This window comes from Eupeodes corollae, chromosome 1, assembly GCF_945859685.1.
Source record: "Eupeodes corollae chromosome 1, idEupCoro1.1, whole genome shotgun sequence".
NCBI classification, from domain to species: Eukaryota; Metazoa; Arthropoda; class Insecta; order Diptera; family Syrphidae; genus Eupeodes; species Eupeodes corollae.
In genome coordinates, this window is record NC_079147.1 from 309,541,334 (window position 1) to 309,829,691 (window position 288,358).

A 288,358-nucleotide genomic window follows, 5' to 3' on the forward strand; every position below is an offset into this window, starting at 1 on the left:
CATGCGACTTCTTTAACATCGTTCTGGAAAGAATTGTGCAAAACTCAACCGTCAACATTAGAGGCACAATCTTCCAAAGTTCCATCCAATTACTCGGATACACAGATGATATTGACATAATTGGAAGATCAAAGCGTGATGTCAATGGAGTGTTTTTGAGCATTGCGACGGAAGCGAAGAAGATGGGTTAAGTGGTCAATGAGGGCAAGACCAAGTATATGCTGTCATCAAAAAAGGACACTGAACAACGACGTCTTGGACAAAATGCCACCATGTACAGCTATAACTTTTAGGTAGTTAAGGACTTTATCTACCTAGGAACCGCTATTAACACTGAAAATGACACCAGCGCTGAAATCAAACGAAGAATAACTTTTGCAAATCGCTGCTTCTTTGGACTTAGAAGGCAATTGAGAAGTAAAGTCCTCTCTCGAGCATCTAAAAAAATTTAAAAGATGTTTTTTGACTTCTTTTGCATATATATTTGACATTTAATTATTATCTGTAAAAAATTGGCTAAGAAGATTCAACCCAGACATTTCGCCTTTTAGGTGCCCCTTCCAATAATCTGTCAAAATGTAGCTTTTAATAAATACACCGAGCAATTTATCAGGCGTTAAATTTGCAAGCTTAATAATGTGAACTATGAAATAAATTTAAACTAGAGTTGCGTACTACTATAAGATTGTCTTGGCTAAAATGATTTGCAAAAATTGGTTTGACTAAGTTTTGGAGGGAATTTTGTATGGAAGCGAAATTTAAGCCCGAATTGCGCATAATGGCTTAAGAGTAGTTAACAAATTTTTCAAAAGTAATTCTTTGCAAACTTTTGCTAAATTGTAGGTGCTCAAATCTCCTTGCACACAAGATGACAAGGATGATTGATAGTTGCAAGTCATTGGGCCTTAGCCACCAATTTTTTTTTGTTTTTTTTATTTTTTTTTGTTGAAATGTAAAAGTTTGGCTGTCAATTTTTTCACAGTCGTTTGCAATTTTGTTCGATCTACATCTCTATACCCATGATAAAAATAGATATCGTCAAAACTGAACGAACTATAGTTTTGAGTGCGCTGCTTTCAGTTGAATACAAAAATATGATCAACTGACATTTTAAAAATATAGACTTTTCCTTTAGAGATATTTATGTCTTAGAAAGTACTGGTTAAGAAAATGTCTTATTATCTCATTTTTTAATTCAAAGTTATGTTGCTGCTTTCAATATCGTTTTGGATCGGATTTTCTGATTTGTGATACCTTATTAAACGAGTTGAGTATCAAAAATAAGTCAGCTTTCAAAAATAAAAATAGTTATTAGATGCTCGCAAAAAATCACATCTTAATTTTAACTTCAAAAATTATTTTTCAATAAGATTTTAAATTGTAGATTCACTTCTTCAAATCTAGTTTCTAATATGAAAATTTAAATTCAATTTCCTGGTCCTTCAAATTCAGCCACACACTGTTACCACAAATTCCTTTGGATTTCTTTTATTAAAGCCCAACGCTATTATAATTCATCCCTCTTAGAATTTGTTATGGAGAAAAAAAAACAATTTCACTTACACAGCTGTCAAAAATTTCACAAAAAATCAACCTTCCTTTGATGCAACTTGCCATGTAGACTTTAGCAGAAGATTTTTTATAAAAACAGGAAAATATGAACGAAACCCTACATCTACATATTAAGATCGAACGCTACAAGCGAATTGATCTTGTTCGTTTTGAGTAGCTCAAAATCCGTTCCTTAAAAGCAAACTAACCCAAGTTTTCCAAAAACGCAGCTTTTCTTTCTAAAAACAGCAAATAAATACATAAAAGGAGTATTTTTTCGTTTTTCAACAACTTTATTTTTCGTTTATAAAAATGGTAACACAATTCATCAAATGTATTTTATGTGGAAAACAAAAATATCTCTACCAATGTCTCTAAACGGGAATAGAGTAAAGGAGAGTGCCATCTTGCAAGAGAATTGGTTGTGCTATTAAATTCTGCCTCTGTACTTGAAGCCTAGCTGGCTGCCTTAATTTAGCTGACTTCGAGAATGCGGCTGGTCGTCTGAGTTGTGCTGCTGCTGCTGCTTGTGGTCTGCTTCTTTGACCTTTTAGTTGTACTAAACGAGATGATTGACGTTGGCCTGGGCGTCTTGAAACGAAAACTAGCCTCTCAGCTTCGGGTTCATCATCATCAGCTGCCTCTTCATCGTAATCTTCTTGTTGTGGAAATGCTTCTTCGGGTTGTGGGGGACCATAGGTTTGGTCAGGTGGTCCATAAGTCTGATCGGGAGTAGCGTATGTTGGTTCAGGGAATGGAGCTGCCTCTTGATTGGGAAGATCGAATGGAATGTCGGGTTTTTCTTCCGCTGCCGAAGGATATGGTGTTACTCCTACACTTCGATCGTCACTGGGTGCAACTTCCTGCCGGGCGAAGAAACGATTGCGATTTTGAAAGCGTTGGTTGAACCGACGAGGTGGCTCTGCTGCACCTGCCGCAATTAGACCAACTACCAGGACGATTTGAAAGAATTTTGCCATTGTAATAAATTACTTATGAAGTTATGATAGACAACTGATAGTCTTAGGATCGCTGTCTAAGTCTTTTATAGTATCCAAGTAACCTTCTCCTAAGCATATTCAATTTTTGTTAAATGAGTAATTGAAATTTGGCCCACCAAAAATTAACGTGTCTAAGTTTATGTGGAAAATCCAAAAGCCCAAAATATCTACAACCTCAACCCCATCCGAATTCACTGTTATAGTCTTCAAATAAAATTTTAAATTACCTATGACTATTGACTTTGTCCAATTAATTACTGAATGAATGGCTAAGAAAACCTTCACACACCCAGCACCGCAACATAAGCACGTCCGACTTCGCATATGGGGTCTTCCGACCGTTTTTGGAGTCCGTCAAAGACAAGTGAATTCATATAAAATGTGTTGTCCAACAAGTTGTTATTATCAGTTGATTAACATCTGTCTCCAAAACAACAAACAACGGCGTCAACCAGAATGGCTAGTCTTTTCCAAATCGTATTGGTGGTCTTAGCTGCCACATCTGCTATGGCAGAACCAGTGAGATTCAGGCAAAATTCTCGTGGTAGTAGATTCTTTGCTCGTCAAGAAGTGGCACCTAGTTCTCCTGCTCCAGCACCTGCTCCAGAAGATGCTCCTTACCCGGCAGCTGGCATTACACCTTCAATTCCATTCGAACTTCCCAATGAACCAACAACTGTTCAACCGGATAACACCTACCTTCCTCCGGCACCAGCTCCTACACCCGATAACACTTATGGCCCACCAGCAGAAACTTATGGACCACCTGCCCCACCTCAGCCAGACAATCAATATGGACCACCAGAAGCACCATCGGCACCAGCTGCCGAGGAACAATCCTTGGACATTGATCCCCGCAGTCAAAGAATCATTGTACGCCAACGAAACCAGAAAGCCTCGCTTATCCAGCAAAGACCACAAAGAATTAGATCCCAGCCATTGAGAGCAGCCAGAATTCAGTTAGAACCTGTAGAGATTATAAGATCCCGACCAGTCATTCATTACTCTGTGCAATATAAGAGTTTTTAGAGATCGACATTAGTGTTGGAGTGACCATCTTACTTGTTTTATAATTTTAAATTGTTGTTTATGGAAATCTATATAAATATACGAGTTTGTAAAAGCAAATATTTTTTGTTTTTTTGTCTTGTTCTTAATGATTCTGAAATTAAATTATATAAATATTAATCTCAATATAAATGGAATTTAATGCAAAGAGTTAAAGCTTTTAAGCTCCCCGAGTGTAAACAGAAATTCGGGTTTAAAACGTTTGGTGACAGTAACAAATTTTCATTTTTAAAAATATAAGTTTAAATTATTAAATTAAATCAGCCATTCGTTGATCGTTGGGCGTTCTTCTTTTGAAAAAGAAAAATGTTGGCAGATTAGTTGTGTGACAGATTAAACTTCAGATCTCTGTGATATTTTAAAATGGATAAGCGTAAGTCGCGTTTTAAAGTGAATTATAAAAAAAGTGTTTTATTTTATTTACCATATTTCTGGAAATTTCTTATTCTTAAAGTCACAATGACGTTTATTTAAATAAGCGTATAAAAATATGTTTGACAATTTCACGCAACAAACTATTTTAATATTTTTTTCAGCGTAACCCATCAAACAATTTGACAGTTCATGTAAATACTAAAATGTAAACAATACAAAATTTGAACACCATCAGTTCTGTAGAAATTAAATTTCATCATTAAAATGTTTAAGTTGTATGTATGTATGTAGGTGTTTTAAATGAATTTGGCTTCAAATGTATTGTTTGTTATTGAAAGAAAAATTGACATTAGAAATCACCATTTATATGTATGTATGTATCTTTTGCTTAAAATTGAGCAGTAACATGTTTAAAAATTAAAAACAAAAATTTTACTAATAGCTATAAACGGCCGCGGCCCGTTTCAACTTTTTTGGTTGCAAAAATTAAATTTCTCCTAAACGAATAAAGATATTGCTTACATTTTTTTTTTATTTTGAAGGAAATTTCCAAGGCTATAAAAATTGTGAAGACTTTCGAAAAAAACTGTTTACAATATTCAAGAGTACATATTGTATTTTGGTGATGTATCAAAAGTCAAATAGTGAAAAAGAAATAAAGACAAAACAAATGAATACATAAACACTAAATTTCTTGAAAATTATCATCTTTCCGATCTTTTTGGCTTGTCACATGCCTTAAGGAAGAAATAAGTGGATCCAAAGAGGGTGCAAGCATGTTAAATAGGTCCTCATTCTGCCGAATCCTTGAAACTTTACACGTATTCTGATATCGATATTTCTTTAAGTCTTTATTTTTGCATTCCTGGGCTTCTTCTGAAAGTTCTCCAAGTGGTAGTGATTGTTATTCAATGATATTTTAACTATGAACCAATACTTTGTGTAGAGTAGGTGTGAGTAGTTTTTCAGGATACTTTTGCCGTTTTCTTAGTGTACTGCCCAAATTTAACTGCATTCACTACTTCTCTGCAATTCAAAACGTTCAATATTACTTTGCGCTTCATTATAACTTCTCCATTGACTCCAGTTATTCGAGCGGTGGAATCTGACTGTTCAAAAATTCTTCTTGAAGTGTTTCCGTCATTATTGGTTCCAAACCCTTGGTTTGGTTTATCTACATCAAGGCAAATATCATCGCGAAAAGGCCTTTGGATCTCTTGTTTTCTTCTTTTTTCCGCCTCCTTGGTCCCAATTTGTTGACTTTGTTTCCGTTAATTCGTTGATTTACAGTTATAGTGGTTTCTTCATTAAGTTTATATATTGTTGGTTGAATATCTGCTATTTGACTTTTAATATTATTGAATATGGTATTTATGATGCCACTAGTCTATTTAACATATTGGAATATAATGGGCCAAAAGAAATTAACTGATGATAAGCGAGGGTTCCTCCAAAGTTCACCAATTGCACTATTGAGTCGAAGTAGGAGAACTGATGCATGTATGCGTCTGTTTCAGCATCGGTTGTATTTAGTTTTTGCTGGTAGGAACTTTGTCCAGATGATCCATCGCAGCCCCATTTACTCTGTAATGTTAGACTTCTTGGAAGTGCAATTATTTGATCCTCCGTATTGCTTTTTATTAGCCACATTGCTGTAGGATCTATCATGTTTTGAAGTTTCACTCTAGCTAATATTTCCGGGACTTCGCAGTTTTCGGGAACTGCTTCTTTTTTCGTAACTGTAATCATACTGTAGGATGGCAAGACATCTATGTAGTGATGTCTTAACAAAGTTCTTAGGATTTAATATTTTTCTTTTGAGACTCCCAAACAAAGCTAATGCGTTCTCATGTGTGTGTTTTATGGGATTGTGTTGGGGAGTGTGAATGCTTTCCTTGACTCTTTTGGCACGAAGTGGACTTGCAGAAGATATTCCCTGAATTATATCACTCTTCCCCTTTTCATAGTCCTTATTGTATCTTATACTCAAAGCTTCAGAGAGATGTTCTGAATATATCTCCTTTGTAGGTTTGATTAGTTTTTGTTTTTAGTAAATGTTGCGCACTCATTGACTGGCTTCCTTGGTCTTCCTCTTGATGTACATATTTGGGATATCACACGCTTCTTCTGTTTGTCAGGTATTGATATGCAGAGATAAGGAAAGCCATTCTACATTTTGTTTGAAGTTATTTCTCGATCTTTTGGCTGCTATCCATTTTCTATCAAGGTTGTAATAAAATTGTTTTAATATCTGTTTGATTGCATTTGCATCTGGTAGTTCGTATTTACTTTCCACGGAAGATATAAACTCATTACAAGTGCTAGCATTGACAAAAATTCAAACAAATCCTCATTTGGAATATACATTTTAAATTGTTTTGAAAAATAAAAGCAACTACTCGAACGATCGTTTAAATTCTAAATGATTATTGTAGTCTAATATTCCATCTTTTTATACCTAAGAGTAAATATCTGCACTGAAGACTCTTTAATCCTTATATTAGTTATGCTTAAAGACACCCTAATAAAAGTACTTGACTGTCTTCCTTTATACTAACATATTCCAAAATTGTTTTATCCTTAAATCTTATCAATACATTTTTAATCCTTATCAATAAAAGTATCTGAGCATAATTCATTAAGCCATCTTGGCCCTTTTGTGTTCATCCTGTCTATTAACGATGTATCGTCATGTCTACGCTCAAGTGGACTTCTCATTTTTGCTGACGATATGAAGATTTTTAAAATAATAAAGTCCAACCATGATCGTATTCTTTTACAAGCCGACATTGATAGTTTCACATTTTGGTGTGGGAAAAATAGCCTTTTACTCAACCCTTTAAAATTCCAGACTATAACTTTCACTAAAAAACTAATCAGTAACATATTTGACTACTGTATATCACAGCAAAAACTCTGTCGTGTCTCCACATTTAAAGATTTAGGTGTACATTTCTGTTCAAACTTAGAGTTTATACATCACATTTATTTTATTGTTAATAAGGCAAGTTCTATGCTTGTTTTTATAAAACGCTGGGCAAAGGAGTTCAATGATCCCTATGTTACCCTTTCTTTGTAATTGCCATGTTCGTCCTCATCTTGAATATGCTTCGCTGGTATGGACTCCCTATTACGAAATTCATAGAAAACGTATTGAATCAATTCAACATAATTTCATTCGCTTTGCCCTTAAAGGTCTTCCTTGGGAAGATCCCTATGATCTGCCTCCCTATGAACATCGTATTCTACTTCTTCAAATACAATCTCTCCATCAAAGGCGTGTTAATAATGACTTAGTATTTTTTCATCAACTCATTAATGGTGAAATTGATGCACCTCATTTGCTTTCTTGTGTACATCTGAATTACCGGGGCGGAACTCATCACCTGCGCATATTTGATTTTATACATATTGACTTCCATAGAACTAACTATGGCAAGAATGAAGCTTAAAGTCGAATGAGCATTTTATATAACTTAAACTGTTCATCGATAGATTTCAATTTAAATAAGGTGGGATTAAAATCATTGTTTAGAACCAGTGCTCCACTATCGTAAACGTTCTCATTTTATTTTTTGTTCTCTAATAGTTAAATGTTAATTTTGTTTTGTATTTTGTGCGTGTGTTAGCCTATAATTGTATTATTTTTTACTAACAACTAACACATGCACTTATGATGAGCCTCTGATCGTAATTTGACGCTTGCTATAAGCTTACTACTTTCTGAAATTCTGAAGTGTAAAAATTTAAAACTTTTAAAAAAATTAGCTCTAAAACTCTTGAAAATCTTAGGAAATAACCATAAAATAAAATCATCTTTTTTAAATCCACCACACACAAAACAGAGAAATCGTATTTCCAAAGAATTTTCCATGAAAAAAGAGGAGAAAAAGCAAAGCATTTTATGAAAACAAAAACTTAAAGCGTTTCAAACCCTTTTTCTTCTTTTAACATTCAAAGTTAAGAAAAAAAAAATTTAAAAAATTTGGAATGCTCTATAATACACACCAATAACCCAAATTGAATAATTTTTTCGATTACTCGAGCATCAAATATTTGTGAATCCAGTGAACTTAAAAGTTTTGCATTATAGACACACTCGAAACTAAATATTGCAAGCAGTTTTGCATAAACGGACCACTGTGGCCCTTAAAAAATAGTTGCAAAGCTCCTGGTTATTTAATCTAATTTAATGGCGTAAGTTAAATGGTTGTTTATAATTCATTTTCAATGATTTTAAAAAATGACCTGTCAAAATAATTCCAATGATTGGGCTTTAATCATGGAAACCAACTTACTTTCATCCTTTTGAGCTTTCTTGAAGTAAAATATGATATTTTCAATTCTAAGCAGTTTTTCGGGTGCTTACCTGAAAATCAGAATAATCCTTTATTTTGGTAATTGATGCTTAGACTTCTTTTTTGATATGAATGCAATAAATCACAAGAAGTTGTAAATTTTTCAGAAATTTAGATAAACTATGATTTGAAATGGTATGTAAATGCATGAACTTTGCCAAATGCAGCGAAAAAGTAGAAAATCTGTGTTTGACGAATACAAATCAAAATTAAATTGATTTATTTGACAAATGAAAACTCCCTTCGTTAAGAATTTTTCATCGCCATTTGGTTTACTGTTGGAGTAGGATCATTCCACTTTATGCTTTCGCTTATCAATTACAATAACATATACTTTTTAAGAAAACATTGGGCATTCCTTATGTTTCATGTAGCCACCAAATAATAATATTAACCAATTAATAAAAAAAATAAACATGAAATTTCGTATAAATAAAGATCTTTATTTTGTCATTTCATTCGTCATTTCTTATCACCTTTAAAAATTATAGTCATTAACCAAAAATAGAGTAAACAATTCGTCCATCGGCCAGAAGAATAGGCTGAGCAAGAAGCTGTTGCTGGAGTTGTAGTGGCTGAACTTGTTGGAGTGGTTGCAATAAAGCTGCAGATTTCAATGGTGCTATTCGCTTCACAGAGCTCAGTTTTTCGCTTCGTCTTTGCTGCACCAGTCTACTACTGCCCTTTAAAGCTGTCAAACGTGTGAGGGCAGGGTCAACACCACCAGAATTGTCCTGAGGCTGGACGGATTCCGACTGAAACTCCGTCAAACCTTCATCTTCGCTGTCATCAAAGGATGGGTCAAATTCAACATCTGGCTTGTCTCCTGCTGCTGGGTAGGGAGTCGCGGACGGAATATCTTCGGCAACTTCTTGCCTTGCCAAAAACCTGCTCCTATTCCTCAAGAAACGACCCGATGATGACCCAGGAACATTTGCTGAATTTACAAGAACACAACAAACAAGCAACACCCCGATGCTAAGGAACTTCGACATCTTCTTTTTATTGAATTTGGAGTAAAATATTAAATTACTACGATGTGGCGGCGGCGATTGTTGTTTTCTTATTCGTTTTCGGTGAAAACACAAATGTCGGACAACTGATAGCAATTTAACAGCACCCGAGGTATATAAACGATTTGTTTGGGTTTATTTAGTAAGAAATTTTTGAACACGCACTCAGGAAGGTAACGTAAGCCATGTTAGGGAGGATATAAATACAACATGTTTACACTGTTGTACGTGACCTGTAAGCTCAGTGATTTAATTATGAATGGATTCATATACCAACGAGTCATTCAGCCACCTCTCTTATTTTATAGAATTTTCAAGTACTTTGTATGCAGAAGAAAAACCATTTATTTATTTTGTGTAAGTTAAGCACTTAAAAGCTGTGTTTTCAAGGCAAGTTGTCTGGTTTGAGAGTGCATTTAAAATAACACACACAAAAAAGTGTGAAGGACTTGTATGAATGAAAATTTAAGGTTCTTCGCAGCAAAGCAGAATAAAAGAAATATAATTATTGATCCGGAAGAAAACCGAAAATTGATTATTAGTATGACTTTTCTCAAGCTGTTTCACTAATTTTATAAGGTTTTTCGTTTTAGGAAACAAAATGAGGTCAAATTTAAAGGTACAGGAGGTGAAGTTAGGTTAAGTGTGTCAAAAAACTCAAGTTCATGTCTGAATGTTATTAGTTTCCATATTAAAACAGTGGAAAAATCAAACCCAGAGCTTTCGAAATTTTAAATGTACATTCAAAAGCTTGACATTAAATGTACGGAACTTTGAAATAATCGGTAGATCACGATTGATCCAATTTTCAGCATACAATTTAGCAACAAAATTTTCTTATTTACTTTGTCTCATTTAAAATGCTTCTACACCTTTTCCGGGTTTTACCGAAGCCATTTAGTTTGGCATTCAAGGTTCCGGGCGTCCAGGACGTTGTAAGTTTCGTTAAGAGTTTGAATGGATCTCTGTTCAAGTTTAAAGTTAGGACCTAAACAAACATAAACCCTAAAGCAAGTTGTATTTTTTAGTTCCAAAATATATACCTTAGAACCAATAAGGTTTTATGAGTCAAAGGCTTAAATTGACTATTTTTTTTTATTTTCAAGTCATTTCCTTAATCATAAGAAATACATTTTTTCAAATTGACACCAACTACAATGTTTTTCAAAAGGCTTTTGGTCTCGCTCAACATCATATACTGATAAAGAAACTTGAAAAAAAAACAGAAATTAATATATCAAAATTGGTGACAAATTATCAAAACAAATAGTAAACTTCTCAGATATACCTCAAAGTAGTCACCTTGGACCGCTTCTGTTCATTTTTATTAACGACTTCATCTTAAGGTTTTTAACTGTATACATTTTGTATATGATACAAACAAAATGTTTTAACTGGTCTAAATAAAATCCTTCAATGGTGGAACCTGAATTCATTTTTTTAACTTCCCATAGAAGTTATAGTAAAGGGTCCGATTTGTCAAATTAAAAATTTTGAAATTTCTCGACGTTTCAAGGTCCCTAGAGTCGAAATAAAATTTGTTTAGAAAAATGTCTATGCGTGCGTGTGTACGTACGTTAGTACGTCCATACGTTCGCGACGTTTTTTTCGTCGTCCATAGCTCAAGAACCAGAAGAGATATCGACTTCAAATAAATTTTGTTGTACAGATAATAATGTAAAAAGATGCAGAAAGAGCTCTCAAAAAATTGCGTTGCTGGTTTTTTGTTTACTATATCAGTTTAAGAAAAGTGAACATTTTGGTTAACCCTAATATATCTCACCAACCACTAACGCTAGAGACTTGAATTACATTTTATATTTTCATATTTTATATTATAACGTGATACCAAAAAATATATTTTGGAAAAATTCCAATTAACGTTTTTTTTTATAAATCAAAGAAATTGAAACAAAAAAATTTTGTCATCTCGAAAATTTTACTAATAAAAAACGATTTTATCTTCAAAACAATTTTGTGCAACGAGAAATAACTTTTTCAATGTCTTCTAAAATGTTGAGTAATATTGAATTGACAGTTTCTTTTCATAAAAAATAAAACCTACAAAAAATAATACGCAAAATTTGTAAAAATTGATGTTCGGTCGATATCTCGTGAATTATAGAAAACAATGATTTCAAATTAATTTCATTCGTCCAATTAGTGTTTGTTTATATAAGAAATAAAAACTTTTAAGAAATGCTACTAAAACTAGTAAACATTGGTAAACGACTAAAAATCTCGTTAGCAACAATAGATTTTGAAATAAAACTAAAAAAATAAAACTAAAAAAAATTAACAAAACGTTGTTGGTCATTTTTAAACTTTTTAGAATAATTCAACTGATGACTTTTTTTAAGCAAGACAAATCGACAGACGGGATGGGTAGTTATCAGTGTGGGTCGTATTCCAGCCTCCTTTTTAACATGATACCCACTCTTTACAAAAGAGTATCAGAAGGATGTCGTAGTGATTTCCGACAAAGGGAAAACTTGACGTTCGGTTTTATGTTATGAGAAAAACTCTATCAGAGTAAGACAATTGCTGGGTGTACTTTTAGTTTATGATGTCCTCAATTATTTTATTATGTTATGTTTATTATGTACATATGCTTGCAGTTTGTGACCAAGAAAAGGTGATTTTTTATATGTTCCATATCATATTTCAATTTATGCTAATCACAGCCCAATCACAAGCACGCGCATTGATTTAATTGAATTTAATTGAGCAACTGATTTAAATATCAAGAGAAATTAAATTAAATCATAACGTAAACCTGTTGCAAAGCTTGTGTCATATAAAATATTTAACGTAATTAATAAACCCTTTTTAAAATTATATATAAATATTACATTTTTTAGTTTTAATAAATTCTTGTATCTTGAGAGACTTGAAAGGTAATAAGTAACTAAAGCTCTAAGAGCAACGTGAATTGTCTGTTCGGTTGTTATTTGGGAGGGCAAAATAAATTATCTTCAATTGCTTAATAATTACGTATACGCCTCAGTGATCCTGCTTTTTTTTTTTTAATTTTCGAGTAAAAGTGAAAAAAATTTTCAAAAGTAATTTTTTGTCATAATGTTTTGTCCGACATTGTGACTTTTTCAGAAAGATTGTAGAAACTTAATTGTGTGTATGAGGTTTAAAATCTTTAACTGTTGGAAATACTTATTCATATTGCAAGTGTAACATTTATTTACAGGGCCGGATTCGATTCTTGTCACTACTAAGGCATAACACCTGTAGTGGCGTGTATCGAATACCATTCTGTGGTTCAACTAAGTAATATTTTTCTTATAGTCTTCGTCTGTTTTGGTTTTTGTGTTTCTTTTATTTGCAATGGCTGAAAATTTCAGGGTAGATTATTGTAATATTCGTGGGCTTAGATCGAATTTTATTTCTGTGTACTCCCATACTGCTTTAAACAGGCCAGCTGTATTGGTACTAAGTGAAACAAAAGTGGGTGAGGATTCCGATCCCACTGAATTCTTTATTTAAGGGTATAACTTGGTGCCATTATTCTTTTCCCACCATGGTCTCGCTATATACATTAGGAATGATGTTGCTTATCAGTTTTTGCCACAATATGGTTTCTGCACCAATTCTTTTTTCAATTTTATGTGGTTTAAAATTTCCGTGAACAAGCAAATCATTCACTATTGCTTTCTTTATCGAAGCCCAAATCTAGACAGAGTATGAACTTCTCGTGAATTTGATGCTTTGTCTGATTCCATCCAAAGAATTGTTTCGTCCTATCCTCGCACTGAAATCGTTGTTACGGGCGATTTCAATGTACACAATTCTTCATGGCTTCAACATTCGGGCCAGTCAACACCAGAAGGAGTATGTGCTGAGATCTTCGCTGAGTTAAACCACCTAACTCAGCTGGTCAACGAGCCCACTCAAATATCCTAAGAGAACCGTTTGGCAATACGAGAAAGCCAACTGGGACGGTCTCAATAATTACTTCAGGATCTTTAACTGGTCACTATGCTTCCTCGATAGTGACGTTAACGCGAGCGCTGATATGATCACAAGTTTGATTCTCCTGGGAATGGGAACTTTTATCCCTAATAGGGTTAAAAGCATCAGACCTAAGGAAAACGCATGGTTCGATGCGAGCTGTTAAGAAGGTAAGTTTCCGTTGTTTTAAAGCCAATCCAACTGAGGAAAACCAGAATAAGTTCAAGCAAGCCAGAAAGGCCTGCAACGCCCATATTCGACGGACCAAATTTTTACATGACCAAAAATTACGGCAAAAAATACTGCAATGTCCCAAAGGCAGTAAAAATTTTTGGTCATTTGTAAAAAATATGAGGAATTCTTCCTCTTCTTCGGTTCCTACGCTCGTTGTGAATGACACTCCATTTGTTAGCTCTTTAGAGAAAGCAAATGTCTTTGCTAGGCAGTTTGCCGCCAACTCAACTCTGCCAGTGAGTGTTATGACTCCGCCTGTACTTCAACAAATTAATCATTCTATGGGGCAAATCTTTTTTCGCACTCGTACTGTAGCGAGAGTCCTAAAAGATCTTAACATACACAAATCTGCTGGTCCGGATGGTATCTCCGCTATTGTTCTGAAGAGGTGTTCTTCATCGCTGGCAAAACCACTGCCTAAGCTTTTTCATCTGTCCTACTCCTCAGGTCTCGTTCCGAGCGGATAGAAAACCGCATTTGTCCAGCCTATTCCCAAAAAAGGCGAATCTTCCTCACCGAATAATGACCGACAGTATGGCTTTCGTAGCAATAGGTCCGAACAGTGGAACAAATCTTTACATAGTTTTGGAGAAAATAAGATTATTGCACTAGATATTTCAAAAGCATTTGATAGGGCTTGGCATCAGGCTCTCTTATCGAAAATGCGTGCTTTCGGTTTGCATGAATCCCTAATTCATTGGATTAGTAATTACCTTTCGAATCGTTCAATACAAGTTGTATTGGATGGATTCAAGTCTGAAAACCATAAAATAAATGCTGGTGTGCCCCAGGGATCTATTCTATCTCCAACACTCTTTCTTATTTTTATTAATGATCTCCTGTCTGCAACATTTAATCCAATACATTGTTTCGCTGGCGAAAGTACTCTTAGCTTTTCATATTTGTTTTCAGATTCACATCTGTTGGCAACGCCATAATTATTACATATTATCGATATTTTGACATTTATATTAGTTTTCATTCATTCTTACTTCTTATTCTTTCTTTTTAATCTGAACCTTTGTACCAGCTAGACGCAATAAAACACGTGAATTAAATATATTGTATTTCTTAATAATTTATTTTCTCTTTTGAACAGAATAATTTGTGTGATCACAAGAGATCACAACAGTGGCGACGAGGATATTAGGCATTTATCAAATTTAAAAAATTCATTTGTCTCATCATGGAAGAAATTTTCCAAACGTTGCTCAAGCAGATGCAGGAGCAGCAGCACAAAGACAATCTGGCCATGCAAACGTTGGTCTCGCAGCTACTATCACAGCAGTCAGTAGCAACACCTAACCTAGACAATGTTAAAGTGGAGAGCAAAAGCCCAGAGTTTATAATGGAAGCACTCGCATCCAACATTACAGAGTTTTGCTTTGACATCGAAAACAACCTCACTTTCGACACATGGTATGCTCGTTATGAAGATCTTTTCGAAATCGATGCTTCAAAATTGGACGATGCAGCCAAAGTCAGGCTTTTATTGAGAAAACTCAATTCCATCGTTCACAGCAAGTATATCAACTACATTCTGCCAAAGCACCCTCGTGATCATACGTTCAAGGAAACTGTGCAGAAGCTCACTCAACTATTTGGCTTCAAAACATCACAATTCAATCTTAGATATAACTGTCTACAGCTCACAAAAGAATCACATTGTGATTTCATCACATACGCAGGTATAGTGAACAAGCATTGCGAACAGTTCAAGCTAAGAGATCCAACCCTAGATCAATTCAAATGCTTGATATATGTAATGGGAATGAAATCAGCATCTGACTTCGAGGTCCGCACCAAAATGCTAACAAAGTTGGACAGTGAAGGTTCTACCATTACGTTAGACATTTTATCAAGAGAGTGTCAACGTTTAATCAATTTAAAAACAGACACAGCACTTATCGAGAATGTCAAAACCGATGCTGTAGTGAACCGACTACACACAACAAACAGCAGTAGCAACAAGTCAAAAGCTATCCCAAAATCTCCATGCTGGTTCTGTGGAAACATGCATTTCGCCCGCGATTGCTCATATACAAAACACAAATGTTTACAATGTAACAACATATGCCATAAAGAAGGGTACTGCAATGCGGGGAAAAAGAAGAAATATCAAACTCACAAAAACAACAGACCTAAAGCAAAGACGAATTTAAACAACAACAAAACATTCAGGCCAGAATTAAAAAGCATTTTCATCTCCAACAAAATCGAACCATCACAGAGAAAGTACGTGAGCCTCAACATAAATGGTACAAACATCCACTTGCAGTTGGACACAGCATCCGAAATTACAATAATATCAGAGAAAATCTTCAAAAATATTAATGTTCCACGTGTTGACAAAGTTTCACACACAGCCCGAAGTGCAACCGGCAAATTACCATTGTCAGCCCAATTTGATTGCAATGTCAAATTCAGAACTAGACAGGCATATTCTACATGTTATGTCACTCCAATCAAAAATTTAAACGTAATGGGGCTCGACTGGATTAAGGCATTAAATCTTGAAGAAATGTCAATAAGTACAATCTGCAATCAAGTCACAAGAGAAGCTGAAAACAAAAAAAGTAAAAATGAATCTATTCAAAAAATATTTCACTTTTAAAACTTTCTTTTCCAGAAGTTTTCAACGATTCTTTAGGCCTGTGTAACAAAACAAAAGCACACCTGGTGACAATGCCAAACATCCAACCAGTTTTACGACCAAAGCGTCCAGTCGCTTATGCTGTCAAAGATCTCGTTGAAGCGGAGCTGCAGCGTCTACAAGACACCAATGTGATTTCGCCAGTTAACTACTCGGAGTGGGCCGCTCCTATAGTTGTCATAAGGAAATCGAATGGAAGCATACGCATTTGTGCAGATTTTTCCAGAAAGTCATCAGTACCGTCTGCCATTGCCAGAGGATATTTTCGCAAGGCTGGCCAATGCTAGATTTTTTAGTCACATCCTCTTCCTCGGATGTGGAACTGCAACGACAAAATATGATAAGCTCATTTAATTCCGACCTAAACAGCATTGTACAATGGGGAATAAGAAACAGCGTGGAATTTAATGCTTCGAAAACGCAATGCTGTCTTGTATCGTTAAAGCGAAATATACCCCCAATGCCATTATCCATAAATGGCACTTGCATCGAGGAAACTGAACATCTCGATATTCTTGGTATGTGTATCACCAACTACCTTTTGTGGAACGATCACATAAGCGATGTCGCCAAAAATGCCGCAAGATGTTTGGGTTTTCTAAGGCGATGCAAGAAGTTTTTCTCCTCCTCTGATCTGGCTGTTATTTACAAGACTTATATACGTCCAAAGCTTGAGTATAACTCCCATATCTGGGCTGGTGCTATTGCAACTTACTTAAGCCTATTGGATAGTATTGAACGTAGAGCATTTAGATCGATTGGTGATATTACCATCATAAGATCATTTACGTCACTTGAACATCGTCGAAATGTTTCTTGTCTCACGCTTTTTTACCGTTATTTTAATGGTTCATGCTCTAGTGAAATAGCCAGCTGCATTCCTCCTCTTAAACAGTTCAACCGTAATACTCGCGCTTCTAGGAATGCTCATCAATATACCCTCGAGCCCATCTTCGGTCGTACTGTCAAGTACAGAGATTCGTTCTTTAGCCGTACTATGCGAATGTGGAAGCCTTGCCACACTCTGTCTTTCCCAGCTATTGCAATATTCAGGAATTCAAAACCAATGTGCACCGACATCTCCTTTCAACCCCTCTCTCCTAGTGCTCACACTGTGTCTACATAATAAGGGTAATATATCCCCTTAAGTGTGCGCTTATTATAAAAAAAAATATTTTTAAAATGTTAACTTCCTCTGAATCACTTCTTTGTTTGGTTTGTTCTTGTTGTAAAAATACCAATATACACAACCAAGTCATGTTGGCCCTTCACTGGCTATAAACGAAAAGCAAATTTAAATGTTGACCTCTGAAGGCCTACAATCCTCACTCTTTTAAATTATAGTCGTCAAAAAGTAATTAACAAATTAATTTATTTCTGTCTACTACAAAGTACGATCAAGTTTAATAAGTAGTATGTTTAGGTACTGGCGTCACGTTCAGTCAACTCGAATGTCATTCTAAAGTTATGGATTGGATTGCCTTAAATTTGGACAGAAAATTCAAAGAGTCTCTGAATGTATTTGCCATGCTATAAAAGCGATTGCCCAATCTTACATCGATATCAGTCAATTAAATCCAACAGTCTAATCACAATACTAGTACCTAAACAGTAATAATGGAAGGATATATCAAAATTATTTTCTTAGCAGCGATGATTGCAGCCGGCACAGCTGAACCTCAACAACGATTCAGGAATTCGAGAATTTATAGATTTTCAGCAAGACAAGAGGAAGCTCCCAAAGACAACACTGCTCCTTCGAAAGCACCATACCCTGCAGCTGGTTTTAAACCCAGTGTACGATTTGACTTGCCAACAGAGACAACAACTGCTTCCATTCCAACCGAGACGAGTACCGTGCAGCTGGATAGCACTTACAGTCCCCCAACTACATACGCTCCAACAACCTATGAACCACCCACAACTCAGACAATCGAAATCGATACTGAAGAGCCTGAAGTAATTCTAGAAGACGATGACGAGGATGATGATACAGAATCAGTCATTTCCGTCGCCGTTTCATACGATAACCAAGATGCTCCAGAGGAACCACAACGTCTCGTGTTTGGTCAGAGGATTCGGCCATTAGATAATTCAAGAGGTGCATCACAGAAATTGAGGGCAGCTTTGGCAGAACCAATTTATCTCGAAGACGGATCATTTGTTTATTCTGCACCTTTGTAGAATTCACAGATTATGATCTAAGTGAAAGCAAAGAAGTTGTATCGTGATGTTACATAATTTTACTCCATTTTTGTTTTTTCAATTTATTTGAGTTTATAAATTAATTGTTAAGATATTATTTTGTTTAAAGTGATTTTTTTATTTTTAATACAATGTCAAAATATGTACACTTCAAAGCCATTTCGAATCTAGTTGTTCGGTCTCAACTAAATTTCGAATATTATGAATAAAATCTAGTGCATTTTTTACATAACCTTAAAATAAAAATGTTTTTATTTCTATCCTTTTTTCTTAGATAATTTAATCAATGCTTGGAAAACTTAGAGTATTATCTTTTGTAATTTTTTTTAATATTTTTGATTTTAAAAAATAAATTTAAGGAATGTTTAAGATGAACTTATTTTGTGGATATATTTATCTTTAAACAAAGGTACCTAATATTTCTAAAACAATATTTATTGCACCGTACGATGCAATCGTACATTTTGTATTATTTTTACTAAAACTAGTCTTGCTGTAAAAATAGTTGAAGAATCATTTCGGGTATTTTAGACATTTGATTAACAGTCAAATTATTTTTATTCAAAAACTATCAAATTTTTGAAAACCTTTGAATTCGAAATCCTCTTAAAGCTAGTTTCACCGTAAAACTTTTGTTAGATTTGTGGTTTAAAGAAGAAATAAAAAGCACACAATTTAATATTAAGCCCAATAATTTAGATGGGTTTAAATGTATTTTAGATAAGTGGCAATAGCGGCTGTCTCGAGTAAACTCCAGCCAAGATACCTACTTTTCGACCACTTTTTGCAGCATTTGCGGCCGTATGCCACCTAAAGCGAGCCGAATCTTATCTTTCAAGGTGTCAATCGTCTCGGGAATGTTGAAATCGCGCACGATCTCAGAGACAACGTCACAGCCCCACGATCGACGAGAGATAATGCAACCAACAAAAGTTTCCTTCAGTAAATAGATTATTTTGATGCGTTACGTTAACCGAACCATTATTAACATCCCAGAGGAAGTTATTGTCGTCCATAGCTTAAGAACTAGTTTTAAATAAGGTGAACATTTTGGTTTACCATAAATATCTCACGAACCAATGACGATAGAGACTTGAATTAAATTTTATATCATATATTGTAACGTGATACCAATTAAATATATTTTTGGAAAAAATTACAACTAAAAATTTTACAAATAAGAAATAATTTCATCTCCAAAACAATTTTGTGCAACCAAAAGTAACGTTTTTAACATTTGGTTAAATATTGAGAAAAATCGAACTGACAGTTTTTTTACAAAAGAAGAATTAAAATAACATTACTCAATGTTCGTAAAAATTGATTTTCGATTCAAAAATATTTTCAAAATTTTGAGAAATTGGCTTAAAGTTACTTTTATCTTTTAAAAAATATTGCTGTCAACATTCAGTAACATTTTGAGAAAAACCTTATTGACAGTTTTTTTTTTACAAAAAATAAAAAAATTAAAAAAACAATACTGAAACTTGGTAAAATTATACTTTCGACTCAAATAAATAGTTGTTTTCGATATTCAATAGTTTTTTTTTTTATAAAAATCCAATAGTCCGTTTTTTCATAAAATTAATAAAATGCACAAAAAATAGTGCGCAATTTTGTTAAAAATTGATATTTTGTTCTTGATATCTCTCAAATTAATTTCATTCATATTTAAGAAATGCTACTGAATTTTTTAAAAACTTGTTTTCGACTAAAATTCTATTTAACAAAACTAGATTTTTAAATAATAATATTTCACTATCTGAAAAATATTGTTGGTTATTTTGAACACGAAAACGTACAAACTTTCAAGCAAGAAAAATTGACAGACGGGATGGGAAGTTATCAGTGTGATTCGCATCCCAGCCTCTTTTTTTAATAATATATTTTAGTTATATTACATTTAGATTATTCACGAATACTGTCTCTTGCAAGGAATTGACAAATCCTTCAAGAGCAATTCTTGTCATGGAAAGTTATTTCTTAAATTAGCCGTTCGGACTCGGCTTTAAACTGCAGGTAACCTCCATCCCAGATAACATTACTCGCACACATCAGGAATGTTTTTTAGTTGTAAGTCATCGGACTATTGCGCCACCTAATTTATTTATTTGCGTGATTTGCTAACGTTTTTCAGCAGTACTATACAATATGAAATGATAAACAAAACGGAGCATAAATCAAGATGTCAAAAACCCACTTCCGAAGATTGAAAACCACACGTCTTAAAAAACAACTATTAGTTTCGAAGAAACTCAATAATACGGGCGTTAGTGTTTTTAAAATTATAAAAATACGGCTAAAGAACAAAGTTATAAAAATTATAGTATTTTTCATGGATTATATACACAGGCTTATCCATTTTAAGGTAATTTTTGACCATATTTTGACACAAACTGGGTGGTATCTAAGACATAACTGGACACATGTTGGTTTTTAAGTGCACAAGAGTTCAAGTTTTATCTGCATAAGCACGGTCTTTCGCATAGCCCCACAAATCCAGCGGTGCCAAATCGCATGATCTTGGTGTCCAGTTGATATCACCACATCGAGAAATTGTGTGGCCGGGTAATTAAGTAAAGTCCAATCAGACCTCCGAACCAAAGAGTGACTTTTTTTCAATTACTTGAGGATTCTCAGAACCTCAAATACGACGATTTTGTTTATTAAAATATCCACCGAGTGAGAAATGTGCTTCTTCACTGAAGAAAAAATCGCCGTCCACCGGAAATATCAGACTTTCAGCTGAAAAAAATTGGTTCAACAACTAAGGTTGACAGATGTCAAATTCCTTTACTAATTTAATGGATCCTGTGATTTTTTGCTCAAAATAAAGAAATTTTATCTATGTTCCTCAATTATTATCGTCTTATTTAAGGAACCTTTGCATCACGTCAAAAGTTTTTCAATTCTAAATTAAATTCGAATGTTTTTAACTTCTGAAAGCAACACCATGCGACATATTTATGAATTTCATTCTTTTGAGTAAGTTTTTTCATAATTATTTAAAGTAATTATAATAATAACGCTTTTAATTAATGTTTATATTAATTTTAAGTAATTACCATTTCATTTATTGGAAAAGAAAGCATCCCCATAAATCAAATTGATCATAAAACAGAATTCAATGTATATTAAAAAACTCATTAGCATAAAAGAATGAAAATGAAAATTTAAATATTTTTTTTATTTTTAAAACAAAATCATTAAATAAATAATTCCAGAGTGTCCTCTTCGCAGCTGATGCAACTAACTTTCAGCTGTATTCAAAATCATTAAATAAATAATTCCAGAGTGTCCTCTTCGCAGCTGATGCAACTAACTTTCAGCTGTATTCGAAGCAAGTCCTGTGACAAAAATAAACTGAGTCTTTTGTAGGATATTTTATGTTTTATATTCGTTATTAGAACATTTAAGTGACCTCAAAAATTTATTATTTATCTGTTTTTCTTTATATAGAACTGCTTTTACGATATTTGGAAATATATTGATTCTTATCCTTTAACTCTCACGAGCTATAGAAACATCCTTTCGGTGCAGTCTCTTAAAAACTTTAAAAATAACAAAACACATTTTTTTGTTCTAATTTTTTTTCATGGTCGCGAGTAATTTTGGGAAAATTCTTTTCCATCAAAATTTGTCAGCTAAAAAGCATTGTCTTTAAAATAAATAGATCATACCCGTTTTTCACGGTCACATTATGGGTGAGGGTGTATGACCCTCCTGTTTCACCCCATCACCTTTTCAAGCTAAATTGAAGAAAAAGATCTGAACTCATTTCATTTGGAAAACAAAAATCAACGCTTCACGTTTGAAAGCAAAAATAAGTAATTTTCAAAATCGTTCCCCTAAAATCACTCGCCACTCTCGACAATCCAATTCAAACCATCCATTAAGTTTTTTCCCTTGCTGATGAAGAGTGCGCAAGTATTTTTTGAAAAAATGTAAAAGAAACACTTAATCTCTCGCAAGATTGAAAACCTCTCATGAATTTAAAAATATTTTTTCAAAAAAACTTTTGTTTGTAAAACGCTGTTGATCATGTCTAACAGTTTCGAAGTGCGGGTAAACACGGCATATTGTCACTCAGAAACGTTGATACACGGGATTGGTTTTCTGTCAAGCAATTTTTCTCAACCGTTGGCTTACATCCCACGTTATACGAGTACGGTCCCGGGAACATAGCTTCCGCTTTTATTACAACGATCAAAACAATTGTTTTGGAATAAAGTTGACGCATTTTTTGATTTGACAAGACGGATTTCAACGTTATTTATGTTTGGTGCACGCAAGAAACGAATATAACGCAATATTTTGAATATTTTTTGTGTTTATATTTTTAAATTTTCCCAGTTCTGTAAATAAACTACTAAAAAATTGTATGTGAGTACACGGACGGACGCGGACTACTCTACTCGGTGGCGTGTTTTTCTAGCAATTTTTGTATGCGGTAAGCTAAGGCAAACAATTATGATAGAGTAATAAAAACTGCATAAGTGTAACTAAAAATAAATTAATTGGTTTTTGGATTTCGTTCGTAGTTTCTTGTTTTTAATATTTATTAAAGAGTTTCTCATTTTTGAAAATAATTTATAAAATCAACATAAAATTAAGTAACAACATAATTATTTTAAACTCTGACGTATTGTGGGGTGTAGGCGAAGAACCTTCCATCGGCAAAGTAGAGTTGTTGGCCAATTAAGCGCTGCGACCTGTAGGGAATTGGTTGAGCAACAACACGTTGTGATCTAATTGGAGCCAATGGGCGGCGAGCCTGTAGTCTTGCTGTTTTGGATCTTGGCGTTAGGGGAACGACCAGAAGAAGTTCTTCATCATCGACGGCGTCCGTTTCGACTTCGTTGTCTTCGGCCTCATCATCGATTGGGTTTTGATCATCAGGTTGTTCCAAATCCTCAGGTTGCTCTGTTGTGGCTTCTTCAGGTTCTTGCGTAGTTGCATCGTTGTCAGTGGCTGCTTTTGGCTCAGCAGCTTCTGGAGGACCGTAGGTTTTAGCTGGTATTCCAGTTAGAGTGCTATCTGGTGGCAGGTATGTATTGTCAGGCTCAACGGCTACATCCTCAGTTGGGAGGTCAAAGCGGATTTGAGGAACAATTCCAGCTGGAGGATATGGTGTTTGAGCCGGGACATCCTCAGCAACTTCCTGACGAGCTAATACTCTTGATTGGCGATTTCTCAAACGAGCTGGTTCTGCCCAACAGAGGGCAGCACCACAGGCAACCAAAAGAGCGATTTGAATGAATTTAGCCATTTTTGAGAGAAGTACCTAACTGTTGCTTGGTTGTTTTGCAGCGATTGACTGATACAATCTTCCGATAACCGCTGCTTATTTAAATAATTTGAAATATTCTAAAGCACCTCATAGTAATTATTAAGCTTCAAAGATCTTCCATACATAAATTAGAAACCTTCTACTAGTTGATGCGTTGACATTACTTAAAATTATAAAAAACAAAAACTTCCGGTGGATTTTATATGATTCGCTGCTAATTCACATTCATGGAAGACAGGCCTAGTTGTGATAGGTAAACAAATTCACTATGGCAATGTCACTATAGTCGGATTAGTTCATCGCAAACGCCTTTTGGATGGAATATTGATCAGCCTTATGCGTTGCACGTAGTTTTAATAATCGTGATAAAGTTGTGTGAATACTTAATTGAGGTGGTGGCAATGTTTTCAATGAGCGCGGCATGTCAAAGTTGTAAGTTATAGAGAAATTGGAAGGACCACCATACTCACTTGAGGCTATTAAATACTCATAATGACTTAATATATGAATGACATTGAAAATATTTGATAGGTTTTTAAATGTCAAATAATTCATCCGGAAAAATAATCAGCATTGGTGTAGTTATAGGTTTGAAGGTGGCGGGTTTAAAGAACTTTATGGGCGAGTTATAAGTATTTTTATTCGAAAAGGTCTTTTACATCTTTAAAGATTCTTTTGTTGGGGTCAACTTAAGTCATTCAATTATTCCAAAATAGATTTTAAATGAAACATACATGTGTATTTGTATTTTTCATTCAACGCAAACACCTATTATAGCAACAAACAATACAAAATTTACTAACAATTGAATTTTGTAGAAAATGTTCTTTTCCATTTGTTAGTGATACAAAGGGTTAGGTTGGGTGTTTTTCATTTACTTAATCTTTAAAGAATCTTTTCACATATTTTGCTGAACGCATTCATTCCAAAAAAAAACAATATGTTTTTATGTGTTTACACAAGCAACAATTTTTAACATTCAAGCGTCAATCTCATGAGAATGAAACACTTTAAAACTATGTTCACATTGGACGGATTTTGACGTCTAATCATTTTACTTTGGTTGGCGGGAAGAAGAAACAACTATAAGACGTCAAAATTAGTCGCCTCTATGGCTGCGTTCAATCTCATGTTAGATATGCTGTCCTGGGTAGGTTCATTTTTAGGTACCTTATTAAAAGAGTTGGATAGCTCAATTGAGATAGCTGTCAAAAAATAAAAACAACTTTCAACTGTTCACAAAAAGCAGACAAATATTTGAATTTTTGGGCCCAAAATTATTGTTAAGACATTTTTTAATGTAGAAATCTATTGAGATGGCATTAGATTTATTATTTTAATGGTTAAGCTGTTTTGGATCAGCTGTTCTCTTACACGTCAATAAAATCTGAGAATGAATACAGCCAATGATCGTGTTTGGCTGTTTGCTTCTTGTATAGCTAACTTTATCAGTGTTTCTTGTTTACATGTAAATGAGTTTTATTTTCAAAGTTTTTTATAACATCCTTTTTTCCATTTTCCATACGTTTTTACTTTTGTTTTGTCGTTCACAAACATATCGAATACTTAAATATCTCCGATTTCAGATAGCCTAGTGGATTGGGAACCGACCACAGCCAATGTCAACTTCGTCCTAGGATAATTTTAGTAAATACTGAAGTTTTGCCACCTTAAAATAAAGATTTAAGATGACATTTAATTTCTGACATATTTATAATAAGAACAGTAAGTTTTGATTGTTTTGCCTTTGGAATAACATACAAAACATGTGTCCTGATTCAAAAAATGTTTACGAAAAAAGGAAATAATAACTTGAGTACTTCAATCTACAAAGCAAAAAAATTGATAATACAAATAAATTGGGTGGCGAAACAGTCCGTTTAAGAACAAGGGCCTAGTGACAGACAACTCTCAACCATTCCTATGTGCGAGTACTGTTGTCAGGGATGCAAGGGATATACAGTTTTAAGCCGAATCCGAACGGCAAATTTGAGAAAGGACTTTTCATGACAAGAATTACTCTTGGAGAATTTGACAATTCCTCGCAAGAGGCAGTCCCCGTGGCATAGGCAGATATCGAACCCAAGACCTCTCGCATGACAGTCCAACGCACTAACCATCATGCCACGCTTACTACGTGTTTTTGGTAATATGTGTTTTTATTTTTAAAGTAAGAGCAGCGCACTGATCAAAGCTAGAACACGTAAAGTATACGCTCTGAGCAGAGTTCCTTTAGAACACTCCGATTTACTTATGAAGAACGCTGGAACTGGAAAACTAAACTGTCAACAATCTTAGAATTTTGTATCCGTCTCTTTCATACTACACGAAACAAACGTCAAGTCAGCCACGCTCAGCTATCAACTGCAACTGCATTAGCTCGACTTTTTATTCAGAGCACATTAGTAAATGTTAACCAAGTCTTAGTATTGCTATACTGCCTGATGGCTTTTTTAAGCAAAGAGTTAACATTTATAGATAGATAGAGAGATAGATAGATATAATTTTTTATTTCTTATAAATTCATAATAACAAAATAATAATATATACATATATATAAAATGTAATAAATCATATAAATAAGAAAAATGGTGACATTCTGTATCGAATATACAAGGTATATTAAATAGTGTTGAATGCCACATCAAAAAAAAGCAATACAAAAATTGAAAATGAATTAATGGGTGGGGTGACCCTCTGTAAAAAATTACAATGATTAAAAAATAGCTAGTAAATTAAGAAAAGAAAAAAATATGAAATTTAACCAAGTTACATACTTCAAAAATCAATCAATAAATTCATTATTATTAGACTAAATATTTTTAAAATGCAAAGAAATTAAAAAGAGGAATAAATATTATTCTGATACATAATGGAAAGAGTGCGTTCAGCAAAAAAAGTTTGCAGTAGTTTAAGTTGAAATGTATACAAATTTAGAAGTGTTTATTTCAACCGAGTAAATTTCGAGAGTTGAGGAGTTTCAAGTTAATCTATACTTAGTGTCACATGAAAAGATAGAAAACATTTAATTATGTTTAAAATACTAAATGTATAGCGCAAAATTTTAAACAACGTTTTGTTAATTGTTTAACAATTAACTAGTTAGCAATTTGTTAATATGTAACAATTTCCAAGTCCATAATTTTAAACTTTCTCTTACTTTAAGTTACTAGTAGCCTTTTATTAAAAAACAGGCATTCAAACATGTCTTAAAAATTAAAAGTGACAGTTCGTGAAAATAAACAAAGCAAACCTATAAATTGAATTTTCCAACTGTTGACTGGACCACTCCAACCACTGCTCTTATAAGAATAATATAATATATGGATTTAGCAGATAGTTAAAAGTTAAACTAGCCACTCCGTGATATTACCTTTAGAAATTGTTAAGATTATCGAAAATTAGGTAAATCATCTTTAAAGTTAAGTAAATAAAAACGGCTTTAAAATTTTACCAAGGCGTTTAAAATTTTGCGTCATGGTTTTTTCGTTTAGATCTGTTCATCTTTAAAAATTTGGAAAAAATATTCAGTGCACCACAGTGGCCCAACTTACCCTAAATTATATTTTCATAAGCACTTGGCTAAAGTTGGCAGTTGGCACACTCTCACAAAGAGAACTATACAACCTCGATACGACTGCAATACAAAAAATATATAAGGAAAATTGATTTTTGATTGCATCTACTCTGAGAGTATTTAGGAACTTTCCAACACTAATTTATGACTTAATCTTGTGTTTTATTTTACTATTAGTGGTCGAATATTTTATTAATATAATTTTCAAGTTGATATCATTCAAAAACTGGGAAACATGCCAAACTTATTTGTTTTGTTAAATTAAATACCTATATTTATTATATTTTCTTTTTTGATTCCAAAGCTCATGGTTGCCGGTTGGGGCGTTAATAGAATGATGTTTGTTGTTTTTGTATCTTAAAAAACAATAAAAATGATATTTTTGTTCTGTGATGTTTAATATATTTTATTTAATAAATAATAGAAACAAATAAATTAAACTAGTTTAAAATCCTATAAAGTTGACCGTTGTAGTTGAAGTAATAAATTGGTCGGGCAATTTGTTGAGGGGTTGCAATTTGCAATTTTGCTGACTTTTGTCTATTGCTTCTAGCTCGAACGAGACGAGCTGGAAGATTGCTTTTAATTTCCTCTTCTTCTTTAACAGCTTCAGCTTCAATTTCTTCTGCTTCTATTCCAGCTGGCTCAACAACGGAATTATCTTGAGTTTCTGGTTCTTCTTCGTCAGATTCTTCAGGCTGTTCGGATGATTCTTCCTCGACATCAGGTTTCTCTAGTTTAGGTTCCACAGATTTGGTCTCTTCTGGTTGAGGCTCATCGTTGGCGAATTGTTCAACATCATCCTTCACACTAGTTTCGGGAGGCCCATAGGTCTTAGCTGGTTCCCCAGCTGGGGGAAGGTATGTCTTTTCTGGTTCAGCATTTAGTTCTTCTTCAGTTGGAAGAGCAAATTTGACCTCTGGTTGAATACCGGCTGGAGGATATGGAGTTTGGGCGGCTGGGATATCTTCAGCAACTTCTTGTCTAGCCAAGAACTTTGATTTGTTCGATCTCAATCTGCCCAATCTTGCAGGTGAAGCGCTGCAAATTGCCAAGGAAACAATAAGTGCAATTGAAATCTTTTGAATAAATGATGCCATTTTAATTTTGTGAGGATTGATTGCTTCAATTGGTGAGGATAGAACAGTTGTGATGCTTTGTGCTCAGTTGAAGCTCCTATTTAAACAAATTTATTTTTTAACAAAATCTCAAGTTCATGTTTTCACAATTTAGTCGATGTGATGATGTATAGTGGCGGTCAAACCCGACGGCAAATCTGCATAATATCCAAATTTAAATGCAAAATAACATTGCGGACAGTGCGAAAAGTTATATCTACTTCCGAAAGTTGTTAAATTTATTTTTATATCCACTGAGCGCACGGAATATAAACTCTTTTAACTCGAGGGACACGTAAGTTTATTCGAAGTTCAAGTTGTAGGTTAATTTAAGTTGTGAGAAATGTGTAAAATAAAACAAAACGAAATATTTTAAACGGATTAGTTTTCACAATATTTTCAGAAAAAAGGTTAATGTGAAATAATGTATTCGAAGTCAAAATACTGAATTGGAAAATTCTGGTTCTAAGGATACAGTCTGAAAAGAAAGCTAAAGAATTAAAATATTCAAAAATACTTTTATTAAGAATACAATATTTTGGGATAAAAATGGTTTAAGACAGCTAATTTCTACGTTTCACTTTCATTTGAAATGAAATTGATATAAAATATAAATTGGAGTTCTGAAATTCACTTATTTTTTTTTACTACATTTCGATATTTGCGATTTTCAAGTGATTTAGATTCGACCAGAGTAAGTTTGTGTGAATTGAATTCCACAAGAGGAAATTGTTTAAAATCGGTAGTATTTTCACTTAAAGGAAATAAACCTTAACTTATTTATGTATGTAAAGGAGTTAGTTCCTGAAAAGTTACAGCTTTTACTTTGTAGTTGAAGAAACAGACAAAGCATTTAAAACTATTTTTCAGCATTCCAAATGCCTTTTCCATAACATTTCGGGTAAAACAGTGTTCTTTTAAAAACTGACACATTCAAAAACTTAGCTTTGAGTCTTTGACACCAGAGTTTTACGAAATTATAACATTGAAAAGAACTGCAAACCTATAGTTAGCTGGAACGTGCAAAAACAAAATGCAAATTAAAACTACTAATATTCTATATTTACTTTATTGAAAAGCACCGAACAAGTGAAAACATAAGAACTTGTACAAATTATGAGAAAACGGAATTATTTATTGTCTGCTGTGATATGTGTCAGCTGCTTTAATTTCACTTGAAGTGATTTCGAAAAATATTTGAAGTTCAGAAATCGATCGAATGGTAAAACCCTGAAAGCACTTTTACTCGATTTTCAATTTCGATTTCATTTCACTCGATTTTGAGAACCAACCTAATAATGTTTTGCTTATAAATCGTTTTTATATATGTACAATATTCCAAAGTTATAACTTCTCCTAATAAAACATTTAAGATAGGCATTTTGGATAAAAAGTTTAACAGCAGGTATGAACTATAGTGAGGCCAAAAAATGCATTGACACTCGAATTTATAATATTTAAATTGTTTTGAAACTATTTAAAAATATAGTTCTATAACATTTCTTGTACAATATGAAATTTGCTGTTTACAATTTGAAAATGTCACAGAAGAAATTCGGAATATAAAATTTATTAAAAACAAGAGTTTATATTTAGGCAAATTGTTTAAAAAGAGACGCCCATTGAAATCGGTATTTCAAAATCGGAATATCTGAAATTTTACTGAATTTCGAGTCATCATTTGGGTCTCAAAAATGCGAAATTTTGTTTGATGCTGTTCTTCATACACCACCATGTGTCTTCTGCTTTTTTGCTTAACTAAGCTCCGTGTTCACCGTTTTGAATCTATATATAGAAAACCAAAACGAAGAAGGCATATCCTTATTCTTAGAAACATCTTTTAAAACTCAGATTAAAACGTTGTTACGGTTAATCTATCTGGAGGACTTCTTTGCGGAGGAATATGACTGGGACTGATACAAAAATTGGAGATGATATTTACAAGTTAGGATATGAGTTTTTGAAAGTGTTGCAAGCCTTTACATTATTTTCAGAATTAGAATAAAAATTATTTAAATACATAATTATATAAAGAAAATCAAATTTAAGCTGTCTAGGCTACAACTAGAAATCCGTACCGTAAAATGGATATGTGATCATAACGTCGTAGATCATAAATATATCTGTCAATATTGTTATAGTTTACAAGAAATTTCATACCCACACAGCACAATTGGTAGTGTAAGGGCCTTAGCAAATAGCTCTTTAGTTTTGATCGGGATGAAATTTCGAGTGACTTGAAGATGGTGGAGACTTCCAGACTTTCCCAATGCCAATGGCACTATTAAAGTGGTCATCCCAAGTGAGAGTGCTATTGAATACTACTCCTATATTCAATCGTTTAGTCGTCAAACTTCAACAGGTTTAAGCCCTATAGATCAAAGTTTTTGCGATAGATGGGGAGGGATGTTGATTTGACAGGGTTAAGGCGGAGATCGTTCTTTGATCACTATGAAATGCGGACCAAATCCTCGTTTATTAAAACTACAGCATCATTTTCAGACCCAAAAGTTCGACTTATCAGGAGCTGCACATCATTAGCATAAAGATGAATTAAACAATGTTAAGCAACTTGTGGTAACTCATTTATTTAAAGTGAGAAGAGGATTGGCCCAAGGATAGATCCCTGTGGAACTTCAACCAAAACATTGAGAAATGTGGACGAGTATCAATTGGCTACCACGCATTGTTGACTTCCGATTAGATACGAAAGAACAAGCTTACAAGACTCTAAAGAAAATCCGAAGTTAATTCGCAGCTTTCTACAAAGAATTGAGTGGCGCTTAGGTCAAAAACCAGACTGACAGGTACTTAACAGGTTGTTGATTGTAAGATATTTTTGTACATACCCCAGAATAGTTTTTCCAAACACCTTCGAAAGAAACGGAAGAATGGCAAGCGGCCGAAATTTTGTAGTAGTACCTGTTTGCTTTTTGGGTATGGGAATAATCTTAGCCTTCTTCCATTCTAAAGGAAACTCGGAAGTAGTCAATATGCTGTTAAATATGTAGGTTATATAGCACAGTATATGTATATGGAAGCAGTAGTCTCAAGAACTTAGGGTCCACTTGGTCCAGGCCGGTAGCATTAGATAACCTTTTTTGTAAGCTTTTCTTTTATTACTAGGAAGTCGGTATCTCGTTTCATTCCCCAAATATGGAGGACGAATAAGGGTATTCCGAACCCACTGAAATCTCTTTAAAAACGAACTTAGTAAACCATATTAACTTAAATCTACAGATTTGAGAGGCAGTATTAAAAATAAAATTTAAAAGAGAATTCTTATGAGGTTTAATTTTTATAATAAAATAATTTATCCAAAAACTGAAACATTTCATTAAGATTGAGTGTTAACCCCAATTAGACCTTGAAAATGATTACAAATTCATCAAAAATAATATGAAATCAAGAAAACCATCAAACCAGGACTCTTGAGAAATAATTAAATTTATCAAACAGATCTTACGTTTCCAGACAAAACAACAATTTTCCCTATATTTCCTCAAGTTAGTCATATTTTGTAAACTTTTTAATTATGTAATATTGCGTATGTATGTATATTGTATACGTATGTGATACATTAGATATATATTTTATTCTTATACTTAACTTTTAAACATTAATGTTCTACTTTATCTTTATACTAAGTAAAACATACTTTTAAGAAGAAAACACAAAATAAAAAAGGAGTTCGCAAGACGACAACCCAAAGTTGAAGAGATTCCACAAAATGAACACAACATTTTATAAGGACCATTAAATGAAATTGCCAAACAAGTATTATGCCAATTACGAGTTCATTTTTGTTGCCACGAGTTCGCTTAATTGGTTCAAATTGTTGTGGAAGATTATTTTGTGGGTGGATAAATTCCATTCTTTTGGGTTTTTGTTTTTTAATGATGAAGTTAAAGACGTATTAAATACAAATAAATTGATTTTCTAATAGCAGGAATTAAGGCAATGAAAATTCAATAAAAATTTAATTTTCATTATTACATCTTTAAGGTTGAAAATATCACATATCTGTTGTGTGTTCATAGTATCAATCTATAAAGATTCCCTAGGTCTCTGATGACATTACTTCTGAAATAGAGTCACTTAAATTATTATGTTTTTCCCTCTTTATATATTTTGTAAGCTGTTTTGTACTTTGACACTTGATGTGCTTTTTTTCACCATTAGGGTGAAATTTACTCGTGTTAGAAGTCTTGAGAAATTACGTTGTCTTATGTCTTAAATAAATCATTCCCTTCATACTCTTAATGTACCCACACCTGTGTTACTGACAAATGTTACAATTTTCATTTACTTGCTTCGCGGTGCTGAGCCTTTAGACACTTTATCCATATGAATTTATAATATGTGTAAGTACACCTTCTAAATATGTACATTTTAAATACTGATGGAGCAGGGAACAATTAAGAACTTCAGAATTTGATATCCATATGCCTAAGTTGTGACTTGACTTATGAGGCACAAAAGGTAAAGTTTTTCCTGAAAGAAAGACAACTCAAGAATGAATTAATTATTTTGTGTCTAATTCTATGTTTCCCATTTAAAGTTATAGTAATGGGTCCGATTTATCAATTTGAAAATTTAAATCCGTGGTTTAAGCACTTGTGTACGACTTCAAATAATAACATATGCAGAATATATCGAGCCCTACCCGCAATTTTATCGTAATCAACATGTTCAATAAAAAAGAGAACTTAATTATTAAAATTTTATAGTAATATAATTAATTGAATAATTAATTGCCTTAACTTAAGAATAATTAATAATTTCCAATACTGACTATGGGTACAAGTTGTTTCCAGGACCAGTAGTAGGCTTTTGATTTGTCGGGAAGGGCTCGGTATGGATATAGAGAAGGGGCTTTCAAAAGAATTATTTTGGTTGGTGGTTTTGTCTTTAAAATAGCAATTAAAAAAAGGTGAACAATTCGGTTGATTCCTTAAATTGAATTTACACTTTGACGTCATACAAAATGGACATTCTTAGACAAAATTCAACTGAGTGTTTTCCCTTAACTCCAGAATAATTGTATCGAAAGAGGAAAAACTGTTTGACATCTAGTAAAGCTTGTTGAAAAATCGAATTATATTTTTACAAAAAAAAAAACTTAAAAACTACTACCAAACTTGGTAAAAATTGATTTCTGATATCTTGAGAAGAGAAAAGATATTAAACATGTTTTTTTGGAATCAATATTATATAGTGAGAAATTATCAACAAAATAAATTTTTAAAATTTAGCGAAATTTTGACTTGAACTAAATTGGAACTTAATAAAGCGGATACTTTTAAAAATTATATTTTTAGGAGATTGCAGAAATAGTTCATAATAAATTTGTGTTTATATTTTGCATTTTGCAAATTGAATCCAAATACAATAAGAATGAAATAAAGGGTCTCGTTTGAAAATTATGGACTTAGTAAAATGATGTTTAAAGTGCAACAGATGGCGCTATCGGTTATAAACTAACACTTTCTTTTTGGATAATAACAAACAATAATACAGCTTATTTTTTTTACCCCAAAATGCAAGACATTTGTCGAGTCAGCTTACAAAATAAAAGTCAACAATAATGAATGATAAAATCGAAAAAATGGAATGTTTGATAACTTAAAGATAGATTTTACGCTGAGCAACGTTGAAAACCAGAAGATTTGATTAGTTTTGTCTGTATATTTTATGGAAGACTTAACAAGATATTTTTTAAGGTTTATTTGGATAGATAGAGCTGAAAAATCGCTAAGGATTAAGATTAGGCAAAAGTCTGCTCATTCTAAAAATACACCGGTAATACAATTCAACAAAAAGCAATTGTAAAAAATGGAAAATAAGTTCCGTACAAATATCAGAATTCATTTTGAGTCTCGTCGTGGTGTTTTTTTTTTATGATGGACACTGCTCTATGATCACATGCATATAGTATCAAACATACCGACGCATGTTAAATGAAAATTGGTTTAGCTTTTTAAAGTTATAATAAATAATCAATTGACAGTTTTTTATAATTTTTTGTTCATATCTATGCTATATTATACAGGGGTGGAATCGGCTAAGGTGATAGTTGACTATGATTTTTTTGATTGTCAAATTGACTATAATTTTCATTCCGTCAGAATTCATTGTTGCCTTCGTAAAATTTTAAATTGATTCTTTTAAAATATCTGAATAAATGTATTAAATTGGCTGTGTTTTAAAAAATTCTTACTTTTCTTGTTTTTTTCGAATGTCATAAGCTTTATCGGTCACAGGAATGCGTTTTTTTTAACGAAACAAAGCGAACTAATGACTATCACATTTTTGTTGTGACAGCTTTTTAGGTATCAATTTGACTACCACCTTATAGATCAAATTCGATAATTTTGATTGTCATTTACCAACAATCACCTTAGCCGATTTCACACAAGTTTTAATTTTTTAACTTATTTATGAATGATTTTCGAACACTTATCAGATAAGTAAAGTTGAAATTTCAATAGAAAATCAATCTTTCAGGTCATTTGAAAATATATTCTGAAATTTTTTTGACTTGAAAACTGGCAGGAATTGCCATAAGTTTAAAATTTGCCGCAGATTTTCCTTTGATTGGGACTTTTGGTTTGCCCTAAACAAACAAAAGATATGTTCCAAGACCTTCTGTAGTAAATGAATTTCTTGATGACAAGAAACAGAATCGGCCAGTTCACTCACCTTTCTTTGGATTTTTTAAAAGAATATTGTTGGTGTTATGTTTCAAAACCAAACAAATAAGTTGATTTGTTATCGACTCAATATACATAAGTGTGAGAAAGCCTTTTCTGGTTCCCAAAATAAGCCTTTGATGATCAAGGATAACCAAAGGTGGATGGTTGTATTTAACAGCTTACTTACTCGTACTTAGCAGCAGTAGCGACTTTCATAGTTTTTCGACTTTCAACCCATCATATAATTTGGGTGGTGCAACAGTCCGTTGAGAACTAGGGCCAAGCGACTTACAACTCTCAACCATTCCTGTGTTCGAGTACTGTTGTCAGGGACAGCTATTTTAAGTAAGCACTTTTCATGACAAGAAGCACTTTTGGGGAATTTGTCAATTCTTTGCAAGAGTCAGTAATCGGGTAGAAAAAACTTTAGAAAGCATAGGCAGGGATCGAACCCAAGACCTCTGGTATGTCAGTTCAACGCACATATCATGCTAAAAAAGGCGGAGACATGATGAAGTGTAAAATGAATGACCGTTCAACGCCTGCAACGCAAAACAAAATAGATAACACTACTTTGGTTGCCCTTCGACGGGAAGAAGTCCGAAAGACTACAGTGCAAAAGGGGTAGATGTCACCTTTGTTTAAGAGCAAAAGACACACAAACCAGAGTCGCCAATGTGTCTGTACATCTGCACGGTCGGGACATGTTTTTGTCGGCCATATCTTAGGTATCATTTTAAGACCACTCTATATAACGAGCAATTATTTTTTTAGGCAAATCGAATTGACAGAGTCTAAAAGACCTAAAACAAAAAAAAAATACAAAAGTACTAAAAGACACTAAATTCAAATTTAATTCATCCCCTAAAGTATTAATGTTAGTATATTGTTAGATTTTTATTGCATTAATCAAAGTCTTACCAAAAACATGTCGACAGAAAACAGCTAAAAGTCAAATTTCTTTCAGTTTCTGTAAGTAACAAAATTGACTTGTTGCAGAAATATCATTTGAAAACTTAAAAAGTGAACCCATTAGAAGATATCAGAGTGGGTGGCACCTTACAATCTTCCTTTTTTTTTAATTGGCGTTAAATTTTTCTTAACGTTTAAAAACGTATTTCACCTCCATTAACCTTCTCATACCAACTGTCACGAACTTTAACGTCATGTTATGCTGCAGTTATTGACATTTCAAATATCAGTTCACTCACTAGATAAGCTTAAGCCATTAGCATAGGAATCACTTGCAAATTGTCTGGCAAATTGTTGGTTCTTTGTCCGTATCCTCAAAGCTGAAGCTAAAGCTATTAAATATTTTTTCAAATTCTTTTCACTTTGCAGTGCGCTATACCTAATTCCTTTACAACATCATTTACTTAACATAATTGAACCCTAAATGATAAAACTAAATCGCTTTAAAAATGTTCCACAACATTAATTATGCATAAGAGTATTTTTTTGTTGTTGTAGGGTGTTGTTTTTGTTTGACATCAACTGTCACTGCTCTGTCTCCAACTCATCTGTCAGGAGCAGCCGCAGGCCAAAGAAATGGAATTTTGTAGCGCGTGTTGGGAAAGAGTGTATAAGAAATTGTTATGATAATACATTATCATAATTCCCTAAAATTGTTTTATTTTGTTGTCATATTTTGATCAGTTTTTTTATTTTTTATCTTGCCCTTTTAATGGCGCCTTGCCTCCTTAGTTTGTCTAGCACACATAATTTTAGAACTCAAGTACATTATATTAGATTTACATTTAAAAAAGGATGGTAAAAGGACAATTTTCAGAGATTTGCCCTTTTTGTTTGAGTACACTGCGTGTCACTTGATTAAAATTTGTTTGAATTTATTTTTCATTTTTCAGTGACTTGTAAACATATTTTAATTGCAAGACGAAAAAAAACTATCGTTATAAAACTAAAATGGAGAGAATCAAATATTTGTTTTTAAAATATATAAAAAAATATCCAAGAGCCTTATCAAATGTCACCAAAATAAGCAACTTGCAAACGTTTTCACCCAAAGTTCACATTGTAAGTAGCAAACGTTGTTTTTTGAAATGTTGATTTCCTTCTTTCTGATGTTTGTTCACGTTTTCTTTATTTTGTCGTTTCATTTCAATAATTTGAAATACATTTTTGAAAGGTGAAAATGGAAAATTACATTGTCCCAACTTCTGTCCTAAATCAACCAACTGGGAGTGTGTTGATTCTGTTGTGAAGTGTCTCGCACATTAGCTAGCACAAAATGCGTTTTGGTTTCCACTGACTTTGATGTTTGGAAAATATTTATGACGAGTTGCTAACATTCTGAAAAAGGGAAGAACGAAGAACCACCAGAGCAGAGCGGTATGTACATAATTTGTTTTTAAAAGGACACACGACACAACCAAGTAAAAAGGAACGTGATTTTTGTTTAAACTTTAGGATGAGAGGGAGTGTTTTTATAATAATATTGAAATAATAACAATATCTATACTACAGAACAGCCTTAGTTTTTGAAGTCTTCTCAAAGTGCCAAACATTTGCATATAAAACGTTAATCAAGCTTTAATTCCAAGTATAAAATTAGGTGAATTATGGCAGGAGGTTTTATAAATAGGTGTATACGCAACATCCTATGTTGATGTGAAATTAAAACTTAAGTTTTCCACCATCAGAAAGGAACTTTGTCTTTTTGAATATGGTTTAGATTGGGTATAAATTTATGCATCAGATAAATGGCTAAGTTAATCTGATTGTTCTGTAGGTTGGTATTTTGTTTTGCATAATCACCTTGCTAATTATATGCTCAAAGGTGTTTATTTGGCAGAAAGTGGGGTTGTTAGGATATTTTTGGCGACAGGAAGGAACATCAACTTGTCTACAGGTGGTGGCATGGATATCATAAGAATAATGTAAGCCTACAACCTGACTAAGTCTCTTGGGGGCAGAAGGTGAAGGTTTAAAATTCAAATTAAATTAATTGCGTAGTAATTGTTCATTTATTTTCCGCCGGCCGGCCGGGACATAGCTGGAGAGATAATAATAATTTGAAGAAGAATAGGTTCTCATTTTTTATTACCTCCATAGTTAAATTTGTTGAATAGAGATTTCTTCTTGGAATTAAGTTTGTAAGGAAAGTTTTTTAAATTGTATGCATTTCAAAGTGCGGAAACTTAATTTTTTTTATCTTTTGAGCACTTGGAATTAAGTTTCGTATTACTTTGTTACAAAAAGCAACAAAACCCTTGAGGGTGGTTTTAAATAAATTAATGTGGTTTTGTTGAATTCCGTAGGAAATGTTATAAAATAAGAATTTCAATGTTTTATAGCATTTGCATCTCTTTGTAAGCTTCAAAAATTCAGATTCTTTTTGGAATGCATTACACTAGCCCAAAGTTCTAAGGAAAATCTCTGGCTGGCATGAAAGTTATGAAGGATGTGCACTTATGCAAATAGATTTATTTTTGAATTGTAGGGAAGAATTGAAATGGATAGCTATCGTTTTGTTCATACTTTTAGTTTAGTTAAGTTTAGTTTAGTTTATTTCATGAAACAAAGTTAACAAAAAGTTAATATAATAATAAATTTAAAAATAAGTATAAGTACAAAAATTAAAATAAATAATAATAGTAGCAATAGAAACATCTTAATTACAAAACAGATTGCGATAACAAAGCAGACATAACATTTTTTTTTTAAACATCTCTTGAAATATTAGAAAAAATATCTATAACTTCAGCAACAGAATTCATTTCTCCTATGCAACGTGCAAACAGTTTGTTTCTACTTTAATTTTTTCTATGAAAAGTGTCTGGCAAATGAAAATTAGAGCGGAGAGTCCTTGATGGAAAGTAGAAAAGTATTCGTTCTAACAAAAAAGAACAATAGATACGTAGTACCCGTGGCATGATGGTTAGTGCGTTGGACTGTCATGCAAGGGGTCTTGGGTTCAATCCCTGCCTGTGCCACCTTAATTTAAAAAAAATAATTTTCACGGGTACTGCCTCTTGCGAGGAATTGACAAATCCTTCAAGAGTAATTCTTGTCATGAAAAAGTGCTTTCTCAAACTAGCCGTTCGGATTCGGCCTAAAATTGTAGGTCCCTTCCATTCCTGACAACAGTACTCGCACACAGGAATGGTTGAGAGTTGTAAGTCACTAGGCCCTGGTTCACAACGGACTGTTGCGCCACCCCATTTGATTTTGATATACGATTTCTTATTAAATATTTTACAAACATTATTGAATAATATTTTCTCCTCACTTCAAGAGTTTGAATGTCAATAAGCGGGCATCAAGATGGATAAGATGGTACTTCCACATTCCAATTTAATTTATAGAAAGCATACCTAGTAAAACTATGCTGTAATATTCCAGAACTGATCTAACAAGTGCAATGTATGTATAATGATTTGAGGGTGTAGGGGTCGTAAAAATCCCTAGCGTTTTTTCTGATAAACCCTAGCATCCCATTAGCTTTGCTGACTGTGTAATCTTCCCAAATCCTTTTTTTCCGTAACCCTGTCTAACTCGTATTGTTGATAGTATAATCAAATATGATAAGTGTTGTTTTTTTGCTATGGTATGTAAGGCTCTGACATTTGGCAACATTCAGGAACAACTTGTTAGATTCACACCATTCGGCCAGCTTTTGGATATCCTCTTGTAGATACAGACAGTCTGTAGAAGATTTTATGAGCCGGAAAATCTTGACATTATCGGCATACATAAGATACTTCAAATATTTAAAATTTACCGGAATGTCATTTATAAAAAGAATAAATAACAAAGGGCCAATATGACTTCCTCGCGGAACACCTGAAGTTACATCAATACTTTTGGATTTAAACTTTCCCAATTTTACAAATTGAACCCGAGTTTTTTAGTGCAACAGTGGTTATGTTATCTGGCTCAGAACTTTTATTTACATCAAGACTAGCTATAGAGCTCCAAAAACATCAGAAAGAGTTAAGTCTATACTTCCAACATTAATAGCATAAAATGGTTTAGAGGGTTCACAAGAAGCATAAGGCAAATATAAAAAGATTTTAAATTATCGTCAAATAAATCCCCAAAGACTTTCTTTTAATATTTATAAATTTCCAGAAGAGTTTCGAATCTTTTATAATTTTTGACTCAGCAGAAAGAATAAAATTATTAAAAAAACTATCAACTGATGAACATCGAAATCTATGGATTGTTATCGAAAATTAGTTCAACTTGACTACAAACAAAATTATTTCTTTCTGCAATAATAACACCTCCTCCTCTGTCAAAACCAGTTCTAAATGAACATCAAAGTATACATACAGTTGACTCAATTTAGTTCGAATTCCTCTAACATTTTGGTAGTAAAAACATAGATTATTAAAATTTGAAACATTAGCAGGTCTTACAGCCGGAAAAGAAGAAACTGTAATATCAGATACAGCATTAACTAAAATTTCGTCGGTAGTAAAGTGCGAAACGCCAGTAGCAGGAACGATATCGAAAGCAGCAATTTCATCAAAAGCACGAACAGCACCAGAAATTAGAGGTGTTTGGCAGAAGTCAGCGGTGGCAGTAGCAACAACAGCAACAATATCTATATCATCTTCAACAACAATTCTTAATTTTTGTAGTATTTTTTATCGCTCTCTTTTCCACTAGTCGACTTACGACATGATTTTATTAAATATTTTTTTGAAATTATTAAGTTTTGAAATTCTTAATAGTTTTTCGAACGAATCCCTTTATACCCATAAATCATAACTCCTAATTTTAATCTTTCATTTGGTTTTTAAATTTTAAATATTTAAACTATAACACCCTAAATTTTCAATTTTGTGAGCACTTAAGTTACATATAAATTCTAATATCGTGGCTTTGGTATACAGTCATAAAATATTTGCTCGATTTGTGTCATAAAGTATAACTCATGACAAAAACCACACTATACCACAACAATCTCGTTTTGTTATCCTTTAGTATAGAAGGTTTGTCATATTTAATTTAATTTTAAACCATAAAACATTTCTCTAGACACCACTATCTCTCATGAATAGCATCCACAAAAATGTTGTAACGTTTCGGTTGGTAACTTTTCTACGAGTTAAATAAAAATAACTTGTATGTACAGTGAAAGCTCCAATAAATGGATACTCATTCATGCCAATAAATAAATAAATAAATAAAATGGCGCAACAGTCCGTTGAGAACTAGGGCCTAGTGGCTTTCAACTTTTAACCATTCCTGTGTGCGAATAATGTTGTCAGGGATGGAAGGGACCTACAGTTTAAAGCCGAATCCGCTTTTTTTATGAGAAAGCACTTTTTATGACAAGAATACTCTTGGAAGAGGCAGTACCCATGAAAAAAACTTTAGATGGATCAGGCAGGGATCGAACTCAAGACCTCTGGCATGACAGTCCAATGTCCAATAAAATGAAATGCAGAAAAAAGGAGTTCATTACAACAAAGTCTCAAAATTTAACGAAATAGATAGATGGATAGATAAGTTATTTGTTTAGTAAGAGGTACAACAATTTTTTGATTTAGGAGACTTAACTGCGGGATGGAAATCACATGAAACAGTCTATTTTGAGGATTGTCTTCAAACGATATTGGCAAATTTTGATTTGGGATGAAATGGGCAAACAGATTTATTATTCGGCACTAGCAAGATATTTTTTGGAGCGGAAATTTCTTCAATTTTGTACGATTCAGAGAATTTTTCCTGTTCATTAGAATACCTTGGAGCAAAACTCTTCCAAGTCGTGAGAAGAAACTATCATTTATTTATTTAATCATCAAGCAGAGATCTGACTCTTATAGACTAGGATACATAATTACTTTAATTTATTAATAATAAATATACAATTAATATGAATATAAAATAAACTCAATTCTATTACAATTGTTTCTATAAAAAAGGATTCCAAACCACACCAGAAAACTCCAACACAGATCTTACCAGAGAATTGAAAAGTGACTTAAGAGAATATGGATCTTTGGGTTTCTCTTTAAGAACCCGAGCATTTGATTATCCTTGTTAACCGTTTAGTCAATGTGTGGCAGGAATAAAAGTTTAATGTCTAAAACGACCCCCAGGTCCTTCTTACATTCAACGTGTTCTAAAGTTACATCATTAAGTTCATAATTGAATACAATAGGGGTAGCATGTCTAAAACACGACATAACTTGGCATTTAGAAATATTAATATGGAGGAAATTAGATTGACACCATTCTAAGTACATCTTCAAGAAGTAAATGACAATCAGATAAATATTTTATTCCACGATACAACTTAAGGTCATCGGCAAATAAGAAACAAGGAGAAGATACAAAAATTGACGGAATATCATTTATGAATAATAAAAATAACAATGGGCCTAAATGACTTCCCTGAGGAACACAAGTGTTTTCATAATAATAGTCTTCAATTTTAACAATTTGAATCCTGTTGGAAAGGTAAGATTTTAACCAGCTCAGAAGTTTAGAGTGAAAATCGACAGAATACAATTTATGCAGAAGCACCCTGTGGTTAAGACGATGGAATGCTTCAGCGAAATCAGTAAATATTATATCTGCTTGTATATGATCTTCAAATTTATTTATGATGTAATTAGAGACAGATTTGTTGTTGTTGATGTACCAGAAATAAAACCGTGTTGATATTCGGATATATAAATTATTTTTATACTTCTTTATTTAAATAAAAAAAATCTTTATTTCTTAAAATACTACAATAATTAATATTAATACAAAGGATAAGGATAGCACTGCACTGCTACGCTGATGATCACCAACTGCCCACTTGGCTGTCGTACTGTTTCTTCGGAGCATAATAATGCTGATCATCACTTTTGGGTGGCAATATGATTTGGAGATTAAGAACAATGAAATTGCTGATGCTGCGTTGTGTATTGATTTCATTCTGTCTTAACTCCCCTCTTAGTTCAAGTTTGAACGTCCTCGTTCAATTTCTTCTGCAATAGCGTGATTTATGCGTAGGCATGCCTGTTCCATCAAATCATCTTGAGATTCTTGGTTTTGGTTTGTATTGTATGCTCTTTTTAATATCATTATTGTGATAACAATTAAGAGTGCAAACATGGTTGTATATGTTGGATTATCGTACACTTCTTGCTGTAGAAAATTTAAAAAGTTAATGTTTTGTATTTTTAAATCTTCGTTTAGTGATTCAATATATTGTCCAATTTCATAGTTTGAACTTGAATATCCCTTTAGGAATTGTTTTATTTCGTAAGATGGGTTTTTGTATATAACTTCATCGATACAAGTTTGGTTTTCGAAGGTAACTAAATTAGTTCCGTAATAAGTGATGTTATCAACAATGTGTTCTCCAGTAATTAATATGGATCCTTCCAATATGACTTCTATCCGTGGATTGTGTTCTTTGATTTTGCTGCAAGTGGTTTTTTGGTTGTTTAATAGGTTTGATAGGCAGTTGGCGTTATGGTCTAATTTACAGTAGTAGTTGTTTAACTCTATTTTACATTCTTTAATATTTGTATAGTTATTTTTGCAGAGGGCAATTTGATTTGGTATGATTATTTTTCCATCAATATGACTTATTGCTCTAACTTCAAAAAGTTTACAGTTTAATGTTATAATAGGATATTTAATTAGAATTACAATGATATCCTGTTTTTGCATAATTTTAAATTTGGATACATCTAATAAATCTGAAATAGATAGTGATACATTTTCATGTTTGATTATATTTTTAATTTCTCTTAAACTTAATATATTAGGATTTAAATTTCCAAGCTTAGATAGTGATATAGTGTTCACTAAGTTTTGTAGTTCTAGGATGATAATTTTACATTGTTTGGTTACAATATCATCTATGTGGTTTTTTGATATACTTTCCATTAATTTGAATAATTTTGAATTAATCATAAATTGTTTATTGTTATTCTCGACTAAGTCGTTTATCTTATTTTCGATTATTATTTTATCATTATGATCAGGAGATCCTGCAATATATTTCCAAATAGTACCGATTGTTTCGATAGCTCTTTTATTACGATTAGTTAAAGTTAATTGGTCTAATAGGGTTTCGATAATAGAGAAATCTATTTCGTGTTTTTCAGTGTATGGAGTACCAGGGTATTCCGTTTGATCGTGATGCTTTATTAAAGCTTGTTTGGATTCGCGTATTATTTTTCTTATATTAGTTAGATTTGTAACATGAAAAAGATTTGCATCATCTTCGTATATTAAAACATTGTTATTATTAATTAACAAGTAATCTTCTCTTGTATAATCGATTACTTAAGCTGCACAAGCTGAGATTGATAGCAATAAGAGGAACATTTTCTGAAATTATTAGATTATTTTCAAATTATCTTTGTGAATTTCTCTTCCATTTTTTAATTTAATAGTATGACCTAAATCTTGTTTTACAATTATTTTTTTGAATTTGGGTTTTATTTTTCCCCATCTTTCATTAGTTGTTTTTTCGTATGCAATACAATTTTCTTCTAGTGGAATTTGTTTTCTTTTTTTATTAAATGTTCTTAAAGTTTTTTCTTGTGCTGTTTTTAATTTATTGAAAGTATCTGAATGGTCTTTTTCGTTAAATAATATATTCATAGGTTTTTCATTAATTACAGAATGTATAGTTTTATTGTATTCTAAAGCTGATTTGATTAGTACTTCTTCTAAGTCTACTATTTTAAATTCTTCTCTAATGCATCTAGCTAATTCTTGGATTGTGCTGTGCACTCTTTCTACCTGTCCATTCGATAGTGAATGTTTGGCTGGAACATAATACATATCAATTTTTTGACGTTCCATTAACGTTTTGAATGGTTGGCTTGTAAATGTCGGGTCATTGTCGCAAGTTATATTAGTACAATTAGGAAATGTTTGTAAAATTTCTAAAACTTTGATACCCATGTTAAGTTTGTTTTCTATGATTTTAATTACTAAAAATTTAGAATATGCATCTATGCAAGTTATGACTTTCAATTTTTCGAACATCATTACATCTAAGTGTAAGGATTCCCCTTTGTTCTTAGGAATTGGTGCCTCACCAATTGGTTCAATATGGGGCTTCCTATTGTATTTATTCCTATTGCAAATTTCACATGATCTTACATATTCTTCTACCTCTTCTCTAATTGAGGGCCAATAATACATTTCTTCTATTTGCTTTATGTTTTCTTTTGAGCCTCTGTGTGCCCTTGTATGAATTTGTTCTATTATTATTTGTTGGTCGTCTTTATTTGTTATATCATTGACGAAATGTTTGCAACGAATGAATTTATTTGTAAATGTTTTAAAAACATCTTTTAATTCATAAATTACCTCTGCATGAGTAAATAATGCTACTGTTCCTGGTTTAAGGAATTCTTTGAACAATTGTTTTAATTGTGAAGGGTCTGAATATTCTATAAGGTGCCTTTTTTTGTTAGGAAATGGATTCAGTTGTTCATGGATGAATTCTGAAGCTTTATTAACAACAATTTGTTGGTTAAATTGATTTATAGGTTTGTTTAATATTTCAATGTTATCATGTTCACTGCTTTCGGCTGAGTGTGTTGTAGCTTGGTTTGATGATGAGTCAGATATTTGATTAATGTTTTGTCTAGATAATGCATCTGCTACTATGTTTGTGGTTCCAGGTTTATAAATGAATTTTGGTGCATATTCCTCGATGATACTATGCCACCTTTTCATTTTCGAATTCGGGTTTCTTTTAGAAACAGCGTAAGTTAAGGGTTGGTGATCCGTGTGGATCTCGAGGTTTGTGATACCGTAAAGGTAATTTCTTAGATTCTTGAGTGCATAAACGATAGCGTAGAGCTCTTTCTCGTTTGTGGCATAACATTGTTCGGTTTTGTTTAGGGTTTTTGATATGAAGGTGATAGGTTTCCCATCTTGGGATAAAACTGCACCAATTGCATCATTAGAAGCATCGGTTGTTAAAGTAAATTTTTTTTTCAAAATTTGGCTGTGTAAGCTCCACTTCGTGCATTAAATATTCTTTTAATGTATTAAATGCTTTGACCGCATTTTCATCTAATATTATTTCAGTTTTTTTTGCTACATGTGTAGAAATTTGTCCATTTTCACTTTTTAAGTAACTTGTAAGGGGTTTTGCTATATTGGCAAAGTTTTTTATAAATTTTCTATAGTAGCCTATCATTCCGAGGAAACTACGAAGTTGTCTTAGTGTATTTGGTTGTGGATATTCTTTAATAGTTCGAACTTTTTCTGGGTTGGTTCGAATTACGTTTTGTGCTACGATATAACCCAAAAACTCTACTTGATCTTTGTATAACTCTGATTTTTCTATAGAAATTTTCATATTTGCCTTTTTTAGTATATTAATTATTTCGTTTAAGTGATTCGTGTGATTTTCGAGAGTATCTGAATATACAATGATATCGTCAATGTATACATGGCAAATTTTGCCTATGTATGGACGCAGTATGTCGTCCATTGCTCGTTGAAAAATAGAGGGGGCATTTTTTAAGCCAAACGGAAGTCGTATATATTCATATTTTCCGTTATTTATAGAAAAACTAGTTTTTTCTATGTCTTCTGGTTTCATCATTATCTGATGGAATCCAGATTCAAGGTCGAGGGTTGAAAAATATTTTGCTTTCCCTAGGTTAGAGAGTATAACACTTGTATCGGGTATTGGGTATTTATCCGATACAGTGTGTTCATTCAATTTTTTGAAATCAATTACAAGGCGGTTCTTTGGCGTTCCGTCTTCATTTGTTCCTTTTTTAGGAACGACCCAAACGGGGCTGTTATAAGGGCTTTTGGAAGGCCTTATTATATTTTTATTTAATAAATCGTGAATCTCGTGGTTCACAAATTTATTAACGCTTAAGGGGTAGGGGTATTGTTTCGTCCATATAGGCTTTTCTGTATCTGTACGGATTTCGGCGATAACATCGGTCCTAAATGGCAAAGTCATATCAATGCTTGAGTGGATATCCGTAATCCTTTTAGTCATTGATTCAACCAATCTTTCTATGTCAATATCTTTTATATTATTTACCTTTTTATTTACTTCTTTTTCGGTGAAAAATATTTTTTCACATTTTGTATTATATTTTATAATTCTATTCTCTAAATCAATTTTTGCATTTATATCACTAAGTAGGTTGATGCCTATAAGCGCGTCGAATTCTAAATTGTTTATCACATAAAATCTCGTGATTGTATTAAATATTAATACTTCGTGATATGTTTTTATTATTATTTCTCCATTTGGAGTGAGGGCTCGTTTAAATATAGGGAGGCTAATTTCTTCTTGAAAAATGTTTGGTTTACAATAATTACTATTAGCTCCGGTATCTAACAGAATACGAATGTTTTTATCTCCTAGTCTTCTTTGAATGTGGGGCAATCCCGTCTCATGTCTAAAAAATGATCTGAATCTTCGTTTAAATTGTTAATCCTTTCATTTTTGTTTGGTGGTGGCCTATTCGAATGTCCACTATAGTTATCTTTTTCTCTCTTGAATAGAGGTCTTTGGGGATTATTGTATAAGTTTTGATCAGGTTTTTTCCATTGCCAGTTTGGATTTTTATTGTATTGTTCAGGATTGTGTCTATAGTTACTTGGACCTGGTGGTACATTGTATGGATTCTGTGCTGTATTAGCGTGTATTTGTTTATAGTGATTTACGTCACTTTTATTCATAGGTCGATTAACTGAAGACCCAAGAACCATTGGTTCAAATCGTTGGGACAACTGTCTGTAATCATTATTTGGATATCGAGGGAAATCATTGTGTGTTGTTTGCATGTTCCGTGGAGGAAATCTTAAATTGTTGTTAGGTAGTTTCTTAATATCATTTGGTGAACTATACCTTTGTGCAAAGGTAGCACGTGATTTATTCGATTCAAGTTCTTGAGCTTTTGCTAGAGCACTTGGTAGATCTGGGGGGCAGATTGAGAATAAAATATCTGAGAGATTTCCAGACAAGCCTGATATGAATGTTCTCAAGGCGTTTTGCCTATGAATCCTACATAGTTCATGTGAAATGGGTGACTCATTTCCGTGGGTCATCATGGTCTTATTAATTATTAACGTAAGTTTTTCATTTACTTTATTATAGTAGTCTAATATCTCCATAGACCCTTGTCTTAATACACTTAGCTCCTGCTCTAACATATGCAGTGGCCTTTTATCGGCGTAAGCAAAATCTAATCTTGCCATAATTGCTTCGAAGTTTAGTGTTGTACCATGATAGGTCAAAATGTCATTTGCACTATGCAGAATTTTATTTCTGAAAATGGTTAGTGCTGCAAAAAATCTCCTACTGCCTTTTGTATATAGGCTAATTGAGTTGTAAGCAGCTTCTCTCCAGCTTACATAGGAACTTGCGTTGCCAGAAAATTCAGGTAACGACTTTATAACATCTAACCCTTCGTTATCTTGTATTGTTACATCTATAGTTTGCTTTTCATAATTCTTAACTACATTAGAAGCTCCTAAATCTTTTAGTTTTTTATTTAAGTGTTCAATTTCTTTAGAAAATTCGATTTGTAGCAAGTTTGTGTTATTTAATAATGCTTTCGCGATTAAAGCTTCTATTTCCTGTACGTTTGACATTCTGTTATTAATTACTTCACTTTTGTTTAAATCTAAATTTTTGTTTGCAGTTTGTATTTTAACTTTTTTTTGCTTCTTGTAATCACTCATAAATTTTTTAAATGTATCGGACATTTATTCATCTTAAAATATAATTTCTTACTTATAATATAAATTCTGCACTTTCTTCAATCCTGGTTGAATATATGGCTGTTTTTTGTTTATGGCGAAGACACTGATTTTAAATTTTACTTTATTTTTTCAAATTCACATTAAAATTGGCCTATCTCGCCGGGGCCTCCAATTATTTTTATACTTCTTTATTTAAATAAAAAAAATCTTTATTTCTTAAAATACTACAATAATTAATATTAATACAAAGGATAAGGATAGCACTGCACTGCTACGCTGATGATCACCAACTGCCCACTTGGCTGTCGTACTGTTTCTTCGGAGCATAATAATGCTGATCATCACTTTTGGGTGGCAATATGATTTGGAGATTAAGAACAATGAAATTGCTGATGCTGCGTTGTGTATTGATTTCATTCTGTCTTAACTTATAGTTACGTTATTTAAAAGATAATCTATTGTATACAATTCAAATTGTTTTGGAATTGCAGAAATCTTGCTGATAGGCCGGTAATTGATAATATATAAGAAATTATAGTTTCCAACTATCAAGAAATTTACCCTCGAATAGAAATGCATTGAAAATGTCCGTAAGTGGTTTAGCCATTGAATGAGCACATTTATGAAAAATAATAGGAGCAATCCCATCCTGACCATCCTTTTTACTTGCATCAAGCTCAAGCAACGCTTCTTCTACTTCGGAGACATCCAAAATCATAGAACCTATATCAAAAATCTTAGAAACACTTGGAAGTTCTTGGTTTGAAAATGATTCCGAGGAGTAAGCCGATTAAAAATATCTAGCAAAAAGGTTGCAAATTATTTGAACATCACTAGTTGTAGAATCATTGAATTTTATTCAGCTTGGATAACCAGTAGTCTTACGTTAAGAATTAATAAAGTTCCAGAAACATTTACTGTTAATCCTCATATTACATTCAGTCGTAAACATGTATTAAATATAAAAAAATGTATTTAATATGTCAAATTCGCTTTGAATAGCATTATATTTAGACGTAGGTTCAAGATTATTATAATTTTTATGTAATTTGAAAGCTTTATTCTTTCTATTTTTACGATTAATTAATATCTTATTAAACCATATAGGGTTTGAGCTTAATTTCAAGTTTTTACTTGGAAAAAATCGAGATTTCTATTGGCGATTTCTAATTGAATTTTATTATCAAATACAAAAAAATCCCAATGAAAGTTAAGAAAATATCCATTCATTGCATCAAAGTTTGCTTTGCTGAGATTTGGAATATATGTACATATGTATGTATGTATTAAAAACATTATTTTTTTAATATAATCATAAAAATAAAAGGTTCCTTCTGAGGCAACATGATGTATAGAATTTTGTATAAGCGGCAAATCGGACTTTTCAATAACAATACAAAAACATATGGACTTTAATTTCTAAAATTTTGGATTTTGGATTTATTTAGAATTGAAAGATTTGTGATGAATTACCAATTTTTACTCTCAAATCAGCAAATTCCTAAACACTAAAGTAGCCATTTTGTTATTTTGCTTTAGTTAAATTTAAAGAGATAGTAAGATACAAAAATTCTTTAAAACTGGCCCGATCATATTTTTGACTAAGGAACTCATCGTAATAATTTCGGTTCTTAAGAATAGAAAATAAAGGAGGGGTGAGTGAATATATTAGTTTCTTGCAAATTACTGAAAACTATAGATTTTTGTGAGCAGTTTAGGAAAACATTGTGGTTTATATATTTCTTCACAAAAATATCGAAGATCTTATAGATTTATTAAAAAATGTAATAAAATTTATTTTTGGATGGAAAGTTTTTTTTATTGTTAATTTCTGTTCTGCTCTCAGCAATCTGTTAAATGAGCCTTTTATTAGAATAACGGACAACGTATCGCCAGGTGTTCAAATCAAAAATCTTTCTTCTCTGCCGTACTTTCTCGGGATACAGCTTTTTTTTCAAATTAATTTATAATACATTAATTAATTTAATCAAAACTTTGTCCCATTTTCATGATAAAAGGCTTATTATATATTATAACTTTAGAACTGATCCACGTGCACGCTAAATTCATGTTTGTCGGATTTTCTTCTAAGTTAATGTTAAGTTTTCGTGGGATATTTTCTTAGTAATTGAATCTCCATCTTAAACGTTGTATGAGAAAATCATCGGAGCTGTCTGAATTTAGAGCTTTCACTGTACACACATGCAAATGGTTTAATGGTTTTCTTTCCACAATACCTTAAATAAAATCCTCCATAACTATAGAACATATATTATATATACTTTATATCTTTTTGGTTACTAGATATTATATGTTGGGTCTTGAGATGAGCAAGAATCATTGGTTTTCTGGTTCAGTTGGTTTTATGAGAAGAAAAATCCTGTTCTCCTCAATTGGGGAATTATTTCACAAAATCAATTTTTGTTTTCTATTGCACTTTATTTCTTTTACTATTGAATGGGAATTTATTCAAGTAAAATTGTGTATCTTTAAATGCAGATACTTACATTTAAAATATTGATTCAAAAAAGTCCAAAATAATTCTCCTTTATTCAGTGTTCAGTTTTTTCTAACTAAACTTCAATGTGTGTTTACCAATTTGTCATTACGAAGATGAAGGTGTTCCGTTTCATCACCAGTGAATAGTCCTTCCCTAAGGCCCTAAGGGTAAGGACGTGATCTCGGAATATATATGAAACACAGGTCCAGGAAAACCACATTTATTTGTCTTATATGTAAAATACACAATATAAATAATGGACATGCAAATCTGGGCCCCAACTGAATTTCTTTTGCTTTGTTTTTTGTATCCTTGTATCCTTTTTGTGGTCGGTTTCCTTCTTTGGTTGTACTTTTTATACATGTCTCGTGAATGCTTGGAACTTTATGTAGATTAAAATGATTTTCCCTAAAGATTGCATACATATGGTTAAGGAGTTAAAAAGAAAACAATATAATTTCATTTGACTGAGATGGGTTTTTGTTTTGATCGATGGACTCTGTTGCTTATCTAGAACGATATGGACTTACCTTAGATTCATGTATAGAGTCATAATTTTATTTGACAATTTAATTTACAACATTTTGATTTGGCTGCAAAATACATGTGAAATATTCTGTTAAGGGAGTTTGCGATTTAATTTAAGAACACATTTAAGTTGTTTACGAAAAGGACTCAAAATCGCAAAAATCTAAGGACTTTGATTGAATTTGGAAATATATAAAAACAAAACATCTTTTTTTGGTGTTAATGAATATTTTAAATAAGTTTTATTAATACCATTTACCAACAACAAATTATAAAAAACAATTAACAAGAAAAAATAATTTAAACTCTCAACATTCTGTAAGCGATCAAAGCTCCATTGGTTGCGTAAATCGGTTGAGCAAATAATCTCTGAGACCTTGGACGGACTGCTTGTGGAAGTGCTTGCAGTTTAGCAGCCCTCAATTTTGCTGGCCTGGCATTTTGTCTACGGAAACCTTTGGCAGAAGAAAAACGTCCAAACTGAGGGTTGACAATTTCTTCGGCTTCTGGATCTTCGGCCAAGTCTTCTTCTGCAGCAGGTTCATCAGCTTGTTCTTCTTCGACGGGCAATTGAGAGGCATCGTCATCAACCAAAGTTGCATCATTTCCACTGCCTTCTGCATCGGTTTCAACTTCTGGTGGGCCATAAGTCTGAGCAGGTGATCCATAGGTTTGTGCTGGGGGCAAAAGGTTGTCTGGGGGCAAGTAGGTCTTCTCTGGATCCTCTGGTAGTTCAGGTTCATTGGGCAAATTGAAACGCACCTCAGGAACTATTCCAGCTGGAGGATATGGAGTAACTGCTGGAACATCTTGTTCAGGATCAACTTCCTGACGAGCCGAAAATCTCGATTGTCTGAAGTTTCTCAAACGAGCTGCTTCTGTTGCACAAACTGCAACCACCACAACAACCAAAGCAATAGAAATAAGTTTTGCCATAATTTGATTGATTTGAATTAGGTTCAATTGTTAGACTCCAATGAAGCAACTGATACCTTCTATGGCTCCGACTTGTCTATTTAAACAAATTTTCGAACACCAAAACTAACCTTCAGCCAACAATACGAATAATAAAAAATCTTTCTTTTATTAGAAACCTTCTATTTTAAAATAAAATCATATTATGAATGACTCGAATAAACTGTATTCCGATGAGGCTATAGACTCATTTTTATGCATCGAATGTCCATAAATGGATTACATGTTGACTACGTCGATGACCATCGATGAAGTTCATCGGACTATATCACCGCGCCACCAACGTCCGCCCGTCCGTCGTCGTTTAAAGTAGTCATCATCTTCATTGATAAAGTCTTTTGAAGCAGTTTAAAAATTTTTACAAAACTTATGCATGGCTGGCACGTAGCAGCCTAAATGCGTGAGGTTTATTTTTAAACTTGTTGTGGTTTTTGAACAACAAAAAAAGGAAAACAACTTCAATTTTTTGATGATCGGAAAGGTCAGGTTTTCAAATTAATTCATATTTGTATGTATTTTGTATTTGTTATCCTCAATTTTATTTAATAGAAAACTTGAGTTTATTTTTAAACACCCATCGTCATCACATTGAGGCTCCTTCAATTTTGCTGCTACACCCATGTGCATAATGGGTACTGCATTTACCATCAACACTGAGAGCAGGAGCGTGCTGCAGAATTCGTAATGAACATTGACACAGCACGCCACCATCTAGTCTCTATTTCTCGTTATTTGTTGTTATAACCACTTAACTCCTGCTCCTGATGATGTTGTTGGTTGCAGCTGGCTGCTGTTGTTTTGTGGTTGCATGGTTTTCGAAACTTCAGGTCATTAAAAGCACCCCCGACCACACACAGGTGGTAGCATAATTTAATCGTAATCCAATACTTCATCAGAAAAAAGGATGAGCTTTTTTTAAAGATTAAACAATACGCATCCTTTTATAAAGATGTTTATATATAGGGTGTTTTTTTTTACCTGCGTAAAAAGTGTTGATGGTTATTTTTGAAGTTTGACAGTTGGGAATGTCAAAATAACGTGTTGACATTTGAGTTCATTTAGATTTGGCAATGTATCATGAATGTTTTAAAGCCAGAACAACGATTGTAAATTTTTGAAATTAAAACAATGAAAATATATTTTCGAAGTTTATTTTAGCTCAAAATTTAGTGATGAGATTTCATATTAAATAGCTTTGTCAATAAGCAAAATCCGTATTTGGAACGACAATCCTTAAGATATAAACGAACCATCCGTAATGTGGACTTTTTGTTGCGGTTTACACACTGGCGTTATCATCGGTCTTTCGAAATGAGAAAGAAAATTAAGACTTCGTTCCATTACTTCTGTTTTATTTATTATTACTCCTTTAATATTTTAAAAGTTTAAACACACACTTTTTTGGAAAAATGAAAATAGATTAAAGAGCATTCACATTCTTCTTGTGCGGTTAATAAACGGACCTCTTTACTTGACAATACGTTCAAAATTAAGATTGATAAGCATTTCTGGTGCTTGTATTAAGGCTGAATTATTGAAGGTAGAAAGGGAATTTCAAATGTCTAACTAGAGGGTTGCTTAAACAAATATCGGTAAAAGTCATGACAAATTTCAGGGTGCTTGAGAGGTGTAAAATATATTTTCCTTCAAAGTCTCATCGAATATATTTTTAAAGCAAGTTCTTTGCAGTGTTCCTTTCTTCCTTGTTTTAAGGGCACTTGGTAGTACCCGTGGCGTGATAGTTAGTGGTATGACACAATGGCGATCTGAGAACCACGGTTTCATGACGATGCTTTGGCAAATGCCACAATCGCCAAGCAAACGGGATCAAGTCCCTTGTTTGTGAAGAAGGTTGAGCATCATCTTCAACTCAATAAAAATAAAAAAATTAGCAGGTGTCGATAGTATATCCAACGTTGTACTAAGACATTAACCGATGGAGGCAATCGACATTTATACCACACTCTTCAATAATGCACTAGATAATGCATATTATCCAGTGGTTGATCCTCTCCCGAAAAAGGGAAAGGACAACTCCAACCCGTCAAATCTTCAGTTGATAAGTCTTCTTCCGAGCAGTTTTCAAACAGATCATCAATAGGGCTCTGACTAAGTGGGCTGCGGACAACAAAATAATTCCGGATAAACATTTCGGGTTCAAGGTGGGTCATACACAATCCATGCGGCGGCGCGTGTGGGGTCTAAACTAGTTTCTGATATTTAATAGAATAAATCAAAACAACAATGCCAGGTGCTGTTCTGGTTGATTTGGAAAAGGCCTTTGACACCGTATGGTTAGAGGGTCTTTACCTAAAACTGAGCAGGCTTGGCATAAGCAAACCATTGTTTTATATACTTTATGATATGCTTAAAGGTAGAAAGTTAGATGTCAAAAGTGGCAATGTAACTTTTACCACAACATTTTTAATTAAAAATCGTCTTCAACAGGGTGAATTCGCCGATTCTCCATAGCATTTACACCAGCGATCTGATAGGTAGTGTTACAAAGACAATCGCGTACGCCGACGATCTAATTGCGTACAGAACGGCCCGAAAGGTTGAGGTTATAAGAATTATCTTGCAGAGTGATTTCGACAACATTCAGCGATATTGCGACGACTGGAACCTGAAAATAAATGTCCAGAAGTATGAGACAATTCTGTTCCGGACTCCGTTAGCTAGGGCCACGAGTGTCACGTGCCAAGAATTGGCACAAAATAGTCATCGCTAATATTCACGGTCAGCGATTAGCGATCAAAAGTGTAGTGAAGTACCTCTGTATCTGGTTAGATTAGTATTTATATTTCTTCCAGCATATAAATGCTGCTCTTAACAGGGTTAGAGGAGCCTTCGAGGTGAAGGCTGACAGTCGGCTTGACCCCAGAATGAAGGGTATTTGCTGCATGATCGTTTATGGTTGTACTGTGTGGGTCAACGTTGCCCCTTCCCAGAATTGAAGTTAAATAGATCTTAGGGCCGAAGGCATTAGAATTAAGTATTATTGTTGAACTTAGAGTGTCCGTATGGGACCAGTAAGTTAATTGTAAGTTATGGATAATCAGGCTAGTTATATGAATTTTTGTCTAGCTTTAAGATAGTTTTAAGAAATAATGAAGAAATCTGAATTTAAAAAAATGCTAGAGATATTGAGTTCAATCCGTTGCGTTTTTTCACAGGTAATGCCTCTTGCGAGTTATTGACAAATCCTCCAAGAGTAATTCTGTGGAAAAAGCAATGTAATGAACTTATCAAAGAATGGGGATTATTAAGTTATTGGCTTATGCTGACAAACCACTCAAACATTCAAGCCATCATTGATGTCACACTTCCAGTTTTATTGAAAAAAGTAGTACAAAATTGCACTGATTTGATGGACTTTATAACATCACATTAAAGAAATCATATTTTAAAAAATAAAGTCCTTGACGTTAATCTTAAAGATTAAAAAACTCATTCCCTACTGTATTTAATTTTTAAATTCTCAAGGTCTTAAAAAACCCCCCATTTAAATGTATTTACAAGAAACCATTTCTGTTAAAATGGAAAAAAAATAAAGAAGACAAAAGAAAAGAAGAACATTTCTGTGTTCTGATATGTATTTAATTTATGTACACATATCTTGAGGCTCTGTTAATATTTTTCGTTGTTTAAAAATGTATTCATCTCAACTTTTAAACAAAAAAAATCAACATTTTTTATCCCTTTTTCCAGGCAAAACTGAAATCTTATTCAATATCATGACTTTTTTGCATCATTATACGACTGAAAACTCTCAAAATATTCTGATATCTGTTTTGAATCTTATTCGTATACCTTCTTATAAATGTTACCTTTAAGATATTCCTTGAATTTTTCTGTCCTTTAACCTAAATCCATATTTCTTTTGGACTATTATTATCAGTTGCCAAAGTTTCATATAGATGGAAGATATTCTCGAAACAGGTTAATTAACCTTAAAGCTTATGTACTATATATTGCTAAGTATACAGTTATAGCTGGATGAAACGATGATAATACACCCTTCTACAATTACATCATCATCATTTTCATTTTCATCTTCATCTTCATAGTTGCACGATATCACATAATTAATTTTCCATCGCAATGAGAACGATACCACTACCACTACCAGGACCAAAGGACCACGACCAGAAACCAGACCACAAGAAGAAGGCTTTACTCATGTTAGTACAGCATAAACATTACAACAATAATAATAATTTGTATCCTTCCATGCGAATTGCGGTGACTGCCTTGAATTTGATATCAATGGCGACAAAGAAACCGACTTTAATATCCAATGTCTCTCCTAAAAGAAAACGCACATACTAAACAGAAACTCACATATCTCATCATCATATATCTATGGGAGTTAGGATCCTTTACATCCGCTTCGATGATTACTACTCGTACACATATAACTGTACTGTCAGGAGGAGGCGGAGTGAATGGAATTTAATATACTTTTAATGGCGGTTAAATACTATTGTCGTCGTACTTTCCGCTGCCGCAAACCAAACAGGAACTCATCTCCTATGCGATATAAGATCCAGGATGATGTATGATAGATATTTTTCAAAAACAACAACAACACAAAACTCATAAAGGATATGTTTTTCCTAATTCTATACCACACGCAAAAGTTCTTTATTCTTTAATAGAAAACTCCCCGAAGTGCCATCGATCTCGTGTTGGGGGTGTAGTGAATCTTCGAGTCCTCGAGTCCTCAGGAAGGAATAATAAAAAATTAAAGACGACAGTTTCTCTCTTGAAATGTTTTCCAGCAGCATCTCACATAGAGAATCCAGCACGTCCCGGAAACTTTTTATGCCTCCATTTGTTTATTTTATTTTTTAAATTACCGTATCCCCAGGTGGTGGCGCGGCGCGCTTGTTGACAGCCAAAGAGAGATTTTTCTTTTTGGGCTTCGAAGAATTTCATCCTATAAACTGTCGTCCTTAATTAGCCGGCTAACGAGTGTGATTGACAAATTTGAAAGGATCTTACTATTCACTATAGCGTTGCCCTTATGCTGCTGATAGATATACGAGAGAGACGTTCGAGACATTTTATATTCATCGGATGAAGGAGAAAGTAATCTGTGAAATGCGACTGAAATGTGAATTAACTTAATTCAAATGAACGGTCTCCGCATCCTATCGTATCCTTTGCTATCGTATAGCTACGGTAAGACTGGAAGCTGTGCGATGACGACGGTGACGACGACTCGATAATGCTGGTGCTGTTAGTGTTTTGTTCTGTAGAGAAAAATGAAAGACAGTTTAGTTTCATTAGGAATATCGGATTTAAGGATCTTTGTGTATACACTTTCTGTCGTTTGGACTAATAGAGCGTGTATAACAAGTTTTTCAAAAAAAATAAAAGGATATCGAAGAGGAAGAACTTATCAAAAACTTATACTCTTAGTCTTTAGTCTTTTAGTGTATATAAAAGCGAGAGATTCTTTCTGATTAATTAATACTTTTTCAATTAGTTGAAGAAGTATTTCTGTTCAAGTCAGAAAATAAGTTTGGTCTGTAAATAAAGTTCAGGATTTGAATTATTGACAGAGATTAATCTTAAAAACAAAACAAACGAAAGAAAAACCAAATTTGATGGCAGTTAAAGTAAAAGATTTTGTTAGTTTTGCCGCCATTGAAGGAAGTCTTGAAGATTTATATTGCTTGTCTCTTTTTATTGACATTTAAGGACTACAATTAATAGTGATTATAGATATCTGATTTGTAGAGCTTAATTGTTTTGAATCTTTTGTTTTTCGACAAATTAGCCTGTTTTCAAGTGTTTTTGTTTTTAAAGTATTTGAAATGTATCGGTGTTGAGAGTAGACATTGTCGATTAAGGGCTTTAAGGACTCTAAATCTAATTTTAAGCCTTTTGGATATAAAATACGTTTTGTGTGTATTTGCTTTAATAATGGACTGGGTCTAAATACTGTATTTAAAAATAGTATCAAATATTTGGTGGTGGAGTTACTGTTAATAAAAATTCGTAGTTTCAAAGTTCTAGTTGGCCAAAATTCCATCTTTAAGAGCAGATCAATTTACCAACCGATTTAAGGTGAAAGAATGTATCAATTGAATTAACTGTTTTATTGTTTCAACCTGCAATCGGTTGAAAAATTGATCTTTTTTCTAAAAGTAAAGTGAATATTTCTAATTTTGTTTATATTGTGAATGTGCTTTTCACAGATGCTTGATTTGTTTACCTCAATAAGAGGAACATTCTACTTACGAACGTAAGGTGGCGCTACAGTCCGTTGTGGACCTGGGCCTCAACCAACATGCATCTCCAGCCATCTCGGTCCCTAGCTAGCTGTATTTGGTTTTGCAGGTCAAGTTTATTGAAGTCCTCTCCCACCTGCGTGTGCCACTTGAGTCGTGGTCTTCCTCTACTGCGGACTTTAATTCTGCTAACTAGGTCAGTGTCGCTGTACAGCCCGTACAGTTCATCGTTATATCTTCTCCTCCATTCTCAATATATGCAGACGGTTTGATGACCCTAACAATTTTTCTCTCGAAGCATCCTAAGAAGCTCCCCTTATTCTCTGACAGGGTCCAGCCCTCAGGGCCATAAATGAGAACCGGAATGATGAGTGTCTTATAGATGGTGAATTTAGATGCTCGATAGAGGACTTTACTACCCATTGCCTTCTAAGTCAAAAGAAGCAGCAATTCGCAAGAGTTATTCTTCATTTGAAATCAGCTTTGTTGTCGTTGTCTGAGTTTATACCGGTGCCTAGGTAGACAAATTTCTCAACTATCTCAAAATTATAGCTGTCCATGGTGATGTTTTATCGAAGACGTCGTTGTTCAATGTCCTTTTTTGATGACAGCATATACTTGGTCTTAACTGACATCACGCTTTGATCTTCCAATTATGTCAATATCATCTGCGTATCTCAAGTAATTGGATGGACCTTTACAAGATTGTGCCTCTAGTGTTGACGGTTGAGTTTTGCACAATTCTTTCCAGAACGATGTTGAAGAAGTGGCATGACAGTGCATTTGCCTTGTCTAAAACCTTTTCCGAACTTGATCATTCTCCATCTTCATTCTGCACAAACGGATAAGTTTGACAGGGGTGCCAAGACTAGATATTGCTCGGTAGAGCTCTTCACTATAGATGCGGTCATACGCGGCTTTAAAATCGATAAAGAGATGGTGGGTATCGATAGCCGTAGTGTGAATACAAGGAATAATCAGGTTGTTGACGAATGGCTTTAGACGTTCACATAATAGGCCAGAAAGCAACTTATATGCGATGTTCAGGAGACTGATGCCTCTGTGGTTGGCGCAATTTAGAGGGTCTTCAAAGAAAATTATTTATAAAATCAATTAAGTCAAAAAGAAAAGTTAAAGTCCAACTGATATTTTTGTTTGACGAAGATATGGAGTTAAATGGTTCTGTTTCCTTTCTATGGGAATAGCTAGATTGTTGAAATCGCTGAAATGACGAAGCTTGTTGGAGCCACAACCTGTGAATGATATTTCTTCTTCCTTATTTCTTATTTTAGATTCATCGATAATCTCTGTCACTTTTTTGAAGTTCGTATTGGACAATCTTAGCTACTAAGCTCTACAGAAATGTTTTCCCACTTTGTATTAGCTAAAGTTTTGAAAAAATTCTTTTTCGACTTCAACATCAACGTTCTCTTTGCTTCACAGGTTCAATCTGGACAACTGTTTTCTATTGTTTACTTCTTTGCGATTCCTTTAAAAACAAAATAATTACAAATGAGAAATGCTTATGTCAATACCGATTTTTACATTCAAATCAGATTAAAGCATTAAGAAAGATTCCTGACAACATTACTCGCACACAGGAATGGCTGAGAGTTGTAAGTTACTAGTTCTTAACGGACTGTTGCACCACCTAATTTATTTATTTGATGGCAGTTGATTTAAATTATTTTTTTTTTATTGAAATCCTAAAAATGCTAACAACAATGTAATGAAAAAGAAAAAAATGACAAAGACCACTTAAATCAGTAGTTTGGTTATTATTTATTTATCATTACAATTTTGAAAATGTCTATCATTGAAAATAAAATTAATATACAAAAAAAAAAATCAGGTAAACAATGTTCTTCCGAATCATAAAATCAAAAAGATGGTAATAACTTCCTACATCCTATAACAGTCGTTTAAAGAACTTCAAAAGTTGAAATTTATAAGCTGTTTTTGTTATGATATTCGAAACGTTTTACCAATTTATCGTTACATTTTTGGAAAGAAACTGTCAATTTAATTTTTTTTGTAAATTACGCCAGGTGTCAATTTTTTCCTTAGCTTGCCAATTGTTACCAGTGTTTTTATCATCATTGACAAAATAAAGGTAATGGGTTTCAATAAACTATTTTTTTAGAAGAAAAATGTAGCTCATAAGCTTGAGTTTGAAACCAAAAATATAACCTTTTTATCGAGTTGTATTTTTTGATACATTACTACTTAGTATTTTACAAGCCGGTTTCTATCGGGTCTATCAACAGTTGACCATATGTTTGCTCTCACTAAAGTTTTTATAGAAGAAAAAAAACTGTGCTTTTTTGTCGATTGAAAAGCATCCTTTGATACGGTTAACAGGAATTCTTTAATTTATAAAATTTCAACCCTGAGCTTATCAACAAAATTTCTCAACTTATATAAGCTTCTTATAACCGATACCTCTGCTGCTGTATGGAATGGAAGTGCTGGTGTTCCACAAGGTTGTGGATTAAGGCCATTAATGTTCGCGCTATATATTGATGACGTATCCAAAGATTTCCCTGGTGGTTTAAAGGTTGGTGAAACATTAATAAAAATGCTCCTATATACGAATGACATTATTTTTTTTTTCTGATAATCCCATAGCTTTGCAGTTACAAATAAACAAGCCCAAGGGTTTTTGTGATTTATGGGATTTAAGTATAACTTGTAACCTTGATTTTCGCACAAATGTAAAAGAAAAGTGCACTGCAGTCAAAACGGCAATAAATCTTAGGTGGGGTAATTTCTTCTGCTCTGCGAAATACAGAGCGTTTGATGCAACCATTAAAACATGCCTGTGCTATGCAAATGAATTGTTTGGCTACCAAAACTTAGAAGAGTTTGAAGTAATTCAACACTTATTTTACAAACGCATCTTAAAACTGGATAATTCAACACCTACATATCCATACTGAATCCGGTATGCCAGAAGTATTCTTAAAGAATCTAAAATCAAATGCTGATTATATAACAAAAGTTATGAAAATACCAGACTCAAACCTTCAAACCTCAAACGATATTAAAATATGCACTAAGACGTCACATATCGTCTTTTAAAGAATGGAATGATCTAGCTGTTAGACACAGCGTAGACTTCAACCTCAATAATACAGCCCATACCAATTGGCAGGATTTATTCTACAGCTGTAGAGCTAAAATAGATGATTTCCTGTATGTCTGAATAGAGCACAAACATCAACAACTAGGCTTATATGTAAAGAATTAAACCACACACTTTTTTTTCGAAATTATTTTAACGAAAAACTCACTCTTAATCAAATGAGTATTATCTTTAAAGCAAGGACTGAAATGCTTTGTTTAAATTATAAAACTCATAGAACTTACATCCGCCCAATATGTAGTTTGTGCAACCGCAATGAAACCAAAACCTGTATCATTTTCTAGCTATATGCCCAATCATACAAGAAATCCGCAGGCTTTACTTTTTAAAGAGTTTCCTTACACTTGAAGATACAAAGGATCTCTTAAATGGTTGCCCAGTTTGGAACATTCTTTGTCTCTATGTGAATCATGCCTTATGTTACCGTAACAGTTTCATCGATAGAATTTTAAACTTTTTCTGTTTAAACAAATTCTCCATTTTTTTATTTGTTTTATTTATTTAAAATTTTTTAAATCTGAAATGTAAATGTTATATTATATTTTTATATGTATTTATAACTTTAACCTTTTCTTTCTTTTTCCTTAAAACTCGAAATTAAACAATTAGGCAGACTGCACATTTTTTGTTAAGTTTTACAATTCTTATATCAACAAAATGTAAACAATTGTCGAGAAATAAAGAATTTATTATTAATAATAATAATATTTGATAGGTGTATATTTGAAAACTTAGTCTCATATTTTAGTTCACTTTGCTGTAATAATTCAAAAATAAAAGACAGTTTGGCCACCTCCGTTAAGCTTTGCGAGATAATAAATACCTAATTTTCCTACCCTTGTCATTTAAGTCATATCTATTTCTTGTGGTTACAAAAAAAACAAGTAGAACAATGTATGAATGAAAAGTAAAAGCTTAAGTATTTAAATATATTTTGATATAAAAGGTCGTCACCCTCGTTTCAATTTATAGAAGTAAATAATGTAATTCGTGAAAACAACAAAAGTTACCTATATGCACGATTAATTTCAATTATTCTTGTAAATGATTAAACAAAAACTCTTTCAACAATCTACACTAAACAATACAAATTCCTACATATGCATGCCTCTTTCCCAAAAATAATTTATTAAACAATAGTTTTTTTTGTTATATTGCTAATACTCAAACCACTCAATCCATTAAAGTGAATAGAACTTATTAAAGAAGTGATTATGATGAAAGATAAACACGAACATGTGGCTTTTTCCTTGACTCAAGATCTTTCGTTTTGAAAATAAAAACACACGAACATACATTATTTATACAAACTTTCGATTCTTATTGAAGAGATTCCACGTCTGAAAAGTTTTTCGTCACGTTCGATTTATTTTTGTGTGAAAGTTTCCATCAAAATCTTCATTAATCTGAAATGAATTCCATAAAATTATTATTGCTATGGGGTATTTTTAAAATAAAAAGCTATAAAGGTTCAAAGTTGCATAAATATCTATTTTAAGTATTTTTCTCGAGGACGAACTTAATTAATACCTTAAACAAATATATGTGCATAAAATTCATGTTGTATTTAAGGTTTTATGAAAATTTAATGTAAAACTTATGCAAATTAAATGTTTAGATGCCTAACCAAGTTTTTCCCCATCCTTCCATTATAATCAATAACCTTATGAATCATTAAGCACTGTCACTTATCACAACCCTAAAGGCAAGACAAACCCTTTCGATGAGTGACCACAATGAAGTATGTGGCTTTGGCTTATGCAAGAAAATTCTCCTTAAAGAAGTTTCAAAACTTTTAAAAAAGTTATGAGGAATATTAATAAGCTGACAAAGTTTTCCGGATTCCAAACTAATGAAACAAAAAATAAAACTTTTCCTCGATCAATATGGAAAGAACGACACGACTACTGTAGGATATGAAGGAATTAGAATTTTCTTATTATTGTTTCAGTACCATCTAAGAAAATTTGAAATTCCATAAATTCTTTATGATCTCAATAATTCTCAGTAAATCTTGTATAAGTTCAATCATGTATGGATACATTCCACAGATTTCAAAGGGGGAAGGGAAAATACCTACTTGAGTTTTATGTACTCGTACGTCGTCGTGGTAGCTTCTTAAAAGTATAAAACAAACAAACCAACTGTTGACATATTTAAGCTTGAGAAAACAAGCCCTAAAATAAAATCCATTGATCATAAATTCATTGAATGTCTGGACATAAAATCAAAAACAATAAACATTCAGGTAATGTGCAATAAATTCACTTCAAGGCTTAACAATGAAAAAAAAAACATACAGCAATGCTTAAAGTTTTAAAGAGGTAGATTGTAGTGTTCCCTATATTTGTTTTTGAACACAGAATTTGATGGATGTCAGAATAGATCCCATGTAGAATATTGGTGTTTTTGCACATTTGGATCCATCAAAACCAAGTTTGACCGACACATTCATGGTATTCAAAGCGTCTATATAAAAGTTAATTATTTAAAAGGCAGTTGCTTTAATGTGTTTAATTTGTATTCAGTTAAAGTTTTTTTTTTATAAAATGTCCCAAGACTATACGACTATGCAAAGGTTACATTCTGGCGTATACGCACTTTATTAATTAGTTGAATTGTACTTTTAATGTTGGCACCTAAACGGAAGCAGAACTATTGTTGGGAAGGAAGATCAATTCTAATTCGAATTGAATACAAACTTCAGTTGTCAAAAAATGTGTATTTTTCTAATTATTAAAATAAGAAAATTAAAAATTAAATTTAATTTATTAAAACATTCCTAGAAATCATTCAACTTGCATAAAGTTGAATTGCAAATGTTTTCTATATTTATCAAAACTTTTGTATTGATTTAATATTTACGTAGCTCCTTAAAAATGGTGCTGTATTTCACATACAACATGACCAATATTTTTTAGTAAAATGTATTTCATGGATAAATAATGGTTCAAAATTCAATCAATTAGACCAAAATAAAATCATTATCTTTCGTAAATCCAATAATGTCTTTAATTTAGTATTCGTTTTTGATTCTATTTTGCACAATACCCTATGCCTATAGGTACTTGCTTATATAGCCAATGTCATATTAAGGATGTAACAAAGAAAACATTAATTCGATTTGGCAAAAGGATCTTGAGCTATGTGAAACGTAAATCGCAAATATACTTATTCCTATATCGATACTTATGCTACATACATGCAAACATAAAAATATAAGAAGTTGTGGAACATTGATGTGAATACGGCCATAAATTGTTAAGAAATCCCGTACTTCTTCAGATGTACATATATATTCTTATACGTTTCCTTGGAGTGTTTCCGTTGGCGGCTTAAGGATTTCCAATAAACCTCAACCCACAGACCCTAGTGTACAAGTAAACATATATGTGTGTACCTTATACTGGTTCTGCACTGGTTGTCGGGTAATTTATTACAAAATAAACGAAATACCATCAGAGGATATTACAGAAATGATATGGCATTGTTATGAGGTAACATATTTTCTTCTTCTTTTAAGTTAAAATGCCTTTACGTGCGCTGCTGCTCACATCATGTGGATGGGGATTGGGGATGTGGATGAGATTAAATGTTATATGACAATAGAATACGGTAACTATAGTTCAAGGATGTTGTATGCTAACAAGTATCACGGAAGATATTCTATTTAAGGATTATGCATATACTTATATCCTAAGTCGGGAAGCTCTCGAATTTAATTCATTCACTACATTTGTTTGAATCTATGTATTTCTGCACTGATTTAGAAAATATGATTTTAAATTAATACCTAATTTAACTGCGAAAGTTAATCAGGATCACCAAGGACTAACGAACTATAAGATGACAATTATATAGATAGATAGATCTTTATTGTAACAGAAATTCTTATAATTTAAACCTAGATTGCACAATTTACAGAGATATGCTGTCTTACATTCTACCTTTATACTGAAAATATTATAACAAGCATTCAATTTAGGATATGAAAAATATTGTTTTAGACGAGCGAGCCTATTAGTAGTATAGTGCCAGTTTTGTTTAAACGAATTAAATGGTTAGCATCCATACGTCTATAACAGGAATTGTAGTAAGGACAGATTTCTTCTCACTACTTTAAAAGACGTTAACACCGTGGTAGACTTTGGCGTATACACAACAAATTGTTTTCTGTTAGCTTACTGCAATAAACACACATTTATTTAAGTTAGCCTTAAGTGTTTTAACGCTGCTTCAATTTTATGATAGAACAACGTCAGCTGGTTTCTTTTGAACTTAAATTCGGCGGAAAGTGTAAAAGTGGCATTTTTTTTTCAAATCCTTTTAGTTCTGAAAAACATATCTCTTATTTTCTTCTTGCAAATACGCTCAGATATATGTAGTATTTTGATTTGATAGTGGTTTGATATTTAGTACTTATTTCAAAGTCAGATATTTTTTCAAAATATTTGTATGCAAAAGAAATTTCCAAATTTTTTTTTCTTAAAACGTGTTCTATTTCAATCTCTTTTAACGATTAAAAACGGTGTCTCTTCAGGTTAACAAATAACCAAAAGTCACATAGTACTATGAGTCTGGCGAATATGGTTTTTGGTGAACGATACGGGATAGTTTTTTTTTATAAAACGACCACGAAATACGAATGCAGAAATTCATCGCTTTTGGAAGAAAACATAATGATATAACAGAAATGACTAAAAATCATCGATTTTGGAGGACCTATTTTCAATTTTATTGGTGTCGTGGCCATCAGAAAAATGTGTTGATTACGAAATAAAAGATTCGAAACAATACGAGGAGGGACCCAAAAGAAACGGGAATCGAACTGTGGTAGGGACAGAGATTGGGGGTAGTCATTGTTCGACCAGGTATGATTTAGGGAGGGGTTTCATGAGTAAGTGTGCGAAGTTCTGTTGCTGTAAGTATATTGTTTCACCCGTAAGAAACGCTTTTTTTCATTTCGATGAGAGCAACGCGCGGTTGTGAAATTTTGCTTCCTGTTTGGAAAATCTGCTACGGAAACAGTTGTAATACTCAAGCCTGCTTATGGGGATGCTGCCCTAAGTAAAACCAGAGTCTACGAATGGTTTTCCCGTTTTAAATTTGGAGAAATGTCAATTAAAGACCAACCCCGATCAGGACGCCCCGTTACGTCAAGAAATGACGAAAACGTTGAAAAAAATCAATCATTGATCAACTCAGTGAAATGAGTGGAATATCATGGAGTTTAATTCAGAGGATTTTATCTGAAGATTTGCACATGCAACGAGTTGCAGCCAAACTTGTCACACGTCTTCTCACGGGCAATCAAGAGGAGAGTCGAGTTAATGCATATTTGGAACTTATAAACGGAATGACACCAATTGTTAACCCCCCTACTCACCGGATCTGGTACATTGTGATTTATTTTTGTTCCCCAGACTTAAAAAGGACATGAAAGGAAAGCGTTTTATTACCGTAGAGGAGGTGAAACAAACATCGCTTGAAGGTCTGAAGAGCATTTCAATAAATGAATTTGAAAAATGTTTGAAACAATAGAAGCATCGTTTGCAGAAGTGCATTGCGGTCAAAAGAGAATACTTGGAGGGTGATACAAATTTGGTGCAACAATATTAAAAAATAAAAAGTTATGACGAAATTCCCGTTTTTTGGGTACCCCTCGTATATGTTTTCTGAAAGCCAATAACCCATTTTTGCAGTTACTTTATAAAACTAGGTTTTGCCCAAAGTTTAAAAAATACAATCTTAAAGTAAGATACACTTTTGTTTTTTTATTTCAGAAAGTATTGGGTATAAGAAGACGGAATGGGGCTCGAAATAAAAATAAGATCGTAGAGTTTATTTATGGTGAAGAAACTTATTGATCAGGGTTAAAATCAGAAAATCTTGAAAAAAGCTTACGATTTTCATTACATTACACACTACGCAGCACATAAATGTACAGGGTAGAGAACTTAGCACCTTGAGCGACTAGACTTTGTAAGGTGATAACAACACAAGACAATAATTTAAGACAGAAGGACAGAAGAGGAAGAAGAACAGACAGAAAGAACACATGACAACAGCAAGCGGTAGGTTTCGAAGCGGTCTGTCTACTTACCACGCTCACTGATTCTTAATTTCGGTGATCGATGGGAACCGAAGCTTTATCCGTGACTAGGCCGTTGCCTAGGAGTTTCATGTTTTTATTTAGTGTTGCGTTTGGACCTCCAGATCGAAAACAGGGATTATTTATAAGACCAAATCATGCGGTTTGACTGTTACCCTAAAATACTAAACAATCTACAAATTAAAATTTTATGTTTTTTTTTGTCACAGTATGTTTGCAAGTTTTGGATGTTTTGCTTGAAATTTCGATGATTGAATAAGAATTATTAGAATTAATTGATTGAGACAAAAATTAACATTATTAACAAAAGCTTTGGAATATATGATCCAACTTATTAAAAGATTTAACAACAATTGAAAAATACATTAATATTTGATATTTTAAATGTACAATAATTATGAAAATGAAGGATATTTTAACAAAGTGCTTAAACAGTAGAAGAGATATGACAAAAGTCGTTATGATGTTGGCTAAGTTTGTGCAATAGATAGCAACAATCAATTATGTTTGATTTATTTCATTGGCCTAACTAGAAGTGCAAGGCAAAAGTAGACTAAGTGCTTGATAGAGCATTCCTGCACTGAAGGTTTTAATATCTTTGTATTTGGACTAAGGGAAAATAGGTTTATAAATATGGAATGTAGCCAAACATTAGAAAACATCTATTACAGAAATGATTCAATTTTCGTTCCTACTTGAATTACAGCCAGGACTGTATTGGAATAATTTCCTCTTCATATCAAAAGAAAAGCCTTTACGAGAAGGTAAGTTGAACAAAATAATGAGATAAAGCTAGGAGCATATTATTAAATATTTTGCCTAGGAAACTGCAGCAAGCACACTTAAAGAAGCATTTAACAGGAACACTTCACATAGTACCAATGCATTCATCTGTCTAGACAAATAAATTCCTTCTATAAAGTAGTGCTTGTCCTATTGTCCATATACATATAACACAAAAACCAAAATAATTACAAAAACCTCTTTCAATTAATTTTTCTGAATAGACCACATTCCCATTTGCTTTATACCTCTATACTGAGTGCTGAACCACACGTAAGACTAAAAGTGTGTCTTTTTTGTTTGTCACCTTCGAGTAAAATATCATGAACAATACCAATTGTTTTCGACTGAGAGGTTAAGATTCAAGCAAACTCAAAAACAACAAAGTCTAAACAAATTCTATATCAAGTTTCATTTTCTATTTGGAGAAAACAATTTGCGTCATAAAGTGCACTGTTGTGTTTCCACCCGAACAAAACTTCTTTCCCAACCTTCTTTCACCCAGTATGTACTTTAATGGTCATCATTCTAGGATTTGGCAAGTGCATGGTAACAAAGAAATTCTTATGAGATATCATGTCGGAAATTTCAAAGCTTTCAAATATGATGAATGGAATATCTGGTGTGGGCGGGTATAGCTGTACAGAATTTTAAATAAAGGACTTTGCATCGTAAATCAAATGGTTATCCTCAATTTGCCCTTAGAAGTCTATAAAATTCCCATAAGTTTACATAAATAAAGAATGGAGACTATGATAGTATATACGGTATATGAATCATCTATATAGGAGTTGGCGACACCAAATAATAGTCGGGTGACAGACAGACTGGGTCTCTTGACCAGCAAATGGCATGGCAATGGATTGGTCAATGTGATGCTTCCATGTCGATTGTTTTTGAATAAAAGCCCTCAATTCTGCCTTTCTTCCTTTATTCTCATTCTTCTGTTTTTCTATTTCTATATTTGTCTCTTAAAATACTCGTACACCATCCCAGGAATAAGTTAAATGGTGTGGACTTAATGTGAATTTAGTTTGATTTTGATTATGAATTCCTTCCTTGAATGAGAAGTTATTTCTGCAGCTACGTTCGTAATGTTTTCTGGGAAGATACCTTTTTGATTATAATTTAATGTTTGCTTTTCGAATATGATTCTCAATCCGATGCATTTGAACATTTTCTTCGAATTTTACGAAAATCAACACGAAACAAATATCCATGTCTAACATTTGTTTGTATTTTGATAGCAAATTTACTCGCTCAACCCGACACAGGAGATGCATTAGGAAAGTCAATATTTTCTCGAAATGTATCGCCTGCACAGAGGGTTGGCTCCAGTAGTGCTGGAAGGCTCCATACATGTGTCTAAATAAAGAGAAATGTATTTCAATCCGTGGATTTTAGTTTTGGGTTAAATAAATACACCACATGTGTTTTTTTCAGGGACTCTCCCTGACACATTATGGACCAATATAATGAACAAAAGCAAAAGAGAAGAAGATGATAAGTGTAAGAAATACACCTCCTTGAATATAAATTTTAACACCTTTCGGATTGCAACTTTAAAAGCCACTCAACCATTTCGAAGGGATATGACCTGTGTTGCAAACTGCACAGTGCCTTAAAATTCACACGTTTTAGAACTTCAATCTTGTTTTCATTAGAAGTTGATGTTCGTATCACAATAAACAAACATAAACATCGCAAGACGAACACTTGAACCCAATCAACCCCCAATTCCATTCCTAAGAAGCTTTCACTCAAATTTCCACTCCTGCGCAATGAGTTCGACTCGGCCAGAGCTTTTCGTGCCATGCGATGTTTCAAAACCTTCTGTTATCAGTTGATGCCATTGCTATCGCTTCTGCCACGACCTGTTGTTTGAAAAACGTGTATCTTTAACAAATCAGTTATCTGAAGATCATCAAAGGACACGGTACACCTTTCCGGATGAATTTCTTAACTTGGTGATTCCGTTCCGAAAACAGGGCGGGAATTGTTTTGAGTATTTTTTTTAAACTCAACATCCGGATGGATTTCGATTAAAAAATAAAAAAGAAAACAAAAAACTGCAATGGGATTTGAATTGAAATGTGACCGTTTGTCATTCGTGGTTGGCCGCCATCTTAATTTCATTTTTTACCGTTAAGTGTTTTGCACGAAGCAATTATAAAACTCATTCAGTTTTGCCTGTCAATCAAGTTAAATGCACTTTGTCCTTCACCAGGCTTTCAGACGGTTGTTTTGAATCCTGTTTATTTTTAAGTCTCGCTCTTTTTGTGTGTTTTTGTTCTCCTGCCCTCAGTACCTCCTCAGTGTAAAGGATAGTGTTTCGCGTTTCGCGAAGAACAAAGCAACACGGAGTAAGAAATTACGTGTCAAGTGAATTGAAAGGAGCTGTCATTCTGAGAGTGATAATCTGTCAAAGTGAAAATGCATTTTTCTATACCTGCGATGCTGTAGAAATAATTTAAAATTTAATGAATACCTTTCTGTTTCAAAGAACCAAGAGTTCTGGCTTAAAGTGATTGTGAGTGTTTTTGAAAATACAAAAAGAAAGAAGAAAACAGAAATCACAAAGTTTTAAATAAACTTCAAGAATAAGTGTGAATGGAGGTGGAAAAGAGTACCATCAGGATCGTCTTTAGCTTCATTAATCTTTTTCAGGAATCCTTTGGGGTGTCCTGAAACATCAAAACAACTAACAACGATATCCAGCACAGGTAGGTGTTGAGATTGGGCATTTCTTATACAAGTTGCTATTCTCAATATACGGAAATACTATATAACAGTATATATTATATATTTGCATACTTTGTGGGGTGAAATTGGATGATATTTGTTATTTTGAGCTTTCAAATGTCTATCTATCTGTCAATAGTTGAAAAAGATCAATGTTGTTTTTTCCAATGGAACAGAAGATTGGGGAACGAATTTACAGAAATCGATTTGTATGCAAATTTGTTTGTTGTGTACAGTTTCGAGTAAAGCACCAATTTCAGTTTTTTGATTGCTCATCTATGTTAACATTTAAGGTGGTTGTTGACTTGAAGGTGAATTAATTTGGAAGTCTTGACATCATATACACTTAATGGCTGTGTAATTAATTAAGTCACCTTTTTCTATAGTAAGACACTTTTCATATATTCGATATGGGACATGTTTCTCTAGGGAATAAGGACGACTTGAGGTTACCTTTCGAAGCCGCGTACCTGTACTCCTATATTAACTGCTGGATATACCTCTTTTATCATTAAAGTTTGACCCTTTTCGAACTGTTTAACAGAGATAAACACATAAATCTAGGACATTCCTCCTTACAACTTTTGAATTTAAATTAAGACACAGACGTCAAACTTTACTTACCTACTCGTACCTTGTATTTAGTGTACTTTTGTATATATTTGATGAATGTTTTCCAAGGTAGGTATAGTATGTATTTAAAACAACAACAGCAACAACAAAAATTGTGTTGAAAATAATGTATGTGAAGTTTTAAGGCTGAATATATTTTGAGGTTCGCCTTTAAGGAGAGCCATAGTCATTCATTCTACTCGTCTCCTCGCACAGGACCCTTTTTAAATATATTTTACTGGAACAAATGGCTCTTTAAATATTCTGTGGTTAGCAATATATCCATCTCAGAATGAATATAAATAAGCACCAGTGTAGTTAGAACGTGTGGTTAATGAAAAATAAAACACTATTCAGGTGCTTTTCACAAATTCAAGGAAATTATTATTTTAAGCTTTCTGCACGCATGCAATACATGATATATGAGGGAAGCCAGAGTTTTGTTGCTTTGGCTGAAAATTGCTTTTTTATACCACGTATATGAACTTCTGCTATGAATATAAATCTAATCTTTGCAAAATATGTGCATTATTGTAAAAATTTAATTTGTGTATACAGTACCCGTGACGTGATATTTAGTGAGTAGGACTCTCATCCCAAAGGTCTTAGCTTCAAACCCTGCATATGAGTTCTAAAGTTTTTTTTTCACGAGTAGGTACTCTTAAGAATCCTCTAAGAGTAATTCTTGTCAAATGCTTCCTCTAATTAGCCGTTTGGACTCGGCTTATAAACTTTAAACTCCCCGACAGCTTTACTCGCACACAGGAATAGTTTAGAGTTGCAAGTCACTAGGCCCTAGTTCTTAACGGACTGCTGAGCCACCTAATTTTTTTTTGATGTTCTTACTAAGATAGTTATATTTAAGAAAATGACTAACCTGTTTTCATTATATTGAGTATTGAGTTTTGAAAAAAAAAATATTATGCTATGTATTTTGACGTCTTACAATAATTGTATCTCCTTCACACTTTTGGCTTGAAAAGATTCAGATAAAAATATATAAAGTTTCTGATGAAGAACTGTTTGTTTCAATTCAATAAAGCATTCAACTTCAACTGCGTCTAAGCTTTTCAATATTCCATTTGTGGCTTTGTAAATAAATGGTGTCATTTTTTTTTAAATAGAATTCAAATTGATTTTTCAAGTAACATCTGTATTCAATATTTTATTTTAATATTGTCGACATCTTATTTACTTTTCGACAAACTATTAGTCTTCACCTGTCCTACATAAACCTTTTAAAATGTTGAAGCATTTATAGCAAATTGTTTTTTTTTTTGAAAAACGCGAACAATAACAAATTCGCCGTCTAAGAAAGTTTTAGAAAGATATTGTGAAAAATATAAAAATAATGTTGAAAAAAGGTATGTTTGTATTTGAACATATAAATACCTAAAATCCGAGTTTGTATGCGGAATCCCAACCACAACTTTATAACATAATAAAGACTTATAAGTCGTTTTAATGAAAATTTTCATAACTAAAATGATATTCTTTATGATTTAAACTGTACCTAGAAGATCAAGATTATCATTAAAATAATTGTGATATATTTTGTTAGCAGTTTTGAAGAAGCATATTTTAAAAACTTGGCTTGTTTGGTTTTTGTGACTGAAAAAAATCTTAACAGAGCACAATATTTTTGTAGTTTAAAGTTTCTTGATATTACAATGACAGTAACCTTTAAAGCTAAGGTCCTGAGCCTCAAGAAAATCGTATCTTTAGCGGTTCCAGATATGGACAAATTCAATTTTTAGGAATATCAATTGAAAGCTTTAAATTTTTCATTTTAATGAAGGTTTTTCATAATTAATAATTTTGGAAAAAAGGATATTGTATAATCATCAATAGAATTTTCCTTTATTTTTTAGTGCCATTTTCTTTGCACACTGTAAAATTTATTAAATTTAACTATCGTTTAACCTTACGCTTTTGAATTGGAATTCAGTCGAACTTAAAGTCTAAAAAAAGAAACAAATCCACTTTTCTATTAAAGCATCCAAACTGCTATTGAAAAAAAGCTTAATTATTATATAGAATTTTTTTCCTTGTTCAATAATTTGTCTGGTAATTTGAAAGTTGTGTACCTCTTGGGTCGTTCAAATATCATGAATGTGCACTAAAATAAATGTATATTTTGTTTTCAAAACTTGTGATGTCCATTGTTTTGAAAGACGACATCGGCGCAGATCATCTTCTTTCAAAGACCAATTATTATTCTTATCAATTCTCAGATATTCTATCAGGTGGGTAATTTTTAAATAAATAATTATATTGATTATCAAAAAGTTTATTAAAAATTTTAGGAAATGTCTATGACGGACAAGTGTCGTACGTCAATGTAGCGATAATATGGAACTTTCAAATTCAATTTAGTTATACCACAGTTATTGTTGATGATAAGATAAAAACAAATCTCGAATAAAGGAGACTCAAAAAAATGGTCATTAAGTTTGAAAAGGCCTCGGCTCAACTATCAGTTAATAGTAACACTCGCAAAAAGTGTGAGATATTTGTGGGACCGACTTTTCCTCCTTCTTTATCTTAGTATCGAATTCGATTTATTTAACTTGCCTTTATCACAAAACAAGATTTAAAGGAGTTTTGAGTTTTAAGATTTTTAAAAATTTGATTCAGATCCCAATCAAAAAAAGAGGCTGGGATACGACCCACACTGATAACGTCCCATCCCGTCTGTCGATTTGTCTTGCTTAAAAGTTTCTCTATATGTACTCGTATAAATGTTTACCAAATTTGAGTACTATTTTATGTAGATTTAATTTTTTATGAAAAAACAGACAGTTGGATTGTTATATAAAAGTTACTGAATATCGAAAACAATATTTTCTGTGAAATAAAATAAGTTTGAAGCCAATATTTCAAATTTTGGAAAAGATATTTGAGTCGAAAATCAATTTTTACCAACTTTTATAGAATTTTTTTTTTAGGTTTTTATTTTTTGTAAAAAAACTGTCAATTCGATTTTTCTCAAAATTTGTCCCTATGTTGAAAACAATATTTCTTATAAGTAAAAATTAGTCAGAAGCTATTATATAAAATGTTTGAAAAGATATTTGAGTCAAAAATCATTTTTTACCAACTATTGTTAATTTTTTCGGTTTTCAATTTTTTGTAAAAAAATGTAAATTCGATTTTTTTCAAAATGTTACTGAATGTTGAAACCAATATTTTTTGAAAGATAAAAGTAAATTAAAGCCAATATCTTAAAGTTTTAAAAAGATATTTGAATCGAAAATCAATTTTAACCAACTTTTATTAAATTTTTTTAGGTTTTTATTTTTTGTAAAAAAACTGTCAATTCGATTTTTCTCAAGATTTTTCAAAATGTTAAAAACAATATTTCTTATAAGTTAAAACAAGTTTGAAGCCTAAATTTCAAGTTTTTGAAAAGATATTTGAATCAATATTCAATTTTTACTAACTTTGAGTAACGTTTTTTTTAGATTTTTATTTTTTATAAAAAAAACTGTCAATTCGATTTTTCTTAAAATTTTATAAGATGGAGATGAAATGATATTTTAGTCGTAAAATATTGGAGGTGACAAATTTTTTTTTCAGTTTTTTTGATTTATAAAAAAACCGTTAAATGGATTTTTTTTCAAAAAATATACCTTTTTGATATCACGTTACAATATATTATATAAAATTTAATTCAAGTCTCTAGCGTTTTTGGTTCGTAAGATATTTAGGGTAAAATGTTCACCTTTTTTTAAATTGCTATGGTAAAAAAAACCACCCACGCAATTTTCTTGAGAGCCCTTTCTGCATCTTTCTGTCTTATTATCTGTATAACAAAATTTATTTGAAGTCGATATCTCTTTTGGTTCTTGAGCTATGGAGGACGAAAAAAACGTCGCGAACGTACGGACGTAAGGACGTACAAACGTACGTACACACGCACGCACAGACATCTTTCTAAAAATCTTTTATTTCGACTTTAGGGACCTTGAAACGACGAGAAAAGTCAAAATTTTCAATTTGACAAATCGGACCCATTACAATAACTTCCTATGGGAAGTTAATAATATATATAAATATATTTAAATTAAATTTTTGAGAAATTTAAAACTCGAAACTCCTGTTAATCAGTTTTGCCATAAAACTAGTTTAAAAGAAACTTATTAAAATAGATGTAAGACTGCTATTGCATTTAAATGTGTTTTGAAGAAAATCAATAGACGATTTTATTATAGTCTTGTGAAAGACTAATTAAAGCAAAACCATCAAAAAAACCTTTATTCAATTGATAGTCTTTATTTTAGTTTATTAAAAAACTACACATGTGTTGGTCATAGAATTCTTGTTTTATATTTTTTATCTTCTACCACATTTCATGTCATCATTTAAAAGCTTTTTATGTAGGCAGAAGTTTAGCTTTTTCCAGGCACCATCAGTTTTTTTTTTATGTCGGAAATACTTAATGAAAACTCTTTGGCAAAAAAACGTCACGCTGTACTGTTTTTTTTTTTACTGCTACACATTTGTATTCTATTAAGGTTTCATTTTTGAATAAAGGAATTTAATTCCAGCCAGAGTTTCGATCACCTTGATTAAAATATTCGTCCAGCTTTAGGATTTAGATAAAATCCAATATTTGTCAAACAAATTTTCACGGCGCTCTTGCTCTATCGCAAACATAACCCTTTCGCACAATTTTAAAGATATACACATAATGAAGCCCAAGTCTGTAGAATTGGACAATACAATTCCAGATTTAAATGAAAAAAAAAGACTTAGGTACGACCCACACTGATAACTTCCCTTCCTGTCTGTCGATTTTTCTTGCTTTAGTAGTCTTTAATTATTGAGATATTTAGGGTTAATCAAAATGTTCATTTTTTTTTTAATTGCTATGGCAAAAAAAACACGCACTGAATTTTCTTGAGAGCCCTTTCTGCGTCTTTTTGCCATTATTATCTGTATAAAATAAATGTATTTAAAGCCGATATCTCCACCACTGGTTCTTGAGATACTGACGAAGAAAAAGCTTCCCGAATGTACGTACACAAGCACTTTGGCACACTGGTAATTTCTTATCCGTGTCCATCTGTAGATTTTCAAAAAGTTTACAAAACATTAAAAACAATATTTTTTTGTGTGGTAAACAAATTTGAAGTAAATATCTTTTTTTTTGTTTTCAAAACACTTGTATCGAAAATCATTTCTTATCAATTTTATGTTGTTTTTGTAGGTTTTTAGTAAAATAAATTGTCAATTGAATTTTGTTAACAAAATTAACGCAAGGTAAGCAAATTTATTTTGAATTTGAGAAACAAGTTTGGTTTCAATTTTGTTTTTTTAACTTTTTAGTCGAAAACCAATTTTTACCAATTTGGCAATTTTTATTTAAATACTCTTATTCCTTTTGTTCGATTACATTAAATTAATGTATTTTTCAAAGATAAAGGTATACTCAAATATCTTCAGTCTTAATTAATTATACTTAAACCAAAATGCGCATTTAATTTTGTCCAGTGTCCTAGAGTAAAAAAATGTTTTAAAAGTCATTAACCTTCATTAAAATCAATTCTCAAAGGACCTGATTTGACTTCTTCAACTATGTTCATTTCATAAGGTGAAAAAACTTGAACAATAGGTGTGGTTAAAAATTCTGCATTGATATTCAATCAAATACAAATCATTAACTCGTACCCTTTCATTTCACAAATACCTTTGGTTTAAATGTTTCTAAACTATTTTTTGTGGGATAAAGTTAAGGGACTTTAGTTAAACGATTTTATTAGTTTTTGGTTTGGTTTTCGGAAATTAAGGTTACGTTATTTTTATACAAATATTTCAATGAAAATTAATGTTTTTCTTTTTTAAATTAAAATCCACAACATTTTTTGTGCAAATTAGCAACATCAATGTTTTTGTTCATTGGTTCTTTTGGTGTAGCTAAAATAATTGAAACAATTCAAACGAGTTGAACTATTTCAATATTTTTTGTTTCAAATTTCAAACGGAATTCCACAAGAATAGACACAAAATATTTAGGGTAGAAAAACGGAGCAAGTTATATTTTTCAGGATTTGGGTTAGATTGAAAGGAAATTTTTCCTTTGCGGATGCTAAAAAAAAACATTTCACATACATCCGTTTTTTTAAGGATTAAAAGAAAATATCATTGCGCCCACATGTGCTGCAAGTATCAAACAAAATTTAAAAAACTCACTCAGTCCAAGTCCAGATGCTAATTTATTTATTAAATACTTGCTCGACGTCGTTGGTAACCGGGTCAACTCGAAGCGAAGCGAAGCAACAAAAAATATAAACAGCTGCCTTAAATTAATGCGCATATTGATAGATCCCCCTGTTGCTGATAAAACACAACCTGCTTCTATCCTATAAGTGAATCACTTTAGTATGTAAATACCAGGCAAAAGTTTTATTTTTATTTTATTATTTTGTAGCTAACTACTTTAGGGGCCATTTATTTTACGAGGTATTTCAAAGTAGATCTCTCTGTGTGATGTATACCTACCGGCTTTCGCACATTCGACGCAATCAATTTTGATCCAGGGACTTTTACAAAGCTTAACCCAACAAAGCATCCAATTTAATTTGTTGATGATGTTCACACATGCAAAAGAACACAAAACACCAACAATCACTCAAAACAGTAGCTCCATATATAGATTCCAGGTGAATCCTTTTATTTATGAAGCTGAACCTCCAACACGCACCATAAATGCCATCAGACAAACTTTAACCCAAAAACCATGGACAAGAACACTACCATAAACCTATCAACGAACGCTTTCCACAAAGAGCTACATATACATACAGATACATTCACATGTATAGTTTGTAATAATAATGAAAGTTTTCATCGAAGAACCCTTTTGTGATCAAAAACCATCAACACACGTAGGATTTGTGGAGGGAGACTTATCGGAACGGTTAAGCTGCATTAAATGTGAGAAATTCATTTTCTTAATTGACTTTCAAATTTTCAACCTTCCTCCTCGAATTCATTGGTTTCAAACCTGAAGAGGTTAAATTGAAGAAAAATACAGTTTATTTCTTTATTATTTGAAGCCTTAAGAAGAGTATAGGAGCTTAAGATATGATTACAAAAAAGAATTGTCTGAAGAAGAATTTAAGTCTCCTCGAAAATAATCCGGGATCAATGTATTTCTATAGAAATGGTCAAAATTAATTATGAGAAATAAATATATGTATTTACCTTTTTGGAGAAGATGTCGATACTCAGGAGTTAGTACTAATTAGGTCTTTGGATTTTATGTATAAGTCCTTCAACGTGCCTAAGACTCTGAGATGTTTTCTTCAATTAGATTAGTGGTACAGACTCTTTTTAATTATTATGTTGCTTCTAATTGAATATTAATTTCGGATTAGACAACAAAAAGTAAAATAAATATTTAAGAACAGAATTTCAAATGGGGATTGGAATGAGAGTTGCTCTAACAATGATAAAACAATAATTTATTTTAAATTGTTTTCCATGAGTTTCCACCAATTTGAGAAATATTTTAAAAATAATTTTGGTTTCTCCTAGCACAGAAAATAGTTCTTTATGACTTTAATTTTTTTAATTTAGGAATTTCAAATATTTGTCGATGTCAAATGAAGACTTTGGAATAGATGACTTATCAATTTGATACTACTTAAGTCTTCCAAAAATTATTGGTTTTTCATATTTTACCAAAGATTAGATAGAGATCTAAGTTCAATCCTTTTCTGTGCCAAGTGTACTGCTTCTTGCGAGGAATTGACAACTCCCTTAAGAGCAATTCTGGCCACAAAAAGGTATTCTCAGAATTAGCCCTTTAACATCGGCATGAAAACTGTAGGTTCCATCTATTCCTGACATTTCTCATGATTTAGAGTTGTAATCCACTAAGCCCTGGTTTTCACAAGATGAGCACCCCAAATATATCAAGTTTTTCCTAATTGGTAATTTTGTTTTCATTTGCATACGTTTCAAAATAAAAAGGACAAGAAAACATTTTCATTTGTCAAAAATCATGTAATGAACAATTTAAAAATATTAAATAATTCGAATAGAAGGGGGAAATTACCCCCTTGGGTGTAACTTTATATACCAATATTGATCAGAAAAAGCATGTTTCTATGGACCGATTGCACTTTAACAGTAGACACATAACTTGAACCATATGGCTTCATCTGTGCACTTGATTTTTTTCAAAACTGTATTCTTTTCTCAAACGACTACCGCAACAAAAAGTTTAAGATATTTCTTAAAAGCCAAAACTTTTTTCGATTTAAGTAAAATTTATTATTTCAGGAATAGGCTAATTTGACAAATTTCTGATGTGAAAAAAGTGAAGGTCTTCAAAAATCAAAAAACAATAAAATTGGAGCGAGCGAACTTAAGGTGCTGAAATACTAAAACTTGAGAATTGTTATTTTTAAAAATGAAAAACTTACAAGTCAATTTTAAAATACACTTAAAATATTTTATAATAGTAAGGCCGAAAATATAAATTGAGGTCTGTTCCTAATCTAATGAGGGCGTCAGAATCGTGTTTCGTGGGTGCATATTAAAAAACCCAAACAATATCGTCAAGGAATGGTAGAAGTAGAGTGAAGCCCAAAAAAAAACATCGACTATCCTTAAGAAAATACGTCACTCGAATTGATTTAGATGTTGGATTGCTAAAATTGGTACGAATGAAAATTCCCAACATACAATTTTTGTATACTATAATGTTTTACAAAAGATTAATTCTGGTTTTGATAAATAGTCAAGCTAAAAAAATTGAAATAGCCAATTTCGAAATTTTCAAATTTTCACTAAGTTAAAAAATCAAATGAAATAAGGCAAATTGTATTTTTCACATCAATTAAAATATGGTCAGTTGCGTAAGAGATAATCTAGGAATAATGAAACCCGATCACCCTGTACACATTTCTAATTTTTAGTACACAATTTATATTATTTATGTACACAACGTTCTCATAGAAATGCATTATATAATTATTACTGCTACTGTAAAATCGAATGCTTTATTTTGTATATAATATGTACGTATCAATATGTTATGTACTCTCTTGGACAGAACTGTTAATTTTTGAATAAGAAAAGATCACTTGTAATAAAGCTTTCTTCAAGACAAGACGTGTCTTTTAATTTTTTCATGAGAATTTATTTTTAATTGTGCATGGTTTTGTGTGTTTGCATTATAATTTTGAGTACACCTTTATTAATCGGTTATAGTTGTTATTATTTTTTTCTCAAAAAGTTCTCAAACTCTAAATATACAGTAAAGGAAACTAACATAAAATCACATGGTTTTGAGGCATTTTTTGTTTGCTGTATGCAACATAGCCATAGATTTTTATGGAATAACCAAATGTACTCAAAGTTGTTAAGAATAATATAAATGTATTCATTTTTCGTTTAAAATTAAATTAAAATTCTTGAAAAATAAAGTAAAAAGATTTACGTTTTTACTAAAAACAACGGTGAGTTGGTGGTCAGAAAATTTAAATTAATTAAATCAATATTTTGTAGACCCACCACTTACAACCGATACTATTCGTCTTGACATGCATTGCACAATCTTTTTCAGTTCCGCGGTTGTAATTGCCGCCAATTGTTCAATTATTGCGTCTCAAAGCTCTTAAATGTTGTTAAATATGCTCCAGTTGGCAAAAAAAAAAAACGCCTGGATAGTATTCCCAAGAGATTCCTTATAGGATTTAAATCGTTAATTGAAGACTGCCAATCGAGAAATGTTATTTGTTTCTCCTCAAACCAGTCTTTTACCCTTCCAGAGAAGTGGATAGGAGTGTTATCCTACAGGAATATGAAGTCACTTCTGCATAACTATTCAGCTCTCTCAACTATAGCTTCTTCTAACAACTCAGCATGCATTTCTGAGGTCAAGCTTCCAGGCACAAATGCAGTTTCAGTCTCTCCATTTGCAAAAAAAAGCTGCCCAAACCATTAAGCTATCACCAACGATAGTTGCGACTTATCCTCACTTCTGTTTGATGTTTGATTGAAATCCATCTGGACCATTGAAATAACATTTTTTTTCATTACTAAACGGAACTTTTCTCCACTCTTGAGTCCAGCTTTTTTTGACATTCAGCTCATTGCAGCCGTGCTGACTTATGGGCTGCATCTAACGGTGGTTCCTTGAATTTTTTTTTTGCGAAACAAGGTTGGAGTTGGATTTTAAAATTAGTCTAACACCGTTTGAATATCTGTTTTGGATCTACTTAGAATTTCTCTTTCGATTTTACGATCAGAAAGGCCACGATATATTTATGAAGTCATTTTTGAACTTTTTGCTGCACTTAAAATTCTTTCACGTGGCATGATAAGATTCTGTAAAGAAAATATCCAAAATCAATTTTAAAGGCACAAAAAGTGATTTCTTACCACTTTCAATAATGAACTCAACCAAGTTTATAAAATAACCAATTCTATTTTTATGCGCCTTTAATCTTCAATTTTTTTAATTTTATTCCGCAATCAAACAGGAATAATCTTTTTAGTTTATAAACAAATGTTGAACAAATTACTTCTACCTCATTTTGGTTTGACAGATAATTTTGGATGCAAAAGTAAAAAGTGCTGGAGGTTTGCAGTCGGTGCAATTAGTTATGCAAGTAAAATTGTAGTGTTTTTATGGGAATTTCCTCTACTGTATCGTCGCACTGATTCTTGTGTCGTCATATGACAACATTATCATAGCATAAGAATCGTAAATGTAGCATTTACAAGATCATATAGTGCTGACCATTTCTAGAAAGCTTATTATTTAGTCATTAGAAATTCGCAAGCAAAGTTTCTTACAAATTTTTAGGGTACAAATAATTTAAACCTACCTTGTAAGTTATTCATCCGCGAATTTAAAATTTTAATCAACAATTCAAGGCCAATTTGTGTCCACACCCGCATTTAATTTAAAAGAAATACACACAAATTTATGTACACAGAAAAGAATTTAATAAAAACAAACTAGGATTGTCAAGTCGCAAGCCTGATTAAAGTGTCTATTTTTTTTTAAAAACATTTAAATGCTATCTCGGAACGTTTTTTTCTAACCATACCTAACGAACACAGACATTGAAAGCTTCCATAATCATTGAGCCTTTCAGATGAAAAAAACTATGAAATTTACAATCAAATGTTAAAAAAAATATTAAATTTACAACAGTTGTTGCATCATTTTAACCTTCCACAGTTGTTGAGTTAAAGCGAATCCCAAGGATTATTTTCCTTTTGTTAGGTGGGATCAAAATGTTGCTTTCACACGTCGATCTGTGCTATGGCCCCGGGACCAAAGGGATTTCTACTTTCAAACAAAAATATACAGACACATTCCTATCATCCTTTCATTTCCTTTGTTATTTTTCCATTTCGGCTTATTACGAAAAAAAGCAAGAAAAAAAAAGTTCTATCCTCACAATAAAAAATCCCCAATCCCTATGAAAACATGCTTCCTCCTAGAATTTTCAGAAAAGAGACAACACAAATTGTCATACCCAACGAACCATAAACTCGCAACTGTCTATACCTATTTATTTAAATTATTAGTACTTGGGCAATCCTTTTATTATTATATTTCGCTCTATGAAAAATCTCACTTGGAATAACAGCTTTATGGTGCTTGAAAGGATAACATTCTCCAGCGCCAGCAGCTCCAGCAACGCCAGCGTCCAGGGCGTTCAACAAAAAAAGTATTCAATTGTTTATTTATCTTTCGAAACCACAACAAACTTGATGGCGTGCTGTAAGGTTTATAAAACGCTTTTTTCTGACCTCCGACCACAATAAATCACGTGGGAACAATGACAACTTGATTAAATTTATCGATTTTATGAATTTTTGTTTTTCCTTACGTCGTCGCATCGTGGAAATCACGAGTATATGATGACTTTGCTAAAAATGTGGAAAATCTATCTCACTGTATAGTGTGATGAAATGTTTTTAAAAAATCAATTTGTTATATTAAAAAAGCAATTTAAGAACCTAATCGATTTGTATTAGAAATTTTAAATTGAAATAACAATAATTTTCCACCATCCATCGGCAATTTAAAGGAAGTTTGTATCTTGTCTGGTGCTTGAAAACTTTATAAGCTCATAAGTTGTTAGTTTGTTAAGCTAATCGGATTATGGTAATTAGGATTCGTAGTTATGGCAATTTGTAGAAGAATCATTTATGAAAGTTTTCGCGTTAAGATTCAATATTACTTAGACGGTTTAAGATTTCAATGATTTTAAGTTGATAACATTTGGAAGTTATTTTTCAATTTGACTGACAATAAGATACTAGTATTTGGGTTTGTTTTTCTGAATACAGATAAGAAGATTTTCATATCAAAAAGAACTAAGATTACATAATCATAACATCAGCTGCAGTTTCAGTATAAAAACAGTCCCAGTAATTGCTTATTTTAGAGGTTAAAAAAAAGCGTACAAGTAGCTTCGATGAACTTCTATTTATTTTCCATTTTAATTCCGATTTTTTAAATTCTTCTTTCACTCACATTTGTGCCAAATTGTTCGTCAATAACTCAACAGCTTAAAGTTTTTTGTCAACAATTTCGTTTCAAAAAATTGTGGGAAAAAAATTGGTGTTCTGAAATGTTGAAATTGTTGCAGGAGAAAAAATTGTTGTTGAATTGTTTCTATTGAAAACAAGAGTTTTTGAGTGAAGAAAATTGTTTAAAAAGAGTCAAAGTTTTGAAGACGAGACCCGTCCAGGGAATACCAATATAAATTTATTAGCTGCACTTTAACAAAAAAAGGCAATAGTTGATTGACAGTCCGAGTCCTTACTGACTTTTTAGGAATATTGTCATTATCAGTAAAATCATTTTAAGTAACCATTTGGGTCGATATCAGAAAAGCGAAATCTCGATTGATGCCGAAAAAACCCCTCAATTTCTATGTTTGCAATTGGGTTTCGTCCAGGGCTTGGTTACCTTTGGGCACACTTTAATGTAATTTTGACAACTTTTTAGCGTTCGCACACAAGGACACCTTGGACAGTTCTATAAATCTAGAAACTCTTTGAACACTTTTTTAAGCAAAAAAAAAATAATTTGTTAGAAAAATAATAAAAGAAAAGTATAGGTAAAGCTTTAGAGTTTTAAGTTGATGATGCTTGTTTTGGGAGTATTTTTTAAAATTAAAAATATATCACAATTTTCGTTCAAAATAGGAATTTTAAAAAACCACTTCCATGAATTTATGTATACGAATTTATGAGTAAAATATCGACTTTGCTGCATAGCAGTGCATGTGCTCAGAGAATATTTTCCAAGCTTAATAAATTAAAAATTGAAGCAGGCAATGATTTTGAGTTCAAGGTAGAAAATTGTCTCCTAGTAATGTTACTATACAGGAGTATAGATAACAAAAATCCAAGAAATAATGTAATGTCAAATACGAAGACTTTTTAAAACTGTTTTCTAAACAAATTATTTAGTTTTTATTTGCTTATGCAATGTTCTTAATAGTTATTATACAAATATAAATTTGAGCTGCGTTTTATGAGCCACACTTTTGGAGACTTTATGAACCTTTTCAAAGGTAACCATGGTCCAGGGGTCTTAGATTGAAGGGAAAATCTCCATGATTACTTAAATTTGTGTTGATATGTTGTATTAAGAAGCCAATTTTGACAAACAAAAATGTATAGACTTCTAGAAAAACCAATCATGTTTTTCTACTTAAAGTTTTGGATGCCATTTTTTAATAAGTATGTACCTATCATAATTTTTTTGACAGAAATTATTGTTTTCTTAGAGTTTTTGCTGATTGTTTTTTTAAAACACAATACTACATTCAAACAGAGCATGCATCTCAAATGTTTTTGATTAGACCAATGGTGGATATTTTGATGATTTAAAAAACTTTATTTGACCCCACGAAGATCTTAAAAAATTAAACACTTCTATTCTTCGTAATAAAAAAATGAATACTTAAGTTTAAAGATAATTTCAGACGATATTTTACAAAAAGCTTATTACGAAATCTTAACAAGATTGATTTTTCAAGCGACGGAGTACTTTTAAGATTTGTTATAAAATTAAAATAAAAAAGCACTATGATAAAAAAATGATAAAATTATAATTTTTTATTTTGGATATTTTTTTGGAAAAAAATTGGTTAGAAAGCAAAAGACAGTGCCTATTGATTAAATGCTAACTACAAAGATACTATTACTTAAAATGTTTAAAACTTTGTTAAGCTAATTTTAAATGTAAGACATTATGACAATACGTATTTCCATAAACATAAGAAAATTTATGGATTCTAATACGCTGCGAGCAAAAACATAGCAGTGCTTGAAAAATTAGTTTAAATAAAACATAAATATAAAAAGGGCTTTGGTGTTGGAAATGTTTCTAAGTAAAACTTCTTAAGATTCATTAAAATTAAATTTTTAGTAAAAATTTAATTTAATATAATGCTAATTACTTAAACAGTAATCCAAAAACAAAATAAACCTCAAAATAAAGCGAGCAAAATAAAAGCAGTGGTTTTCTTTTTCTATTAAATTAAAATAAAACAAGGGATCAAAAAGTTCTTTTCAACGGTATTTTATTTAACAAAAGCTATAGTATTTGGTACCATGACCATTATTTTTTACAACTGCTTCACAGCGACGTTTCATTGACTCCACAAGTCCCTGACATCTAAATGGTGTTATTGATTGCCAAGCCTGCTCAGCAACTCTCCATAACTCTCTGTTATTTTTTGGTTTTGTCTTTTTTAATATCTGCTCATGGATTCTCGATGAGATTGTGGTCAGGAGACTGTGCAGGTCACTCCATGACCTAAATCCTATTATCTTGGAACCATTGCCTGGCTGCTCTGCTGGTATGCTTTGGGTCGTTATCCTGCTGGAAGACTCATTTGAGCGGCATCTCGAATTCGCCATATAGCAGCATGATGTTTTGAAGAATATCCACGTAAGAGTTCTGATTCATAATGCTTTTGATCCAGTATATTGGGCCAACTTAATAATAGGAGAAGCATCTCCAAACCATTATACTGGATCCCCATGCTTAATTGTTTTGTGGTGTACCTAGAGTTATATTTCATGTTCGGGGGTCTTCTCACAAACTGCCGAGATCCTTTACCACCATAGAGAACCACCTTGCTCTCATCGGTCCAGAGAATGTTTCGCCATTTTTCAGAAGCCCATTCTAAATGCTCGCGAGCAAACTTTATCCTTTTATTATTATTATGGTTCATCTTTAAAAGTGGAACCTTTCTTGGACTGCGAGGATTTGGGTAATGCTCCCTTAGTATTCTCCGTACCGTATGCACACCGCACGGAACCTCAAGCTTGTCTGCAATCTCTGTAGCTGCTGCTGTAGGATTATTTCTTGAAAAGCGAACCACACGGTTTTTAAAATATTGTGTTAGAGATTGTTTCCGTCCTATGGTTTCTACTTTTTCTTCAAACGTTATGGCGTTCCTTATTATCTTCGCCGAACAGCCAACAAGTTCTTGAATCTTTTTATAGGTTTTGCCTCCCAAAATAAGCTTTTTTAAAAATTCCCGACTCTCCAGTGTGCAGTGCTTGCCTCGACCCACTTTAAATTCATAAATTCAATAATTTTATTACAATTTTAATGGAAATATAAAATTGAAATCAAAATTTAAACCAAAACACATTTATTTAAATTATTTTGCTCGCCTTAAATAATGGACCACACAACAAAAAGCGCCATTTAAACAAAGCAATGAGAATTTACCGTTAAATTATCACTTGCACCTGTAAACATAATAACTCCGAGTACCAAAATACAGTAGAGTTGTGAAAAAGTGGCTTACTCATAGTGGCGCGGATGCTAAAAAAGAGATCTTTTCTCAACACCCTATCTTAATTTCTGGATATTTACTTAACTTAGAAAACTCGGCACCATTTTGATTCAATTCAAGAGATGCAAAGAAGATACACAGATATTTACTGATAGAAATAAATATACATTTTTTGATCTTATTTTTGTCAGGTTTCTCTTTTTTGTGAAAATTTGGTATTTAACAATCTTCGAAAAATACCTTCTGTCATGAAAAAGTTCACGAACATTGAACAACAAATTAAAGCTGTTGCGTTTATTACTTCCAGAAAACGCTTAAGGGAATCTTTGTAAATAGCAAGTCGTTATATACCCTTGTTCCAAAGGCGACCCTCCGATACATCAAATGCGTTTTCATTTATAATTATTATGTTTTTTATTGATCTTTCTTATATCACATTCTCAAAAATAAAATAAAAATAAAATTCAAAACCAGTGATGGGGAGTTTTTTTTATAGGTAGCTTTAACAGCTGTATTTTGTGAATCTCCCTTATACAATCGACTGAGCAATGGCTGTCTGCAACATTGTTAAAAGAGTTTTATTGGTTTTAATAAAATATAAAAATTCAATTATTGTACCCACCAATAATAGAATTTACATCCTTGTAACCAAACCAACTACGTACACATACTCCAGATGTACCTGTTTCGAATATCGAATTATTTAAGTTGTGTTTTCTTCACAAGTTGTGTTAAAACAATTTGTTTGTTCTAGGTATGTTGAGTGTTGAAAAATACCCAACTATCGCATCTCCAGCAAGCCATGGCAATATTTATTCCATCCAATGAACCGAAAGAAACTCAATTTATCCTTCCTGAGTGCTTGAACATACAATAAACAACAGTAACATGTGGTAAAACACATCATTCCAATTACGTGCTCCTTTATCAGCAATGCACCCTCGATTGCAATAAACTAATTGAAATACAAACTCATGTGTTTATCGAAGGTCTATATAAAAAAATATTTTTGTTTTTGTTATATTTTTGCAACCAAAGATTAATCTGCTAAAAGCCAGACGTGCACTGCAACACACATATCCTTCTTCTCTGGCAGTGGCAAACCTCAAACCGTTTAAAAGGGAATCAATTTGTCTATGACAAAGAACCAGCATATTCTTTGGGCGGGCATGGATGGCTTCGATGAAGGCGTTCGAAGGAGGGTTTTAAACAGACATTAACATTCTTGCGCCACATTGCATTTAGTTTTTCAGTGACCCAGAAGGTCTTCCAGCACCAAGACCCGCTATGCCATACCTCGGACGAGCTGGAAAAGCCATAAAGAATGATGTCAATTGGTAGCAATCGATAAGCTGATAAATTACTCGAGATAAGACTCTGTAATATAGATTGCTGAAACATGTATAAATAAGTGTAAATAATAATCCCATTTGCTTAGGAAAAAATACGTGTTACATTTCATTATCATACTTTACTTTACTCCCTGGGTCTTCCCTGTTCCCTACTCTCTGTTTCCTGATGATTTAGGGGTGGGAATGAGGGTAAATCAAAAAATTTCATTTACTATCAGCATATTTAATGCAGAAAGGATTTCTTCCCCTTATGTCATGGACATGAGAGCCAATATAGTGATTTATTGCCCTTTTGTGTCGATATGCGTTGTATATACGAGTATACTTTTTGACGAAATAACTTAATGTTAAAAACGTGCAACAAGAGTTGTCTCTTGCTGCTATTTTTCTTCTTAAATTATATTCAATCCTTAAAGGCGAATGAGATCCTGACGAAAAAAAAGCTTCCCGAATTCTGACTTTTGACAGATGCTTCTAAGAAAAAGTAAAACGAATTGTCATTTATCTTCAATCACATTAAGTTTGCTAACAAGAGGAAGTTCCAGTCGGAATTCCTTTTTCTTTTGACTATTACGATTTCGAGCATGTGAGGTATAATTCGACCTTTTTCTTCAGAAATAAAATGGAAGAAGGTAGTTTAAAGAGGAAGTAACTTTTGGGGATGGTTATGTTATAAGCAATTGGAATCAATTTGTTTTTTATTGGGAAATTTTTATGGTAGACATTGAGATGATTCCTTTTGAGAAATTGGCAATTTCATTTTGGCCAGATAGGTTTGACCGTAGTAAAACTAAATTTCTATTTATGATGATTCACCTTAAATTATAGTTGAATATAACGAGTGAAATATCAGTCACAGAAATATCACGTAATGTGGTAAGGACTCATATAGACTTGTTGCAAGATAGGTCTGGATTCGATTTCTCTGTGTCTTGTGAAGGGTAATTCATCGTTTAGTTTGATTAATAATATAAAATAAAACAGATACATTTGAAACTAAGCTTAAAATTAGTATTATTGTTTTAAAGAACAGTTCATGGCATTTACTTTATGAAAATTATATCTAGTCTCTTCATAAGGTCCAATTTTGCGCGACTCGTTCGACCATAAGTTTGGCTTCTACGGTGCCAATTGTAGCTGACTTATTAAAACCAGAGTGCACCGAGACCATGAGCTCGTGATTCAGGAAGCACACATTTGGCAAGGTAAAATTTGACTACTTTTTGAAGAAAAATGGATTCAAAATTTCTCCAGCTCATTAGCCTAAAAATGGCAATTTATTTTACTAATATATCACTGAACTAAATATGACGATAAAACACCGGATTTTTCCAAAGTCCTTCCACTAGAAATATTGTGTCCGTACAGATCCAGGGTCTAGTGACTTACAACTCTCAACCATTCCTGTGTGCGAGTAATGTTTTCAGGAATGGAGGGGACCTATAGTTTATATGCTGAATACAAGCGGCTCATTTGAGAAAGCACTTTTTCATGACAAGAATTACTCTTGGAGAATTTGTAAATTCCTCGAAAGAGGTAGTACCCGTGAATTAAACCTTAGATGGCACAGGCAGAGATTGAACCCAGGACCTCTCGCATGACACTCCAACGCCCTTTTTTTTAAATTCATTTTTATTAATTCATTATTAAACATATCTCAAAGCTAGACAAAAATTCATAAAACTAAAATATTTATCCATAACTTACAACTAACTTAATGATCCCATACGGACACTCTAAGTTAAACTATAACACTTAATACTAATGCCTTTCGGCCCTAAGATATATTTTACTTCAATTTATATTTTATTTATTTTGTATAGTATTTATAAGAAAATTTGAAATAGTCCAACGCACTAACCATCATGCCGCGGGTAGTGTGCCTTTCCTAATTTCGTCAATAGTCGCTGGTTTATGAGCTTAGACCAGACAAAAGTTTCAAATCACAAGGTGGCCAATTCACAGGTCAATGTCTTGAGAATATTTGGATAAGGACATATTAAACGATAATGCTTTCGATATGAAAAGCGCACAAAACTCCAGAAACGAGCTTTAATGCTCACTTCGCAAAGTCAACTTTAAGTTTGACGAACAGAAAACGAAATTTGGAAATAATTTTACCACGATTTATAAATGATGTTCTTGTGTTGTCAAACACACTTCAGTAGTATGACACCTAGTTTAAAAGTTATATCTATCGGGAGTTCTAAAAAAACACCCAATAGATGAAGGGTTGTCTAGTTCACAATCTATTTCCACACACTATCGCAACAGTTGAAATGAAATGATTCTAATTTTAATGTTTGTAGTTATTGTATGTTTTTGTCCATTGCAATAAAATAGCCAAGAGAAAGAATTACGAGGACATTTTCAAGAAATTTCACCATTTCACCATTTCTTCCTACAATTTTCCAGAACTTTTTCTATTAAAAGGAAAGAAGATAAAGCTTACATCCGCTGTGTGTTTTGACAGTTGTTACACTATCTGCACAACGAAATTTACGTAGCAGAAATTCGCAAGTTTTTCAATTGCAACTTTTGTAGAGTTAGCAAACTTGAAATTAATGGATTTCTGTTATTAAATAAAATGACAAAAAAATACTTCAACATCTCAAGAATAACTATAAAACTTTCCGATTGAGTGTCAATAAAAATAGAAGGAAGGGAACTTCTGTTTCATGATAGATAACTTACCTTCTACCTTCGTTATTTTATCTACAAAAATAAAAGAAATAACAAAAATCTAATCCATCTTTTATTTTGTTTATCCACTTCTCAAGTCACTTGTCAAATCATCATTTTTTGGAGTACGAGTTGGCTTAGAATTCAAACCAACCGAATAATATAAGGAACTTTTTGTTGTCATAAAAAAGCTCTTCAAGTGATGCGTGTTTGACATTGACAAAACAAAACGAACAAGTCTATCTACATTATATAAAGACTAAGCAAATACTTTCATTATAATGGAAGAAATGTCTAATAATTTCCTGTCGTGTCCTCGAAGAACAACGACAACCAACCTCCCTTAAAGTTCTTTTCTTATAGCTATTTGTTTTGCAAGAACACTCCACAGATGACAGCAAAAATCTCTTTACTTAACGCCCATATGACCAGGCCATGTTGTTGTTAAAATGCCTTATATAGGATGCGGGAGCAGGGAACATTATTTATCCCATCCATTTCCTCGTCCGTCTTTCCTCACTAAAGCCATCCAAACAAAATATAACGACTCCGTTGAACTGCAGCACTTAATAATCTCACCGTCAGGTGTCTCTTGGCGACAAAATCAGCTTTAGTCGAATTTCTCTGGATACATTTATATTCCCTCATGCTAGGTACACACCAGAGACCAGTCCATCTCTTCAGAGCTCCAAACTGGTCCTTAATTTCGGCAAGGACACGTGGTGAGAGTCGTATATTCACTTCAAGTCTCACTCTGGACATTGACACACATCACACTACTGGCATCATGCAATAATAATGTTTGTTCGACAAGGAATGTACTTATAATATATAGAGGACTAAATAAAGGACACACTTTTTTATTTTCTGTTGAGTTGTTTATTTAGTTTTGTTATTTTTGATCAGAATGGTGCTGAGGGGACATAAGAGGTTCCTTGGGATTGGGAATAGAAACTATTTATCAAAGTAATTAGGTCCTTAGGCTGGCATAAGCTGCGAAAAGTTATACATAATATTCGAATTGATGGAGACTTATTATACCTTTGTGTATCGTGCTTTGGGAATAATCCCAAGTATCAAATGATGATGAGTCTGGAAAATTCTTGAGGAATAATTTTGAGAACAGAGGAATAAGCTGACACTTTGAATATTTCTATCGAAACACTTTGATTTTATTGTTCAAAGATCTTTCATTAAGTGAAAGTTTTACCCGTTGATGAATTTCTTGGTAAAGATACTAATTCACATATATATTAGCCTTTGATATAAAATACGGTGTAAATTTGAGAGGTTTCTATTTCCTTCAGGATACTTAAGCAATCGCGGGTAGGAATTTAGAGCATAAATTAATAGAAGATAACAAATGTTCATTATGTATTCATATATATGTAAATGGTTTCGAATTTGAGAATATTCAAATATCAAGTGAAAGGAGAAGGTTTTCGAATTTCAATTAGTTGTGAACCCGAACTTCTGCATTTGACAGTGAAAGTATGTTGGGGATTGGGCTGCAAGGCAATTTGAGTAGAAATATGACTGCTGTGTTGATTTTTGATGAAAATCTTCATAATAAAAATGCAATCTTTAATAGTTTCTTTAAAAAAAAAGTTGTTATTTTTTAAGAGCGTGGGAGTTTATAAAACAATTTACATGAAACTGCCGGAAGAATTCTACGAACATTTAAAATAAATGATTCAAAATTTGTATTGATTATTTTTAATACAAAGCAAAAGTGCATTTTAATAATGATGATAAAAAATTCGATTTACTGGAAATCAATAGAATTAAAAAAGAGCTCAGGACCACTATTCACCACTAAACAAAACTAATTTATGCATTTAAACTAAGTTCTTAAATAACTTAAATCCTTGTTAATGTAAGATCAAAACATCTGTTTGCACTAACCACGCCTGACATCATCAGCACAAACTTTATGTTTACCCTTGAAAGATGAAATTAATATAAATCAAGAAAAGAATTGGACCCTACACGGAACCCTGTGGAACCCTTACTTGATAGTTTTGGTATTACTACGCTAAGGATATCATCAAATTTAATATTTTGTGTCATGAACTGAACCAATCTATGATAAATTATCTTCATCTTAACATCACTTAAGAACATTGTCTCATGGTAGCGTTTTCAATGGCTTTACTTATTGTAGTCAATAGAGTAGTTCAATAATTTTTTTAAAAAGGGCAAAATATTGGCGATTTTTTTCAATCAAAGTAAAATAACTGGAAGAAATTTATTTCCAACTTGTAATTTTGATTTTATTCACTCAAATGCTGACGTTTTCAACTTAAATAAAATAAATTAGGAGGCGTTACAGTCCATAGAAAACCAATCATGTGTGCCAGTCATGTCAGGAATGGAGGGGACATACAGTTTTAAGCCGATTCCAAACGGATAGTTTGAGAAAGCACTAGAGGTACTGCACTACTACGTTTTCAACTTGTGATTTAAAATATTGATTTATTTCTGTTGATTTTGAGAAAGAACTTTACAAATATAACATAAATAACAGTACAACATTGTTTACAGATTTCCAAAGTAAAGTTTGAATTTTGCTATTAATCACTATTAAATGTGTACTGTTTCCAATTTCGACTGGGATAGAAACAAAAAACAATCTTAACTTAATTATTTGCAATGCGAAAAAGGACGAGAAATCTATTTTTCTAAACTAATGTAGATTGAGTTTCTTATTATGAATAGCGAATCAAACTTTGAACTAATTCGGAGGTTGTGTGACACTTCAAAAGCTGAAATTCTACGTTCAAACAAAGTAACTCATACCCTGCCAAGCCTTTTCCTTTTAATTTTATCAAGAATTATGTGCACGACGGAAAATTAGTGGTTCCAAAAATGTTAACTCTACTTCGACCTTTGCAACAAACAAACAAGTCTGAGCACTAACATAAACTCTCTTAATTTTTTTTTAAATATCTCTAAGAGCATTTTGGATGCACATTGTCAATAATCCTTAAAAAGGTTTCAAGTATAAAATTTAACCCCGCAGCTTTTCAAACACGAATTCCTCTATAGAATAACAACACCCTTTATTAACACCTATTTAAATTTGAAAATGAAAGCTCTTTTTTTATTTTCAAAAACATCAAATTAATATTTCTATATTATCCCAACTTTTAATTTTCAACTGGGAAGTTAGGAAAAAAATAATTAAATAAAAAGAAACTTCTGGTTCCGTTTTAACTCTAGATTTGTTAGTAATAACTCAAGGTGATAAACTTAAATTCATTTAGAGGATAGGGAAAAATAAGATTTATTAAAGATATAATTCTTGATGTACCGTTGAATCCATTACCCAAATGTCACAAATTTGTTAAAAGTATATTCTAACGTTCTTTGTGTTTGTGTACTTATATGTTCAGATGTTTTACAGCACCCTAAAATGTAATCAAATCAACTCATTTTCATAAATTAATAAAGCGAAATCTTTGAAACCTCTAAAACATTAACTCGTAAAACATTGTAGAGACAGAGATGTTTGCCCTTTTAATCCCAAACAGCTTATATCAAACTCAGAACTCACATGTTAGGGTACTTCAGAATTCAAATGTCATATGTTAGGAAGGATCATAGTGTTGATATCGATAATACTCAATTAGAATATTTAATTATGTCGATTGCGAATAATTATGCGTTTTCACCAGGTAATAAAAAGTAAAACCAAACCCAATGCTCGATTACGCACAATTCGTAAAGGCATCATCGAATTCAAATAATGTATGTACAGTTTTAATGTATAAACATATCAAAGTAGAGTAGGTGGAAGAAAAAACGTCGCCTACATTATATACAAAACGAACCAAAAACCAATAAACCACCTCAAAGACTGCGCGTCACCCGAAGCGTGGTATTTATTGCTGTAATAAAATTGCAATTATCGTTCTCTGTGTATGGAGATACATTATGTATATTTTTATTATTGAGTTAATTAAGTTTTACAATTTTACCTCTCTCGTGTCAGACCGCAGTGTGGAACCGCATCGCCCATAAACGGGATGAATCTGTTCATCAGATCAGACATTTTATTGGCAGTTTTTGTGTTGTTTTATTTTATATGCGATGCGGTAAAGTGGATGTGAATCCTCGTTTGTCCTTTTCTGTGGCCAACAACTCCTAATTAGTTTATTGTATTTTAATAAAAAGTAATTTAGTCTCTTCAAATAATGTAATTAATTGTTAAAGGTTTTTGATTCTATAATTCGAGTTATGTATTCTTTTCATGTACATTGAACACTATTCATATACCTATTACACATATGTGCGTATGTTTGGGAAAGAGCATTAAAGGATGGAGGTGAGGTTTTCCTGGAAAAACCATTGACTGCAGTAATTTTAAATTAACGAACTTCATAGGCATATTTTATGTAGAGTACATATAAGTACAATATATACTTATTGCAATTGAACCAAATTAATAAGATATTGTGAGTCGATTAAGAAGCATTTTTAATAAAATTAAATTCTCACGACTTCATTTCTTCTTTTAAGAACAAAACGACAGATATTTACATATATCTGTTTCCAACATCGAAAGTGACAGGATAAAATATCAGAAAAAGCTTTTATATAATTTAATGAAAGACTAAAAATCATTAAATCGTAAAGTATAGTCAGTGTACCACAACATATTTGTTTAAAAATAAATAAATAAATAAACATCCAAAGCAAACTATAGGAGAATATATAAATTAGTAAATAATAAATATGCACTTATTGAAATAATTTTGAATTTTAATAAATGGATCGTTTAATAATGAATAAAGAATTAATGGTATTCGAACGCAAATGCAAACAAATAAAAACTTTTTAATTGGTTTATATCAATCCATCGCTTCCTATAACAAATAATAATTAATTGAAATAATTATGTTATTTTTTGATTTAAATTTGTTTGTGTATACTAAAATATACATATTATTAATGTACATTGGTAATAAAGCAGTAGGAAAATCAAATAAGGAATCATTAATCAAATTAACGAATTAAAATGTTATGAAGGAAATGATTTTGAAGCATGCCTTAATAACATAAAATTGATGTATCCAATGTTTAACTACCTTTCCTTCCATTTTGATTTAAGGTTCTGTTTCGTTGTTAGAACACTTTAAGCCCAGTAAAATAAGGCGAACATAAAGTTTAACATTTTAAAGAGAGATTTTATAGGTATTGGTAGAAACTCGCTTACATTTGGCATTCTTAACATTGTATTTCTCATACAATCTTATGGAAATCAAAGGTCAAGAAAATCAGTTTTTCACAACTATACATATCACCGCTTTTATAGTTGCAATGATGTTATAACCCATTATCAAAATGTTCAAGTAATAATTTTTATTTTAAACATATTTTAATACGCTTAACTTTAATTCGGATTTAAAGACAAGCAAGTTCAAAATGCTCATCAATCTTTTGAAAGTATATTTTAAAAAGCCTGGAATGCAATGCACACTGATAAATTGACGTGCTTAAAATTGTTGTTGTTTAAAATCAAGTCAATCAAAAATTGAAGTTTAAGCTGTTTTTTCTTGATATAATGGAGACGTTCAAGAGATTTAATAGTACATAAAATTCACGGCTAGGGCGCTTTCTCTACTCCTTTATCAAATAGTTTGTTTAAAAAATAGTAGCTATATTTTGAAAAGTTAAAAATGTTCATAAAAGGTGTATTTTTAAAAATTTGAATGAGAAAAGAACATTTATTTATAATATTTTTTTCGAAAATCTTACGAGTGCATTGTGTTAACTTTTTTAAAATTTTGAAAAATATTTTCTGTATGCAATTATAAAGTGCTTAAAAAAGAATTGGGTTTCGCAACAGTCCGTTGAGAACTAGGGCCTAATGATTTACAACTCTCAGCCATTCTTGTGTGCGAGTACTTTTGTCAAGGATGGAGGGGACCTACATTTTTAAGCCGAATCCGAACGGCTAATTTGAGACAGCACTTTTTCATGACAAGAATTACTCTTTGAGAATTTGTCAATTCCTCGCAAGAGGCAGTACCTGTAAAAAAGCTTTAGATGGCATGGGCAGGGATCGAGACCTCTGGCATGACAGTCCGACGCACTAACCATCATGTCACGGGTATCACATTATATTATAGAGTGCTTATAAGTTACATAAGTTTAAGATATGATTTTCAGTTAAAAGTATTAATCGAATTTTGGTAAAAAATGATTTTTAAAATCCATACAAAATATAACCCTTTTCGGTCAACAAATATTGTTAGAGGAATAAATAGCCTTGTTCGGAAAAAAGGTATCCAAATAGGTTCATTAGTGTCTTGTTTAATTAACATCACGTGTTCGAAATATTTTGAGAATGCAATACTTCACATATTTTTAATGTATGTAGTATGTGAAAATTTTCCAAAAACTTTACCAAATGTTAATACAAATATTTCGTTAAAATTAGTATGATGATGATATCTTTAATTTTTGTTTAAATATTTGAGTTATAGAAGAATTTGTCCTAATTTTTAATAACTTTTTGTATAGGTTTTCATTTTTGTTTTGTAAAAACTTTATTAAAATTAATATATCAAAAGTCCAAACACTTTTAAATATAACGTGTTGGCAACCTCTGTTGGCAAAAAGTAACCACCATTTTTGAAGACGTCAAAATGCAATAAATTTAAAGTAGTTTCCGTTCCTATTTCGTTGTAATCATGTGTGCTAGAAAACGAGCGTCTATGTCATTACCTTTAATAAAACTAGTTGCAACTTTGATATAAAAGATAAGCCCTCATTTTTTACACTATTACTTTCAATGGGAAGTAAAAAAACGGGCTTTGTTTCTTTAAAGCGTGTAAGCTTTCAACAAGTTATCTTATTTTCCCCCGATTAAAGTAGTACTTCATCAACATATTCAACCATTTATATTGCCAAATACGAAAATGTTTAATAAAAGATTTTGAATTCAAGTCATGGGAATGGTTACTCTGAAATATTTATTTACAATGAACAAGCACAATGTAAAATAGCGTCAAGTATAATGTTTGCTCTGCTTCCAAAGTTTTTGTTTGACGCAACTAAAATACAAAAGTTAATCAACAACTATAGTAAACATTTTTTGTGTATCTTCATAAATTTTCGAGTTTATTAAATATTTTAAGTTAATGCCACCAACTTTTTTTGTCAACAAACATTTTGAAATTTATAGCACCTACTTACATTTTAATTCACAAAGTTAGCCGACACACCAAAATACTCGTACATCATCTTTTTTTTTAAGGGAGCAGTAAATAAAATTCAACTTCAGGAAATTTTTAATTCATCCCTAGTTGCTATCGTTTTATGGAATTTGAGTGTTGTTGACATCGCAAAGAAAAGAAAAATTGAATTTTTGGCTTTTAAATATATAAAGTTCTTACAAAATTTGACGCACGTTCGGAAAGACTAACCTTAACTGTTCCAAAGCAAAATTAAAATGGTTTCAATTTCTTACACTAAAGAAACTTATAAATACATAAAATTGAAATTTGTAGGTGTATAGTAGAATGTTTAGCCTTCTTTACTTTGACTTACTTTTATTGAATGAAACTTTAATGAAAGGAACTGTTTTCCATAAAGTCTTGAATGAATTTGATCTCAAATTTACCTTCGCTCCTATAGTTTACAAAAACAACCTCTTTAATGAAAATACCCTTTCCATAACATTCAAGGACATCAACGACCTTCCATTATATCCCATTTCAAGTCATTTTCAATACAAAAACATAAAGTTATAACAATATGCCGAATTCTTCTTCAAACATCCCTCTCCCTTGAACATGCTCGTTTTTCAGAAGCCTACAACATCATCAAGACTTACGTCCTAATTAACTCTGAAAAAAATAAGTGTGTGAGAACAAAACTGAAATTCCTATGTTCACTTCATTCAGATTCTTGAAATATAATTTTAACGAACATCAAAAAGATTATCTCTCGAGTGTCGAGTTAAGACAAGTGTACTATCTTAGCTTGTCATCTTTAATTCAACCATCCCCCTTTAAATGCCAAGACGCATAGTACATGGAGGAAGTCCTTGACACGTTATCCTCAAACCTATAATTATGTTGTTCATCTTCGAATAGAAAACATTATGAAAATAATGTCGACGTTTATCTCTTGGAAAGTTTAGCGTTTTAATCACACAGAATATAAAACAAGATACAGCTTCTTCAAACTATAACCATCCTTATAAAAGTAGGTACAACCATATCCACCATCAGCGTACAGCAGCGTCATCATCACTTTGCTGTAATAAATAATTCAAAGGACCAAAAGGACTCTGTGTAATTTGAGTTGTTTAACAATGCGTGGAAAATTCAGACAAAATACATACATACAGCTCATCTTGTCAGCGAAATTGTCTTCCGAAACAGGCACTTTCACCACAATCTTCGAAAGCCCTACCCTGATGTCTATAGGACTTGGGGTATAATGTAGAATAAGCGCAACGCAATTAATGATTGAGCGACTGAACCTCTGCTCCTTTAACCAAATTGTTTAGGTTCGGGAAATTAGTAAAATAGTTTTCCTGGCACATGGTGGCTCTGCAAATCGGATGATGGTGATGGCGATGGGAAACCTTTTAATGGATTACGAGTTTGAGTGCTGGTGCTGATGCGGAGGAGCGAAATCTAAATTAACGATTTGAATTATTTGCAATTGTTTGTTTTCGAATACTGTATTCCGAATAGTTGGTTTTAGCAGAAAAGCCACCGGAAATGGCAACATTCAGGAGGATGAGTTCCAAGTTGTAGACACATTAAACAATATCCTCACTTCCTCGTCCTCACTACAACACTATGGCAGAGGCGTGATTAATTTGGGCATTATTTGCTTTGGTGGCTTGCTGTTGTTGTTGCTGGTGTTGATGGTGGTGTTGGAGCTTGTGCGTTGACAGGAATTGTGGTAGCAATTCGCAGGGAATTGCCAAAGTTTTTGCATTTAATTTATTGGAGCTGAACGGCAATTTAAATAAACAGGGATGTAATATTTCATTTTATTCTTTACGAGGCACCTAACCTACGTATACAGGGCTTAAGAGCGTTGACAATGGCTTTGAATTGGATTACATTTTTATTATTAGAATGGGATATTTTGTGCGACGGCAAATTATATATAACGGGCAGTGAAACATGCTTTTTCCTAATTCCAACACAAAGTATATTGACATGGGTTGTTATAGTCTCGAGGGGATATTAATTTTCTCAAGGCAAACCGAAAATACGAACATAAAATGTGAAGTGGGGTTGTGATTTTAATTTAGAAAAAAATAAACTTATTAAGAAGGAAGCATTCAATTCAAATTGAATGAGGTTTTGGAAATTTGAAAATGGGCAGAGAAAATTAAATTATGTATCACAATTGGTATTATTGAATTTTTGTAGGTGCTTTAATCGAGTAAACATATTTCGGAAATAAGGAAGAACATTTGTTCATTTTTCTGGGATGAAGATTGAAATTTTATAAGGACTAAAAGGGAATGAATAACTTTTGAATTTGAGGTTTTGTAATAATTTGCCATGAGTGTTTTCCTCGTGGTAAATATATTATGTCTTCAACTTGAACTGATAAATCCCAAGATGAACTTATGTTAAAAATCTTTTACTACATTCAAAGACACATATTAAATTGTATTTTATAAGATTTTAAGGAATAATTCGGAGAAATTTAGATATAGTATGATTTGATAATGTTTAAAAGCTCACATATTTAAAAACTCTTTGAGATTATAATTCTTGATTATACTCCAAGAATGTGTAGAATTTTTAAAGCACCTTAGACCGATATCGTCGGACTTATAAGCCTAATTACTAAAGACATTGATTTGCATTAAATGTTGAGACTGCTCGCTTTATTTATATTTTCTTTATTAAAAAGTATGTTTTTTTTAGAAAACCTTAAAATATAATATATTACTTATTCACTAAGTTCTAACCAGAAAGCTACTTGCACTGAAAGTACAAAGTCATTTTTATTTTTTGAATCAGTCCAGCTACAATTTCCATTAATAAATGAAGTTTACGCAATTTGTTTTAGGTACAGGGTTTTTCAACAGGGACGGTACAAAAGAAGAGTTCCCGTACCATTGAAACAAAGAAGTGCCCGTAGTGTCGAGAATATTTTTGCCGCTGAGGCTTCAGTTTCAGAAAGCTCAAATGTGCCTCTCACACGTCGTTCTCGAGTGTTGGGCATCTCTGTGACGTCGTTGTGGCGAATTTTGCGAAAAGATCTAGGCCTACATCCTAACAAAAGATTAAACTGACGGAAGAACTGAAGCTGCTTGACCACCAGAAACATCGTAAATTGGGCTGAGCAACAACTTGAAAATGATTCGGATCTTCATCGAAAAATCATCTTTAGCGATGAAGCTCATTTCTAGTTGGAAAACGTGTTATCTCACGTTCCAGTCACTTGGCTGTTTCGCTCGTGTGATTTGACGACGTAAGACTATTTCCTTTGGGGCAACGTCAGGTCTATGGTCTATGCCAACAAGCCAGCTACGAATATCGAACGTGAAATTGAAGCAGTATCGGCCGATTTATGCTTGAGAACCGTCGAAAATCGGGTTCAGCAAGCGTGCCCGTGGTAGCCATGCAAAAGAAATCGAGTTAAATAGAAAATGGCATCAAACGTACTTTCAGAAGAATAAAGAATTGCATTGAAATCCAAAACCGTTTTTGTTTTATGAAAGAAAAAAAACTTTTGTAGCGCTCTTATTCAAAAACCCTATATTTTAAACGTTAAATCAACTTAATATTTTTTCTATTTTATTCTGTAAATAGCACTGCCAGTTACATGCCGAATGTAAAACAAATATTTTGTATAAAACTTCCATTGTTATCTATATATTTGAATTGAAAATCAATTTTGTACCAATTCAAAGAAGCTTGTTTGATTTTATTTGACATTGAAATACTCTGAACTACTGATTTGTATATGCACAATCATTGACATAGAAACCAGATGGTTTAAGACCAAGTGTCTGGACTTTAAGCTTTGTTTAATTTTTATTGAGTGAGACAAAGTTCTTCAAAAATAAAACTTAGGTGCTTATTTGGTAGTATTGTCCAGTTATGGCCAGCCTTAGAAGAGGCATTCAGTTATAAAAAGATATTTAAAAACATTTGAATGTATGCTGTTATACACTACTGTTTTATTTTATCGCAGAAAAAGCTTTAGTTTTGGACAACACTTTATGTACGTGCATTCTTCATAGTCAAAGTTATGTAACAAAATTTCTCTGACATCGTTGCAATTAGATCTTTCGACATTAGTAAACAATTTCAAACTTTGGAATAATATAGACTTAAGACCAATTTTGGTACAAAAGCGTCCTATTTACAATTATTTGGTTTTGAAATTTTGGATACTGATAGCAAAACTGAATACCCAAATAATGGATTTCCAAAATTCGTTTTTTTTAAGACTTTTTTTTGTTTAAAAGTAACTTTATTTGTGAACATTAATGATTACACGCCTAATTTTTTGATAAAATTTACGATCTACTAATTTTGTTGACCTCTTGAAATGATTTTGACAAAAAAAACTTTACTATTTTTTAAGATCAAAGGTTTAACATATATAAACACTGAAAAAATCAACACTTTAACGACATTATATCTTCCACAAAAATAAAACCCTTACAGCGAAGATCATATTTTGTGCGGAGAGTTTAAATCATTATTCTTTTTTCGAAATGTTTTATTACAGTTTACATTTTAATACATCCTTTCCATCACCATAATAATCCTTCTTCAAAACTGGTCTTTACACGTTTCAATCAAAAAATCTTTTAAAACTTTTTAATAAGCACCTTAATGTTATACACTCTAAGCAAAGCATGTCTAAATCATTTTCATCTCAGATCTCACTTCTACGCGAATAAAATACAAAATGTTAATCAAAAATACAACCGACACATTTTGTATAACCTAATTCAACTTGAGTAAGTTTTGGTGAAATAAGGAAGGTATAGGCATCTTCAGAGAAGGTGTAAGTTGTTCCTTAGGAAAGGTTAGATGTTCCTACAACTTCCAAGAATTTCATCATAATTTTGTGAGTCGAGTCAGTTTTCGAGGAGATTTAATAAATGCTCTTCAAGTAAATAAGTAAGTAAGAACAAAGTTTCTTTCCTGGTAAGGGTGTTGGCTCGGCTTTTATCCTGTGGCTAAGATAGAGAAAGAGGGGAGTTTCTTTTCATTATTTTCAACCAACAACATTTCGGTAATAAATTCATAATTCTAACAATTATGATTGTTTTCGTAGTTCTTATAGATTTCAGGAAGAAAACTTGCTTAATTATAATATAACTTTGACCTTCTCAATAAGGATAGTGTCAATCAAATGATAGAAGATGTTTTCCAAGAAACTTTTCATAACATTTTCATTAATATATCCGCATTTTGGGAATTTTCCGACTCAAAGTCACCTATAGTTTTATCTATATATTTAACCCAGAACCACCTTTCATACATTCCATTTCCATCAGTTTATAACTAGTTCAATATTAAAATAAGCGGAATTAGTTAGATAAACTTTGTTTGGTTTTATGATGCCAGTTGTAAGTGATAAGTGTTATGAGCTTGGGTGGTTTTGTTGGTTTAATTTCTCTGAAATACGACTTCAGGATAAAAACAATTTATACAAAACAAAAATATACATTTAAATATACTCAAATACACATGAATGTGTATAATTTGAGGTTTTGTTAAAAGCAAAAGTAATAAATTATAAACTAAGAGACAGCAAGGAACTTAAAAAAGTATCCCTCCTACTTTATACTCCGGAACAGACAAGGCTTTTAGACAATCAGCATGGTCACTAATTAATTACATGAGGACAAATTACATTTCATTTTCTTTACTATAAAGAGGAGGATTTTCCAATGGAAATGGTCAAATCTCAAAGAAAAAAGGGGTTTCTTTTTGAATTTTAACCCTTCATTGCTTAGGAGGAGTTCTTTATGTAGGGGAGCACAAAAAATATGGGATTCACTCCACAGTCTTTATTTCATCTTCTATATCATTTTTTCTTTGTCCATGGTAATGGCGAATGGGTGCATTGCCCCAAGTGTTGTATTTCTTATTATTTCTTGCTCTATCTTGTAGACAGTAGCGGATTTATAGAAGACTTACATAAATAAGTACCCCCAAAATAATGTCGTTCATAATAATAGAGTACAAAAAAGATAAACGTCAGTACTCATCTCATGAAGGTACTATAAGTTTCAAGCTGTACTGCCTAAATAAAATGTTGTAGTTGCATCAGTAGGTAGCATTATCCGTGTTTTTTTCGTATTCTATAAATAGTATAGTAGAAAATTCCCTAGAAAACTCATCGGCAGTAGCCAGAAAGAAGATCTGTCAGAATAATAATAAAAAACACACAAATAAAAAAAAAGTTTTGTGAAAATCAAAAGCTAAAATTAACTTAGCAAAAAAAACTATTTAAAACTAATAAAATGGACAATTTTCAAAAATAAATGTTAAGAAAACATCTGGAAATTCAAATTCTATAAAGAAAAAGTTCATTAAACAATTGCATTAAGAAGGGGTTTGTTCGTATACTACTAGATTAACATGTGGTGTAGAAACGAGCTTGAAGATCGCCTCAATTCTGTATATACCTAAATATAGAGTTGGAATGAGCTTGATATTGAAATTTGTGAAGAAAAACCTGTGTGGATTAGTTGGTTTTATATATAATGCATTATGGTCTATTTCTTAATATATAGTTTTTTTTTAATCAAATTAAAAGAAAAAATGGGACATAAAGTAATTAGCTGAACTTTGCAGTTCTTCATTGTTTAACACGAATCAAACTATCTTACTTGCACTTTTTAAGAAACATCGAAACACAGTTTGCATTTAAGAAAGTGCTTGTGTGGTGGAAACACCATGAAGATTTATTTAATCTAAACTGAGATAAACCTTTGGTGGAAACATAGAAAAATTTAATTATCTTTTCTATTTCTATTGTTTTCCTTTGCAAGCCCAATTAGTCCATTTTTACTAACAAAACTAAATAATATCAACATTAATAGATTGATTTTTTCCCCAATGGAAAACACACGATTCCAATAGCACAACTACTCAACGAACAATCAATTGTACCAGGGTTGGGTACGATTTGCCGATTTTAAAAATGTCGATTTAAAAAAGTCGACCATTATAATGTCGAATGTCGAAAAGTCGATTGATAAAAATACCGACCGAACAAAATGCCGACTCTTATAATGTCGATTTTGAAAATATAGACTAGTAAAAGGTCGACAGTGTCGATCAACAAGTCACTCTCGGTTAACTGTTAATGTTGTGTATAGTATATCATTGAATTAAAAATAAAATTGAGTTTCTACATTAAAGAGAGAGTTTCTTGTTTTTTTCTTTACAACAGTCGACATTTTAACCGACAACTTTTCAGTCGACATTTAAATGGGAAACTTTTTTTCTGTCGATCAAACTTCAGTCGACATTTTAAGAGTCTGTAAAGTTTTCAGTTGGCCAGTCGACATTTTTTTTGTCGACCAATCGTACGCCACCCATTGTACCAACATTTTAAACGATATCACATAAGATCCATTCGAGACTCGTATAAATTTCAAAACCCATCCGCAGTAAGATTCTACTAAACTTTATTGCAAGTTACACTTATTTCTGTTCTGTGCCATATTGTAATCGATTTTTTCCAAATCGGCGAACTTTGACATCTTGTTCCTAGCGTTGCCACAATATGAGAAGTTTAACAAAAGTAACACTACTTCTTTAATGTAAGATGTTGTTACTTTTGTGAATCTTTTTTGCATTTTACATTTACACTTTTTTCATCAAGAATTAATGTTTTAAGATTTGTAACTATAACTATAACTTATGTCACGATTCTTTATTTAGTTTGATAAACTTTTATGAAGACTTGTTGTAACGCTGCTTATGTTATACAGATTTTAGTAGCTGGCGCTACTTGTCACTCTGTTCAAAAAGTTCACTTTATGAGTAGAAAATATGTGTATAATGTATGTCAAAACTTCGAAGAAATGTCAAAAAAAAAAAATCAACGAGTATTTTTAGAAAGAGAAATGAATGATTTCCTCACTGAGAAATAACTCGATCAGAAAACTTTTGTCTTTTTCAGTAACAGGATATTTTTATATGGCAAAATATGATAGCTTTAAAATCCTATATTTCTCTGTCTTTCTATAATTAGTGTTGCTATAATTCTAATGTAAATTTGAAAGCTGTCTTTTAAGGTCTTATTACAAACGCAAACGATGATAAAGTAAAATTGTTATAGACAATTGAGGCCTATGTATAAATAAGTTTTTTTGCGACAGTGTTTTGCTTTTCCAATGTATGAATACTTTAGATTTTTGTTGTACAGAAAACTTATATAGACTTCATTTTATAGAAGACAGAGTGCTTTTACAATATTGCACTCAGACTAAAAAAAACTATTTTCAGGGCCCTCCGAAATGCAAATCCACTACTGATTTAATTCCCTACAAAGATTCCATAATGCTTTGATATACAGACAAAGCTGGGCATGGTATCTAAATTATGCAGGCAGACAGCTTTGCCCATTCATTGTCTTCCTTTACGTTTATCCTTTTCTGACATTTTATAATAAAACACAGAAAATCAGAAAGTTTTTCATTCCTTTCTTGAATTCTGCTGTTATGTTATTTTTCTTATTTTTTTTATTATTTTTTAAATAATTTGCATGAAATCTGAATTTCAATTGTTTTCCTAACTATGAAACGATTTGTGCTCTACACTCTACTGCTGCTGCTGTTGCTTTGTTAGATAAAAACATACTTTAAAGGTAAATGGAAAAATGTTAAACATTTTTCTTTAATGGACATTGGATTCATCTATGATTGCGATGGGTTATATTCTTTGGCAAATAACTTTGAACAAAATTGGAAGTGTGAGAAAGAATGCTGTTCTCTGTTGTTGGAAGGAAGAAATTGATGAAACAAGGATACTTAAATATTTTAAATTACGGAAAATGTGATCATTATCCTTTGTATAATATAACTTCGGGAAGTATTGAAAATAATGATGTTTATAATTGAATTTGAACAATGTATTTATTTCAGCATAATTTTGTTTTTAAAATTTTTATGAAAGTAGAGGAAAAGTTGGGAATTTAATCGCAAATTTTCTCTTTAAATGTCTTCAGAAGGTAACAACAGAAATGTCTAACTCAATATAAAAACACGAAAAACTTTGAGTTTTCATCATTGAAATAATGGAAAATTCCAAGATAAGCTTCCTTGTAAGAAAAGGCACATATGAAATGAGATATTTTCGTTGCTCCGATATAAAATGTATGATTTACGGTCTTATGCAGCTCAAGACAAAATTGGGATATTAGGGTTTTAATTTTCTTATATTTTTCAAAAAAATAAGGGACATTATTTAAGTTCGGAAGTATTTTTTGTTTGACAAAACACTGATGGTTATTTAAAATAAAAAGGTCTTAAGGAATATAAATTTACCATTTTTTTCTTCTAGACATAGAATTTGGACACATTACATTAATATAACCCTAACCCAATTCATTCAAGCGAGTAGTACCTTTATTTTGTAATCGGAAAACAATTACAAAAGGTTTGGACATTTCATAAGAATATGTTATAAAATGTATTCCAGTTTTTCAGAGAATGCTAAATTGGATATAGACTAAATAGTTCCTTGAGGTTGCCTTTGATCTTTGTATTTTCATAATAGTATTCCATATGGAATAAAAAATGTCTTTCTTACTTTGAAATACAAATTTAAAGAGATTAAAATTAAAGAACTTTTGATATTATCGATTATTTAAATCATTTATACGAGTTTCTTTAAATCTATTAAATTTATTACAGTTTCAAGTCAATTTATTATTATCTTAAAAAGGTCGCTCTATTGGCTTTTCATATTTTTAAATGATTTGAGTTATTAAAAAACAAATATTCAGAGATTTTAGTGTAACCAAAACTTAAATGTATAATATAACAAGTTTATTTGATTTCAAACTTTATTTGTTTTTGTATTTATAATTTAGTTTTTTTTTAAATATATATTAACGGCGTAAATGGCAATGGGCTTCTCGAAATTGAATGCCTTCGTCTTTGTTCTTTTACATGAAGTTGGCTGCGGTTATTTGTATATTTCCAATGAAGTTGGCGACAATTCTATAAAATAAGGTGTAACTGCCATCGTTCTAGTGCAAACCAAGTATAATGGTCTTCTTACACTAGGTATCTTCAATTTATTATACTACAAATGAAAGGAATAATTGATAAAAGCTATCTTTAGCTTATAATTATATAAATAATATACAATTTATAGATTTTTATAAAAACGAAACAGATCGTAAGTTCACGAACATATTTTAAGTCAATCTACTAAAAACTCAACGAAAAGTATCATAAACCAACGAATCCTTCTCAAATCTGTTTAACCTCAATACAGAATTCAAAAGCCAATAAACAAAAAATAAGTTAAAGCACCTTATATCGCACAAAATGTAAGTTAAATAAATAAAAGAATTTGTTTAGAATCTAAAACCGCAAAATATCTTTTTAACGTAGGAATTTAGTTAATCGTACGAAAATTTGTTTGTTTGATGAAGCGCATCGTTTACGTATGAATGCCATTTCCTTATTCCAATTAAATTTGTATCGACTAAAAATATTTTAAATTAAAATTAGCATAACGATATTTTTAAGTAAGATTTAGGTTCAGTTTTGGCTTAAACCTTTTTAGTCGTAAACATTTTAGTTCATAAAAATTGCATATTCACTTCACCGAAATTTAGAAAAAGTTGAATCTTACATGTCCTTAACACTTCCGCAAAAGTCCCCTTATTTTTTAATAGTTTTCAAGTTATTTCCAAAAAAGTGTACCTTGTTTCATTTTACCCGATTTATAAATTTTTCCTAAGGTCCAGAATAAAAGGATTTTTAGGGAATCGTTAGGGACGTATAAACGAAGGCCAAAACCAAAATTTAGCTTTTTAGGAATAATTGATGTCAAAATAATGCCATTTTTACTAGCGACACATAGCAACTTTATTTCAAGCATTGCATGGTAAAGAATTTCGCACTCAAGATATTAATCAAAGATGACATTACAAGTGGGTACATTCATTCTGTCTATCTGTATATCTGTCCTATACCATTGGGTCGACATGTTCAACATATTCGCGTTGGGCGGTTTTTCAAAAAAAAAACTGCAATCGTCCCATACAAATTTATTGTTCAAGAATCGAAAATTAATTTTTTCTCAAAAACTAACTGATAGATTTTTATAATGTATACTCTAAAGCATCTTGCACATGAGCTACGAACTGGGAACTGTGATTGTTTGCATGTTTTGACTTTTCTTTCTATTCGCAGACAGCGAAGAAATGTCCATTTATTATTAACCTTTTCAACAAACAAAACAAGAGTGGTATGATTTTGAGGTTGAGTTGAACGCGAAAAATTCAATTCGTTGCAGTGTGGATGGTATGTGGAACGCGAATAGACTTTGACAGTTCGTAGCAACTACACTGTAATTTTTTACTACCAAATCGTCTTGTTTTAGAGAACTAAATGCAAATTTTATTATCCTAATATAAGTGTCAATTGGTTTCTTATAATTTAAATGTGTTTTTGTTTGAAATTCACTTTTTGAGATGTGTTAAATCACGTTTGTTCGTCCATTCGTTCATTCGTTGCTCGCTCTCATGTACAAGGCCCTTAAATTTGTTTTTCTTAACTTGGCTTATTTGATGAGCAAAAATGTCTTTTTTTCTGTTTCATACGAAATATTTTTTAAAATTCTATATCCAAAAAACCAGTAAACGTTTTTTAATTAAATTAATTGTAGTATAGAATATTTATTAACACTAAGCTAAATACCAGTTATATTTTGGGAAAATTACTATCATTTAAGTTTTTATAAATAAAATTATTTTGCAGGCATATTTTTAAATCAAAAGGTACTATTTTTAAACAGACATTTTGGATCTAGGAGAAATTTGGTATGACCCAGTCGGTTATTTTATTTTGCGTTATTAGAGATCAAATAATATATAAGTGATGATGATGCATGTGATTTTCGTGAGTTTTCTAAGCTATTTGTTATGAAACAGTTTCTACTTATCAATTCCAGGAAACGCGTTCACCTAAATCAAGTGCAGAATTTTTAAAAAATAATTCTTGTCATGAGTTTTTTCTGAACAATATTTTTTCCCAGAAATATTTAATTTAACTCTTTCTCTTCTAAAAGTTTCACCAGAAAATGATTAATAAATCAATAAATTCATCTTTATGAGCTATCATCTATTCCGAAATTCAACTACATTCAACCGAAAAATGTTTGATGCCTTTTGTTACCCCATTCGAAATTGTACTTCTAATTCGAAGTGAAATTTCGTTCAGTAAAAACTCATAGTAGCTTTTTAACTATCAAACCAACAAAAATGTTTTTAGTAAAACTTAAAATATGGTTAGATGATTTGGGGACGAAGGCTTTTAATTTTTTAGCTTAGAGCTTACACTGAACTGATTTAATCTTTATTACTCGGAAGTATGTAAAAACAAAAATGACTCTTGTCAAATAATTCTACTTTTTATATCAAAGTACAAGTATTCTAACTTGAATTTTTCAAATAAAATTGAAAACACAGTTTCATACAACTTGCAATTCCTGTTCCTTCAAAACAAATTCTCTTGAAACGGAAATTTAGTTTTATTCTGTTAATGTAAATTCTCGACTCAAATTAATTACAATCCTTTATTTAAACTAAACAAAGTAAACCTCATCAATTAATTTGGCAGAAGGTTAAATGTAAATTAATCAGTGTACTATTTCAACATTTTTTATACCGTAGTTATATACCAGAGTTGAGAATAGATACTTTTAATAGGAATGAGAAAACTTCCAGATCTTTTGAAACGAAATCTTACACCTTTCCATCCAACTTACGACGACTACCTTGAAGAGTGGTGCGAGATTTTGCCAACAAATCCTTATTTATTTCTGGAAAAAAAACTTTAATGACTTTTCTCTGAGTTTGCCAACCAAACGAATTTGCAACTCCAACTGCTGAGCCACAAAATTTAACAACTAGATCTAATTAAAAACGAAATTGCGCGGTAGACTGTGTGACCAAACATTGCTCTGGAGCTTTTTAGAGAATAAACCGCATCTATTTCAATCCTAGGTGTATATTCCCACTTACATTTATACTTGTACACAAAAGAAAGAATCCCCAATCCTTGTTATACTTACTGCAGTTGTATACTTTCCATTTGCACATTTTTAATTAAATGACTTCATTTTTGCAGGTGCTGATGCAGATGCTGTTGGTGGTGATTGTATACAACAAGACAGCTTCTTGTTCTTCCTAAATCAAAGCCAAGCCAACCCAAAATACACCACACCAGAGATGAATCCATAATTTCTTGGCAAAAAACTTCAAAGCATTAAACAAAACACTTCTATATTGTCCCCATCATCACAGAGCACAAAGCAAAACCATGGAAACATAGAATGCAGAATCCGTCTCCATCTCCATTTCCAGCTACGTCGAAACATTTGGTCCAGATTGCACTTGCCAGGATGAATGCAACAAATGCCATCAAGAATAGTTTCAGTTATGAATACAACAACACAATGTCCCCATCGCTTCTCGCAACGACGACGTCGATAACAGCAGCGGCGGCAAGAACCATGACAACAGGCACCCAATACTCGTCGTCTTCCTTCTTGCCTCTCTTCTCATCCACAACAACGCCTTCATCCTCGTCTCAATCCCTTTGGTCGACAACAATCGCTGGTGGACAGAACGATACACTTATGGCAGCACGGTCAGCAGACTCTCCGGATGTCATCAAATACGAGCTGGTGCAGATTTTCTTCTGCATCCTGTACTCGACGGTGTTCGTCCTGGGAGTGTTTGGCAATGTACTGGTGTGCTATGTGGTCCTTCGTAATCGGGCAATGCAAACTGTGACAAATATTTTCATAACCAACCTAGCCCTTTCCGATATACTCCTGTGCGTGCTAGCCGTTCCCTTCACACCCCTTTACACGTTTATGGGTCGTTGGGCGTTCGGTAAGACTCTTTGTCACCTCGTGTCCTTTGCGCAGGGATGCAGCATATACATATCGACATTGACGCTCACCTCAATTGCTATCGATAGGTATTTCGTGATCATCTATCCTTTCCATCCGAGGATGAAGCTGTCCACCTGCATCGCGATTATTGTCAGCATCTGGGTGATATCCTTGCTGGCCACCCTACCATATGGCATGTACATGAAAGTGGTGGCCGAAGACACCAGTCCAGCGCCGACAACGCTCCGACCTGCCACCGGGCTCGAAAACTCAACAGTTCCGCACAGTTCGAGCCGATATCCGATATCAGCCTGGACCTTCGCCTTCGAGAACACAACTTCGTCATCGTCAATGGTGCCAACGTATTGCGAAGAGAACTGGCCGTCAGAGCAATACCGCAAGGTGTTCGGTTCGGTCACGACTATCCTGCAGTTTGTTCTTCCCTTCTTCATCATATCAATCTGCTATATCTGGGTGTCAGTGAAACTGAACGCTCGTGCCCGGGCGAAGCCCGGCAGTAAAAGCTCTCGGCGGGAAGAGGCCGATAGGGATCGAAAAAAGCGGACAAACCGCATGTTAATCTCCATGGTGGCCGTGTTTGGTCTATCATGGTTGCCAATCAATGTCGTGAACATACTGGACGACTTCTACGAGAAGTCCAACGAATGGCGCTTCTACACGCTGTTCTTTTTCGTCGCGCACTCCATTGCCATGTCCTCCACCTGCTATAACCCATTTTTATACGCCTGGTTGAACGAGAACTTCCGCAAGGAGTTCAAGCACGTATTGCCGTGCTTCAATCCTTCCAACAACAACATCATCAATATAACGCGTACTTACAATCGCTCCGACCGCAACACCTGCGGTCCCAGGCTGCATCACAACGAGGCCGATCTGGACAACGGGGATAACAACCTAATGCTGACGGAAGATAAATGCTCGAAAAAGAAGGACATTATCATACCACGTGAAGCGACCTACGGCAATGGGGCGGCTTCCATAACAGGCAAACGTGATAAGAAAGGTGTCGATATCCTGCTGAACGATGATCCATTGAAGGAGGATAATGATGTGGATTCGGGCGATGAGCAGACGGTCGAGATGAGGTTTTGCGAGACACCCTTCATGAGTTCGGACAATACAACGGGATGTAGCAACTTCGAGACAAGTACCACCGACAACGAAAGGACAAATGTATCTCTGATATCCAACTAAGGTAAGTTCCTTTTCGTTTTTTGTTCATCCTTTTTATATATTTTCTTTTTTGATAATAAAGTGAAATTTTTATCGTGTGCTTAATGCTTATTGGAACCAAAATCAATGAGCCACAGCTGCTTCACTTCGGGAGCCGTCAATTTTCTTTATATTTATGTTGTGACATCTGGTTTATGATAAAAGGTGTCGTGCTCGTGCACACTCTTTGACTGACTCCGAACAATGGATATGGATGTAGATGGATTGGACATTAGAATAGGTTCCTTTATTTTCATTTGTGTTTTTTCCTTTGCTGCTCTTGACATGTCATTAAAATTGTGTATGTATATAAAACGCTCTTCTGGGTAGAAATGAAAGTTTTGCCATGTTTCAATTAAAATTGAAATTTTACTTTTGGGTATCAAACTCAGAAGTCAATAAATGAGCAAGATTTTATTGCAAAGTAAAATTCATATTCATTAAATTAACAAAGGAAATTAATCAATCTCAGAATATTATCCAAAAAATAATAAAATGAAATTCCAAACTAAAATTGAAAAACAGTCTATTGCAGGCGGAGAGGTAATCCAACGGGCACCTTTTGACGGAGATCTCTTTATGTAGCGTTTGAATTTAGCTCAAAAACATATTCTGAATCTTTTCAGTCAATTATTGACAATATTTCATCATGTTTCGTAACAATACTTTTTAACAGACTCCTTAAATAGCGGCTTGGAATACGAAGCTTTTACATGTCTTTCGAACTATCTCCGAGTAATCTAATTCTTCCACTTAATGACTTGAATGAGGTCAATATTTTCAATTCCACGAAATATGTTCAAGAATTATTCTTCTTTACTTCCAAATTTGTAATACCCGTGGCGTGATGCTTGGTGCGTTGAACTGTCATGCCAGAAGTCTTGGGTTCAGACCCTGCCTGCGCCATCTAAAGCTTTTTTTCACAGGTACTGCATTTTGCGAGGAATTGCCAAATCTTCCAAGAGTAATTCTTGTCGTGAAAAGTGCTTTCCCATATAAGCCGTTAGGAATCGGCTTAAAACAGTAGGTCTCCTCCATTCCTGCCAACACTACTCGCACAAAGGAATGGTTGAGAGTTTTAAGTCACAAGGCCCTAGTTCTAAAAGGACTGTTGCGCCACCTAATTTATTTATATATGCTTCCGCCAATGACCTAATTAAATGTATGTTCATCTCTAAGAACTTGTTTAACTTTTTTTAGTATTACAGACATTTGTTCAAAGCTGAGATTAATTAAAAATTACTTGCGAAGCATAATTGGGCAAGAAATACTCAAGCTTTTAAAATCGAAGTGTAAAGTCATTGATGAATTCACTTCTGTTAAATGCAGACAAAAACTGGTGTTAAACAATAAGATACAACTTTTCTTGCAAAATTGCGAACTGTGACACCAAAATGTTCATCATGTTTGTAGTTGATTTTAATAAAATTTTTTGAATAGTGTAATGGTTCTTTTTTAATAATGACCCTTTTTTACTTCACAAATGTCAAAAGTTTTCATCTTTTAAAGTGACAGCTGTCCAACAAGCGGACTATTCCTAATTAAACTTCTAATTGGAAAATCTTTTATAAAGATTTTTTTTTGTTTAAATTCAATATGATACATTTCTGTCTGCCATTTGAAAATATTAAAAAATCATCCAAATCCAAAAGTCTTTCTTGTCACACAAAAATCTTATTTCCCAAATTCGTTATTTTAATAAAAAATTAATCTTTCAATAAAAAAAGTTCAAGTCAGCCAAAGACCAATCTGCAATCGATTTAACCATTAAATTGGTTAAGTGCTTATCCTTGTTCATTCCACAAAAATCCTTCAAACCACATTTATCTAGTTTATTAAAAAGTTAAGGACAGGCACAGGACACTGCTTACCAAAGACAAATATAGAGCAATTGCCAGTTTCTATGCAGCCACAGACAAGACAGTATTATTGGCTTCTGACCTAATCTCTCAAATGCATCTGCTATACAGTACACTCTCATTCCCATCGTTCCAGTAGTTTACCTCGGAATCAGTATCAGCATCAGAACCTACTCTCGTATATTTCTTTCGGTTTTTATTCCTTTTACGGACGATTTAATAAATTGACATTTTGCCATGAAATTCTACAGATCGAGCTCTGCTGGAATTATTTCGTTATTATTGCGTTACGGTGATAGATACGTATACCTTCAGATTATGAAGTTGTTATAGACTGTAGCTTTTTGGCGGAAAATACTTTATTTTATGGATCAATCAAAACCAAGTGTAGCCTCATCCTGAAGGAGGCAATACGAGAGATTCCATCACAAAAAAAGGAAGAAGGAAAAAGGACACGGTATGGACTCAGGCATCACGGCATGAATCGGGTAGCTTTGGGAGTGGATGAAAGATGAAAATGCTAAGTACGTATTGTATAAATGTTTATGGAGGTATGTTTGATGTTAACATATCCTTAAACCACAAAATAAGGAGGCAGAAAAGGGAAAAATCACAAGGCGGAACTTTGTTACACTAAAAAGAAAGTAACATTATACTGTGGCTCCATGTGGCGGGGATAGACCTTCATTAAAACTATTTAGGTTTAACGTTTTATGCTCAGATATACATGTATAGAGTGTTATTACAATGAGCCCTAGCCGATAAGGAAAACGCATAAAAAAGAAGGAAAGGACGAAGAGGTTTTTCTTTCTTTCATTCCCCTTTTTTGTTTCCTCTGTCAAACTATTCGTACACGGGTTTGAGTACAAAAATAACAATTTTCTTAACATAATCTGAAATCATCCCACTTCAGAAAGAGGACTTTTTAGTGCTTTTATACAGTAGAGATCCTATTGGGATACGCTTGTTTATGCAGGCATTAACGCAACACTTAAAAACGTGTAGTGAAAATGTTTTTTTTTTTTTTAACTGAATTGCGCTTTTAGTTAAATTTGTTTTGTTGCAGTTATTTATACTAGAAAAGTGATTTGATTTTATGATAACTATGTGTAATAATTATTTTTATGTTTATTAAAATCAACGAATAAATTCATTAGCAACACCTATAACCTTTCAAAATTCTAATCAATATATTGATTCATCAAAAAAAAAAGTAAAATATAGATGTTTTTATTTACTCCACGACAAATTTTCTTTTTATTTATGTAAACGCTGGTGTTCCTCAGGGCTCTGTCCTGTCTCTCATACTTTTTCCCATTTTCGTTAATAATCTTCTCTCCGAAAATCGCTGACGAGAGTAACCTTAGCTTTTCATATTGGTTTAGGATGCCCAATTTTTTAATGCAGTTAGAAACCACTTCCTATTCCCTATGAACTTAACTGACATGAATAGTATAATGAAAGTTGAAGATCAAAACGTTGCACTGAATATATATAAATATGTTAGAAACTCGCTTAACTTAAGAGCTTTTATCCTTAACGAATGATAAATCCAGGTTTCAGGTTAAGTAATAAAAGTAATTATTTTTTTATTTCCTTTATAATTGTTGCTTCATATCTTACCTTATTGTTCTGTTAGATAAATTAAAATTATATTGCAGTTACCTTATGAAATAATGTAATATTTACATATTGCCAATCAATTTGTAAAAGCTAAGCTTATAAACAAATAAAAATATCTATCTATCTATCTATCTATCTATCTATCTATCATATTGGTTTATAGATTATCTTGGGGCAGAAATCTTCAACTACAATGTATGATTAGCTCATTAAGTTGTTACTTTGACAGGGTATTGTTAAATGGGGAAGAAAAACTCTAGACAAAACTTAATGGTGCCAATTGTCTTTAAAACGTAATTTATCACCTTTGCCTCTTTATATGAACGAAATTTGTATAAAGGACGATGAACATCTCAAAATTTTCGTTATGTGAACTACTAAACAGATCTTAAGAAACGGTCACATACGAGGTTTCGTCAAAAATACCGCAAATTTTGTGGGTTTCCAGAGACGATATATATAAACTAATGTTGCATGGTGGAAGAGATTCAAGGTTACAAGTGAAGGCCTCCAAATTTCAAACGTATCCCCAAATACAAATCCAACAAATGTTTTTAGACTACAAAGTTGCGCCATAGAATGTCCCGCACATTCACCACACTTAAACCAAATTAAAAATCATTTGGCTGACGTAAAGATGGAAGCATATCGTTGCAGACGAAGTTACTATAAATTACTCTGGTTTATACGCTGTGTTAAGACGAAAACCAAGCTTTTATAGTCGCAAAAGAAATACTTTTTTTTTTTTTATATAGCGGCTTAAAAATTCTGAAATTTATTTAGTTTATTTATATATGTACATATTTTTATAATGTGTTTTCATATTATATTACCTTGGTTTACAATTTGTATTTTAATAAATTTTTATTTATTTTTAAATATTTCAATATGTAGTCTTTCTATTCAGATTTCGAATACAAAAATGAGGTAAAGGAAAGCGAAATAGGTTAAGTTTAGTTTTGCACATTGCAAATTGCAACAGCTGCAATAAAGGTCAGGGTTGTCTTCGAAGTATTGGGTAAACTTACTGCGACAATGCAGATGTCGCTAACATACCGCCTCCAGTAAGCTGACTACAACCCGTATCTGGCTTACTCTCTTGTTCCCTGCCAGCAATGTCTAGAACTGCTAACTTCACCGAAGGCCGCTCGTACACACCATGCTCCGTTTGAACCTTTGCTCGGCGTACCTGTCCGTCCTTTGCGGTAACAACATCAACTACTCGTCCTTTTGGCCAACAGTTTCTTGGCAGGTCGTTATCTACTATGATAACCAGGTCACCCTTTGTAATTGGCTTTGTTTTGATGAACCATTTTGATCTCTTATTGAGTGTTGGTAGGAACGCTTTAACCCATTTCTTCCAAAAAATATCAGCTAACATTTGTGATTGTTTCCAACTCTTTCGCAAATCCAAATTTACCGGATCACAAGGTATTTTCAATCCATTTGAACTACCGAGAAGGAAATGGTTTGGCGTTAGCGCTTCATCATCAGTCACATCTAAGGAAACAAATGTTAAAGGTCTGGAATTTATAATATTCTCAACCTCAATAAGTGCACATCGCAAGCTTTCGTCTCCAACTTTTCTCGAAGAAAGAATTTTGTAAAGTACGGTTTTTATTGATCGTACGAGCCTTTCCCATGCACCACCCATGTGAGGAGTGGTGGGTGGATTGAAATTCCATTTTAATTCTGCTATCACGAACTCATCAGCCACCCGACCTAAGTCAACCTGTTTTAATTCCTCTTTCAACACCTTTTCTGCGCCTCGGAAATTGGTACCATTGTCGCTATATATCTCCAAAGGTGTCCCACGACGAGCCATAAAATTCCGTAGACACATGATAAATGAATCTGTAGTCAAACTATGAGCTATTTCTACATGCACTGCTCGAATAGTTAGGCAGGTGAATAATGCACCCCATCTTTTCTCATTTCGTCTTCCTACCGTCACTATAATCGGTCCAAAAAAATCCACCCCAACGAATGTAAAAGGCCTACAAAACGCTGATAACCTAGCCTTTGGTAAGTTGGCCATTTCAGGAACTTGAGGACGAGCATTCTGAATCTTACAAGCTTGGCAGTCTCGTCTTACAGACTTAAGCAATACTCTCAGCTCCGAAATATGAAATTTTTGACGTATTTCGTTCAAGGCCGTTTCATGATTGAGATGATGATATTTTCGGTGGTAATCGTCAACTACCAAGCTAGTTATGCAATGCGTCTTAGGTAAAATAATTGGTGTTTTACAGTCTATATTTACGAAGTCGGCGAAAGCAGTGCGTCCTTGCATTCTCAATACTCCGTTTTCGTCCAAAAACGGAGAGAGTTTTCTGAGGGGGCTGCTACTGGAAAAAGTTGACGTTTTTCTCATAGTTCGGTGTTTTAGATTTTGTATTTCTTCAAAATAAACTTCTGATTGAGCTTGCCGAAAAAGTAGCATTTGTGATTTTTTGATTGCGTCTGACGATAAAACAAAATCGTGAAGTTTGCTCCAGGACTGCATTTCAGGATTTCTTTGCTTTAAAATATTTTCACTTTTTCCTAGATTTCTTCGCTTTTCTTCTACTTTTTTTTTTTAATCGTTCAACATACATGAAGACATACGCCATAGAACGCCATAATTTTCTCCAACTTCCAAAACGACTCACCTCAATTAATTTACATGAGTTTTCAATTGCATTAATTTGCAGCAAATAAGGTCTATATTCACTTCTGTCTATTGTTTCTATTTGTGGCATTTGTGGCCATTCACTTTGATTTTTGTGAAGAAAAGCAGGTCCTTTGAACCATTCATCGGATGAATCCCAGTTGGGATCTGAATTCCATTTTGTTGCCTTATCTGCCACATTCATTTTGGAGGGAATCCACTTCCAGTCCAAAACACTAGAATACTCCAAAATTTCACCTACTCGGTACATAACGAACTGTTGAAAATTTAGAGGGTCAGTACGAAGCCACGACAGCACGGTCCTTGAATCACACCATAAAAATTTCTGACTTATGGAAAAACGATGTGCGTTACATATCGAATTCATAAGTCTCACCCCTAGAACAGCAGCCTGCAATTCTAACCTCGGAATTGATAATGGTCGCCTTGGAGCAACTTTGGTTTTAGCGCTTACTATGGCCGTTTCGATTTTATTTTCGTATTCAATGCGAAAGTAAGACACGGCAGCATATGCATTCTCGCTTGCATCGACGAATGTGTGAAGTTGAATTGACGTTTTAGTTTGGTTCAAGTTAAGAGAATAACATCTTGGAATCTGGAGTTCAGCAACTTGAGGCAACAACATCTGCCACCACACGGCGATTCACTTTTAACTCATCATCGGACAATTTTATTGCATAACCTTTGCTTACTAAATTCAAAATCTGCTCATTTAAATTTTCACTCAGCCGAACATCCTTTTGAATTTTTCGATCTAGTATTTGAAAACGATTAAACGCCATGGAATAGTTGTCAGGCAAATTGAATTTATCGTACTTCCAAAGAAGACCGACTTCATATTTTTTTTTGATACGAACACACGTTTCTTCAAGAATTCTGATGGCCTTTTTTTCTTCTGTGGATACCATTTGAAGCGTTGGAATGCGTACACCGATGTTTTCAATTGAAAAGAAGTTTTCTACAAGTTGATGAAGCTCTGTATCATTCTGGTTTTGAAATATATTCAATGCAAATTCAGTGTTTTTAAAATTTGTTTGTATGTCTTTTTCAGGACCATGAACACACCAACCTAGGCGCGTTTTAGTCACCATTGGTTCGGACCAGTTGCCTTCAAACACTCTCATTGATACGCCAAGTTTCCAATTGTCCATTCCAATAAGAATTCTTGGTTGAGCCATGTCATACGAAGGAATAGGCAAACCTCTCATGTACGAATAACGATTTTGCATAATATGACTCGATACGGATTGTTTTGGTAGCCCTAAATTTTTTACGGTGCGAACGTTGTGGAGGGTGAATCTCTGGCATCCTTCAGAGGAACCTGATATGCCAAATATGACGATACGTGAGTTTTCTTCAACGCGTGTAGTTTCGGAAGTCCACTTTAAACAAAGATTTTCGGACCTCCCTGCAAGGTTCAGGTCACAAGCGAGTTCATCGTCAATCAACGTCAGGGATGAGCCTCCGTCCAGGAAAGCAAAGGTGTTACACGTTTTATTTATTCCATAAAGCTTCACTGGAATAATTCTAAAAAGGATATTGTTTTGTATATTATCGTCGCAGCGGTTGTAATGGCATCCTAAAGTTGAGCCAATTTGCATCCTGGGGGGAGTACTATCAGCAGCTGAATTATGTAAAAGCTTGTGATGTTTTCTTGTGCATCCGTCCACTCCACACAATAGTGTTGATCGACATCGCGCGTGAGGGTGTTTTTTTAAGCACGTGTGACATAAATTGTTCTTTTTTACGGCATTCCATCTTTCAGAACGTCCATATCGTTTGAATTCGTAGCAGAAATCCAATGGATGGAAATCGTTACAGACATAACATTGTCTCGTGCTACTTTCACGATCTATGTTTGATGTAGGTGCTTTGACTACGTCGTGAGTGAAGAAGTGATTACTACGTCGTTCCAGTTTGTCTGTGCGCACGATTGGCGTTGTGACGGTACAAGCAGCTTCCGCAATTTCGCTTAACCAATTTGAAAACTCTGGCAGTGTGGGTGATTGTAAATCTTTTGAAAATAGGGCCCAGTTCAACAAAAGATGTGGAGTAAGCTTATCAACAAATTCCTTGAGAAGCGTGGGGTTGTTCAAGTGGGCTGTCATCTGTGATGCTTCCATTACGGCACACACATTTTGGATCGCGAGCACATATTCTATAAGCGTTTCCATTTTATCAGCTTTAGGAGGTGCTTGGTTTTTTGCTTTGGCAATCATGGCGTGAAGTACGTGCTCTGGTCTACCGAAACGCATTCGAAGAGTTTTAATTATATCTGGCACCATCGATGGCAATAAGAGGCGATTCTTTACTGTCTCAAGTGCACTGCCACGTAGGCATTTTTGCAGGCGCATTAAGTTTTCGGCGTGAGTATAACCGGCGAGGTTTGTGCTGTGCTCAAAGGAACTTATAAAAATTGGCCACTCCTCAGGATGACCATGGAAGAGTGGCAGGTCCTTTGATATCACTTGTCGAGTCGCTAACTGAGATGGTAAAAGCGTATTTTGTTGAGGTTCGGAATAAGTAGGGTGAATTTGACCACTTGGTGTAGGGTTTTCTACTTGTAATGGAACAAGGTTGCTTGGGTTGGGCTGCTTTTGAGGAACGATAACAGGTTTTGGTTGTATTTTTTCTTTAGCAAGGGAAGGGTGTTAGCTGCACCAGAGACTGGGATATTAGCTGGGGTATCTTGGACCCATTTTTCTGTTAATTGGCTACGATCTACCGACTTACCTTGGATGTTTTCTTCATCTGAACTGCTTAGTTCTTCGAGAATTTTGTACTTATCTGTTAAGTACTTTTGCAAGTTTGGTTCTCGAAGGACTTTTTCTTCTTCGAGTATTTTCAAGATAAGATCTCTTCTTTTCCGGGATTTGGATGTTTCCTTGGACGCCACAGTGGAGATGATGGAACGAGCAGGTGAATGGTGGCTTGATGACCTTTGACAGGCTTCGCATACCCAACTTCTGTCGTTAACAGAAGAACCGACGTTGACGCATTGGAAATGAAACCATGTGGAGCATTTGTCGCAAGCTACCATTTCAGGAATGTCGGGCTCAAGGCAGAGCTTACAACTATTACCAGCATTTGGCGTTGATGTTGATTTTGGAGCAGATTTGCTCGACATAACTTGTATAATCAGTCAAGAATTTTTAAGAAATGTTAAGACGAAAACCAAGCTTTTATAGTCGCAAAAGAAATACTTTTTTTTTTTTTTTATATAGCGGCTTAAATTTATTTATGAAATTTATTTAGTTTATTTATATATGTACATATTTTTATAATGTGTTTTCATATTATATTACCTTGGTTTACAATTTGTATTTTAATATTTTACTTTAAAATAATTTTACAAAAAGAAAGGTTTTTAAATATTTCAATATGTAGTCTTTCTATTCAGATTTCGGATACAAAAATGAGGTAAAGGAAAGCGAAATAGGTTAAGTTGAGTTTTGCACATTGCAAATTGCAACAGCTGCAATAAAGGTCAGGGTTGTCTTCGAAGTATTGGGTAAACTTACTGCGACAATGCAGATGTCGCTAACACGCTGGCTCTTACCAGGCTTCAAATCTAATTAATTCGCTTTTATTCAATGGGATGCGACTTCATTCTTCCGAAATCAGTTCTTTCACTTCATGTTTCCTTAACCGCAGCTAAAAAAGAGTACCATAAACTTGCGCGGTTATTAGAATGAAAAAATATGGACCACCAATATTAGTGTTGTACTTAAATAAAGAGTTCATGGTTACTGAAACATCCTCAATTTAAGCAACTGCATAAATTCTTATACAGTTTCTTTTATCGAGAGCGTACTGCATTACACATATTTTTAAATGGCATATTCTATCTATTGCGAACACATTTAAAAAAAAAATGTACAGCCCATGTTTATTTGCTATGCATGCTTAGGAAATAGCTGTAATCGCCAAAGAACGTAAAAGTAACAGTTTTCCGGGAATCCTTCCCATACATACCTGAAAATAACTAAATTTTAATGGAATTACCGATTCTGATGCATTGTACAATGTACATTCCTTCCACCGGATGCACTGTACATTTTCAAAAGATTTCTCACATCGATTTTTTTTTTTCAAAATACCAAAAGCTTACCAACTGGCTATAGGTATATTTATTTACCAGAATGTAGTCACGTTTCAATGGAACTTCCTAAAGGAACGCCTTTAAATTCATACCTTTCTCCATCAAGTGGAAGTCTCCTTGAGCATGTGTACAAAAATTATACAAAAATACCGTCATGCATTCAGGGCAGGACATGGCACAGCACACAGGGCCACACGGCACACACAATAAATTTGAAGAAAAGAAAACAAAAAAACGCAATTTATCTGTCAAATATTGATCTATTTGTGTTGTACCTACCTTCCCCAAAAAACTGAAAAACACAGCCAACAAAATTCACGAAACTCACACAAAAAATCTTTGAAAAAGAGGTTTTTCCTTGAAATTTTCGGTATAACCCTTATACGAAGTAAAAGCAAAATATGTGTATCACCGGATTTACTTGCTTCCGGTGTATTCTTCGATTTATATTCATTCTGAAATTCAATTTTTGCCATTCACCGGATGTGTGTTTCTAAAAGCTCCAAACTTCGATGTTCGATGTGGCCTTTAGGCACATAAACGACATTCCCACACTCTTTTCAAAATATCTTGTTATCAACTTCGGCGAGGCACAAATCTATCGGTCTTGTTTGGAAGAGCAAAACATATATGTACTTAACCTATAACAAACCAAAGTGTTTCATAAATTCCCCTCACATGAATCCAACATCCTTTTCATTTCAACCCCCAGAATCAGCCCCAACACCAACCCCTTCCACACCAAGGTATAAGGTATCCGACACATCATTTTATAACACACTTTATCGTTACATTATTCATTGCCACAGGCGGAAGCCTAATTTCCTCAGCCTTCAGCAGCAGCAGAATTTATCTTCCACAGCTTATCCGAAATTTCTTTTTCACATAACCACACATAAGTGACGTAAATGAGTTCGCAGTAACTCATTCTTCCCGAATCCCCGTCTCCTGACACAGTTCCTCAATGTGCTGTCCACATCTCGAAAGTCCTTAATAGATCGTAAAACCTTTGCAAAAGCAAAGCATTCACGGTGGTGGTGGTGTCAGACTAGCCATTAGTTTGATTGCCCACAGCCTTGATGTTGACCATGTGAAACGTGAAATATTAGGCAACTGAGATAGCGGGAGTTCTGTCTTGTATAACTTCTATAGCATTGCCTGGGGTCCTGCAGATGGAAACGAAATAAAAAGCAAAAATTCTGTATTATCATCAGGTGTCCTGGCTGACACAATGATGACGCTCTATTAAAGTGTGCATTTGGTTTTAGCCGTAACGAACAGTTCTTATTCTATCGTCGTCGTCGTCATTTTGTAAAAGAATTGATCTTTTTTCAACGTTGATGTTTAGCATTGCGTTGGCAAGGATGACATTTGTCAAATAGCCATGATGTGGCTTTTAACGAAATTATTTGTTTTTGCTGAGCTGTACCGCAGTTATTGCCTCCAAGGATCTAAAAAGACTGAATTCCTTTTCTCAAGGTTTAAATATCTCACAAGGAACAGTTGGTCTTGGTAAACAGGAAATGCTCTTTTTTAAGGGTATTGAAAAGACAAGCCTGATGCTGCAGGACGGATGAAAATATGTATACAAGGAGTACATTATGGGGAAGACATTGTTGATGTTTGTTATTATTTCCGCTTATCCCTTGAAGTTTTGCAGAGTGTACATTGTAGATACGTGTCTTATAAATTTTCTTCAATTTAATGGAAAAGCATCTTCTTTTTTGTCCTGATAAAATTTCCTTTCAGGCAAAAGTGTGGATTGGAAATTGACATAATTTTATTGAAAATGCATGTACGATATATGTACAGAAGATATGTGATACCCGGAAAGAAAATTATGAAACTCATCATCGAAGAGAGTTTGGAGTTTAAATTGATGTTGTGTCCTTGAAAAAGTTAGTTTTAGTTGTGCTTTTCAAGCAGAATGATGAATAGAAATTAGTTGCAAACAATAATAGAAATTATTTCTACTTGAGTGGCTATCAAAATTGTTTTTGTTTATAACTTTCATTTGCCCAGATGTGCTTATAATAATTTTCAACACACAAAATGTATGTAGATAAGAAATAGAGTATAATAATTTGATTAAATTTGTACAACAATCTTTTAGTTTGAGGAGAAATTCAAAGCTAACGATAGAATTAAAAAGAAGTGTGTTTCTGGAATTAGATTTGCCCCACTTTGAGTCAACTATTAATTGATAATTGACAAATATAAAAGGTTAAGATTTGATAAGCTCCAGGCTGATGAACACAACTATGAAAAGTGAAATCAAGGGTCAAACTAGAAGTTTTAATCAGATGTTCTTTTATGTTCTTTCTAACATCTACGATACTTTCTATTACCATCTAGAAGACTCCTGGCTGTTTCAATTACAATGGTCGACAAGGTTTTGTAAATGAAAATCTAATTTTGTACTTAAATTTGATTTCTACTTTGAAATCACTCTATATTTTAGTCGAGGTTTTTGCCATATAACCTTTTAAAATTACCTACATGAGGCTTTCTTAGACTATGTAAATTCATTTGCAAATCTATAATATTTCAACCATTGGGATCGTTACATTGTATCGAATGACAAACAAAACGAATCGAAATGACAAAATCTCGAAACATTTTTGATTCGACTTTTTGACTTTACATTTTTAAATAGTTGAAATTTACACACATCATTATTTGCAGGTTACAATTTATACTCTCAGTTGAACAAGAATAAATGTTTAAATTTCAATAATGAAAACATGCATAAGAAAAAATTTTGTTTTATGTATAAGGATACAAAAATCCAATAAAATATTTAGACAATTAAAGCACAAACAGGCAAAACTAAAAGCCAGATTTGGCAAGAATTTTTTATTAAAATCTATTTTCCCCGCGTTATCCTAGTTTCTTCAAACTTCGGATTTTTGTTTTCAAAAAAAATGCTATGATTCTTTGTCCAATATTACAATTATTAAGAATCAACTTTATTTTGTGTTTTGGGTAAATATAGTTAAAATTGATCAGTAAAAGACAAACATCGAGGAAAACTATGGACCTTGAATTGGGGGATCTACAGTGGTCGGCATAACTATTTTGGGAGAGTGAATATCTTGTTATTTTGATATTTAAAAGATTTTTTTTGGCCAAATTAAAATAGGAATTGGATCTTAGGCAACAAATGGAGTATTTGATGGCACAGTTATTTTATTATAATTAGATTAATTTAGATTCTGTTATGTGATAATTAATTTTGAAAGTTTTATTTTAACTTAAAAAAAAACACAATTTGTAGAACATAAAACTAAATTATTGATAAATTAGTACCAAATGCGTCTCCTTTAGCACCTATGACTTTTTGAAGATTCTACAAGTTTCCGGAGCATTTCTTGAGGTATTTCTTCCCAGAGAGTTTTCACCTCAAAAATAGTTTCATCCTTCCTAGGACTCAATGAGTCTATTGCCAGATGGAAATGCGTTCTTAATTAACACATCTAAATATTTACTTTGGTTCTATCGATTGGGACTAGGTGCCTTTGACCGTTTGCAGAAATGCATCCAGAAAACATTACTGATCCACCACCATGGGACATGGTCTGCAAGACTGGAGCAAACTTTGTATGCATTTCTTTCCGCATTCGAGCAGATTCCTTTTTAGGTGATCCATGAAACTCAATTTAACTTTCATTAGTCCATAAAACTTTGTTCCAGAAGCTAAGAGGCTTATTTACATATTCTCTTGCGAATTTCAATCTTTGAAATTTGTTCTTAGGAGTTAAAAATGGTATCTTTCTTACGGAATACGTCCCAAAATTATATTCTTTGAGACGTCTCCTAATTGTTCTTTCACTAACGGAACTTTTTTGGAGGGATTACATTTCAAGCTCCAAGCTTTTAGGGGTTAATGCAGGATTTTTGGTGAATTCTCTCAAAATGTGCCTGCCCTCTTTTAGATTAGTTTTTTCGCAGCCTTAATGAATTCAACTTTTTGATATATGCTTTAAATTTGTAAACAACATTTTTTTAGCTTACCAAGCATATAGAAGAACATCCGTCAAAATAGTTTTGTCACTCAGAAAATAGCACTTTAAATACAAAAAGAGCAGCCTTGCAGCAAAACACCATTGAAATGACTGAGTTTGACCATCACGTGATCTATTATAACATACTTATTAATTTGTTATCGATTTGCTCTCTTAAAACTTTAACCCTTATAAATTATTATCAAAAGAGCGAGAAATGTACGGTACATCTGTCAAAATAGTTACGCCGACCACTGTATGTAGTTTTTAATTTGTTTACTAATTTCGAAAAAGTGAAAGTCATGAAATTTTTTGGAAAAGAGATTACCTACATAAAAACTTTGCATAATTATATCAATTCTTGACAACGTTTAAGTAATGAGAGTACCATTTTTATAATATAACTAGCGGCTCGGTACGTGCTTCGCTACGTATATAAATACGTATTCGCATAGTAATAACAAAAAATATTATTAAGTTCATTTATTCAAACAAAAAAATATTTTAAACTGCTAGCTATTTAAAAGTCCAAATGACAAAAATGATATATTGTTTATATTATATTTATCAGCAAAGAGTAAAAACTAAAAAATAAAAAGAATTGGGTGCTCTTACTATGGTGGGTCTATATGGGATAGTATAAATCAGTTGGATAAACAATATTTTTAGTTTTTCCATTTCGAGCATGAATCAATAAACAGTTGGGTATACCGACTTTCGAACAGGCAACATAAAGTTGGCCATATGAATAACATGATTCCTCCAAATTGACACCACAAACGTGAAGTGTTTGCCCTTGGGTCTTATTTATGAACATCGCAAATGATAAACGCACAGGATATTGTAATATTTTGAATTCAAATGTCATATCAGTTGGAATCAGAGGAATACACGGTATCAAAAAACCTTCTCCTTTTGATTTGCCAGTTAAGATTGTAGCTTTAATCAAATTTGGAAATAACTTCTTCACTACCAATCTGGTGCCATTACACAGTTTCGGGCGGATTAATAAAGAACCAATTTTTAGGTTCAAGCAAGGCGGTGGTATACCAGTTGGTTCGAATGAATTTAAAAGTTCAATTGGAAAATTCATTGCCTCATCTTGATTCATAACACTGTCAATTGATTTATATGTCGTGACGACACCTGGCAGTTTCGATTGAATTTGAAAATTAATAGCATTGATATGAATGTTTTTCGGTGCTAAAATGGTGCGTTCTCTCAACCAATCTATAGATTGCGCAATTGTATACAAAAATTGTTCGGTAAAGTGATCAATCCGTTGGTATTGTCGGTTGGTATTTTGCCATCACCAATTTCTAACAACAGGTGTTTATTTCATCAGTAGGAATTTATCGAGGAAGGACAGGAAATGCAGTAGCAATTCCCGAAGATGCAAGTGTTAATTCAATTTTCTATTCCGATCAAATAGTCGCTAAAATCAATGCCTTCGTTCTACATTTCCAAGGTAATCAACAATTCGGGATTTCTTTAAGTATTTGTACAAATTGTTTGTATATGGGAGTATAGAAAGATGTTGATCTTACACCTTTTCAAGATATTTTTTTAAAATTTTCTCTACGTACAAACCTTCTCTGCACTTCCACGAATAATTCAAGACCAAAATTAGCCAAATCGGTAAAGGCATTGTTGAGTTATAAAATTACAACGAAAAGTGGCATTGATTTTTATATATATAGATAGAATATTACTTAAAATCAAATTTGGGACAGTATCAACATTCGCACCATTCTAGATTTTTGCACTCGAGTTCTCAATTTGGTTTTGTTCAGAATTTTCAATTCTTGATTTTTGTATAGTGATTTTTGCATTCTAAATTATGGTTTTTGAGATTCCGTGGTTATTTCGTACCTATCAATACATTGTTTCAATATTGAGTGTTTTTCCAGAATCATGAGAAGTTTTGCTGATTGTTTTCTTTGGCTTGAAAGCTGATAACATCAAACTGTTTTCAAGTTCCTGTTACTCTTTTAGTAATAGTCCATCGACTAAACAACGCTTCCAAGTTGTTAAAATTTTCTTTGAAGCGTTCTAGACCATATTCAAGTAACCATTGGCCACCACTGACTTAAGATTTATTGGAAAAAGTAGTGAAAAATTGAACTTATGAAATATATTGAAAACATAGTTAAAATAAAAACAATACATTTATTCAAACAATATTTTATTCTTGAATTATTATTTAACTCTTTCAGCCACGCATTTACGAAGACTACTTTATAAAAGTAATACATGCAGTTTTTACTGAATAACAGTTTTATTATTTATTTATTATTTAGAATTTCTTTTCGCCTTTGCTGTAGACAGTTCTTCGGAAGTCTTTGGTGTTTAGTAAATCAAATTCTGGGTGATGTTCCTTTGGGAGTTCTTTGTAAAGCAAAAAACCATTTACGACAGCGTAGTCTAATAAGTGAAAAAATATTTGATGCCATCGTTTGTGGGACTTCCTGTCGATAACACAGTCAGGTTTAGTAGGTCAAATTTATCCACATAGGTCAAATCACGGCGGCGTCTGAACAAGTCATATAAGTCCAGTTCCCATTGCTTTCTCTACTACATACAACACCTGTTTTTGTCGGATCTAAATAATTGATTAGAATTAAAACTTAAACGTTGTCTAGGTCTAAACTGCAAACACTTTTATCATCTGAAGGAAAGTAAGCCATTTGACCTTCATTCAGAACACGTGTCATTCTGCTAATGTGGCATTCAATTTCTTCGAAGACATTATTGAATCACCATATTACTCTTGTTTTTTTTTCAAATTAAGTTTTTAGTAAATTACAAACAAAAACACTAAAATCATAATATGCGAAGCTTTCACACCTTTTTCACAGAATTTTACCGTTATTTAAGGTGGAAATATATTTTAAACACCCGCGAATAGACCTGAAAGAAAAAAATAAAGCTTTCGAAAAAATCATTATATGTTGAACTGAATCATTTAAATCTAAGAAGTTTTTAAAAGACAATAGCAAAATGAAAAAGTTAAGGGTTTTCTTATTTTTCAGATATTTTCAAATAAATATAAAAGCAATTTTGAAACCGTTTATTCTTAAAATATGGGAATATTGAAATCACCAAAGAATAGCGTCCAAATTTTATCATAACTGCATATAAACCCATATAACCTATTTTCGAAAACTAAGGAACTGAAGTGGTTTAAAATGTATCTAGAAAGTCGACACACAAATTTGTTATTTTCAAAATCATTACGTAATTTATTGTTAAGAAAAAGTTATGATGTGGTTTACTTTAGACTTAAAAACACCGTCTCTGTTTTTGTCTCAATATATCTAAAGAGATATATTCCATTTATTTATGTGGCAAGATTCGCATTCAGGACAGCTAAATCCTTTGATAAAATTTTGTTTGATTTGATGGGCAGGAAACCAAATTAATATTACCGTAAAAAATTATTTGTTTCCTAGAAGTACTCCTTTAAATTATCTTGAATTACAAAACTTATGTTGTAATAAATGTAGGGATTATCTTAAGATCTTAACAACACAACGGCAACGTGTAGATTATTCTTGATTGAAAAGGTTAAATAAATAATGAAAATGATGTAAAGTGTAATTTTAATAAACAACATGTAATGGAAATTCTGTAGTTTCAAATTTCGATTACAAACGTTTTTCTTGGAATAAATGAAAAAGTCTTTTCAGCATAATACTTATCTCAAAGTAAAATAACGTTCCTTCGATTAAGAATAGGAATGGAATAAGAGATCTAGTTTTATTATGTCAAATCAGCATCATCATCAGCATATGTGTGTTCTTATTTCCAATTTCTTTCAATGAAATTATATGGATCGGAATCACGTGTCTCCGATTGAAGTCGATTTCTAGAAAAAATAATAGACAGTCACATTGTGTGATAGAAGTTGGTAAAGTTTATTACGAGTGTGCATAATATTTCAAAAAGTTGAAACGATATTCGGATATCGTACTTTGGATTCGTAATAAAAACTCACGTTTTTCTGTAGTTTCTAGGCCTTCATTTTATTATCCAAAACAAGTCCTTCCTTATAACATTTTTAGACGATTGTTAGCAGACGCACCCAGTAAAATCCCCCAACTTTTCGTTATACAAATATTCTTCCATATCAAAAAGCGTCTGAGAAGTTTTAAGCACCTAAACGTGGGCAAGTAAGTATTTATATCTACTTGCCCAAGCCTACATCCTTAATGGTTTAAAAGTTAATAAAACCACGACGTTGAAAGTTCAACTCAAGAGCTAAAGCAACAACAGAAATATCGTATGGTTCGCTGACTGAAATAACAACAAATAAGGCAAAACTGTGAAGGAGTTTTCCAAAACAAAGCAAAACAAAAAAAAAAACATTTTACCCATTCTTCCTGTGGGAGCAGGTTCCGGTTGAGATTTTTGTATTGTTTTTCTTTTCTCAAAGCACACAAACACTCAGGCAAAGTTCAAAGTTAAATAAATCCTTCAAAAAGCTAAAGGACTTTGAACAAAAAATTTAAGAATTATTTACAACAAAACGAAAAGCAACAATGAGTTAAATAAATTTAAAAAATAAATAAAAATTCTATGAAAAAACTTTTTTGTTTTTGTAAAGTGCTAAGAGCACACAAAAAACTTATATGTAGAACATAATAAAACAAAGGAGGCAACCTTAAGAAGTGCTTTAATTTTCGAAGGACTCTTTTTAACAACTGTAAACGATTATATTTTCTTTTGTTGGTCTTTTGTTTCGTGAGCGTATTTATTTTGCAATTAATTTGTATTTAAAAAGACACCCAGCCTTGGGCACATTTTTATCCATTTCTGCAGTTTAAGAAAAAGGTTTTTCCTGTAACAATTTGTTTTTAATTTAATTGTAATTGGCTCGCATCTAGAAGTGCCATTTTGAGTGACAGGATTCGAGGAAAACAACCTAATCATATTTTTGTGTGGAAAAAAACGCGTCGTCATCGTGTTTGTCGTCCTTTGTGAGTCCCTAATAAATTCTACAAAGCACGAATTGAAGAAACCCTAAACATGTGTGTTACAAAGTCTACAAAATTTTAATACAAAATACCAAACCTAAGTATCCTAAAATTGCATTTATGCTTGTGACATTTTGGGTGAAAATCCTCAATCAGGAATATTTCGTCCTTTTTGGGGTTTGTTAAGCTCTACAAAGTGATACACAGACACGGTACACGAACAGCATGAAATATCACTTTCCATCAAATTTATTGAATTAGAGAAGTTTGGGAAAAACCGAGCAGGACAATGGAATGGTCATCCTAATTTATCGAACCTTCGTAAGTTAGAAGAAAATAAAAACAGATTCAAGTTTTTGTGAATGTGGAAGTTTGGAATTGGCAAATGTCTTGAATGTCCTGTAACAAAGAAATGTGTCTGTCGTCGATATCCTTGATTACTTCATGAAGTTTTTTTCTTTTTAGTTTTTATTAAGGATCGTCTGTGGAAATGACTACAACACGGATGATTGGTTGGGTCTTTTTTGTTGTATTGGCTTCCGATGTGAGTATAATGTATATTTTTATCCTCGAATGAACTGTCCAAAGGTTTGATTAATGAGCAAGGTTTTGGGTACACACATAAATTGTTTAGCTTGGGTCGCAAATAAAACATTAACTTTAGGTATGGAAGGTATATAGACGTAATTTTTCTAGATTAACGTTTATAACGTTTATAGCTTTTTGATGGGTTTTAAATGTGAAGAGCTCTTATTAAGTTAAGGTTTAGGCTGTTAGTCATTTTTGTTTTGTTTTTTTTTTTTTGTGTCTTTTTGTCTTGCTTCAAGCTTTTGTTTGATAAAGTTTTATTTTAGGGTTGCACACCATACATTATTTTAATTTAAGGTCTTTTTTTGTCTTTTGTAGAATTTTGATCTTTTATTATTATGACGAGGTGAGGTTGAGGATTTTTATTTAATGGAAAAACCACAAGTTGCTTCTTGTTTTATGCTTCAAAAAGGTTTTCCGTTATAATTTCGCTTTGTTTATTTATTTGATGTCATTTATAAAGAGAATTTATTAGGGTAAAACGAGGGCATTGTGCGTTAGAGGTGAAACTTAACTACTGTACCCATCCTTATTACAATAAGGACTGCCTTCTCATAATACGTGTGCCTTATTTCAAAAGAAAGAACAAAATATTTATACGTTATAAATTTAAATAGAAATGAAAATGAAGTGCAAACTATGCCATTTTAAATGAACATTATCTTGACGAGGTTTAGACTCTGTCAGTCATTTACAAAAACAAAACTCTTTACTTTCTAATTTTCTTTTAATTTGGTTTATAATCGATCGTTTTAGTCTTTAAATATCTTTTGAATTGTCGACGTAAACTTTGCTTTTAAAATTTGGCGGCTTAAGTAGGGACAGCGTAATGGCCAAGAGAGTCGCAGTTACTGGAGATTAAACTCCCTGGAAACTTCTAACGCAGTTTTGTCAAAACATTTAACAGTTTACATTAAAGTCCTCTTTAAACGCGAAAATTCCAGAGCTGCAAATTGTTCACGGGCGATTGGCCAGAAATGACTAGCTGTGTTCACTTTTTAAAGTTTTCAACGGTTGCGAGTGTGACTGACTACCTTCGACCAGATTTTGGCGTAAAAGTTGTTTTAACCGGTCTTCTAAAGGACATATAGAACATAGATAGATAGACACATTTATTTCTTCCTATTAAAGTTTAACAGTAATTCTTACTTAAGAATAAGGACTTGGCAATTCTGCCGTCTGCCTGATTTGACATTTCATAATACAAGAAAAATATTAAAAGTAAAATTTAAAATTTCAACTCGTGCTCTAAGGACATAACTTATAGCTTCGGACGATAATTCATTATTGAAATAGTTAGCTTCTGATGGTAATTGGTGATTGAGGTTCGTATAGGTGTTCCTGGTGGATGTTGACGAAGCTTTAGAGAGATGCTGATTGTAATTTCTTTCATCTATTTAAGCAGTAACATTTGCAAACATAGAGCTCCATTCATCTACATTAAACTCCAATAAAGTTAAGTTAGCTTCATGTGAGATAGCTAGCTGACTCCATTCTTTGAAAGGATGTCACCAGATTGCAGTTGTCTTAGCCAGATGGTTTTATGAAGACATCTTTCATGCCTCATCATAACTCTTATTAAATAATCCGTAAATAGCATAATTTGGTGTTGAATTATGTAATCTAAACATTTAAAATATGCGTAAGCAAAACTCCAAGATATTTAAACTCTTGTACTACATCAATATCTTCATTATTGAGTGACCAATTCCCTTCCGGCAGCCATATTTTTTGACGCGCTTCAAAAATCATTATTTTCGTTTTGTTTGTGTTAACATGCAAGCCCCACCTCTTGCAGAAGGAGTTCAATCTGTTAATTAGTAGTTGCAGAGTGAAAGGATTTTCAGCTAGTACAACTAAATCGTCCACGTATAGCAAAACTTTCACTTGGATATCGGTAAAGAGTATTACTCGTGGAAGTTCATAACATATATCGTCGATAAAAAAGCAAACATTATTGGGCTCAAAATGCAACCTTGTGGAACACCCGCTGTTGTTTCATACCAATATGAAAACTCTGATCCATCCCATACAGAGGCGCTTGATGACACCAACAATTTAAAATAAGTCATCAGGAATTTTCGGGAGATCCCTAGTAATTAGAGCTTATACATTAAAGCCTGTCTATTGACCTTATCAAAGGCAACGGCCTAGTCACTGATAAAGCTTCGGTTCCCATCGATCACCGAGATCAAGCATCAGTGACCGTGGTTAGTAGAAAGATGGGGGACCGTCTCGAAACCTACCGCGTGCTGTTGTCACGTGCTCTTTCTTTCTGTTGTTCTTTCTCTTCTGTCCTTCTGTCTTGTATAAATGTCTTGTTATCACCTTACATAGCCTAGTTGCTCAAGGTGCTGTGTTCTCTAGTCTGCACATTTATGTGCAGTGTAGTGTGAAATGTAATGTAATGTAATGTTTGAAATCTACAAAACAAGCACACAATTTCTTTTTCTTTTCAATAGACTTCCTCGCAATACTGGTAAGTGCAAAAATGTGATCAGCTTGAAACTTGCTTAGACGATAAGTGTTCTCGATCCACTTAGTGAGCATTTCGTACAGAATTGAAGTCAGAATCTTCCTCATAGAGTTAAGAATAGAAATTCCTCTGTAGTTTTCCGCAAGATTTGAATCTCCTTTCTTGAAAATGGCAAAAATAAGTGCTTTATTGAAATTTTTTGGTACATAAGCATCATTATATAACCTGTTAAAGTACTCCACAAGATAGTTTTGTTATTTTTCGATTTACTCAAACTTGTTTGCGAATCACTCCAAGATATTGGACTATCTAATTCACTGACTGTGAAATTGGGAAGTGCGTAGGAGAAATAATGTTGATTCTCATCGATGTTTTAAAATGAGCAGAAAACCTTCTAAATTTTTTGAATTGTTTTCTAATCCAAGGGTTTTCAGACGTTTTAATTTGAAATGTTTATTAAACGCTGCTACAGCAAATGTGCGATCTTTTGTCAATTCAATAAACAAGACTAACAAACTATGCCAGAAATGGCGCAGTATTGCCGCTTCTCTTAATTTCCCAGTTCCATTTTACGACATGTTTTAAATGAGGGAGTTTAATATGGCCTACCTCGCTGCTTAATGCTCCCGAAAATTGTGTCAGAAACTACGTCAAAAATGTTTCTTTTTTTTTTGGTAAGGTGCAGTGTTTGATGGAGGAATTTAATTTCACAACTTTGAAACTTCACATACTTGAACACTGACGCTTGCATTTATTTTTTTACAAATACAAATTGGGGTTCTGGAATTTACTTTCATGGAGACAGAATTTTTTTTGAATTTAAAATGAAGTGTATAACACATACATTTCGATTTTTGCGGTTTTTAATGATGACAATTCGGCTGACTGGATTAATTTAGCGTGATTTTTGAAGGACGATAAAAGGAAATTATTTTAAAACAGAAGTAATATTAATCATATATTAAGCTTTCATTTTAAAAATAGACTTGATTCGTGGATAGTTGGCGGCTTCTACTTGATGAAACGGACATATCATTTTTAACGATAGGTTCGCTGTAATATTTTTAAAACAATCTTCATTCAAAGCTTTCAAGAAGTGCACATCAAAAAATTCATGATAAAAACACTATTATTTTATAATTAATGTATTTAAAAGCACGTACAAATATAAGAACAAATAGAATAAAACCAACAAATTATTTCCATTAACAAAAATATGAAATAAGTTGGTTGGTTTAGTTTCATTTCAATTTTGGATTTCGATTTCATTTCACTCGATCTTAGAAAACCAATTCAAAATAAACTGTATTTCTCCTATCAAAATAATCAACTCTAACTTCGGTTGATCTTTTGGAAAATGTTCCAGCGTTTTATTGTATCAAAATAAGAAAAAATTTGAAATATACCAAGAGACAAATTCCCCTATTGGGAGTGTCAAATACCAATAATTGGTAGAGTTGATAAATATTAAAATTCTGCATTTTTAAATTTCATTTGTTAATAAATAAGATACATTTTAATTGATTGTAATAAATTCTTAATAATCAAACTCTTATCGAGTAGCTAGTTAAATGTGAATGTTTAACTTTGAAATGTAGCAATTGATAGTTGATACTCCCAAGAGTGGTTGAACTGTTTTTTATCTTTTTATGTCAACTTATGTGCATTGCAGGAAATTACGGCTTTTCTGAGAAAAAAATAAAAGAACTAAACAAATAAAAAAAATTGGCGTACAAAATAAAATTGTAGGTCCACTCGATTCCCACCCATTAATATAGTAAGTTCTTGTAAGTCAATATAGGCGTTGGTTGTCTTGTTTCTTAGACTTGTGTCAAATTTAATTGAATTTAGAAACATAATGACATCAAAAACCTTTCAAACACCCAAAGGTATATCAATCATAGTTTACCCTTACAAAAATTAGTGTTCTATTTGCAGACATTATTTTTGAAGCCATTGTCGTTTATATATTGATTAGATCCAAAATTTTCCACATAACGAAACAAATCATTAGTTCTTATTAAATTCTCTTTAGAGAAAGGACACACCTTTTCTGTCTTTATTCAGCCAACCCGTTTTAATATCCCAAATATTGATTCGAAACCAGAACATATTAGAAACCGATGTCGTAAAGGAGTCTATGGCATATTATAAACCCGAATGTGTCACACTCCCTATAATAACCAAGCTAATAATTCATATTATTCATCAGGTTCGTATTCTAACGTCAGGCGGCTGTCAGGCAGGGTTACACAGGACTCCATCCAGGAGTTCTTGGCCTTATCGTCCTTATCTGTATATTGTAGATGTAGAACAACAACAAGGTTCGTTAAATAAATAATAAAACAAAACATAAAATACTCGTACCTACAAATAATACGCTTCAAGTTTAATGAAACGCAAATTTTGTATTTTGTTTGAAGTACCGTTATGATAGATTGCTGACAACACTATATGGGTAAGAGAGGGTTGGCGTTGGAGGGTGAGGTAGTAGTATGGCTTTGTATTTGTAGGTAGGGCGGAGAAAAAAATTTTGATTTATGATGTGGGTAAGGCGGAAACGTATAAAAATACAAAACTTGATATATTGTTCTATTGTTTGGTCCTTTTTTGTTTGTTATAGTTGATGGATTTTTGGGTTGAGGAAAGGCCAAGGATTAAGCAACGATTTTGATGACATCCACATCATATTTTATTTCGAATTATATTTATGTAAGATAGAAACGAGCTCTGTTAGTCGCTACATAAATGAGAGATCCTCTAGCGATTATTAAAATTAATTGCTTAAATATGTTAAATAAATTGGCAATATCTCTTTGCGCACCTGTCGAGGATTTAAGGATATTTGTTTTCCCTTTTATTTTCCCTCCCAAATAAAAATACCCATATTGAGGATGGTGTTTTATAATTCTTTATGGGCATTTTCGTCCTTCCGAAGCCATTTATTTGTTTCACACGCATGCAATATAACCAAAGTACAACTAATGTATCTCACTTTAAAATCCCTACACCTACACCACAAGCTCGGCTAGAAACGGCTATGTTGATTAAGCGATTAGGGATACCATCAATCTTCTTCCTCATCTAAGTTAACGGCCGTTAAAACCGAGATGCCAGAGTATTTAATTTCCATCGAGATTGTGTAACGACCGATAGAATCGATCCATATACCTCTGTTATGCTCCTAGTTTCACTATTACCGTTTGAAGCATCATTGCAAAGTCCTGGGACTATCCGAGGATATGAATGGTGATAGTGACAGTTACGGAGCTGGAGGATTGGATGAAAATCAATAAAACACGACTCACACCACCCACCCAACCCATCTAGTCAGCCAACATGGCTTCCTGCCTTAAAGTATTATGAGCTGAGGCCAAGTTGAATTTAGAAAAAAAAACGCCATTGATTAATAGCTTGAGTGTGGCAAATAACAAGGCTTTTCAACTTGCTATAGGCTAATTACTAGGCATGTACTCTAATTTAATCGAGAGACATTTCGTAGAAAAAATTAGTGCTTCATTTTCAATTCTGTTAGAATTTCTTGGGAAAACGAAATAGGTTTTTAATTTGCACAAATAAAATAGTTAAAACCATGGTAGCCATTCATCATTCGAGAGTTCCCGGAAATTGAATTATTGAAAAATATTTTATATTTACTAAAATCGAATACACGGAACTACAACTGTGAAAAAATAATTTTAAAGCTGAGTTCCTTGGAGCCGTTTTTATCTCTCTTTTTTTGTCGAAATTTAATTAAAGTCATACACAAAAGGACTGGCCAAAGGACGACGACGACGCCACACTACAAACATGGAAAAAATCGAATTCCCATTGTTTGTAAAATCTACGTGGATGACCCTGCCAACCGTATCACTGATGGTAGCGATACTGGAATGCTCCAAATATATTGAACTTCTTCGTCTTCTAGGTTCTAGGAAGGATGTTGGTACACACGGTGGATGTTATGGTGATGTTGTTGAGGAACTTTGCCGTAGGGTATATGGCCAGGCCAACAAAGCTGCATTTTAATTTCCTGCAGCTTCATCGGAATGCTACTTCATTGGTACCAACATATATCTATAGCACCAGTTTGGAAGCGCATTGATGTCCGTCCTCACTTTATATGGTATCTATACGAGAACGTTTTCGGGTTTAGATTGTTATCCCTTTTGTTAGGATGACTTTGAGTTTTTGTGTTGTATTTGGCCAGAAGATATAAGGGAATATTTTGTGTATTTTGTGGTGGATGATTGTGAGGAGACTGTGAGGGTCTTCAGTGATTGCTCATACCTTCTGTCAAGTGGACAGTCTAGTGATGGTCCTTTCACTTCTTTGGCAAACATCATGATGCTATTTTGTGGTCAAGTCAACAAGGTAAACAAAACTAAGCTTGATTGAGCAGGTGAGTGAGCGTAAGCAAAGGATAACATTTCCTATCCTGAAGAATTATATATACCTCCTTATACATGACGTATGAATGGACTTCATCGGTATCGTTGTCATGTGATATTGTATTACATAGGACTCAGGATTTATGACATGTGGCTTTCTTAGAGAATGAGAAAGATGATTACTTAAACCATGTCTTTAACATAGAGTGAAAATGCTTCCATTTTTTGTTTAATTCTTTTATTAAAACCTTTATGTTTTTCCTGTTGTTTGCATTTAAATAAGCTGATCATTTCACATAGAAGTTTGGCTCAAGCATAATATGAAAGACTAGTTTTATTAATATTCTCGAGCACGTATTTCATTAGGATTACATTTGAAAATGAGAGAAACAATAGATCGATGATAAGAGGAAAATTTGCAAAAGTATACCATAAGTATATCATAATCATATTATACATCTAACTAAGAAAGGAAATGCACAAGTTCACCAATATAAATACTCTTGTTTAGAAAACATCCATTTCCAATAAGCTGTTTGAATTTGATCGTAGTCGTTATTCTGTTTTGTTTCGTAATGAAAGTTCAATTCAATTTGTTGTCAATTCTGGCGTCCCTCAGGGCAGCCACCTAGGTCCTATTTTATTTGTTTTATTTATTAACGACTTGGTTTCAAACTTAAAAAACTCGTCTGTCCTTATTTATGCTGATGACATTAAGCTTTTCAGAAGTATAAAATCCTCCTCTGACTGTTTATTATTACAAGAAGACTTAACAATATTTAGGGAATGGTGCAATAAAAACCGACTTGTTTTAAATGTTGACAAATGTAAAACTATGAGTTTTACACGTAAAAAAATTCCGTTTTTGTACGACTATATGTTTGATTCTTGTCCGTTATGTAAAGTTTCTATGTTTTCTGACTTAGGTATTATTCTAGATCCCAAATTATCATTTAATGATCATTTAAGTTATATAATTAAAAAAGCCAATAGGGTTCTTGGATTCATTAAAAGATTCGGTCGTGATTTTCGGGATCCTTATGTTCTTAAACTTCTATTTATTTCGTTTGTTAGACCAATTTTAGAATACGGCTGTGTGGTATGGTCACCTTATTACTCAATACATGTTTCAAGAATTGAAGCGATCCAAAAAAGGTTTCTGCGTTTCTGTCTTCGGTCTCTTCCATGGGCAAGGGAAAATCTATTTCCTCCTTATTCTCAAAGACTAGCTTTGATCAGCCTCCCTTCTTTGACTAACCACAGAAAGTATTTACAATTTTGTTTTATTGTTGGGATTATTAATGGTTCGATATCATTGCCATCAGTTCTAAGTAAATTAAATTTCAGTTTCAGTCGTGCAAGTTTAAGGCGACAGCAACCTATTATTCAAATATTTAGCAGATCAAACTATGGTGTATGTAGCCCTCTCAATCAGTTAATAACAATTTATAACGAATTTCATTTTTGTTTAGAATCTGTAAATGATAATATAAAATGTAAACAATTTAAACTTATGTTTTTCAACAATATTGTATAATAAATATAAATTATGATATTAGATATTATTAGATTATAAGAATTTTTTTAAATATTGTTAACGTTAGATTTTAACGAATTAAATAAATTAAATTTTATTAAATTAAATTAAACATAATCCTACATAAAATAGCCTAAAGGCGTTAAATCACACGATCTAGTCGGCCAATTGACCGTTCCCAAACTGGAAATAAAATGTTCACCGAACTCGCCTTTCAATAAATCCATTGTTGCTGGGTGGCATGTGGCAATGTCTTGTTGAAACCACATGTCATGAAAGTCAAGCTCTTGCATGTAAGATGCAACCAGGCCATAAACCGCACAAAACTCTTCCATTTTCTGGAGCTCTTGCAATGCTTTTGGCTGATATTCACTCCAAACTCGACAATTCTACTTATTTACGTACCCATTGAACCAAAAATGAGCTTCGTCGCTGAACACAATTTTTCCAAAAAGAAGCGCTTGATGAACTTTCTTAACAGAGCACGTATTTTGATAATAAAATTCAATAATGTAAGACGATTCATGGTTAAATTATAGACCAGTCTGAAGATGTTTGACAATAAAACAAATCACGAATCGTGCGTCAACTGTTAAAACCAATGTTGTCAAAAAGGTAATAGCTAAATAATCGCCCTTTATTTATGAAAACTTAACGACTCTAAAATTAGAAAGATTGCCCTGTCATTAAGAAGAAAAGTAGGATTTAATGGGAAAAATACGTTTAAACTTGTTGTTGTCTTTGGACTTTTAAATGCCAGGATTTTTGCAAGCTGTTACAAGTATAATATTATTGTGTTCATAACAAAGTATAACAAATTAAGGAACAAACATTGGTTACAAATCTGAGCATATCCGTTATTTACAATTACATATGTATTTTAACGCATTCGCATTTTTTCCTCGCCTTAAAGTCCATATTTGGGAACATTTTTGGATATACAAAAAAAGATATACATACACTTATACCCAGATACCACCTAAATCAATAGACGTAATATTCTAGGGACCTCGAAACGTCGAAAAATTGTAAAATTTTTAATTCAACAAATCGCATAGGTTGCAATAACTTTCGACAGAAAATAAATCCAAACATTTCGAAAAGATTTGTTGATTTAGTTCGTTGAAGACAAACAAAATTATATATTAATTGGAAGCTTTAATAAGTTGATTTTTGAATGCAAATTGGTACCTGAAAACAATAATTTGTAGAATACTTAGAGATACATAATTAAATGACAATTTTAACAAGCATATCAGAACAAGCAATTCAAAACCTTGAAAATTAATCATGTAGTTTAGTATTACAAGATTGAATACGAATGACGTTTATAGATAAAATACAAACTGCCTTTTCCAAAGAATTAAAGTGCCTTGAATTCTTAATCTTAAATTTGCAAAGCACTTGAAGTTGCAAGTTTGAATATGTGCATCACTTTTAAACAAAGACAAAACTGTTTATTCATTGGACAATAGCTTCGGCAAGAAGAAGAACAAAAGCACTTTATTTTGCATACAAAATCAAATTTCTCGTTGTTTAAGTTATGCCTCATTTACTTAAAAGCTTTATAAATCCCTTTTCCCAGCCATTTGCATTTGTCTTGATCTCTCTTTCCAAGAAGATTAAATGCGACAAGCTGAAAGAAATCGAACATAAGAGTTACATCGAAATATAAAAAGTATTATAAAAAACATTACGAACTTAGGAAAGTTGAATATTTAAATGTTTAAAATGACTAGTAACAAAAAATACATTTTCTAACATAAATATTGGTAACTTCCTTTGAAAGTTTATCAATCGATAATTTTTCAATTATGTACAACTGCATTAATAATATGTATGCAGGTGGAGGTAATACCATATGGTCATAATTGCAGCAAATCACAAGGTAAATTCCTTCCTCTACATTTCTTTATTTCTATATTGCAGTAAGAATTAAGAAATATTCTTGAAGTTTCAAACAAAAGACTGAAAGTAAGATGCAATTTAAGGGAACTTAGTTCATAGTTTCACTTTATTAAGTTCTTTTGAAAACATGAAAGAAAATAGCTCACCAGGTTTTCGATACCTGTGTTTCCTCGAATTTAGTTAGTATTTTTGAGAACTGAGAAAAAGACGAATCTTTACATCCCCGGAAAAGTTTTGATGTTTTCTGTTTTAATTTTTTAAGAAATATAAAAGTTACATTCACAAAACTCGTGTCCATAAACTGTTACGTCGATTAGCATCAAAATCAGTTATGAAACTTCTCAAAAACAATAGGTTTTGGGTAATGCTTCAAAATTTATACTGAATTACAATATAGAATTATCAAAACGTATATATAGTTCTATACAAATACTTAGGTTGAGTTAAAGACTTTTGAGTGTTGTTTTGATGTTTCAATTTCTTTTGTTTTTCCTTTTCTGTAATAAATTAATTTTAAGAAGAAGAATTTTTGTTGTTTGAAAATTCACTGGAATATCGAACACCAGTTTCAGACAATTTTCCAATTATAATCAAAAGTCAGATAACAATAAAGAGAAAGGTATCTGGTAGTCAATCCACGTAAAAGTTATATCCTTTTTCAGATCGCTTCAGATTAATTTTCTTCGATGTTCTTTTTTGTTTCCTTGAAATATTTTCATCATCCGATACAGTTTATAGCCTTTCATTCAATTTGAAACTTTTTAAATAATTCTTACATTACAACAACCCCCCTCCCCGCTACCTACTTGAAGTATTGTAGCCTTGATCGAAATTCAAAAAAAAATAATCCATTGAAACGTATTCGTGCAAATTTGAAATTTTAAGCAATTAAATTTAAGGAAAGACTTTAAAGGTCTATGGCAGGTATATTGTATGCATTTGCAAAATCTCGAAGCACATCTACCCCTTTTCTTATACTTGCTTTATTCAGAACACAAACCATCAGATGAACAAAAGGATATTCGTTAAAATATTAAATTTACTTCAGGTCAAGTGGGGTGTGTGTAAAGTGTACCTATAACTCACATGAAAAGAATATATCCTTTCAATTTAAGCTACATACCTACAGAAACGATGAAAGCACATGTCTTGACTCACGTTTTACATTCACACATATCGGGCCCTACCAACCCCAAACCTATAACCGAGAACCAACCCCAATCCACCCACCAGCCCATCCTTCGTCAGCTTCACGGACATCATAAGTTATGAATGTGTATCACGCCCACTGAAGGATATTATGTAAGCGCAATCCGCGCGTCGTCATCATCATCGTCTTCGTCTTCGTCTTCGCCGCACGTTTTCCTTTTTCACAAAGCAAGTTTTGCTAGCTTTTCATTTACGACACATCACCGCCTCGTTAGCGTTTAGGAAATATTACAATTTAACGCTCGAATGATATTCATTTGTCTTCATATAAATAACAAAAACAAAATGTAAAACCCATTACTGAAATTACATTTTCACTGCATTCCTCCCAGTTATTGTGTTTTTGAGAAATAAATTTAAGTGTCTTAAACAACAATTCGTATACATTATGCCGCGGCGGGAAATCTTTTCGTTTTCTTTCTACCATCGCCAGCGCCATCAAAAAACAAAAAAAAACGACAAACTTTCAATGTCATTGCTTTGCAGTGTAATGTGCTTGAAGTTTGGTAAGGGAGTTATGGCTACCCCACAAAACGCAAACACTGTGTCTTGGTGGTAAGGGTTTTTCGAAATGTGTTTTGAAATACAATGCCCATCATGTTTTGTAAGTGAACATGAACATCCTCCACCTCCTCTGTCGAGCTTAAATGAGTCGAGTCTGCTGCGTCTTTTAAGATGTTTGCAGCAGCTTCCATGTTGCAGTGTAGTTTATGCATTTAATAATGGCACGCAAAGATATGAAGCTTTTTCGTCCTTACATTTTCTTGCAAGGCCCAACATTCTGCCATGGAAACGTTTTTAAGCTAAAAAGGACGGAATGACTGAAAGAGCTGTTTTTCCGTACAGATTTGAGGTTAAAAAGAGCTTCCAGAATTTTCGTAGTTTGGTGGTGTTCGTCGAATGAATGTTGTTGCATTTCGGAAAAAAAACTCTAAGAACCTAATCCGCATTTTCAATGCAAGGAACTATACATATAGAGAGAAAACAAGGGAGTAAAAGGACGAATCAGCAATATAAATCCCCAGCTCTACAAAACGACAAATACCTAACAAAGGGCCGCAAGTCTACCTTCCTCCATGATGGGAGTTTATTTTTGATGATTCATTGCTTTTGAGTCTTGTGTCTTCTTGTGTTCTGCTAACGTTCATTTATTCCAGAAATAAGTTTACCAGTCAACAAGGACGAGGACGACTACAACATTACGAGGATTTTTTTGACAAATGGCTGTCGTTAGTTGTATTAAAAAATAAATGCCTCTCTGGCAGGAGATTCCAAATAAAAATAAAATATTTTTTATTAAATAAGAAAAATAATAAAGTGTTCAAATGGTGCACATTAACTGGTTCTTGCTGCCATCAAGCCTTAAAGCTTAAAATTAACTACATTTTTAGTCTGGAATTCAAGTCTGAAATTCATTTAAGCGAAACAAAAAACATTGCGTAAGGTCAAAGAAGATGTTAGGAGTGATTTTGAATCTTACAGGATAGATATAGATTTTGGAAAGGAACGAAAAACGGGATTGTTTCATGCCTTCTTCAATGATGACTTTTTGAAATGATTTTTTAGGCTCCATGAACCATGAATTTGATGTACCTTTGAATATTGCTGCCGTCTTTGTTTACCCAAGTTTACCCTAAGCAATGGAATAAAATGGAAGAAGAGGAACGAAAATTAAATTGAAATTGTACGAGTTTATTGAAAATTAATGAATTTCCTTCCAAGATAAAAAGAGACACAGATGTTTTGTGCCTTCTGGCTTTTCGCGGTTTTCAATAAAATTCCTAACAGAGGAAAGAAGAAGAATAGATATATGAAACATTCGTACCTGCTGCCTACAATATTGATGAAACGTTCTATACTTAGGGATACGTTTAACTGCCTTCTTCTTTATAACAAACATGTGAGGAGTAAAGAGGCTTTGATTATCCTTTGAATGTTGAACACAATGCTATCGATTGAAAAACTGTTACAGGATTTGAAAATAGATTTCTTGTAAAATGTCTTTCTGGTTTAATATTGACAATGACATCACTTATATCTACCAACTTCAAGTGCCAACTTTTAATTGACAGTTTAGAAATGTTCAAGTTCAGCTTTTATGTATAAACCTCATTTATTATGAAATTGATAATATTTATATTGATAAAAAAAATGGTTCGAAACATGAATCGCTTAACTATGATATTTATCAACTATCAATAATTAATAGTTCACAATCGCATTAGAAGTTATTGATGGCACCGAATCGACGAATGTTTAGTCTTCCGCTTTGCACTTTTTGTCAGGGAATTTTCAGAAGTTAAATATAAGTTTTGTCATTAATCCTACGAAAACTTTTAATTCCAAAATTGTATGGATGAAAAATACATTGTAAACAATACAAAATAGACCATAGAAATCGAAACAAATCTGTAGAAGTAAGTGAAAAACGTTTAAATGCAGACAAATTAATAGCATTATGTACTTTCCAGATGAAAAAAATACGTTTGTAAAGGTTAATTTAGTAGAACCCGTGGCCTGATGGTTAGTACGTTGGACTGTCATGTCAGAGGTCTTAAGTTCAATCTCCGCCTGTGTCATCTTAAGTTTATTTCACGGGTACTGCCTCTTGCGTTGAATTGAGAAATCCTCCAAGAATAGTTCTTGTTATGAAAAGTGCCTGTTTCTCTTAATAACTGTTTAAGAATGAATGTTTTTATTTATTTATTTATTTATTAAATTCGTTAAACAAACTAACGTTAGAACTTAAGACTAATATTACATTTATTCTTTGATTTATAGATCTACAATGCTTTAATCAATTTGTAATACTTGTTGTAAACTAAAATCAAGTGGTTGAGGGGACTCTTTTTACCATAGTTCGATCTGCTTGATATAGGGCGTTAAGGAACTTGTCTTCTAATACTTGAACGGCTAAAAATAAAGTTTAATTGTTCCAAAATTGATGGTGATGTGACTGACCCATTGATTAATTTTATAATAAAGCACAGCTGAATGTACTCTCTGTGTTTAGAAAGCGATGGAAGATTTATGAGCGTGAGCCTATGATTATACGTTGGAAGTTCGAGCCTATTGGACCATGGGAACAAACGGAGGCAGAAGCGCATGAATCTTCTTTTACTCCTTCTATTCTGTTTATATGGACTGATTAAAAGGGAGCTCATATTATGCAGCCATATTCCAATATTGGTCTTACAAATGATATATAAAGAAGTTAAGGAATATAAGGGTCGCGAAAATCATATGAAAAACGTTATACAAATCCGAGTGTCTTATTTGCCTTTTTAATAATATAGTCATAATGACTTGTAAAAGTTAATTTTGAGCTAAAAATAATACTTACGTCAGATAATGTAGAGAGTTTAGTCAAATAAGAAGAGTCTAATTGATAATTGAAAGTCAAACATTTTGTTTGCGTGTAAAACACGTTGATTTACATTTGTCTATGTTTAGTAAAAGCTTATTTATAAAACACCTTTCACGAAAACTATTTAGATCATCTTGAAGGTTTACTCCTTCGTCAAGTGAGTCAATACGTTTGAAAATTTAAATGTCATCAGCGTACATTAAAACAGATGAGTGTTTTTTAATAGAAGGTAAGTCGTTTACGTACAAAATAAACAGTAAAGTTCCTAAGTGGCTACCTTGTGGCACGCCAGAGTTGGTATATAAATATGATGACCGCTGCTCATTCCTAAAAACTACGCTGTATGATCTATTATCTAAGTACGACGAAACCCAACTAACAAATTTATCATTAAAGCCTTGGGATTTAAGTTTGGAAGTAAATGTCTTATATCACAATTTATCAAAGGCCTTAATGAAGTCTGTGAAGAGACAATCAACTTGTTTCCGGTTTTCAAACGAACCTAAACAAAAAGAACTGAAATGAAAGAGGTTAGTAAGTGTTGACTTATTTTGAAACAAACCATGTTGACTGTCACAAATTATAGACTTACTATTAAACGATATGACTTTACAAATAATGCACTCAAACAACTTAGGGATGACGCACAGTTTTGCAATGAGACGATCATTTTGTATTTCATTTTTACTACCCTTTTTATGTATCGGTGTTGTGTACGAACTCTACCAAATTCCAGGAAAAATTTGAGCGATTCATTAAAAAGAATATGAGGAGGATAGGATAAATAGGATGAGCATTTTTTCAAAACATAAGAAGGTATACCATCTGGACCAGGGCTGTAACAAACGTCAAGTTCTGAAGATTTGCGAACGATTTCATCTTCAAAGATCCAAAGACTAATTGAATTCAAATGAGGGAAATTTTGTGAGAGAGCCAATGACTCAGGCGTTTGACAGGAGTTCGCTGCTTCGAAAGCATCTTTTAAAAAATTTGCAATCATATTTGAAATTATTTCAGAGTCTTGGCTAAGTTCGTTGTTGAAAGATATGCAGTTTGGATACGCGTCTGTATTTCTCTTACAATTAACATAGCTCCAAAAGTTTTGTGGGTTGTTTTTTATGTCAATTTCAGTATTTAAAATAAAGTCATTATAAAGAATATCTGGATAGTCAATAAACATATTTCCAAGTCATTATTAGCTTTTGTTTAATTATATTTAATCCAGGCCTCATTTCTTTTATTTTTTAAGTTTTTTAAGCAAGAGTCAAACCATGGAGGAGATCTAGAAACATTGCGCGGTTTTCGCAATGGTGTGGTCTCTTAAAAAATAGTTAAAGAGAACACAGTAGAATTTAGAGCACATAGCATTAATGTCACAGTTCTCAAACAAATGATTCCAGTTAACATAACATAACAGGTTGAAACGTTCATTAAGTCTGCATTTTTTAAAGTTAAATTCAAGATTTTCTTTGGAGCAATTAGGAACATTACAAATATTTTAATTAATAGGTCTAAAGCTGAGTGATGTAGGCCTCCTTCGGCAAGTAGGCTATTGGCTGAATTTACAACAATATCAGCATTGAGTGTGCCCAAGAAGAAAATAAGGTCCAATATTTTGTTGAAGATGTTGGCAATCAAATTAAATTGGCTTAGTCCACATGAGGAAAGACCGTCAATTATCAAGAATTCGTAGATAGTTCTCATGCGTCTGTTTAGTCTAGATCAAGTTTGAAAGATTGAAATCGCCTAAGACTAGTAGCTCGTTTTGTGGCTCAATTTGTTCGTTTATTTTGTCTATGCAATTAATTAAGTTTCCATAAACGTTGTTAGGAGAGCTTAGAGGTATATATGTATGTGGCGATAATGTATAGCAGTCCTGTCTCAGTTTTAAGTGCTACAGTGCTGATGTCATTTAAGTTTCGCTATCACGTTTGTGCACTTGATAATTCGAATCGAAGAGTTCCGTATCCAAGAATGCCTCAGAGTTTCACGCAGAATTACGTAAGATAAGTAAAATACTATAATTATTTGTACTGAATGTTGAAGATAGTAATTTTCAATAGTTTTAAACCATCACTAATTTAATTAAAAAAAAAAAACAACTACTTCATGAATTTACATAGCCTTGAAAAAACTAATATTATGAATGTTTTTTTCGAATTATAAAAAGTAAGTTGAGAATTGAATTTGAATTATGGTCATAAAAATCCATTGGGAATAAAAAATTTGACTGCCAGGAACAAAACGTTCTGTATTCATAGATGGTGTCAACAAAAAATCAGAACGTTAAGCGAGTTCAAAATCAAAACTTTTTTGCAAAAACTACCTGCAAAATTTCAGTTATATTAGTTTTTTAAATAAAGCTTTTGAAATTCACTCAGTAATGTCATTGGAAAAGTCATCCATTGGACCTCTTATTTGACTCTTGAAAAAAATCAACCTGCAGCTAAAAGGACATTCCAACATCAGTACTGCAAAGAAGTTATTTTTTTTATCAAGTATTTATATTTTGTAAAAATATACTTTTACATTATGCAAATATACCCTCGCAAAATACAACAAAAGGTGGTCAGTTCAATTTACACTTAAGTGCTTTCCATATTTTATACATAGCAACCGAGCTGGTTCATTTCTTTTTTTTTGTGTTTGAAATCTCGAGTGGAAGTCGTGACATTTGTGATAAAATTTAAAGACCACAAAGGCCATTAAAATTCCATTAGTCGTTTTTTGGTTGTCAATTTTTGTTTGTATTTTTTTGGAATATAAAAGGCTAAATGTTGATGGAATGAACAAATATTTGATTTTCCGGACCTCATTTCATTTTGTTTAAAAGGCATTCAGAAAGTTCAAATTGATTTGTTTGCTTAGAAACAAAATATTTCGTAATTATTTTTTTTTTTTACGGATATGAATTATCTGTACGAAATTTATTAATGAATAACCTAACAAAAACAGAAAATATTAATTATACCCAAAACAAAAGGTGTTATATTTAGACAAAAAGCGAGGCGTTTTGTTTTGTAATTTTACAATTAAAAAAAACTTGCTCAGTACTTTGTTTGCTTCTGAGGTTTCATTATTATTTTCTCTCTTTTTATGAAGCTTTGCTTTTTTAATATTCATGGCATTTGTTCGCTTTCCCCGCACTCTAATTATATCATATTTAATTCATAACCAAACGAGAAAAAAGGATTAAAACAAATAAGATTCAAATTACTTTTCCATATGAAATATTAATATTATATTAATGTTTTTGAGTTTGTTATTTTTTGTATAATTTAGGTTTGTCTAACATTTTAAAATATGAGCATTATTGCAAAGCACTTGGTAGTAGGTAAGCATGTGTGAACTAAGTGGTATTTTTATAGCTGGGAAAATTGTATGAGGACATGAATCACAGCAATCAAGAAATGCAATTTTAGTTAGTTTGAATATGGTTATTTTAAACCTATCACTAGTTTAAAGTAATCAAATTTTGCCATGCAATGTATCTAAGAATATGACCATCCTCTCAAAACGTTAAAAAAAATAGGATCATAACTCAATTAACGGGAATGCTTCCTGTGTTTTTTGAATTCAATATATAGTCCAGTGAGTAATCACCAAAAAAACATCTCCAGTTGTCGGATTTGTATATTTGAGTACAAAATTGTTCAAAAATGTTTGCGGAATTCTGAACAGAATGATTTAAAAGTTTGAGTGAGGATATGGTAAAAAAACATCAGGAACAATTTGTTTCCATGTTTTCAATTTTGCAAATTCAATCTGAAAGAACTGAAAGAAAAGGGTTCGTTCGTAAATTGTATGGTCTAATATAAATAGTTCTTTACGTACAACAGATGGCACAATCATCACTCACCATTTAAACGAATTATTTTAAGATTTTGGTAGTTCGTTTATAGCTGTCATTAAACATTTCTGTCATTGAACATTTTTTCTGAAATCTATCCATGGAATTGCATAAAAACAGCAAAATCTATCGTTTCATTTTTTGACAAAATAGATTCACATGTCCTGGAAAATAAATGTCCATTCAAAAAATAGTCTGTATTGCTAATCAAAAAGAAACATAGTAAAATATCCACTCAAAACATTTTCATAATGAAAACTGCGAAAATTTCTTTTGATTCCACTTTACATCGCACTTTAATTTTTATCGGAAATGATTCTACGTAGGACTTGTCCAAAAACACACGGGTATTGTCTTTAGCTAACATCAGAGCTAAAAACGAACAAAAAAATCTAAAATATGACAGTACAATTTTATTTATAAGCATGTTGTATGCTTTTTAAGAAAGTGTTATTAGCTGTCAAGATTTCGTTATATTTGAAACCTTTATGAATTTTCAGTGATTTCAGTAAAATTTTTTAAAAGTTTTGTTATTCGGAAGGTAAATCTATTCATCTTAATTTTGTCATCAATGAAAAAGTTCTCAATCTGTTCCAGTTTTTGAGAACACCGCTCCTAAACACCAGCAAACATTTTTCTGTATAATTAGGTACATTTGTCCTCCTGCTTTAAACGCTCTATATGGAACATATTTTTCAAAGTATGTCTACATAGTACATACGAATTTTTCGTGTGGCCATCCACGGTTATGCACTATGCCGTCATTTCCACCTTTAAATATTGGTTTGAACTGAGGTTGAATTTTTTCACAACATAACATTTTTAATCGATATTCAAATAAACTCATTAATGCTTCATCTCCTTAAATTGCGTTCCGCTCCTCTTTGAGATCATAGTTTTTGTAATAAGTTAGTTTCAAAATGAATACGCTACTTTGAAGATTGGCATTGTACGTCAGGTTTCGTGTCTTTCACAACTGTTGAAGTACTGATTTTCGTAAAGAAATCTATTTGCTGATCTGTGGACGGCAATAAAAGTTAAACTTTTCTTATTAAAGTTTCTTCGAATTTTTCTAATTGGTGTATATTATTAACTGCGTTTTCCTATTTGATTTATTAGAAGAAAACTTAGACTGAATTCCGAAATAAATCCTGGACCAAAAATTTTACTTTTTCAACTAAACAAGACTATGAGATTTTGTTGACAAGTTGCGACTTCTTTGAACAAGTTTTAAGCTTACTTAAGTGAAAAAACAGTACAACTCAAAAAATTGCTATTATTTTGGCCAAATAAATATACGACTTTTACCTAATAATGTATATTTAAAGTGTCAAAAGAATTTAAGATATATTTTAAATGCAAAAATTCCACATAACAAGGGCGTGATATAGAAACTCCCATTCAAAGAAAAAGAAGAAAACAAATCAATTTATTTCACAAATACAGCAAATTACTCAATTCCGATTCCCCTTTTCAATACCTAGCAAAATTTACAATATTATTAAATTTGTGTGTTCTGAATGGGGAGGATTTTAATTAGTATTCCTGACAAGTTTAAAGAAAAAGAGAAAGCGACAGATAATAAAAGAATATAAAAGATTTATCCAAAAGGCAAACTCACGCCCTACTTTATAATATATTTGTTTTGTTATGGCAAAGATCCCTCGAGCCCAAATAAATCAAACTTCAATTACTTTAAAATCAAATCTGTCCTGAATGTCAAATAACCAACGAAACGACGTTATATTCCTTCATCCACCTGTATTGGAAAAAAGAAAATATAATTATGGGACTTCCATCATATTATTTCGAATCTGATGAATAAACACAAAGCATTTTTTACTTTAAGTTAAATTCACGGCGGAATCTCACGAACTTGCTCCTGTTTTTTTCCGTCAGCATACACGATGGAAAGTATTATAATATCATAATAATTGTTAGCCGTAGGGATTTGATTCGATTAAAACATCAAAATTTGTTTTATTTTTTCAACACGATACCAATACTTAGCCTGGATAAGGATGAACAAAATGTCCCCGAAAAAAGAACGTGTTAATTCAAATTTGAGGGTTATTGTTGATTTTTCTGACATCGTGACATTTATCTTGATAACAACGCGATTTAAAGAAAGTCAGTGGCTCAGAAGATGAAGGATGCGCGTATCTTTGTTGACATTTGAACATCTAATCGCTTGGAATTCAGAAAAAAAATATAAAAATATTTCATCCTTTGACAGAAAAGCAATAAACATAAAAATACAAGAAATTACAATGACACTCCGTCTTTCCGCCGGCGGCGCTGGAATTTAAAAACCCTAAAACAGAAACTCTAGATTCAAGCAATTCTTTTTCTTGAGAAATATGCAAAATTTAGTTTGGTTTAAATTTGACATTTTAGACTTTTTTTTTCGAAAAATAGCGAACGCAGCGTCAGCGTGTATTTGCGATACTCCCAGAGGAATGTCACATTATCTACACTCCTTGACATGCTATCTTGATTTATTATTGTTATTCGAATGGTGGAGAAAGAAAACTTGTCAACATGCCACGTACATAAATCAATTTTCTTTCACGCACTAAAAGGGTTTCGCTATTATCTTCAAGGATGTATGATGTTCTCAGCGAGAACGATAAAAAAATAAAAGAAGGAACGTTTCGGATTTGATTTTTAGTAATTGGGTTTCGAGTAAATTTTTTATTTTGGCTTTTCTGAATAGAAATTATTTTTCTAGCGGGATTCTGAGGTGTTTGATTGCCGACGTCCCATAATAAGGGAATAAATTAAATTTTTTGAAGCATCCTTTTTTTTAATAAAAATCTTCGCCACATTTGTATTTGTCAACAATGTAAGATGGTATCCTTCTTTTATTTAAATAAAATCAATTTAGAAATCTGTCTGAGAAGGAGATGAGACTTGAAATTCAATTTATGTAGAAAATTGTCCGTTTAAAGAAAGGGGTGCATAAATTCAACATATTAACTTAAATTTTTCGGTTGTTCGTTGGCACTTTATAAATACGTCACCGTTTTATAATAAAAGCGATGGATCTTAAAGCTTGTACCACATTAAAGTTTTTCTTTCACGAAAATAGATTCAGCAAAGTAAATCTTTTTATCAGATTCGGTATTGAAACTATCCCTAAACGGAATCAAGAATACATATGAGTTCTAAGTCACCAGGCCCTGCTTCTGTAGAGCTGAAGTGCCACAAAATTTTATTTGCAAATTTGTTTTGATATTCAAAACAAAATTTATAAATATATATAAATATAATTTAAATATAGATAATAATAACATAAAGTGGTTCTTATCATCATGTTCACTCATTCACTCTCGTCGACTACCAAGACTTAATTTAGCTGATTTGTGAAGCCAACAATATACTTTTAAAAAATGTTCAAAATAAATAAAACAATGTCGCAAAATTTGTAGTGATTTAGTAAATTATTAAATTCATTTTTAACAATTTACTAGACTTAATGGGACGTTAAGCTAATTTTAAACGATTTTAGCATCTTACTATCTCTTAACAATTTGTTAAAGTTAAAATCACGGAATCGCCACTTTATCTTTTAGTAATTTGCTGAATCCATATGACATCTCTACAATTATTCTTATAAGAGCAGTGGTTGAATAGGTCCAGTCAACAGTTGAGAATTTCAATTAGGAAGTCCGTTTAAGCTTGGTTGGAACTGTCACTTTGTAAACATGTTCGGCTACTCGTTTTTAATAAAAGCCAAATAGCAATTTACTAGTTAGCCAAGTTTAAATTTATCCACTCCCGTGAAAAATTACTAAAATTTAGTAAATTGCTAAAATTTAGCAAATTGCTATCAAGTAAATTTGTAATCCTCCTAACAATTTGTAAAGCTTTTAAAATTTTGCGCCAATGTTTTTTCTAAATTCAATTGTTAAAGATTCTGAAAAGTATAAATATCATCAGTTCTTTATCGTTTAAGTATTTCTCACTTATTTTTGGGAAATACTCCTCAGTGAATAATGTGTCTTTTTTAAACCCTTTGTAAAATTGAAAAAAAAACTTCATGACTTTGAGATGTATTGTGACTAGAAAAATTGTCAAATGTTTGCACTCATAAGCAAATGTATCCTAAATGCTTTGAAAGTAATTAATTTGTTTTCGTCATCTTATTCATTATTAACTGAAGAATGAGAGAAAAATAAACCCTTCAAGCTAACGAAACCCTATTAATGAATAAATTAACAATTTAAAGCGAATAAACCAATATTTACAAAACTATAAGTTATTTAAAAGAAAAAAATGTGTTTCTGTTCCATAAATACTTTTAAATTGTGTAATTATTTCTGACTTTTGGAACACGATACTGTTTAAAAAAATACAAACTTTTAATTTTAATGCTTAATTAAAATTTAGGGTAGATCTTTTGTACTGCATACAAATTTTTTTAGGGAGTTTTAAATCTTATTTTTTTAATTAAAACATCGCAACTTTATGTTCTATTTATTTACAAATACATTTTTTAATTATCAACACATGACAGATATTTGGAAAGACATGAACATTTTAAGGATCTTCTCGAAAGCAATATTACTTATTATTAGGACCCGGATTCTCATGCTCTAAAAAACAAATAATAAGCCGCTAAAAATTGTCCTTAACATTACTAAATATGCCATTAAAAATAAAAATATATCAAACAAATCCAAAATATTCTGCTGAACTTTTCAAAAAGAAAATGAAAATACGTACCTTGAAATAATAAAAAAATATACATACATAAAACTCCCGGTCCAACGATTTTCTAGAGGCTCGTAAAATTGAAAGCAATGAGGAGATTGTTCCTTTTTTCAATATATTCTATATTCATCATCAACATACATACCTATTCCCATTTAGTTTTAGGGGCCCAAACATTTAAGATCATTCATGCTTTGCAATCGGGCCCCTGTTTGCTTGTTATCTACCAATACATCAGTCACAAGCTTGCCGATCTGGGCCTCTGATTATTATTGGCTTACATTTTTGGTAATATTCAATGAAAAATTGGACTATTGAAAGAAAGTTGTAATATTATTATTTGAAGAATTTATTTAGTTTAAAGTTAATTTCAAATTTATTTTATTTCGAAAATTTGTAATGTCAAAATAAGGAAACTTAAAACAAAACACAAATATTTATTTCGGTTTCTGTTTTTATAAAGTTTCTTTTCCTCTATTTTTATTTTTGCGGAAACGAAATTTTTGATTCGGTTTTGGGGGACCGGAAAATCCCACGCGGATTCCTTCATAATCTTTCCGATACAACATGGGCAGCTAGAATTGAGGCACATGATTTGCAAATCATCTGCAAAAACCTTAGAACATCATTAGAAGCCTTAAGTAGTATTAATTTAACTGCTGAAGCTCGAAGAGATGTAAATGGCGGTTTTAAAATATATACACAAATTTGAATGCGTCCTGATGTCTTCGATTTGGTGCAAGGTTTTTAGCGCTATAAATAAAAGAAGTATCTTTCTTCGAGCAAAAACATGACTACTCGTATTGACGGTGAAATTCAAAATCTCGACAACTTGATCTCCGATTTTAACATTATTCAGAACTGATTGGATACAATTTTATTTGAATGAAAAGCATTAGCTACTGGATTAGGGGATGATGAAAATCGAGGAGCCGGGAAGCAAATTGAAACAGACGAAAGAATAAACTTTAGGAGAAACACCTTTTACGTCATAGTTGAGTCAATTATATCTGGAATTTCTCGTCAAATCGATACGATGAACGATTTAATGCTACATTTTCATTTTTATGGCAGTTTTCAAGAATGGACAAAAATTCCGCTACAATCGACCGTATTATGAGTTACTAACATGCCGTTGGCAATATTGAATTGAATGTATGATTCTGTTCAGAATCTGATCTTCTCGCATGTATAGACTTATTTTCTATCATTCCTCCATTTCAAATTAACTGAAAGGTACCCGTGAGATTGATTTGATGATTAACACTTTTTTTACGGTTCACTTTGCAACCAAAAATTATTATTTCCGTTAATTCCAATCGATTTAATGCTATTTGAATGAAATTAGAACGTACCATATCAGTAGGCCAGTACCGGAATTCCTCTCGACGGCCCTGGATACCTACAACTACATGTGCAACAAATCGACCCTGTATATCAATGGTTTCATCAATTGAAACCCACAACAAATAATTTATTTGATTTATTTAAATCTCATCGAAAACCCAAAAAATATGCAGGCAAAATATGCTTTTACTGTTTAAATGTACCTACTTAATAAGGCATATTAAAATATGCAAAAATATGCACCAACGATTAAATGCCATTTCAAAGCAAATTGTTTAATATGAAAAACTCACTGATTCTTTTGCTTCTAAGGCTGCCCAAAAAAAATATGCATTTGCATCGAAAAACGGGCCCTGCTTATTATAATATTTTGTATGCACCTAATGTTGTATAACATTATGCTTTAGGTATACTGTAAAGTAAATAATGTGTATAAAATATCAGTCTCGAGAAGATCTCTCAAATATTCACAACTTCCGAATTGTCTGTCAAATTCAATTCATTCAACATAAAAAGAACACTAATATTCTTGTTAACTATTAAATGTAATATTTGCTATAAGAGAACAGACATTCTTCTTTGGGAAACTGTATCATATTCGAAACTGGGAAATAAACAGAACAATTGAAATGAGTTATAACGTGAAATAAGTTTTTGTTTTTAGATAACTTGAGATTGTCCAAGGCTACGAAATAAGTTTTAACATCTTACACCTTTTTTCTCGTAACTGTATGTACGTTTTAAAGTTATATGTTATTTTAATGTTGAATCTGAATTCCGTTTTTACTTATTCAATTATATTACACCGGTTTTTTATTGTAAAATATTTTGAAAACTTGATGGCCTTTTGTCACGACAAACTCGTTATCAAAATTGTTCACTTTTTTCTGTTCAAGACCGTTTTAAAATTATGATTCTGTGTTCTTATGAGAATTTTTCCAAAAGAAAATCAAAGAATGAAATTACTTTTACTAAAAATTAAAGATGCGAATTAAGGTTTGAAATAATCATACAAAAAAAATGAATTGTTTTTTTAATTCGCAAATTTACTTACAATCATAAAACAATAAAAAGAAATTACTTATTCATATGAATTTATAAAAATAATATCTAAAAAGTATTGTACGTACAAAAATTAATTTTTAAGTCAACATCAAACTAAGGTCATGAATCATGAAACATTTCGGAAAAGTTAAATTTGATTTCCAGATACCAAAACTTGTTTACCAGTTTAATTAAAACACAAATGAAAAAATCTTTAAAATATTTTGCATATTTAATTGAAAATAATCAATGGGTAGTCTTTGTATTTATTCACCAATTAAAGTAATAAAGTTGTTCACCTTTATCTAAAAACCATATTTATGATTTAAAAAAATGTATTAACACATTTTTTGCTTTCAACTCATACCAAATAAATATCAAAATATTTGAAAACTTCTGTTTTAACAAATATTTCATTTTGCGAAAAATGTTCTTGTTTTAATTATTCTTTCATTTTGAAAACAGTTCAATGATTTAAATAACATATAGAATTTTTTTTAATTATTTTACTATTTTGTTTTTATTTTCAGATAAAGCAGAAAAAATTCATGCATCAGCAGAAGTCAGGAAAAATTCCTACAACAATGAACTATACCCTAACTCATCACCTCACCAATGAATTTCACGAACGGAATCAATATACTTTTATCTTTATGTTGTTGCTCTGGCTTGCTACATGCTCCTCTATAGAATCTACAAATAAGCACGGTTATATCCTCAATTATATGGAGGCTGATTAACAAAACGTCAAACCTTCGCACCATCCACCGATCCGACCATATGAGTATCCCTTATTCCAATTTTTGTTATCCTTATTGCAACACAAGCGTTTGATGACTTGTCAGCAGAATCGACTTGGAATGGTATTCCTGGGAGGATAATAATGAACCATCAGACACCAGATCAAAAAGGATGTGTACGTGAATCCGCTATCCGCATGGATGGAGTTCCACAGTGGTTATATTCAATTTATTTTTCTATAGTAGGTGACTCAAGCTTCTATATAAAGAACTGTATGGGATAGGTACATATACACAACTGTTGTTTGGGCAAAATAGAAGGATACAAAATTGTAAACAAGTCAAAGTCTAGAATGGTCCTGTTTTTTTTCGTTTTCATAACAATGGCAATTCATACAATGTTATGTTCATGGCTTCAGAACTGGGAGTTTATAAAAAGAGAAATATACAGAGGTACATGTATCGAAATCCAAAATATAATTTAGAACTCTGAAACCCTTGAGTAGCGTGGTGAATCCCTCTCACAGATACTGCCAATCAGGGATAAATGTAGCTATGGCTATGAGTTTCATTCGAAAGAAAACCTATAGTCACGTAGATATCCTGGCAAATAGTTATATTCTGAAACTGATACTCATTGACATGGGAATTCTTTTTATACTTAAGTATTTTTTTCCTCCATTCTGTTCCATTTTTTACGAATCTCCAGTGCACTCTTCAAAGACAAAGGCTCTTAAGAATACAACAAACCCAAGCCTCGAATCACACAAAAAAAGAAGAAAAATAGAAAAAACAAAGAAAAATTAAGTAAGCCCAACAATCCCAACCCCTAAGGATACAGCCCCGAGCCACCCCTTTTTCAATTTGAATTAAAAATGAGATGCAAATGTGTTCCGAATGAACAGGATCTCATCCACAGGGATGGAGGCAGCGTGGTGTGGGGGTAAAAGCTTGAAGAACAATTGAATAATAATATAACCCAGATATAAGAATCTCAACTATATTTAAACAAACACTTCTGGTACTCGCTCTGCACTGCGTTCTGCTGGCTTCAGCTCCTGGCTTGAAGGTTTTACCTGGCAACATAAAACAGGAATGGATAAGGGTCAGGACTTTATTGCTCTATTAATATTGATATCTGCATATAGGTTTGTATATATTAAAAGGTAACAGACGTGGTAGAGAGGTTCTATATGGGTTTCCAATTAGGATCCAGGTAATAAGCTTTTAAGTTAAAAAAAAGTGGAAGGATAACCATTTGAAAAAATTCTGATTTAATTTTGATTGGATTGTTTGCGATGCAATGTATTCGGCGAAAAAAAGGTAATGAGCTGTGATATCTCGGAGAGTCAATTGACCCAACTTAATCCCTTTTCCATAAATTCTAGGTTTTAAAAAGCTTTTTTTAAAAAATATTAAATTTCATAAAACTAATTCAGACATTTGTTTTACATTGCTGATTTTCATAATCTTGAATTGTCTTAAGAGAGTACAAAGTTTTTACCTTAACTAAACAAATGAAAATATATAAAATGTATTGACATTATTCGCCCTTGAAAAATTGTTCGTACCAAAATTGTTGGAATTTCATATAGATCCAATTCTTAAAATAGTTTAGCAATAACAGAATTGCTCTTGGCATGTTCAATAATGCAATCTTTTAGTTTTTCACGTGCCATTTCCGCTACAAAGTTTTTTTTTATTCCAGGTTGATAATAATAATTTTCTTACTTCCGCAAACCTTAAACTTCCAACAAAGTCTTCACAAAAATACTTTAATAACTGATAAATAGAACTTACTATAAAAACTTATTTCAATTGAACAATTTAAACTTTTATTTAAACTGAGGTTCCACACATTTTACCTGAAGCACTTTAATAAAATTCAATGTTCCAATAAGATAATCCAAATGTAACAAAATATTTCTATATAATTATATTTTTGCTACCTACTGGTATATCAATTCATTTTCAAACAAAAAAGTTAATTCCAAAACTTTGCAGTTGAGTGCAACAACTAAGCTCACTACCTATAGGTTTCCAATTCCTACAAATTACCGTTATATCACAATTTCTATAGCATTGAAATAATTCTACGAAAACCATACACAAGAAAGTTGAGTTTTTGTTTTGTATAAAGGGTGTTTTCATTTAATAGAGGTTGGATTTTTTCAATTGTCAAAGGACTTTTTTTAGTGACAGTTAATTTGACAGCAAATATCAGATGATTTTTGATAAGTTTTTTTGCCTTTTCATAAAAGTCAGCAGTTTGAAACGCCAAAAATTAAGCTCTTCATTAACCAAACAAATGTTCATTAATAATAATTGGTATATTTGATTTAATTTTTAAATTTCAATACTTACATGCCTCAAAGAAACATCCTGTGAATTGTGGAAATTCAAATGATTTATGACTTTAAACTTTTCAGGGATGCGTTTTGGCATTTATGACGGATGTAATATTTTGGAAACATTCTACGTGAAAATAAACAATTTTACCACCATGTTTTCATGGTTCATGATATATTGTTGTGGGAACTATGGGAAATCCTCAAAATCCTTCTGTTGAAGTACAAAGGATGCAATCCTGATGCGAACAGAAAAACTATGCTACATACAAACTTTGAAAAAAGTTCCACAGCAACATGAAAACTCGTGGATATGAGGATTTATTTACATTCAACTGAATTTTTTCAAGGGTTTTTATCATATTTTTAGGTTTTTATTTTTAGAATGGAAAAGAAAACATACATAGAATAATTCTTTTTGAAACTAGGATTAAGCTAATTTAGAAGTTTTTTTTTTACTTTACGTTGCAAAAAAGTATCGACTTAAAACCACTCACGCGTTCTTTTAATTTTTCATGTTTTCAATTGCTCTTTTCAAGATGGTTTGCAACATTCTATTTTTGTACTTTGTATTAAAATGTGAATATTAAATAAAGTTCTAGGCGGAAGTACTGAAGAACGGAAGAGAAATGAAGATTATACCACCCATGTTTCGAGAATTTGTACTCCCTTCTTCAGGTTGTATCTTTATTAATATTGTGAATATTAAAAATTTGCATCTATTAAAATATATTAAGCTGATAGCTTACACAGAAGTTGAGTTTTATTATAAAAACAGCCTACACAAAATCATTTCATTATAATAAATACAATACTTAACAACAATTACATTAAATTTATCTATTTGCTAAATTCATTTCGCGAAATAATATTAAGGGTGTGTTGGAAAAACATTAAGCTTAGGGCGAGGACACAGTTTATTGCTGGTGGAAAAATGTTCATTTAAATTTATCAACTTCAGTGTAATTGAATTCCGACTAATTTTCTTATTCAACAATTTAAGTTTGCGTTCAATTCTCAATACAAAGAAGGTTCTTGGAAGCAATAAGCTAAGTGATTTTTGTATTTAAAAATATAATTAAAAAGAGTACTAGCCGAAAAATACCATGTAACCAAATTTCTTCATTAAAGTATTTCAAAATAAATACAAAATTTCCAAAATTAGTTTCATACGTACCCAGGAAAATCTATAATTTCTAGCAAAACAAACTCGAATTTTACAATTAATTATACAAAAATTAAGGAAATATATTTGTTATCAAACAAACTACTACAGCTTTTTATAGATTAAAAACACACTTGGATTGAATAAGAAAAAGTAATAGCATCGATTTTTTAAATCTAATTTTATTTAAGATATTCTTAGCATACTGAAAATGTTAAAAAATCACTCTGAGTTCACCCGCAACTAATTCAACGGACTCAGTAATCAGCAATGAATATTTATTGTTAGAGAACAGAAGTCTTTAGTAATCAACCAGAAGCTGTTGCAAATATTTAGGTTACATTTATTATAAAACGGGTTCTTGCAATTTTAACAATACAAACACTTTAATTAGTGAAATTGTAAGCAAAAAGATTGAAATCTTCCCATTTCAGACTTAAGATTCTGTTGGTTTGTATTGCATTATTCTTGAACACACCCATGAAATTTAAAAAAAAATCTATTTGATTGGGGAATGTGTTTGGTTTTTTAATGATTTGCTTATGACTTCAACACTTACAGTTTTTAGCAGCTTGTAGAGAAACCTTCTTGACAAAATTATAAAAATGACACATTGCTTTTTAGCGTAAATTCGTTAGGATTTAATAAAAAACAGTAAAGAAATTTAGTACTATGTAGACTTTATGTCCTTGTTTACTTTTTTAAATTATTTAAATCAACGAAGCACGAAAGTGTTAAATGTTAAGTGAAATTAACATAGGAATTATTAAAAATGACAAAGTATCAACACCTAACTAAAATTCCTCCTAAACTTAAAAACTGCCAACGCGCAGTGTTACAAGAATTTATCACTTTCCACTTTTCGATAGGGTATTTCTACATGGAAACGGAAACAAAAATGATTCCGAAAATATTTTTTTCTCGGAACATCCAGGGGAAATAACGTACTTCGAATATCGAGCTGAAAATGACATTTCAAAGAACAAGTTCTGCACAATTTTTTTAATAAATTCAATTAAGCGAGAGTACGAAAACTAAGCAATTTTTTCCGACACAGTAATTTTCAGAAAACAATGCATTTCAAATAAACCCTTAAACTCCGGCTTTCTCTCTTTATATATTTTTTTTCTTTTTAATAAAAAACATATTTTGATTGACAAGAAAAACTAAAAGTAACAATTCATTACCAACAGAAGGAAATTGCTGGTGGTATGGTGATATTTTCTGGCCACAATCTCCCTGGTTTTATTCTGTCCGAGAGCTTTTGTTATTTTTGTTCTTAATCCCCAAACAATTAAAATAATATCCATCTCTGTCAACTGCTTAAAAAACTGGAAACAATGTTGTGTTTCATAAGAGAACATCCCCCGAGGCAACCAAAAAATGAATTACTTTCAAGTAGAGAAAGTCCCAGTTTCAATAACTTACTCATCACATAGACTCAAAAACGAGAAATTAAAAGCCCATCGCATAGAACGGGAGTTCCAGCTGTGAATAATTTGTCTCTGGTTGTGCCATATGCCACTTCCTGTGATTACTTCACCACCATCAGGCTTCCGTTAAGGTTTTTGAAGGGAACTTTTGCTAATGAAACTGATGCGATGCCAAAACATTGTCAGAGGTACAACTTTTTTCAAAACCTATCCCTGCTCGTACCCCAAATAGATTCTAAATGCCTTTTGCCTGATGAACAGGAGATGTTTCTTTCCTGGACTTTGACTTGGTTGGCAATAAACTGCATAATGTTCTGCAGAGTGAAAGTTTATTAACATAAGAGTGTTGCATATTGCGAGTTTATAAATTAAGTTATAATCAAACTCTTGTTTCTATAAAATACACCAGGATACCCATATTTCTGACTTAAATGTTTTCCTGCTACTTGTATCGGCAGCAAAATAAGATTATTTAATTTTAAATATATGTACGTACCGATGTCCTTGTCCCCTATACACTTTATAATAGAAAATATTGTCATTGTTAGCTGTGGAAATTTGATGTACTGGTAGGTCCTTACCTTACCTTCGTACAATATACTTGAAATTTCATTATTTTGTAAATAATATTGAGTGTACTTTGTAAAAATTGATTTTAGGGAATATTAAATTGAAATTGCAAAGTTTAAACCAACACGAACACATTATTATATTACTTAAGTATATAATATAAGAATTCAACATACAAATTTAAGATTAAAGTTTAACTAAAAAAGTTGTATATATAAATTACATAAAATTGATATATAGTTTTAGAATGTATATAAAATAAAAAATAATTATATAACAATTAAATTAATATAAAGCCTAAGGGTGTACAAAATTATGCATCAAATGAGCCCCATTTGGAAGAATTTTGTTATTTTATTTTCAACATATTTAAAAAACAATTAAACTTCCAAAAAGTATCGTAGTTTTGTATGCATTTTAGGTCTTCTTTTGTATTTAAGTTCTTTATTTTTATTTTGTTTGTTGGTAAAAGAGTATTTAATTGCTTGCATCCAATATTAGGGTAGATATACAATATTTAATAAAAAGAAAATATTTTATACATACCACCAATTTAGAATTAGATTTAAATTTAGATTACACTTAGTAGTAGTTAAAGAAAGAAAAGAATTGTTAAATTAAACTTAATATGTACTTAAATAAATATTTGATTAAATAAAAAAAACATTAATAGTTATTAAAAAAAAAATATAGGATGTTTAATTATTCAGGGAATGCATACGAACATATATTTAATGCAATTAAATTCAATGTGTTTTGTGTAAATAGCTATGTATAAACAAACAAAAATTAAAATGATAAATAAATGAGAATAAAGTGGAATTAATTGTTAAATAAAACTATCATTGGTATTGTTGCTTTTTGTTGGAATTTGGTACAAGCTTTAAGCTTTAAAAATCTATAAATAATTATCTTAAAAGGTAAGTATTTACAGTTGAGGTTAAATTTCTATGTTAATAGAGCAGTCTTTTGTGAATGTAATCAATTATTGAACTCAACTTCAGGAGATCACTCACTGACTTAAACTAGAGATCAGGTCTTAAAATTTAGCAATAACTTATTATTTTCACGTTTAAGATAGTCCGGTCAAATAAGACATTCGAAGTTACCAAAATTCCCACCAACCTGAAAATCGGTAAGATTGTTTGAAATACAATTAAAAACAAAATTTGTAAGTTCCCCCATCTTTCCCCTGCAAGGAAAAAAATGTAATCAAGGTCAAAGGCAAAAAAATGAGTTTTTCGCGATTTTCAGCAAAACGGTAAGTTTTATCCTACAAATATTTTAAACAAAAATTGTATCATAAAATGATCTACAAAAAATTTTCTACTACTTTTTTTTCTTCGAGCCACTGTTTTTGAGATATAACGATTCAAAAGGTTGTAAAAGTTGTAATCGTCATAATATACACACGTTTCCTCGCCACCTATGAGGTAGTGTACTTAGCGCGCTTTTTTTTTGGTGTTTCTCAGTAGGCCTATTCCACCGGTCAGTTTTGATCCTGTTTAATTTGAAACTATTGAAAAATAATGGATATTAGCACAGATTGAAAAGATAAAAGCAATTTAAGTTAAAAAAGTAGTGAAATTTAATAGCCCGAGTCGTTACTTTCAAAATTTTTTTCGTACCAGGCTTGGTTGAAAATATAATGATGATTATCTATTAAGCATATTAATGTTGATGCTCCCGATTTCTCAGTGCTAATAAGTTTTTCACCGTACTTCAGTTTTAGTCGTAGCTTAATCGTTCTGTTATCTAAAGTCGTAGTTTTACAAATCCTCGCTATTTTGTATGTAAGTAAATATTTCCTCCATTGCTCGATTCGTAGCTTCGTCTTTAGGACGACCGATTTTAAGTTCAGTGGAAGGTTTCATGAAAGAAGCATAGCAATCGTGATGATATTTAGCTTCTGCAGCAATTAAATCATTTTCAAATTCGAGTCGAGCCAGAACAGCTTTTGCTGTAGTATCGTTACGGGTCTGAGTTATTTACAGAATTGAATCTTTTAATTGAAGTGTACTTACTTTACTGATTCGACGGCGAATATCTGAGGTTTTTTTCTCATTCAATTCCTGCCACAAAATAGACATTGTTTTTTAGAACAAAAAGTTGATTCACTCGACCGTAATCTAGTACGAGAAGCACTGCTGTTGAAGTACTGGCTTCTTGTTCTTCACGTTGTCTTTTATTAGCGGCAGCAAAAGAAGACTTTCGAGTAAAATTTTTACGACAACTTTCATGTATTGTTACAGAATTTGGATTTTTTATATACTCCGAAAATTCATCTGCTCCTTTGACACTTGCATTAATTAATGTCTTTATACCACTTTTAACAGTAACAAATTCACTTTCAGTTAAAAGTTAAGCGCAAATAATACAATAATCTGACATTTTTGCAATAAAACTCAAAACATTGCGATATAGGTTAGAATAAACACGTGTTTTTACTACAAATTGGAGTTAAAGACTAACAGTATTTAATTTATTATAGCAGCTATAAGACCCTAGCCACGCACACAATTGAAGAGGGGACAGATTTTTTCTCAAATTTTCAATGGCGTATAAATTAAGGGACTGGGCTTTATTTTACCTGATATTCTTATAGTTATAACTTATGTATATTTTATATTAGTAGTTTAAGTTACAATAACTGATAGAAAAATATTTTAACACATATTATAACTATAGAGATACGTGGCGTACTCATTCTTATTATGACGATTACAACTTTTACAATATTCAGCTTTTTTCAGCTTGGTGGGAATTTAGGTAACTTTACTCTTATTTTTTGACCTTATTTGACCGGGCTAAGAGATTAAGATGGTTTTTCAAAAATCGTTTCAATCGACTCAATTGATTACAATCATTTGAGACTTAATTCATTCTTTTGCATTCTTTGAAGTCTGCATTCTTTTGTATAGTGTTTTCACTGACATTAAAAAAGTACAAAGACTTTAAAAAGAATTCTTAAGTCCTTAAATATCAGATTCAAAATAAATTGTATTCGTCGCTGACTTGCTCTATTATGCATTCAACATCCCCAATCTTTTTATTTGACTTTAGACAATGAAATTAACGTCACGTAGTCTATAACAGAAAGTTGGTTCATCCAGAAAGTTTAATTTAAATTTTAATGGAAAAAGTGAGAATTGACAATCGAATTAACAAGTTTTTTCATATTGTTTTGCTTGTAAATATTGGAAATCTATTTCAACTTTTCATTATTCAAAGTTTCACATACATTTTTGTACCACTATAATAATAAATAAAAGAATAAGGTGTAGTAGAGTATTCAACATTTTAAAGTTTAACTAAGGGATAACATTCATTGAATTTACTTCTAGACTTGGATTTCAAAGTTTGCAATCAATCTTTTTACATCAAAAAGATTGTTTCTTCAATCATTTGACTACAATCATCTGTTTTTTATATATTTAGTGCGTTTTTTTAGAATTCCATATATAGTACAGTAAGAAACTGCCAACAAAACGATCCACAGAAACGATTTTTGTATTTAAAAATTGGTACAACTGAAAGAAGATCTCTCAGAATAATAATAAAAAAAAAACACACACACAAATAGAAGACATTTTTGTGAAAATCAAATGTTAAAATTGACTTAGCAAAAAAAACTAGGTTAGGTTAGGTTATAGTGGCGTTAAATCGTTAAAGAAGAATTCTCCTAGGTAATTCTTGCGTTTTCGAGCTAGAGCAGGGCATGTGCAGAGAAGATGAAGAACCGTTTCTTCCTCTTCCTCGTCCATACAGCTTCTGCAAAAGTCATTTGAGAATACGCCTAGTCACGTGGGGTGCTTTCCTATTAGACAGTGTCGGTTATGACACCTATTATCGAGCTTTTTGTGGCTTGACACGTGGTGATGTTGTTCCACCTGGTGCCTGCCCTCCTCACAGCGTCTTGCATTAGTAGCAGTTTACAAGTATCGATTGGTATGCCAGTACTTGCCAAACGTGGTAGGATGGGCTGTACTGTACCGTTCCTGGCGAGTTCATCTGCCTTACAGTTACCTGGAATGTCTCTATGGCCCGGCACCCAGCAAAGGTGAATATTAAACTGTTGCGCCATCTCCATTAGAGATGATCGACAGTTATGGACTGCTATAGAGTTTGTAGAGACTGAGTCCAGAGATTTGATAGCGGCCTGGCTGTCGGAGAAAATACGGATATCAGATGTTGATATCACGTTTTCTTTGAGCCAAGACAAGACTTCCTTAATCGCCAAAAGTTCCGACTGGAACACGCTACAATGGTTCGGAAGGCGGAATGAGAGACTTAATTTCGGTCGTTCAGAGTACACACCACCACCAACCCCTTCTTTGGTCTTTGAGCCATCTGTGTAAAAGTGGATTGACTCATCCTCCAAGAATGTCCTATCCTCCCAAAAAGATCTGGTAGGTATAGAAATCTGGAAATTCCTGTCGAATTGTAGTTGGGGGATGGTGTATTCTGTGTGCTTTGGAATTGATTCTAAGTACCTTAGAATTACGGAGTGGCCAATGTTGTTGTTAGTCCACTGCCACGAAGCATTGAGGCGAATAGCAGAGCTTGCAGCTATTTGTTTACTAAATATGTCAAAACTCAAGAGGTGTAAGGTAGAGCAAGGTGTCCAGTGCCGTAGACGGGGTCGTGCGAAGCGATCCGCTTATACATAGGCATGCTGAACGTTGGACTTTATTTAACTTATCCCTGTTTATACCTTTCTCTAAAGCAGTCCACCATACTGCTACACCGTACGTAAAAATCGGTCTGATTACCGATGTGTATAGCCAATGCGTGATTCTGGGTTGTAAACCCCATTTATTACCAATAGCTTTTTTGCAAGAAAAGAGAGCTATACAGTAGCTTTTTTGACTTTTTCCTGTACGTTGCGTTTCCAATTTAGTTTTTCGTCTAAGACAAGACCTAGGTATTTGGCCTCGTCTGAGAATTTTAATTGGATTCCTTTAATGTAAGGAGGCTTGACAAATGGAATTTTGTATCTCCTCGAAAATAAGACCAGATCGGTTTTGTGTGGGTTAACACCCAGTCCACACCGATCAGCCCAGAGTATTAGTCTGTCCAAGGCATTTTGTAAGAGTTCTTTTAGGATATTAAGATGCTTTCCTGAAACTGCTATAGCAACGTCGTCCGCATAGGCTATCACTCTGAAACCCTCCCCATCCAGACTAGTTAGGATTTCATTCACCACTAGGTTCCAGAAGAGAGGGGATAGAACACCACCTTGCGGTGTCCCTCTACTAACGAAAAAAAAAAAAACTAACTAAAACTAATAAAATGGACAATTTTCGAGAAGAAGTAGTAAGAAAACATCTGGAAGTGGAGATTCTATAAAAAAAAGTTAATTTAACAGTTTCTTTAAGAAGGGGGTTTGTTCGTAGACTACTACATTAACGTTTGGTGTTGAAGCGAGCTTGAAGATCACCTCAATTCTTTAAATACCTGAATCGAGTTGAAATGAGCTTGATTGGCTCGATTCCCGTAGGAGATCAGAGTCGAGTCAAAATTTGAAAAGAAAAGCCTGTGTGGAGAAGTTGCAGTTTAGCACATAATGCATTATGGTCTCTTTATTTACATATTTATGTACAAAAAATATAGTTTTATTTTAATAAAAAAAATGGACATGGAGTAGATAGCATATTCTTATATGGTGCTGAACTAATCAGTTCTTCATTGTTTAACACTAATCGAATTATCTCACTTGCATTTTCACACATCGAAAACATCAAAACATCATTTGAATTTTAGAAAGTGCTGTTATACTTAATCATTTTTAAATCTTCTTGTGCGGTGGAAACACCAAAAAGATTTATTTAACCTAAACTGACATAAACCTTTGGTGGAAACATAGCAAAACTTAACAATCTTTTCTATTGTTTTCTTTTGCGAAAAAAACCCAGTTAGTCCATTTTTATTAACAAAGCTAAATAATATCAACAGTAACAGATTGTTTTTTTCCCAATGGAAAACACATGATTCCAAATGCCCAACTACTCAACGAACACAGCCATCGAGATACAAATACCAACATTCGAGAACGAAATCAGATAAGATCCATTCGAGACTCGTATAAATGTCGAAAACCCATCCATAGTAAAATTCTACTCTTACTTTTATAGGTGTTATTCATACTATGGATATTGCTTTTGTTATTCGTGTAAAATCCTACTCAACTATGGATAGATTTTCCAACAATATACATACTTGTAGACATTTAAAACTTTTCTTATTTAAGTTTGCTTTAAGCGATCTTTAGACGCTTAATATTATTGTACAATATTTGATATGGCGCAATATTATTGAGGTATATTGCACAATATAAAATATTGTATCGTCTGTGGGTACAATTATACAATATTTGTTCATTTAATTTTGAAATTTGAAGATTAAAGACCTACGCGAGTGAAACTGAGGTTGAAACAACATTTATTTTAGAAAGTATCGACTTGTTTGCGACTCTGCCTGCTTTATTGAATATTAAGACCAAATACTATATATCGAATTTTGATATTTATATATTCAAAAATAAAAACAATGAGCTTGTGCTCTTGCTTGTTCATTGGTTTTTGAGAAAACTTTAAATAAAATAAGAGTTTTATGTGGGACCCTCCTGGAGCAGTACAAAAATATTATTTTTAATATTAAAAGAAGCCAAGTTAAAAATAAAAATGTTAGTGAAAATTTAAAAAATCTATCGGTTTGTTTTTGATAATTGTTGACCAAAAATTTTGTATGGGGATTACTATTATCTGTAGTCTTTACAAAATCAAAAAACGTAAAATGGAATCATCTTAAAACCTTAATTTCCAAATTTGAAGTCAATTGACCGAATGGTTTGAAGGAACCATTCACGTTGCAAAGCAGAACCCATAAAGAAAGCATCACTCACCATGTTGTCTACACAACACAAGTACCACCTTTCAACTAAAATATTGTATTAAACATTGAATCGTCTGGGACGTCTAGCCAATAATATTGAGTGTCTAGGGACCGCTTTAATATTCAAATTTGACAAAATTAGACGTAGTCCAAAGTATTTTACTTCGTTTACATTCAGATTTGTTGATATTTATATATAAGAAGCATATTTCTTCTGTTTACCAACAAAAAATGTCAAACCTTTTATAATAAAGTAGGTAGATCTCACGTCCTCTAAATCAAAAATAGCACTTTGTGTAACATTGCACGGCTCAATGATGCCGCAAAGTCCTTCATAATTTGTTTGATGATCGGCCATTATATTAGTTACAGATTTTTAAATTTTTGAACCAAAATATCCGAATATTGCAAATTTGGAGTATCCAATTTAATTGGTTTTGATGAAAGAGGATGGTTGCGTAACTGTTGAATTTGAGTCGTAAGAAGGGAATGGTGCCAAAACTTTTTAAGGCACTAATGTGTCCCTTGATTTCCGTTTCTTTAGAGCTATAAGTTGATTTTGGCATTCAAAGTAAATGTACCAAGTTCAACATGAACTTCTTTCTACTTGCTATTATGATGCTACTAGCTTTAATTTTTAACAAAAACAATTTTTTTCAGTTTTCGTTGCCAAATTTTCATTATATTTTTTAATCGTGCCAAGTTTTCTGAGTGATTTTAAATTTTATATTTTGTGAGAATGCATACTGTCTGGGTAACTTGTTCAAAACTCTTCGGAAATGAATGAAATATATTATATATAAGTACTTTTCCTTTTTTTGAGAAAGTGCAATAAAAATTCATCTTTGCAACCATTAAAACACTAAGTTCAGACTCGTGGTTGCCACAGGCTCGTTCGGCTTAACGAGCCGTGTATTATTTATTGTACAATATGACATATACGGAGTACTTTGCACACTTTGACTGTGTGATGTGCAAATGTAATTGCTTGTGAATGTAAAAATTGCACAACCTGTATTGAAGAAGAAGAAAACAAAATGTAATTTGCCATAAAAAGAATGAAATTGCACCCTGAGAACGATATCCTTGTTGAAATGCAGCATAAATGGTATATCCTGTATTTTATGTTTCCTTGTCAGGAGGAAAGTTGATTATGCATACATTTGCTATACATGTAAAGATAGAGAGAAAGCCAAAGCGATTAAAGTATCCTGCTTCCATCAATACAAAAACAAACTTCGTGCCTCGACTTCATGCAACACCTTTTGTTCGCACAATAAACCATGTCGAATGCAAATGCTATGAAAAGGATATAAAAAGCTATAAAAACGACTCAGCTATAAGCACTTCTTCCATCGTGTCTCTCGACAGTAGATTTGGCATTATCGCACTCCTTCTCCTTAGTCCTTGTTCTGTAGCCATCGCGTCGTGGTCCTTGGTTGTGGGTGTTTTTTTTTTTGTATACAGATCCAGCAAATCAAAAGCAGAGCGTATAGTTGCTTGCAGTTGCATCAGAAACATCATCTCATCACCTTTAACTGGGGCCTTTGCTCCCTTGATATAGAGCGATTCCTCGTGTCTTAAGTTTTTACTATAAAAATATTTAATCATTTGAAATTAGCGGTATGCCACAACTTCTACTTTAGATGCAGACATTTTTATTTTTATTCAACAGTAAGTTCACGATGACGACCGACGACGACGATGAGGATATTGAGTAGTTGCATTTAAGGTTCATAACCTGGACGGATGGATATTATTTTTGTAGTCGTTTTTCTAACTTCACTACAATTTTTCAGTTCCAAGAGTTTTACTTGAAAACTACCAGGGATTGTTTGTGAAGGATTTTTTTAAATTGTAGTTTTCCATTTTACGTTTTACTTTAAAATTGGTACTTGAAAATAAATTGTTGAGTCGAGTTAAAAAAAGAAATTTAAGTTTTTTCATTGCTGATATTTCTAATTCGAAGCTTATATATTTTTTCCTTTGGCAAGAAATACGACTCGGGTCAATAAATAAATAATTTTGTGTTAACCTATTTAATTTCATGCTGCATGTCGAAATTCATGGAAATGTAAAGTCTTGATGCTTTTACCAGAGGCTATTTAAAATATAAAAATGCAAAGCTCTAGTTTAAAACCTCAAGCACGATTAAAATTGTTTTTAGTGTTTCACAAATCTTTCAAGTCAAGTCAATGGGAGCTTTCACAGCCTTTGAAGATGAGAATTTTGTTTTTGGTTTTGAATTCTTTTGAGTAAAAGTGGACTTTACCATTAAGTAAAAACCAATTATCGTTGAAATAACTGCTTTGGAAAAAATTCGTTGTATGCAATTCTTTTAAGGTAATTTTCAAACACCTTTTCGTAAATTTCTTATTCTTTTCTATTCTTCCAGTGTCCGGGTTGTGAATGGCAGCAGGCGTGGCTTTAATTTTTTAAAACTAAATACAAGAAAACGCTGGGATTCAACCAACACTGATAACTTCCCATTTGTGCCCCATCTGTAGATATTTCTAAAAGTTTTAATAACAACATTTTGTGCACAACAAACAAATTTTAAAGACGATATCTTCCTTTGTTCTCAATACACTTGAGTTTTAACCCAATTTTTACTTGCTTTGCTATGATAAATAAGTTCGATTTTAATATCTGTCTTTGTTTTCGGAATATTATTGTTGAAAACTGATTTTTTTTTTTAATTTTTCTAAGGTAGTTACCTAATTTTAATAACAATATTTTGTATAGAATGTTATAAACTTGAAGTCAATGTCTTCACTTATTCTCGAAATATTTGAGTGGTACAGCATCTAAAAAATTATTGAAGGTTAAAAACAATATTTTCCATACCATAAAGTTAGGTAGAAGACCAAAACCAGCTTTTATTTAGTCAGTCAGTAAGCTGTTTTTTTTACTTTATACCAATTTGGTATCACGTCACAAAGGGTTTTACAATATGCGGGGGTAGATTTTGGTGGCCCGTGGTTGCCATTTTGTTTTAGTGACATATTTTATATCAGTTGTTTATGCCAAATCATCATGACAAGTAACACGATAGAACTTTATTATCAAATATCAAGGAACGCAAGATGGGCCGAGAACATCGCCGCTGTCCTTGAAAGTGTACAGCAGAACACGAGGAAGTCTGTTCCTCGCTTTACACAAGGACTCGGCCTTTCGCAGACTTCAACTTGGTGAATTTTGCGCCGGGACAACATAGACAACGCCATTTGTTCGCCGACTGTGCTTCGAATCGCTGTAAGAGTGCTCCACTTTTAGCCGAAAAATAATCTTTAGCAACGAGGCGCATTTTTGGATGAATGGATGCGTTAACAAACAAAATTACTCTAAATGGGTCGACACCAACCACGCGAAGTTCACCGGGTGATAATTCATCCTCACAAAGTTACAGCAGCGAGAAAGAGTTTTTTTCTCTCTGGTTACAGTTTGATGTGGATGGAAAACGACGTTACTTACTTACTAAAGGTGGAACTACAGTCCGGGGCGGACCTGAGCCTCAAACAACATGCGTCTCAAGCCAGCTCGGTCCCTAGCTAGCTGTCTCTTGTTTCGCACGCCAAGTTGGTTGAGGTCCTCTCGCACCTGGGTGCGCCACCTGAGTCGCGGTCTTCCTTTACTGCACCGTCTGTTGGGATTGGATTCGAAGACCTTTCGGGCTGGAGCGTTCATGTCCATTCGCTCTAAATGACCTAGCCATCTAAGCCGTTGGACTTTAATTCTACTATAACTAGGTCAGAGTCGCTGTACAGCCCGTACAGTTCGTCTTTATATCTTCTCCTCCATTCTCCATGTATGCGTACGGGACCAAAAATCACCCGAAGAATTTTTCTCTTGAAGTATCTTAAGACGCTCTCATCTTTCTTTGACAGGATCCAGGCCTCAGCGCCATAAATGAGACCCGGGATGATGCGTGTCTTATAGATGATGAATTTAGATGCTCGAGAGAGGACTTTACTTCTAAATTGCCTTCTAAGTCCAAAGAAGCAGCGATTTGCAAGAGTTATCCTATGTTTGATTTCAGCACTGTGTCATTGTCTGTGTTTATAGCGGTGCCTAGGTAGACAAAGTCTTTAACTACCTCAAAGTTATAGCTATCTATGGTGACGTTTTGTCCAAGACGTCGTTGTTCAGTGTCCTTTTTTGATGACAGCATATACTTGGTCTTGCCCTCATTGACCACTAAACCCATCTTCTTCGCTTCCGTTGCAATGCTCAAAAACGCTCCACTGACATCACGCTTTGATCTTCCAATTATGTCAATATCATCTGCGTATCTGAGTAATTGGATGGACTTTTGAAAGATTGTGCCTCTAGTGTTGACGGTTGAGTTTTGCACAATTCTTTCCAGAACGATATTAAAGAAATCGCATGACAGTGCATCGCCTTGCCTAAAACCTTTCTGACATCAAATGCATCGGTGAGATCTTTTCCGACCTTAATATTGCAGCATGCATTCTCCATCGTCATTCTGCACAAACGGATAAATTTGACAGGGTTGCCCAAACTAGACATTGCTCTGTAGAGCTCTTCCCTATGGATGCTGTCATAGACGGCTTTAAAATCAATAAAGAGATGGTGGGTATCGATTTGAAGGGTTTTTTCCAAGATCTGTAGCAGTGTGAATATTTGGTCGATAGTGGACTTTCCTGGTCTGAAGCCACACTGATAAGGACCAATCAGGTTGTTGACGAACGGCTTCGGACGTTAACGAAATTCGGCAGAGAGGATCTTATACGCAATGTTAAGGAGATTGATGCCTCTGTATTTAGCGCAATTTAGAGGATCTCCTTTCATCGCCGTTATAAAATTAGTAGAAGTGGTCATTCCATATTCTCAGCATTGACTGCGGTTCTACTACGATGTTCCCCTGATCGTCTTTACAAGCTTCGGTTCGTCGCTGGTACCCTTGGGAGGTTTTTTTACATTTTGGTAAAATTTACGAACCCCCTTCCTGTTTTGACATCCCTCTATCTCCTCGATCGCGCGCTTCTCGTGCTCTCTTTTTTTAAATCGAAGAAGCCAGTGTTCCTCTCTCATCTTCAGCTCGTAGAGCTCGCGAGCAGCTCTGGTCGTTTTATGCAGCGCCGTTGTGCTTGCCTGCTGTTTCGTTTCGTGCGCTGTGGTGGCCGTGTGAATCCTAGCACTTCAAAGGTGGCATCTCTGATGGCTGCACGGCAATGTTGCCACTGGATTTCAATGCTTAATGCAGGCAGCATAGGACTCTTTAAAAGGTTATTAGAGACTCGATCGAAAAAGGACGTTAGTGAAACGACAATCGTCAAAAGTGAGCACTGCATAACGATGATAACTAATTTCTAATGGGCCAAAAAGAACCATATGGAGATAGACGACGTGCCACACAGCAAACGCCACGATTGACATTTTGCCTATGTACCCACATAAAACCCTTTAAAATATAAAATTCAATTGAATTAAGTTGATGTTATTATCATTTATGATGTTATTATACATTTATTTGAAGTCCATATCTCTGCCGGTTCTTAAGATATGGTCGACGAAAAATGGTGTCTCGAAAGTTAAAAGCAATCTTTTACTGTCCAGCGATCCATAATCGTAAATGGTAAACTAACATTTTGACACTAGGAATGACATCTGAGTCTGACATGTGTCAAATACCAGCGCAACCAATTTCAAACTATCAATGCTGTTAGTATTAGCAACATTCAGACAGGGCTTGTCAACCTGGATTGTGATATGTTCTTTCCTATTTGTATGATGTTTACTTAAAACTTTCCTCTTAATTTTCTTAACAGCACTAAATTACTTTACACCTCTGCCTTCACATTTAGGCAAAAGAGATTTGTGACATTTTTTTATTTGGTATATAAAACCAAACCTTAATTAAAAGGTATCCGCCCTTTTTGACTAATTCCAACCTAGAAATTTATAAACGTAATTAATAATATTAGTAATAAAAACCAAACGACCCGCACCTTATGAAATCTCCCAGTACCAATATTAAGCCCATTTTGTCAAATTATGATTTTCCCAAAATGTTGACCAAGCCTATTTCTATTTGCATAAATTCTTCTAAAACTTTATTAGTCAATATTGTAGAAACTTTTATTCGAATATTCTTCTGTACTTCGTCTCTTAATTAATTTCTGCATGCAACAAAGAAAAACCTTTTCAAAATAATTTTATTTTCAAATCTGAATTATTCAATTAAATTACATTGTTTATTATTACTACGAGTCAAGTATTTATTGATTGCCGAAAGCGTCCTTGAACATTATTTTGCAGGATAATGAGCGTTGAAGTCAATTAAATAAATAATAAATTATCGCATTCAATTGCCGGACGTAATTACCATTATATCCTCCAATCGATATGTTTATGCTTTGAATTAAAAACAAGAAAAAAACAATAGAAGAAGAACTCATAAAGTAAAATAATTACATTCCATATTGAATTGGTTATAGAGCAGGTACCGCTATACTTGGGTATAATACACATGACTGAAGAAGCGAGATGAGACTTAGGTAACGATTGAACTGTGAGGACCTATCTTTCAAAAGTCATTGTGTCGTTTTTGAATAAAATTCTGAAAAGGAATGCTCTCCTCTCCCTTCTTTGCTATTTATATCAGCATGAAATGTGTTTTCAAAAATCACTCAATTTTCACGGTTCAACCAACCAACCAGCCATCATCGTCATCGTCGTCGTCGCGAGTTTTGTCAGGGGTTATTCGTTGTTGTTATCTCGTCTCATGTTTGTTTTCAGATTTTACAACAACGGGCGTTGTGTTTTCTAATATTGAAGGTCTCACTAATTATTATAACGTCGTCGCTCAAAGACGCATAATATTTTTTTTAAATCATCATTATGCTGAAAACACAAGTGTTTTTCGCCATCTCATCAACTCCGTTTTTGTCACATCCATCCACGTGTCATGGTCGTTTGTACACCAGGCAAAGTAAAGGATAAACGGGATGTCCTTATAAAAGTTTGTTACTGCAAAAGTCGATATTAAATTACTTTTTTTTATTTTTTATTTGGCTTGATTATACAAAGAGTGCAATGTGATAGCACTTTTATGCAACGACCCCTACGTTGCCCTTTACTATTATCATCCTTCATTCTGTGTTTTATTCATTTTATTAATAACGTCGTTATTGAGGTCGCATAAATTAATTGTTTCCAATAAAATTCCTCTGTTTGACGTCACGAAAAAATTATATTGCATTATGATAATCAAGAACGGATTTACCACGAGAACAAACTACTAAACTGCTTAAGGCATTGAAGGCACGATGTGAAACAAAAAATTTTAATACGCTAATAACTCGTGAGTTGCAGATATTCTGGAGTTATATTCGCTATGGGCAGTACATTTTTGTAAGTTTGAAATGTTCAGTTGTTCTTTATTTTATTTTTAATTTTATTAAAAACTATCTGAGTTTAAAAGCTTCAAAGAATTCGTTTACATTTCATAAGCACTAGTGATCAACAAAATAATATAACACTGTTCATGATTAGTCCGACAGTTCTGAATACGTATGCTATCGGTGAAATTCCTTAGGTTTTTTTTGGCGAATATTAAAGTTAATACGGGACAGGAATTATAAAGAGTCCATTTTATTCATCTAAAAAAAACACAAAACAGGACTAAGCACGTCTTATTTCAAGATTCGGCGTATCAATAACTTTTAGTCTGTGTTGATCGTAGTGATTATCGGGTACTAACCCCCTCAGCGTAAATGTCAGAAACGTTTCTTTCAAGAGTTCTAGTCTATAATAATGACAATCATAATTTGGTGCAAGCGGAACTAATAAAATAAATGTTATAAAAAGCTGCTTTATCAGAAAACTCTTTTGATTCCCTGTTAATTCAACCAAAAACTCAACTATAGCCTTTAACACAATGAAGAAAGACATATCATTTACATGAGATATTAAAACTCTGTCAAAGAAATTGGGTGGCGCAACAGTCCGTTGAGAACTAGGGCGTAGTGACTTACAACTCTCAACCATTCTTGTATGCAAGTACTGTTATCAGGGATAGAGGGGATCTACAGTTTAACACGAATCAGAATGGCTAATTTGAAAATGCACTTTTATGACAAGAACTTCCTTATAAAATTTGTCCATTCCTCGCAAAAAACATTACTAGTGAAAAAAAATGTAGATGGCACTGGCAGGTATTGAACCCAAGACCTCTTTCATGACAGGCCAACGCACTTACCTCAATGGTACTCCTCCGTAAAACAAATAATAAAAGAAAATTAAAGAAAACTTCCTCGAAAACCTGAGAGTTTTGGCTTTATGAACATTAAGAAGCAGACAGTTACGAATTTACCCATCAAAAACTGAGCTTTTCTTTCTTCACTTTCAAGAGTACTTGAAACTTTATCCAAATAAATTTTGCACTTAAAGTTATTGTGTTACATAAATATTCATAGTTTATCAATAAAATAAAAAGAATAGCGTCTAAGTGACCACCTTGCGGGATTACAGATTTAAATTCTAACTTGTTTGATTTGCAACCCTTGAAAGGTACAAAGTACAGGAATTGGCAGCTGTGTGTTTGCTTGCAACACGTTCATTGAAACGGGGCATTCGGTCATTGAAATACAGAGACAATTCCGGAATCATTTCAATACTGCCCGACACGGTTATTGCGCCTCTGGAAACCCACAAGATATCTCTCTAATTCATTCATAAATATTGATAAAAAAAAGGAGTGTGTAACAACATTTTCAAAATTTCCATACCCCGCTGATGGAGCCTGTATAATATATTTAATTAATAAGATTTCAAAAAAAAGAGCAGAACTCAGTATAATAGTTTGGCAAACACCTAAGACAACTAAAATCAGTAAAAATAAATACCAGGAATCAATACAGTTTTCTCCTAACTCCATTAAAGAAGTAATATTAGGCCTTCTTTTGTAAAGCTGTGCTAATTTGAAACAATAATTGATTTAACATAAAATCATTGTGATTCACAGATACTTAGAGACTCAAAAAGCTTTGAAAGTACGGACAATTTAACAATAGGTCTTTTTATACGTAAAAGGATTGTATATTAACTTTTTCCAATATATGGAAACGCAAAAGAAGATATTGAAAAATAAAAAGAGGCTGGGATTCGACCCACACTGATAACCTTACATCCCATCTGTCGATTTGTCTTGCTTTAAGGATTGTCTAGGTAGGTAACTCAATTTTAGTGCAATAAGTTTTACATTTAAACAAAAATACCGATATTAGATATGAGTTTCATAAAATCATCTCTTATCAGTCGCTTTGTTAGCCAAACTATAATCCGCACCTGATCAGAAATTCCCTATCGACCTACCTATAGACTACGCTTCTTATATTTCATGAAGCTACATAATATGTAACTCACTTAGTTGCAACAAAAATAATTAATTGCGGTTACATTCTATAGATAAATTCCATTAATTGGCAAATATTTGTTCTAAATAAACATAAGTAGCTTATTATTTCGGAATTAAAACTAAAATATTCAATAAATGCGACACAGGGCAATTTAATGAAATATTTTCACCAGTTAAAATATAATACCTATCGAAACACAATTCAAACTAATTAGCAAACCAAATTTAAATATTTATTAAGCTACTTGGGTCGTGAATTGCATGTAGTTACAAGGATGTGATGTTCCTGATGGTACACAGGACACAGGAAAGGTGCATACCTATACTTACTCGCAGGTTATAGGTACATATTTGCATAAGGGCTATAACAAGAGTCAAAGTGAATTTTGGAATTTAATAATATTGTTCGAACAAGCGAATCAATATTGCAAAATACATGCTTTAGTCAAGGGTTCCAATTATCAGGTTATAATTTTGAATCGATGATGCCTACGATGCCTCGTATGGTCTATACGTTATGTAAGGTTTAAAAGTTTCGGTGCAGGAATTTAATTTTTGGAAAAATGTTGAATATTAGTAATAACAATATATTAGGTTTAAACTAGGATAGACGTAAGTGTATACAATATTTATATGTAAATTTGATTAACTTAAGCTTTGTAAACTCATAACTTTTTGTTAGCGAACAAGCTTAAATTTAAATTTCTAATAAACAAACTAATGTACCTACTTTCATAAACTATAGTATAATATTTGCCTTTTCAATCATTTAAATATAGTGTTTTATATCATATCATCGCACACGTAAATTATTTTTATCACTTTATATCGCATTCATTAAATTGTGAAAATTTGGCAGAGAATTTAATAATTTATTTTAATATATTTTAAAACGAAATAAAAATCCCTGAACATGCATAATATCCAATGTGAACAGAAGCTTCCAATGATTTGATTACAATGTGCTTACCCATATCAATAAAATTGTGAATTAAAAAATCACAATACATTTTTACAAACATTTTTGGATTTGGATTTCATTGTTAATCTTTAATTAAAAAAGCAATCATTTGAAAGTGATTTTTGTACTAAATGATTCAATTTAATTTCGTGTACATATAAGTTGTTCAATTTATTTATAAAACACTATTTCACAACTTTAATAATTAAATGTTGAAGAGTTTCGATATATAGGAGCTTTGTTCTCACAAAGTCATTCAAGTGAAATGTTTGGGAAATATTCAGAATTAAAATCATTTTAATAGAATTCCAATAAGTGGTATTATTTTGTTTTGTAAATAATTTGAACACATTAGATTCAATTGAATATATTCAAGGAATTCATATAAACAATTTCTTGGACAAAACAAGAGTAAAGATTATAGAAATATCAAAACTTTTCCAATAGAGGTACAGCAACAAACCGACAACAACAAGGGTAGCTACCTTTGACCGCATCATTACTTACAAGTGGCACATAGGAAAAAGGTTAAAATAAACTAATAAAAGAGACTGGGATCATGTTGCCCACAAAAAGTTTTTCATTGAATGAAAGGGGCATAGTAAAATAAAAATAAGTATCAATATAGGGTGATACTACTTTCAACTAATTTTAAATTAAGACTTTTGTAAAACAACAATATTAATGCAGCAACTTACATATATAATGGAATGAAATTCTTCCTTTTATTCTTACTTTATAAATTAAGATTCTTACAGACAAAACATAAAGGGATGTAAACATAAATTCAAAAACAGCAGCTCGAAGTTAAGCAAATTTAAGATGTGCATCAGATTGTTCTCATTTTGTCGCTCAACAATTTTAAGAGTTATTAAAATGGAGCCATCTTAAAATAATTAATGTCCTCGTTATAAACGTTCGCTTAAGTTCGAATTTTAAAGCGAATTTCTTTGTTGATAGTATTATCTTTAGCGAGCTTTGCCATTCGCTTTAAATTTCAATGGTGCCAATGCTGCCAACATTATTTCCTTGCAAAAAATGAAACGTCAAGTAATGACTTTTAATTAGTATTGCATTTTTCAGATTGTGTTTTTTTATCTTCTAATTTATTTACTAAAAAAACGATGATAATGTTAAGCAACATTGATTTGTTTTTTTATGGATAACGATTATTATAGCCAGAGGTAAGAAAGGATAAAGATACATCTAAAAATATCTGCCTGGGTCCCAGTCTGTGTTTGCAACAACTTGAATCGTTCGGATTCCCTTGCATTGGAATTGTTTATTCCTTTTCATCTGTTCCGACTTGGCAAGGAACTTCGCATCAAAGAGTTTTGTCGAAAAGATCCTTCAACCTGTTCACATGCCTCAAGGTTGATACTTATCTCTTGTTGAAGTTCTTCAGGATAAGTCGTCACCTGGGTTGAAAGTAAAGCCCATGAATGTATGCCAAAGCCTTGCCTTGTGGATTAACTATGCCTGGCTCAGACTAAGAATTCTGTCTACAGCTTGCTCCAAAGGATACAAACACACCTGGTAGCATGATCCTCCACCAGTAGCTGTGGTATTTAGTTTTATTTTGAGTAACTTTTTGTATGAGTGTTACATTGTACCCCAACCAAACCTTTTTAAAAATAAAAACTTCTTTAATGGAAACTAAAAATTTCTATGAACAAATCAAGCCAATCTTTTCCTTCACAAAACGGTGGTCCAAGAGTGTTCAGTTCTTCTGCAAAACTCTGCCTACAAACTTTTTGGTTCCTTTTTGATGAACCGAATACTCTAGCCTAACAAATTGATTTGCATACAAATATAATTTTGTATTTTATTTTGTTGTTATAATAATATAAAAGTTATTTGCAAAAACTTTTTTCTTTTATCACTCAGTTTAACAATCAAATCCAAAACTATGAATATTTTGTTCGATAGAATTTGACGTTTTGAGCTGTTAAATTAGAGAACATTCGCTAATCATAATTAAGCGATAAATAAGTTCGATAATGTTTTGACATATGAAGCGGATTTAATTCAAGCCAATCGATACTCATAACACAAAGTTAGCGAATTCTTAAGTTTTTAAGCTCGCTTCGCTACTCATAGTGAGGGCCTAAACATAAAAAAAAAACATCTACTTCAGGGAAAACTATGCAATTAGATTTTTTAAAAAATCAAATAAGCTGAAAAAAGATATAGTATGACGTGATTTTTGTATATGAAAAACCATTCAATTTGGCCCTGTTGTGTTAAATTGTTATTTTCACGATTGTAGAAAATAAGTTGGTTTTAAAAACTTCATCATGTTGTAATATAAAGAGTTTTCGCTTATTATGTAACAATTGACAATAAGGTCCTTACATTAGAAATAATACTGCAGTTGGGTAAAAGTTATTCTTGGAAAGAAATAAATATTTTAATATTTTTTGACTATCCAGTCTGTGCGCATAATAAAAACTTAGACAGAGGAGCAAAATCTGCACTTTCTACAATGACGATAATATTTATCTGGTCCAAGCATTATTTAATATACTAAGGTTTCGTTAGTACAAATAGTTCAACAGGGTAGTCGTCAGTTTGGATACAAAGAATATTAAGTGTCTGAAATCAGTTAGCGTTGAGCGAAATTACGTTGAACTACATATAAAGGCTTTAGGATTCGTTTAGGAACTAGTTTAAAAATTTATAAAAATTAAAAGTGGAAGCATCCACAGCCAAAATAAAAAAAAAATAGTTGTATAGTCAAATCGAATAACAATTTAAATTTGTCTGTATACCTTTTCACTTGACTCAAAAAAAAGCTTTAATTTTTTTTAGTGGAAAGCTTTACAAATGGGTGAAAGAAAAACTGTTGGTTAGTTTTGGATGATTCTCTTGACAATCTTATCTTAACATCGTTAGGAAGTAGTAAGCACCCACAGATGGCACAAAAACTCACAAAATTTGGACACAAGTTTTTAAAGTATTTTAATTTTTTTTCCGTATTCAGGAGAATACTTTTTGAATTTTGTTCAATTTCTACAAATATGTATCAGAGAATAAAGTACTGTCCTTTTTTATGGAACACCCTATAGATGCAAAGAAACTACTCTATATATTCTGTTTGCTTAACAGAAAAAGATATCGTTTATGTATAACCCCAATATTATATATGTACTTAATGTTCCTACAATATGAGGTAGTTGATTTTAACTAAACCTGTGAGAGTTATACAACTACATTTTGAAATTGCCTCTACCCAAAACCTTAGACCTTTTACTTCATAAAAATAGAAAATAAAATGTGGCTCATCATCATCTCTCAAAAAAGTTGAATGTTAAATTTTACCTTTCAACCAGGTGACATATCTAAACACGTTTATCTTTCTAAAACCTTAAAAATATTCATTTTGAGTATTTAGTCCAAGTTGATAGCTTCGAATTTGAAGCTTTCTGAAAATTTTAAATAGCTAGGTCATAAGACTTTGTCTAAAGATCTACTGGTTTTAAGAAGAATTCTTTAAAAATAGTTTCTAACAACTTAAGCAATGATGGCATTTTAGAGAAAAAAAGAACGGTGGTTTTAACTTGTAAGTAGTGAAGGTGAAAAAATAATTTTATGTTTTTGTTTTATTGAGAAATATAAATAATTTACAAATTCATCTTAAAATTAGGCAACAGTGTATAAAGACCCATTGATCAAATAGAACTGAGCCCTAGAAGTTTTATGTGTTAAAGGAGCAAATTGTTTGAGTTTAGCAGCCTTTATAGCACTTTTACTTTTAGCCAAAACCAAACGTTCTGGGATAAAGTTATCTTCAGAGGCCTCTGCATCGTCAGCCTTGTCTTCATCAATCGTTGCTGGTTTCTCTTCTTCAGGTAGTTCAACAATATCAGTTTCTTCAGTTACAGTTTCTACTGTCTGGGCATCCTCAGTTTGTGTTTCTGTTTCTGTTTCTTCTTCTGGACCTTCTGTTACACTCTTTCCATTTCCATCTTCATTGTTGACCTCAGGTGGACCATAAGTCTCAGCTGGCGGTCCATAAAATTCAGCTGGCGCAGAATAGAACATAGCTGCATCAGTCGATGGGGGGAGATAATGATTAACCGGTGCCGCAAGCCTCTCTTCTGTGGGAAGATCAAAGGGAACTTTTGGTCGAATTCCAGCTGGGGGGTATGGAGTCTGAGCTGGTATGTCCTCATCGGCCATCACTTCTTGACGAGCAAGGAACCTATTCCTTGTTGTGCGAATTTTATCCAATTTGGCCGGTCCTGCATGACAAAGAGTAACTGCAATCGCACTAAAAATCAATACCGATTGGAAAATGTTTGCCATTGTTCTGTTGGTTTTGCAATGAAGCTTCTGAAACAACTGATACCTTAAGTCTAATCCAATTGTCTATTTAAAGAAATCACTTTCCGCAAATCAAAATATCCGAAAATAGCAAGAAACTTAAAATGTGCATAAGGTTTCTGCATAAAATTCAAATTTGAATATTAAATGACACTAAACTTCCGAAAGCAAATTGTAGCTCAAGTGAACTCATTTCAATTCAAACAATGAATAGCGATACAACAAATGACACGCATTTTCGCAGTTCATCGAACGTTCAACAAATCTCACCCTCGCACGTAGCAATTTCTGACGTAATTTCATTTTTATTTTGTGTCTTCACTTCTATTTCGGACTGTCTAAGAAAATCACCATCAGTATTTTATGTATGATCTGGTCGTAAATTTGATTTTGATTGTAATTTAATTGGATGTTTGTCCATGACTACGAATACGAAACATCTCGTATATTGTAGACTTGGGTACTTCCACTTTACCTTAACCTTACGACTTGTCGGCGGTGAGTTGGACTCGACGGTGGCGGTGGTGTGTGGGGAACGAACGACATTTTATGCTATTTTAAAAGGAAAATTTTCTAAGTGCTCTTCTTGTGGAAAGTGGAGTCTATCGCAGAGAGGATAGCTTAAGTGAAAAGATTTCCTGTTATCTGATGCGAATCAATGTGGCACTTGCCGCATCATCATTGGAAGAAAGGACCTTTATTTTCTGCCACGAGAAACTTTGGGCATATCTCAGAGATGTCAATATAAAATTCACAATTGATGACTTCTTGACCTTCATTCAGTATATGAGAAAACAAAAAGAATTGTTTGCCAATCTTGAGTGTCCCATTTGAAACTTTGCCTTGTAAGGTAATAACAGAGAAAAAAAGTCAAGCTTAGATACAAATTAATTTATATGCCCATCGTTATCGCCCACAAGTTTTGGTTTATTCATTACGGTTCGGAAAATGGAGTGAATCGAAGGGGTCATTAGTAACGTTTTTGGCTTAATTTAAGGGTGGTTGAGGAGGGATTTCTTTGGCATCGACGTATGTATCTAATTACGTTTAAATCAATTTCACAAATACAACAATTCAATTTTTAGACAACGTTTTTAGCTTTTATTTGGGTTTGTAGGTAAAAAAAGTTTTTCAGTTGAAATAGCAATCTTTATTTTAAATATGCGACTCAGAATTTTGTTTGTTTTATTAAGTGTTATAAATTTTACATTACATTACACACTACTCAGCACATAAATGTACAGGGTAGAGAACACAGCACCTTGAGCGACTAGCCTTTGTAAGGTGACAACAATACAAGACAGTAATACAAGACAGAAGGACAGAAGAGAAAGAAGAACAGACAGAAAGAACACAAGACAACAGCACGCAGTAGGTTTCGAGACGGTCCCCCATTATAAATTTTAAAAATTTATAATGCTCTGATTTCTGACTAAATGATGATTAATGGAATAGTATTTATCTTTTTGTGAAACACAATTTAATTCCAGGACAGTTTTCCAATAAATGGCTGCATTCTGCAACTGCTGGTCGATTTTAACTTATTCAAAACGTCATGAATCAAGCTCAGACCTTTGGTTATTAAACTGTTTTTAGACATTATTGACTTGTTTCGGGTATTATATTATCCTATTTTATCGGAAATCTACTTAAAACCTTAATTTTCAACACTGACCTCAATCTGAACTAAATACTGTGTTATTTATATTGTGTCATTTGTTATGAGATGTTGAAAAGGAGTGTAAATCATTTGAGATTAGTATCTATTGACTTTAAGTGATGTGATTTAACTGAGCACTGTGGCAAAATAGCCTCTTTACGAGCAGAGGTACCTTAAAATCTTTCCACAGCGTAACAAAGTTTGGCCTCACGTTGCCAAATTTACTAAAGCGAGATTATAAAAAATCGGGATTTTGAAAAGCAGGATTATAAAACGGGATTTTAAGAAACAGGAATATAAAACCGGGATATCGAACCCAAGACAAAAAAACTTTATCGATTCTACTCAAAATTCAGCCGAATTTTGAAAACAATATTTCTTATAAGATAAAATTAGTTTGAAGCCAAAATCTCAAATTTTTGAAAAGATATTTGAGCCGAAATTCAATTTTTTACCAACTTTGAGCAATGTTTTTTTTAGATTTTTATATTTTGTAAAAAAAGGGAGCGTATCAGAATCCCGCTTTTTAAAATCCCGTTTTTAAAAAATCCAGAAAAAAAGTTTTATAAACACGTCTTCTAAAATACCTATTTTTTTAAATCCCATCTTTTGAAACCCCTCTTATTCAAAATCCCGATCAATTGCAATCCCGCGCGATTATAAAAAATCGGGATTATAAAATACGGGATTTTAGAATCGGGATTTTAAGAAACCGAGATATCGAACCCAACCCAAAAAAAACTGTCAATTCGATTTGTACTGAATTTTGAAAACAATATTTTGTACATGTATGTAATCTATTTTTTTATAAAATGAAACTAATTTGAAGCCAATATCTAAAATTAAAAAAAAAAAACATATTTGAGTCGAAGATCAATTTTTACCAACTTTTGGTAATGATTTCTTTAGGTTTTTATTTTTTATAAAAAAAATGTCAATTCGATTTTTCTCAAAGTTTATTCTTCGTTGCACAAAATTATTTTGGAAATAAAATCAGTTTATGTTTGTAAAATATTCGAGGTGCAAAATATTTTGTTTAAGTTTTTTTTTAACTAAAAAAAAACATAATTGATTTGTTTTCCAAAAATATACTAGTTTGGTTTTACAATATATAATTTAGAATTAAATTCAAGTCTCTAGCGTTATTGGTTCGTAAGATATTTAGGGTTAACCAACATTTTGACCTTTTTTTAAACGGCTATGGTAAAAAACCACAAACTTATTTTTTTTTTAAAAGTTCTTTCTGCATCTTTCTGCGTTAATATCTGTTTAACAAAATTTACCTGAAGTCGATATCTCTACTGGTTCTTGAGCTATGGACGACGAAAAAAACTTCGCGTTCGTACGGAGCTTTAATAGAAAAATGAAATTGTTTTGTATTTTAAGGCGTTGTAAAAAGAACTAAAACAAATAATGTAGGAAATTTTGAGCTCTACTATTTTCTCAACACAATTTTTCGAATTTGGGTTACCAGACAATAGAAATGTATATTAATCAGAAACAATTTTTAACCAAAATTTACGGAAGCAGTGAGTGGAATACTTTCGAGTTGGTTATAATTTAATTTCCTACAATTTGTAGTACAATTTTTTTCAGAAATGAGAACATTAAAACCAATTATTTTAATTTTTTCCACAGTTCGTTTATAAAAATCATTAAAAATGTCTGCCCTTAAAAAGAACTTATTTATTAAAATCAACGGGAAACTTTTTTGTGATAAAAATCTGTTACTTGATTTATGTAAAATTGAAGCATTATTGGTTTATTTTTTTTAACATTATAGAATCACTTCTTTAGAAAAATGAATTACCGAAACAAATGTTAGCGAAAAATAACTTTGCACCTTATTTTGTATTTTTCAACAAAATTCTTGGAGTCATTTCCAATCCATTAGTACATAATTTGCATTTCAATTCAAACGGAAATACAGTCAAATATACATTCAAATTTCCGAATTGATTTCAATGATGACGTTTAAAATGTTTTTTCTAGTAATGTCACATGCGAAACGCTCCCAATTCTTTAATTTTTTGACTTCTCATCCAAATATTTCAGATTTATTACCATTTAACTACTATGGTACTAAAAAATAATTTTAATCAGTTCAGGCTAACTTGACATTGTACGCAATTAACACTTGGTAATTAGCTTGGCTCTCCAAGGAAGAACTATTGAACAAATTCTTTATTGGCTTTAAAACCAAACTTTTTTAGAGTGTTAAAAAACCCTTCAAAATTATATTTATACTTTTGCTATTGTTACCTTTTACTTTTGTTACATCATTATTTACATTTAAAATTAAATCCGTATCTCAACCTGAATCGATTCATAAATAGAGAGTTATGAACTTTTGTGATGTATTTTCAATGCAAAATTATATGAAATTCAACTTGAAAAGCTTTAAAATTCAACAGCCCTTAGACCATTAAACATATTTGAGAGGGCGCCTATTCTAGAAAGTCTATTTTATTGCAGACATTCATATAACAATCGTTATTGTTAATTCAATATATTCTCTGTGTATCAGCGATTTCCGATCATTGAAATGTGCCCATTACGAAATCATTGCTCAATAAAATCGACACAACTGTCATTATAGTTCATAACATTATAAAATCGTCCTTGCAGAGAATGGAGAGAATATAGGAAACACAAAACACTTTGTTGTGTGACATAATAACGTTCCACTCAATCGAACAGGGCATAGATATGGCATTTATTCGTACATACTCATATTTGCCATTAACAGTTAACAGAAATAACACAGAAAGTATGAGAAAGAGGTCCTCCCTCCCCCATTTCGTAGGTACTAACAACACGTCCTGTTGGTTTTAGTTTTTGTTTTCCGGTTAAAGTCATGCATTTAAAGTGGTTTTCGAAATTAAATGCAGCTTTGGTGCATTCAGATTTCCATCATCGCATCGATGTATTCGACATTCGATATTGCCGGACGTTGCATTGCGATGCGTTGCGTCGACTTGCGTTGAGTTGCATTGAACGAAAGCAAACACTTGTGCCTTAAAGTAGAAAATCAAATCAATTTCCTTACGTACATGTGCTGTGTACGAGAACGTCAGGCACAGGCAGGGCTGGCCGGTAACCAACCCAAAAATTCAATCCATAGCTCGCTGTCCCTCGACCCTTGAGGAATTATAAGGGGTTGCGCATTGCGTAGGCATAGGACACGCGGTAATTGCTTACGCCAGCAACTTCAATCCTCTCAATCCCATCATATCCATTCGTTCACTGTGCGTAATGAAATTAATTTATTTAATTGGTTGTATTTTGCCGAAAGCGTCGCGCATGCAGCAACAGCAGCAGGAGCAGCAACAGCAACACCGTTCTGTGGTCAAACGCTAATTAGGTTCGAGGACGATGATGGTGATGGAGTTACATACATGCATGATGCTGTGCATCCTTAATCGGGCACAATAGGGGTACGAATATAGCTTGGCGAAATTTGCGTCCAACCATTATTGTGTTATCCATACTCAGGACTAATGAACCGATAAATTACACTTTTACACTCATCCGAGGCCAGACTGTTGTTTTTATTTCGTCCTTTTTTTCGTTTTCTGTGACTTACCCAGAGGTTTGGTTAATTAAATAGGTCACCCATACTTTAATTGGATTTGAATGAATGATTATAGTGGCAAATGTGATTCTTTCGACGGAACAGACCTTTGAACCGACCATGAAATCAGAAACAGTTTAAGGATATCCAAACGGCGGCGCGTTATGTTCTCTTTCTCGGATACATTCAACCTTGTGTTTCCTTGGGGGATTTGTTGGGGATATTGTGGTTAAAAGGTAGCAATAATCGAATGGTACATTTCGGAAAAACCCGCATTATTCAGGATATGTGGTCAATTCTCGATTAAATCCATTCATACATCGATCAATGTACATGAGTCACGTTGAGTACTTCTTTGTTATAGCCATTTTGATACGGGTATAATCCGTATTTCGCCATATTTTATTAATATTTAATTAGCAAAGAGAATAAGCTTTGGTTGAGCAACGCCAACTTCCAATATAATACGACTAAGACAATAATACTTTTTTCATTATACACGAACTTTATACCCATAGGAGTGCGTTGATATAGCTAACTTCTATATATGTTTTAATGCAAATTAAAGACTGGAATTGTGGTTAAAAGAAAAGATAGGTAAGGATGTTGGTTCATTGATAAATTTATTTAAAATATTGTTTTTAATATTATTCAACAATAAAAACGCATGGTATCATGTGTGCTTCCACGGTTTTTTTGATACAAAAACAATATTATTTTTATATTTATTGTAAAAGATGTTTAAGTTTAAATCTGATTTAAGTATTATCCATTAGTACCCGAGTTTTGTTGTAAAATCTATCAATACTATAGTAGGATTTTACACGAATAACAGAAACAATATCAGCAGTATGAATACTACCGATAAAAGTTAAAGTAGAATCTTAATACGGATGGGTTTTTAGTTTGTTTATTATTATTCTGACAGATCTTCTTTCAGTTGTAGCAACTTTTAAATACAAAAATCTGGCTACTGCGTTTTGTTGTTAATTTCTCACTGAACTATATTTGGAATACCAAAAAACACACTTAGTATCAACTACATTTTCGCAATTTTTAAACAGCTTTCGCATTTCACGTCTAAGCATCCGACTATCTTTCGTGGCTATTATCAAATCAACGCTGTTGCTTCGACAGAACTCACGCGGTGAATACGGCAGATGGGGAAGTACTTCCTGATAAAGTATTGAGTTTGAGATAAATCTTCTTCTAATTCAGGATCTTCGTAAATGCTTGGCCTTCCTCTACAATCTTTGTCTTCTACTAAGGAGGTCAAAAGTGGTAAGCACGTTATTAGATAGCGCAGCATTATTGTAATAGGTTCGAATGGTCATAATTTGTATGGTAATGAGGAAGGCGAAAAAGAGGGGTCTGTCTGAAGTGCCTTGGATTAGGATTAATTGGAATATTTTCTGGAAGAAATGGTGAGTCTATGGTACATGCTAAAAGTTAGTGTAGAAAGAGAATATCAGTGACTTCGTGGCTTTTTGCAGGATGTGTATATTAATAAAGACTTAAACGATCTTCATTAGGTGGTAATAATAGATAGTCACTCCAAGGAAGACCATGGAGTGCAATTACGAGAAATCTGCGTTCTAAGGGAGGGACTAGACTTGACATGCGTATTCAAGTAGAGGTCTAACGAAGGTGGTGTATAACGATTAAGTGATATAGGGCTTCAAGAATTCTTTACACAAACCTTAAAGAAGCCAAAATATGAGTTGACCTTGGTAATAATTTAATCAAAATGTGCTCGAAAAATTAACTGAGTGTCGCCAAAAAATGCTATTTTGCGAATAGAACAGACAAAATAAATGGTAACATCGTGCAGGCTGTAAGTTTGTGACGAAGATATGATCGCTTATGGGTGAATGTTATGAATTGGCATTTAGCTATGTACATTGAATTTTAAAAATTAAGACAGAATCACATTTTTCAAACTCTTTGTCATCTGCAAACTCTAATGTTAGCTTTCTCTCAAGCCGTCTATCTAGCGTACAATTATTTGTACACCTGAATCATTTTTATTTATACTCTTTACTATCCGTTTTTTTTGCTCAACACATTCAAATTTCTTATAATTAAGGTTATTCTGTAAGATTTGATTGTTAAGATTTAACTGGAATGCATCATTTGTAAAGATTAAGAATGCGAAACAAAAAAAAACTGGTGGATCTTACCTGTGATTACAAAAAATCCACGTCAATTTTAACAGAGAACATTTTAATGTTTCTGAAAAAAGGCGTGAAATTTAAAATGGCTCTTAAGGGCGATCGAATACTCCTGTTTCTTTGAAACTAAAAATAAATTAACATTTATCATTATTAAAAATCTTCGAGTTTTGTTACTTTTTCATTTGAATGAAAAATTTGTTTCTGGTTATCATGTAAGATGTAATTTAATTGAAGGAACTTAAATTATTATTTTTTTTTGTACTTTGGCCACATTTTGAAAGAAAAAGATGAAAATATCAACAAAATATATTTAAGCACACTAAATCAAAAATGGCGTTAAAATCTCAATTTCGTCTTAAGTCAACTTTAAGGATAAAATATTTTAAGCTAAACTTTTTAGTTTCCAAGCAAATACATTTAATTTTATGCATCCATTAATCCACTTAAGTTTTAGGAAACTTTGAAAAAATAAATTGCTTAAGCACGCATAGAACTAGGGCGTGTTTCGTTACCTAAAATCTTTAATAAATCCTGTGTGCCATTAATGTCAGGGATAGGGGACATTTAAGGACAGGAATTACTCTTGAAGAATTTGTCAATTCCTCGCGAAAGGGAGTACCCGTGAGCACTTTAAGTTCATAATGATATAGAGCTTTAATGATTCTGCATATACAAATCCTTAATTGTGTCACGAGTATATAACAAATTACAATGGTCATAAGCAGACTTACATATTTGATGATAGAATGTGTTAATTACTTCTACCATAAATTCAAGATCCATATTTCCATTATTCAAAAGCAGTCTTTAACAGTGCAGATAAAAGGAATTTTCAAAATTAAAAACACTTTAACAGCATATTTTCATGATTTTGCCAATGTGAAAGGCCACATAAATTGGATAAAAGATAAATAGTTCTCTCGAAATTGTTTCATAACTCTCAAGATAAAACCCTACAGATATAACTCTATGGAACCATGAAGCTTTGAAATGTTTAGTTACCTACTGTTCTGTTATATTTCCAACAAAATTTAATTTTCTAAAGTATAAAATCTCTCAATGAATACATTTCTTCGAACAATTCTCGAAATCTAAATGATGAAAATGTTGTGGTGCATCATCGTGTTCCTAGTTACCTTTGGAGACATTCAATTCTGTAATATTTTATTAGATATCTCTCAAAAAATGTGTCTCTTTTTCTGCAAACTAACTCCGAAACCCATTGAGTTTTATTTAAATCAAAATAAAAGACAGGAATTGCACTGGTTTTTTCTTTTTGTAATGAAAGAAAATTTCATCGGAAATGTCATTGATTTAGAAAATACGCACAGTAAAATAAATCACTAACTTCTATACTCTTCTTCTGAAATCGTATAGAATTGACATGACTTTAATTAAAACTTGTTTATTACATTCAACTCAAGGCAAGGCACAATCCTCACCCTGCTAAGGATCAATATCTTATTTCCTATCACGGATTTTTATATAAATGTACAAATAAAACGTGATAATTTCAATTTAATTTTTCCAATTTGTTTTTCTTTTCATTTTGTCTTAAGTTCTATTAAACTATATTGAAAGACAATTCTTCGTGCATCCGGATCCGGAGCTTGAAAAAGTTATCACATAACAAAAGTTCTTCAAAGTTTTCTTTCCAATTCTCTAAACATCTGTGAAATTTATCGTCATTCCGATTCCGAATAAAATAAATAAAAATCGATAAAATCGACAATGCGATTCCAGTTCGAACGCAACTCTATATCGAAGACAGCAACAGACCAAGCAACTTCCTCCCTATAGACATTTAATGAGCCTCCAAACTTTTCAAATAATATTATAAGAAAATGTTTGCGTGCTCTATTTTGTAGAGTACATATCTTGGAAAAGGTAAAAGTTTGTGCAGAGTTAATTCATTAAGGAACCAAATGCACGGTGGTAGCTCCGGCCACCGCGCGCTGCCTGAAGGGAAGCTTTTGTACAAATTGCACCAGGATAAGAAAAGGACTCGGTCTCGGTGATGTAAGAGTGAGTATGATAGAGAATACTTTTGCATAAAATTGCATGAAGCGGAAATTTTTAATTAAAATACCGCATGATTCTGTTGTTTCTTGTTGAATGCAAATCTGTTATGTCAACGTGGCGTTTTTCACCATCAACCATCATCCTCAAAGAGCACAACAATTGTGCGAAATTTGGAATACGCTTAAAGCTCCTTAAATGGGGTTTTTACATAAACTCGTACCTTTGTTTTATTTTACATGGAATTTGCTTCTTCTTTTTTTAAAGGACATCACAAAAATAATTTACATTTATACAATGATAGGGCTTCATTTTGCGCTGCAGTTTGGGTCCACTTGTGTTGCACTGAATATGATATAAGAACCCCTTGTCATACATTACAGGGTTTTTTACAAGACCCAAACCTCATTTTTATTAACTTATGATCCAGGGTTGCCTTCAAGCTCTTTACATGGGATTTAATATTGTCATTTGTCATTTATTCAGTTTGACAGTTAAACATGAACTGTGCTCATTCATAAACTTTTTTAACTCTACCTTGTCTATATGAAAAATTTGGCAGCCCTTAAGTTTTAAAGTTCATTCATTTAGTTTTTCCACCTGTAAAAAATTACTTATTAATTTATTTTAATTGTCACTTTGGACCTCAAAGCTATGAATTCTAAGTTCTGCTTGAACAGGAATGAAGATTCTCCAATTCAGTGTTTAGTTAAAGAAATTATATGTATGTGTTAGTATTAAATGATAAGGGTTTCTATTGCAAAAATTAATTCTAAAAACCCCAATAATATCAAGAATTCTCTGTTGTTCACTGCACTGGAAGTAACTTGAGAATTTTTCTATAAAAGATTAAATCTTCAGGAGTTAAAAGAATTTCGGTGGGTTATGTGCAGGTGTTTTCGATTTTCCTATCTAAATTCTTCCACAACAACGAACAAGGATAATTTAATTTCGAAACTCGTCCTCCTTTGGCAAAAAGTATTAAAAGCTAATATTTGGATTTGAGTTCAATTTATTAGATTTATTATCCGTTTTAATGAAACAAAAGGAAAATGGAATGGCTTATCTAATTTATTTTGACTCTGTCTGTGCTCCCATTAGGAAGTTATGTTATCACAGAAAATTATGGGAGTAGGTACAGAAGGATAATAAAATGTATATATGCAAGGAAATGATTCAGACGCTGACGCATATACGTATTTCCAAGCGTTGCGTTGGTGGAATGGGGGAGAGTATTTTTGGAGGTGTGGTGTGGTGGAAAAAATTGTATTTGTAAGGGAGTTTATTTAGCATTCAAACATATCCGATTTTGTGCCCTTGATTCCATCTGAATTATTTTTGGTTTTTGATACCGTCTATATACAAACCGAAAAGTTGCTTACTGGGACCAGGTATGATCTCAATAATAAGGTTTGGGATTTCAATAAGGTACTTTGGGGTTATTCCAGAAGATTAGTTGCAGGCCTTCAAACCCTGTACTTATTTATAAAGTATGTCATAACTGTCCCACTCACGTTCGTTTTTATAAATTTCCCACAAGAAGTTTATCTAATAGTCCGATTTGTCAAATAGAAATATTGTCATTTCTCAAGGTGTGTGTGTACGCTCTATCGTTGTACGTACGTTGAACGCCCATATGTCCTCACTTCCATACGTCAAAAATACTTTTTTTTTCTTCAACCACATCTCAAAAACTCGCATAGATAAAAACATCAACGTCAAATAAATTCTGTTCTATAGGGGAGAACATCAAAGGATGCAAAAAGGACGCGAAACAAAAATGAGTGGTTGATTTCGTTACTAAAAAAAAATTAAATTTGATTGACCCCAAATATCTCAAAAGCCAATAAACAATGATGACAAAATATTTTTCACCTGGAATATTGTACTTACTTAACATTATTATCTTCAGAAGAATATCTTTTTAATATTTGGTAAAATATTTGGAAAATCTAAAATATTTCTGACATCTGGTAAAATTTTAAGAATATCAAAAAGTTTTATTTCAAAATCTAGTTTTGTTAACGATATTTTTAATTAAAAACCAGTTTTTACCAATTTTAGTAGAATTTCTTAAAAGTTTTTATTTCTTATAGGTATAAACAAATACATATTGGATGAATGAAATTAAGTTGAGATAGATCGAGAACCAAACATCAATTTTTTACCAAAATTGCGTACTATTTTTTGTAGATCTTATTTTTATGAAAAATCGGACTGTTGGATTTTCATAAAAAATTGACTAAATGTCCAAAACAATATTTTCTGTGAGATAAAATAAGTTTGAAGCCAATATTTTTAATTTTTAAAAAGGTATTTGAGTCGAAAGTAAATTTTTAATAAATATAAGTATTGTTTTTTTAGGTTTTTATTTTTAGTTAAAAAAAAAACTCTCAATTCGGTTTTCTCAAAATTTTATCGAATGTTGACTACAATAATTGTTAAAAGATACAATTAGTTTAGTTTAGATTGTATTATCTTTTCAAAGCTTTGAAAAATTTTTACTAACTATTGTTAATTTTTCTCAAAATATTACCATATGTCAAAAACTATTTTGGAGATAAAATAATTTTTTGTTCGTAAAATTTTCGAGATGACAAATATTTTTTTTCAGATTTTTTGACTTAGTTGGGTTTTTTTCCAAAAATATATATGTTTGGTATTACTTTACAATGTATAATATAAAATATAATTCAAGTCTCTAGCGTTTTTGGTTCGTGAGATATTTAGGGTTAACCAAAATTTTCACATTTTTCTTCAAATATCTATGGTAAGAAACCACCCACGTCTTGAGAGCGCTTTCTGCATCTTCCTGCATTATCTGTAAAACAAAATTTATTTGAAGTTGAGATCTGTAGTGGTTCTTGAGCTAAAAGAAATTATTTTTCATAAACATGGATACCTACAAAAAAGTACTAAAAATTCGGAAGATAGTGTTGACGTGGGAGCTCTGACTATTCTTCCAAGGACGATGTTAAAGAAAGTCTTTTTTGATGGTGGGTGTCGATTTGATGTTCTTGGGTCATTTCCAGGATCTGCCATAATGTGAATATTTCATCGAAAGTGAACTAGTGTAAAAAAAAACACTGATAAGGACCTATAAGGTTGTTGGTTGGCTTTAGAGGTTTACATATTACGGCAAAGAAGAAATTGTAAGAGATGTTAAGGAGACTGATGAGTCCGTAGTTGGTGTAGTTTAAAAGGGTTTTCTTGTTTTCAGCATTTGCTCCACTGACTTTAATTAGACTTCAGCTTAGATATGTCAATCTTTACTTTGTCGGGAAAACGTTGGCTTTCGTTGTCTATGTTGAATGGATCATCCTTCCTGACTGCGGAATTCGGTTATTTGTCGCCTTCCATATCCTCAGCATTAACTGCGGTTTCATTACGATGTGTCCACTTTCGTTTTTGCAGCCTTCGGTTCGAGGTTTATGTATATGTGAATTTCATTTCACCTGCTTAGAAAAGTTTTGAACTTCATTTCTGCTTTTGAACCTCTCAACATCATCGACCACACGCTTCTCATGCTCTCTCTTTTTCGTTCTGAGAAGTCAGTGTTCCTCTCTTCTCTTCTGATCAAAGAGCACGTAAGCAGCTCTCTTCCTTCTATGCATCTCTCTGGCGATTTTACCCGTTTGACGTTGTATCTTATCCCAGCATCTCCATGTTTTGCATTAGGTTTGGAAACCCGAAGTGCTACCTTGGCTACGAGGAGACAGTGGTTCGGAAATATATGATGCTGGAAGCATGTCTGCATATCCGAAGTTCGTTGTCTTCATTTTATACATTGTAAAAGGTGTCCACTAACTGCAACTGTAGAATTGCATCTTAGCAATTCCACTTGTGACGTCTGGATGAAAGGAGAGGAAACATCACTCTCTACTTTCTGGTTTACTGCGCCCAACAACTTTTCTCTGGGGTTGTAACCCTATCTCTAGTTGAAGTACTAGGTACTAGGCACCCGATGTTAAAAAATGATTTACATAATTTTAAACGATTATTTTCTTAGTATCTCTTATCGATTTGCTAAAGTTAAAATCTCGAAATAGCTACTTTAACTTTTAGCAATTTTCTTAATTCACTTGACATCTGTACAATTAATATTATAAGAGGAGTGGATGGTTTAATTTATAGTTGGGAATTCCAATTATTATATCCGTTTAAGCTTGTTTGATTTATTTATTTTCACGAACTGTCACTATTTAACAAACCAATTCAATTAATATTAAGAAATATTCAGGCGTTTGTTATAACTGAGAAATTTATAAACATGAATCAAAAATAGCATAGTATCCCTGTAATAATTGAAGTTTTAGACGGTCGAGTTTCGACATTAATCAACTATTAAATGATAATTCATACTAGCAATTCTGGTTATTTGTACCATGTTTACATTAAGCACCTATCACAGCTACACTATTCTTAGCTCATACCATTTGGAAGTCGAAAACTATTTATCTTTGCCATAGTAGATTTCATACACTTGTAGACAAGGAGCTCACATTATTTGATTGCTTTTTCTATAAACACACAAATTGACCTGTGAGCTTTTTTTGGCATCAAAGGCAACGAAGTTTTTTAGAAGTCCAACAAAATAAAGAGAGAAGAGAGAAGAGTTTTAGAAATCCAACAAAATAAATGTGTACAACGCTCGAAATTGTTTCCTCATAAGACTTTGAAAATTCAAAGACTGTTCTTAAAAGAATATTATTCCATAATTGAAGCCAATAAAACTCTTAAAAACGTTTTTGAAGTTCATTGCTATTTTTCCAAAAAAAAATCCTTAAAATTTCATTTTAAGAAAGAAGAGAATTCTCTCCTTTTAGCAAACATGACTAACCTATTACAAAGGATTTTTTACTCCAAGGATACAGCGTGTATACATCCAACATCGCCTACCTGTATTTTTCATTCAATTTGAAGAATTAATCAATTTCGAATGAAGACAAGAAAAAATTTCGAACTATACAAAAATATCCCCAAAGCAAAAATCGTAAACGGGAACTTCTCTTTCGGATGAGATGGTTTCCGGTATTCGTTGTTGGTTGAACTCCAGTCAGTTGAACCAGCATCATATATAGACGCAGGATATTTACTTATAGCCATGAACAGAAGACAGGACCATTAAGGTAAACAAACATTTTCCTTTTGCTCTCAGTCCTCCAAATGATGGAAGAATGATTGAATGCAAAATAAAAAAAAAAAATGAAAACGAAAACGAAAACGAAAACCTTTGGGAAATTAGACAGGAAGTAAAGTGCACTTTGGTCGCATTTCCTACCATCCGGCCTAGTGGCAATTGCAGTGGCAGACGCAGAGGCAGACGCAGAGGCAGAGGCAACCCAGGCGTTTGTTAAACGTGAAGCGAGTGAAACTAACCTACGATTGAATGCACATTTGAGAGCTTTGTTATGCCTTCGATTTTGAAATGAAAATAGTAAATCTCAGTTCAATTTTGCTTTGCTAACTGACGAGCGACGGCGACGTGACGGACGGGCAGTCGTTTAACTGAGCATAAATGTTTCCCTATTCGAAATGTTGGTAAGGTCCTTATGGACCTTTCAAATTCTACGCCTCTAAACAAAAATGTACATACATATACTCGTACACTCAAATGCATGTCGAACAAATGTTCATATTATACGGGAAACAATGATAGGGATACTCCATTAAGGTAATTACCGCTTAAGCTTGAAGGGATACTGCACTGTGAAAATTGGCGGAAACAATGCCAATTCATCTTCCGTCATTAATATTTGTAAACATCAGACAAGGCTTCTCCTCCCTCCGATGTGAATGTTTTGTACATTCTATAGTTGATTGCTGTCGTAATCCATTGCTGTCCAGGTGCCAGTAGTTCTTGAAATATGTATATGTAGGCAAGGAACAACTCCAACCAATTGTCTGTAGTTCAAATAACCAAACGTATACTAATAGCTTTCGCCTTAATTAGTGCTTGGGGGAAGAATTCAGGTGAAATTTGTGTTTCTGAATATTTCATTTGCAACGAAAAAACTAAGCAAAATATTACGATGGATCTTATTGATTTGATAATATAAAGTGAGTATAATGATTGAGATAATTCAATAGGTGGGTTGGTACTCGATTTAAGTGCTAAGCCTTGTTAACAATCCAACAGACGATTGCGTAACTTTAAGAAGACGAAATTGTTGTTGATACCAATTTTTAGATTTTAGGGCTTATTATAACAAATATTAAACACAATATAACTTCGATTCAAACAATTTAAAAAAAGAAGGCTTAGAGCAAACTTACACACATTTTTTGTAAGTATGTATTTATTTTACTAAGTTATCCTTAAAAATTTGTTGCAACAAGCCAAGTTATCATTTCAAGATCTTTAAAAATACGCATTGCATAGTTAACGCTTACGTTGCGTTTTTGTCGAGATATTCGGGATATCGAAAAAAACCATCAAAGTTGACAACAATATTTTATTTTTAAATTACTGAAGTAGAAAAAACTAGTGCTGAATTTTATTGGAAGTTCTCGTGTAATATTGATCTTTTTACCTGTACATACAAATGTATTTTAAGTCAATGGGTCTCCCAATAATCAAATTTACAGTGCACCTTAAAATTTCGGAAAAATTATTATATTTTGTAACGATCACAAATAATAAACAATAAAAGTTAAATCCAATTTTTGATTTCAAACCATAAATGGTATCGTTTATCAAAGAGAGTTCAAAGCATATAGGAACTAAATCAAGAGATCGCCAAATCCTTCTCCGACTGATTTACAAGTAACCTCTCTTGACGTTCTCTGCTTCGAACACAATGTATCGAGAACCAGTAACAACATTGACCAGATGCAATCAGAGAAACCACCTCTGACGTGATGGGTTTCAAGCAGCCACCAAAAAGGAACCCCCGGTTTAATGAAGAATATCGGCAGGCAAATGCAGCCAAACAACAGGCACGCAAAGCGACGAGAGCTGCTGATGAGCTCTACGAGCACAAAAGGTGAGAGGAAAACTGACTTCTCAGATGTTAAGAGATGAGAACCATGCGGTCGAAGATGTTGAGAGCTTTAAAAGCAGGAATGAAGTTCGAAATTTGTATGAACAGATGAAACGAAACTCACAGGTACATAAACCTAGAACCGAAGGCTGCAAAAGTCAATGACGAAAGTCAACAATCCCGTCCTCCCGACTTAGACGAAGTAAAAATTGCCATATCTAAGCTGAAATTAAAAAAAGCCACTGAAGCGGATGGCTTGAATGCCGAGCTCTTTAAAGCAGCTGGAGATAAGTTGGTTAGGAGCATGCACCAACTTATTTTTAAGATATGGTCAGAAGAAAGCATGCCCAATGAATGGAACCTCAGTATTGTTTGCTTGATCCTGAAAAAAGGAGACCCTCTTAACTGCACCAACTATACAGGAATCAGTGTACTTAACATTGTCTACAAAATCTTCTCTGCCGTAATATGCGAATATCTTACTCCCATACTCCTCAACAACCTGATAGGTCCTTATCAGTGTGGTTTTAGACCAGGAAAGCCCACAGTAGGTCAAATATTCACATTTTGGCAGATCCTGGAAAAACCACAAGAACACAAAAATCGACACCCACCATATTTTCATCGATTTCAAGGCCGCATATGACAGCATCTACAGGAACGAGCTGTATAAAGCCATGTCTAGTTTCAGCTACCCAAAACTAGGACTTTGGGGATCATGACCCCCCCCTGGGGAAATAATTTGTTTGCTTTTTCATAGGAATTCCCTTCAATTCAAAACTAATCGTATTGCGTTAATTGATATGACCCCCATTATATTTTGAATTATTTATTTTTTGTATATGAAAACAACATTTGTATTTTACTTCCTTAAACTTTGTTGCTAAAAGTACTACTTTTGACTGAAGATTGGACCAAGAACATAATATGAATCGGATATTCAGCCCTATTTCAAAAACACAGCCCAAATTCATCAACTTTTGACCAATTGACGATCCAGGGGGGGGTCATATGAGCCAAAAAGCTCCTACAGTTAAGTTGTATAAGTAAAGATTTCATTTAAAGATGTATTAGTAATTTAACGACATTCACACAAAAGTGGTTTGCTGTCAAAAACAACTCAAATTTTGATTTTCGCTCAATTTAGAACGCGAAAAAACTTAAGTCATGCTATAAATTATTTTCATAAAAATTGTTTCTAAGAAAAACAGCAAATATTCAGGTTCTTAAGAAGAAACCTTGAATAAGAGATCATCAATTTTATATTAAGTTGCATTTGAATTCCTTAAACTAGCCTTTAATTTTATTATTACATTTTTTTGACACACATAAATAGTGATTATTGACGTGATTTTTACTGCGACATATAGGAACTATATAGCAAGTTTTGCATTAGTAAACAATTTCAAACTAAATTTTTTAATTAAATATGACATTACGAAGAAGTCGAACAAAGTGGGTACCTCGATTCCTTCCTTCCGTCTGTCTGTCTTTCCTGGCCCCTACAGTCCAAACAATTATGTTGATTGAAATTAAGATTTTCAGCTTATTAATGTAAGGAGTTTTTATCATTTTATTAATAAAAAAATAACAGCAGTCTCCACACAAATTTTTTGGATCAAACATGTGATTTTTCTAAAACTTTCTCAAAATTTTGTCTTCTTAATTTGGCTTCTTTCTACAAGAAAAACATATTTTCGTATTGCTCCAGAAAGGTGCCTCTCAAAAAAATCTTTATTTTGTTTTTAAGTTTTCTCAAGAACTAATGGAACGATTTCTTTTTCTGTGCAAGCTCTTGTCAATGATCAAATTGATTATGATTTTTTATGATCAAAAATGTATTTTTTTTATTTTTAATAAAACACTAATTTCGTTTACAAAACTCGATATCTCAGAGAGGCGACAATATTTTTTTACTAAATTTAAATGTTCATATATTTATAAGCTCTTTATTAAGTGCTTATACCAAAAATATTTTTAAAACTAAATTTAAAATGATCTTCGAAAAAATAGGTTAATCTAGATTTTTTGACAAATAAAATGGCATTTAAATTTTTGAGAAGAACATATTTTGGAGGTACATTTTGAAATCTTAAAATATAGGCACTATTTTTAAACAGACTTTTTGGAAGAAATTATCAAGTTCTTGCGACCCAGTCGTGCATTTTATTTCTTTCAAAATTGGTTTTCTGTTGAATACAAAAGATCTTAAAAAATTAAATAAATCTTCTTTTGAAGTCAATTTGCTTTGGATGCTCTAGAACTGAGATTCAAACACGAATTTCAATAATACAAATGCCATAAAAATGCAAGCGACACTTTTGTGAAACTAATGGCTAAGTGAAAAACACAATAAACTTTTCATATCTATTAATATAAAAGCTTTGAAACGTGTAATTTGTGAGTACTACAAAACTTTTCTTCCCAACTTATTTGTTTACTTACCTTACTTTGTTTTAATTTAGTTTTTTAGAGAAATTATGTTCTTAAATGCAACTATTTCCTTGAATTCAAGAACCAAACCTTTTTGTCTTTACAATTTTTAAGTTTTGTTGACGTTGTTGATTAATATAAAAGCTTTGAAACGTGTAATTTGTGAGTACTACAAAACTTTTCTTCCCAACTTATTTGTTTACTTACCTTACTTTGTTTTAATTTAGTTTTTTAGAGAAATTATGTTCTTAAATGCAACTATTTCCTTAAATTCAAGAACCAAACCTTTTTGTCTTTACAATTTTTAAGTTTTGTTGACGCCTTTATAAGATCCAAATAAGAGTAAACAGATTGATAACGATAGTAATAAGAGACTCCCGGAAATTGAGTTCGAAAAAAGTACGTCAAAAAGAGCCCGACATTTTAACATATCAGATCCTCTCTCATTTTCTGGATTTTTAAATGTTTTCAGCGTTCTTCGCATTAATAGAAATGAAAACAAGAAAAGTGTGTTTTGTTTTTGGAAAAAAGCAACGTTTCAAAACAATTTCCTACATTTCTACGCGAAATGCACCAAAAACCCTCTAAGCTATTGTATTTTAGCTCTTATGTATGGCATATTTAGACAACTGTTCGAATCTTGGAATGCTTTCATATGAGTCATCCAAATTTAATAGTTAGACCAAAACTTGCTGGACAACAGTGTTCTAAATAATTTAATAACTAAAGTTGTCATTTAAGCAATTATTAAATTTTGTTAGCATCCTTTACAAAACATTAGAGAACATTTTTAAACGGTAAGTAAAACTCATCTAAGTGTGTGACCCCCCCCCCCTGATGAAAAGTCTGGATCCGCCCTTGCGTATGCATCGAAGGGGAGTGGAGGAGAAGATAAAACTACGAGCTGTACAGCGACGTAAACTTAGCCAGAAGGGTAAAAATCCAACCACTAAGATGGCTGGGTCACGTAGAGCGCATGGAAACCAATGCTCCGGCCCAGAAAGTTTTAGAATCCACACCCACAGGATAGCGCAGTAGAGGAAGACCGTGGATCAGGTGGCGCCACCCAACTTGGACATCACCCAACTTGTAGCGCGAAACTTAAGAGATGTAGCTAGGGCCTGAGCTAGATAAAGAAGTTTGTTTGGTAAGGCCATAGTTCACTTAAGTAAGTAAATATATAACTTTGGCTTCGAGAAAAGGTATCCCGAACATACGAACGTATACAGACAACTCTCTTAGAACATGCAATCAAATTAAACTTTTCTGCTGGGTTTAGGTTGCCTTAATTGAAATCCAACTCCAAAATAACTATTAAGTCCAGTTTTTGATTTTCCAAATTTATAATATATGTCTCCTATATTAAGTTAAAATATTGATAACATTTCTATTTCAGAAAAATCTTCATAAGATATTAAATTTCAGCTGTCTTATAAAGATTTTTAAAAAAAGCTGAACCTTTAATTCATAAACGTTTTTTTTAACAGAAACAGGCAAACCGGTTAAAAGTAATGTTGTTTTTTCAATGAGTCCTTAGTCTTAAAAAACAAGGCTTGAATATCACCGTTTTCAAATAATTTAAAACATATAAAAATAATGTTAAAAACCAGGATTTATAAGATTCAAGCAGATTGTTAAAATCTTAGTTTGGTTTTGAGATCACCACTGAAATACTAAGTCGAAACGCATGTTTTTTAGCGATATTTAATACTTTTAAGGAGGCATATTTTAAAAACGTGAGGGGATAGACAAATTATAAGTCGAGATTAGATCCTTCAAAAATGTATTGTTTTGCTAGTGTAAGATAAAAATAACTTAATTTGTCCAACTAATGAGATAACTGATTCTAATTTAAAGGACCTTAAGCAATCTAACACATGAGAACATATTTACAGCTTTTTTTAAAAAGGTCTTGACGTTTAAATATTATTTCTAGTGCCAGCAATCAATAGAGTTGATAAATTTCAAATTTTGATATTTGACTAGTCAATTGGTAAGAATTTTAATAGTTGAGAATCTAGAAAGTGTACAAATATCAATGCAATGAATGCAGTTTTTAAAATCCGAACTTACGAGTACAATTGGTAATTAACACTCATAATTTTGTTCAAATAAGTGAGGGTAAGGCTGTCAAATAACTGTTGTTTTGTCTTAATTATTTAACTCTAGAAAGATAACCTACGTCGAATCGACGTATAAATCATGTGTATCACTTATGGTCTATGAAATATGGTTATCTTTCTAGGGTTAGTGTCAAAATGAAAAATTCAGCGTTAAAACAAGGATCTGCAGTTTGAAACATGCCAAAGCAAACTAAATTCTACGCAAGCATAATTAAAATATTTTTAGTGTACGAAAATAATTGCATTTGTTGAAATCCTCTGTTCCTCTTTTTCTGCGTTTCTACAACTCAACGACGACGCCCCTGTGCATCAGTATTGAAAGAATCAATAAAAATTAAATTTTGATTCTATAGGCATTGATGATGATGAGGATGAGTTTCCACATCACATGGTGATTAAAAATTATTATTGATTGACACTTTGATGCGGGGTATATGACTGATGTGATGGTTTTAATATAAGGACGAAGATGAGTATCACAGTGCAAATAATATGGAGACTGACGGGAAGAGATTGCCCTCTCGCTGATGTGTGATGGGCATTCATACGTAATTAATTTTGTGTTTTTTCCTCAAACTCAATTTACTTGTACAAGGGGGGAAGCGTATATGAGGAGGAGGTTGTTCCATAAGGATTTAAAATTAATCGATTTTATCGCTTCATTTGGGGAAATTATTGTTTTCTTGTTTGTGTAGCTTTATGTCTTAAAGGAAGAGAAGATTGCAAACAAATATTGCGGAGGACGAGATAATTATTTTAGCGCTTTTATCTTGGAAATGTTTGCCAAATAGAGCAGTGGTATTTCCTTGGGATCAACCTTTGTGGTCATGGAACTTAGAAATTCAAACAATTTTAAACCTCCGCGGCCAATATATGATAACCGGAAAACAACGTTTAGCAGACCTGAAGTCTGCCTACTTAGACCCCACCCCACAACCTGTGTGTAGAACTTAAGAAAATCATCCTCTTTTCCACGAAAATCTTAATTGAAAACCCTTTTTCCAGTTTAGCAAGAAACATGTTTCAGGGAATTTATTAATTTTTGGTCTAAACAAAAATAAAAAAATATGTAAATGGGCTTATAGGCATCAAAAGAATCCCACACTTTTGGCCTAAAATCACTTCGTTATAACAGTACTCAAATAACATTTACATATTTTATTTCAGTGACATTAAAATTACAAGTAACTCATTATTTATTGTTATTTGATTGATTAATAACCCTACTCAGTATTAATACTGTCACTTAAAAGCAGCGATAACATTTTGTCAAATCATATCGTTGCTGTGGGCTTTCATCGATATTCAACTTCATTCGTCACCGCATCCTTTGCGTGGTCCTCTCAATAGAGGCTCGAAAATGATAAAAGCTAAAAACTTGATAGATGATCCTAGAGTACTTCCGGTAGAAATAAATATTACAATTTTGTTCACGTTGTATCCCCACTTGTTTATTATCCTGGAACTTTAGCTCTAAAATCATTTTTGTCCGCTTTTTTTTTTGTTTGCACACAACACACAAAAATCCCTTCCTATACGAATTCTCCAGACACTTCCGTTCTATTAAATGACATCAGAGCCGTTATTAAGCGACTAAATGACTCTGTATTTTACTTTAATGGCGTTTTTAATGAACGAATTTTTATGTTGTAATCAACATAACAATTGCACAACAAACCCTTAACCCCAAAGCTCGTAATCGCAGCTATAATAGGTTTTGATGAAAGCAGAAGGATAAAAATATCCTTCAAACGGTTAAAATATATAAAACAACAGCACATAGCAAAAGCGAAAACAAAAATTGAGTTACCCCCAACACAATATGAGTACAGGGGCAGAGACAGGGACAGGGACTATACTTTAAACTTAAAGTGGTGCTGATGGCGGTGGTTTATGTACGTGGAAGCATTTCATGAATTATTAAAAAGGGATACTTAGGGATTTATAAGAGAAATCCTACTCTGTGCCAAGAGGCACTTGAAAGAGTATTTTGCGTGGAAGTTCTTTGCGTTTTGGCCAAAACTCATCTCTCTCCAAAGCAACGCCAACCATGCCTATAGACATGGTTTTGTTACAGCATGGTCACTTATATTGTATTGTCTTTTGAAATATATGCACGATTCTATTTTTGCGTTTATGTGTTTTAAAATTGTTGCCGCCATTTTTAATTACCTGGCAGGAATTTTTTACATAATTTGTTTCCTCGGCTCCCGGCTGGGTTCTTTAAGCCTTGTTAATAGGTTTTTGTGTATTTTTGGGTGATGTTTCAGCCGTGGGTTGTTGTTCGCATTTTGTGGCAAATTAAAAAAGAACTTAATTTGTATCCTTAAGCTATTTTATATTTAATTTTCAATTTTTCCTTCCACCAACTCTGTCAATGGGTCTTATGTATGTGTATTTAAGAAAAAAAAGTTAATCCTTGACCATAAGAGGAATGAGGACTTTTGTCACATGAATTGTTTTGCTGAATATATTGAAAGGAGAGTGAGAAGAAAAATACATTCGTAAGACTTTTTTCACAACTGCAAAGAAAGCCATTCTTACGCATTCATAAAATATTTATGTACTTTAATTGATAAACTTCAAAAAAAAATAATTATCTCATTTAAAATATTTAAAGAGTTGCCTTATAGAAATGCCAAAATATCACACAGTATTATACAAGATTTTTGAGTCGAGATCGGAGACGATACTTCTGTACGGTGCCCAATCTTTGAGAGGTACAAAATTTTACGACTTTTGAAAAACTCCTTATATTTATATTTTTCTACGAATGTTTCAGCTTTTACTAAGTACATCCAACTACGTTGCCATGCTGAAAAGAGGAACTTCCCTGGATTTCGGTTGTTAAAAAGGGAGTCCTAAAATCTATTCAAGGCCAAGGTAGTAGTTGGTTTGGAAAGTGGATGAGATTGACTGAAAGATTGACCATGTCACTTGATTTGATTCATGATTTAGCCGTAAGTAGAACTTATCTGTTTGAAATTATCTCTTAAAGTTCGATAAACAGTGCAGAGCTAGCTATGAAGTAAAAGCGGCCTTCTTATTTTTAAAGTCAAAGTTTTCCAGAAAATAAATACATCAAACATTATTGAACTCGTTTATATGACAGTCAAGTTAACATCTGAAATACTCATTTAGAATGTAGTCTATGTTACTTAAGAGAATGGGAAGAAGTCACCCACTTTATCGTAAAGTGTCCAATACTAAGCGAACCTAGAAGATGTGTGTTTGGAACCAAAGTACTATCACATGAATTGGATGAAATTAATGTTCGTACACATGTTTGAGTACTACGAAATTGCACTTAGTTATAAACAAAAGAAAGTTATCTATCTTTTTTTAAACATTGTTTAACAAAACCAATATGATAAATCAAGAAAGCTTTTGATGTACTCTATTTAAACTGTCAAATTTCTTGTTACTATGTGTTTATTTTGATGGTGTTAACAGGGAGTATATCTGGTTAGCTTTGCGGAGAAGAGGCATCCCAGAAAAACTAATTGCTATTATTAAAGCAGCATATGAAGGATCCAAGCGTCACGTTCTGCACGACGGCAGGTTGTCAGATGATTTTGAAATCCGAAGTGGAGTCAGACACGGCTGTATTGTGTCGCCTATATTGTTTTTGTTGGTGATAAGCATTGTATTGCGCTCAGCTCTGTCAGGTAACGGAGGGACAATGGACTTTGACATCCTTTTTAAAGCACTTGGATTACGCGGACGATGCATGTTTACTTACTCTCTCATATGATCATGGATCTCCATCAAACGATAACAAGTGTGGAGAGAGAAGCAGAAGTTGTCGGGCTGAAAATTAATTCTGAAATAAATAAACTAGGTTGCGCAACAGTCCATGAAGAACCAGGGTCTAGTGACTTACAACTCTCAACCATTCCTGTGTGTGGAACCGAACAAGACGTTATCTGCCGCATCGACAAAGCAAAAGCGGCGTTCGGTATGCTGTCAAAAATTTGAAGGAATAACTCTATCAGCTTAAGAACAAAGCTACGACTGTTCGCACAAATATCGAATCGAAAACTTGGAAGGTTACTTCAGCCATTACAAGAAAGCTACAAACCTTCGTAAATAGATGTCTGCGTAACATCCTAAGGATTTTCTGACCAAACCGTATCAAATGAGGTCCTTCATAGAAGGACAGGTGAGGAACCTATGGAATCTATAATAAGTGAAAATGGATTGGGCATACGCTTCGAAAAGGTAACGACTGCATTGCAGGCCAAGCAATATTGTGGAATCGGCACACACAAGAAGGAAGAAGAGCTGGACTACCGAGAAGCACATGGAGCATGGAGCTGAAACACATCTCCGGAAACCGTACACAATGGCGCGTAGCCGTAGTAGCGGCCATATGTCCCTTAAGGGGTTTCCAACGGACTTAACAGGTCTGAGGACCTAAGTATGTGTGTATTTTAATATTGTTTTATCCTTTTAGCAGACGGCTGAAGCAGTGTTATAAATTCTTTTGTTAGCAAATTTTATTAATTGTTATAATTGTATTAAAAATTATTTCAATAAAAATAGTTTTTCATATCTACACTGAGTTACAAAAAAAGTGGCTCACCTTGAAATTTCACAATAATTTCAAATAAGTATTCTGTATTGTTTATTAACATTTAATGTTATTAATATATACATAACTTGCATAAGGTTTGCTACGGTCGCGTTGCCCAAATTATCTCACTCCTTAATCTAATCTGCCACTTAGTGTTTATTTATTTATTTATTATTTCATCTACGAGCTTAAAGCTTAACAGATTACATTTCAGTAAAAAATAAATATTATAAATGTACTTAACAATAAATAACAAATACTTAATATCTTAAGAATAAATAGTTTAATACATTCTTAAATTTTTCTCTGGAGAGATATAAGTCAACATAATCATAAATTTTATTGAACTCTCTAATTGACCTTGAAATTGGTTCGTTACTTCCGTAGTTCGTTCTATGTCTGGACTCAAAAAGAAGAGATCTTTCTCTCAATGGCCTCGTTGGAGCATATATACATATAAATGAGAGTAATTCTGGACATCTTATGTGGCAGCAAAGAATATCCCGCATATCAGAAATTGCAATCCTAAAAAGCTTTGCCTAGCTTGGGAACAAGGATATAAATTATAGCGCATTTTGTAAAATACATATCTTGTAAAGCGATTCTGAATTCTCTGTATTCTATCTGATAAATTTTGTTGACAAGGATTCCAGATAACATCCGCGTATTCAAGATATATATTGATACAAGGGTGTATGGTTCGGAAAAATCAACGGAATTCCTTTTAATGAGCCCTAACATTGAGTTAGCTTTAGCAACAATCGCATCAATATGAAGAGAGAATGAAAATTTAGAGTCAAAAAGAACCCCCAAATCTTTCACTTTTAATGTTCTCTGAAGAGGCTTGGAATCAAGAGAATAGATAAACTCATAAGTAAGAATTTTTCGAGAGATGGAAATTATGAAGCACTTTTTTATATTTAGGTTTAAACCGTTTAAGTTACACCAGTGAGATAAATTATCCAGATCTCACTGATTAAAGTCCGTGAGGAACTTCAACCGCTTTTTGATGGCGATCTCGAAGGCTTTGAGGCACCAAATATCTCGGGAAAAATAAAGCGGTATATTATCAAAAAAGAGGCTGGGATATATAATCATCACGTTACAATATTTAATATAAAATTTAATTTAAGTCTCTAGCGTTATTGGTTCGTGAGATGTTATAGGTTAACCCACGCAATTTTCTTGAGAACCTTTTCTGCATCTTTCCGTATATTATTATCATAACAAAATTTCTTTGAAGTCGATATCTCTTCTTGTTATTGAGCTATGGACGACGAAAAAAACCGTCACGAACGTACGGACGTACAAACAAAAATCTTTGATTTCGACTCTAGGTATGTTGAAACGTCAAGAAATGTCAATTTTTAATTCGACAAATCGGACCCATTACAATAACTTCCTATGGGAAGTTAACAATAACAACGTATCATATAGTATGACGGCGAACTCAGTGTATGTATTTATCTATCATTTACGGTTGCAATTTTCAACCCACAGGATATTTATTCGAGACAAAAACAATTTATGAAGATTCTTATTTTTTGTAAAAAAAAGAAACAAAAAACGATCAGTTGGATTTATCCAAATAATCTTAAAATATTCCATTTTACACAACAAAAACCTTCTCTGAGTTTCATTACTGAAGACTATTTTCTAAAAAACAAAATTAATTTAAAGCCTATATTTTCGTTTAGTTTTGAGTCATGACAGACAAAGTATTCCGTCTGTAGTTTCGGTAACCTGAAACTACGTCCCACATTATGAACCAGAAGAGATTATCTTTCAAATAAATTAATTTTCATGTCAATTTAAAAAATCAACTTTATATTATTTTATTCTATATCTTGTTCTATACTCCTCAAAAAAACACCCTTTAAAATATTGTTGAATATAGAAAACTGTTTAAGGCTTTAATAATGTACCTACAGATGTCCATTGAAAACGTGTTTTGTTGATAATAGTTTTATTCTTTAATGTGTTACTGGTGTTGCACTTGCAGTTTCAATTTCACGTCAATTGTATTTTTGAATGCCACGAAGCTAGTGCTTGTGGAAAACATGTGCTGAAAATGACCTATGCAATTCCATAGTAAGTGCATTTAATCTAGTTTCCACAAATATCTCAAAAAATGGTTATCCAAATCAATAGCATTTTCACTGAACAGGTTTGTTTGTATAAGAGCTCTTTACTTTAAGAAAAGAAAATAACTTCCGTTTCCTTTTCACTTTTTGCAACTATCTCATAAGTTAATGCAATATGGTTTTCAAAGAAACAAGTTTAAGCCAATAACAATGGAAGAAATACCGACATTAATTCTTATATAAGAGCTATTCAGCCTTGAGGTGAGCTGGTGTATAGGAACTTGTTTGTGTTCTTGAAAAGCTGGGACACCGAAGCACCCAGGTTTCAAAACGACGACGTTCTAACGCAACGCCCATACACCGATTCTAGTACATTGGTAACACCACAGAATGGCAATAGAAGAAAAATAAAATCAGGAAAATTAAATTAAACGACAATAACAAGAAATCCCAGCTCAGAGAACGAAATCAGCTTTTAGCACGTACAAAATCCGCTTCCAGAAACCAGTGAGACCCTGAAAAATCAAGATACATAACAAAGATATACACACTATCTACAAAGCAAAAGACAGACGCATTTATATAAAAAGGAAGAAACATCAGAAAACAAGGACTTCTCTTGGGATCGAAGATAAGGAAAACGAGATGACATTCAGTGAATTGCTTCAGTGGAATACATATATACCATTTTATTCCACAGTCATTGTTTAAATTGCTGTTCGTAGTCCGTTTCAAACAGCTATCTGGGTGTTTTAAATCGCGGCAGGGCTATCTGTCGATGAGAAGGAGAATCCTTATTTTTTCCGCTCCCCGATGGCACTATGGACAATGATGGCAGTGTAAGAACAGTGACAACAATTCTCAAATCAACAACACCAAACAAGGCAGCAAGGATGATAAGACAACAACGAGCCAATTAATGAAAAGACACATTTAAAATCATTATTTGTGTATATTTCTTATCGTTTTTTTCGCTACCTTATGCTGATGCCGATGCCTAATCCCTCTTCACAGTTTTCTGCTTCCTCATATAACGAGCGAGTATTTGTGTCAAATTAAAATCCTTATCGCTACATCCCGACAAAACACACAATAATATTAGGAGCACTGAACACCCCAAACCCATAATCACATAACTGACTGATTGTATTAATATGATACGCATCACGTTTCCACTGCCACCGCCGATCCCTATACGAATACGACGTTTGTATGTACAAACTTGTCAAGAAATGATGCTTCAGCAACTAGGACTCCGGTGGTGCTTCTATCATATCGCAGCAAGACTATTAGTCACTCATTTACATACCATATAGACGATAGAACCTTACAAATGAGACACAGGATACGGAGGCACATGTTCTATGAACTGTCACACAGTTCACAAGACGACTTTATGGGAAGATTATGCTTAATATTAATCCTCATATAAGCACGTTTTGATGTGTGGGGCGTCGTCGTCGTTGGCAGCGGAGCGAGTACGCTCATATGCGACTATACGAATAAGTGGATTCGCAATTCTAGCCAGGCGAGACTAAAAAATTGGTCCTTTTTGAGTTTGTGCTCGTTTTGTTGGTAATAAAACCATGAATGGTATTTAATTTACACTGATGCGTCATGTCATGATACTTCAGAAATCCTTAAGAGAGGCAAACCAACAACAACAAAAAGGAACGAATTATGTGGTTTTGAAAGGAGATAATGCACAGATTTGGTTTGGTAATTCAGAAGTGAGTTAAAGATGACGAACCGTATCTTATTTTCGTTGAGGCAGAATCTTATAAATACTTTGTGTCAGTAAAACAAAATATAATGAGTTTATTAAAATACATATGAGGACGTATTTTATTGAAAAGCAGTGAACAGAACACACACAGTTCTCTGATCCTTGAACTCACACATTAGGGTGTGCTGAAAGTAATGGATATGTGTATAATCTTCGATGTACTTCCCCTTTAACAAGACAACAACATAAGATTCTCACCCTTTTAGGCCTTTATACGTTATAAAAACATGTTCGTAATACATTCAGTTAGTTACAATCAAAAAATACGAAATAACGAAAATCTTAGTCCAATTAACCTGTTAACAGGGTCAACTTCGGTAACACAAGTGATTAAGTTATAAAAATGTCTTATATTTTTTTTGTATAAATACCTTATTCAAATCTAGGAGGGTCGAAAACGAACCGTTAACGTAGAATTATTCGTTTTTTTTAAACGTTGGCTTACGGTTAATTTGGCAACAAATTCAAAGAACCAATATACTTGTGTGGACTATTAAAAATAGTTATATAAGAGCTATTCAGCCTTGAGGTGAGCTGGTGTATAGGAACTTGTTTGTGTTCTTAAAAAGGTAGGACTCTGAAGCACCCATCGATTTTCACCGATTACAGTACATTGGAAACACCACAGAATGGCAATAGAAGAAAAATAAAATCAGGAAAATTTAATTACCAAGATATAGTGAGGGTCTATGCTGTAGAAAACTGGAGACGAAAAGAAGATCTAGGAGTAGCAAAACAATAAATAAATAAATAAATAAAAGTTGTTGTCTACTTTCACGATACAATTTGCTTGTCAGATGTTTGAGTGATTGAATTTTTTGTCCACTGTGATAAAAAAATGCTGGTTATTTGCTTATGAATCAGAAATAGTATATTATGTCTTCTAAATGTACATGTTTCATTCTTTTGAAAGAAGTCCTCAAACCACACCGGATGCAATAGCACTTGCAGCAATTCATTCCTAATTTTCAAAACTTATTGAAAAGTCCCATTCCTGTAGTCTTTAATTCATTCTTAGTTTCGGTTACTATTTCTTCCATCAATTCGAAACGGTGGCTTGGCACGATCTTTTGAGTTTCGGGAGAAGGCAGAAGTAACATTTCGCTAAACTAGTTTTAGTTTTAGTTTTACTTTATTTCATCAAGAGAATTTTCATCTCTTACAGACTTATTAAATACAAATATAATATTTACATGTTTGTAGGTGGGTATATAATATATACAATAAATAGATTAAAAATTTTTATGTATTAGACAATAAATAACTTAACAGTGAAACCACGCATAGGTATTACAAGATAAATAATAAGTTAATAATAGAACATAACAGCATAAACACATAATTCGGAAACATCTTTAATCAAATTTAAATTTGGCTAAGAATAATCGATTTAAAAGCATCTATTGGACAATTTAACATAAAATCAATTCTTTGGCATAATGCATTAGCTTCTCTGATGCAACGGGTTATAGGCTCATTGCGCCCATAGTTTCTCTGATGAAATGTTTCATAAATCAAAAATCTTTCGCGCGTAACTCTTGAGTGAGTATTTCCCTCATAGAACAAATCTATAAGCGGAGGACATTTTATATGTCTAGTTATTATATCCCTGACGAACATTATCGAAAAATATTTCCGCCGAGTTTCTAGAGATTTCATTCCAAATAATAAGCATCTGGTTTCGTAGGAAGGTCTTATAATCCTCCATCTCAATTTAAAAAAAGCATATCTTGTAGAGTTTCTTTGAACATTGTCTATCCTTTTTGATGAATTTGAATAATATGGATTCCAAACTGTACAGCAGTATTCCAGCACAGATCTAACCAATGAGTTATATAACGATATAAGAGTATATGAATCATTAAACTCTCTTGTATTTTTTTTAAGAAACCCCAGCATCTGATTTGCTTTGTTGATCATATAATCAAAATGTGCGTGGAATGAAAAGTTGACATCAAGAATAACTCCCAGATCTTTTTTTTTGTATTACTCTTTCTAGATTTATGTTGTTAATTATATAATCAAACATTATTTTATTGAAGTTCCTGTAACAAGACAAAACTTGACATTTAGCAACATTAAGATCCAGGTAATTTGCTTGACACCAAGTTGCCAAACTATGCAAGTCGGATAACAAAAGATAACAGTCAGAATTGCAGGAAATCCTTCTGTAAAGTTTAAGATCATCTGCGAAAAGAAGACAGGATGAGTTTTTTAAGAAAGTAGGAATATCATTGACAAACAGGAGAAATAAAAGCGGTTCCAAATGACTCCCTTGTGGGACACCCGATGGGACATCTATATCATCGGATCTATAATTTTTAATTTTAACAACTTGAACCCTACCAGTCAGATAAGATTCAATCCACAATAATAAAGAAGAGTGAATACCAAAACAGAAAAGCTTTTGAATCAGAATTTTGTGATTAACTCTATCAAAAGCCTTTGCAAAATCGGTAAAGATGATGTCAGTTTGATAGCCTTTTTCCTTATTAGATATAATGGCATTTATCATAATCATTAAATTTGTCGATGTTGATTTAAGTGCAACAAAACCATGCTGAAAGACCGATATTTTACCTTGGGTTGCAAGTGAAATTCTGTTATAAACTATTTTTTCAAATAATTTAGGTATTGCAGAGATCTTACAAATTGGTGAATAAGTGACCCAAGATCAATACATTTTCTTACCCTGAAGGCTCATCAATTAAAACAGATTCAGAGGAATAAACTGATTGGAAGTAACAAATACAAATCTTGTCAGCTTTTTAATAATCGTACATATATAAAAATATTATTTACATTTTCATTTTTTAAATAATTATAAAACATTATATCACCCTCAATTCCGAGGTGGTGTTTTGTATTTCCTATAATGGGAAAATTCGACTTTTCTATACAAATATAAAATTCTTTATCAACAAATACTAGATCAAGAATGCGATTGAGATCGTTATATTCATGGTTAATTTGGACTGAATCATGTTGGCTTAAAAAATAAATGACAGGTGATTCAATTTCAGTTGTAACTCCAAATGGAATTAAATATTTATCTTCTGAGTCGAATTCCCATTTAATATTATAAACTAAGCAAATAAGGTGGTTGTGCAATGACAAATTTTTATAATTTTTTAGGCTAAATGATCACGACGTATAAGATTTTTTCACTTATCCATCTGATATTCCAACAAGATCAGTAAAGTCTCTCGTTGATTGACAGCAACTTTGGAGCACCAACTCATTGATTTAGTTGACATTTAGTTTATCGGTTAATGTTACTGGGCGTCTTAACCATGTCTGCAACAATTTCTCGACCCTCTTTGATCAATATTTTTAGCACTCAAAATGTTTAATTTTTAATAGAGCCAACCATTTAATCTAAAGCTTTAAACTTAATCAGACTACTTTGTGAAATAGTTTTATAAGAAAGGACGCGTATCTTTTGTGTGTAATTTGTTACATATATTAGTGACGTGACTGTATTATCAACTTTAAATTAAAACTATATGTCAATGTTGCAATGCTAAAAAATGTACTTCCAAATTCCCACATGGTAATGTTTAGAGTCCTAAACAACATTTCTTGCAATAATGACACACAAAATCAATATGGTAAGTTTAACCAATTGTCAGGAATTTCGAACAGTTTTTAGCCGACAGGTCTGATATCTGACAATCATCTGTACTTGTAGCTCAAGCATAACCAAAAAGTTTGAATTACGAGTCTCCAATCTTCTTCTGGATTTTTAAATCCAGAGTCTTGGAACGTTTTTGTTCTTTTTCATCCATTAGTTTCGTTTTGGTTAGCTTAGGTTAAAGTGGCTGTCCGTGATGGAATAGGAGGAATAAGAGCCATTGTCATACCACATGGCTCTTAAGGCTTTTTCGTAAGCTCAATGAAACCAGTTTAAGACCTTTACGAAATGTGAGAGGCTGATTATGCTTATATAATTTAGACCGTTTAGATCGTTATAGAAGATTTCTTCTAGGTTATTCTAACGTTTTTAAGCTAGCGCAGGTCATGTACAGAGAAGGTGTAGAACTTGTCCATACAGCTTCTGCAAAAGTCATTTGAGAATACGCTTAGCAGCATGGCATGCGTTCCTATTGAGAGTGCCTGGTTATGACACCTATTATCGAACTTATATGCGCTATGCTTAGAGATAGCAAGCACCTTGATCGCTTTAAATCTAGTGTAGGCCAGATGTTTTTTGTTACCTTACACGTTCCACCTGGTGCTTGCCTTTCAAGAGCGTCCTGCGTAAACAATAGTTCACAAGTAGAGATTTGTATGCCAGCATTTGCCAAATGTTTTAGAAAGGGTTGTACTGTACCGTTTCTGGTGAAGTCATCTACCTTAGTTACCTGGAATGTCTTTATGGCCCAGCACCTAGCAAAGGTGAATATTAAACTGTTGTGCCACCTCCATTAGAGATGATCGACTGTTATGGACTGTTATAGAGTTTGTAGAGACAGTGTCCAGAGAATTGAAAGCGGCCTGACTATCTGAGAAAGTGCGGATATCACATGTTTATATTTATTTATTTATTTTTTTAAAAGTTAATGTCCACAATTTGTAAACGTTGTTGTTAATCAATGAATTCCCAAACTAAACAAAAATGTATACCTAATTTGCTGTTTTTTACTGTCAAACCATAGACAATAACTATTGAAACTCCTTGTGCAGCTAAAATTACAATCTATTTATTGTAACTAAGAGTAATTAAGATTAATGTATTCAATCATTTGTTAAATTACAAAATCTATTTACCAATTCTGATATTTTTCATTGAGGAATCTTTTATTTTGTATAAATACAAATGTAGGCCCTGAACTTTCCATTTTCTTAATGTATTTTCTGTCAGAGGCAAAACATCTATGCACATTGTATTCCTTGTGTTCAAACATAGATATTCTTTAACCAACAAGGTTTGCAGGTTTACCTACCTTCTTTTGAAAATTCAACTTTCCAATTCTTCACTAGAATCAGGCTAAGGACTCTTTAATTTAATTTTCCTTTGAATCATTTTACATGCATGGTTTGCTTGCCTATAGAAAATCGATTAAGCTGTATTGTATGCATACAAATATAAACACACAAAATTGAATCTATGTGTTCGTAGTATGTACATATTTAGATACAAAAGCTTAAATAGCTTTAAATGAAGGTTTATGGACCATTCTTTTCTAAATTACTCTAGAGGACCTTGGACATTGTATGTGTCGCCACCTTTTGTTTCGTCCTTTTCCTAGAAAATGTTGCTGTGACACATTCATGAAGCTTGCATTCAAAAATGTTGTTACATGCGGTTGCCGTCGGGACTGGTTAAGGATATACTGGAAATTGTTACTGCACTGCTTCCAATCATATGAGTAAGTATCTCACTGTAAACCCTAAGCTGACATAAGCAAACTCTTTCTCTTTCAAGTTTAAGGATATCCTCCGGCTATGAGACAGAAAATATAAAATACACTGTATATCGTCTTTGTTTTTCTTTTCAGTTGTTTTTTCTTGTGAATGACATGTGCTAAATAAATGACAGCATTTGCATACTGGCATGAATATGGACAGGACATATTGCAACAACATAAAAATAAATGTCCTGTGAGGGAGCAAAGATACCAGTCAGTGTTAGAAATGTTTACTTAACGTTCACTTTGGTTCCTCAATCCTCATCCTCATCGATGTTCGTTTGGTGTTTTTGTTATTGTTTTTGTTTTTCTTTATCCTTCTGTTTTCTTCTCTTGGAACTGTTGCTTGCTCAAGGATGTTATGATGTTCGAAGAATCCTTCTTTCTACTTTCTTTTTTAAAGTTTGATACATTCTGTGAGAAATGTAAATGGTGAAAAGGTTTTCATGTAAAATTTTTTAGTGGATCACGTTTTGGTCGGTAAAGTGGAGCGTTAAGCATTGACTTCATATGTGCATTGATGATGGGTGATTTAAGAAGTTTATAGGTGAAACGTGGCGCATGCATGTTTTATACGTGTGGTTAGTTCAAAAAGTTTTGACATGGAGGAGCAGAGCTAGTTTTTTGAAGTTTTATCGATAGTCCTTGAATTATTTTGTACCGTCATGCGGATGCGGTAGTCATCAGTAGTTCGTGATGTGCACATTCTTGTTAAGTTCAAGACAACTTAATTCAGAATGAATAAGACATAACAACATTTTAACATTTAAATTCATTGTATTGAGATATTGGTGCTATGGTTAAAGTTGGTTTAAAGAAAGATTCTGCTTTGCTTCGATTTTCTAAAATCACGTTTACATATGTGTAAAAACAGGGGAATTTATTTTGTGGTTTGGAGATTAAGGCTCAATGTAACACATGCAGCGATGCATCTTTAATGCAAATTGTATTTAATTACAAGTTTTGCACTTTGATTTTGAATGTAAACAAAATCACGCGCGTTTTTTTGGTATTAACTATAATGAGTGCAGTTTTTTAGGTAAACATAGAACTTACTTCTATAACTTTTTTAAATTTGGTATCACTTGATTTTATTTTGCAGGGGTGTGTTCAGAAGTTAAATCATATTAACGAAATTTTAGACACTTTTTCATTTAAAATGATTAAAACTGCTGAAGTTTTATTTACAACATCTGACTGAATGTCGAAATATTTGAATGTGGGGAGAAAATGTTTATGAAAACATTCTTGCAATTTGATGCAAGGCTATAGACTATGTAGGATACAAGCGTCAGTAAAATGAGCAAAATCAACTGACGTAACCAACACGTTAAATTATACATCCGAGTAACTGATCACTCTATAAAGCCATAAATTAGTAGCAGAGGAAATCTTATTAAAAAGACATGTGTTTTATCTATTTTTTTCTTTTTTCGCTGCATTCAACATAGCCATGTATTTTCATGAAATAAGAATATGAACTCAAAGTTGTTAAGAGTAATATAATATTTTTGAATTTCGACAAAATGAAATGAAAGGTATTGACAAAAAAAAAAAGGAGGAAATTCCCATAAAAACAAATAGGTTTTTATTTAAAACAACAGCAATTTGGTGACCATAAAATTTGTTTTTATTAATTCAATATTTTGTAGAGCCACCACTTGCTCTTACGACCAATTTCATTCGGATTAGCTTTTCCACTTCCGCGCTTGTAATTGTAGCCTATTGCTCAATTATTGCGTCTCAAGGCTCTTGAACGTTGTTGAATTGGCGACCGTTGGCATAAATACGCCTGGCTAGTATTCCCCAGAGAATCTCTATAGGATTTGAATCGGGACTTCGAGACTACCAATCTAGAAAAGTTATTTGTTCCTCCTCAAACCATCCTCCGAGAGAAGTGGAAATGAGCGTTATCCTGCTGGAATATGAAGTCAGTTCCGCATAACTCTTCAGCTTTCTTAACCATAGATTCTTCTTACAACTCAGCATACATTTCTGAGTTCATCCTTCCAGGCACGAAAAATGTGCCCATATACCATTGCGCTGCTACCACCGATGTTGCGACTCATTCTCACTTCTGTTTGAAGACGTTTGTCAAGCTAATATGACTGGAATCCATCAGGACCATCCAAATTGAATTTTATTTCATCACTAAATAGAACTTTTACCCACTCTTGGGTCCAGCTTATGTGATTTCAGCAAACTATAGCCTTGTGGACATATTGGCTACATCTTAATGTGGCTTCTTGGATTTTTTTTTGGGGTGGGCTTTCAATATTTGTCTAACGCGTCAGGTTGGAATAGGTAAGTCAAGTTTGCCCTTAATTTGTGAAACAAACAGCTTGTGATTGCCAATTTTCTAACTCGAAAAGGCCTAAAAATTATTGTATTGGATCTCTCTACTTTTCTAGCGATTTCACAATCAGAAAGGCCAAAATCTTTGTGTACAGTCATTTTTTACCTTTCTTTCTCAATTTAAATTCTTCCGGGCGGGATGATGAGGTTCTGTAAAAAAAATCTCCAAAATGAGTTTTTATGGCTTACAAACTGATTTCCTACCACAACAGCCTTATGAAATAATCACTTTCAATTTGTCTGTTTTTATACTTTTTTATTTTATTCCGCAATCATACACGAATAATCTTTCAAGGTAATTCAAAAATATTAAAGATATAAAAGTTGTCTTCATTTTGATTTGATAGATCATTTTGAATACAAAAGTAAAAAGAGGCTGGGATGCGACCCACACTAATAACTTCCCATCCCGTCTGTCGATTTGTCTTGCTTAAAATTTTGTCTATATGTGCTCGTATTAATTTTTACCAAATTTGCGTACTATTTTTTGTAGATTTTATTTTTTATGAAAAAACGGACTGTTGGATTTTTGTATACAAATTACTGAATATTGAAAACAATATTTTCTGTGAAATAAAATAAGTTTGAAGCCATTATTTTTAATTTTTGAAAAGCTATTTGAGCCGAAAGTAAATTTTTACCAAGTTTTAGTATTGTTTTTTTCTAGAGTTTTATTTTTTGTAAAAAAAACTGTCAATTCGAATTTTTTAAAAATGTTACCAAATGTTGAAAACAATATTTTTTATAAGATAAAATTAGTTTTAAACCAATATTTAAAATTTTTGAAGAAATATTTAAGCCGAAAATCAATTTTTACCAACTTTTATACCTTTATTTTTAGGTTTTTATTTTTTGTAAAAAACTGTCAATTTGATTTTTTTTAAATGTGTCTTAATGTTGAAAACAATATTTCTTATAAGTAAAAATAGTAAGAAGCTATTATCTCAAAGTTTTGAAAAGATATTTGAGTCGAAAATCATTTTTTACCAACTTTTGTTAATTTTTTTTCGGTTTTTAATTTTTTGTAAAAAAAAACTGTCAATTCGATTTTTTTCAAAATTTTACTGAATTTTGACAACAATATTTTTTGAAAGATAAAAGTAAATTAAAGACAATATCTCAAAGTTTTGAAAAGATAAATTTGTTTTAGAGATGAAATCATATTTCAGTCGTAAAATTTTGGAGGTGACAAATTTTTTTTTTCAGTTTTATTGATATAAAAAAACCGTTATATTGATTTTTTTCAAAAAATATACCTGTTTGGTATCACGTTACAATATATTATATAAAATTTAATTCAAGTCTTTAGCGTTTTTGGTTCGTAAGATATTTAGGGTTAACCAAAATGTTCACCTTTTTTCAAACTGCTATGGTAAAAAAAACCACCCCACGCAATTGTCTTGAGAGCCCTTTCTGCATCTTTCTGCCTTATTATCTGTATAACAAAATTTATTTGAAGTTGATATCTCTTCTGGTTGTTGAGCTATGGAGGACGAAAAAACGCGAACGTGCGTACACACGCACGCACAGACATCTTTGTAAAAATCTTTTATTTCGACTCTAGGGACCTTGAAACGTCGAGAAATGTCAAAATTTTAATTTGACAAATCGGACAGATTACAATAACTTCATTTGGAAAGTTCAAAAGTGCTGCCAGGTTTGCATTCGGCGCGATGAGAAGTGCATAGAAACTTGTAGTTTTATTTTAATGGGATTTGCCTCTACTGTATTGTGTGTAGATGATCCTCAATCGACGTTCATAAGGAGGTGTATGAAACGTTCAATTACTGTGAACTTCAGGGAATTGATAGATTCGAGTCATAAGTAACGCTTCCTGTTGCAGAAGCGATAGTATGGACTAAGCGTTAATTATCAAGATGGCCTTCAAAATGTATCGATTGCGATTTCACGAAAAGTAGTTACGCATATATTTGTGTAGTAATTTTTAATTCGATTGTGAAGCGATCCATTTCCATTTTACACAATTTAAATGACAGTTGATTTGACAGGTGACAAATTTTAGCGTTGCCAACTTGAAATCACTAAATAAATTACCCAGTTAGATCTAAGTTTTTTGTATGCAACCTTTACCGTCATTTTTAGATTATTGCATAAATTTAACTTTCCAAAAGATTTTTTATAAAATCAAAGTTTAAAATAAAATTAAACTTTATTTTATACCGTTTCCGAAATGTATTCAAATTTTGAATTTTGTTTGCGACGTAGTAATATACGTTGGTTTTTAAAGAAAGCTGAATTCAGCAAGAATACATTTTATAATTTTATTATTCTTAAATATTTTGCGTAAATACATATTATATTGATAATAAAATGTTGGTCAATGATGTTGAATGTGAATTTTTTGCATAAAATGAGAAAATTGATTCAGAAACGGTATGAACTAAGGTTAAGTTCATGGTATTGGTCGTAGTTTTTGGTGATACATTTTGAATAACATAAATTTAGTATTCAAACAATTTTTAGAACCTTTGTTAGAACATTAAATTTATTTCACAAAATGTATTGTTCCTTTTTAAATATTGACTTGTTGCTTTTTTACAAACCCCCAAAGCTTAAAAATAAATTTTAAAAGCATGACTAAATTTAAGGCCTCATTAAATGAAAACGGCTTTTATGACGAAAATTTTATATTTTGGATTTTTTTGGAAAAATATGTTCATTTTGCCTCAATGATTTCGATTTTCTGAAGCAAAATATGTATGTATTTGGAATAAAAACATAAAACAGCTACCATAAAAAGGTACTTACAGTTAATACTTCTTTCATCATCCTCAAGAATATCGAGGTTGTGTTTCAAAAATAGACTTGTTTGCCCAGTCTACTCATATGCATGTTTATAGTTCTTCAATTTATATCTCTAAAAACTATGAAGAAGATGCCCGTGTTTAACATAATTCATTCAAATTTAAAAAAAAAAGGTTTAGTCATAAAGATATTACCATGCATAGCCAATTTTTAAAGACCTCTCTTATTCTTTCACATTTCACTAAAATAAGATTCCCTTACATAAAAGAACATAACCTAGATGTAATTCTCCTTAAGATAAACCTCCTAAACTTATTCCATATCGGATAAACATCCTTCATTTGCCTTGAACACTCTGAAGTTGACTTAAAGCGAGTAAGAAAAATAAAAAGTAAAAGCAAAAAGGACTTTAAGATCTTCGAGATTATTTGTTTGTATACCTATAACTTTTATTTTTATATCTGTGGTTAATATAGCAGTTGAGGTTACGGTCAAAAGGACACTAGTTTTCCTTCTTTTCCTTAAAGATTAACGAAGAAGAAAACGTTGATAAGTAATGGTGTTTTCTTTGTGAAAATGTACGCCTCAGGATAGAAAGGGGAACTTTGTTTTTATGATTAGACAGAATATTATACCTTTATATATTTACATATATTTGTACATACGTTATTATGTATATAATATGTTTCTCTTGTGTACTTTGAATCTCTTGGCAGGAAAAGGAACTTGCCGTAGTTTTGTATCCTTTTATCGTTATTCCATTATAATATAATAGTGTCTGATTTTGATGGAGAACTGAATATTGTATATGATTCCGACTTGTGGGTTAAATGATCAAAGTTATTATGTACCATACATCGTATATAAATGTACTTTTATGGTAAGACTTTTTTGTACTAGTACATATAAGAAAATAATTCAAGATTTCATTAACTTAAATAAGGTTTAGGTTTTATCTATTGACAGACTCAAATTTAATGCAGTTTAAGACAAATTATTATCAAAAATTCATTTCGGATGTTTTCAATTGTGTGTTTATTTATTGAAAATAGGTTTTCTGATTTTGTATAATCATATAAATTAAGGTTTTAAATTGGTTTAAAATTCTAATCAGTGAAAGATTAGGAATCAAATTTGAAATTTAAGCTCACTAACATTTATAAACTTTCTGATAAAAAGAAACCCACAAAAAGGTCAAGTTATTAGAAATTGTTTCCTAAAGACATTCAATTAAATAGAACTGTTGAAAATTGCTTCATTATACATATTTACATTGGTTCATAATAAATACAATCATGTAAATAGAAATTTAAAAGGAAAACCTTCTTTCAAACTCTTCTTAAAGCTTTTAGATTTGCATAATTTTGATAAAGGATAAATTAAGTGTCGTTTTCATGTCACTGTTCAAAATAACCAAAACCTCGATCAAAATTACAATTTAAAATATTTCCATCTATTAACACATTTTGTGATTTTCTTCACACATTTTTAAATGTACATTGTAGAATATACAACTTATGTATGTTTACCCTGTGATAAAATGTAACCTTATATAAAATGGTAAGATTGTAACTTTGTATTTAGAAGCAGTTCACTTTTTTCTGAGAGGTTTCGGTTAGAAAAAAATATACTTAAGAACATGATTAAGAAAATCATGTCGTATGAGTGAATCTACGGCAGTTTTATCAAGGGATAGGCACCTCTCTTTATTAAATAGATGTTTTATGTAAACGCACAAAAAGATATCCTCAGTTTGAATCACTTTAGATTCGAATTTTCCGAACCAAAAATCGAATACTGTTCTCACATTATTACACAATGGCGGAATCTCTTGGACATTATTCTAAATAAATCTTTAAAACAAAAGACGACATTTGTTGAACTGAAATAATCAGTTACATTTCTTCCATAAATTTTTTTACCAGAAGTAATATATTCCAGTTATTGCAATATGCAGAAATTTAGAACCATGTACTTCAATATCTCCCTTGTGATCTAATCCCATTTTCCTAATAGCTCGCACTGTGTTTAATATTGGGCATTTATGTCAAAATAAAATACAGGACTGAGGCGCACGATTTTAATTTTGTATATAAAGCGTCTGTTTAAAAATAGTAACTTTGGTTTAAGATTGAAAGTCATTCCTGCAAAATAACTTCATCTTCGATCAGTTAATTTAATTTCTGAAAAAAAATTAATTTCTAATTTTTGCTGGGAAATAACTTTGGTATGCAGTAATTCGGTGCCAATAAATAAGCGTCTTATTTTTCGGTAACAACTGCTGACTCGTTTTTGATCAGTAAATATTACTAACCCAATTTAAAAGTTTATCATGAAATTAATTCTTTGAAACAGTTGATTAGTTCCTGAGAAAAGAACAAAATAACAGTTCTTTGGGGGATACCCTTCTAAAAACGACACAAACAAATATAAAATTAATGAAAGGAGCCAAGCTTAGATAAAAAATATGGAGAGAAAATTTCATAAAATTCTGTCAGGCAACTTTTGATAAATTTCGAATTCTTGATTCTTATCAAAAAATATTGTATGGAGACTACTGTTTTTTGGTCTATTAAAGCGAATCTGCTTAAGCCTTAACTTCGAAGGATAAACTTACCTAAAGGACTATGCTTTAGGGATGAGGAAAATCAGAGCTGGTCATAATCACCATCCAATTTTTAATATCAAGTTTAAATAAAATCTCAAATTTTTTTAAAAATTATGTAAATTATGTAAAAAAAAAAACTTTTCAAGTTATTTTTGTAACTTTTCAAGTTATTTTTGTATTTGTATCTTGAATTTAATTTAAACTACGCCGGAGAGAATTTTCTAGTGAGTTGTAACATTAGTATTTGTAGTTTTGAGATTGGACTTTAAATTAAGAGTCCCTTAAACAAATTCGTAAATTTGAAACTTACGGACAATAACTTTTCATGAATTTGCGTTTGGACATATGTAGAATTAATTTTTCCATCCATCCCGTCATGTCAATCAATCATTCCCAATGATTTTTAACCAATGACCATAAATACGAGTATGACTATGACTATATACAACCCAACCACACGCTACACGACCGAAACCAAATCCATTCCCAGTTGAACAAATAAATTAACATTTTGCGGAAATCATCGCTAGAAATCGGATTCCACTTTAGCCATGGTTGGCCTGGCCTGGATATGGCCAACAGCATTACAATCTACTCAACGAATCAATACCAAACACATCCATAGGTATAGCGTCTTGTTAGGGGATAATAAACTGTCAATTCGATTTGTAACAAAATTAGTATTCACATGCCAAGCACACAAGGGCTTACACACTCCAAAATCCAAATTTGCAGATGCGTCCATTCTCTGCTGGGACTCGATTTGAAGCTGACCATACACCCAGGTCCCAGTTCCCAGAGCCTTTCCAGGAGGCTGATTGAATCTCTCTTTTTCCGGTAAATCCCAAATTCATTGTTTCTATATAATCCGAGGGATTTGCGCATAACCTTTATATAGATCCAAGCAATCTAACATGATGTCTCTCCAGTCTAAGAACATCCTCTATATAGCTTTATATAGTTACATTATGGAACATAGAAACGAGTATATGGAAGAAACACAAAAAGTTTATCTTTGAATTCAATTAGTCCTTGAGTAAAACAATAACATTCACTCGTCGTTTTCCGTCGTATCAATTTGGAACGGCCATCTAGAGGACGCTGGCTTTTGTGCACATATATATACGTCAATAAATGATTCTATTCACGTTTCGGGCCAAAAATCGTTCAATTGATACTTCAAAAGAAAAAGGCAGGAAAAGCACATCCGAACGAAATAGTCGTGTTATATATAGGTAACCTATTCCTATGTGAAAATGAACTCTATGGAAATAAAATTCAATCGTATCGGGCTCGAACTCGCTCAGAATGACCATCAAGCGGAACAACACCCAGTGGACCTTTTTTTTTGCACATCACTACATCAGTGACGGTTCCGAAAGGATTCTATTTTTCGATTAGAACCACACATCAAACGATGACAGTTGGTAGTTTTTTGAATAGAGTTGTTTTCACACACGACAATTCTCATATTCGCTGAATTCTGCAATCGAAAAGTTTAATTTCCTCTTATTTGATGGTTCCTATGGTAATAAAAAAGACTTCGAATACTCGTTAGTTCAAAAGTCCGCATATTTTTTAACTCAGATATTAATCTTTCTTTTATAGATGGTAAACGGAACAAGCAGCTTACATTTTTTAACGTTTAAGTAAAATGTTTATTAGCTATAAAAATATGATTTTGGTAATTTGAAATTATGTAAGAAGCATCATATTTTTTAATATTTCATTTAAAAAGATATTTTTTTAGTCGATTTGGATTGATAATACAAATTCCGAAATGTAGCCATTCAAATAAAATAACTAATTTTGACGTGTGAGATATTGCTGTTATGACTTTATGCTACAAGTTTGGTTCCTCCGATTTAACATACTTACATGTTTTATTTGTTATTCGAAGTATCACCGTTTAGAAATGTTCAAAAAAAAATAAGTATTTTACTTGTAAGCAAGAGCTTAAGATTTTAGAACAACTGGTCCATGAATCTTTTTTTCATTGAATTATAAATAATATGTTTAACCATTCAATTCCATTAATATTAGATGGTTTCAAGTTTGAAACTCAAAGTTTAGTTCTGGTATTTCCCAGGTCTCCATTTTGATTTTGCAACTTCATTTGAACTGTTTCTTCTTTTCTTCGATAACTGTCCGCTTCAAGTATTCGTTTTCTTCGGATTTGCAGCTTCAATAGCAGTGTATGATAAGTTCATTATATTTATAGTATTGTCAAATGGGAAATTATTAACCGCATCAAAAACCAAATGCTGTCGTTAAAAGTGCAACCTTACATTGTTTGAACATCGCAGCTTCAATTTTTCATGTCATAATTGTTTTATTATTATTTTTATAATTAATGTTCTTTGGTAATATTTAACTGCATTCAACTCCTCAAAGTCCACCAAATTCTGCAGTAATACTCGAACTTCCAGAAATGCACTTTAGTTTACCAATAATTACATTTTCTTTATTTTATCCGCACATAAAGAATGTGAAATGTTTAACCTATTTTTCCTCAACATTTGATATCTCTTTTTAGATTCTCCCTATATTTTCCTAACACTAAGTGCGAGTGTTTAAATATTTTAAGGTTACTAATCTAAAATTAAGGTTTTACAGAATTTAAAACAACAAAACCGCTGATGCTCAATGGTAGACATGTGCATTCAAGAGGACACAAGCATCCACAGGTTTTTCCCAAAACCCAACTTTGTCTATCAACTCATACTATCACCTCCCCGCGGTGAACATCAGGCACCTAGTACCTCAACTATAGATTGGGTTCTAACCCCAGTGGAAAGTTGTTGGGCAGCAAACGAGAGAGGAGGGAGAGGTGTTTCCACTAAGGCACCTCTCCTTATCCAGACAGCAACAGACGAAATCTTAAGACGGAATCAACAGTGGCGTCTACAGTTCCAGTAAGGTTGAACTACTTAGTATACACCTTATAGGGCTTCTTCGACATATTTGGAGCCCATGCCTGTAAGGAACGGGTTATCCGGCAGGTTTGGGGTTTTGCCGTCGGGGTGACTCCCTGGCCACGTACAAATACCTTTAGTTGCGAAGCACCAACAAGCATCGGATACGGACGGATTCACTGTTGACAACCCATGCAAACGAAATAAGGAAAACGAACTTCGGACAAAGAATGCGAAAGGCCATAATTGACTCGGACCACTACCTCGTTGTAGCCAAGGTACGGCTACGGATATCCCGATCCAAGCCAAAACAAGGAAGTACTGTAAGAGAAGATTCGACGTTAGACGGCTACAATCGCAAGAGACTGCCATGTCCTTTACCAATCGAGTCTTTAATAAACTCTTAAGGAGTCATATGCTGCCTGCATTAAGCATTGAAAACCAGTGGAAACATTGCCTTGGAGCCATCAGAAATGCCGCCTCTTAAATGCTAGGTTTCACACGGCCACCACAGCGAAACCTCTCATTTGACGACGAATGCCGGTAAGCGCAAGCAGAGAAACAACAGGCATTCAAAACGGCGCTGCACAAAAGGACCAGAGCTGCTCGTGAGGTCTACGAGTAGAAGAGTAAAGAGGAACACCGGCTTCTTCGATGGAAAAAAGAGAGCACGAGAAGCGCGCGATCGAGGAGATAGAGGGATGTCACAACAGGAAAGGGGTTCGTAAATTTTACCAAAAGGTAAAAAAAAGCGCCCAAGGGTACCAGCCACGAACCGAAGCCTGTAAATACGATCAGGTTACCATCATAGTAGAACCGCAGTCGATGTTGGGAATATGGAAAGACCACTTCTCCAAATTATATAACGGCGATGACGAACCGAGTTCCGCTGTAAGGGAGATGAGCCACTCAACCTAGACGACCCAGATCAACAAATCCCCCTACCCGACCTCGACGAAGTGAAGGTAGCTATATCTTAACTGAAGTCAAACAAAGCTGCTGGGGCTGATGACTTCGCTGCCGAACTATTTAAAGCAGCAGGCGATGACTTGGTAGGGAGCATGCACCAACTCATCTGCAAAATTTGGTAGGAAGAAAGCATGCCCGATGAGTGGAATCTCAGCATAGTGTGCCCGATACATAAGAAAGGAGACCCTCTAAATTGCGCCAACTACAGAGGCCTTCGTCAACAACCTGATTAGTCCTTATCAGTGTGGCTTCAGACCAGGAAAGTCCACTATCGACCAAACATTTACACTACGGCAGATATTAGAAAATACGCAGGAGCTTCAAATCGATACCCAACATCTCTTTATCTATTTTAAAGCCGCATATGACAGCATTTATAGGAAAGAGCTCTACCGAGCAATGTCTAGTTTTGGCATCCCTGTCAAACTTATTCGTTTGTGCAGAATGACGATGGAGAATGCACGCTGCTCTATCATGGTCGGAAAAGATCTTACCGATTCATTAGATGTCAAAAAGGTTGTAGACAAGGCGATGCACTGTCATGCAACTTTTTCAACATCGTTCTGGATTGAACTGTGCAAAACTCAACCGTCAACACCAAAGGCACAATCTTCCAAAGTTCCATCCAATTACTTGGATACGCAGATACTCGTAATATTGACATAATTGGAAGATAAAAGCGTGATGTCAGTGGAGCGTTTTTGAGCATTGCGACGGAAGCGAAGAAGATGGGTTTAGTGGTCAATGGAGCAAGACCAAGCATAAGCTGTCATCAAAAAAAAACACAACGACGTCTTGGACAAAACGTCTCCATGGACAGCTATAACTTTGAGGTAGTTAAGGACTTTGTCTACCTAGGCACCGCTATTAACACAGACAACGACACCAGCGCTGAAATCAAACGAAGAATAACTCTTGCAAGTCACTGCTTCTTTGCACTTTGATGGCAAAGAAAGATGAGAGCGTGTTAGGATGCTTCGAGAGAAAAATTATTCAGGTGATTTTCGGTCCCGTACGCATAGATGGAGAATGGAGGAGAAGATATAACGACGAACTGTACGGGCTGTACAGCGACACTGACCTAGTTAGCAGAATTAAAGTCCAACGGCTTAGATGGCTTGGTCATGTAGAGCGAATGGACATAACCGATCCAGCCTTGAAGGTTTTCGAATCCAATCCCGAGGGACGGCGCAGTAGAGGAAGACTGCGACTCAGGTAGCGCACCCAGGTGGGAGAGGGCCTAAATCAATTTGGCGTGCGAAACTGAAGACAGCTAGCTAGGGACCGAGCTGGCTGGAGACGCATGTTGGTTGAGGCCCAGGTCCACCCGGACTGTAGCACCACTTTAAGTAAGTAAGTAAGACCGCTGAGAGTTTTCGTCTTCAAAAAGAATAGGTTTTTCTATAAATGTTTTTATTTTGTTTTAGTAACTGTGTTAGAACGAATGACAAAACGAAAAAAACCAAATCGAACTTTATAAATTATAATTATTTATTAGATTACTAATGAACGATGTCTTCTTAAGGAAGGTTACAGAACTAATAAAGAAAAAAGCATTTTAACAAAATTGCAATGAGACAAGTGTATAACAGATAACAGCAAAAATGAGATGAGCGAAGATCATTCTCAAGACTAACAGAAACGTAATATTTGTATGTAATAATTTGGAATACAAAACATATGATTTTAACATAGGGTAATTTTACAAATGTTCAGCAAAAGAGTTTTTTGTTATGTTAGATAATTCAAATTTAGTAAGTTATGTTTTAATATTTTAAATTTAAGTAAATCAAATTTGAATCGAGATTTTTAAATGGTCATTCTCAAACAGTAACTATGTTCAAATAATTTAGAATGAATTTAAAGCAATATCCAACAAAAATTTAGACATTTGTTAAAGTGCCGTTCTTTCCATTTTTCTCTTTCGGTGATTGTAAAACTTTATTACAAATAACATGTTTGTTGTTGTAGTCTTATTTATGATTTGGAAAATCATAGAAAAACGTTTCCTATCTAGTTCACCAGATTTTCATGGTGTTTTTAAAATTGTATCAGAACATTTGTATGAATTGTCCAATCTCTTGCAAGTGGTTTTGAGATGATTGGAAAGTTTATTGTACAAATCTAATATTTAAGCCTGTTGAAAGCTAAAAGCTTTCAAAAATTCTGAAGATTTTTTAAATTATTTTAAAAATAAGTTATTTATAAATTACAACATGACATTATTTATTTTATGTTTATTTGTCTCATATTTCTTTCACACGATCGAAAAGCGATCATATCGAATGTTTTGAAGCTTTTTTTAGAGAAAGATCAATTTTTTAAATACAAAATTAAAATTATGTAAATTTAATGGTAGTCTAACTATTTCCTATTATAAAGGTAAAAAACAAATTGTAAAGATTGGTGACTTGGAAGCTGGACCGATCTCTATTTATTCTGGCATTCCAGAAGGAAGTCATTTAGGGCCACTTTTATTTGTTTAATTTATTATTGATTTCTCATCAGTCTTATTGAATGCTAAATTATAAATACTCGTGGATTCATTACATTTCAGTAAGACTTTATCGTATCGTGTGAATAAAATAACCTTGACCTTAATCTGTGTAAGTGTTCAGCGACGACTGACTACCATCTGTCAGGACCTAAAATTTTTATTATTACCAAAAAGGAAGCAAACTAAAAAGAACACATAAAATAAATGACCTAGGCGTAGTTTCTGGTGAAAGTTTAATATTTAAATTTCTTAACAAATGCTAATGTAAGCTTCCAGAGTTTTGGTAATTTATGAATGCAAAATATTGAACAAAGACGTAGATTTGTATGTGCTTTATTCATTTGTGGTATACTTTCGAATGAAAATAATATTTATATTTAGATTTAATGGACTTTTAAAAATGAGATAATTTATTTTCGTAAACCCTTATTTCACAAACTATTAACAGGGTAAACCTATTCCTCATAGTTTTAAATATTTTAGCATGTACTCGTATGTACTGTAATAATCTAAATATGTTTCTATCTAGAAATCAATTTAAAGCTTTTTTTGTTTATATCAATACAAAACAATTCCTCTTAAAATAATTATGTACTCTATCACTTCTCGGAAAATAATTCTCGCTTATTTATGCACATATTATTTATATAAAACTGTTAAATATTTCATACTAAGCAAATCTGTAGATTCAATGATTATAAATTGAAATAAATAAATAAATAACTCTTTTGGTGTGAAAATTATTTCAACAAAGTTGCACAATTTCCAATAAATCTATATAATCGCATAAAAGAATCGCAGATGAATTCTACAAACATATTAAAAAATCAATTTAATCACTATAGCAGGTACATACATATGTATTGTTGTGCAAAAATTCTCTACCAAATTTAATTGAAATAAAGCCTTAACTTTAAACTCAGTTAATTAACTGCATAATCTCTTGTTGACTTAATTCAAATTCCAATATAAATTGCTTTCAACATACTTAATCTGCAAACATCGACGTTATAATTAAATGGTCTTATCACATTAAATAAGTATGACTACAAAAAATCCAAAACCATACGTTCGGAAATCGAGAATTTAAAACTGTGACAATTCTTTTTAAGTAGGAACACAATATTTAGCTTCAAAGGTAATTAACATATTTACAAAATAAGAGTTTCCGCTTCAACCTCAAAAGTTTAAACATGGGTGATTAAAATTTCGATAATTCCAACAAACATAACCTCCCAAGGGTGTCTCTTACAGCATGACAATAAAGAAGTGTCAAGTCTCTTATGATCTGGTGTTGGGCTGGGTGTATTTCGTCGTCATCCTCGTAGTCCTCGGCGTCAACGGTATCGGCTACGGCGGCGCGGCGTTGTCGTTGTCGTCGTCAATTAAAAAACCATTATATTTTTAAGCTGTGGGCTTGAGGTGTGAGGCAGAAATAACAATGTGCAGGATTTTGTACATGAGTCTTTTCATATAATAAGAGTAATTACGTTTTCAATTATAAAACGATTCTCTGATGCAAAAAGCTGAAACAAAACACAAGAATCCTGTCAACAATCTTGCAAGAGTTATGTTATTTTTTTCATTTTAAAATTTAATTTAATTTTTCTTTTCTCCTTTAAAAAAAAAATGTATGAGTTCTTTTACTGTATGATTAAAATCAGCCTCAAGTATTGTACACCATGTTTTATGAATGCCAGGAGTATTTTCAGTTCATATTATGTACCTTATGTAATGATTTTTTTTTTCAACGTCTCACGTCACGTTTATTTTTTGGTACCACACGTGTTTTCATACAAAACAAATCCTTACATTTTTCTGAGTATTAGTTTGACAAGAGCTATTAGAAAATTGATAATACGAATACATTTACCAGAGTCCTTGTGACTGCTGGTTTTAGGGAAGCCCACATAAGGGTTTTGATTGATTTGAATTTAAGGAGTTTCTGCATTCTGATGGATTTTGACGCTTCCAGCTGTGATTTTGTTTCTTTGAGTAAGGTGTAGGGTCTTACACATTTTTTTGACAAGTCCTTGAAGCACAAACAGTTCTTAGGATCTTTAGTTTAATGGTTGCATTATGTATATATCTGCCATAATATACATAATATGTATTCATCTTTTATTATATATATATTATTCAGGCTTTACTCCTTTGTAATACAATCTTTTCAATGGATTTATTTCAACAAAATTTTATTTTTAAACAAAGTTACAAGTTTTTGACAGAAGTAATTGAGTTTTTGAAAATCTTACACTTTAAATATTTGAAATCAAAATTAATTTAATTTTTTTGTTAACAATTTTTTCTTGTGTAAACAATTATTTAAATGTATATAAATGAAAAATGTATTGTTTTTGAAGTGTTAACTATTTTCGTCCATTTTGATTTAAGGTCTCCAGAAAAAATGTAAATTTTTGAAATGACCAAAAATTCTATATTTCAGTCCATTCTGCATCATTACATAATACAGCATTCTATAAACTCAAAAATTTATTTTTCTGAGTGCGCCAATAATTAATTACAATAGTTTTTCACGTTCAGTGAACATTTCAATAAATGTTATTTCTGTAAAATGCTTGCATTTAATCTGCTAATAGGTAATTTATTTAAAGAAAATATATATGAGAATTCAAAATAGGCTTAAAGGTCTAGAAACAAAACAAAGGACTAACTTGATAAAACCACAATTGTATAGTTGGATGATTATGTAAACCACAATTTCCTCTTAAAGCACGATGTGTAGCTGTGGCAGAATCACCATTTTTAAATTCCCATATTAAGTTATTGTAATGGGACCGATTTGTCAAATTGAAAATTTTGACATTTCTCGACGTTTCAAGGTCCCTATAGTCAAAATAAAAGATTTTTAGAAAGATGTCTGTGCGTGCGTGTGTACGTCCGTATGTTCGTTTTTTTCGTTGTCAATAGCTAAAGAACCAGAAAAGAAAAATAATAAATAAAAAAAACTGAAAAAAATGTGTCACTTTATTTATATATATTTTTATATAGTTTATCTCCAAAACAATTTTGTGCAACGAAAAAAGGTTTTTAACATCTGGTAAAGTTTTGAGAAAAACGAATTGACAGTGTTTTTATACAAAATAAAAACCTTTAAAAACATTACTCAAAGTTGGTGAAAATTGAATGTCGACTCAAATATATTTTCAAAAGTTGTAGGTTATGGCCTCCAACTTATTTAAAGTTATAAGATCTGTTGTTTTTAATATTCTGAAAATTGTTGAGAAAAATGGAGTTGACAGTTTTTTTACAAAAAATAAAAAATTAATATAAATTGGTAAAAATTGTTTTTCGACTCAAATAACTTTTCTAAACTTTGAGATTATGGCTTTCAACTAATTTAATAGTATGAGAAATATTGTTTTCAACATTCAGTAAAATTTTGAGAAAAATCTGAGTTAATGTTTTTTTTACAAAAAGTAAAACTCTAACAAAAAAACAATACAAAAACTTGGTAAAAATTAACTTTCGACTCAAAAAGCTTTTCAAAAATTAAAAATATTGTCTTAGGTTAGGTTAACGTGGCTGCGGATTTAGAATTCACACACTTAGGCCAAAAGAAAAGGCCCATTGTGATACCATTTTGAGCTTTTTATAAAGCGAAGAAGATATTTGATATCCTTTTTAGATAGCTCACTGGGATTATCAAAAGAGTAGTCTCCCAGATGAAGTTTGCGTCTTAGTGAAAGAGCAGGGCAAGTGCAGAGAACGTGGGAGATTGTTTCCTCTTCTTCTTCGTCCTTACAGCTCCTGCAGATATCGGAAGTTGATATCACGTTTTCTCTTAGCCAGGAGAGAACCTCTTTGATCGCTAAAATGTCCGCTTGGAAGACGCTACAATGATTAGGGAGGCGGAATGAGATGCTTAGATTAGGCTTTTCTGAGTACAGACCACTACCAACTCCCTCATTGTTCTTGGATCCATCTGTATAAAAATGAATACTTTTGTTATCCAGGAGTGTCTTGTCTTCCCATTCATCTCTGGATGGAATGGATACCTGGAAGTTTTTTTTCAAATAGGGGTTAAGGAATAGTGTTGCCTATGTACTTTGGTATAGAACCAGAGAAATGCTACTAAAATTGGTAAGAATATGTTTAAGACTAAAAATCAATTTAACAAAACTAGATTTTAAAACTCACCTATTTCTTTATAAGAAAAATATTGTTGGTAATTTTAAAATGTTCAAGAATAATTCAACTGACAACTTTTTTAACCCAACACGAAAACCTACAAACTTTAAAGCAAGACAAATGGACGGACGCGATGGGAAGTTTAACAATTTGTATGCGTTGTAAGATAGTTAAGCGATTCGTTTTCATAAATGTCAGACTTTCAACTAAAAAAAATACTGTTTTAACAACTTAGTTGACAGATGTCGAATCCTAGCCCTATTCTTCTGCACCCACAAAATGGATAACCCTACAAAAACACATTTTTGGTGTGATTACAAATTTGATTATGCATTTAAAAATTTGTATTTATGTTTCTAAATTGACTTCCTTTCCTTCAAAGCAAGTAAAGGGCGGATGCAATCTATTTCCATATATAATAAGGTATCCACATTCCGCTTTCTTAAGTAAAGTAACATGTACGTATGTACATAACTCATCATCTGACGGTTGAACGATTTGTACATCTCATAAACTCTTATTTTTGATAGAACTGTCTCTTTAAAGGCCTTTTGCAATTTTGTAACGTGTGGATAGTTTAATTTTGTCTACAAAATTTTGAAGTGCGTTGTTAAATAGTTTCAGACATTAAACAAAAAAAAATGTAATGTTTGCTGTTTACAACACTGATGAATATTTTGACATGTACTTTGGCACAGAAACCCTAATTTCAAAAATAATATCATATGTTTTATTCCAAGACAAAATTTAAACAACTAAGTGGTTTTCTAAAGCGATTATTAGTTTAAAATTTAAGTTAAGAAAACACTTTTTTTAGAAAATTAAATAAACCGAATCTCCCACTGATTTATCAAAGATCTGTCTTGTTTACCTAGAGTATTATAACAAGTCCCATACAATTTTTCCCTATCTTCTTTAGTGTCAATAAATTCGTATCATGTTTAAAAAACAAGAAGCTTTTATATCTTTAATTATGTTTTTCCAATATTTGAACCCAATTTTCTATACCAATGTAATGTATATCTATAGGCTCAATTACTTTATTCTAACATCAAAAAGCTATCATAGGCTTGGCATCTGTTTATTATTATCCCATTTCAAAATAAAGATCATTTGTTGTTATTTTTTCATCATCATTAAATTCTTAGAAAAAATATTTCTTTTCAAAATGGGATGGATAATACACATGTCAATAATCAATTAGTTAGACAAAAATTCTTATTATAACTCCCGACGAAAACAAACTCACTCACCAACCCATCCAGGTTATTGATGATGATGAAATTCCCTAAAATCATCGATTTTAGATAAACATGAAGAACATTCTACAAAAAATGCCAATTTGTCTGTTTTACGCCTTTTTGTGAATCTAATGACGAACTTCAAAAACAAATTGATATAAATTTCATAAGACATGATAAATTCTTTGACTTCTTCGTATTTAGATGCATATCAGTTATACAGCCCTCTTACGATTGTCAATTATCAATACTCTATTTTACATTTGTCAATGAAATTCATAAATTGTTGTTTTGTGTTGTCAGCAATCAAAATGTTTGATTAACTGTAAACATGCTTTGGATTGTAGATCTATTTTAAATTTTACCAAATTGAAAATATTGGTTCTGTATAGTTATCAAAATTTTTGTTTGTTAGTAAATTTGACCGCTGATTCCTTTTTCGTAGGACGTCAACAATTTATTCAGACTACTTAATTCACCGCATAACTATGGTCAAACATTTTAAAGCCAGCTTTAATTATTTAATAGCGGTGATAAAAAGAAGTGGAAGAAGTCCTCACAATTCTATCATGGTTAGAATTCTGCAAACAACCACCTCCCCACTCAAGGAATAGAATGAAATAGCTCACTCCCATTGAGTTCATGCATGACTTATGGAGTAAAAAGTTGATGAATGGCAGGGCTAGCAGATGTCACAGCATCTATCCTAAACAACTTCTAAATCGTTCAGGAATACAAACAGGAATCTTAATCACCAGTTGTCTTCAGAAACCTTTACCAGCAACAAATACTCTGTCTGTTTTTTAAAGTAAAATGTTTGCTGACTTAGCTCAAATTGGGAACATGTAAACCATTTCATTCCCATTCATTTTCAAAGTTACATTTCTCCTAGTCGACTTTATGAAATTTTATACAGAGCACTAGGATAGTCTACTTTATGTAAGTATTTCAAATATGCCTTATCTTTTCGCAATAGTTTTAAAAATTAAAACCTTTATTTTGTGTTTTAAATCATTTATTGAAATTGAAAAGTTATAAAATTATCAAAATGTAAAAAATTGTATTTTTCAAATCATCTTCAAATTTATATCTTTTTAAAATTGAAAAGTTGTAAAAAAAATTGTAAAACTTTTTGTTTCTCAAATTATCCTAAAATTGTTTTTTTTTTGTGCTTTAAATCATTTCAAAACTGAAAACATCTTGTGTTTTAAATCATATTAAAATTATGGTAACGATATTTATTATTTGGAAGAAATTAGTACAGTAATTGATTATTATAGTTTTAGCTAAATAATTTTATTATATTATTATTTGAAGTCACTAAAATCTAAGGCATACCGCAGAAAATCTATGTTTTTATTCTAAAGAATTATTTGCTGTTGTGCCACTTTATTTATTTATTTGATAAGTTTAAAGCAAAAAAATAAGACAATTTCACTCCTGCATAAGAAAACACTTTTAAGAAAAGACAATTTATAAAGAACAACCTCCTAAAATGTAAATCATAAATGTATTAATTTGGATTCATAAGTCACCACTGGTTGACAACCGTAATAAGATTTTTGTTTCCTCTCGAAGCTCTGAACTCTTTATTATCAGTAAAATGTTCATGTTCATATTCCTTCCGGCTTGCTTCAATATATTTATAGATTTTATCATTTCCAGATAAGATCTCAACATTTTATACCAAAGCACTTCTGACATTAAATTCCGTAGAACTTTTATTTAATTTTAAAATTTTAATATACGTAACTCAAAAAAATACAAATTAAATAAGTTTTTAGATTCCTTACTCAAGGAAAGAACATGATAAATTAGCATTGAAATAAAATACCCATCTATTAGCATAAGGCCTTCAAGCCAAATTTTTGATGTGGTTTCTTTCGAGGAAAAGAAATAATTTAATTCACGAATTTTAATTCTTTAAAACACTGGCTAAGGCATATTTGAAATCTAGCCTGGGGCGTTTGCTGACCATGTAACTATGAGGCCCTTGTAGTGACACATTTATCCCTATAAAGCGAAGAGTATTTGGACAGATTTTGTTTTTGTTTCTCAAACTTTTTTAACAATATGCTGATGTACTTTGTCTGTGTAATTATGTTCGTAGATTAGAAACTGCCATCGGAGAAACAAAATTAAACGCAATTGTTTTTTTTTCTGTTTGTGTAGTGTAACTTTTGGTTATTTAGATGTGTAATACGAAGCAGTAGGGCGGGTGTTGGAGCACCCTCTGTTATTGTAAAAACTTTGTCTAATTGAACATGGAAATATGAGATGAACTTGTGTATTTTCTATCAATTAGAGTGTGTCCTTTTGCATGTTTGGTTTATATTATTTGTAGTCCTAGTTTCTATCCTAATGCCTATACATGAACTAAGATTGATGGGTTTCATTTTGGGGCGAAAATTGCAGCAACATTTGTTTAGTTTGGACTTGAAGCAATTTGATACTTGGAGCAATTTATCTTATGACACCTAATAATTCCAGGACATTTCTAGGTGCCTTAACTACCAACAACTATGTACAGATATACATATTTAAATTAAGCTTCTATGTATGTACAGAGATACATATGCATGTTCATTTGAATTGGATTATATCGATTTTTAATGAATAAAGGCTTTGATTTGCGGCTGTGGGTGCAAAAGTGATTTTATGTTTCTGATAGATTTGTGTATTTGATTATGAACGAATCGAAAACAAAATTTATTTTTCCAAGAAACAGACGATAACCAATAAATATTTGCAAGTTGAGGCAGTAAATTATCAAACAGAATTTTGAACTGAGCAAAATATCATGAGTGTGAATTCAAGCCAGCAATTTGATAAATGCGCATTCAAGCTTGGTAATGTTGAATAAAATCTTCAATATACAAGAATTCTTAATGCTGCCATTTTTTTCTCCTTCAACTAATATCCTTCTTCTCTCTAAATTGTTTTAATTAAAAATCCTTCAAAATATTCTTTTTTTATGTTTCCTGCATGAACAAAAACAATAAATTTGAACAATATTGTAGAGAGCTTCATTTCTTCAAAATATCAGAATGCTCGTAAAATGTTTTCTGTTTTATTTTCATGAAGACGACTTCATTATCTTATTTGCCAATTAAAAAAATAGTTTTAACTTTTGCTCTTTATTGAATTCATTTATTTGCGTTGGGTACGAGGACATTTCTGTTTAAAATGCAACTGAGTGCACAAACTCAGCGATGTAGCCGACCCACAAGCATGAGGGTTTGTCCCTCGAATCGAAATAATTTCCTCTGATGTTGTTTTTTTTATTATTATTATTATTGTTTCACTTGGTAGAAGGTTCGTTCTGAAAATTTTTCTTTCCCTTGAAAGAAGCTGTCTTTGTGGAAGGCCAAATGAAAAAAGAATTTACTCTCGGAGAGAAGGAATTCTTTAAGCATTTTTAACCGTGCGTCCCCACTCAAATGTGATCGGAGGAGGTTTTCCATCAAAATTCACTTCCGCTGATGGCTCTTGTTTTAACCAAAACAAAAAGGTCAATTTTAATTAAAACTAGACTTACTTTCTTCTCCTCAAAGCTTAAGATGGATACGTTTCAAAGGAGACACGTAATCCTACCAGTTTATGAAATATAACTCCGACAGATGCCCTCATTATTTCCCGACTAAATATAACCCGGCTTTTTGGCTTAAGGGCAAAGTACTATATCCATTCATTTTCAAAATTAAAGGAAACACCAACCATACGTATGTACATACATAAATGCCGACCATTTATGTTTGTTTGTTTTGCCTCATTATCATTAGCCAACAAACGAATATTAAGAGGATGTACTGTACGTTGGCATAAATGGATATAAGATGGAAAGAGTCTTTTATAAGTTTGGTTATACGAATAAATATTTAAGAAAATGTATTCATTAGATATGCTATTTGTTGAACGTGTCTTTCTGATGTGGTTCATGATTTCTGCTATCAGTGCCTAAATGTACAAATACAGTAAAAGCCGCTTATTTGAACTAGTCTTATTCATTAAAATTGCAAGTGTATACAAAATTACACATTACTTCAAATTACGGCAGATTTTGGAGAGAACCCAATAACTTTAAACGGATACCCACCACTTCTTTTTTTGAAGGCAGTTTTAGACAGATGCGTAGTACCCTTAGCGTGATGGTTAGTGCGTTGAACTGTCATGCAAGGGGTCTTGGGTTGAATCCCTGCCTGTGTCACCTTACTTTTTTCATGGGTACTGCGAGGTATTGACAAATCCTCCAAGAGTAATTCCTGTCATGAAAACTGCTTTCTCGAATCCGCCGTTCAGATTCAACATATAAACTATAGGTCCCTTCCATCTCTGACAACATTACTCTTGCGCAACCTAATTTATTTTTATTTTTTATTTAGGCAGCGTTTAGACATATATACCTAGAGAAGAACTTCACAAAGCAATGACTGGTCGGAAATGTCAAAAAAGTTTGTTTAGAGACGGCGTGCAATATCATCAACACTAGAGAAACAGTCTTCGAAAGGTCAAACGAATTAATCGCCGATACGACGCCGTTCATATTGACATGATTGGACGATCAAAGCTTTACGTGCCATAGATAGCTTTAACTAAGAAAGTAGTTGAAGACTTATTGTCTACCAAGGCACCACTATCAATTTGAGAACGACATCAACTTTGAAAATAATTCTTGCTTGTTTGGACTCAGAAGGAAACTGAGAATTAAAGGCCTGTCTGGTGCAAGTAAAGTCACTTTTTAAAAAGATATATACAGAAGGCATATCATCCCAGTTCTTTGTTATATGGCACTAAGAGTTGGATCTTGTCAAGCCAAGATGCAAACGTTTTAGGACGTTCCGAGAGGAAAATTCTCCGTGTGATTTTTTGTTTCGGTCTGTATAGATAGAGAGTGTATGAGAAGACACAAGCACTTAGAATACTAGCTAAACACCGATATTGATCTGGTCAATATCTAACGACTTAGATAAGTGTTTTTCAACATGTAGGTCGCAACCCCCTAGGGAGTCGCTAAGCCTTTTTAGAGGAATCGTAAAGATTCTTACAATTAATTCCAAAAGGTTGAGAAAATATTGCATTTAAATAATAAAGTTAAAAAAGGTTTATTGAGAAAAATAATAACTAAAGAAAATATAGATTTGTGTCAAATAAAGAAAAAATAAAAATAACCTATCAGATATAATCCATCTTAAACATTTGTATCAAATTAACAAAAAGTTATTCTTAATACGAGGGTAGCGCTGTTTTTCAGAAATCAATTTCTTAAAATGTGGATCCGTCTTTGCTACATTGAGAATTAAATCGTTTTCCAAATTTAAAATGAAAATGAATTCAAACACTTCAAAGCCTCTAATGTTAGTCCAGAATGTTTTAATTTCCTTTTTAACCAATAGGTATCCACATTGAATTGCAGCATTTTATCGGCAGATAGATCCAGTAGACTTGTGATGACATTTTCATCCCGCCCTTGAAGACTTTTATTCAAGATATACACGCAAAAAAGTTCGAGATGTCAAAGTTAAAATGTATGAAAGAAAAGCTCTTAAGACTGTTGCCACATTATTTTAATTAAACAAAGTCGAAAAAAGCAATGGATTGGAGGTCGCAAAATATTCCTTCGTGTTAAAGGTTCCGTTTCAGGTAAAAGGTTGAAAAACACTGACTTAGTTAACTATGATGTAGAGCGAATGGAAGGCGCAGTAGAAGAAGACACACTATAAGAGCGAAACTAGAGACAGCTAGCTAGATACAGAGCTCCCTGAAACTGAGTTGTTGGTTGAGCTCCTGATACGTTTTAGATTGTAGCGTTACCTTAACCAAGCAAGTAAGTACAAAAACTTATCTAGAGAAATATTTAGTCTAGTACTTATCACAGAACTGTGACTATTATTGATGTTCAGTTAAACGGCTTCAACTGTAGTTAAAATCTACTATATTTCAATCCTTAAAGAGGATGGAGGTTTCTTTAATGAATTACTTTGATTTTAAGATTATGGAGGAATAAAGTCCTCACTTTTCCTAATATAATAGTAGATACTTCTTATGTTTAGTTACATATGCACGCATAATTGAAAGATTGTACATATTTATATGGTTTAATTAAGCACAGGAAATTTTGTTATGTCACGTTTTTGTCATAGAATCAAACAAAAATATTTATTCACAATATTTACTTTTTCATCAGAAAATGAGCAGGCAGGTATTAATTTAATTTTAAAAGATTTTATTTTGTTTTTACATCGGGGAAAACTTAGTTTAAGATATGTATATGGAAAATTTAATTTAATTATCAGCAACTTATAGAAAAAGATTAGCCTGGTTATAGGTAAGGTCTTGGAGACGAAGTTTTAAATAAGAAGTACTTATATTAAAATGTGTTCGTTCAAATTGACGCTATCAATTTTTTAAATACATATGTACGCGTCGATAAGGCTATCGTACCTGAGAGGTGTATTTGATATACAGTAATCGAGTAATAAGGTTTAAAAATTTTTTAAAATAATGTTTCACAAATATGGGTTTAGAAATTAAGCACATAAGAGCTAGAAATAATTTCAACAGAATAGGGTGATTTTTTACAAAGTATTGACAACATACTGAGTAACTTTTAAATTCAAGTTTAATAAAGTAAGAATCATTATAAGGTTAATGGTCTTAAAAAACTTGGTGTCGTCAGGGTAAAGTGAGAATATAAAAGAGAGAACATAAGTGGCTAAGAATGAGAATGAGAAAAATTCGTCGGGTCATTTTTGGTCCCTTACGCATAGATGTAGAATGGAGGAGGAGATATAACGACGAACTGTACAGCGGATGTACAGCGACACTGACCTAGTTAGCAGAATTAAATTTCAACGGCTTAGATAGCTGAGTCATGTGGAGCGAGTGGAAATTAATGCTCCAGCCCGAGGGACGGTGCAGTAGAGGAACTCCGCTACTCAGGTGGCGCACTCAGGTGGGTGAAGACCTCAACCAACTTGGCGTGCGAAACTGAAGACAGCTAGCTAGGGACCGAGCTGCCTGGAGACTCATGTTAGTTGAGGCCCAGGTCCACTCCGGACTGTAGCGCCACCTTATTTAAGTAAGTTTATGAGCGGATTTTTTCAAAGGCCTTGCTTTAATCATAAAAGATATTGTCAACAAGATTGTAAAGGATACAAATTTCACCAGCGTAAGAGGTTTTGGACTTAATTTCTGCTAAACATACTTTCCAAAGCAGTTGAAGAATTTAATTACCGTCAATCATTAAATTCTTTTATTTATTTCTGGAATATGTTGGCTACTGCGGAAAACATTTGTTTTTTAAATAGTCATGACTTATGAGTAATGATTGTTTGAAGTATTGCCATCATGTTAGATGTAGGAGTGTTAGTTATAGTTGAAGAACTGTCCTTCAACAAGTCATCTTTATAGTATAATAAAACGAGTAAATAGATAGAATAATAAAGCTTAGATAGAAATAAAACAAACGAACATTGTTTTAAAAAATACGTATACGACACCCGTACCTTTGAATGAAGCTCTATACTTTTATACAGGTTTCGTAATATTAAATTCAATTTCAAGCATAATAATAATAAAACATGTTGAAGACAATAATTCTATATTCTTTTTTGGATAATAATAACTTAGTTTAGTTTCTGCAAAGATAAATACATTTAAGAATCGAATGAAAAAACTACAATATCCTCAAAAAAGTTATAAATAAAATTCATAAATGTAATACTGTTATAATGTTCTGAAAGTTCCTAAATCGGTTTGTATAAGGTTGAAGAAAAAACAAATTATTGAAACCTCCCTAAGCCAAAAAGGTGCTTAACACATCCATTTCTTTTCTACAACTTTTTCCCTCATATATGATTCATAGTTATTTATCATGTCTGGCAAAAGTTTTGTCAAATTACCCCGACTCAAGTATCACCTCGAACCTCGTATAAGCCATTTCCAACACTAATACTCGTATGTTCCACATCCTGGGTTCATTGAAAGAAATATTTATATTGAGTTGAACAAGTTGAAGGCACTTCATCATAAAACTTTTGTATAAACAAAATCATGGTTCACAACAAAACTTTAGTTAACAATATTTCGTTGGTACGTTTGTTTATTCTATTATCGTTAAACTACACAGACAAACTTATTGTTCATTTAAGTAGTATTTTCTTAATCTCTTATATAAATCTTATTTACGTACGTACATACATATATAAAAGTCATTCACAAATAAATGACGGATGGGTATGTACCCATTGTAGGAACAGATTAATAAAGCAAACCAAACACTTTTGTTTTAACCAAACCAACATTCTGTAAACATACGCCACATGATTAATTGTGCCAATTAGTCCACTCAAAGGGTATTATACGACCTACGTTTACATATAGTATAGTCCACGCCTTTATGAGTACAGTGTAGGTACAGAGAGTATTTTGCTAGGTCATTTGTGTTCGCACCCTCAAATAATAAAGGACGAAGAAATGAAACAAATAAATATTCAAGCTTCCTTGAATTATTGAAGATATCTTCAATCTCTCAGTAGATTAATCCCCATCATGGAATGTCACAAATCATTGGTACGTGACCGAAGCGTATCTCCAAGCCTTATAGGGATAAAGCACTGAAATACATCATTTCAAGCTCGTGTCAATTCAAACCAACCGAAAACTGTGAAGACATGTGCTGGAGGCAGGGTCGAGAACTGTTCCTGTTTAGGAATATTCTAAAATATAGGTTAAAGGCCAATTTGTCGAAAGGAAACAACCCCCTTAGCTATTTCTATGCCCCATGTCTGAGCCCTAGAGAGAGGACACAAACTGCTGCCTCACTGACACACCCTGTCAATCCTTAACTTTCATGTGAGAACAAAAAAGAATGGAAAAAGTCTTTAATGGCTCCATGGAGCCATATGAAAATTATTTTTAAAAAAGGACTAAAGAAAACCAAAATCTTCATTCTTGGGTTTCTTTTATTTTTCTTCTCCTTTTTTGTAACAACGAACGAACAAAATATGATAACAACTGATGGAAATACCTTTTCAATTTTTAATTTTCAAACACAACGATGGTTATTACGATAATGATGACAGAGGAAAGTCTCTAAGGATTAATCAGCCAAGTTGGTAATTTTTATCTTCGTCTTTTTTACTTTTTTGCTTTAAAAAAAAAGATTAATCAAAAATATAATAATTAAATGGAGAGTAGTCCATATGAGACCACCGGAAATGAGGACGAAGATAAAAGGATGGGAATTTCCATAAAGTATTCCATGTCCGTTCAGTCCATAGGATACTAATTAAAGCCTTGTTGACATGGTATAATCATTTTGCTCTCTTGTTGACGTCAGACAGGGACTCAACAGGACTCGACTCGACTCGGATTTGTTGTTATTGAAATTTCGTGAACCTCCCTCCTAAAACCGAGTTTAAGGATGAATGCTTTATTAACATTACGGTTCCTTGCACATGACAAAATTATGATCATCAATTTTGGGGGTTATTTCCTTAATTTATTTTTGATTGGGTATAAATGTAAAATTAATTCATTTAGTTTGTTGTTTTTCGTGTTTAGTTTTTGCATTCAGAAGAGACGTGAAGCGATAGCTGCAAAGTTGTTCCTAATACTCTTGAACGAGCGTGTGCAAGGACATCGAAACGAAACTAACAACTTTTTCATCTTCAACTAAGCCCCTTGAGATAAACGCATACTTATATCTGGCACTTTGCCAACATGACTTGGCTATAAGGACTTTTGCGTGCCTTTGCACTGTGCTGTGTGTGATGTAATTGGTCTCTCAAGATTGTGCTGCCATGTTTTGTAAACCCTCTTCATTGAAATGGTAGATGCGTCCTGAATGAAACACTGTGTCTCAAGTGACCACAAAAACAAACTTAGTAAAAGTACAAAAGTATATACGGAAGTAAGTGTGGAGCGATTGTGTAATGGAGGAATAAAAGCTTTGGTTCTAAGAAGACAAACTTTTGTTTTAATAGAAAATGTTCTACAAAACAAAAATCAGTTGAGTTAAGTTAAACGATTTATTGTGACACTGAAGCAACAACAAATATAGTACAAGAAGTAGTCGCACTAATTTGCTCTAAGTAATTCTGAAAATTTGTTCGAATAGTTTTTATCAGAAATAAAGTAATGGTAAGTACCTGCATTTAAGGGAAAGATCTTTGACCGAACATTAAAACAAAACAATAAGCGTTTCCTTAAGATAAATTTGTATATTTATTGCAAAATCTTTTCTGAAAACTGAAAAGTTTCGCTATTCTTCAAATATTTTTTATATTTGTTTCCCCAAACAACAAACTTGGCAAATTATATTTGGAATTTCAAAAAGGTTTTCAGTAAGTTGCGAAGAGACATTTTTATTTGCAAATATGAGTATGGTTTGAAAAGTTGTCGAAAGCTAATAAAAAAAAAGAGGCTGGGATGCGAACCACACTGATAACTTCCCATCCCGTCAGTCGATTTGTCTTGCTTAAAAGTTTGTCTATATGTTCTCGTATCAATTTTTACCAAATTTACGTACTATTTTTTGTAGATTTTATTTTTTATTAAAAACCGGACTGTTGGATTTTTATATAAAAATTACTGAATATCGAAAGCAATACTTTTTTACACTTCAGAATTTCAGAAAGTAGTAAGCTTATAACAGGCGTCAAACTACGATCAGAGGCTCATCATAAGTGCATGTGTTAGTTGTTAATAAAAAATAATACAAATATAGACACACACGCACAAAATACAAAACAAAATTAGCATCTAACTATTACAGAACAAAAAATAAAATGAGAACGTTTACGATAGTGGAGCACTGGCTCTAAACAATTGTTTTAATCCCACATTATTTAAATTTAAATCTATCGATGAACAGTTAAAGTTATATAAAATGCTCAATCGACTTAAAGCTTCATTCTTCCCATAGTAGTTCTATGGAAGTCAATATGTATAAAATCAAATGTGCGCAGGTGATGAGTTCCGCCCCAGTAATTCAGATGTACACAAGATAGCAAATAAGGTGCATCAATTTCACCATTAATGAGTTGATGAAAAAATACTAAGTCATTATTAACATGCCTTAGATGGAGAGATTGCATTTGAAGAAGTAGAATACGATGTTCATAGGGAGGCAGATCATAGGGTTCTTCCCAAGGAAGACCTTTTAGGGCAAAGCAAATGAAATTATGTTGAATTGATTCAATACGTTTTCTAGGAATTTCGTAATAGGGAGTCCATACCTGCGAGGCATATTCAAGATGAGGACGAACATGGCAATTATACAAAGAAAGGGTAACATAGGGATTGTTTTGGATTAATAGTTTTTTGTTTGTTGTTTGTGGACTGTATTGTAATGTTTAATTTTGTAAAAAATGTCTTTGCCAAAAAAAGAAGTTTAGTAAATTTAGGTATATGTAAATGTTATTTAATATTCAATATTATAAGTAATTCAATGTAATGTATTGTACAATTTATGTTTTGTTACCAATGTCCAAGTTAGGTATGTACTCTGTGGTGTCCAAAATGTAAGAGAAAGAATTTTCTGTTTAAAAGTTAGACTTAGCATGTAGGAATATGAATAACAAAAGGAATGCAAGAATAATGATAAAAAAAAAGTTACGTTATTTTACAATGTTTGTTGAGAGCGAGAGTAAATTTAGAATTTTAATTGCTGAATGTAAAGTTAGGGTGAAATGGGACATTATTGGGCATTAGTGTAGACTTATGTTTTTCATTACAAAACAGGGATCATTGAACTCCTTTGCCCAGCGTTTTATAAAACCAAGCATAGAACTTGCCTTATTAACAATAAAATTAATGTGATGTGTAAACTCTAAGTTGGAACAGAAATGTACACCTAAATCTTTAAAAATGGAGACAAGACAGAGTTTTTGCTGTGATATACAGTAGTCAAATACGTTACTGATTAGTTTTTTAGTGAAAGTTATAGTCTGGCATTTTAAAGGGTTGAGTAAAAGGCTATTGTTCCCACACCAAAATGTAAAACTATCAATGTCGGCTTGTAAAAGAATACGATCATGGTTGGACTTTATTATTTTGAAAATCTTCATATCGTCAGCAAAAATAAGAAGTTCACTTGAGCGTAGACATGACGATACATCGTTAATAGACAGGATGAACGAAAAGGGCCAAGATAACATAACCTTGTTCTAAAGCGTTTGTACATATTATGTTTGAGAATGTGAGGAGATTAGTAACGGTTGATCTTTTTTTCACAAAACCATGTTGCTGTTCGCAAATGTTATTTTTACTAAAATATGCTACGCTTTCACAAACAACTTGTTCAAACACTTTAGGAATGCAAGAAAGCTTTGCAATGGGCCTGTAGTTGCTTATATCTTCTAAATTGGTGTTAGAAATGACTTCTTCCATATACTGGGAAATGTACCTTTTTTTAGAGAAAGTTTGAATAAAATCGTAAGGAGTTCAACTAAAGCATTACTACACTTTTTTAGTACTATCGGGGGAAAACAATCAGGACCGGCTGAGCAGTCATCATTCTCACGGAAATTCGTTGCGAAAGCGTTACAGATATCAAAAGTTTTATCTAACGAAAGGTTCTTGTAAGTGAAGTTAACTGGAAAGCCATCTGATTTTTTCTTTGAGTCTACAAAATTCCAAAATTTGTTAGGATTCTCTTTCAAAGAGGTGCCCATATCAGTAACATAACAAGTATATAAGAAATTAGAAATAGATTTAAATTGGTTAAAGAGTTCAACATAAAAAGAGAAGTTGACTGGAGACAGAGTTTTGAGATACGTTTTCCATGCCTTATTTCTTTTGTTACACAGTAAACGCAATTCTTTCGTGTACCAAGGATGGCTAAAGTTCGTATTTCTTGATTTCTTTATCGGTACATTTTTTTCTAAATAATAATTAAGGATCCTATAAAAAATTGAAACTGCTTCGTCAATGTTAGAAAATGCTAGTGTATCAGCAATTCCAGAAATGGTTAAATCTTCAGACCACTGCTGGAAATTGGCTCTTCTGAAATCAAAATTATATAAGCAATCAAAAGAATTACTGTGATTAGTAAGGTGATTACTTAAGTCAAAAAAATGTCCAAAGGGGGGTGATATTTGTCAATATTAGTAATTCCTGATCTAGATTCTAGAACAAGAGTACTAATAGCATCAGAAGAAAAGACTAAATCGAAAATTCGATTTTATGAGTTTTTAATACTTTCTGTGAAATAAAATAAGTTTCAAGCCAATATTTTTAATTTTTGAAAAGCTATTTGAGTCGAAAGTTAATTTTTACCAAGTTTTAGTATTGTTCTTTTTTAGAGTTTTTTTTTTGTAAAAAAATTGTCAATTAGATTTTTTTCAAAATTTTACCGAATGTTGAAAACAATATTTCTTATAAGATAAAATTAGTTTGAAGCCAATATCTACAATTTTTGAAAAGATATTTGAGTCGAATTTCAATTTTTACCAACTTTTATAAATTTTTTTTGGTTTTTATTTTTTGTAAAAAACCGTCAATTCGATTTTTCTCAAAATTTGTCCTAATGTTAAAAACAATATTTCTTATAACATAAAATTAGTTAAAAGCTATTATCTCAAGTTTTTGAAAAGATATTTGAATCGAAAATCATTTTTTACCAACTTTTGTTAAATTTTCTTTTAAATTTTAAATTTTTGGAAAAAACTGTCAATTTGATTTTTCTTAAAATTTTACTGAATGATGACAACAATATTTTTTAAAAGATAAAAGAAATTTAATACCAAAATCTCAACGTTTTGAAAAGATATTTGAGTAGAGAATCAATTTTAACCAACTTTTATTAATTTTTTTGCTTAGGTTTTTATTTTTTATAAAAAAACTATCATTTCGATTTTTCTCAAAATATAACTAGATGTTAAAAACTTGATTTTTCGTAGCACAAAATTGTTTTTGAGATAAAATCATTTTTTATTGGTAAAATGATAGAGGTGAAAACATTTTTTTTTTAATTTATAAAAAAAATGTTAATTGATTTTTTTTTAAAACTATATTTGGTTGGTATCATGTTACAATACATAATATAAAATTAAATTTTTGGTTCGTAAGATATTCAGCGTTAACCGAAATTAATTTACCTTATTTTTAAACTGCTATGGTAAAAAATCACCCACGCAATTTTTTGAAAGCCCTTACTGCATCTTTCTGCCATATTGTATGTATAACAAAATTTATTTGAAATCGATATCTCTTCTGGTTCTTGAGCTATGGAAGATGAAAAATACTTCGCGAACGTACGGACGTACGAACGTACGTACACACACACGCACAGACATCTTTCTAAAAATCTTTTATTTCGAATCTATGTACCTTGACAAATCGGACCCATTACAATAACTTCCTATGGGAAGTTAAAAATTGTAACCATAGTGCAGTGATATTTGGTTCTTAGATCGGAAAATGTACACCTATGTATGTAGATGAACTTTGATACATAACTTTATGACATCGTTGTAAATAAGGTGTTATAAGTCGCTATTTGTATCACGTATATGACGTCTCAACTAATGTCAAATAGTGCAAATTTATTTTGAAAATCCTGTTTAATTTTTTCAGTTTTTATAAGCAAATTTTGTTTATCGATGAGCCTGACCTTAGGTTGAATGGATACTTTAATAAACAAAACTACTGTAATTTCAATGATCGTAATCAACTAGCCATTGATTAGACGTCACATCCTTAAAAAGTAACTATTTGGTGTACCCTATAGGCAAAAGGAATCATTGGTCTACATTTCTTCAAAAATGTTGCCGGCCATAATGTTACAGTAAATGGGGAACGTTTCCATGACTAATGACTTTTCTGTGCCTGAATTGGATCATTACGTTTGGTTCCAACAACACGGTGCTACATACTAAATAGCCAAGGAAACAATCGATTTATTGAAGAAAACTTTACGTGAGTGCATTATTACGATCCTTGTCCGCTGTTTTCAGTATGAGTTAATGTGAAGTAAAATTCGTATACTGTAAGTTCATTTGGATGTTATATGTTTATAACCACATTGTAGCGAGATTTTAGGGCTACTTGTTTTTAAGAAAAAAATCACATTTCATTTAAAGTGTCATTTTTTTACGTGAAAATGTCATATAATCGTTTTTGTAGACAATTACTTCTCCCACAACTAAGAACTTTTTATTGTATGACCCATAAAAAGCGAGACATTTTAAAAAAAAATGTACCAGTACAGCTGAATTTCTCGTTATTTTAAGCATCTTAACAGAGCATTTCAAACTCAAAACTGTGACTCTTTTTTCTGTTTAGTCTTATCAGAGATTTAATGTTACATACATTATTTTATCGTTTAGATTTAGAAGATGGCTTCTGAACCGTAAGTCTTCTGAGTGCAATCAACCTGCTCGAAAAAAAGACCGAACCTTATAAGTAAAACTTTGAACACAACAAATTTCAAGCATGTTATTTGTTAATAACTAAACAATTCTCAAAACAATTTTAGCGTCAAAAAAAGCATCAAATTGCTCTCTCCAGTTAGGCACATTTTGTTATAAATGAAAAGTTCAATACTTTATTTAATATCTTAAAAGAAATTCAACTAATTTTAGGCTTGAAGTGGAAAAAAATCTATTAGTATGTTTTTAAGCTTGATTTATTAAAACAATAAAGTATGCACACATATTTCCAACTCAACTTAAATTTTCAAAATCCTGAATTTTTAGGTAATGTATTTCAATATTAATTTTAACTATTCAAGAAATCTTTAGGGCAGACTTAGCTATATGAGTGTTTTCAGTATGCTCTGAAGAGTCAGAGATTCGCTTTTGAGTTGATAAATTGATTTTCAAGAAAATCTTTTGACTTGAAACAATATTTGCGTTTGACATTCATGAAGACTTGCCTTTGTGACTTGCATCAGTCATTCTTGCGCCATGCATATCTGAATTCCATATGCAAACGTTTTCGGATAGCTTATCTTTTTAAACAATTCTTAAATTCGAATTTGCATGAATAACCTTAATAGTTTCGTATTTATGATATAATTCCACAAGATAGATTGAATGTGTTTTTCAACCCACAAAGGATGCGTTCAGATTCATTTACAAGACTGGTTAAGCTTTACTTTGCTGAATTTAAATCTTTAAATCCGGATTTTTTCTGACAAACAAAGATAATATAGGTAAAGTAAGTTACATTCAGCTTTCAATCTTATATCATCCTACACTCATTGTTAAGTATAAAAGCGTACATTTCCCTCTTACTATGTTTTTTTTGTTTTGATAACATTTTAACTTGAAAATTTCTACCATCCTTATTCACTTATTCATTCCAAAAGAGTATACTCGAGACAGATGCGTTTTTTTACCACTCCATAATCTCTTGTGTTGGGTTATTGTTTGGCCAAAAATGTTTCTGATACACTGAAAATAATTGTTTGATGATATTTTATAGGAGTTTTAGAAGCTAGTTATTCTGTGGCAAATAAAAATATTGAAAAGACGTGACAAGTTCCCATAGAGCACTCTTTCCCTGAATGTAGTTTTTATGAGGGACTCAGTTTATAGGTATACCTTATTTCAGAATTTTTAAAAAAGAAATATCTTATTTTCAATGTTGTTTTATCTCAACTGAAAAATATAACTTCTTATTTTTTTAGATGTTCTTTCCGTGTAGAAAAATTAACCATTATTATAGAATGGGAAAAATGGACGAGTGCGAGGGCGAGGGCGAGGACTAGGACAGCATCACGATGCTTATAAAATAGAAAAGTCTGCACAATTTGATGTCATGCTTTAAGTCAAATTATGGAGATACAACTATATATAGCTAGAACCTTCAGTTAACTTAAAAATAAGTAAACCATTGTTCGGAAGCTTTAAATACAAAAAAAATAGGAGATAAAATTATGTTATAGTTGAGATTTTGCTCTTTTGTCTGACATTTCTGTTTGATTACATTTCCTTCTTGTTTGGTTATGTGGGAACTGGGAACAAGGAACAAGCTCATAGCTGGAGTTCAGCTGACAGCTGTCCTCGTATATTTTTCTGTTAAGTTGCAACTTTTTTTATATAACAGAAAAACGCTTATAGGGAAAAATTACAGCATCATTTAATTGTGCAAGCTTACATAATGTATTTAAAAAGATTATTTGTTTAATCTCTTCATTTGTTAGTTTTTATGGTTAAAATATAATTTAAGTTTTTAGAACTAATTTATTTACATGAAAATGATGAAAATGTTGACATAATACCTTGTATTAAATCAAAAATTACTCTCCGCTAAGTATGACGTAAATATGTTCATACAGCTATGGGCGAAAAAAAAGCACACTATTTCTAAAAATTATGCGTTTTCAACGTTTGTTAAGTTTTTTCCTCTTCTGGTAAAAGAATTTTCTTAAAATCTTAAATTATTCCAACAAATTCGGGGAAAGCACAGAAAGACAAGAATTATTCTTGGAGTATTTGTCAACTTCTCGCAAGAGGTAGTACCCGTTTAAAAAAAATTAGATAGCACAGGCAGGAATTGAACAAAAGACCTCTGACAAGACAGTCCTGAGCACTATTCATCAATCACGCTATGGGTACTAATGATGTCTCGGCACCTACAAAACTATGTTCCTAAAGATAAAGGCCGGAAAAAAAATTTTAATACTGGATTTTTAGTTTTTATTATAAATATATTGTAAAATTGTTAATGGTTTTCTACTGCTCAAAACTTAGAACGCGTTTATTACAATACTGCATATCTTAAGTTGGTCGGACTCATAACTCTGACAGTTTGCAACCGATAGACTTTACATTTTCAACCTTGTGTAGAAAATACATTCTACTTCTTTTAAACTTTACAAAGCAAGCTATTGTATTAGGTCCGATTTGCCAAATTAGAATTTTTGACATTTCTCAAAGGTTCAAGGTCCCTAGAAACTAAATTAAAGATGTGGGGAGAGATGTCTGCACGTCTGTACGTTTGGAAAGCTTTATTCGTCAGCTATATCTCAAAAAACAGTTTAGATAGCGACTTCAAATAAATAGAATTACATATACAGATAATAATGCAGAAAGATGCAGAAAAGACTCTCTGGGTGATTTTTTAACCATAGCAATTTGAAAAAAGTAAAGTAAAAAGTATGTAAAATATTGTTTTCGACTTTCAATCAATTTTTAATAAATATAAATACAAAAGTCCGTTTTTGAACAAACATTTAAATTTACAAAACATATTAAGCAAAATTGGTAAAAATTGATATTCAAAACTCGATTTCTCGTGAAGAAATGATTCCATACTGTGATAAATTTTGTTGTTAATCTGTATTTGTTTATATAGGAAATACAAATTTTCAAGAAATGCTACAATTCAAATTGGTAAAAATTCTTTTTAGACTAAAAATCTCTTTCACAAAAATAGATTTTTATACGAAACATATCGATGCTGTCAAGAAACAACATAAAAGATGGCATACAATTTGCTGGGAAGCTTTTGAACAAAAACAGCGCTTTTAGGAAATTGAGAATCAAATACTTTCTAATAAATACTGAAATTTGTTGCGTACCTCACCTTAAAGAATTCAACCACAATACCCGTTCTGCTAGGAATGCCCATCAGTTAACCCTTGAGACCAATTTCAGTAGTACTGTTCAGTACAGAGATTCTTTCTTTAGTCGCACTACACGAATGTGGAATTCATTACAATTCTCAATATTTCCCACTCACTTTAATGTGCAGACATTCAAAACCAATGTGCATCGGTTTCTACTTTCTAATACTATCCTCCTTTTCTATATTATAAGGGTTTTAACAACCCCTTTAGTGCGCGCACAGTATAAAAAAAAAAACTTGTATTCAATTCTTGTTCTGAAATAAAAAATACATTAATTCATATTTTATTATTTCACAAGTCAAAAATAATTTTAATTTCTATAAGTCAATAGATAAGTGTGCTTTTTCGTTGCCCATAGATGCATATCAAATTTCAGTAAACCTATGACAACGAATTCCAAATCCTTGAAAAAAAAAACAGTCCTTATAAATTAAATTTTTGAGAAAAATTAATTGTTTCACACGAAAATTCACTCGAAAAACAAACTATTCAAATGAATTTACAATTTTTATTTTTCACGGAAACAAATTATCAGTAAACATATAAATTAATAATAGATAATTATGTTTTCATAGATCTTTAAAACAGTTTCTAAAAAAGTACTTATATTCATTATTCTTTTCTACAGATTCGAAAATTCTATTTATTTCAAGGTTTTCCATTCCGATTTCTATGAATCAATATTTCACACGAAATCAGGAAAACAAAGTAACAAAAGTAAATTTATTGTACCGACCAAAAAGAAAATAAAGACAAAAGTCAATAAGCTCTTTCCTCTTGTTTTTGCAAACTCTAAATTCTTTCGAAGAACTTTTTCAATAATTTTTATCAAATCAAAGTCATTTCTTGTCTTCTTATAAGTTTTATATTCTTATTCAGGTACTTTTGCACTTTCTTTTTGTGCTTCTTAAAATCTCTCTGAATTATTAACTGGACTTATTCAAGGTAACAAGAAGCATTAGCGCAAACGAAAAACTTCTTACGAATTACGACCATCAAATGGCCTTTCAGATTAAGTATTAGCTTTCAAGGAACTCACGTTCACGACACTTTTTTTGAAGATTTTTAATTAAAAAGTTAGAAAAGATAGAATGATGAACCGCCTTCAGGCAAGAAACCAACGCGAAAATGCGGTTGTGGCTAACAAAAGTCAATTTAACACCACGCTTCGTTGCCTTCAACTATACACCGCAATGTAGGGCATTAGAGAGATCCAGCATCAAAATCAGCAACCCAAGGAAACAAAATGATAAACCTCCTAAACAAAAGAGAAATTTCAACTTTTCTGTTTGCTGCTAAACTAATTTTCGGCTTATAAGCAGAATTCGGCTTGAGAAAAGCATTTCCCATTTTCCATCCTACGTGGAATTTGAAATTTCAAGACCAACTCCCATCAGCTAGGACCGATACACATCGATGGCGATGGCTATGGCTATGGCCCTGGATCTGAATGTTAGGACTACTTTCTGAGGACAAAATAAACAACACACACAACAACAAAAACAAAACTGAAGAAGTTTCTTTTTGTGGATTTTCTTTTGAGCTCGTCAAGAACTCACTACAAAATGTTAATGGATTCATTTTGTCATATTTCGAAAAGCTCTTGACTTGACTCACTGCCAATGGTGGTAAAAGGCATCCCACCAGAATTATTTCTCTTGCTTTTTTTGTCATTTTAAGTATATACGATTTGACATGAACAACAAGTCGCAAGTCGTCAGTTGTTGGCTGTAATTTGGTCGTTCCATTATGAGGCCAGACACATTTTCATATTGATTTCGAAAGTCCTTTGTGACGAGGAGAATGGAGGCTATTGTTGTGTTGTATCTCTTTTGGTAAAGCATTGACAGGCTGCAAGCTACAGGCAAAGAGGCAGAGAAGAGTCACTTGTTGATTATTGTTATAGACAGTCCTCGAAAGTAATTGCTGTAGGGAAAATGTATGGTGTGTTGAGCCAGGATATTTGTTTAGCTGTCGTTCAGTTTTGTCGGACCGTAACGGGCCGGGTCGGGCTGGGCATAGCACTATATATAGGATTTGAATAAAGCTTGTTGTAAAGTATAGACACGGGGAAAGAATAAAAATTATGTCCTTTTTTATACCTTTTTCTATAGGGTGCTTTGAGTGTCATTGCTTATTTAAGCATAAAGAAATGTCTATAGTTGAGTTGTTTCAAAATTTGATTTCCAGCATTGAACATATATTTTCAAATCATAATTCTTTCTGGCCAGCTTCATTCTTTTTTTGTTAAGGAAATATTAAAGAAATTCTTGACATCAGTTTACACAAGATAAAAGTCAGTTAAAGTCAAACAGAGTCAAACAAATTTTAGGCAAAAATTATTTCTATTTCATCACAGCAGAACTACAAAATTCACTGAAGTTGATGCACACCTTAGCACCTTAGTGATGATGAAATTCACTCTTTTAAGCCATGGAAAATGTTCCTGTATGTTTTTTATTCCTTCAAGGAAATATTTTTGTTTTTGTTTTATTTTGCAGGATGAGTGCGATATTCCAGTGAATTCCTAAGCAAATAAGAATTGTAATGTAAACACTGTTGACAACCGTGTAAATAGAATTTGTGTACATTCTAACATGGAATTGTAATTTAGAAGTTTGAATCGGAATAGATTTGATTGCAACGTTTTTAGTGTTTATTTTGTTTTTTATTCAGCTTCGTTATTCGTTGGATGACATGTCTTGACTCATGAAATAAATTACAGTTAATTTTATAAAATAGAAAGAAAAGTATATTTAAAACATTCTTCTTTGGGGAGGGAAAGTCGTTCTTTTGTTTTCATTTGGACGCTGCATTCGTTGGAAGTATTTTTTCTACGTTTTTCACTCTTGCTTCTCTTAAAAACAGAAAAAAAATGAAAAATGATATCAGATGTGCTCGTGCTTAAAAGTTTCTCTATTTTAATCAGGTGAACTGGAGAACATTTGTTTAAATGTCAATAACACAAAAAAATACTTATACGACTGAGTGAACCGCATTGAAAAATGCAAATTTAATGAAAGTTTTAATTGGAAACAAGTTCAAGAATTTTGCTCGAAAATTCTCTTGTTTCATTAAATGCAGATGATGACATTATCAACTTGCACTTTCAAGGATTATTTTTAAAGAACAAATAAAATGCACGCGTTAAACTTTAAAATTAGGAAAAACGTTTCTTACGGAATTTTAATGCTCCTTTTTTAAATCTTGAGAAAAATTGCTTGTATGAATGTTGTATTATTATAATATGGTTAATTTTTTCATGGTTTTATTTTATAAATATGATTTCCATTATATTTTCGACATTGCTACATACCATCTGTTACTTTAAGAAAAACAAATTTAATTTAAATTCAAGTATTTTATTTTTGATGTTTAAGAAAAGGCAGGATTAAAAAATTTGGTTCTTTTGCTTGACTGCTCTTTAGAGATATAAATTTCAAAAAAAGGAAGTCTTTCATAGAGCGGTGACAAAGACAACAATATTAATTAATGGAAAGTACATATTTGTTTCAGTTTAAATGAAATTCGAATTTAATTTACGGCATTGCCAGGTTTGGCAACACTCCCCCCTGGTAAGCTGGTGGCTTCTTCCAGTTACCATCTTCGCCAAACCGTCTTACATCAAGTACTGCTAGTTTTGCCACCGGTCGTGTGTATGTTCCAGTGGCTGTCTTCACAATTGCTGATCTCGTCTGTCCGTCTTTGCTTAGGTTCGCCTGCAAGATTACTCCCTTTGGCCAGGTGTTTCTGGGGTTGTTTTCATCAACAATTAAAACGATATCTCCTTCTGATACAGGCTTAGCAGGTTCGAACCATTTCGTTCGTCTGGTGAGAGAGGGGAGATATTCCTTCACCCAACGCTTCCAAAAAAGATTACTGTATTGTTCGCATGCAAGCCAATGTTTGCGGAGTGTATGGCCATCGCTTGAAAGCTCCCCGGTAAGTTTTATGCCGTTTGATGACCCCATCAAAAAATGATTTGGGGTGAGCGCCTCATCACTGTCGGTATCTATAGGAATATAAGTAAGTGGTCTAGAATTTATAATGAACTCAACCTCCGCCATCATTGTAAGCAAAACTTCGTCTTTAGGGTTACGGCCGATATGCATTTTTGCCAAAACTTGTTTCACTGATCGTATAAGCCGCTCCCAGCTACCACCCATATGGGGCGAAGTGGGAGGGATGAACTTCCATTCAATTTTTTCTTTTTCAAGATTTTTAGAAATGTCTTCTGTGCAAAGCTCTTCTATTGCCGTTTTCAGTTCTTGACTAGCTCCTCGGAAATTTGTGCCGTTGTCACTCCAGACTTGCTTCGGTCTTCCTCGTTTCGCGCAAAATCTTTTAATTGCTAGGATGCACGAATCACTTGACAGGCTATGTGCTATTTCGATTTGAATAGCTCTCACAGTGAGACAAGTAAATAGAACACCCCATCGTTTTTCGGTGTGTCGTCCAACGGTGACTAGGATTGGTCCAAAATAATCCACCCCTACATATGTAAATGGTCGTGTAAAGGCCTTTAGGCGTGCTTCAGGAAGATCAGACATCATTGGAGCTACAGGCATAGCTCTATTGTTGCGACACTCTTGACAATTATTTTGAACTCTTTTTAGGACTGCTCTTAAAGTTGGAATGTAAAAGAATTGACGTATTTCATTTACTGCTGTTTCGAAAAAAATATGTTTATATTTTCTATGAAAATTGTCAACAATCAGTGTAGTGACATGATGCTGTTTCGGTAAGATAATTGGTCTTTTACAATCAAGAGTAACATGGTTAGAAGCATCTATACGACCTTTTACCCTCAATACTCCCTTCGTATCCAGATAAGGACTCAACTGGTATAGTGAACTTGTTTTTTCAATTGGCTGTTTATTTTGCAAGGCATTTATTTCTTTAGGATAACCTTCAGATTGACATATCATATACAAATATGTTTCAGCTCCTTTGACGTAATCTAGATTACCATTTTCGTTTTGACATAGCCAAAGTAGATAACTTTTCGTACCTTTACTTTCTCCTAGATCGAAACAATCGTCCGGTTTGCGAAATTTCTGTAGAAATATACAGAAGTATTTAAAAACATATGAAACTGCAGTGACCGTTTCTTCCCATGAAGAAAACTGCATATAATTTTGTAGTGGTGTTACAGAAACGTCAATGTGAGTATGTACTTCAATCTCATTACCTGTATCCCCTTTAGGATTCAAAGGCCAAGAATCTTTTGGGCTGTAGAGAAAATCTGGTCCTCGATACCAACGGCTGTCTGAAGAAAAATCAACTTTGAGATTCCACTTTGTGGCATCATCGGCTACGTTATGTTCACTTGGGACCCATCGCCACTCGTTTTCATTCGAATTTTCTAGTATTTCACCAACTCTAAATGTAACAAACTGTTTAAGCTTTCGATTATCATTTTTTATCCAACATAATACTGACTGAGAATCTGACCAGAAGTAACGCCTATTTATTTGAATTGAGTGTCCATTAATGACAGTTTGTGCTAATCGAACACCTAACACAGCTGCTTCTAATTCCATTCTAGGAACTGAAATCGGTTTTAAAGAAGCTACTTTCGTTTTTGAACATACCAAATTGCATTGAATAGATGTGCCACGTTGTACTCTCAAGTAGCATACCGCAGCAAATCCTGACAGGCTAGCGTCTACAAAAACATGTAACTCTACTGTAGATTCAGCATCAAACTTCAAGTTATTAAGATAAGGTCTTCTTATTTTGATTTCTCTAATTGTAGGTAGCAAATTCAGCCACTTTTTCCAAAGTTCAAAGTGCGCTTCATGTATTGGTTCATCCCAGTTTATACGCTCACGCCAAATAGATTGCAATAAAATTTTTAGAAACATCAAGAAATGCCCAATTAGACCAAGTGGGTCAAAGGTACTCATAAGCACGCGCAAAACAATTCGTTTAGTCGGGGGAAATAAGCCCTCTAGGATCTCTTTATCAAAATATTTGCTGTTAAATAAAAATGAAAATTGGTCAGTTAACGGTGACCACCACATCCCTAAAACTTTTTCAAATTCGTAAGGACTTGAACGGTTTTTAAATGGCTTTGCAGAATCGGCTGCATTTTTTCCTAGAGCTGCTACTACACTCTCACAGTTGCTCATGAAGTTTCTTATTTCAAAGCCAGCCTGTTGATGAATGTATATGACTTCGTTTGTTATGCGCATTGCTTCTTCTGGGGTGTCAAAACTGTCTAAAAAATCGTCGACATAATGATTCCGTATAATGGCTTCTGCTGCTCGGGGAAACTTTTCAGAATGTTCCATTGCATTTTTGTTTTTCACATAATCTGCACAGTATGGTGAGCATGTGGCACCGAAAGTTAGTACGTTCATAGCGTAGTCTTCTATTATTCCTGTTTCCTTGCTCCTCCACAGGAACCTTTGAGCGTGTTGATCAGCTTCTTCCACAAGCACTTGGTGGAACATTTCTTTTATATCACCACAGATTGCTATATTCCTTTGACGAAAACGAAATAGTATGTCTATAAGTGAGACAAGATAGTCGGGTCCGGAAAGTAGCATTGAGTTTAGCGAAACTCCATCAACTTGCGCGGCCGCATCCCATACCATTCGCACCTTTGATGGCTTGTTGGGATTTAAAACGGGGAAAATGGGAAGATACCAGATTCGGTTGCCTTTATAGTTTTGTAAATCATCACTTGTAAGTTTGCGCACATATCCTTGTCGTAAATAATCGGATATTTGTGAATCTAAATTTGCTGCTAGTTCGGGCTCTTTATGTAATCGTTTCTCAAGGCAGATAAGTCTTCGTTCTGCGGAGGGTCTGCTATTTGGAAATGCATGACATTCACTTTTCCATAAAAGCGGAACACTGAACCTCTTACCTAGTCGTTTAGCTGAGCTTTCTAGCAGGTTCTCGGCTCTTACATCTCTGTCCTTAGTAAGTTTTCTTATCTCCTTTGAACCGAAGCTTTCTATTGAAAAGAATTCCCGAACTAATTCATGAAGCTTTTCATCTGCTTGCTCTTTACACTCACACAAATGATAATTTTGATAATCGATTGATGTTTCACCTTCCTCTTCACAAGGTCCAAAAATAGTCCATCCAAGACGTGTTTTGATTGCTGATGGTTGGTTAATTCTTCCTTCGCGATATTTCAGAGAATTTAATAAATTGGCATTATCAAGGCCTATTAATATTCTCGGTCGAGCATCAGTAAAAGATTGAAAAGGAATACCTTTCAAATAATGGTAGCATGACGCAAGCGAATCAAAGTTAATTGTTTGTGCAGGAAGATTTAAAGACTCAACAGTTCGAATGTTTGTAAGTGCGTACTTTTTAGAACTTTGTTTAGCTGCTATCATCAAGTTAACTTTCTTTGATTTCTCTTCAGTGCGAGAATTACCCGACGTCCATCTCAAACGGAGTTCTTGGGGTTCACCTTTTAATTTGAGAATGTCTGCCAACTCATTATCCATCATCGTCACAGAGGAGCCATCATCTAGAAAGGCGAATGCTTCGATTTTAATGTCATTGTTGTAGAGAGACACAGGCAAAATTTTAAACAACAAACTTCCTTTGTGTTTATGCGTGCAATGATAACTAGACAGATTTTGATTTTCAGATCTTGCAGCTGGTTGCTCATGTTTGTGCAGCAACTTATGATGTCTATACGTACAGTTCATTATTCCACATCTATTTGCGGACAAACATCTTCGCTTATTATGGTTGACAAGGCATGTGCGACACAGAAAATGTTTCTTCACTGCTTTCCATCTGTTATTTAAACTAAGTCCACTAAATTCATCGCAATTTTCCACTGACTTGCAAGATCCTTTACAGATAATACAATGCTTTTGCTGATCTTGACACTGGAATTCATTTTTCGCTTCATCATGATGTCCATTTAGATGCAAATTGGATGGCTGTCGCCTTTTGTCAGGCTTAACATCTTTTGAGAGTAAACTCACATCTGTTACCTCACAAGCAGCTTGGGCAACTTGAAACAACCAGGAACTAAATGTTGTCAGATCTATATTCTGCTTGCCCAGTTTAAAAACACCCCAATTCAACTTGGTTTGGAATGGCAATTTATCGGTCAATTCTTGCAACAGGCATGGGTTGTTTAAATGTGATGTCAATCCAGCAGCTTCCATTGTAGCAACGATGTTCTGAACCGATAAGGCAAAGGCGACTAATGTATCTAACTTATCATCTCTAGGTGGGCGTTCTTGTCTCAGCCTGGAAATCAGGGTTTTAATAATTGATTCTGGACGACCAAATAGCATCTTCAGTGTTTCGATTATACTTGGGACTTGATTTGGATAGAGTAGTTTAGCTCTCACTGATTCAAGGGCGTTGCCCTTTAGACATCTGTTAAGCCTTATCAAATTTTCGTCATCTGAAAACCCGCATGCAAGGGTTGTACTCTTGAAATAACTGAAAAATAATGGCCACTCTTCTGGCCGTCCCGAAAACGTCGGTAATTCCTTAGAATCAATATGCCTTGTTGCTATCTGCTGAGTATTAAGATAAGGCCTTCCTCTTGCTTGGTCGATGATGTCGTTGCCACGGTCATCGTTATGAAGAGTGTGGACGGTTGACGGATTTGGAAAAATTGTTGAGTCTCTGTTGGTTGTTGTGTTGGTGTTAACAGCTGGCATGGAAGAACCGTTGGCTCCGACCCATGTCTCATTTAGATTTATTGCTCTTGTTAGCTCTTGGGTATTAGATTTGGGTACTAATTGTTGCTTGCTTCCGCTTTGATGATTCAAAGTAGGGCAAACTTGGGTTTTAGTTATGGATTGCTGGTTAATCCACTTATCTACCCTTGATGATGTTGACTCGTCTTCACTTTCACTATCCGTTTGTTGCTCCAAAAGCTTATACTTTGCTTCCAAATATTCGCGATCTCTTTTTTTCATTAGATCTCTTTCTTCTTCTAACCTCATTAAGTTTAATTGCAATGATTTTACCGAATTTATAGATTTGGATTTATTTGATTTTGTACGCGCTGGGACACATAACTTGGGATGTTCATTTTTGTTGCCGTTAAGTTGTTTCGAGGCAGTAGGTGAAAAAGACGTCTGTTGTAGATTTCTTCCGGAATCCGCTGGTGGTAACCGTGTCGATGTACATATAGGGTTTTTTTGTGTTGCTTCAAACTGTTCGTTGGATGATGAAGTCCCTCCTTGGTTATCCAAGTCCTTCTGATGACACTCTTCGCATTTCCAGTCTTTATCTTCGATGCTGGCGTTAACTCCGACACATTTAAAGTGATGCCATCCATCACATTCGTCACATTGAACCATTTGACTGTTGTCGGCATCGTTACATGATTGGCAGGAAATTTGTGCATCGGGTTGTTTTGTATTTGACGGAGGTGAGTTCACCATATTTTCAAACAACTTACTATAAACCTTAATACTAAGACTTACCTGACAGTGGCGAATATGAGCTGAACAAAAATTCTCTGAGGTGGAGGTTAAGTTTCATTTGGCTGCAACTCGGCACGTGTTGAAATATTCCAGGTAACCTTTTGAAGCGTTAATCCACAATTTGATCGTAATCTTGGCGATGGTTATCGTATCTCTATTTATATTAAAGACAATTCTTTAGACTTTAGCTAGGCTTTGGTGAACGAACTCGTAGGTTATGCCTATGGCTTTTGTCGTGTTTTTTTTTTAAACAGAATTGCGAGCAGTTTATACTGATATTTAAGCAAATTTTTTAATGTTACTTTAAGAAAAACAAATTTAATTTAAATTCAAGTATTTTATTTTTGATGTTTAAGAAAAGGCAGGATTAAAAAATTTGGTTCTTTTGCTTGACTGCTCTTTAGAGATATAAATTTCAAAAAAAGGAAGTCTTTCATAGAGCGGTGACAAAGACAACAATATTAATTAATGGAAAGTACATATTTGTTTCAGTTTAAATGAAATTCGAATTTAATTTACGGCATTGCCAGGTTTGGCAACACCATCCGATAAGCCCAGTTTTTTACAAATTCTAAGGTTTTTTCTCCGAAACCATAAACCCGCAATCGTAAAATACCATAAAGCCCAAAATTGGTCTCAAAGCACAAAAGGTTTTTAAAAAATAGCCAAAAAAACCTCAAAGGAAATGTCGTTACGCGCGAATAAATATTAAATAAAAGAACGCCCAAATTGTCAGTTTGACATTTTGGACAAAATATTCTCTAATTTTCTTATGACATAGGGGTTTGACTTTTTGACATTCATTTAATTAATTACTACTACATATTTCTTCTCGTTTCTATCATTTCTTATATCTTATCAGCCAATAACATATAACCCGAATCTTTAAATGATATTGAACCCAAAAGCTACGCCCTAAGAAATATCATGAAGAAATCGTCAAAAAGTCCAACCAACTTTTAATATCGTTACGCCCAAATTAAGAAATCATATAGTGAGCCCAAGCAGATGGGTTGCATAGGGGCAACATGTCCCCTATACATATTTTGCTGTTTAATTTATTATAATTCGTTTTATTTCACTTCAAAAACTAGCCTTATTTTGCTTTCTGTAAGTGAAATAAAACTAAACATATGTATGTGTTACGCTTTCTGATATTTTAAAATTGATTTGGACAATATGACATTAATTTTGAGCTTTGTGGCATTTTTTTCTTAAAAAGTTTTGGGCGATAAAACTATTTCGCGCAGGTTTTTTATTGGCAATAAGGCTAAATACTGTTTTTGTTTTGGAATTTCATAAAGTCCAATAAAAATGAATGACCAAAGGTTCGGTTATATTGCCCAAATTTACAACAACAAAATGTCAATACAATTCTGTTTGCATTATGACATTTTTATATCGTTTTGGACGAAAAGACGTAATGCCTATTGTCACCGCATATTGTCAATCTTGGTTTAAATATCGACTTCTAATGCTTTCACAGTTTATGGTTGGTGGGCATAAACCAATTTTGCAATAAATTGACAGCTAAAAGCGCTTTAAAATAAGTTCCGACGTATTTTAGAAACCAATTGTCAACAATGTTTAGCTGACTTTATAAAACAAAATATCAGCATGCAAGCAGCACTTATCAATTAATTTAAAGGATATAAAAATGATGCGTAATGGCTTGAGGATTGTCTTTGCTTCATGTACGGCAATTTTGCACATTGCGAAATTTTCACAACTTTGAAGATTTTTTTCTGACGCTAAATGATGACAAACCTTACCAAGACATAAATGTTAGCACTGTTTGACATTTTCAACTGTCAAATTATTTTAGGAAGATTGCTTCTGATTTCTCACACTAAAATAGTGTTCTCGAATTTCTTCATACTTTTTTAAATTCTAGAAGATACATTTTTGTGACATACAAAATATAAACATTGTATAATTATTATGCTCTTGAGGAGATAAAAACGAGTTGTTCAACAAAACTGATTCATTTACAGGTGTTAAAATAAATACCACATTATTGGGAAGAGAAGTAAGAACTAACTCGTAAAAGTCAAAACCTTTTTTTCAAGTATTTATCTATCTTTGATTCGTTTGCCATCAAACGATGCCTTATTTGAATCAAATCACACATAAATTTATATGCTTCATACCACATTATGCTCTGTTTCGTGTTTTACGCATTACAAGTAGCGGATAATGTCTTCTATGTAAAATGTCACTTGTTTATTGTAATCTTAAACAATCCCTACCCCCAATACTTTATAACATCGCCCCATTTTTATCTTTAACGAGAGTCTTTTGGGTATTTTTGCAATCTAAGAGTGTAGGTACCTTTTTTGCGGTGAATAGTACGTTTTATAGATTAGAAATGACACCAAAAAGGGTTCGTTCATATTGACAACCAGAATGACAAAGAAATCCAAACAAAACCCTCAGGAGTTATATGACGGCAAAATGAAACGAACAAAATAAAAATACTGCAGGAAGCAGGAAACGAGAATAAAGAAAACCCATTACACAGATGTGATTGATATCCCCAGTCCCAACAGGGTTGCTCTTGCTCCTTGAAATCGTAACCACTTCGTGATCGGCTTTGGTGGTTTTTCGTTGTAGAATAGTAAATCGGAATCCGTGCCACCCCAACGGGTATTATGGTATACTGATGAAGCAGAACACAACAGGCACTTCATGGTTGTTTTCTTTTTTTTGTGAGTTCTTGTTTTACTTTCTCAGAGAAATTGGTTTTTGGATGTCCTGGGAAATAAACAAACTCCCATAGATAAAGCAGTTTCATCTGATATATTCCAAAAAGGACACACATGAACGGACAAAGTAGAGGCCTCTTATAGACTCTTAAGCTTTAGCTCTTATTTGAGGATAGCTTTATTTTTGGAAATGATGACTGCATTGAAAAATTGTTGATTGATAATTTCGCTTGTTCGTGCATAGAAACACTTAGCCTTTGTCCACTACAATATGAATTTTGTGTGTTTCTGAACAATAAAACTATCGATTTCGAGGGTTTTTGTTTTAACCGGAAATAGTTAAAATATTCCACTAAGTGTATATTATGCTTATGCATGTACATACATATATTGATTCGAAACAAAAATTACATCCAATTCGGAAACTTTTAAGAATCCCGAACAAAATATCAGCACAAGGATCCGTTTGATATGTGAAATTAAATACATTTTTTACTACGAGCAGATTTGGTGATAGTTTTGTTAATGATTCGTCGTAAACGCTTTCGATAACAATTGAATTAATAAAAGGATTTATTACGTTAAAATAAATAAAAAAATAAAGCTGGGATGCGACCCATCGCGTCTGTCAATTTGTCTTGTTTAAAAGTTTGTAGGTGTTGTGTTGGGTTTATTCTTACAAATTTTAAAATTACCGACAATATATTTTTATAAAAAAAAACGGACTGTTGAATTTTAATAAAAAGTGTGTCGAAATAAAAAATTTTTTTGTGAGATTAAATAAGTTTGAAGCCAATATTTTAAATATTTGAAAAGATATGTGAGTAAATTTTTACCAAGTTTTAGTATTGTTTTTTTAGGTTTTTATTTTTTGTAAAAAAAACTGTCAATTCGATTTTTTCCAATTTTTTCCAAATATTTCTTATAACAACTTTTGTTATCTTTATTTAAATGGAAGTTTCTAGATGTGCTCAATTCCAATTGTAAGCTAATGAACCAAAAACATTATTTTTTTTATTTTTCTCTAAATTTTAAAACAGTTTGCATTTCGAATACTGTATTGTCAGACTGATTATTATTATTATTGGTAAATTGAATTCAGGTAAAAATTAAATTACTACTTTGTCATTTGATATTTATCTTTTCGGTAAGATAATTTAATTAAGGTTCTACCAAAGCACTGAATTTTAAAAGTTTCAAGAGTCTTAGTGTGAATTGTGAACCATTTATTCGATTCATGGACTATTAACTTATAGGAAGTTTTATATTTACATTCAGACGTTTCGATGTCCTTACGTTCTGGATACCAATTTTCTTCGTCCTTATCCCAAGAACAAGTAGAGATATCAGCTTCACATCCATTTTGGTTACAGATAATAACACCGAATGATGCAGAAAAGACTTTTAAACAAATTTAAAGGGTGTTTTTTCTCACTATAGCAATTAAAAAAATGGTAAAAATTGATTTTTGACTCGAATATCTTTTTAAAAATGAAAGAATGTTTATTTAAAACTTATTTTATCTTACTCAAAACATTATTTTTTTATTATTAACTACAATTTTTAGAAAAATATAACTGTCAGGTTTTTTTTATAAAAAATAAGAACTTACAAAAAAAACACGCAAAATTAAAATATCTAAATATTGATTCGAAAAACAATAAACTCATAAGAAATGGGGTTTGAATCAAGTATTACGAGAACATATTTATTAAAAAAAAAACGGTGTTCAGGAAAAAACAATTCGACTGTTAACAGTCAAATAATTCTTCTTCAAAATTCCCATAGCAATAAAAATAGCTTCAATTTATCTTCTTTGAAAACTTATAGCAACTATATATAATTCGTAGTTGCTCTATGTAGCTCGGATTATATGGAATCTCGATTTATTCGGGAAAATATGCGTCAAGACAAGGTGAAATGGTCATCTTCTGATGAGCGCAACCTAAACGGGGCGAACCACATATATGAACACTTTTATACTGGTTTATATTTATTTTCGTGATTTTAAATCATATTTATTAAAATAAACGGTGTTCAGAAAAAAACAATTTGACTGCCAAATATTTCTTCTTCAATAGAAAGATAATGACCTCAAGTTTTGTATTTTACACAAAATATTGGAAAATCGCATCACAGCCTCTTTTTGAATAATCATCCAACGCTGCATCTTAAACTGTATTACGGGTTCTAATGATTTCATATTAAATTCAGTATTCAGATTTAAACTTATGTATTTAAATAGACCCTTAAATTGTTTATTGTCATTAATTTTTCTAAAAGGCTACCTGTACTTTTATTTGAACTCCTTTGTGTTTACCAACTTCTCATTCAAAAGCCGTATCTGCCCAAAATTTCATTCTCTTTGGGTCATATGACAAAGCCATTTAATGACCAAGAGCGTTGTAAAAGTCATTATTAAATTAAATACTCTTGGAAAACTTTGATCTTGTATTTTATCAGTTCTTCAAAATGTTAATAACTTAATTAAACTTTAATACACTCCACAAATATCTCATAAAAGGCAAAATTACGCCTGGAATTTATGCTTTAAGTTCAAAAGTGTCTGTCGGTACTAAAATACATTTTCTGAACAAGGCCAGTTAAAAAATTAATGTGAAGTGAACTATAGCGCACATGTGGTGAAATATCACCACCAAGATAAAGCATTCGGAATTTCATTTTGTCTTATATTTACAGCATCCATACTGCACAACTATTCCACCACCATCAGACTTAAAATTTACGATGCAGTCACTTTGGCGAAACCCTTTTTCTCTTTTTTTTATTTTTTTGAAATCACAGCATGTGGGTTATGGTTTTCAGACTTTACGAGCGAAACAAAACTTACTCGTACTGCACCCCAAGTAATATTGATTAAATCCTCGCTGAAAGTCCATCGCTATTAATGCGTCCCACTTCCCAGACGCCCACCCCAAAAATATATTCCCTATGGCACACATTGTACCTCAAACGTGCCTGAACTATAAGTTCTTCCCAGAATAACTTAAGGAAAATTATGTATGTGAACTTAGAAAACAAATATTGAGCATTTCTTAAGCTGGGATCAACAGAAATAATGCATCAGAGTTGGGCATTAATCTCATAAATCTGTATCCGCATTCCGCAGGACTATTATATGTGCATAGAGGGTGTGGACGTATAGAGTAAGTGAAGAGTAGATATATGGCATAGTATAACGGTCGAAGGACCCATCATCGCATATTTTTATATTTTCAATCTTTTGATTTTATGGTGGCTTTCAACGTCCGGCATAAAACACTCTTACTTGTTGCTTGTGGATGTGATATCACTCGTTTAAGGATATGGATTGGATGTGGCAGGCGACTTGTGGTGGTGCATTCATATTGAGCTTTGTGCAAGGACTGATGGCTTTTAATTAAATCTAAAAGTAAAAACAAGCCAAGTGAATTTAATAAATCGTTGCGGTCGGTCAATATGGGTGAAAGGACACGAACACGATGTAAAAGTGTATGACCTTGTAGATCTTGTATGTAAACAGTGGGAGTTGTGGCCTGTCTCCTTTGTTTGATGTTAACAACTTAACTAACGCAGAGGGCAAATTAATTTGTCCGGCTAAATTGTCGTAATAGGGTTCGCCGTTTGATTTGTGTACAAATGCCAACCAGGTCACAATTTAATTAATTAAAAGAAGCTCAATTGGTTGAAGTTTACAAAAACATTAAAAAAAAAAAACAAGTGGCAAAGTAAATTTAAATAGAGTAAGAAAAATGAAATGGTTATATTTTGTACTTTGTGTTTTAGAAATTTGATTGAAGGTAATTTAAATAAATTATTTCATATTCCTGCAGTTATAAAGTGATTAGCGTGAAAATCCTTATGGTTAAATACCTTAAGGGTTTGAAATCAATTGACAATATGAACTCCTGAAAACTTTGCAAAAAACGGCCGGTTTTAAGGAGACCACAGAACAGGGGTGTAAAACCTTTGTAATCTAATGACTACGAATACTGGTTTTTTAGAAAACCATTAAAAGAGAAAATATTTTTAATTAAATTTATTTTCACAGTTGAGTTACAAACAGGACTTTTAAAGGTTTTTGTTTAATGGTAATAATTGGTCAACAAGTTTAAGTAGCTGGCAATCAAATTATTCTCCTAAAGTTTTTGATGGCCTTATTTCGAATTCGACCCCTAAATCAATTTTTCAAGTCAGGTTTTTGAGATCTTCATAAGAATAGAGGCAAGCTTTTCTCGTTTTTTATTTTCCGATATTTCTTTAATGAATGAGTTATGTTTTAAGTTTATATTGCAAACAAAATTGTTTATTTAAGTAAATAAATACAAGTTTTTGGCTGATTTTCCGAAGAAGGTCTTAAAAAGTACATGTTTTATTTTTGTCCCATGAGCAGAGACAAGATCTAATATACCTCTAATACCCTTTAAAGCAAAAAATCTTATGCTTTAGGTAAATACTGGTTTTATTGTTTGGTGATTAAAATAATTTGTAGTAATGTGTGCTGCCTCCTGATTTCTGAATTACTTTAAGTAACCTTTTGTGTATCTATACATGGAGTGCATATAGCATATACATATTATATCCATCAGGTGGGTCCAAATTAATTTGTTTTTATCGGAAAAGACGACGGTATGCCAAGCTTGATTCCCACTACGGTATATGGTCTGCCTTCTGCATTACCCAAGTAACAGTCAATCTACTAGCATTTACCCCACCTTCTGCCTTGAATTTACTAAAGGAAAACCTTTAATTTGAAGCCTGTTTCTTTCTTCACCTAATTTTGCTGGCTATGAAACGGATGGATTTTTCGAGATACCGGTAAGCCCGAATCTGGCATATTTCCTCCTTGGTTAGACCCTTACCTTCACTCATACTTCTTGATTCTATTAAATTAATACTCGTTCTAAGCTCCGAAATAATCAGAGTATCTTTTTTATCTGATTTAAAAAACGCTAAAAGTTAAATTTAGATCTTACCCCTATTCATGTGACACAAAAAATCAGAAACTTTGAATGACCTTCTTCCGAAAAACCGACAAAAAACTTGTATTTATTAACTTACCAAAATGTTTGAGTTTTTCAAAATACAATTCGAGATGATTTAAAAATCTATAATCCCAAACTGTATCATTCCGTATCTTATCTGTTTTTCGATGCTGTTCTAAACGGGAAAACGCAAAACGGCATACAATTTATTTATGTTGCAATTAACTGAAATTAAGATAAAATGATTTAAACTGTATTTAGAAAAAAAATATTTGTACTTTGTTAAATCATTCTACAATATTTTGTTAACAACTATTAACAACTGACCCAATAGAGAAATTATAAGGTAACATTTCAAATTAACACAATAAATTCCTATGATGAAGTATTGTTTGGTTAATGTGGTAAAAATATAACTGTATTTTGTTGACCAGTTAATTTCCATCTCAAACTATTGTCTATGAGATGAATGTGATGAATTTTGGTGTAGAGGTTCATTTAAACGTCCTCATAAACGAGCACTAGGTATACCATAAATATCGGAATTATATGAGTTACAATAAACACATTGAAACAAACTATAGTTTCCGAGTCAATTTCAAAAAAGAGTACTTGACCCCTTTTCACTTTTAACCAAATTTTCTGTAGATACAAATTTTGTCAATGTAAATCCATTTTTTCTTGCATTATTCCTTTTATAAAAGAATGTGGTTTCTAAGCGCATTAAAGGATATACGAGTTGGAATAGTCATGCATTAAAGATAACCTGCCGTGATCAGAGAATCCCTTAAGAATATAATTTGTGCAGTCGTAATCGAAAATCTTTTCTTTTTAATCCCGAAATTTACCAAATGTCTGTTGCACATATAGGCACCCTAAGCTCGTCTCCTTCAAAGCTAAAAACTGGACAAGGTTAGACCAGATGGACGTTTCATACTTCACATAAATTATGCATAATATCTTTGCATTCCCTACGACTATTTCAATGCCTTCCCAAACAACAATAGTTCTGCGTGTGCACCGTTGTTTCTATTCCAATGACTGTTGGTCCTAGAGCTTTATAATCAAAAGGTACTTCACACATCCAAGATTTATCCTATCTTGCTTTACAAAATGACTTGCAGTATATATTCGTAGCTCTGGCAAAAGATGTATGGCATCAATTTTAATTTGATTTACGTGGAATTTTGTATACCTACGCTTGCTCCAGAAATACACCAGATTTATGGTTAAATTGGATAAGAAAAAAGAGAAGAAATGAATTTTTTCAAATGTGGTATGTGGAAGTAACACCCTGATTTATTCAACAGCAATATGTCCCTCTGAAAACCATATTTCAAAGGTCCTTTAGTAAGGAAAAAAGGGACTGCAGAGTGCAAGTACACGTATACAGCGGACGTATATTCTATACGCTGATTTCCTTGCTAGCTTACTAAAAGCACTCTCTCCAATGTTCTTCTCAAAAAATGGTTATCGCCACCACGCAAGGCCTTTTTTGGGAAGGAAGATAGGAAAAAAAAAACGAAAATCAATATGGCACCTAAATGTGGTACTTCCTTTTTGTTTCCTTAAATCTCCTTTCAGACTCTCGTGCATAAATCTTTTAGGAACACAAAAAAAATAGGAACAATAAGGCTGAGGTCAATTTTATTTGTGCTGGAGGTGAATGTCTATCATATGCTATCAGTCGAGCTAAACAAAACCATGACAGAGCACAGAGAAGACACAACCAGGGACCAGAACCAGTGAGAAGGAAGCAAGTACTCTTGGTCTTGTTATTTTTATATGTCCTCTCCTCGTCGTCGTTTGGTTGACATTCTTCGTGAAATTAGATTTGTTCGCTATACCTTCCCCAACATCAGCCATCACCCAACTTTAAAAAAGGACTTGCAAACAACTCTCCCTTACGCTAGGATCCTAGAATAGAGTATGCACTTTGAAGACCACGTTGTCGTCGTCGACGGATTTCGTCAACAAAAGCCCGTCAGATGACTTGCACTGGAATTTTGTAAAAATGCATCTCTTTCTCATTAAATCAGAAGTTAGCGGAGTGATTTCTAGTGTAGTCAAAGACTAATTTGCTGCCAATGTGTGTGTGTTTGATTTTTGATAGTATTTGAACTTTTTTTAGAAAGAAATATTGATGCAATAGATAAATTCTAATTCAAAGTTTTTTTTTTTAAAAAAGAAACAATGCATTTGAAATTTAATTTATTTAGTAAGTTCATTAAATTTTACAAAACCGCTTGCTGTGAAATACCATACAAATTTAATTTAATTTGACTCAAGGCGTTCCAATTTTGTACTGTTCCAATGGCATCATTTGAAAGAGTTAAAGATGAAAATCAACAGCACTGATGAGATTTCCTTATAGCTTTAACTGGCCCTTGACTATACTAATCAACCAAAAATAATGAGATGCTGTATACTAAAATTCTTCCAGAAATATCTATAAGATCTTTTTGTTAAAACCGGGAATTACTGGAAAATCAGACGCAATAGGGCAAGTACTCCAAATCACGATATCCGTGGAGTGATCGTTAGTCCATAGGAATATCACGAGAGAGGTCTTGGATTCAACCCTTGCCTGAGACACCTTAATGTTTTTTAACGACTACTGCATCTTGAGAGAAATTTTCAAATCCTTTAAGAGTAATTCCGATTTGGCGTTCATAAACTGTAGGTCCCCTCCACTCTTGATATGACTCGCACAGAGGAATTGTTGAGACCTGGTATTTCAAGGACTTCTGCTTCACCTAATTTATTTATTTATTTTGCTTTAAATACATTTTTTTAAGCAGTACTAATCGGCTCTTCGAACTGATAAGACGATCTTCCGTGCGGTGCGAACAAAAGAAATGCAAAATTCTTAAAAGAAATAGATCCCCTTCTAACGTTGAAGACATTTTGTCTTTCAACAATAAAAGCCGGAAAATGAATACTAACGACACTAACAGATACGGGTTTTATACTCCCTTACAATGTCATCCTGATACGGATCAAGATCTAGACATTGAAGATGAAATTATAACACCTCCATTAAAAAAACTAAAACCCCTACGATTTGTGTTTTGCAACATAGCCTTCAAAGTGTGCATGCCTTACTAGTTAAGTATAAAATTGAAGACTATTTTACAAAAAAAGTTTCAATTGGCATACAAATTAAGTGCGGTTCAGTTGATATTCATAAAAAAGTTTGTGAATTGTTAACAAATAATAATTGGCAGTTTTTTACTCATGATCTTCGATCTGAAAAGCAATTTAAAGTTGTTCTTTATGGGCTCGATGAGATCCCAATTAATAGCCTTCAACAAGAGCTTGTTAATCTTGGCCTTAAGTGTATGAACTTAAAAATGATAAAAAAACAACACCAACTATATATAGATGTATTCTATTTAGTGTTTCTTGAAAGTGGTTCTATCCGACTTGCTGACCTCAAGAAAAACTTTAAAACTTTATTCAAAACGCAGGTTAAATGGGAATTTGCTAGAAAACAAGAACATAAATTCACTCAATGTGTCAATTGCCAAATGTTTGGCCACGGAGAAAAGAATTGTCATATAAAAACCCATTGTGCTATCTGCTCCGAAAATCATGAGACAAGCAAATGTGATTCAAACAAGATTAAGTGTGCTAATTGCAACGAAACTCATAAGGCCACTGACCCCGATTGCATAGGCCGAAAGAACTTTCTTCAAATGAGGCAGCGATTATCTATGAGACATTCAAAACGTAATATACCACCCATTTTAAGTGCGTATCAAGCTCATCGTGAATTCATTCCTAACACTTCTGATTTCCCCCCACTAAAACCTCATCGTCAAAATATTATGGCTGACACAACGCAATCTACTGGAGCTGTTGCTCCAATGCAATCAAATGCTTGGGTAGCAACAACAAAAAACACATCAAGTACAGACACTAGCGAGCTTTTCTCTTTAGAAGAGATTAACAGGCTTACAGCAGAGATGATCACTTTACCGAGTAAATGTATTACTAAGGCAGATCAATTTAATGTAATTGCACAATTAGCAGTTAAGTATTTATACAATTCAAAATGAACAATGTAACACTAAAAATAATATGTTGGAACGCTAGAAGTGTTCGAAACAAATATATTGAATTTTTTGCTTTTATGAGCAAATATAATATAGATGTTGGCCTAGTTTCAGAAACTTGGCCTAGTTTTAGTGATAAATTATCTAATAGGAATTATTGTTGTTATCGTTTTGACAGGAATGAGAGTAGAGGTAGTGGCGTTGCCGTCGTTGTTAAAAAAAAATATTTGTCATAAAGTTTTGCCTAGAATTAATACTAAGTTAATTGAAAATATTGGAATTGAAATTCCTTTTAATAATGGGTCATCTATAAAAATGTATTCAACTTACTTTCCGGGAGGAGCTGCATCACCGCAAAAGCGCTTTGATTTTAGTAATGATATTAGGAAACTTATTAGTTTAAATGGTACATATTTAATTGGTGGTGATCTTAATAGCAGAAATAGACATTGGAATTGTCTCAGAGCCAATACGTGGGGTAATCTACTTTTTGATTTAAATACAAGGCATTCATTTGATATTTTATATCCACCTGAACCAACTTACTACCCTACAAATAATCGTGGCAATCCTTCAACATTGGATATTTATCTAACTAACATGCCCAGACTATTTAGTCAACCCATAGTTCTAAAAGAACTTTGCTCAGATCACTTACCAGTTGAATTAGGGGTTTTTGGGTCACCTTTTTGTCATTTAAATACAATTTTTGATTTCAAAAACGTCAATTGGAATCTTTATAAACGCAATTTAAGCAACAAAATTCAATCTATGCCAAACTTTCTTTCTGAGGAAGTGAGTGAGAATGGCATTGACGAAAGTATTACTTATTTCACAAACTCTATTCATGAAAGTGTCAATGAAGTTGTACCAAAAATAACTTTACGTTGTGAAAGCTCAAATAAGTTGACTTTAGAAATAGTTCGATTGATTAAGATACGAAATATTTTACGAACAAGATGGATGAGAGTAAGAGATTGTGGCTTGCTCTCTGAGGTTCAAGAACTTAATTCACTAATAAAAAAGTTGATTAACACTCACAGAAATAATTCTTGGAACCAAAAACTTCAAAGTCTGCAATATGCAAGTAAACCGTTCTGGAATATAACAAAAATCATTAAAAAAAAGCAAACTAATATTCCTGCTCTCAGAAGTGACAACACTATTAAAGTATCGAACTTAGAAAAAGCGAATGCTTTAGCCAATGCTTTTTACTCCAGTCACTCGAACCTAAATAACTCGATAAGTTATCATCAGTTAGAAACTATGGTTGATGAATCTCTTCTGTATATTGAAAATAGCATTATTGAACAAAGGAATGATTTTATTTCCAAAAAAGATATTCGTGATGTTTTGATAAATTTAAATGCAAGAAAATCTGTGGGATTTGATGCTATAAAAAATCTTTATTTAAAAAATCTCCCAAAGAGTGGAGTTAGGTTTTTGAAGAAATTATTTAATAGTTGTTTAAAACTTAGTTTTTTCCTTCGACATGGAAAAAAGCAAAAATAATTCCTTTATTAAAACCCGGCAAAAGTGCTTGCGAGCCCACTCACTATAGACCAATAAGTTTATTAAGTTCACTCAGCAAATGCTTTGAATTATTGATTAAATCTAAAATGTTAATCCATATAAATCAAAATAATCTACTGCTTCCAGAACAGTTTGGCTTTAGGCCTTTTCACAGTACTGTTCAACAAATTAAAAGAACAACTCAATATGTTAAAAATAGCTTAAGCTCTGGAAAAAGTACCGGTTTGGTACTTTTAGATATTGAAAAGGCATTTGACTCCGTCTGGCATAAAGGGCTCATACATAAATTAAAAACTTTAAATTTTCCTTTATACATAAAAAAAATTGTAAAGTCCTTCCTTTTTGAGAGGCAGTTTCAAGTTACTGTGAACAATGAACTTTCCGATTTATTTCACATAAATGCAGGAGTACCTCAAGGGTCTGTTCTTGGGCCAATTTTATACATACTGTATACATCCGATTTCCCGAATTTAAGATACTGTGAAAAGGGTATTTTTGCTGATGACACGTGCATTTACGTATCAAATTCACTAGGTTCCGTTATTGAAACCAAGCTGCAATACGATCTAAATGTAATTAATTCTTATTTCAATGATTGGAAAATAAAAATCAATGGTGATAAGACTCAGGCTATCTTTTTCACAAGGAAAAGAAAGTCTTGCCTCTTACCCAATAACAACATCCATATCGATGGTAAAATAATTGAATGGGGTGATTCCGCTAAGTACCTCGGGGTATTCCTTGACTCTAAACTTACTTTCGGATTCCATGTACGTCAAGTTGTAAATAAAATCAACGTTACAATAAAAACGCTTTACCCTTTTATAAATCGAAGATCCAAATTAAGTATTGAAAATAAAATACTTATATTTAAATCCATATTTCAAGCAATTATGTTTTATGGCTCTCCAGTATGGAGTAAATGTGCAAAAACACATGTAAAAAAATTGCAAATAGCTCAAAACAAAATTTAAAAATGATGCTCAACTTGCCTTGGCACTTCTCAACGCAGGATCTTCATTCTGCCACTAATATTGAGCTAGTCCAAGATAGAATTTCAAAGTTAAATGTAAAATATATTCTTTCATGCCAAACATCAGAAAATTTCTTAATTTCTAATCTCGATTTTAATTAAATTCTTAAAATAAAAAAGAAATAAAAATATAAAAAATAAAAAACAAGTGATTTTATAGATGCGTTTATTAAATTAATAAAAACAGTTATTTACATTTCGTTCTATATTTATGTATATAATACATTTGTTCTAGTTACTTTAATTATTTATTATTTATTAGTCCATCTATTGTTTATATAGTACATAGTTGTTAACTTATTAATTTAGTTGTTTACGTATTCATTTATTTATTTATTTGTTTGTTCATTTATAAATATGCTTTGTATTTGTAAATTTAATCTCTTGTTTTTATGTATTTATTAATTTATTTATTTATTTATTCATTTATTTATTTATTTATTTATTTATTTATTTATTTATTTAATTATTTATTTATTTATTTATTTATTTATTAATTTATTTATTTATTTATTTATTTATTTAATTACATATTTATTTTTATTTATTTATATATAAATGTATTTATTTATTTATTTATTCATTTATTTATTAATTAATTAATTTATTTATTTATTTTTATTATTTATTTATTTATTTATTTATTTATTTATTTATTTATTTATTTATTTACTTCTATCAAAATGAAAAGACTGATTTAACTATTAATAAAAATAGTATTGTACTGTGATATTTATATACAATTGTTAGCATTATTTCTTTTTATTTTATTTATATATTTTGTTACACAAACTGTAAAATAAATGTATCTTGCAAATAATTTGTTTAGAAAAACTACCATCTCTACTCTCGTTCCCACCTTAATTTAAACATATTTACTATGTAATCATTGATGAAGGTTTTTACATTAGCTTTTCCTTCCAATTATATTTGATCACGTTCTTTTAATTTTTTTTTCCCAAACATATTATTGACATCAGTAAGGTATTGAAACCATATCTATGTAAATTGTGCAATTGCCATTTTGTAAAAAAAAAAAACGATAAATTTACGCTAATAAATAAAATTACAATTACATTTTTTTAAGATGAGCTTGGTAAATTCCCTGCTTACTTACTTAAGATGGCGCTACAGTCAACCAACATGCGTCTCCAACCGGCTTGGTCCCTAGCTAGGTGTCTCCAGTTTCGCACGCCAAGTTGGTTGAGTTCTTAACCCACCTGAGTCACGATCTTCCTCTAATGTGCCGTCCCTCGGGATTGGATTCGAAGACCTTCCGGGCTGGAGCGTTGATGTCCATTCGCTCTACATGACCTAGCTATCTAAGCCGTTGGACTTTAATTCTGCTAACTAGATCAGTGTCGCTGTACAGCCCGTACAGTTCGTCGTTATATCTTCTCCTCCATTCTCCATGTATGCGTAAGGGACCAAAAATCACCCCAAGTATTTTTCTCTCGAAGCATCCTAAGACGCTCTTATCTTTCTTTGACAGGGTCCAGGCCTCAGCACCATAAATGAGAACCGGAATAATGAGTGTCTTACGAGTATATATAGATAATGATTTTAGATGCTCAAGAGAGGACTTTACTTCTCAATTGCCTTCTAAGTCCAAAGAAGCAGAGATTTGCAAGAGTTATTCTTCGTTTGATTTCAGCGCTGGAGTTGTTGGCTGTGTTAATAGCGGTGCCTAGGTAGACAAAATCCTTAACTACCTCAAAGTTATAGCTATCCACGGTGACGTTTTGTCCAAGACGTGGTTGTTCATTGTACTTTTTTGACGACAGCATATACTTGGTCTTGCCCTCATTGACCACTAAACCCAACTTCTTCCCTTCCGTCGCAATGCTCAAAAACGCTCCACTGACATCACGCTTTGATCTTCTAATAACGTCAATATCATCTGCGTATCCAAGTAGTTGGATGGGCCTTTGAAAGATTGTGCCTCTAGTGTTGACGGTTAAGTTTTGCACAATTCTCTACAGAACGATGTTGAAGAAGTCGCATGACAGACAATAGTTTTTTGCATCGGTAAGATCTTTTCCGACCTTGATAGAGCAGCGTACATTTTCCATCGTCATTCTGCACAAACGGATAAGTTTGACAGGGATGCCAAAACTAGACATTGCTCTGTAGAGCTCTTCCCTATAGATGCTGTCATATGCAGCTTTAAGATCGATAAAGAAATGGTGGGCATCGATTTGAAGTTCCTGCAGCTTCGTTTGACTTTAGTTTAGATATAGCTATCTTTACTTCGTTGGTTCTATCTCCCTTACAGCGGAATTGATAAATTCCCCTTTTCCTAAAATCCTACTAAAAAAATCTGTTTTAAAAATCTATCTCATAATCCAAACAAAACTAGTTTTTGTATGTATAAACAAAATTCATCAGTTTTATGATAACATCAAAGATTAAAATAAGTTTGAAATATCACCTTAAAGTATAAATTAATAAATATTACAAGGCTATGATATTCAGTGAAAGAAGAAAACAAAAACTTAAAAGCTTTAGCAACATTTTTCTCGGGTAGGGTTCGGTATCTTGTTTCATTTTGGTCGAGTATTTTTAGGTTATTAAATTTTTTTAAATAGTAAGAAAGCCTATAAAACTAACATCTTCAGTTTGATAAGAATGTTTTGCAAAACAACACTGGATTGGTGAGTTTTTTTTGGATCTAGAAATCGGGCATTTTGTTCGTGATTTTTGAAAATCGAGCTATTAAAATCAATGATTCATATACACGACCTTTTTTCTATTTATCTTCGTGAGCAAATCTGCATTTGACGATTGTGGAGAGACAACGGACAGCACCCTTGATGAGGATTCATTAACTGGTACAAAAACTGATGTGATGGTATACCCACACCCATCTTAAACCCACCAACTCACTGTGTCTCGAGAAAATTGCTTCTTTAAATCATGTTTGAAATAGTTGATTTGTTTCCTCCATGATGGACGAACTGAAAACAATAAACTATTCTTAAGCATTGATTATTTCTATATTCTATGTAAGAATACATGTTCATTCTTTATGTTTGGGGTTTTACAACAACAACAACAACAACTATCAACTACATTATTATATTCTGTAGATCTGGGAAACATGTAATATGTTAGGAAAAGGACTCCAGATGTTGGTGGTGATTGGTGACCTTTAGTTTATGTTGAGGTTGAAAGCAATGACTACATCTACGAGTATGTCATGTTTGATTTATTTTGTTATTTATAACAGAGTTGTTGTTCGAATTAAAGCTTCGGGAAAACTAGAATCCTTTGAAAGATTTGGCAAAACAAATTAACTTGATTTTATAGGTACATAAACAAAGCTTACGTTCTTCAAGGAATGTAAAATTGAAAGGAATTTATTTTTGTTTTGTTTAATTCAATGGTTTTCCTTGATTCAGTTGACATTTTCAAAGCATGAGACCAACCCGTTTTAGAACACCCACTTTCATAGGTTTCTTAGTTTTTCTAAGATCAAAAATGTGTGAGCCGTGTCTTATTTTTTAATCTGTGCCGAACTTAGAGGACCGGAGCTATATACATTTTAAATGAAACGCATTCATATTTTATTCCATTAAACATTTTGCTATTAACATTTTTATTTCCGATTT

General features: G+C 32.5%; 12 protein-coding genes across 13 annotated transcripts; 4 read left to right on the forward strand and 8 right to left on the reverse strand.

Annotated features, from left to right (window-relative positions):
* Positions 1-1,842: 1,842 nt before the first annotated feature.
* LOC129941969 (uncharacterized) lies at positions 1,843-2,551 on the reverse strand. The gene has a single exon (XM_056050757.1). It carries the CDS (start codon positions 2,529-2,531, stop codon positions 1,926-1,928), a length of 606 nt encoding a protein of 201 aa, XP_055906732.1. The 5' UTR covers positions 2,532-2,551; the 3' UTR covers positions 1,843-1,925.
* Positions 2,552-2,945: 394 nt separating this feature from the next.
* LOC129941181 (uncharacterized) lies at positions 2,946-3,680 on the forward strand. Its single transcript, XM_056049747.1, has one exon. It carries the CDS (start codon positions 3,009-3,011, stop codon positions 3,579-3,581), a length of 573 nt encoding a protein of 190 aa, XP_055905722.1. The 5' UTR covers positions 2,946-3,008; the 3' UTR covers positions 3,582-3,680.
* An 11,069-nt stretch (positions 3,681-14,749) lies between these two features.
* LOC129952266 (uncharacterized protein K02A2.6-like) lies at positions 14,750-16,503 on the forward strand. The gene is made up of 2 exons (XM_056064776.1): positions 14,750-16,139; positions 16,193-16,503. Exons 1-2 carry the CDS (start codon positions 14,750-14,752, stop codon positions 16,501-16,503), a joined length of 1,701 nt encoding a protein of 566 aa, XP_055920751.1.
* Positions 16,504-17,763: 1,260 nt separating this feature from the next.
* Positions 17,764-18,621, forward strand: LOC129940661 (uncharacterized). Its single transcript, XM_056049064.1, has one exon. It carries the CDS (start codon positions 17,834-17,836, stop codon positions 18,398-18,400), a length of 567 nt encoding a protein of 188 aa, XP_055905039.1. The 5' UTR covers positions 17,764-17,833; the 3' UTR covers positions 18,401-18,621.
* Positions 18,622-22,362: 3,741 nt separating this feature from the next.
* On the forward strand, positions 22,363-164,113 carry LOC129942846 (prolactin-releasing peptide receptor). 2 transcript variants are annotated; one of them, XM_056051940.1, is made up of 3 exons: positions 22,363-22,871; positions 112,605-114,592; positions 160,808-164,113. In XM_056051940.1, the coding sequence occupies exon 2, from the start codon at positions 112,810-112,812 to the stop codon at positions 114,589-114,591; it is 1,782 nt and encodes a 593-aa protein (XP_055907915.1). In that variant the 5' UTR covers positions 22,363-22,871; positions 112,605-112,809; the 3' UTR covers position 114,592; positions 160,808-164,113. The 2 variants fall into 2 exon arrangements, with proteins under 2 accessions (XP_055907915.1, XP_055907916.1); XM_056051941.1 differs by lacking the exon at positions 22,363-22,871 and adding an exon at positions 70,994-71,792.
* LOC129942849 (uncharacterized) lies at positions 22,919-23,754 on the reverse strand. The gene has a single exon (XM_056051943.1). The coding sequence runs from the start codon at positions 23,688-23,690 to the stop codon at positions 23,052-23,054; it is 639 nt and encodes a 212-aa protein (XP_055907918.1). The 5' UTR covers positions 23,691-23,754; the 3' UTR covers positions 22,919-23,051.
* On the reverse strand, positions 27,665-28,462 carry LOC129942848 (phosphatidylglycerol--prolipoprotein diacylglyceryl transferase-like). The gene has a single exon (XM_056051942.1). The coding sequence runs from the start codon at positions 28,386-28,388 to the stop codon at positions 27,729-27,731; it is 660 nt and encodes a 219-aa protein (XP_055907917.1). The 5' UTR covers positions 28,389-28,462; the 3' UTR covers positions 27,665-27,728.
* LOC129952281 (uncharacterized) lies at positions 52,113-52,748 on the reverse strand. Its single transcript, XM_056064798.1, has one exon. It carries the CDS (start codon positions 52,746-52,748, stop codon positions 52,113-52,115), a length of 636 nt encoding a protein of 211 aa, XP_055920773.1.
* Positions 119,116-120,946, reverse strand: LOC129952291 (uncharacterized). The gene is made up of 2 exons (XM_056064810.1): positions 120,743-120,946; positions 119,116-120,315 (listed from the first exon to the last, which is right to left on the reverse strand). Exons 1-2 carry the CDS (start codon positions 120,944-120,946, stop codon positions 119,116-119,118), a joined length of 1,404 nt encoding a protein of 467 aa, XP_055920785.1.
* Positions 121,365-123,889, reverse strand: LOC129952301 (uncharacterized). The gene is made up of 2 exons (XM_056064822.1): positions 123,496-123,889; positions 121,365-123,394 (listed from the first exon to the last, which is right to left on the reverse strand). The coding sequence occupies exons 1-2, from the start codon at positions 123,887-123,889 to the stop codon at positions 121,365-121,367; spliced, it is 2,424 nt and encodes an 807-aa protein (XP_055920797.1).
* A 23,299-nt stretch (positions 164,114-187,412) lies between the features above and the next one.
* LOC129952311 (uncharacterized) lies at positions 187,413-188,103 on the reverse strand. The gene has a single exon (XM_056064832.1). It carries the CDS (start codon positions 188,076-188,078, stop codon positions 187,413-187,415), a length of 666 nt encoding a protein of 221 aa, XP_055920807.1. The 5' UTR covers positions 188,079-188,103.
* A 76,438-nt stretch (positions 188,104-264,541) lies between these two features.
* Positions 264,542-270,391, reverse strand: LOC129952314 (uncharacterized). The gene has a single exon (XM_056064848.1). The coding sequence runs from the start codon at positions 270,389-270,391 to the stop codon at positions 264,542-264,544; it is 5,850 nt and encodes a 1,949-aa protein (XP_055920823.1).
* Positions 270,392-288,358: the final 17,967 nt, after the last annotated feature.

What these genes read in the sequence shown, in the direction of transcription:
- LOC129942849 (XM_056051943.1), bottom strand. Translation starts at nt 23,690, where the DNA reads ATGGCTAAATTCATTCAAATCGCTCTTTTGGTTGCCTGTGGTGCTGCC.
- LOC129952311 (XM_056064832.1), bottom strand. Translation starts at nt 188,078, where the DNA reads ATGGCAAACATTTTCCAATCGGTATTGATTTTTAGTGCGATTGCAGTT.
- LOC129942846 (XM_056051940.1), top strand. Translation starts at nt 112,810, where the DNA reads ATGCAGAATCCGTCTCCATCTCCATTTCCAGCTACGTCGAAACATTTG.
- LOC129952281 (XM_056064798.1), bottom strand. Translation starts at nt 52,748, where the DNA reads ATGGCAAAACTTATTTCTATTGCTTTGGTTGTTGTGGTGGTTGCAGTT.
- LOC129940661 (XM_056049064.1), top strand. Translation starts at nt 17,834, where the DNA reads ATGGAAGGATATATCAAAATTATTTTCTTAGCAGCGATGATTGCAGCC.
- LOC129941181 (XM_056049747.1), top strand. Translation starts at nt 3,009, where the DNA reads ATGGCTAGTCTTTTCCAAATCGTATTGGTGGTCTTAGCTGCCACATCT.
- LOC129952266 (XM_056064776.1), top strand. Translation starts at nt 14,750, where the DNA reads ATGGAAGAAATTTTCCAAACGTTGCTCAAGCAGATGCAGGAGCAGCAG. An exon ending in AGAAGCTGAAAACAAAAAAA is followed by an intron (nt 16,140 to 16,192) that starts GTAAAAATGAAT and finishes TTTCTTTTCCAG; the next exon opens with AAGTTTTCAACGATTCTTTA.
- LOC129952301 (XM_056064822.1), bottom strand. Translation starts at nt 123,889, where the DNA reads ATGTCGAGCAAATCTGCTCCAAAATCAACATCAACGCCAAATGCTGGT. An exon ending in AGATGAAGAAAACATCCAAG is followed by an intron (nt 123,395 to 123,495) that starts GTAAGTCGGTAG and finishes CCCTTGCTAAAG; the next exon opens with AAAAAATACAACCAAAACCT.
- LOC129942848 (XM_056051942.1), bottom strand. Translation starts at nt 28,388, where the DNA reads ATGGCATCATTTATTCAAAAGATTTCAATTGCACTTATTGTTTCCTTG.
- LOC129952291 (XM_056064810.1), bottom strand. Translation starts at nt 120,946, where the DNA reads ATGAATGTGGCAGATAAGGCAACAAAATGGAATTCAGATCCCAACTGG. An exon ending in ACTCATGTAAATTAATTGAG is followed by an intron (nt 120,316 to 120,742) that starts GTGAGTCGTTTT and finishes ATTTTACCTAAG; the next exon opens with ACGCATTGCATAACTAGCTT.
- LOC129941969 (XM_056050757.1), bottom strand. Translation starts at nt 2,531, where the DNA reads ATGGCAAAATTCTTTCAAATCGTCCTGGTAGTTGGTCTAATTGCGGCA.
- LOC129952314 (XM_056064848.1), bottom strand. Translation starts at nt 270,391, where the DNA reads ATGGTGAACTCACCTCCGTCAAATACAAAACAACCCGATGCACAAATT.